The following is a 288,358-nucleotide window of genomic DNA, read 5'->3' as shown; positions in this document are numbered from 1 at the left end:
TTCGGATTGCAGAATGGAAAGTCGATCTCGATCGTATTAGAATTTCCAAACTCGTTCGAATTCCGGGATAGAGGTGATCGACTTGCACGTATTCCACCAGCTCAGTGAAAAACATTCGATTGCTTGTCATATGCTGCGACGCACCACTATCCATGAACTAAAGGCTGATTTAGACGATGCCAGTCAGCGCTCTAGTTGAGGTATCCAGTGAACAGAGAACAGACACTCTGTCCAAGTTACTTGTACCAGTATCGAACAAGTAATTGGCCTCTAACTTGAACAGAGTGTCTGTTCTCTATTCACTGGATACTTCAACTGGAGCGCTGACTGGCATCGTCTAAATCAGCCTTAACACCGCTTGAATTCGCTCGTCGAAAAACACTTCGTTTCATCGTCGGTTGCACCTACGTCTGCGATTGCTCTAAACAACATGGATGCACCGGCGCCTGATCTGCTTTTGGTACTCTAGAACTCGTCTGTGGCGCTTGTTGCTTCGACTTACTCTCCTCTTCCTTCTGAGAAGCAAGATATTTCCGGCAATTCTTACGAAAATGGCCCGGCTTTCCACAAAAAAGCAGCCGCAGCCTTCGATTCGATTGTTGTTTTCAGCCCTTTACTTTCATCGGAACAACTTCCTCGATCGATTCTTTTCTGGTATTCATCACGATGTTTTGATTTCACCAATTCCATCGTAATATCCTCTTCGGGACGGCTCTTGAGCGCAGTCACTGTATGTATGTATGTATGTTTCTGGTAAAGTTCGCAAAACCATTGCGCCTTTCATTTCCTGCTCGAGATCCAAATTAGCAGCTTGCAGTCGATCGAACAATTATTCGATTACATTAAGGGAGGCCCCGGTCTGGAAAATCGAAAAAAATCGAAAAATATTTTTTGCATTTTTGGGAAGCTTATGTCCTCAGAAATGTTGTCCCGAAAGGATTTCGACATTTGATTTCGTTGAAAAGTTACAGCCAAAAGTATGAAGTCACCTCAAGGGACATAGTATTGCTGTACGAATTTTTAAACGTGTTTTTCTCGGAACCATGTTTTTTCAACTGGTAGTATCGATACCTCAGGGTCTACTCGACCGATTTGGCTGAAATTTTTTATCAACTTGTAAAAATGTATTATCTAAAGCGTTACATAGCCGTTTTTTGATATCTCAAGTTCCCAGTTTTTATGAACTTCTAAACAGCGATTTTTTATGAAAAATAAATCATTTTTAACGCCATTTTGGCAATTTTCCGAATTTGCAAAAAACTCCTATGTAACGCTTTAGGTATTGTCCTAAGGTTTCAAAATATTCATTGGAATTTGTTCTACGACACCCCGTTGCTTCAAAATCGATACCACCAGCATGCCCCCGATTTTCAGACAGCATCTACGCATCCAGCTGTCTACAGCGTAATGTTTATGAATGTGAATTCCAATTGAAAGGTAAATAATGATATTTATATAATCTTGCTCCGAAACATCCTCATAAAATGAAGATAGCTTTCGAACAAATTGATCCAGTCGTTCTTTAATCGTCAGAATAAGATTTTCCATTTGAATAGTCGCAAAAATCCTTATGGTCTCAATTATGCCTTTTTGTTCGAACGATGAGATCTGCACCCCTCAAGTCATGCCCTGGATGCGGTTCGCACCTCCTGCACCCCTCCCAGACGACACCAGTTCTTCGCGTACAGCAATTTCACCTGATCTTCCAACAGGCGGATTTTAGAAGAGAGAGCACACGTACAAATAGGCCACCTGTGTTTGTTCTACTTTTTCATCTATTCTAGTTCGATGCGCGGGAATGATGCTTGAATTTAGGGGTTGTGAATGAATCGAGCGATGCAGTTGTTTAGTCAAAATGCAAACCGACTCTACTCTCAGCAGCTTCACTTCGATTAGAAGTGCTTCGGTAGTCGCTGGCAACAAAATGTGATTTGACTAGAAAATGGATTGACTAGTGTTGAGTAGCGAGGATGACTGGTGAACTAGTTCAGTCAGTGGTTATTTTAACTTTTAACTAATGAATGCAAATCTGCCTCTTCATTTAACTGACTTCAATCCACACTTCCCCTGACACTAATTTTATACACGCGTACGCAGTCTTATTTCACGTCCATATAAAGAGGAACGAAAACTTGATTTCTGATGCAACAAAGTAGTTACCCCATCAGTGGACGGTTTATTGTCTATCCATCGTGTAAGAAATCGAAAGAATTTGTTATTCCAACAGGAATGGTAGGCAAACGAAGGTCAAGATCAGAATCACGTGTTTTCCCTATTTCATTCATAGCTTCTAGATCAGCTGGTGCGTAGATTTTTATCGCTTGAAACGAGCATATGTTTGACTAAGCTGGGAATATAGTTTAGAATTTAGTACACACATAGAACCAAAACAAACCATAAAATAGGCGAGCGCGCGAGCAATCGTAAAACCAAAGGCCGGTTGTGGCTGGAACAGAAACAAAAGGATCATTCATATCGATATTCGCTCTGATTCTTGACCGAGTGACACATAGAATTTTTGACTATATGAAGAAGCATTACTCACTTTCTCCTTCACTCCCAGTGTTTGACTTAGGATTAGGATATATCATATAAGCAAAAATTCTGTATAAAAACCCGACCAAAATTGAACAAAGTAAGTAAGCAAACTTCAAATGATACCATAAAGGTGGTGCGCACATGCCAAATTAGAAATTAGGAACATTGAGCTTGAGCTTGAGCTTGGGTAGACTGTACAATTCGTAGTTGCTCTTCGTGATTGACTTGAACCAACCAAATTGCACAAAGAACACACAGAATGACGCTTGGGACTAGCAAATCATTCTCGTTGTGCAATTTTCGGTGATTCGAGCTTTAAATTGTCAATAACGACGCCGTCCTTACAGTCACCAGGGGAAGGGAAGGAATGTTAGTATGATAACCGCCGCCCAAAGGCCAGAAGGGTCGCCTCTATAGCGTGGTTCCCTAGCGATTATCATGGAAGGGATAGTTGTTAGTGGGAGGAGGTAAGAATCAGGATTCACTGTGGTAAGTGATGTGATTATGTAAACGCGAATTATCAGCCACTCGACGAAATGAAATTCTGAAAATTCTACTTGTCACAACACGCGGTAAAGATTATCTTTAGGTATCCTGATAAGGAAAGCCTGTGTTGTTAATATTTATAGCACGTACTTTGAGAATTTTAGACAATTTGAAAAAATTCTATGATCATTCTATGAGTTTCTACGAGTTTCATCATCCTTCGAACGAAGTGTATGAATATCGCACAATTATATCCACATATACCATAAATAACTACAGGTAAACACACAAATCGATGACCGTCAGAAAGGAAATATGAGATCTGGGAACACAATATAAAAAACTGAATTAGGAAACTGAAGTCTGAATAAGGATCAAGAATCATTGACAGATAATAACAGGGGCTTCTAAAACCTCTATATACACAAACACACGAAAGGAAACGAACGATCTGTCTTTACAGTAAGTTCCCAGAATGAAGCACGTCACGACACATCGCCTCCCTCCATTCGGCGGTGGACGCCCGGCAATGTAACACAATGCAGAACATTTTCGAAGTTTCCTCATAAACCACAAAAATGCTCCATACTGCATCACACCATCAAGCAACCACCGAAATACAAGAAATGGTACATCGTGACGCATCTCACTTCGAAAACTTACTGTTAATACATTACAAAATAAGTGAAGAACTTTACAGATTTCCTGTTTGCAAAACGATTAATATTTAAAAAAAAAATCATCTGGCATCTCTGAACATCAAACGCACGAACACATAAACACCTATGGAGGAGAAACCAAATCTTCCGACCTGAACCAAACACAGGGCGCAGGGAAACACTGATTTTCACAATTTCAAATCGTTTTTTACACATGAAAATTAACACTTGGTAATGAAAAATTGAAGGGTAGAAAATAACGAAAGTGAACACGGAGCAACGAAAAACACAACCACACTCGACGCCTGCTCAATCAGATCTCAGGACTACCACCCGTCAGCACGGAGGACATTAAAACGGAGCTTTCCAACCTTGGTTATAAGCCGGTGAATGTGTTTATGATGTCTCGTCGACCAAATGACAACAGGTCATTTAGAGATCAGCTATTTGGTGCACTTCGCCAAGGGCTCCACTAGTATCAGTGCACTGAAGAAAAATTCCAGAAAATTCAGGGTTACTCCCCCGCCCCTGGTTTGTCGTACGCCAATGTTGCATTCGGCATAACCTCCGACAGTTCTGCGTTCACTACACAAGAGTTCCTCATTTTAGTGTCAGAAGTTATTACCATTATGCGCACTTGGAAAACAAAAGAAGAACAGCTACAAGCTGCACTGTCACTGATCAATAAATATGTCCCGTGAAGCAGTCAGCATTGCAAACTGGAATGCTTGCTCACTAAGAAGTAAGCACATTGAGTTACTCGATTTCCTCAACATCCCAAATTAGAAATTAGGAACATTAGCACAATAGTATGATTTGAATTAAAAAAAAAAATACAGTATCAAAGATGAAAAGCTCGGACTGTATCACTTGCACTGTAAAAATATGTATTACCAAAAACAAACAACTGAATAAAAATGCATTTAAGCTGTAAAAAAAAAAAAAAAGAACAAAGTAAGTAGTATTAGGCGGCCTTCTGCAGCCAGAAGTTCTCTTAAGTAGAATTGAGACCCGTGTTGTTCCTTGAATATATCACAGTCTTGAGTCCGCTAACGAGAGATCAGCAGCATCCAGACTTCCAACGTTCGAAGCAATAATTGTATAATTTGCGCTCGGAGTGCGTGAAGATCTTGTTCTCGTTGATCCTCCCGCTTAGTAGATTTCGACAAATTGTTCAAACTCCCGTTCGTCACGCGTTCCGTAAGGAATTAGTGTGAAGGCAGTTGAATCAACTTGTTGAAGGAATAATTTCGATTGATCGACCTCCGTTCGTTACGCGTTCCGTAAGGAATCAGTGCGAAGGCGGTTAGCTCAATTTATTGATAAAGAATACTTCTGATACACTTCCGTTCGTTACGCGTTCCGTAGGGAATTAGTGCGAAGGCGGTCTATGCAGTTTATTCTTGATAAATTCATACAACACTCTATTTCGAAATCTGTAACGTGCAAGCCAAACTCATTACGGTTGATTCCTTCGCGTAACCGAGTTTGCTGCTTCGTTCGCACGCCTACATATCGTGAACTCAAACCAAAGAACTTAGAAATTTATCAAGTATACTATAAAGATCCTCGCGTTAGTATTAGTAAATAGCGAGCGAAATAGCGCACACACATTGCACGCTATTTTATACGTGTGAGTAATTTTCGTGTATGATACAAAAAAATCTAGCTCACCTGCAGCGTATGTCAAACCACGCTGAACTCAAACATTGATGCATGCATAAATACACATGGGAAAGAGAGAAAGGAACGAATTCGTTTTGGGGGAAGTCACTTCAAAATGCGATGAAGACAATTTGACTAAAAAGAATGAAATGATATAGTCGAGTCGGTAGGGGGAGATAGCGACTAAACGCCCGATTGAGTGTTTAGTCGTTTTGGCGCATAAACTGCGTGAAGAAGCCAAGTCATTTCCGACTGAATACGGATAAAGTCAGTTAGATAGTCTGCTGACTATCCTCAGTTGATTATGACTATGCCGAGCCCTGCTCGTAACGACTGTAAAATGTTTTCTTTATTCATTCTTAGGAAGAATAAACTCTGTCGAACTTCTTCTATAAGACCAGGTGATGACCTCGCTGCTTTGTTCCATTGTAAACAAACAATGCTTTAATTTATATTCCAGTGTAATGGTATTGGTAAATACAATACATGTAGCATCAGGTTTTTAAGCCTGGAAAACAATTCAAAATTGATCTGGGCAAAACATACGTCGCACCGTCTGACACGAATCCTTTCAGACGATCCTTGTAAGAAATTCCATCCTTATGAAACTGATCAATCATTGCATTGTAAATGCTTTTATGATCAGCAGCACCAAGCGATACTGCGGCGTAAAAGTCGTCATGTACCTTAAGGTTCAAATGTAAAAAAATTCACCCGTGGAAAAAATCTGTACCAATCTGTACTTTTTGACGGAAATCTTTAACCTGTACCGTACCGTACCGTACCGTATCTTCAGTGCCGAAAAAAAAGTTCGATTTGGATGGTCCTCATGGTTTCTACGAGTACTGGCGTAATTCACGGAAGAAGGAATAGTATTTTCCAACCAGGAATTTTCGTGGAGGCTCGTGCATGGTTTGGTCGGGATTCTGTGCAACCGGAAAACTTCAGATATTGAAGGATATTGAATGAATAGCAAGGATTACATACATGTTCTGGAATCCTCTCTCCTACAGTTTTTGCATAGATATCGTCGTAGATTTTAGCAAGACAATGCCGTTATTCATACCAGCAAGGAATTTAAGCAATGAATCAAGGACCAAGAACTTGACTTATTGGACTGGCCAGCACTTGAATCCTGTTGAAAATCTTTGTGGTATCCTAGAACGCAGAATCTACGCTGAGGGGAAGCAGTACACCATAATCAAGGCCGCAATTTCGGAAACATGGGAAAATATCGAGAAATCCGTAAATAATATACCAACATGAATTTCCAGCTTATTTACCGAAATGGCGGGGTTACCAATTATTGACATGTAAATCTGCCGATTGTTTTCAATTTTTCATTGATAATACTTATGAATTTCGAAATCGTCTTATAGAAAGTGGACAGCTGAAATTATCATATTTAAGCCCAATAAACAAATAAACAAAATTGACTTTATATATACTTTATTCTAAGCATTCTACAATGTATGAATGTATCTTGTTGAAATTCTAATTGACTGTGTTACAACGAAATATATCCAAGGTCGTCTTATAGAAGTTGGACAGAGCGTATATACGCTAGTTATACGATTTAATGTTTGTTGGCGCTATACGTCAGTGGTGGCCAGCCTGCGGCCCGCGGGCGTTGTGAGTCACTCGGTTGCGAGTAAACGTCAATCGATCCGAAGAATTACGAACGCTCCCATAACACGAAATTTGACATTTGATTTGTATGTACAGAGCGACTCGCTCGTTTAAAAACAAAATAAAACTTTGAAGAAGTTAGGTTGCGAGTAGCCATGCGAATCAAATGTCAAATTTCGTGGTAAGGGTACGTTCATAATTCTTCGGAACGTTTGGCGTTTGCTCGCAACTGAGTAACTGACAACGTATAAACCAGGCTTAACCGCTGGAAACTTTTTCAGGAGTCTTATGAGAGAGAACAGGATGTATGTATGCGTGAGTTCATAAGAGAGAGAAAGTTTGGGAGGAGCCGATCTGGCGTGGAGGTAACATCCATACTTCTCACGCTCAAGATCACGAGTTCAATTCTCACTCCCGACATTCTTCCAAAATGGAAGGTAAAAGTGACGAACCAGCCAGAAGCGTTGAAAGTCACTATAATACAGAAAAAAAAAAAAAAAAAAAAGAAAGTTTGGGAGAAAATTCATTCGATTTTGCTGTGCTCTCGCCATTAGAAGGCAGTCGAGTTCATTCGCCATTTCAGTGTCTATTGGCAATCGCTTTATTATCGCAGTGTGTGTTGTGTAAATTGAAGAAAAATGGAAGCCTGCACTAGTAAACAGGGCCCGAAATCTTCGAAGGTGAAAAATGAAGACCGATTCTACTCTCAGTTGCTTCGCTTCGATTAGAATTACCTCGGCGGTCGACCACAACAAAAAGTGACTTGACTAGAAAATGAATTGACTAGTGTTGACTAGCGAGGATGACTGGTGAACTAGTCCAGTCAGTGGCTATTTTAACTGACTCGACTAATGAATACAAATCTGCCTCTTCATTCAACTGACTTCAACCCACATTTCTACTGCCCTAGGAACGAAATGTATACCCGCGTACGCAATCTTATTTCTACGTCCATATAAAGAGGAACGAAAACATGATTTCTGATGCAAAAAAATGAGTGGGTTATATCTATGATTTAACCGCAAGGTTCACGTGGAACTACCTTAGCTTAGCAATCATTCGTTTGTATTGATTAAATTCTTGATTGAAACAGTTTCCAAATTCAATTGAGTTCAATATATTTGCTCTGTGAGTGAAAAAATGAACAAATGCCGTGTAAAGTCAATTCATTTATTGTGATTGATTGTTCTTCGTTACAAGTAAATTTAATGACGGACCTTTTACGTTTGGTATGATGACTAGAACAAAATATATGTACGGAAGAATTATAATAATAATAAATAGAATTATAATAATAATAAATAAAGACAAAAAAAAATTATCAAACGATTATTTTATTTTACATTTCCCTCTGAAGTTTACATCCCAAAAGTGTACATACTTCTCGAATCTCGAATTTGCTTGAAACTGGGAAGTTCATTCGCTTCTAGTGGCTGCACGATTTTCTCAGGTTCCTAAGTTTAGAAGATCATGTTAGGACAGACATATTCCACTCTGCACAAAGGCAAGCGAGGACAAAAGTATTCGCAGTTTGCATTTATTTGCAGAGCCGATTCCCCCAGAAACCTCGGTTTTGAAGTCTGTGTTAGGGAAACACATTTCAATCGGAACAAAAATACCCCCGACTTGCATGAATTTGAAATACCGATTTCTCCAGGCACCTTGGTTTAGAAATTTCTATTAGGGAACAAATTTCGGTGGGAACAAAAGCTCCCCCTACTTTCGTGTGTTCTTTTTCTTCTTTTTGGCTTTAAGAGGGTTTAAACTTTTCAGTTCACTCGCCTCTAGGCTCTTTCGTGTGTTTGCAATGCCGATTTCGCTGCTTGGCTTTAAAGTCTGTGTTAGGGAACATTTTTCGATGAGAACAAAAGTCCCCCTACTTTCATGTATTTGCAATGCCGATTTCCCCAAGGCTGCTTGGTTTTGATGGCTGTGTTAGGGAAACCGTAAATCGGGCCAATCAAAACGATGCAGTTAGGGCGTTTAGATAACGCCTAATATTTTACAGTTATTCAATTGTTTATCTAATGAACAAACTAGTGAAATCTAGTGAAAAAACAACATTTTGTTAGTTGCGATAGATGCGTAGAAATATTCCCTATCAAGTGATGCAAACATCTCTCCTGTCCAGTACGAAATGTTCGAGCTATAAGCATTCGAAATCTTTCATTTTTTCCTGCATGTTCTGTGTTTAGGTTTTCATTTTACCCTCCATATATTCCGGTTAGACGTAGTCCCACGTCAAAAGAAGTTACCCCATCAATGGACGGTTTATTGTTTACCCATCGTGAACTCAAACCAACGAACTTAGACATTTATCAAGTATGCTATAAAGGTCCTCGCGTTAGTATCAGTAAATAGCGCGCACACACACTGCACGCTTTTGACGTAGGACTACGTCTTTCATTTCTATACCGGGGTGTAAAACCAAAGTTTCGAGAACGAAAGCGTTACGCTGGAGACCGAGATTTTGAGCGTTAATAGCTCTTAAACAACTGAACGAAATGGTATGATAAACACTTCATTTGAAAGATAAAATGTCTACGCGTCATATACTTGTTACTTTTTCATCCAAAAACTTGTTTCAATAGTCTTAAAATTGCTTTCAAAACAGGCTATTGAAATCACCAATCGGTATATAAGCGAGCGCCGCTCGTAAACCCACTCTGTTACGATTGAACAGCGATTGGAGCATGTTGTCGCTGTTGTTGTGGAGCTAATTTCGTTTATCATGAAAACGCTGATGAACGGTGTCACCAAGAGCCTGTTTGTGCACCTAAGGCCAAAAGGGAATCCATCAGGAGGAGAGTGATGCCACGGTTCCGCTTGAAACATCGGAGCAGCCGCCACACACACACACACACACACACATACACGCGCGGAATTCTCGTTGCTATCATCGTTGCTGAAAAATAATCTGCCAGTTCCCCTGGGAATTGAAAAATACATTCATGCGAAAGAGTTTATTTTAATGTTTTATATCCATATAACACTGCAACCAAATACATTTGGTTTTGTTATTTTTCAATCAATCGCAATTAACAGGAAAGCTTCTGAATATTTTTTTTCCCCATCAGTGGAAATTTTCGTATCCTATATTGGATGCATAACATGAAAAACGGAAAATGTTTCACATCGCGAAAATCAAGTCATTTTCGAGCGATTATTTGCTTTCTACTCATATAATGCTGCGACCAAATACATTTCGTTTTGGATTTTTTCAATCAAGTGCGATCAACGTAAGACCACGTCTTTCGGCAATTTATTAGAGGTGCAATGAATCTTTAGGAATTCCCGCTCTACGCGCACTGGCAAACAATGATTACTCAACAATTTCTCAAACGAGAAATGGGTGTTGTGAGAAAGGATTAGCGAACGCGAAAACGACAAACGGGAGAAAGATACGTTTGGAGGTTGAAGGAAATTGGCAGAAAACTTCTTCATTCTATCATTCAAATAATGTGATTCATACCACATCGTTTTGCCAGAAAGAAATTATTAATGTTCAAAGGAGGAATCGAGTCCTCCGAGGAAATTACGCAGCGCAAATTAGAGTCGACTATCGATTGCGGCATTCGTACACAAATAATTTTATATATTTCTTCGGATATATTCACTACATCATGTCATGTATTTCATATTCTTCATTAAGAAATCCATATCCATGGCACCTATCGGTAACGAATTATTATCGAAACCACGATTTTCGCTAAATGCTCCTTTCAGTTCGGCCTGTAAAAAACTTTTCTGTACTCTAATCCATCAAATTTGGAGCCCTGAAAAGGGCCGTTGATTATATGCTAAGCTAATATAGCACGCTCTCCTCGGATACGATGGGCCAGCTGGATGTCCTTGGGCATGATGTGACGCGTTTTGCATGGATAGCACACAAATTGGTATCTTCGAATAAGCCTCCTGCAGCGTCATAACCGCGGAACTTTGGAAGCGCAAGTCGGTTTTGAAGTCCTGAGCAATTCCACGATCCAAATGCTGCAAAGGTAGCTTGCGGATCAGCAATTCGGTCGACTTCTGATAGCGATGAATTTCACGCAAAGTTCCCGGTCGATAGCGATGTGGCTTCTCCACCTATCCTGCTACTGGTGCGCTAATCCGAGCTGACTTCGTGTGCCTTACCACCGAATGACTAACGAGCTGTCTGCGAAAGACTAACGAGCTCGAGTCCTCACGGTGCGAGAGTAGAGTAAGAAATGAACGAAAGGAAGGAAGGAAGGTATTGAATTAGAGAGACTTTAAACTCTGAGAGTTCATTCGTCTCTAAAAAGAACGAAAGCAAAGGAAGCGTCATTTTATAAACCATAAAAGTATAGAATCTAAATCCCACCCTTATTATATTCGTGAGTATACAGTAAGCTTATATAATAAAGAGGGTGGGGTTTACATTCGTCATTCTTTGTGTGGACACCGACTGGACAACATCGTTGCTGGATGGGCTGGACGGCGAGGGATCGAGTGCCTTTCTCAAGGCAAGAGGGCGGAGGTGGTAGCGCTGGAGTAAAATAGAGTAGTGTTTTCAAAGGGCCTTTCTCAAGGCTAGAGACGAATGAACTGAAAAAGTTTAAAGTCTCTATAATACAATACCATTACCATTACATTCGATTCTTTTATGTTTTATAAAATGACACTTCCCTTGCTTTCGTTCATTTCTTACTCTACTCTCGCACCGTGAGGACTTGTTTCATCGGGACTAAGCAGACAGCTCGTTAGTCCTTCGGCGGTAAGCAGAAAGCAGCTCGGAGCAGCTCGACGAAAGCAGCTCGGATAAGCGCACCAGCCGCAGGAAGCGTGAAGAAGCCACATCGCTATCGACCGGGAACTTCGCATGAAATTCGTCGCTATCAGAAGTCGACCGAATTGCTGATCCGCAAGCTACCTTTGCAGCATTTGGTTCGTGGAATTGCTCAGGACTTCAAAACCGACTTGCGCTTCCAAAGTTCCGCGGTTATGACGCTGCAGGAGGCTTATTCGAAGATACCAATTTGTGTGCTATCCATGCAAAACGCGTCACATCATGCCCAAGGACATCCAGCTGGCCCATCGTATCCGAGGAGAGCGTGCTATATTAGCTTAGCATATAATCAACAGCCCTTTTCAGGGCTCCAAATTTGATGGATTAGAGTTCAGAAAAGTTTTTTACAGGCCGAACTGAAAGGAGCATTTAGCGAAAATCGTGGTGTCGATGATAATTCGATACCGATAGGTGCCATGGATATGGATTTCATAATGAAGAATATGAAATACATAACATGATGTAGTGAATATATCCCCATATCGAAGAAATCACTTTGATGAAACTGTTTACCGTTTGTCGTTTTTAAGTGTTGGGAAAGGGCATTATTTTTGCTGAGTAAATTCCAAGAAAAAATCCATTCCTTCTTTAAGCGTGATTCATTCTGCTTCGGATCAACGGAACAGTGATAATCATTTCATACAAAAGATAAAATGTCCAAGAGTTATATGATTGCTATTTATTGAGTCGGAAAATTGTTTCAATAGCTTAATGATAGCTTCGAAAACAGGTTATAAAATGACGCTTCCTTTGCTTTCGTTCATTTCTTACTCTACTCTCGCACCGTGACGACTCGTTTGTTTGGGACCAAGCAGATAGCAGTTTAGTCTTTCAGTGGTAAGGCACACGAAAGCAGCTCGGATAAGCGCACCAGCCGCAGGATAGGTGAAGAAGCCACATCGCTATCGACCGGGAACTTTGCGTGAAATTCATCGCTATCGGAAGTCGACCGAATTGCTGTTCCGCAAGCTACCTTTGCAGCTTTTGGATCGTGTAATTGCTCAGGACTTCAAAACCGACTTGCGCTTCCAAAGTTCCGCGGTTATGACGCTGCAGGAGGCTTATTCGAAGATACAAATTTGTGTGCTATCCACGTAAAACGCGTCACATCATGCCCAAGGACATTCAGCTGGCCCGTCGAATCCAAGGAGAGGGTGCTATATTAGCTTAACATATAATCAACGGCCCTTTTCAGGGCTCCAAATTTGATGGATTAGAGTTCTGAAAAGTTTTTTGCAGGCCAAACTGAAACGAGAATTTTCGTTTGGATGCCATACAGCATCGAGAAAATTCCGGAAAGATCTAATCGTTGCTGAAAAATAATCTGCCAGTTCCCTGGGAATTGAAGAATACATCCATGCGAAAGAGTTTATTTTAATGTTTTCTAATTATATGGCGAACACAGCGACCAAATACATTTGATTTCGTAATTTTTCAATCAAGTGTAATTAGCTGGAAAGCTTCTGAAGATTATTCTTTCCCATCAGTAGGATATTTTCGTATCCAATAATGGATGCATAACATGAAAAACGGAAAATGTTTCGTATCGCCAAAATTATATAATTTTCAATCGATTATTGCTCAGTCGCCGAAATTTTCATACTCAGAGAGTTCATTCTCCTCTAGTTTGCCTTCCAAATTGCCATCGTAAACCACACCTTCTCTCGATTCAATCACGCACGAAAAGCATACTGAAATGATATTCTGGTGGTGAAACCCATTCATTTTTCGTGAGGCGTCGTGCACAAATTACGTAACGCGATAAGGGGGGAGGGGTTAGATGTTGCGTTACTTTCTGTTTATTAGAGATAGGAAATTGCGTTACGAAAGGGGGGGGAGGTTCAAAATCCGGATTTTTGCGTTACGTAATTTGTGCACGACGCCTGAGGACATCGACAAGACAACATCGTTACTGAACGAGCTGAACGGCGAGGAATCGAGGTATTCATTACCTGGCTTGACCTGACCTGAAATGCAATCAGTTTGTTTTAACTGTGAGGGAGCGCAGAAAATCCGATCGATCAGAAGGAGAAGAGAAGGTGACCAAGAGAGTATCAGCATCGAAATACGGTTCCTCGGGAAGACATAGAAGCAGCCGCCACACACACACACACACATACACGCGCGCAACTCTTTTCGTTTGCTGGTTATCGAGAGGAAACCTGGAAAGAAATGATCGTTGCTGAAAAATAATCTGCCAGTTCCCCTTGGAATTGAAAATTACATTCAAGCGAGTTTATTTTAATGTTTTCTATCCATATAATACTGCGACCACATACATTTGGTTTTGTGATTTGTCAATCAAGTGCAGTTAACAGGAAAGCTTCTGAAGATTATTCTTCAGAACAAGGTTTTTTGTATCCAATATTGGATGCATAAAACCTTGAGTCTTCAAAGTAACACTCTCGTTTTTGAAGTCACCCAAATATTTATTTATTCATTCATTCAGGATGGATTTAGATTCAACTTCAAACAAATGATCTCTAAATCAACGATAGTCCTACGTCACCCTTGCGGTTATACCATAGATATAACCCACTTCCTGTTTTTTATACGTGTGAGTAATTTTCGTGTATGATACCAAAGAATCTAGCTCACCTGTAGCGTGTGTCAAACCATGTTGAACTCAAACATCGATGCATGCAAACGTACATAGGAGAGGCAAAGAGAGGAACGAATTAGTTTTGGGGGAAGTCACTTCATAATGCAATGAGAACAATTTAATTGGGAAGAATGAAATGATATAGTCGAGTCGGTAGAGGGAGATAGCGACTAAACGCTCGACTGAGTCGTTTTGGCGGAGAAACTGCGTGAAGAATCCAAAAGTCACTACTAAATGACTACGGATATAGTCAGTCAGATAGTCAGCTGACTATCCTCAGTTGACTTTGACTATGCAGAGCCCTGCTAGTAAAAAAATAAAAGAAGAGAGGCTGACGAAGGATGTGTATTCCAAGGAAAATTATCTGAAATATATACTTTCACGTGCACAAATCATATTTTATTTGATTTGTAATGAAGCTGCTGCTGTTTTGAAGTTTCAATCTTAAACGAAAATATGAGTCGAAACATTCGTCAAAAATAGATAACTTTGTTACCATATCCTGTGCTGGAAAATTGGCTGAAATAGGAGCGAAAAATGTTTGTTTAAAAGTTTGAAAGAACAAGCTGCCTACTATGTATTCAATTCGAAGTTAATTCGAAGTTAGCGAGGAATTGGCTTGCCTTATCTTATGGATGTAGAATTCGACGATGTCTTGAAGGATATCATCCAAATCATCAATCAACTCGCACGCATTGGATCGTCGTGAGATCCAAGCTTCTTTTCTTCTTTTATTTATTCTTTTTTTTCACTCGACTACAAACTCAAGTTCAAACAACAAATGGGAAATTTCAATTTTACCCATTTTCTGGCATTGAGAATTTCTCAAGTGTCGACAACTAGGAAAAATGTTGATGCACTCCAGTCGATTAATGCTGATTTTTCTGGGAGATTTTGGTACTTCAAAGTACATAAAATAATTCTTCAATTTTCTCTACCCTATTCAGTTTCGATGATGTACATGTCGTTGAAAGAATGCAGATCAAACTCATTGAAACACAGTGTGATTTGGAGCTGCGTGACAAATTTGAAAACAATGATGTCTTGGATTTCTACTTCAGATTTGTTCCAGAAGCGCGATTTCCAGAACCAATAAAACATGCTCATTTCATTACTTCTTTGTTTGAATCCACAAATTCATGTTAGCAATTGTTTCAGTTATGCAAGAAGTGAAATCAGTCATTTGAAAAACACGCTTTGCATGGCTATCTCTCACATCCAAGCTGATTTTTTACGTCTACCTATCATATTGCGATGATAGCTAGACGCACCTATCATCGCAATAGTACCTATTATGGTAATACGAGTGAGTTTTTTATTAGTATAGAAAACATATCTTATTTTTAAAGGCTCTAATATGGTATTTAAACATCAGAAATATCTTCTTTATCGATTTTGGTACTTGATTCCATGCGAAACATTGTTCTTTTGTTGAAAAATTAAGTTTGGAAATAGTGTGTCCCATTGATGCTTGCTTCTTAGCATTTTGCTGAGGAATATGCGATCAAAATAATGAGATTCTTAAGCTGTGATATTTTGATGCAAACACAGTGTAGGCGCCAGCTTGATGTTGTGATTCGGCCAATATTACGATTTTATCATAATAAACATGTATTTTTGTATTACCATGATTAGTAGAATTTTACATCTACGTGCCAATTATCGCAACATCGAAAACTGTCCTGTTTCTATTATGGTTGTACGAAATCGCTGCAAAGCTGAAAAGCAGAACTGATATGTTCCTATTATGGTTATAGGGGAGGACGGGGAAAGACGGCCACCCGGGGTAAGATGGCCACAACAAAAATAAACTTTTCAGATGGCGACGAGTACCGATTTGTTATTTTTATTTTTTTTTTTATCCAAAATATATATTTTTATTAAGGCTCATATGGCGTCAACCTGACGGGGCCGGGAGTTCAATATTTCGACAATGTTTGTCTTATAACTATGTTAGTAATATGTAACCGATTACTCGCTCGAGGTTAGTATTACAAGTGTTTTCGTAATTGTGATGTTGCTGTCTTCAATGATCTGTACCTGTGCCCGACACGGGAGACTTCCTATTGGGATGCAGCTGACCATTAATCAGCAACGCCCCCCTAGTCTGTACCCCATATCTAGCGTGGTGCGTCTTCTCGAGGAATCCAGGATAGAATGGTCACTAGCCGGCGCAATCATCAGCTCGTGTAGAGTTGTCATGAGCGGTACAACCTTTGGCTTTTGTTGAATCATCAGTGGACTGCACAACCTTTGGCCCGTGTATCTGTAAAGAGTGTGTTTATGTATTGCCGCGACTAAGTAAAAGTTTATAGATCGGACAGGAGGGATACGAAACAGGGACACAACGAAGGAAACATCATTAAACGTTGACATCGGCGTTTCTGAGGAACAGGTATAGATGAAGCAGAAGATCAGGATCACGGCTACCTAAGATATCCCGGACGGGGATATCCGATTGTCTGCCTTTTGCTCTCAGTGCTCTAGAGAGCTGAGAGCGAGCAGCATGGAACCGGATACACGACCAGACAACATGCTCGATGTCGTGGTAGCCATCGCCACAATCACAAAGATTGTTTGCTGCGAGCCCAATGCGATAGAGATGCGCGTTTAGGTTGTAGTGATTGGACATAAGCCGAGATATCACGCGAATGAAATCACGACCTACATTCAATCCCTTAAACCAAGCTTTCGTCGAAACCTTAGGGATAATCGTGTGTAACCAACGACCGAACTCATCTTCACTCCACATGTGCTGCCAACTAACGTGTGTGTCCTGACGAGGAATGTGAAAAAATTCGTTATAAGCAATTTGCCTTTCAAAAAGTGTGCTTTCTGAAGCGCCCACCTTAGCTAGCGAGTCCGCTTTCTCATTCCCCGGAATCGAACAATGAGAGGGAACCCATGCTAAGGTAATCTTGAATAATTTTTCGACCAAAACACTCAATAGTTGTCTTATTCTTGTTAGGAAATAAGATGAGCATTTATCAACTTTCATTGAGCGGATTGCCTCTATTGAGCTGAGACTGTCTGAAAAAATAAAATAGTGGTCGATGGGCAATGTTTCAATGATCCCTAAAGCGTAGTATATCGCATCCAGTTCAGCGACATACACGGAGCAAGGATCTTTGAGTTTGAAAGAGGCACTGGAATTTTCATTGAAGATGCCGAAGCCAGTGGACCCGTTTATGCATGAACCGTCAGTAAAGAACATTTTATCAGATCTAACTTTCCCATATTCTGCCGAAAATATCTCCGGAATATAATCGGAGCGTAGATGATCTGGGATTCCATGGATCTTTTGTCGCATGGACAGATCAAAATTGACAGAGGAATTGCAAAAGTATGGGAAGCAAACTTGGTTGGAGATGCCTGGTGAAGGGTGCACGTCGTGGGTAAGGTACTCATGGTATAAAGACATAAAACTTGACTGAGGAGTCAGTTGTAGTATATTTTCGAAGTTATCAATCACCAATGGATTCATGATCTTGCAACGGATGAGAAATCTGTAGGATAATTCTGTGAACCGAAGAGTAAGCGGGGGTACTCCTGCCAAAACTTCGAGACTCATCGTATTACCGTAATTACCGCCAAAGTTTCTGCTCACTGCGAACAGCATCACATCATCGCAGAAGAGCAGAAAGGATGCAGGAAAAATACGCATGGCTGCAAAGACCAGGCCATCATCGACGCAGCCATAGTCGGCCAGGCGGTTTATAACCAGCGGAACCTAAGCATGGCCTATATCGATTACAGGAAGGCTTATGACTCCATACCTCACTCGTTTCTCGTCCGGGTATTGGAGCTCTACAAAATTGATCCCTTCGTCGTTAGGTTCCTGCAGCATGCGATGAGGCAGTGGAGTACGTCTCTGCACCTCAGTGATGGGGAAAATGTGTTGCAGTCTAGAACGCTGCAGATAAAGAGGGGGATATTCCAAGGCGACTCTTTCAGCCCGCTTTGGTTTTGTCTGGCATTGAACCCCCTCAGTAGGACGCTCAATAGAAACGGTCATGGCTATAAAATAAGGTATGGCGACGGCGCCCACGAAGAAGTGACCCATACCTTCTACATGGATGATCTCAAGGTCTACGCTGATTCACGTCAGCGTCTAGGTGTAGCTATCCGGGTTGTCGAAGACATAAGCAGGGACATTTGCATGGAGTTCGGCCTCGACAAGTGCCGCTGTGTCCATCTGCTGAAAGGGCAGCTTACCGAATCCGGAGGTTACGAGGTCTATGACGGCGAGTTCATAAGAGACATGGTTCGTGGCGAATCCTATAAATATCTTGGATTCCGACAGCTCACCGGGATTCGCCACTCCGACATCAAGACGGAGCTGCGAGACAAGTTTTTGAGTCGAGTGAACTGTGTCCTGAGGACTTTCCTCAACGCGGGGAACAAGGTACGCGCGATCAACACATTCGCGGTTCCCCTGCTGACCTTCAGTTTTGGTGTAGTCAAATGGAGCAAAACTGACCTAGAGGACCTTGAGAGGAGGATGAGGAAAGCATTCAAAGAGGCCGGAATGCACCATCCTCAATCGGCACTGGAGAGAGTTTCACTGCCACGCAAAGAAGGGGGACTTGGAATAGTCGACATATCTGCACTGTGTGTTGCCCAGGTACGACAACTGCGCGAGTACTTCGCAGAACGCGCCAACCAAAACGCGCTATACCGGGCTGTCTGCGCCGCCGACAGAGGATACAGCGCTCTGCACTTGACGCAAGCGGAGTACCAACTCAACTGCAATCTGCAGACAGTGGAGGAGAAGATTGCAGCTTGGAAGCAGAAGGCAGTGCATGGTGCCCACCCCCATCAACTGGACCGGCCACACGTCGACAAGGCCGCATCTAATCTGTGGCTAACGCGTGGTGAACTCTCTTCAGTAGTAGAAGCCGACATGATAGCCATCCAGGACAGGATAATGCCGACGAGAAACTGCAGGCGGTACGTCTGGCATCAAGACGTTGATGACATTTGCCGGATGTGCCATCAACCAGGTGAAAACATAGAACACATTATGGGAGGCTGTCCCGTTTTGGCCAACGCAGCCTACACCGAGCGCCACAACAACGTGGCCCGTATTGTTCATCGACAACTGGCGCTCCAATGTGCTCTACTGGAAGACAACGTACCAAACTACCGGTACCTGCCTGCACCTGTCCTGGAAAATGACCGTTTCAAGCTGTACTGGGATCGCACTGTTCTGACCGACCTCTCGATCCACCACAACCGCCCAGATATAATGGTTTACGACAAGAGCGACCGCAAAGTCACCATCATCGATGTCGCTATTCCACTGAACCAGAATCTGGAGGAGACCCACGGTCGCAAAATCTGCAAGTACCGACCATTGGCCGTGGAGCTCAAGGAACTGTGGGGGCTAAGGGAGGTCCCAAGAATTGTTCCAGTCGTTCTCTCTGGAACTGGAATTATCCCGAAGACACTTCTGGAAGCGCTAAAGGTGTTGAACATGGAGAAGGAATTGGCCGGCATCCAAAAGTCGGTCATCCTTAGCACCTGCGCGATTGTCCGACAATTTCTCGGTCAGGACTGAAACAGCACGAGCATGCAGATACGTGCATTCCGCAGAGCCTAGTCCCCCTTTGGCATTCAGAAGCCCGGGGGCAGGTGAAAATTCTGGCTAGGCGAACTAGGCGAAGAAGTGAGACGAGTTTTTTTTTTTGGCAGACTTATCTCACTTCTTAACTAGGCGAACCTAGCCAGAATTTTCACCTGCCCCCGGGCTGTTCGCAGCTGTTCGGCTGTTCGCAGTGAGCAGAAACTTTGGCGGTAATTACGGTAATACGATGAGTCTCGAAGTTTTGGCAGGAGTACCCTGGTTGATGGCACATCCGGCAAATGTCATCAACGTCTTGATGCCAGACGTACCGCCTGCAGTTTCTCGTCGGCATTATCCTGTCCTGGATGGCTATCATGTCGGCTTCTACTACTGAAGAGAGTTCACCACGCGTTAGCCACAGATTAGATGCGGCCTTGTCGACGTGTGGCCGGTCCAGTTGATGGGGGTGGGCACCATGCACTGCCTTCTGCTTCCAAGCTGCAATCTTCTCCTCCACTGTCTGCAGATTGCAGTTGAGTTGGTACTCCGCTTGCGCCAAGTGCAGAGCGCTGTATCCTCTGTCGGCGGCGCAGACAGCCCGGTATAGCGCGTTTTGGTTGGCGCGTTCTGCGAAGTACTCGCGCAGTTGTCGTACCTGGGCAACACACAGTGCAGATATGTCGACTATTCCAAGTCCCCCTTCTTTGCGTGGCAGTGAAACTCTCTCCAGTGCCGATTGAGGATGGTGCATTCCGGCCTCTTTAAATGCTTTCCTCATCCTCCTCTCAAGGTCCTCTAGGTCAGTTTTGCTCCATTTGACTACACCAAAACTGAAGGTCAGCAGGGGAACCGCGAATGTGTTGATCGCGCGTACCTTGTTCCCCGCGTTGAGGAAAGTCCTCAGGACACAGTTCACTCGACTCAAGAACTTGTCTCGCAGCTCCGTCTTGATGTCGGAGTGGCGAATCCCGGTGAGCTGTCGGAATCCAAGATATTTATAGGATTCGCCACGAACCATGTCTCTTATAAACTCGCCGTCATAGACCTCGTAGCCTCCGGATTCGGTAAGTTGTCCTTTCAGCAGGTGGACACAGCGACACTTGTCGAGGCCGAACTCCATACAGATATCCCTGCTTATGTCTTCGACAACCCGGATAGCTACACCTAGACGCTGACGTGAATCAGCGTAGACCTTGAGATCGTCCATGTAAAAGGTATGGGTCACTTCTTCGTGGGCGCCGTCGCCATACCTTATTTTATAGCCATGACCGTTTCTATTGAGCGTCCTACTGAGGGGGTTCAGTGCCAGACAAAACCAAAGCGGGCTGAAAGAGTCGCCTTGGAATATCCCCCTCTTTATCTGCAGCGTTCTAGACTGCAACACATTTTCCCCATCACTAAGGTGCAGAGACGTGCTCCACTGCCTCATCGCATGCTGCAGGAACCTAACGACGACGGGATCAATTTTGTAGAGCTCCAATACCCGGACGAGAAACGAGTGAGGTATGGAGTCATAAGCCTTCCTGTAATCGATATAGGCCATGCTTAGGTTCCGCTGATTATAAACCGCCTGGCCGACTATGGTTGCGTCGATGATGGCCTGGTCTTTGCAGCCATGCGTATTTTTTCTGCATCCTTTCTGCTCTTCTGCGATGATATGGTGTTGTTCGCAGTGGGCAGAAACTTTGGCGGTTATGATGCTGCTTAATATCTTGTACAGACTCGATAGGCACGTTATCGGCCTGTACTTTGATGGGTTCAATGTGTTGCTGTCTTTCGGGAGGAGGAATGTGACGCCACGGGTGGCGAATTCAGGGAGGTTGTGTGGGTCACGTAGCACCTTGTTGAAGCACTCAGCTATCTTTTGATGTGCGACGGTCAGCTTCTTGTGCCAGAAGTTCTGAACACCATCGGGGCCCGGTGCTGCCCAGTTCCTCAGGTACCGCGAGGCTTCGCGGACATCGTTCTCTTCGACGATGATAGCTGGCATCTCTCCAATTTCACCACAACTCTCCTCCTCCCGTCTTAACCACATTTACCCGTCGCGATGTTGTACTGGGGTCTCCCAAATACCAGCCCAGAAGTTCGTCACATCGCTAATTTCTGGCAAACCTTCGCGGTAGTCGGGCTTCTCGTCGCTAATGTGGTCGTAGAACGCTTTTTCGTTATCTCTGAACATCCGATTTTGTTCCTGGCGCTTTGCAGAGTCAGAGTAACGTTTCAGCCGTTTAGTTAGGACGCTCAATTGCTGTACCAGTGTGTCGAGTTTTTCCGTCAGCTGGTGAGCTCCCAGCTGGCGAAGTTCAGTAGGCCGCACGATCACAGCAACTTGGCGACATAATTTCGCCGATCTGCTGCCTCTTTTGTACGCCATCAGTCTTCCAATTGCGGCGCGCTTGTTTAGGATCCGTTGCTCCAATCTCCTTCGCCATGGAGGCTCACGCCTTTCACGGAGATGTTGGAGCAGTCCGCCTCTTGGCCTAATACGGTATCCTAAACTTTTGGCGGTCGCCACAGCAGCACAGTAAACTTTCAGTTGCAGCTCCTCCATGTTCTCAGCATCAACCAAGTGCAGCGGAAGAACGTGCTCGTTCATGAGCTTTACTGCACTTGTCAGCCTGCGGGAATGCTGCAACTTCGGGATCCTGGGGCGCGACAATGGGTCTGTGTCGCGGAACTGTGAGATCGCCTCGTCGTAGTGGAAGACCAGATCGCGTAGTAGTTGTTGATCTGGCTGTGGGTCTTCCGGCTCAGGGGGTTGTAGTACTGTGGCCTCCACTGGTGCTGATTCGCGTGCCCCACTCGCGAATGAATTGCTCAGCCGTACTGAACTTCGTCTCGACACATCGCTTGCTCTGCTTGTTCTGGAGCTTAGTTCTCTCTGCACCTGCTGCTTGATCTCGTCGACTTGCGTTTGGGAGAGCATATTGTTGCGTACAATCGCTCTACGCCTCGCGTTCATCGCGTTTTGGTCAAGCCTCCCGACGAACTCTGGATACGCTTCCTCGAACATTGCGAGTATTCGAGGGCGACCGCTCATGTCCGTCTCCAAAGCAGTGCAGATGTAATAGGCGCGGATCACGAATTCATTCATTTCGTGTGTCCACATGATCCGTCGCCTAGTAGTACCCACAAGTGTGGACGACTGTCGTCTGACAGTCGCAACACGCCTCGTAGGCGCAGCGTTTCGTTGGTGATGTCGATGGCTGCTGTTTCCGTGTGGCGGTAGCTCTTCGGGTTGAACCCGGCTGGTGGCCCGCTCTTGCACATCGCCCTCCAGCCGCTGGCCGCTCGCTCTTACGCCCGTTCCAGGACCAGCTCCAGTTCGGGGACCCTCCTCGGGCGATCGCATTCTGAGTATTCTTCGTGAACGTAGCTCCATTTTCTGGGTGTATCTCCTTTGCCCGGGAGACAGCGGGTTGGCAAGGCCTCCATGACCCGGGAGGCCTTCCCCGGGAGAGATATAGCGCTCTGACTCGCTCGCACCCCCTCACTTAGCCACTTTCGACACCCGTTCTCGGAGCCAAGACCAGGTGTGTGTTTCCAGTTCACGCCCGATCTAAAAATGTCGTCATATGATCTTCGTGGAGGCGTGAGATAGGAACATTTGAGACCAACAGGTAGGCTCCTACCCTAGTGTTGATCCCCATTTGAGATTTTTTTGGCAGACTTATCTCACTTCTTAACTAGGCGAACCTAGCCAGAATTTTCACCTGCCCCCGGGCTTCTGAATGCCAAAGGGGGACTAGGCTCTGCGGAATGCACGTATCTGCATGCTCGTGCTGTTTTAGTCCTGACCGAGGAATTGTCGGACAATCGCGCAGGTGCTAAGGATGACCGACTTTTGGATGCCGGCCAATTCCTTCTCGATGTTCAACACCTTTAGCGCTTCCAGAAGTGTCTTCGGGATAATTCCAGTTCCAGAGAGAACGACTGGAACAATTCTTGGGACCTCCCTTAGCCCCCACAGTTCCTTGAGCTCCACGGCCAATGGTCGGTACTTGCAGATTTTGCGACCATGGGTCTCCTCCAGATTCTGGTTCAGTGGAATAGCGACATCGATGATGGTGACTTTGCGGTCGCTCTTGTCGTAAACCATTATATCTGGGCGGTTGTGGTGGATCGAGAGGTCGGTCAGAACAGTGCGATCCCAGTACAGCTTGAAACGGTCATTTTCCAGGACAGGTGCAGGCAGGTACCGGTAGTTTGGTACGTTGTCTTCCAGTAGAGCACATTGGAGCGCCAGTTGTCGATGAACAATACGGGCCACGTTGTTGTGGCGCTCGGTGTAGGCTGCGTTGGCCAAAACGGGACAGCCTCCCATAATGTGCTCTATGTTTTCACCTGGTTGATGGCACATCCGGCAAATGTCATCAACGTCTTGATGCCAGACGTACCGCCTGCAGTTTCTCGTCGGCATTATCCTGTCCTGGATGGCTATCATGTCGGCTTCTACTACTGAAGAGAGTTCACCACGCGTTAGCCACAGATTAGATGCGGCCTTGTCGACGTGTGGCCGGTCCAGTTGATGGGGGTGGGCACCATGCACTGCCTTCTGCTTCCAAGCTACAATCTTCTCCTCCACTGTCTGCAGATTGCAGTTGAGTTGGTACTCCGCTTGCGCCAAGTGCAGAGCGCTGTATCCTCTGTCGGCGGCGCAGACAGCCCGGTATAGCGCGTTTTGGTTGGCGCGTTCTGCGAAGTACTCGCGCAGTTGTCGTACCTGGGCAACACACAGTGCAGATATGTCGACTATTCCAAGTCCCCCTTCTTTGCGTGGCAGTGAAACTCTCTCCAGTGCCGATTGAGGATGATGCATTCCGGCCTCTTTGAATGCTTTCCTCATCCTCCTCTCAAGGTCCTCTAGGTCAGTTTTGCTCCATTTGACTACACCAAAACTGAAGGTCAGCAGGGGAACCGCGAATGTGTTGATCGCGCGTACCTTGTTCCCCGCGTTGAGGAAAGTCCTCAGGACACAGTTCACTCGACTCAAGAACTTGTCTCGCAGCTCCGTCTTGATGTCGGAGTGGCGAATCCCGGTGAGCTGTCGGAATCCAAGATATTTATAGGATTCGCCACGAACCATGTCTCTTATGAACTCGCCGTCATAGACCTCGTAACCTCCGGATTCGGTAAGCTGCCCTTTCAGCAGATGGACACAGCGGCACTTGTCGAGGCCGAACTCCATGCAGATGTCCCTGCTTATGTCTTCGACAACCCGGATAGCTACACCTAGACGCTGACGTGAATCAGCGTAGACCTTGAGATCATCCATGTAGAAGGTATGGGTCACTTCTTCGTGGGCGCCGTCGCCATACCTTATTTTATAGCCATGACCGTTTCTATTGAGCGTCCTACTGAGGGGGTTCAGTGCCAGACAAAACCAAAGCGGGCTGAAAGAGTCGCCTTGGAATATCCCCCTCTTTATCTGCAGCGTTCTAGACTGCAACACATTTTCCCCATCACTAAGGTGCAGAGACGTGCTCCACTGCCTCATCGCATGCTGCAGGAACCTAACGACGACGGGATCAATCTTGTATAGCTCCAATACCCGGACGAGAAACGAGTGAGGTATGGAGTCATAAGCCTTCCTGTAATCGATGTAGGCCATACTTAGGTTCCGCTGGTTATATACCGCCTGGCCGACTATGGCTGCGTCGATGATGGCCTGGTCTTTGCAGCCATGCGTATTTTTCCTGCATCCTTTCTGCTCTTCTGCGATGATGTGATGCTGTTCGCAGTGAGCAGAAACTTTGGCGGTAATTATGCTGCTCAGTATTTTGTACAGACTCGATAGGCACGTTATCGGTCTGTACTTTGATGGGTTCAATGTGTTGCTGTCTTTCGGGAGGAGGAAGGTGACGCCACGGGTGGCGAATTCAGGAAGGTTGTGTGGGTCACGTAGCACCTTGTTGAAGCACTCAGCTATCTTTGGATGTGCGACGGTCAGCCTCTTGTGCCAAAAGTTCTGGACACCATCGGGGCCCGGTGCTGCCCAGTTCCTCAGGTACCGCGAGGCCTCGCGGACATCGTTCTCTCCGACGATGATAGCTGGCATCTCTCCAATTTCACCACAACTCTCCTCCTCCCGTCTTAACCACATTTGCCCGTCGCGATGTTCTACTGGGGTCTCCCAAATACCAGCCCAGAAGTTCGTCACATCGCTAATATCTGGCAAACCTTCGCGGTAGTCGGGCTTCTCGTCGCTAATGTGGTCGTAGAACGCTTTCTCGTTATCTCTGAACATCCGATTTTGTTCCTGGCGCTTTGCAGAGTCAGAGTAACGTTTCAGCCGTTTTGTAAGGACGCTCAATTGCTGTACCAGTGTGTCGAGTTTTTCCGTCAGCTGGTGAGCTCCCAGCTGGCGAAGTTCAGTAGGTCGCACGATCACAGCAACTTGACGACATAATTTCGCCGATCTGCTGCCTCTTTTGTACGCCATCAGTCTTCCAATTGCGGCGCGCTTGTTTAGGATCCGTTGCTCCAATCTCCTTCGCCATGGAGGCTCACGCCTTTCACGGAGATGTTGGAGCAGTCCGCCTCTTGGCCTAATACGGTATCCTAAACTTTTGGCGGTCGCCACAGCAGCACAGTAAACTTTTAGTTGCAGCTCCTCCATGTTCTCAGCATCAACCAAGTGCAGCGGAAGAACGTGCTCGTTCATGAGCTTTACTGCACTTGTCAGCCTGCGGGAATGCTGCAACTTCGGGATCCTGGGGCGCGACAAAGGGTCCGTGTCGCGGAACTGTGAGATCGCCTCGTCGTAATGGAAGACCAGATCGCGTAGTAGTTGTTGATCTGGCTGTGGATCTTCCGGCTCAGGGGGTTGTTGTACTGTGGCCTCCACTGGTGCTGATTCGCGTGCCCCACTCGCGAATGAATTGCTCAGCCGTACTGAACTTCGTCTCGACACATCGCTTGCTCTGCTTGTTCTGGAGCTTAGTTCTCTCTGCACCTGCTGCTTGATCTCGTCGACTTGCGTTTGGGAGAGCATATTGTTGCGTACAATCGCTCTACGCCTCGCGTTCATCGCGTTTTGGTCAAGCCTCCCGACGAACTCTGGATACGCTTCCTCGAACATTGCGAGTATTCGAGGGCGACCGCTCATGTCCGTCTCCAAAGCAGTGCAGATGTAATAGGCGCGGATCACGAATTCGTTCATTTCGTGTGTCCACATGATCCGTCGCCTAGTAGTACCCACAAGTGTGGACGACTGTCGTCTGACAGTCGCAACACGCCTCGTAGGCGCAGCGTTTCGTTGGTGATGTCGATGGCTGCTGTTTCCGTGTGGCGGTAGCTCTTCGGGTTGAACCCGGCTGGTGGCCCGCTCTTGCACATCGCCCTCCAGCCGCTGGCCGCTCGCTCTTACGCCCGTTCCAGGACCAGCTCCAGTTCGGGGACCCTCCTCGGGCGATCGCATTCTGAGTATTCTTCGTGAACGTAGCTCCATTTTCTGGGTGTATCTCCTTTGCCCGGGAGACAGCGGGTTGGCAAGGCCTCCATGACCCGGGAGGCCTTCCCCGGGAGAGATATAGCGCTCTGACTCGCTCGCACCCCCTCACTTAGCCACTTTCGACACCCGTTCTCGGAGCCAAGACCAGGTGTGTGTTTCCAGTTCACGCCCGATCTAAAAATGTCGTCATATGATCTTCGTGGAGGCGTGAGATAGGAACATTTGAGACCAACAGGTAGGCTCCTACCCTAGTGTTGATCCCCATTTGAGAACCAGTAAAGGTAAAAGGTTTTTTTTTCTTATAGGCAGACTTATCTCACTTCTTAACTAGGCGAACCTAGCCAGAATTTTCACCTGCCCCCGGGCTTCTGAATGCCAAAGGGGGACTAGGCTCTGCGGAATGCACGTATCTGCATGCTCGTGCTGTTTCAGTCCTGACCGAGAAAATGTCGGACAATCGCGCAGGTGCTAAGGATGACCGACTTTTGGATGCCGGCCAATTCCTTCTCCATATTCAACACCTTTAGCGCTTCCAGAAGTGTCTTCGGGACAATTCCAGTTCCAGAGAGAACGACTGGAACAATTCTTGGGACCTCCCTTAGCCCCCACAGTTCCTTGAGCTCCACGGCCAATGGTCGGTACTTGCAGATTTTGCGACCATGGGTCTCCTCCAGATTCTGGTTCAGTGGAATAGCGACATCGATGATGGTGACTTTGCGGTCGCTCTTGTCGTAAACCATTATATCTGGCCGGTTGTGGTGGATCGAGAGGTCGGTCAGAACAGTGCGATCCCAGTACAGCTTGAAACGGTCATTTTCCAGGACAGGTGCAGGCAGGTACCGGTAGTTTGGTACGTTGTCTTCCAGTAGAGCACATTGGAGCGCCAGTTGTCGATGAACAATACGGGCCACGTTGTTGTGGCGCTCGGTGTAGGCTGCGTTGGCCAAAACGGGACAGCCTCCCATAATGTGCTCTATGTTTTCACCTGGTTGATGGCACATCCGGCAAATGTCATCAACGTCTTGATGCCAGACGTACCGCCTGCAGTTTCTCGTCGGCATTATCCTGTCCTGGATGGCTATCATGTCGGCTTCTACTACTGAAGAGAGTTCACCACGCGTGAACCACAGATTAGATGCGGCCTTGTCGACGTGTGGCCGGTCCAGTTGATGGGGGTGGGCACCATGCACTGCCTTCTGCTTCCAAGCTGCAATCTTCTCCTCCACTGTCTGCAGATTGCAGTTGAGTTGGTACTCCGCTTGCGCCAAGTGCAGAGCGCTGTATCCTCTGTCGGCGGCGCAGACAGCCCGGTATAGCGCGTTTTGGTTGGCGCGTTCTGCGAAGTACTCGCGCAGTTGTCGTACCTGGGCAACACACAGTGCAGATATGTCGACTATTCCAAGTCCCCCTTCTTTGCGTGGCAGTGAAACTCTCTCCAGTGCCGATTGAGGATGGTGCATTCCGGCCTCTTTAAATGCTTTCCTCATCCTCCTCTCAAGGTCCTCTAGGTCAGTTTTGCTCCATTTGACTACACCAAAACTGAAGGTCAGCAGGGGAACCGCGAATGTGTTGATCGCGCGTACCTTGTTCCCCGCGTTGAGGAAAGTCCTCAGGACACAGTTCACTCGACTCAAGAACTTGTCTCGCAGCTCCGTCTTGATGTCGGAGTGGCGAATCCCGGTGAGCTGTCGGAATCCAAGATATTTATAGGATTCGCCACGAACCATGTCTCTTATGAACTCGCCGTCATAGACCTCGTAACCTCCGGATTCGGTAAGCTGCCCTTTCAGCATATGGACACAGCGGCACTTGTCAAGGCCGAACTCCATGCAGATGTCCCTGCTTATGTCTTCGACAACCCGGATAGCTACACCTAGACGCTGACGTGAATCAGCGTAGACCTTGAGATCATCCATGTAGAAGGTATGGGTCACTTCTTCGTGGGCGCCGTCGCCATACCTTATTTTATAGCCATGACCGTTTCTATTGAGCGTCCTACTGAGGGGGTTCAGTGCCAGACAAAACCAAAGCGGGCTGAAAGAGTCGCCTTGGAATATCCCCCTCTTTATCTGCAGCGTTCTAGACTGCAACACATTTTCCCCATCACTGAGGTGCAGAGACGTACTCCACTGCCTCATCGCATGCTGCAGGAACCTAACGACGACGGGATCAATTTTGTAGAGCTCCAATACCCGGACGAGAAACGAGTGAGGTATGGAGTCATAAGCCTTCCTGTAATCGATGTAGGCCATACTTAGGTTCCGCTGGTTATATACCGCCTGGCCGACTATGGCTGCGTCGATGATGGCCTGGTCTTTGCAGCCATGCGTATTTTTCCTGCATCCTTTCTGCTCTTCTGCGATGATGTGATGCTGTTCGCAGTGAGCAGAAACTTTGGCGGTAATTATGCTGCTCAGTATTTTGTACAGACTCGATAGGCACGTTATCGGTCTGTACTTTGATGGGTTCAATGTGTTGCTGTCTTTCGGGAGGAGGTAGGTGACGCCACGGGTGGCGAATTCAGGAAGGTTGTGTGGGTCACGTAGCACCTTGTTGAAGCACTCAGCTATCTTTGGATGTGCGACGGTCAGCTTCTTGTGCCAAAAGTTCTGGACACCATCGGGGCCCGGTGCTGCCCAGTTCCTCAGGTACCGCGAGGCTTCGCGGACATCGTTCTCTCCGACGATGATAGCTGGCATCTCTCCAATTTCACCACAACTCTCCTCCTCCCGTCTTAACCACATTTGCCCGTCGCGATGTTCTACTGGGGTCTCCCAAATACCAGCCCAGAAGTTCGTCACATCGCTAATATCTGGCAAACCTTCGCGGTAGTCGGGCTTCTCGTCGCTAATGTGGTCGTAGAACGCTTTCTCGTTATCTCTGAACATCCGATTTTGTTCCTGGCGCTTTGCAGAGTCAGAGTAACGTTTCAGCCGTTTAGTTAGGACGCTCAATTGCTGTACCAGTGTGTCGAGTTTTTCCGTCAGCTGGTGAGCTCCCAGCTGGCGAAGTTCAGTAGGCCGCACGATCACAGCAACTTGGCGACATAATTTCACCGATCTGCTGCCTCTTTTGTACGCCATCAGTCTTCCAATTGCGGCGCGCTTGTTTAGGATCCGTTGCTCCAATCTCCTTCGCCATGGAGGCTCACGCCTTTCACGGAGATGTTGGAGCAGTCCGCCTCTTGGCCTAATACGGTATCCTAAACTTTTGGCGGTCGCCACAGCAGCACAGTAAACTTTCAGTTGCAGCTCCTCCATGTTCTCAGCATCAACCAAGTGCAGCGGAAGAACGTGCTCGTTCATGAGCTTTACTGCACTTGTCAGCCTGCGGGAATGCTGCAACTTCGGGATCCTGGAGCGCGACAAAGGGTCCGTGTCGCGGAACTGTGAGATCGCCTCGTCGTAATGGAAGACCAGATCGCGTAGTAGTTGTTGATCTGGCTGTGGATCTTCCGGCTCAGAGGGTTGTTGTACTGTGGCCTCCACTGGTGCTGATTCGCGTGCCCCACTCGCGAATGAATTGCTCAGCCGTACTGAACTTCGTCTCGACACATCGCTTGCTCTGCTTGTTCTGGAGCTTAGTTCTCTCTGCACCTGCTGCTTGATCTCGTCGACTTGCGTTTGGGAGAGCATATTGTTGCGTACAATCGCTCTACGCCTCGCGTTCATCGCGTTTTGGTCAAGCCTCCCGACGAACTCTGGATACACTTCCTCGAACATTGCGAGTATTCGAGGGCGACCGCTCATGTCCGTCTCCAAAGCAGTGCAGATGTAATAGGCGCGGATCACGAATTCATTCATTTCGTGTGTCCACATGATCCGTCGCCTAGTAGTACCCACAAGTGTGGACGACTGTCGTCTGACAGTCGCAACACGCCTCGTAGGCGCAGCGTTTCGTTGGTGATGTCGATGGCTGCTGTTTCCGTGTGGCGGTAGCTCTTCGGGTTGAACCCGGCTGGTGGCCCGCTCTTGCACATCGCCCTCCAGCCGCTGGCCGCTCGCTCTTACGCCCGTTCCAGGACCAGCTCCAGTTCGGGGACCCTCCTCGGGTGATCGCATTCGTAGTATTCGTCTTGACCTTAGCTCCATTGTCTGGGTGTATCTCCTTTGCCCGGGAGACAGCGGGTTGGCAAGGCCTCCATGACCCGGGAGGCCTTCCCCGGGAGAGATATAGCGCTCTGACTCGCTCGCACCCCCTCACTTAGCCACTTTCGACACCCGTTCTCGGAGCCAAGACCAGGTGTGTGTTTCCAGTTCACGCCCGATCTAAAAATGTCGTCATATGATCTTCGTGGAGGCGTGAGATAGGAACATTTGAGACCAACAGGTAGGCTCCTACCCTAGTGTTGATCCCCATTTGAGAACATTTTTTTGGCAGACTTATCTCACTTCTTAACTAGGCGAACCTAGCCAGAATTTTCACCTGCCCCCGGGCTTCTGAATGCCAAAGGGGGACTAGGCTCTGCGGAATGCACGTATCTGCATGCTCGTGCTGTTTTAGTCCTGACCGAGGAATTGTCGGACAATCGCGCAGGTGCTAAGGATGACCGACTTTTGGATGCCGGCCAATTCCTTCTCGATGTTCAACACCTTTAGCGCTTCCAGAAGTGTCTTCGGGATAATTCCAGTGCCAGAGAGAACGACTGGAACAATTCTTGGGACCTCCCTTAGCCCCCACAGTTCCTTGAGCTCCACGGCCAATGGTCGGTACTTGCAGATTTTGCGACCGTGGGTCTCCTCCAGATTCTGGTTCAGTGGAATAGCGACATCGATGATGGTGACTTTGCGGTCGCTCTTGTCGTAAACCATTATATCTGGGCGGTTGTGGTGGATCGAGAGGTCGGTCAGAACAGTGCGATCCCAGTACAGCTTGAAACGGTCATTTTCCAGGACAGGTGCAGGCAGGTACCGGTAGTTTGGTACGTTGTCTTCCAGTAGAGCACATTGGAGCGCCAGTTGTCGATGAACAATACGGGCCACGTTGTTGTGGCGCTCGGTGTAGGCTGCGTTGGCCAAAACGGGACAGCCTCCCATAATGTGCTCTATGTTTTCACCTGGTTGATGGCACATCCGGCAAATGTCATCAACGTCTTGATGCCAGACGTACCGCCTGCAGTTTCTCGTCGGCATTATCCTGTCCTGGATGGCTATCATGTCGGCTTCTACTACTGAAGAGAGTTCACCACGCGTTAGCCACAGATTAGACGCGGCCTTGTCGACGTGTGGCCGGTCCAGTTGATGGGGGTGGGCACCATGCACTGCCTTCTGCTTCCAAGCTGCAATCTTCTCCTCCACTGTCTGCAGATTGCAGTTGAGTTGGTACTCCGCTTGCGCCAAGTGCAGAGCGCTGTATCCTCTGTCGGCGGCGCAGACAGCCCGGTATAGCGCGTTTTGGTTGGCGCGTTCTGCGAAGTACTCGCGCAGTTGTCGTACCTGGGCAACACACAGTGCAGAAATGTCGACGATTCCAAGTCCCCCTTCTTTGCGTGGTAGTGAAACTCTCTCCAGTGCCGATTGAGGATGGTGCATTCCGGCCTCTTTGAATGCTTTCCTCATCCTCCTCTCAAGGTCCTCTAGGTTAGTTTTGCTCCATTTGACTACACCAAAACTGAAGGTCAGCAGGGGAACCGCGAATGTGTTGATCGCGCGTACCTTGTTCCCCGCGTTGAGGAAAGTCCTCAGGACACAGTTCACTCGACTCAAGAACTTGTCTCGCAGCTCCGTCTTGATGTCGGAGTGGCGAATCCCGGTGAGCTGTCGGAATCCAAAATATTTATAGGATTCGCCACGAACCATGTCTCTTATAAACTCGCCGTCATAGACCTCGTAGCCTCCGGATTCGGTAAGTTGTCCTTTCAGCAGGTGGACACAGCGACACTTGTCGAGGCCGAACTCCATACAGATGTCCCTGCTTATGTCTTCGACAACCCGGATAGCTACACCTAGACGCTGACGTGAATCAGCGTAGACCTTGAGATCGTCCATGTAAAAGGTATGGGTCACTTCTTCGTGGGCGCCGTCGCCATACCTTATTTTATAGCCATGACCGTTTCTATTGAGCGTCCTACTGAGGGGGTTCAGTGCCAGACAAAACCAAAGCGGGCTGAAAGAGTCGCCTTGGAATATCCCCCTCTTTATCTGCAGCGTTCTAGACTGCAACACATTTTCCCCATCACTGAGGTGCAGAGACGTACTCCACTGCCTCATCGCATGCTGCAGGAACCTAACGACGACGGGATCAATTTTGTAGAGCTCCAATACCCGGACGAGAAACGAGTGAGGTATGGAGTCATAAGCCTTCCTGTAATCGATGTAGGCCATACTTAGGTTCCGCTGGTTATATACCGCCTGGCCGACTATGGCTGCGTCGATGATGGCCTGGTCTTTGCAGCCATGCGTATTTTTCCTGCATCCTTTCTGCTCTTCTGCGATGATGTGATGCTGTTCGCAGTGAGCAGAAACTTTGGCGGTAATTATGCTGCTCAGTATTTTGTACAGACTCGATAGGCACGTTATCGGTCTGTACTTTGATGGGTTCAATGTGTTGCTGTCTTTCGGGAGGAGGAAGGTGACGCCACGGGTGGCGAATTCAGGAAGGTTGTGTGGGTCACGTAGCACCTTGTTGATGCACTCAGCTATCTTTGGATGTGCGACGGTCAGCTTCTTGTGCCAAAAGTTCTGGACACCATCGGGGCCCGGTGCTGCCCAGTTCCTCAGGTACCGCGAGGCTTCGCGGACATCGTTCTCTCCGACGATGATAGCTGGCATCTCTTCAATTTCACCACAACTCTCCTCCTCCCGTCTTAACCACATTTGCCCGTCGCGATGTTCTACTGGGGTCTCCCAAATACCAGCCCAGAAGTTCGTCACATCGCTAATATCTGGCAAACCTTCGCGGTAGTCGGGCTTCTCGTCGCTAATGTGGTCGTAGAACGCTTTCTCGTTATCTCTGAACATCCGATTTTGTTCCTGGCGCTTTGCAGAGTCAGAGTAACGTTTCAGCCGTTTTGTAAGGACGCTCAATTGCTGTACCAGTGTGTCGAGTTTTTCCGTCAGCTGGTGAGCTCCCAGCTGGCGAAGTTCAGTAGGCCGCACGATCACAGCAACTTGGCGACATAATTTCGCCGATCTGCTGCCTCTTTTGTACGCCATCAGTCTTCCAATTGCGGCGCGCTTGTTTAGGATCCGTTGCTCCAATCTCCTTCGCCATGGAGGCTCACGCCTTTCACGGAGATGTTGGAGCAGTCCGCCTCTTGGCCTAATACGGTATCCTAAACTTTTGGCGGTCGCCACAGCAGCACAGTAAACTTTCAGTTGCAGCTCCTCCATGTTCTCAGCATCAACCAAGTGCAGCGGAAGAACGTGCTCGTTCATGAGCTTTACTGCACTTGTCAGCCTGCGGGAATGCTGCAACTTCGGGATCCTGGGGCGCGACAAAGGGTCCGTGTCGCGGAACTGTGAGATCGCCTCGTCGTAATGGAAGACCAGATCGCGTAGTAGTTGTTGATCTGGCTGTGGATCTTCCGGCTCAGGGGGTTGTTGTACTGTGGCCTCCACTGGTGCTGATTCGCGTGCCCCACTCGCGAATGAATTGCTCAGCCGTACTGAACTTCGTCTCGACACATCGCTTGCTCTGCTTGTTCTGGAGCTTAGTTCTCTCTGCACCTGCTGCTTGATCTCGTCGACTTGCGTTTGGGAGAGCATATTGTTGCGTACAATCGCTCTACGCCTCGCGTTCATCGCGTTTTGGTCAAGCCTCCCGACGAACTCTGGATACGCTTCCTCGAACATTGCGAGTATTCGAGGGCGACCGCTCATGTCCGTCTCCAAAGCAGTGCAGATGTAATAGGCGCGGATCACGAATTCATTCATTTCATGTGTCCACATGATCCGTCGCCTAGTAGTACCCACAAGTGTGGACGACTGTCGTCTGACAGTCGCAACACGCCTCGTAGGCGCAGCGTTTCGTTGGTGATGTCGATGGCTGCTGTTTCCGTGTGGCGGTAGCTCTTCGGGTTGAACCCGGCTGGTGGCCCGCTCTTGCACATCGCCCTCCAGCCGCTGGCCGCTCGCTCTTACGCCCGTTCCAGGACCAGCTCCAGTTCGGGGACCCTCCTCGGGCGATCGCATTCTGAGTATTCTTCGTGAACGTAGCTCCATTTTCTGGGTGTATCTCCTTTGCCCGGGAGACAGCGGGTTGGCAAGGCCTCCATGACCCGGGAGGCCTTCCCCGGGAGAGATATAGCGCTCTGACTCGCTCGCACCCCCTCACTTAGCCACTTTCGACACCCGTTCTCGGAGCCAAGACCAGGTGTGTGTTTCCAGTTCACGCCCGATCTAAAAATGTCGTCATATGATCTTCGTGGAGGCGTGAGATAGGAACATTTGAGACCAACAGGTAGGCTCCTACCCTAGTGTTGATCCCCATTTGAGAACCAGAACCAGAACTGAGCCAGAACCAGAAATGAGATAGGAACATTTGAGACCAACGGGCAGGCTCCTACCCTAGTGTTGATCCCCATTTGAGAACCCATTTTTTTTTTTTTTTTTTTTTTTTTTTATAGAGGTGAGGAACGCTCTTCCAGCCTTATCTGGGAAGGGATAACCCAGACGTCGAGTGGGGATCGCACCCACAAAAACCAAGCCCTCTACTCGTAGCCTCATTCCCCCCGGGACCACATCTAGGCGACTACTTCAGGGGGCGGCTGTGCTCATGCACTTCACGAGTTTTCAACGCTAACTAGCGTTGATCCTTCCCTTTTTCTCTATACATCTCATTTACGTTTCCGTTGTACTCCGCCACGCACATCTGCTGCACAGGCTTCCTTTTACCCGTCGAGACGTGTACCGATTAGGAATTGCCCTCCAACTTGACGCGCAACCCGTCACAGTCACCCTCGCGGGGTTTCTCACCTGTCGAGACGTGAACCGATTAGGAAGCGCCCTCCATCTTGACGCGCGCCCCGTCACAGCCACCCTCGCAGGATTTCTCTTCCCAACGGAGCGCCGATTAGGCAGTGCCCTCCAAGCGCCGATTAGGCAGTGCCCTCCAACATAACGCGCACTCCGTCACAGCAACTCTCGTGGGGTACCCGCCGATTTGATGATGCTCTCCTAGGCTCTCGCTCCGCCGAAACGATCCTCGCAATGTTCCTCTCCCCATCCACCAACAGGCATTGCCATTTTCTTGACCCTGCTCTCCAGATTCCGCTTACCCGTCGAGACGTGTACCGATTAGGAATTGCCCTCCAGCTTGACGCGCAATCCGTCACAGTCACCCTCGCGGGGTTTCTCACCTGTCGAGACGTGAACCGATTAGGAAGCGCCCTCCAACTTGACGCGCGCCCCGTCACAGCCACCCTCGCAGGATTTCTCTTCCCAACGGAGCGCCGATTAGGCAGTGCCCTCCAACATAACGCGCACTCCGTCACAACGACTCTCGTGGGGTACTACACTTTGCAACAGCCCTCGCATTTGTTCCTCTTCTATGGTCAGGGGTTATTACTACGCTGGTCGGCCCTCCACTTCCGCTGTAGCTCGGACATGATGTGTATGATTACACTGTTCACAGCGTTCCAGGTGCCCTCATCGCGACACATTTTCTCTACTATGTTCCCGGCATGAAGGGCAGGCAGCCCCTCGCGTCTTGCGGTGAACCTGGGACACACAAATACCACGTGTTCTGGTGTTTCCTCCACATCTTCACACTCCGGACAGAGTGGCGACGTTGCGTGCCCGAACCGGTGCAAATATTGCCTGAAGCAGCCATGTCCAGACAGGAACTGTGTCAGATGAAAATTCACCTCCCCGTGCTTCCTGTTCAGCCAGGTCGATAGTACCGGTATGAGCCCATACGTCCACCTGCCTTTCTCCGCCGTGTCCCATTCCTGCTGCCACTTCAAGAGTGATTCTACTCTCGCTGTTTTTCGGATACCCCTGATTTCCTTTCGTCTGTAGCACTCTCTGTCTTCCGCCAGAGTGATGCCAATAGGGATCATGCCGGCGATAACGCAGACTGCCTCCAACGAGATCGTCCTATACGCGCTCGCAACTCGCATCGCCATGAGCCGAAACGTACGGTCCAGTTTTCTACGATTCCGGTGGGTTTCGAGAGCCGCAGACCAGGCTGGTGCTCCGTACCGCAGTATGGACGAGGATACAGCAGCCAGGAGACGCCTTTTGCTACTGCAAGGTCCTGCGTTATTCGGCATTATTCTCGCTATCGCGCTAATGGACTTCTCTGCTTTCTCGCAGACGTAGTCGACGTGGTTGTTGAAATTCAGCCGGTCGTCGATCATAACTCCCAAATATTTCAACCTACGCTTAGAAGGTATCACGTGTTCCCCGACTGTAATTTCCGCTCGCTGCACGGCTTTGCAGTTACTCACCAACAATACTTCCGTTTTATTATGAGCAATCTGCAGTTTCGCTGCTTGCATCCAGTTCTCTACTGAGACGATGGACTCGATTGCAAGCATCTTCACCTCTTCGAGTGTCTCGCCTGCCACTGTGAGAGCGATATCATCCGCGAAGCCCACGATCTCCACGCCTTTGGGAAGCTTCAGATTCAGTACACCGTTATACATTACGTTCCAGAGCGTTGGGCCCAGGATAGAGCCTTGTGGTACGCCGGTCGTTATATTCAACGTTGTCCGCCCCATGCTCGTCTCGTAGACTAGAACGCGGTTCTGAAAGTAGCTTCCTAGAATTCTGCACAGGTACCCAGGAACCTTCATACGGTGTAGGGACTCGGCAATGGCTTCCCAGCTAGCGCTGTTGAAAGCATTCCTCACGTCGATCGTTACTATAGCACAATGTCGGTCGCCCCTCCGCTTTTGCTGTGATGCCTTCTCTGCTTTTTCAACCACTGTCCGGATAGCATCAACGGTGGACCTGCCTTTCCGGAATCCAAACTGCATCTTTGACAGACCATGGTCACTCTCCGTACATTTCGTCAGTCTGTTGAGGATAATCCTTTCCAAGAGTTTCCCGAGCGTATCCAGCAGGCATATAGGCCTATAGGATGTTGGTACCCCCGGGGGCTTTCCTGGTTTTGGCAGCAACACTAACTTTTGGATCTTCCATTTCTTAGGAAAGTGACCATCATCCAGGCATTTCTGTAGCACTATCCTGAAGATGTCCGGGAACGCCTGAATCGCCGTTTTCAAGGCCGCGTTGGGGATTCCGTCGGGGCCGGGCGCTTTCTTTACCTGCAGTCTCTTCGCCACTGCTACCAGTTCTTCATTGGAAACTTGAGAACGTTCGGTAGCTATTTCGGCGTACGGTGTCGGTGGCCATATCGTAGGATCATGCATCGGAAATAAACCCTCCACAATGACCTTCAGCTTCTCGGGACACGATTCGACGGGCGTCACAGGTCCTCTGATCTTCGCCATCACGACTCGATACGCGTTGCCCCATGGGTTGGCATCTGCCTCTCGGCACAGCTCCTTAAAACAGTTCGCTTTGCTCATTGTAATTTCCCGTTTCAAGGCGGCTCTAGCTGCTCGGTACACCGTATTACGTTCCTCTCTATCAGCACTGTTTCGTGCTCTCTGAGCGCGTCTTCTGGCTCGAAGACAGCTAGCGCGAAGGTTGCGGAGAGAGTCGTTCCACCAGTAAGCTGGGCGTCTTCCATTTTTTGGTGCAACTTTCCTCGGCATGGTAGTGTCGCATGCTCTCACCAGTAGATCTGTCAACTTTTCTGCGTTCCAATCTGAAACTCCGCTATCTATACGAAGTGCTTCGACGAAAAGGTCCTTGTCGAAAGCATTCGTCTTCCACTTCCGCTCACAGCTTGTTGTCCTCCGAACTCGCACGTGGTTTCGTTGACCGATTCTGTACCGGATCGCCTGGTGATCACTGTGCGTATACGACTCGCACACTTTCCACTCCGTACTCGCCAACAGCGACGGACTGCAAAAAGTAACGTCGATGATGGATTCGCGCCCATCTTTCCGGAAAGTGCTGGTGGTACCTTCGTTCAGTAACGTTACTTCCAGCTTTGCTAGAGCTTCCAGTAGACTGTACCCTCTGATGTTGGTGCATCTACTTCCCCACTCCACCGCCCAGGCGTTGAAGTCGCCTCCAATGACGATCTGTGTTCTACCAATTAGTTCCTCGGTCATTGCGTCTAGCATCTGGTGGAATTGATCAGTTGTCCATCTCGGGGGTGCGTAGCAACTACACATGAAGATTCCATTAATTTTGGCGATTACGAAACCTTCATGTGAACCTCCAACCACTTCCTGGATAGGATATCTGCCCATCACCTGTATTGCAGCAATCCCTAAACTATCCGTCGCCCAGCTGCCGTTATCACGGGGTACTCGGTACGGCTCCGCTATGATTGCAACGTCGCATTTTGTCTCTGTTGTCGACTGCCACAACAGTTGCTGAGCTGTGTTGCAATGGTTCAGATTGATCTGAATTATCTCCGTTACTGCGATTCTGCTAACGCCTTCTTATACGAGGGACACTTGAAGCTTCCTGTCGCATGGTCGCTGCCGTTCTCTGGTTTGCAGAGCAGGCATTTCGGTTGCTTCGTGCAGTCTCTCGCAACGTGCCCTTTCTCACCGCATCTCCTGCACAGTTCAGACCTGTCGGGGCCTGTGCAGCTTCTTGCCTGATGTCCAAAGCCCATGCACTGGAAGCATCGCTCCATCCGCTTGGTCACCCGGGGCACCATCTTCAGCGAGCAAACCGACCAGCCAACTTTTATTTTGGTCGTTTCTACCATCTTATTGGCTGCGACTGTTGAGAGCCGTATCGACGCCGTCTGCGTACCACCATACGCCTTCCTCATACTCATCGTATGTGTCGAATGCAAACACCCCATGGCTATACGCAAGCAACGATATTGTATTCTCTCCAGCTTGAGAATATGAATCCTGGCAGCTGATCGGAAGCAAAAACTGCCATATTCTAACACTGATAATATCGTTGTTTTGTACAACTGAATAAGGTCTCCTGGATGGGCGCCCCACCATTTTGTTATTTGATTTGTTATTTTGGATTTTTTGGATTTGTTATTTTGTTTGCAAGAAATTTAGCGTTTTAGTGGTGAATATGGACATGTCCTGTGAAACCAATGTTACAATAGTAAACACACAGGCCTGTTAAGTGTGTTTGTATAGAAAAGGGTATGTTTTTAAAGCATTTCATAAAATTATAGAGACACTTTTGCTTGACTCATAGCGGGAGGAAAGGTGGCCAAAAATGGTGGTCATGGTCATGATTTTAGTAGCACCTTTTTCATACCTTTTTTAGTGTATCATATACATTATGAAATAAGAAGAAAAACTTTCAGAAGTCAACGTAATTGCGGAAAACATCCTGAAGATCGATGCTGACATAATGAAATGCCTAATTTTGTATGCGTTGTGTTTAATTGGACTCTATGCTTTGGGTGGCCGTCTTACCCCATTCTCCCCTATACGTCAATCGACAACAACGTCAGTTATTTATCATACATCCCTTAAAACTAAGCAGGAAACTGTATTGATTTTCTGTTCTTATATAACAATGCCGGTGAACATCCCTTCTAAACAGAACCAGATTTCTCAGGAAAGAAAGAAGGTGTGAAAGAGGTATCATACTACCGGTTGGCTGTAAATTATCTACACACAACGCTGTTTGGTTCCACATTATCCTTTGTCGATCATCTTTAGGTTACGCCAGAGGCGCATATTAAATTACAATGATTTCAATCAAATTATCTTGTCATATTAATCGTCATACGGTTGTCCACGAGTATTATTTACATTTCCCATCGGAGAAGTGTAACTTCTTGTGCCGATCACTTCCTCTCCTCTGCCTGTGATTATGCTGTCGAAGATAAGCATTATAATTTTCTCCATGCGAAAACACGTGCTTAACTTTTATAAAGCTATTAGAAAAGGCGATATGATGGCCGATTGTCTATCCCGCCTACTCTGCTAATAACAACAGTAAACACCAGTCTGGTAACCAGTGCTTTCGGATTGTGATGTATGATTGATTAGATTGCAGCGCGATCCCTTTTCATCTCTGTTCTGTTCTGTTGTATTCTTCCTACGACTGATGTGATACAAGTTGCATAGCAGCAGGAAAAAATAATAAACCGCATAGAAAGGGATGATTAAAATCAGCGTCTGTGCGTAGCGGAAGGGAGTTGATGAAAAGAGATTAGCTACCGCAATGATGCGTTTCGTGCGATGGGAGAGTTTGAAGTGCTTGAAAGACGAGAAAAATATGCTTGCATTTAATTGTGTGTAAATTAATACCTTCCCTAGATGTAGCAGAACGACTGTGTAAACAAAAGATGGTAAAGATAACAATTTGCTGGATGGTTTATTATGGGGTGAGATTTGCAGCTGATTAATTTACTCTCGTGTAATGAGTGTGTCAATGAAGTTGATTTATGTTGTTTTGAAAATTGGCAGGATATTTCGTTTATATTGATAAATAATTAAAAGGTATGGATGGTATGATGAGTAGATATGCTAAGTCAGTTTGTATTACTGCTCACTGTTTACTGTATTGTATTGTTTCGTGTCCATAATGCCATACTAAACTATATAAAATTCAGACTGCTGCTGGACTTTTTTTTTCTTGTATTACAGTGACTTTCAACACTTTTGGCTGATTCGTCACTTTATTTCCATTTTGGAAGGATGTCTGAACATGCCAACTAAGATTTCTGAATTGTACAAACATTCAAAAATATGATCTATGATATGAAATTAGTAGGGAATTTTGTCTATTTAAATCTCTCATCCACATTTTCGTGAGTCCGACAAGGCACGAATACAAACTTTGGTAAATTAAATCAATATTCTAATGAAAATATACCGATGGATGTGTTTTGAGTTACGTTTTCGATATTAAATTCAATTTGAACAGATTTTTGATCTGGAATATTATTATAGTATTAAAAAGATTAATTTTAGCGAGATAAAGATTCGACTTGATGTTCTGTTAATTTGCCTTTTGCTGAGAATTTCTATCCATTATGCTAGGGATTTCAAATGTTAATTTAATATTTACAACAGTTTGTAAACTAACAGTTTGAAATTCACAAGAGGCAACGATTCCTAGTAATCTGACAGTTGGAATAACACCGAAAGGAAATAAAGGGAAAAAAGTATCGATAACGCACGCCAGTTGGGTTTCAACTTAGAGAATATTATCGAAACCAATCGAAACAGGCGGATTGTGGATGATATCGGATTACCACGGTCAGGGTCAGTTGGCTGTGAACTGCTGGAAGGATGGGCTGTTAAGGATACGCGCCGTGTTTCTTTCTTTACTCGACATCAACGACGGAAAGTCAGCGAATCGAAGCGATACCTTTTCTTTTTCGACCTTTAGGCGTGGTGTCACTATCAAACAGATTTTTGATTGAGCTCAAAAACATTTGTTGAGAAATATGTTTTGGTTCTTGTTATAGAAACTCTATCTGTTACAAGCGCTAATCGTAGAAACTGGAGCTTGAGCTATTATATGGTCTTCAACTTGTTAGCATAGGCTCCACTCTTAAAAAATTCTCACGTTAGTTGGGAAGCCGCTTACTTTTTGCAGCAATGCAGCAATGCAGCAATGCAGTTCGTATACCAATGATAACGTGACGAATGTTATCCTCCAAGGCATCAGTCGTCCGGGGCTTATCGGCGTAGACTAAAGACTACGCATAGCCACACAAAAACAGTCCAACGTTGTTGAATCGCATGATCTTGAACCAATTCGCGAACCCATTTCACAAAATTGTTTGATTGCCGAACGTTTGGTTCATTGAATCAATTGTGGCACGTATGGTGTGACGTATTGGTTATTTTTGTTGAAACAACAGCTCCTTCACATTAAAGAAACTCCATTGTAGTACAAAAACATCGGCGATATTGGCCATGATATCCACTTGTTTACCACTTCGAATATTATTTCAGAATGCATCGAAATGTTTGTAATAGATTATTAGTTCTTCGTTACAAATAAATTTGACGAACGTCCTTTTACGTTTGATATGATGTCTAGGACTACCAAAATAGGTGAACGGAAGAATTGTCAAACGGTCATTGTTTTTTACATTTCCCTCTGAAATTATTGCACATCTCATGTTTAGGTAGTTCTCGAACTGCGAAAGTTCATTCAGCTCTAGTATCTGAAATGACGATTTTCCCAGGCTTCTCAGTTTTAAAGTACGTTTCAGGGGAACATATTCCGTTCTGCACAACGACAAGCAAGTACAAAAGTACTGAATACTAAAAAATACCCCCGACTTGCATGTATTTTAGAGATGTGTCATCCGCTCATGAGCTGTTCATTCGAATCGCTTCATCATAGTGAGCGGATTCGGATCGGCTCACAATCAAAACAACGTAGCTCATCAGCTCATTACTGATCAGCTGGAAAGCTGATGCTGTTGAGCTGTTGAGCTGATGAGCTGCTGAGCTGTTGAACTGATGAGCTGTTGAGCTGATGAGCAGCTGAGCTGCATAACTGTGGAGCGCAAAAGCAAGGTTTGTCTTGAGTAGCTTGAATTCGTCGATGAGTGCGCCCATGGCCGAGTGGGTAGTGTCGCACACATCATCATGCCGGGGGTTCGGGTGGGATTCCCGTTCTGGCCGGGAAATTTTTCGTCAAGGAAATTTCTTCCGACTTGCACTGTGGTCACGCGTATTCTGAAGCTTGCCACTCCAGAATGCATTCAAGGCGTATTTTTCGGTATAGAAATCTCAACTAGGTACTAATAAAAATGACACAAGTAATACCTACGTTGAGAAGGCAAAAGTTCCACTGGGAATGTTAGTGCCATCCAAGAAGAAACTTGAATTCGTTATTCAAGTCTTGTCTATTACCTGCTTCAACGTAACTTCAACGTAGAAAATTGGCGCATCAAATCATTAAGGTCTGGTAGTTTGACGATAGTTTGAGGGTTTATCAAGGCCGAAGTTTTGATAACCAGATCGCTGAAAACAAATCGCTTGGACATATATTTCACGAGTCCAATATAGAAGTCCCGACAAGTCGATTTGAAGATCAACTTCCTAGCTGCATCCAATCCTTTTTCAGCTTCTTGTACATCGATATCAACGTGACCATCCTCAGGTCTCTTCAGAAAGTCTTCAAAATCTTTCACATCAAGGTCAGCATCAGCGGAACGTAGCTCTACAAACATTAGTTACCCAACATGATCAACAATAACGTTCTTGTGTCACTGTAAAGTTGAGTCGGTTTAGTCTTAGGATCGTTTAAATGAGTCAGTATACGATCGTCGGACTGATTATGGTTATACCTAATTTGAAACGAAAAGAATAGATTAAGCTCTTCAAATCGCTCAATATTTCGCTTAACAACTATCTCCTACAAAAGCCATCTAGTTGCTGATGGACAATATTCAACGCAGCCATCCCAACGTAGATTTTGTCCTTGCGCAGGATATGGTCCTCAAAATCTGATGCGTTAATATCATTTAAAGTTTTCAAGTATTTGCTAGTATACTCTGGAGAATGGGACTGGAACTTTCTCTTCAACGAATAGGCAAAACATAATTCAAAAACTCCACAATAGGTTTCGTCATTTGATCGTTCAGATGTGACAAGATTCTGTGAGCAGTTTGATTCTTGTCATAATTTTATTGAAAGGAAAACAATATTTTCCATTTCGTTAAACGCTCCAAGTTCCGTTCCGTGTTTCTAGAGAGAGCCAGCGGGTCTTATAGGGGTGAAGCATACGTAATGACTTCAATTCAGCAACTTCTTGACTAGCTATGAACCCAGAAGAGCGCTTAGAACTATGAGATAAATAGCTGTAGATGTCTCGAAGCATGTACATTCAACCACTATTAAACCTGGGCAATCTTTCTTCTAAAGTCTCATCACGGAATTATTGTTGCCCATCATGACAGATGAACCGTCTGATGCAAACCCTTCCCCAATCTTTTATTGTAATCCATATCAACCTTTAGAAATTCCTCGATAATAGCCTTATAAATCGATTTATGGCCACATGCCTTCAGCTCCACAATTCTATATATGTTATCACTAACCTCAAACTTGTTCTTTCCGTCGTCATACAACAGCCTAACAACCATGGCCAGGGTCTTTGAACTACTACGGTCTGTCAATTCATCAATCATTAATGAAAAAAATTGCTGCTGCATCTTCTTCACCAGTTCATCGTGCTGAACTTTCGCCAATACGCCAATCATCAAAACTGCAGTCTTGGTCCTTCCTAGCTTGAGTTTGGAAAACACTGTCGACTCAGGATTAATACTTCTGAGAACTTCAAGGAGATTACCCACAGCCGAGATATTATTTTCCACTGACCACGAACAGAGTTTCAGCTCCGCATCCATGACCTTTTCGGGGATGGCATATTTATCCATGCTTTCTATCGACTCATTCAAAATCCTGATGCTTTTTTGTTTGCAGGTGTCAGGTTTGGTTTTCCATCGTATGAGACATTCAATTTATCCGAGCACACTTTACACTTTATTCCGAGTGCGGATTATTCTCATATTTCGTGAAGCAAGAAAATTCACTGGAACTCGTCCTGTCATCCTTGAATTTCTGCAGTATTGGCTTTTTCGTTTCTTTGACGCCTTTCTTCATTTCAGCCACTGGAGAAGAACTCTGTCAAGAGGCTGAGTTTAATTCGTTGTTTGGAGTGATTGCTAACGTTTCCGTCGTAGGGGGGCTTGATATGTTGAACACAACAGAGTCTGAGTCTGAATTCATGAAAAATTCCGTTGAGTCATGGATTGGCAACGGGTTTGGTTTCAAGAAATACGCGTCTGAAAATTCCAAGAAATACGCGTATTCGTTTTGTTTAGTCTTCAAAATAACTTCACAAGTCACAACAGCGTTCGATGAGTAAATTCTCGCGGGAAACTATTCTCAATCATTCGATATGTCGTTTATTTTAATCGTTATTTTTTTATTGATTTTGATTGATTTTTTTCAAAAAATTCTTTTTTGGAAAAATGGAGGAAAATTTGATCGGTTAACTTTGAAAATACATAACTTAAAAACAAAAAAATCACAAATCTGATTTTTGGATATGTTATGTAAAAAATCCTCAGCTTTCAAGAAAAAATATAAAAAAATATAGCGCTCTCTTGTTCAAAGCCATGAAAACAACAACAAAAAAACCAATAGATCAACTATTCCGAAATCGAAATCCAAATTTTTGGCAAGCGTAATATTTTTTTTTTCCAAAAGAGACTAAGTAATTGGCTTTAATTTTATACACCCATACCTCGCTTTACGGCCTAGATACGTTCCACGAAATTCGACCGCAAAGCGAAAAGCCGCATAAAGAATTTATTACAGTGGAACCTCGATTATCCAAGAGCGGATGATCCGCGATGCGGTTTATCCGCGAAAGAGAGTTTCATAGTAATGCTATGGACTTTCCCGGAAATTATCAGTGAGGTGTAGGATTTTGCATTTTTGTTTTGGTCATGACTTTCACATTATTTGACTTCTGGTGTACACAATCTTATAGATGGATAGTGGATAGTATTCCTTTATTGATAAAACATAGTTATCATGCTGAATATTTGTGTTTGCATCTCTTTTTTAGTCATTTATTGCATTATCCGCGATTTTCATGATCCGCGGTAACCTAGCCAGACTATTCCGCGGATAATCGGGGTTTTACTGTATTATAATACGAATTCATACAAATTCAATCAGATCGGTTCCAAATTTGTTTAATATGTAACATGGTTTATCATTCAAAATGCATTTTATCTTTTTATTTTTATTTCATTTTAATCAAAAGTTAAATTAATTAAAATCAAAAATACATACATAACATAAACAAAAAATATACAATACATACAACATACATACATAAAAACCAGCGATAATCTTCAAACAATGTATTATGTTACAATACCTAATTTGTATGTTGCTTAAGTTATTGTCTCGCAAATATTTTTTCACTTCTGTACGAAAGTGATGTTTGAACCAATTCTCGAATTTTTGATTTGCCGTTATAACGAAACATTTTAGGCCGTAAATCGAAAATGTGCCTGGATTAAAGAGGGCCGTTATAGCGAAATGCCGTATAAGGAGCGGCCGTATAGCGAGGTATGGGTGTAATATCGATTATCTGAATCGGTTCCATTCTAGCGTGACGTGACAACGTTTTGACTCACAAAAAACAGTTTTTTCTAGTTTTCATGTATAAATCACACGATTTCCAAATATTAAACGATGTCAAAGTTTTTACTTTCTTCCTACAAGAATCTTTGGTTGAAGAATATTTTACAGTTAATTTCGCTTGTTGTCAGCTCAATACTTTTGTGACGTGACAACACTTGTCTTTTTGCGGTTTCCGACTTTTGAGCATTAATGTTGAACTTTCTTCTATGTTTTGTCAACAATAGATGAACGTGGATTCCTGTATATTCAGTTTTTCAGAAAACTGAACTTTGCAAAAATCGGCATGCATTTTGTGACGTGACAACGCGCTCTGTGCGAAAAAACGTTGTAACGCCACACAATCAATTAGCTTCATTAAATAAGAATTTCACCGTATTGTAGCAAGCTATATACTATTTTTTATGTTTTTTATTACTCTGAATACTTCTTACTTTCCTCTGAGATCTCCCCTTCCCCTATCCTATAGGGGAAGGTGGCCCTAACGCAACCGTTGGTGCTGAACCTACCACTTTTTGTATCTCAGGAACGGTGCTTCCTACCGAATTTTCATTTCTCATAAATTACAAAATGAAATCTACGTCTACCTACGGCTCTTGAAACACGTATTTAATTATTTATTCAAAGGTATATAGATATTGAAGTTAGGGAAGTTAGTCTGGAAGGACGAAAAACAATGAATTTTCGTGATTTTTTTTTTTTTGAATGATAGGAATAAAGTGAAGTGTTCGGGTATTTTAATTATTGTTTAATGTATATTTAAAGATTAATTTTCCATTTTATGAGTGTACGAATAATGATTATGAGGCTGTAGACAGATGGATGCGTAGATGCTGTCTGAAAATCGGTAAGTAAGGGGTGGTATCGGTTCTGAAGCAACGGGGTGTCGCAGAATGATTTCCAAGTAATATTTTGAATCTTTAGGACAATACCTGAAGCGTTACATAGGGGATTTTTAAAATTCAAAAAATCGCCAAAATGGCGGCCTTTTTTGTTAAAAATGATTTATTTTTCATGAAAAATCGCTGTTTAGAAGCTCATAAAAAATCGAAAAAATGAGATATCAAAAAACGGCTATGTAACGCTTTAGATAATTCATTTTTACATGCTGATAAAAAATTTCAGCCAAATCGGTCGAGTAAGATATCGATACCACCAGTTCAAAAAACATGGTTTCGAGAAAAACGCGTTTGAAAATTCGTACAGAAACACTATATTCTTTGAGGTGATGTGACTGCAGGGTATCGTGCTGATTACGCAAGTTTGTCTTTAGAAGAAACCACCAAATGTGGCTGCAACTCAGGGGATTGAAGACAGCCGTCCGAATTAGCTGAGCTGCAGCCACACTGGGTGGCTCCAGAGAGGAGCTATTCTTCACGCTAATTCTCAATCCCCTATGATCACCTGTGCAGCCACAGGTGACCTCATACTATTGGCTGTAACTTTGCAACGAAATCAAATATCGAAAAATCGTTTTAGGACAACATTTCTAAGGGCATAAGCTTACCAAAAATGCATAAAAAACCCCAAAAAATATTTTTGCGACTTTCCAGACCGAGGTTTGGTGCATAAAAATCAAATCCGTTTCAAAGAATATATGATAACTAGTGCTTATTCGAATAACGTTTTCGACTTTCTCCTAAAACTAGATTTAAAATTTGGTTCTTTGGTGCATAACCTCATGGAAAGGGCCAATACTGAAAAAGAACCGGATGAGAATAACGAATCCGCTAACATTAACGTGCGCCTTATTGTGATCGGTAATTGGAAATGAAGCAATTAGCCGGTCCAGATTGAACAGAAATTTAGTTAGGGATCGATTCCTCTATTGACAAAACAAGATGTAACTTTTAAAATTTGTAAATCTCAAAGTATGATGCAGAAATTTGGCGACAACGCCAATAACGTGTGACCCAGAGTGCTCAACTATGGTGGTTAGAGTTATTTTCCTAACGAGTAAGGTACATCGGGCAAGTTGAAATTCGTGGTAAGTTAAAACGGAAGCCATAACTTCTACAAGGAATGATGGACTGATGTGGTAAAAATATATCATTCAACCTACCTTATGACTACAATTACCAGAATATTGGAATGCCTTAACGCAATTCGCGCCTTCGTTTACTTTTCCTTGTTCCGTGAAATAAAAACTAATATTTTTGTGCGCTGACTCAATCGTTCCGAGAACACTGATTTTTCAAAAATATCGCCAGAATTGCACGTCAGGTAATCAAATAGGGATAATCAAGTGTAGTGGCTTTGAAAACTAACGTTAAAAATCTTTTTCCGTATAGCTCTAAACAGCTGTATAGCTATAGTTGTTTTTCAACCCTGGGGTAAGTTGAAACCAGTGAAATTCGACAATTTTTTCAGCATTGATGGAGATTCCGGGCGTTATTTATCGGTGATTGCGGTATGAATGAATGATGCTAAGTTTAAAAAATAAGAATCATCCATATTTCGTTCTTCAGTATGTTTTACATTATTTATGAATACACAGACATGATACAAGTCAAATTTCTAAATGTTGCAGCTAGGGGTCGTTCAAATATTACGCAACGCAATTTGTTTGCTTTTTTGGACTCTCTCTTCCCTACATAACATGAAACAAATGGTCATTTACATAAAAATGTTTAGACTTATTCGGGTTTATTTCTAAACGAGTTTCTACAAGGCATCCCCTCCTCCCTTCGTGACTGTGTTACGTAATATATGAATATTTGAATGATCCCGTAAACCTCATTAGTGGCCTTTTTGACTAACTCTACTCTGACGCGAGAGCGTCTAAAATAGTATCCTTGATGTTATTGTTTCGTATATTAATTCCTAGTATGTAGTGTCCGTTTTGTGTGTATTAGACTACTCCCCCAAATCTCTCGTGTACCAAAACCCTTTTTTCCAAATGTTTATATGTAATTTCTTCAATTTTTTGCTTCATAAATCAGTTGTAGATAGTTCGAGAAGCAAAACCGCATGCTAAACTCATGATAGTTCCGCGTTTCAACTTACCACGCTCTACGGGATAATGGAAAACGATGCATATGAAAACTAAATATTTTAAAAATGTCATCTGTCATACCTTGTAGATGCTGCAAACAGATTTTCATTTAGTGATTTGGTGATTTTTTAAGATAACTTTCAAGTTGAACTACGAAAAAATAGTTTCCCCGGTGTATATATATTTTTTCACAATTATACTCCACTTGTTTCATTTAGCAGTAAACAATTCACTCTGTCGCCATTCCAATAGGGAAACAATTCCAAAAATATTGCATTTTCCCCATTCTAAATTATTCGTTGCCTCGCATTCGTTGTCTTCGCGATTTTCCACAATATGTTTTGAGCTCAAACATTTCAATAGCATCGAATGGGAAAATCTTCACTCGTAGGGTTTCATAAATCGATAGACGGCATGTTTACATTTCTTTTCATTCTGCATTTTCGTAGTACTTATGGAAAAGGAAAAACCCAAGCAAGGAGAAAAAATGTAAACCTGGCAACAGAATGACAATGTGGCTCCGGTGTCCGTCTGTAGGTAAAAGTTCGATGTGAATGAGCGCAGAGTTCGTGATGACGAAGACAGAGAAACACAAAAAGGGAAACATAAATATAGTCGGGAAGTGAAAAGGAAGGCCGGAAGCAAGAGCGTTGTTAGTGGCTTTCAAGAGGGGGGGTGGGTGGAAGACGAACCAAAGAGTGGGCGTCACGAGTGCGCGCAACTATGGCTTCCTCCATTTTCATTTCATTTCGGAATACAACGTTTCCATGCCGGCGAAAACAGCACCAAACATTCGGGACGAGAGTTGAGCGTGAACAATACAATGGATTCTGTCGTATAGTCACGCAGCAGAACATCGTGTGTCATTTAAATACGAACATCCGCAATATTGTTAAAATGTTAGTAGCTATATTCGAGCACAGATTGATGATGATGTATTTTCATTGTTACTAAATATTGGTAAAAACCTTATTCATCGGTAGCCCACATAGACTATACGCGCCTATGAGTAAACATAGGAATTCCGCTATTGGGTTCAGAATGGAAAAAATACATTTGGTGTATGTTAGATCATCTAATATATTGAAGATGACGCGAGTTCACTATAATTTTTTTCTTTCTGTAATTTAACAAATAATAAAAGCTCATTTCATTAATATATCATTTCGGATAATAATTTACCTTTCTGGTTTTCTCATTCCATACAATAGATGAGTTGGATGAGTTGATTTTCTTGTCCTAGAATGGATTAAATTCGACATTTGTTTGAACAATGTTTTATGAAATTAATTGCCCTTGGTTCGATTGCATAAGGGATATAATTAATTTATTTATTAATATTGGTTGCATTTTTACCTTTATGATGTTATTGGTAATTCCAAATCAGTATGATACAATTTCGGTGTTCCCGTGGCCGAGTGGTTAGCGTCAAACCTAACATGTCGATATGTTAGGATTTCCTCCGTCTTGCACTATAGTCACGCGTATTCTAGAGCTTGCCACTCAGAATGCATTCAAGGCGTGCTATTTGGCATAGAAATCTCAACTACTAATAAAGTACTAATAAAAATGACGCAAGTAATTCTACTACATGGGTTGAAAAATCCCGAGATTTTTAATGAAAACAATCGTTTTTTGGGCAATTGACACGAATTTCTTAACCAGCGCACACAATCTCATTTTTACGTCAATATAAAATGAAACGAAAACTTGAATTCTGATGGAGGAAAGTAGATACACCATCAATGGACGGTTTATGGTCTACCCACCGTGACTTCAAACCAAAGAACTCAGACAGTTATTAGATATGCTATAAAGGTCCTCGCATTAGCATCAGTAAAATGCGTGCAGTTTTGGAGGAATTTTAAACCAAATTTTAGTTCACTCTGTCTCCGAGTTCAATTTCGTGAAAAAAAACATACAGAAAAAAGTGGATTATGAGATAGTCGAGTCGTAGAGAGTGATAGTGACTAAATGTTCGACTGAGTCATGTTGGTGGAGAAACTGCCGGAAGAAGCCAAAAGTCATTTCCGATTGAATACGAATTACAGTTCCCCGACTATCCTCAGTTGAATATGACTATGGCGAGCCCTGCTGCAGACTGCCTATTGGACTCAGGAGTGTGGTCATGGGTCCACGTTTCCTCCATTGTCACAAAAAGTCGAAAGAAGTTCACTAGATTACGCTTCAACAACGCCAAATCGGTTTTTGAATCATCAACGCGCCGATGTTTTTGGTCGACGGTCGATAAACTGGAGATTGTTCAGGAGCTTTTCCCAACAAAAATAATGTTTGATCAAAATACGATATTCCTCTTTTCCCATTTTCTATACGAATGTTCTGGAACAACTGTATTTCGTGAACAAATACGCGAAATGTCATGAAACTTCACACATAAGCTAGTGACAGATAAATCTCTCGAAATGAATCTTGTTCGTTTTATAGTGGCACCATCTGTTGAAAAATCCCGGGTCTCTTCAGCCCATGTAGTAATACCAGCGATTTAAATGTATACAATTCAACTTCAGTGCTTTTCATAATGATACGACCAGCCTCGATTATTCGTTTTCACACGTTTCGAGTGGAGCCACCCTAAACGAATGATGAAGATCCATGAATTGTGGTACAAATACTAACAAACGATCCCAATAGAATGTTTCTGTTGACCCACGCGGTGGTGCATTCGAGATAAAGTGAGTAAATATTTCATTTCAAAAAGTTACGAGCACTTGGTTCGCTTATTTCCTTATTGAGAGATTCATTAATAATATCGCTATTATCATCCAGTTCACAGTATTTTGGTAATATAGGTAGGCAGAAGAAGCCAAGTGAGCAAGAACAAGGACAAATTTTGACATTCCGGACAAGGATGGAGGGATCAGGAAAATACAAGAGAAACAGCGTAGTCACTATGTTGTCTGGAATTTTCTTAAAACCCCCACAAAACATGGTTAAAAAAGAGTCCAGGATGGAAAAAAGGAACTGTCAGAGAGAGATGAGTCATATTGTCAAAAACATCAAATATAACGATGAGTTGCTCGAAAATTCGAGCATGAAAAGTTCCCAAAACATTGTGATCCAAAATGGTTAATGCACCACGTTTACTACCTCGGTACAAATAAGCATGGCTAGAATTCGCACGCAGGAACATGTCACGAAATTGAAAAAGGTTATGTCAAAGTTTTTGAACATAGTGCTTTAATGCGTTCAAACCACTTAACATCAATTCTACTGGAATTCTGCATGTATTGGCAAGAAACCACGATTTTTGTCTATTCGGAAATTTGGGGGAGTATCTGTCCTGGTCTGGGGAGCATTTTGTGACTCCGGAAAACTAGATCTTCAAATTGTTTCACAAAAATGAATAGTTCTGACTACATTAAAGCTCTTGAATCCGGTTTGCTGCCAATGATTTACAGAAGACGAAGAGCAGAGTTTATTTTCCAGCAAGACAATGCCAGAATTCATACCAGTACCAGTAAACAAAGGTGTAGGATATAAAATTGAATTCATACTGTGAAATGTTTCCGCAATATTTCAATAGCGTGTAAAAATCGCTCTATGCTGGCACCCGCGTAAGCGTAAGAACACACTGGACGGCTTCCCCGCGCGGATTTTGCAATGACAGACCGCCGCGGGGCCTCGATAATGGAATGTGAATGAGATAAAACACACAAGGCGGAGCGGGTACGGCCGGTTCTAAAGTCACTGTTGTAAGGTTCCTCATTCTCTGCGGTGGCTCGATGGAGATGATGCGCCGCAACGGTTTTGTGATAGTATTAGTGTTTATGCGGTGCACATGAAGCAAGGTAATAGTTAATGTACTATCGGTGAGCCAATACGTGAAAATCACTCTGCGGTCATGTAGCTGCGGATTCTCGAATACTACCCAAATTATCGAGAAATGCAATATTTCAGACGTGTGCGATCAACTTCTTTCTCCCTCTCGCTCAGGTAAACATCCCTCTTCCGTTTTCCACCATTCTGTCTTTATATACCTCCCCTCTAATCCGCTTACTGTCCAAACAGTTGTACCTTGTACCATAGACTCGTCTTGCATCCGTCTATAAAAATATGATAATGGCCGCTAGTGAAGCCGTCGAAAGCCGCTGAATGTGTTTTTCATCGAGCTCCTGCTGCGACTTGTCATTGCGAGAATCGCGCGGGAGAGCCGTCTAATGTGTTTCCACGCTAACTCTGACAGTTGTCGAAAACAGTTTCGCCCTCGTGCGTTTGCACTAATTTTATCGACATTCGTTTGCTAGTTTTTTAACCGCGCGGAGGAGTAAAAACTCGTGTGTGTGAGCAAATACTGTACCCGAAGTGCTGCAAAAGTCGGTGAAAATATAAGAAAAACCTATCGGAGACCTCACGTGCGGACACCGCTAGTGCTTTTCTTATGTATCGCGTGTAAAAACAAACCATCGTCGTACCGTGTATAAATACGTTTCATCCGTGTATCCATTGCGTGATAAGCGATAAAGAAAATTTGCTGACGGCAGACATAATCCCATGGAATCTTATCTGGAAACCAACCAGCGCGAGCGGACTAGACGAAGGAAACGGAAAACTTTCCGAGGCAGGCACCCCTATTCTGCATTTCGATCGAGTCGAAATATTTCGAACGACTTGATAAAATTCCATTCTGTATTTCGTTCGAGTTGTTTTTGCATTTCGTTCGATCTGTTTCTCTTCAAACATTGAATGGGCCAAAACGTTCGAAATAGGGAATGCGAAATTAAAACTCGAACGAAATAACGGTTTCGAACGAAATGTAAATCCGTCGGAATACAGAATAGGGCTGAGGATCTTCCGGAGAGAAAAGAAGACCCGTCGATGTGAGATTCTGATGGCAGCAGTTGGTCATCCGATGACAACAGCAAGGATCGTTCCCAGGTCAGGAGAGGCCACACGCTGCGAAATTAGTCGCTTGCGCTAGACCACGGTTCCCCATCCATTCGGTAAGTCATTTTGTTACCCATCAAAAGGCGTGGTTTAGGTCTGAAGAGAATGATGTTCTCCGGCCCTAAACCCTATTGAAAACCTCTGAGGAACTGTGGTTCGACGGATCTATGCTGATAATCGTCAATTTTCAATCGTTACATGTTACATGTATGATAAATGTTGTGTTATTAATAGCACAACAGCCCGATGTTTCTTTCTTACTGCAAGCAGAGCTTGCATGATAATTGTTGCTTGAACATAGTTATTCTTTAACAACACGAAGATGGTCAATTGAGGGCCCTGAGTTTTGAATTCACGATCGATCGCACGCGCATCGAATGTGGCTACGAAGACCACCTAGATGGTCTTATCATTATAGAAAGTACTGTAATTTTCATAACAAAGAATATTAGAAAAATATAATTTGTTGCAAATTTTGTAACAATTGTGTACTACATTAACTAAATGTAACTGTTCATAGAACATATGATGCAAAAAAAACATATTCATTAGAAACCTTATACCATCGTTAAGTTCTACAGTAAAACTTTTACTAGCTCCTGGAAAATATTTTTTTCAGTGTTATTACTACCAATTAACTTTGAATGTTGCTGGAATTCATCAGTCTTCATCTACGAGAGTAAAAGCAGTGCCATTGTACCGATTTTACGCCTCGAAAACCATCATTTGTTTTTATCCCGCGGGCGGCCCATTGTTTACCAACAAACAGCCCCGAGTTATTTGTAGGTGCAAATGCAAATCGACTTTTCTTCATTCAAATCACATGTAATGGGTTTGTTGAAAAGCCCCAAATCTCTAGCTATTACTGTAAATATAATTTACAGTAGTTTAATTTTACTTTATAAACCTTTAAAAATGTGAATGTATATCCTATAAAACCACTGTAAATCATGAAAAAGACTATTTTATTTATATGTTTGGAAACATTTGAATACCTGATTTGACACGGTTGCGCTGAACTAGGACATTCGAAAAAGTAGACAAACTAAGATCAGATTTTCGACAAACCAATATCAACTATCCTATTACATTGTTTTGTGCGGTCTGAAGTCTTGAGACGATTTGGAGAACGTCTGACCATCGGCAGGAAACTCTAAAGTGACAGAAAAGCAAAGGCAGCTCAAACGGAGCTCAGAGTTGTTATCGTGGGCTCCGTAAAAATAGGAGGGAGTGGTGGACATCTATCCGCGACAACTTGAACTACAAGCGATCAGGAGCTCAAGCGAAAATAGAATCTGGCTGAATTTGGCTTTGAGTGGGAAAACAGTAAATTTTGAACCTAGAAATATATACCCGACACATTCAAAATTAAAAAAATAACGTATAATTTTACTAATGTTTCAAAATTCACATGATCTAATATCAATTGAATCTACCTGTGCTTTTAAAATAATAATAAAAAATGTAACAGTCCTCAGATGAATAATAGTACGTCTTTTACTAATAGTTTCAGTTCACCATTTCCCATGTCATAATTAAAAAGCACCTTCGGGCGTTAGCAACAGTCAGTAATAAACCCCACGGACCACTTTTTCATGAAACGCATTCTTCGCTTTATATTTCCTTCGCAAAGCCCTTGGAGACTCTGCGGACCCACGCAGATCGAGAAGACTTAGCCAAAGAGCAGAAGAACGGAAAAGGCAACGTATTTAGGGTCCGTATGCCTTGATGTATGTCATCTGCTGGGTGGTCTCTCCCATCAAATGACGCGCTACAGTTTCAAACCGGACGGAGATGGCTGGGAATATGGATTGATGCACGAGATGTATGGGATGCATGGGTGAATGCGGATTCAGAAACATGCCAAGATGACCAACAGGATCCACTCACCCGGGACGAATGTGTCAAACGTTGTGCATACTGTGCATACGTCCTGAAAAACATTGCGAGGGAAAGATGATTCGGGGGCAATTTGTTGCATTAGTTGACAAGGATGGTTCAGGTGAGTAACACTATGACATATATCGTGCCTTTGACTGGAATTGTTTGATATATAGTGACAAAATGCATGTGTAAGAAAAAAATTTCATTCATAGAAAGCGAGAGGGAGCCTGTCAATGACCGCCGTCGTTTAACCCATCTTGAAGTACGTTCTTGAAACTTGAAAGATGATCCGGGCATATGCAATATCTTTGTTAATCGGTAACGGGCGGGAGTTAATTTCGATGAGAGAGTCATTGATGTGTGATAATTTATATTACCGGTCTGGTACATGGAAGGACGAATTGTGTACAAAACGAAGGGGAACAACGTGAACATGTAGATTGTTATGAAAGCGAGATTATAAATACGAATTTTTCCATCGAAGAGAATCAGATGAATTTCTAAAATAAAAACAATGCAATGTCGTGTATTTTTTAGTTGGCACCAATAGTAAACTAATTGCTATCAACGTTCACTGCAACTAAATAGTCTACGATTGATCAATCGTAACTGTCGTATTATTCTGCTCTCACCCATTCGTAGTGGTTAAACGGGGAGGGAGGGAAATGAAGCGCTACCCTCCCTCCCCGTTTAACCACTACGAATGGGTGAGAGCAGAATTACCATCAATAAGTCAGTTTCCATCCGGCTTTATTGTGCATACACATGCATCGAGAAGTAGCAAACGTAAAGATGATATGGGAACATCATGTCATCAGGTCAGGATTAAATTCAACAACAAAAAATAACATTCAGACTACATAGCAGAGAGCATAATATAATGAAAGGAAAAAAGTATCGAATGTGGCTTTCGTTGTCATCACGAGTGTCAAAGGAGCAGAAAGGAACAAGCCATGAGTAGGGAATCCGACGGAGATGGCGAGACCGGGGGGGTGAAAAAAGGCAACCCGGCCCGGCTGCGGTGTTTCATGTATATATACACTAACTTCGATGGTTGATGGATATATTGACGATACCATTTGCGGGTGCCTGGTCCAAGTAGGCAAATACGTGCTACACTTATTGGGAGAGGGATGCTCAACAGCCAACATAACTTACTATCAGTCGGAATCGGTGCTATTGGCAGAAAAAATATGGTCGGTACTGAACTTTCTTTGAAAATCTAAATTTATTGAAATCTGATTTTGGGTGTTTTTTCAATAAATGAATATATTAATATATTGAACATCATAACAATCGAGCATATTCCGAAATAAAATAATGAAGTGAAATAAGTTGATGGCATTTGTTATCGCTTATTTACAGTGTTGGAAAAAAAACATTAAGACCACTGCTCAAGCGAAAAAAGATAGTGACAGAACTTTGAGAAAAAAATAATCCAATCCAGTGCTTCAATCCATTTATAACAATTTATTTGCATTGTTCGAAGAAATTTATAACATCTGTAGTTAAAACAATAGTATTTCATTGAAAAATACGTTTTAAGCATACTTAACAACTAAAATGACGCAACAAAAATAAAGACCGGTTTTAAAATGCTTAATAAAACAATAAAAACGAGAAAATGTATACCGTGAAAAGCTTCTAGGCAGTCTTCCGTGTTTCACATTAAACATTTGGTACGAGACGAACAATGTTCTCCCTACTCTCGCAGTTTTATGTTTGCAGACAAACATTATTTTTTTGTACCCGTTGTTTTAAAATGGGACATGTTTGTTTCACATTATGTTCAAACATGATGTTCAGTTTCTCTCGCATTTTCATCCCAAGCAACAGCAGTGTGCGGAGTAAAAGAAGCAAATAGAACACCACGCCACCGCCAATCAACACTCGGTGTGTTGGTGTGTTGGTATGAAAGGGAAGCATTTATCATGGCAATGGGTGCTTCATCTAAAATTTTGGGCAAATAAAATACACTTCTTTATCTGTTCTGAACAAAATAAGTGTCAATTGATATCATAGTTCTTCACAATTAATATCATTGTTTAGTCCACGCATCAATTTATGAATTAAATTTATGTAACATCGGCTATTATCAGTTTTTTGAACAAGTACTAATATTGAATAGAGCGTGGGCGGAGATGTTGAGTTACCCACATAAAAATACCAAGAATAGGTATGAACTTTCCTGAAACTGCATCTAAAACTTATTTTTGGGAATTTATTTATTTGGCCAGTATTTATATGTCGTCGCCCCGCTGTGCACTCGGTTCCCCATACTTTATTTGGAAGTATGCACGTAGAAAAAAAAATTTCATAGAAAGCTTCTTTTTGTTCAAAGAATGTTTTTTTTTCACGGGAAATAGCTATGGATTATTTAATCAGACTTGCAAAATGTGCATGAATTCATAGCCTCTGAGTTCATATAATTTTTACAATACGAACTAAATTTCTAGTTAGTTTCTGTGATAAAATATTCTACAAAGAAATGCTTTAGGAGTCATTATTTTTCCCATGCATGAAAAGAAACGAAACGAAAGCATTGAATACCGTGACAACATCGTGTTTGTTTACACATGTTTGTGTTTACACATGTTTGTGTATCATTGTTCGTGTTTGGGACAGACATTCAACACTAGCGAAAATCATGTTCGTGTTCAAACAAAAACATGGAATTTTCATCGCGTGGACATGTGTATGTGTTTTTTGGAAGACTGCTTCTAGGGTTAGTACTTAGTCGAGTAAGCTTTGTTACGCATCACTTCACACACCCGGTTCGGTATGGATTCCATCAGCTTCTCGAACGTGGTGACCGGAATGACGTACCAACAAGCATGGATCCTATCCCACAGTTGCTGTTTATTCTTCGACTTCTCCGTGTACACCGACCTTTTCACGATTTCTCATAGGTTCTCTATAGGCTTCAGATCCGGTGACTGCGCTCGTCACTCCATTGTAATATCCTTCGCTCTCAAATAAAACCGTTTTTATCGTCAAAACGCTCTTACTTTTATTTCACACCACTGTCTTTAAATTCAAATCCTATCTCAATTCCATTCAGTTTTATCCAATCTCCAAGATCCTTCATTCAGGTATGTCTAACTGTCATCTCTTTCTGTATTGGTTCAACGTATCTCAGGTGTAGACATCCATGACGTCGACCTTGTTATCATGGAACCACTTTTTGACGGTTTTGTCGGTGTGCTTCGGATCGTTATCTTGCATGAACTGCCATTTCAGGGGCATCTTCCAGTCGGTGTGTAGCAGCATAACATCCCTTAGGGTTTGGGCGTAGAGGTACTGATCCATGATCTTCTCCACCCAGTACAGGAGGCCAACCCCGTACCAAGAAAAGCACCCCCACACTGTAATGTTCCTCCATACCGGAATGTCTTCGTCATCCTTCGCGGTCGTTTTCTTTGGGCGGATTTTTTGCGGTCGTGAAGGGCATTAAACACGAAGGTTTTGGATCGTTTCAATTACTCTGCGATTTCGCGGTGGCTGCTGCCTGCCTTGGATACTTTTTCGGATGACCACCCCCTGTGTTTCCGTGCAATTATGCGCGCGATCCATTTTTTATTGACAGCAACTAGAATTTGAGAATTAAAACCTTACATACTTCTTGTTTACATGATAAATACTTACCAGGATCCGAAAAACATAAAATACCACCGAGAAACAATCAATTTTCTGCAACACTCGAAACAACCGAAACGAAGAACTTGTCCTAAATTTTGTCGCGTCACGCATTTGACTATGGTTTTAACTAAAGATGTTATATTTTCTTCGAATAATGCAATTAATTATTATAGATGGATTGAAGCACTGGATTGGATTTTGACGTAGGATTACGTCTTTCGGGAACATTTTGGGGTACAAATTTAAAATAGAAAATCTAGCACATCGTGAAAATTGTCCAATTTCAAACGCTTATTGCTCAGTCATTTCATGATGGATTGATGAAATTTTTGCGTCAATCGATTTCGGAACTACATAACAATTTTTTATATTGAATAAAATTATATATGTCATAAAACTAACCATCGAACAATTAAAAAATCTTAACCCCTATCCTAACGGAAATACCAACTTCTGAGTGGCCAAAATTGACGACACATGCGGCGGTTCCCTAACAAAGACATCAAAACCAAGCTGCCTGGGGGAAATCGACATTGCAAATACATTAAAGTAGGGGGAGCTTTTGTTCCCACCGAAGTGTGTTCCCTAACAAAGACAAGGTGCTCGGGGGAAATCGGCATTACAAATATATGCTAGTCAGGGGCATTTTTATATTGCAAGTAAGGTGAGTGATACGATTAATTCTAGCAAATTAAATTTAAATTTGGAACTTTAATGTTGGTTGCTTCGTGAAATTTCATATCAATGACTGATCGTGTATTGTGAAAAATTTAGCACAAGTGTAAGTGTAAAATTGTATATGGTAGCAGTTGTGTTTATTTATTTATTTATTTATTTATTTATTTATTTATTATTGCTATATTCATCTAACTGGATTGTCTTAATGAATAATATCACAGTACGTCATGGAAGTATTCAGATCTAGCCACACTTCTCGAAAAACAGTTGGAACGCTCGCCAAATTCGAATAAATCCTCAACATGAGAAGAGCGAATCATCGATGATATGGGCTCATTATATCCAAAAGCTGTGCGATGAAATCTAGGTTGGAGCAGAGCGGAGTTTCGTAGAGCTCGAGAAGGAACTCGCAAATCGAGTAGCGACAGCAGTCGGGGGCAGTCGACTTCATTGTTAAGCAGCTTCGCCATGAATGTTACCTGCTGAATCTTCCTACGTCTGGCCAAGGTGTCAAGACTTATTAATTTGCAGCGATCACGATATGGTGGTAAGTTTACAGGGTCTTGCCACGGCAAATCTCTTAGGGCGATACGAATAAAGCGTTTTTGAACCCTCTCGATTCTCAAGCTCCAGTTCAGTTGGTGCGGCATCCAAATTAGAGATGCATTCTCCAGGATAGGACGGATCAATGAACAGTACAGCGATTTTAGGCAATAAGGGTCTTTCAAATCTTTGGCTATTTTGGTTATAAAACCTAATTGTCGGTTGGCTTTAGCAATAATGGCATTTCGATGACTAGCGAATGAAAGCTTTTTATCTAATAAGACGCCTAAATCACTTATTTGTTCAACTCTATTGAGCACAATATCTCCAATGCGGTAGTCGAAAATTACGGGCTGTGAAATTCGATGAAACGTTATGATGGAACACTTCGGAATACTGACAATCAACTTGTTCCTTCGGCTCCAGTCGACGAACACATTCAGCAAATGTTGTAGGCGATGACAGTCTTCGATGCTCTTCACCGCACAGTACAATTTTAGATCATCAGCGTAGATTAGTTTACAGCCATCGCCAAGTAAAAGCGCCACATCATTGAAGAAGATCGTGAAAAGCAGAGGTCCCAAGTTGCTACCTTGAGGTACTCCACTCAAGTTTTCAAACGGATCTGAAGTACATGTCCCAAATTTGACACGGAGAACTCTACCGCGCAGGTACGAGCTGAGCCATTCAACTAGTCTATTGGAGACACCAAGCTGGCTTAGTTTACGCAATAATATTCGGTGGTCAATTTTATCGAACGCAGCTTTCAGATCGGTATACACTACGTCTACTTGAGCTCTAGCTTCCAGTTGTACAAAGCAATTAAACGAGAAATTCAGCAAATTAGTTGTAACCGAACGACCTGGCATGAACCCATGCTGGTCAGGAGAAATATAGCATTTCGCTCCAGTGAGTATGCTTTGGCTAACTATTATTTCGAACAATTTCGATGCAGCTGACAGACTCGTGATTCCACGGTAATTCCGAACATTTCGTCTATCTCCACTTTTGAACACGGGAAACAGGAGTGAATGTTTCCAAATTTCAGGAAATTTACGCTGTTCAAATGAGCGATTGAATATCGTGCTTAATGGATATGCTAGAGAGGCAGCACACCGGCGAAACACAACGGCGGGAATACCATCGGGTCCAGGCGAGAAGGTGTTCTTCAGTTTGTTAGTAGCAGCAAGAACCATAGACTGAGTGATTTCGAACATGTCTAAATCCACTATATCAGTAGGCACATCTCCGATTGCTCGTTCTACTTCTTCATCGGAAGCAGCTGATTCTGCAAAGACGGATACAAACAATTCAGCGAATTGCTTGCAGCTTTCAGATACAGAGGCAGATTGTTCGTTGTCAAGAAATGTATGCGCCGGAATGACTGATTTTTTCCTTTTCGAATTGACAAATTCCAAAACGCATTAGGGTTGCGTCTTAGGTTGGATTGAACTCTCAACACATATGCTTTGTACAATCTCGCATTCAACTTACGATAAGCATTACTGGAAGATCGAAACGCACTCACTGATTCCATTGTGCGATGATGCCGAAGTCGGCGCTGACAGGCATTACGCGTTCGTTTTAGTCTTCGCAAATCAGCACTGCTCCAAGCGGGTGAGACGGGACGCTGACTAATGGGTACATTCAATGTTAGCCACTGACAAATGTATGAGCAAAACTTCTCGGCTATATTATCTACGCGATCAGAATTCAGGACTAGATTCCAGTCTGTGTTTGAGAGATAATCGGATAGTTCATCGAAATCTAGTTTCTTGTAGTTGAGAGGCCGTGGTACATTTCTGTCGATGTTCGTAGGAGCGTTGTCGGACGGGAAAGGGAGTGAAACCGATATCACTAACGGGGGGTGATGAGAATCAACGCGAAGCAACGGGGCAGAAGATTCGTTAATCATAATAGAATCATATGCTGTATTGGTGAACACCAAGTCGAGTATTCTACCGAGATGGTTTTGTATGAGGTTTTGCTGGCGTAGATTCAAAAAATCCATACCATCAATAAGCGATAAGCTAGCAGGAGTATATACGCTGGTGCTACAGCAAGCGACCTCATTGTCATTTCTCACCCAGGATAAACGTGGTTGATTGTAATCACCACAAACTAATACAACTTCGTTAGGTGATACCTTGTCGCAAATTTCGCGAACTGAAGCAACATGTTGATCAAAGGCTGCAACATCACGGCTACGGTCCGGCGGGATATAAACGGCACACATCGAAATTTTCGTTCCCCGGATTGATGCCGCAACACACACCTGTTCAATTGCTGAGCCACTAAGCGTCACTATGAAATAGCTGACATGTTTTGCTGCGATTGCGATAAGCACTCCACCGAAGCTAGATTTGGAACTGTTGCAAAGATTACGATCGCACCGGTAAACATTGAATTCAGGCCCAGACAGTTGCTCGGAATTGATGCTGTCATTCAAGCCGGTTTCCGTTAAAACGATGATATCAAAGCCGCAGTCGCATGATGCCAAAAACAGATCGTCAATTTTAGTCCTCAAACCACGAGCATTCTGGTAATATATCCAGACATCCATTGAGTGAGAGACGTTTTGCTGTAACACAGAACATTTCAGTGCCGTGCTGTTTACCATAAAGGAAGAATACTCCCCTTTGGCAGAGACCCTAGGGTTTCTGCCATCCAAATCCAATCGCGTTGAAGAAACATTACTAAAGGTAGTAACCCAAGGGTTTCCGCCGTCCTCAATTAAAAGCGTTGTAGTTTCATTGGGTCAGGCCAGGAAGCCAGGAAGGGCCAGGAAGATGCTAATAGTGCAGTTTGTTTGAAGCACGGATCCAGACCGATTTTGAAGGAAACAAAAGTAAGTTTCGATATTTCTGCTCCTCTCGGTACCAAACGGATAACGTCGATTGTGTTATTCACGTCAACAGCAAGGCAACGAGTAACAACTTTTCTCACATCAGTATCGGATATTGTTGGCTGAAAGCCAGACAAATAGAGCCACAATCTATCCGGGGGAGGAGCTGGAGTAATTGTTGCTACAGAGAGATCACTAAAATCAATCGACTTAGTGCCCCAATTGGCAGACTCGCGCACAGTTTGACCGTTGTGTTGTGTTAAGTTTGACCGTTGTGTTGTGTTAAAAATGACTTAATATATGAAACGGTTTATTTCAATTTTCATAAATAAAAACCAAGGTGTGTTTCCGCTTGAGAACTGGTCGTTCGGTTCAAGCTGTCTGTTTTGGTTTGTTCATTTTCACCCAAGGAAAGTTCATACGACGAGAAAAGTTGAAAAAATTAAGAAATATTCGAAAAAGTGATTTCCCATATGCTCTATATATAGTATTAGGTGTAGTTAATCCAATTAAAATTCGCATTGGGTTGAATAAACACTCAGTAACTAAAAGTTATAAAATAAAATTACCTCTCCCATTTCAAATATGTTTTCTCTGTGTTAAAGTAACATGTTTTTACTGATGATAAAAATTGATAATTTTATTCGGTATTCATAATTATCTTATATAACATTTATGAGTTTTTTTTCTATTTTCATCCATACATAACACTGGAGGCATCTCGTCTAGGGTCACAGAGGGCGGTTTTCATCATATCTCATTCCATTCCATTCCGGCCTCTGCTGTCTGATACGCACTGTCATAACCCCTCGGTGTTGTGTCTGTTGTGTCGCTTCTCAGATATCAGAGCCCCCAATCAAAGCCGCACGCCCATGCCGTAGAATGACGGATGGATGGGCGAACAAAGGTCTATTTGTTTTATCAATGAATAGAGGTGAATTCCATGCGTAGAACGTACAGTGCAGTGAAACTAAATTGATTATCCTAAAATTTGTTGCTAAAGTTAAAATAATTTCTTAAATTTATTGAGCTTATCACAGTAAGGAAAACAAATTAAAATCTTACGCCTATTGTAATGAAAATTTAAAATTCTATTATAGATTATATATTAACTAAGACTATTATTTGAGCTTAACCTAAAATTCTTATATCCTACGAACCGAACAAAAGGTAAAAAGAATTAAAATTTTGCTAATTAAAATCTATAACTACGGAATATTAATTTCATACATAGAACTAGCAATAATTGAATATAGGAGTCAAGGAAGGAAATAAACCGGAGAAGAAAAAAACTAAACGTAAGTCACACAACATTTAAATTGTGAACGAAACTTATATATATTGTATGTCACAGGTTATTAAAATATACATCATTTGAAATCTCGGAACATCTTTATTCATCTCCATTGGCGAAAAGTAACACGCACTATCTAACGACTAATTACCATCCTTCTGTCATCATCACTCGGTTGTAAACACTGGTGGAGTGAACAAACAATACCCAACAACCAAACAAAATGGCCCTTTTCGGGGCCACCAAATCATTATCAAAGAGTTAAATTCTTAAAACATATCCAAAATCAACAGATAGCCAAACGGAATCCTACGTCAACTATGCGGTCGTGTCTCAGACACAACCCTCCTGTGACTTTTTTAAGTTTCGTCACATTCTTTTTTGCTTGAGCAATGGTCTTAATGTTTTGTCCAACACTGTATGGAAGAATGAATTTAAAGGCAGCATGTCAACGCTTCAAAATGGAAAATTAAGTTACTATGTAGCTGATGCTTGGGATATCGATAGGACAGGAATTCATCATTGTAAATAAATTACACTGGAGTCGTCCGCGAGGATACGTGCCGCATAAACAAAAACCACATAAAAGAAAACCGCGTAAATTCCAAAATCCGCTTAAGAATAAATTTAAATTTCGTGTAAAAACCTAACACACAGTGAATTATTAGCAACCCACATTAAATTTGTGTACACTGAAGTCACTTTTTCACGGTTGAGGCGTGCCGCGTAAAAAACCCGCATAAATTCCTGAATCCTCGTAATAAACCGCTAAATTCCGAAATTCGTGTAAAAATGAACCACGTTAGAAAGGACCGCAGTGTAATTGGAAATGTTTTTATTCAAATTTTTATTTTTAATCAAACTTTTGTTTAATGATTCAGCAGATGGTCTTAAAAGTTATTGTTTTGTTCAGTGACTGCTGTTTCTACAGCTTCAACACAGACGTTGATATCTTCATATACTATTAAAAATCTTCAAAGTCTGGTGATGTTACATCAGATTTGGCATGGCATATATTGCTCAAGAGAGTAAGATAGAGTGTTCTGCATTCCGAATTAACCTGAGTGAATTCGGGTGTTTCAGTTTTGGTTTGTTCAATTCAACCATCAATAACAAAACTTAGCTCGAAAAACAGTAAAAAAGGTTTGGTCATCAAGTCGTTCAAATGATTTGAACTTCATTTCATTTTGACGTAGGACTACGTCTTACATTAGGGGGCCGAATCAGAAAACAGGTCTCGTTTTTATGAAGTAAAGTTTACGTTAATAACTATTTTTGTCGAGAACGGATTTTCACGATTTGCGTACCAATCGAATCGGAAACTTTCTAAGATTTGTTTGATATGCTATACATTACAATTCCATAGTCTGTATATGGTTTAAATTGATGAAAATTGGAAGCATTCCCATTTCCCCATACATTTGTTCAGACCATTTGTGTGCTTTCCCGAACAGAGCTGTCAATAACGAGCAACTTATGCAGCCGCTGGAAGAGAAACAGTCGGAGACAAATGAATCGTTGGATTTAAAATTTCCGTAAATAAAGGAAAAGAAGAAGAAGAAGAAGAACAGAGACAACGAAGGGGGATAGCGAAAGAGAATATTTGCGAAGTAAGTAAGCTGCCGCTAGCGTATAAGTATTGCATCTCCTCTGAGGGAAATTCTTAGAATCTTTCTGTGCTCCACACATCGAAGGTCGCTTATTCTGCTCGTTTTGTGTTTTACGTTTCCTCTCGAGCGGTGAACGCTAGCTGTACATGTGAATAGCACACCTTCGATACTTTTAGTTGCCATTCGTATTTGCTCTCGTGGTCATCGAACAGAAGATGCATCTCGTTAAATACTCAGTGCAATGTGCAATGCGATATGATATAAAGAAACAAATTGCGGCGTATGACCAATTAGTGTAATGTTCTCGCAAAGGCGTGAAAGAATCGTTGCTTCTCGAAATGCAAAACCACGCAAGCCATTAAACCTTTTCAGGGTCCCCGGAATTTTTTACTAAAGAGTTATTTATGAACTTTCGACATATTCGAAATAATATCCGAAATGCTAAACCAACAAATTTCAAAAAAAGATTGCGTAGTCCTACGTCCTAAGCGGTCGTGTCTCGGATACAACCCCTCCAATTTTTTTGTTTCGATCGCAGTTGAATCTATTTAGATTATGTTTAACGACGGATTCCAGTGAGAGCCATTTTGTTGCGGGCGAATTCAGTTTTAGTTATCCCTTCTTTTCGCTTGGAGCTGTGCTAAAGAGAACTACAAATGTCTAGCTGCAATGAGTTTTTCTAATACGGACTAGACCGGTTTCCAGGTTCGCGTAGGGGAAACGCTTTGCGATCTGCACAAATATGTGGGAAATCGGAAGCTCTATTTTCAACGCAATTCCAACATATTAACTATAGTAAATGTTATAATTGCAATAGATTGTTATGAAGTGTCCAAATCAATTGGTACAAAAACAACATGAATCTAGAATTTGAGCACACGAAATTGGACAATTTTCGTAATGCGAACGATCTATTGTTTTTTCTTTTTATTTGTACTCCTCATTAGACACAGGATTTCGTCTTCGGAAACATGAACTCGTAATCCTGTGTCTAATCGTCTCGATGGTTCTTTTAGATGTTTTCAATCCTTAAAAAAGCAAATAAATTTTCACAATTTACATTATCGATGCTTTTGTAACCGACTAACCGATAACGAATACGTTTGCATCAGTTTGCATCACGCTACATACGAATGTCGAAAAAATGTGATTCTCATTTAAATAGATTCAAATGTTATATGAATAAAATAGGTTAGATGGGAAAAGATTATTTTTATCATCAAGCCTATTGGTTGAATTATTATTGGAACGTTATTTTAAAAAATCTGTGAATTCTGTGGTTACAAAAAGACAAAAAAGATCGGTGAGAATTCAGATTATTCTATAGATATGATAACCCTACCCAGGAGGTAAAAATGAACATTTTCGACACCAGATCTTCTTTGCTTTTCGTCGAGATCAAAAAGCTACCGAAGCAGCCCGGGACATTTGCGACGTGTATGGAAAAAGTCTACAGAACGGAAATGGTTTGCAAAGCTCAAAAACGGCGACTTTGATATGTGTGAAACGCCCCTTCCGAATTCCATGAAGAACGTCTCAAATCACTTTTGAAGAGAACCCAAACCCCAAACCAGTCGTCAATTGGCGAAAACAATTAACTGCGGTGAATATATAATTGATTAATTTATTGATACAATTTTTGTTTTTTGTTTTCATACTAGGTACGCTACGTACTTATTCTCCAACACAATGCAGGGGAACTTCGATATAACGTACACACTTTCAATGTTTAAAAAATATTTTCGGAATAGATACTGAGAGTTCCATGTCATTCTCATAGGTTCAACAAAGGTCACTTGGTGGTCTGGGTATAGGTTCCCGATTTTCAATTAGAGCATTGGTAACCTCATAAAAACAATCTATCTGTGTATTGTGCATTGTGAATAAGCTGATTACATTCTCATGTCTGAAACCATAGCTCATATTCAGAATTTCCATATAAAAATTTTCATTTTTGCATTACATGCTCTGCGATATGGCTTGAACACTTCTGCTGAAGAATAAAGGTGCATTTTTTCTATCCACCCTTAAGGTATAATTCAATTCGAATCCGGGATTCTAGTTCATTTTATACCAGCGGTCGTAGTAGGCGTATCTCGAATCTTTTGACAGCAAATTGTATCTTTCGACGGTGAAAATTTTGCGTTGATCCGTTTTGTCAGGTACTCAAATCACGCTTCGATTGCTTCGATATAACGTAAATTCGATACAACGTACAATTTTGTAAATAAAGAGTACGTTGCATCGAAGTTTCTCTGTATTACGATACAAAACTACTAGGTAATTTGACATCAAATTTTCGGCACAACTTTGCAGGCGGCAGTTTGATGGTTTGAGGAATATATTTTCAAAAAGGCTTGTTTCGGATAGCTTTTCATCAACACTAATGCACAATCAGAAGTCAATGAAGCACTTCAGAATCCTTTACTGCTGTTTTTGCATCAAAAACACCATGATGATTGGGTAATTTGGCAAAAATCCGGAAAATCCGGAAAGTCATGGCATGGTTTAATAAATAGGGGCATCAGATTCTGGACTGGTCAGCTTGTTTGCCCCTATCAAACCCCTATCAAGAACTTATGAGGAGTGATTGTACGAATAATAGAGGCAACTCACAAGCAGTATGAGTGATTTGAAGAGCAGTGGGGACCCCTGTCTGGAAGGTCGGAAAATAATGACTTTTCGTGGATTCTTTCTCGGATGTTACGAATAAAGTGAAGTATTCGTGTATTATGGTTATTGTTTAAGGTATATTTGAAGATGTATTTTCCATTTATTGAGTGCATGAATAATGATTATGACGCTGTTGACAGCTGGATGCGTAGATGCTGTCTGAAAATTGGTACCTTGCTGGTGGTATCGGTTCTGAAGCAACGGGGTGTCGTAGAACAAATTCCAATGAATATTTTGAAACATTAGGACAATACCATACCAATACATAGGGGTTTTTGAAAATTCGGAAAATTACCAAAACGGCGGCCATTTTTGTTAAATTTTTGTTTGGTTTCATGAAAAATCTTTGATTTAAAAAAAATCGAGAAAAACGCGTTAAAATTCGTATAGCAATACTAATCCCTTGAGGTGACTTCATATTTTTGGCTGTGACAAAATATCGAAGAATCCTTCTAGGACAACATTTCTTAGGACATAAGCTTCCCAAAAATGCAAAAAACAAAAATTTATTTTTTTCGATTTTCCAGATCGGAGTCCCCCTGCAGTATCCTCTGCGTAAAACGAGATACACACTACAACATGGCGCAGCTTGGTCGAAACCATTGATTGAATTGATTGAGAACTAAAGATGACCTACGAATTGGAAATTTATTGTGATTCATATGAAATTGACGTTCAATTTGTAAAGGAGTGAGAGTTTTTCCATCTAGCTCTATAGTATACAGAACACTGGAATTTTAGCTTTTTGAATATTTCGCGCCTGAACACAACAATAAAGTTCAAATGGTTAGTCTCATGAATGAAGATAGTTATTTTCAGAGATGCCAACTTTCCTGATTTTCAGGATTTCCCAGAATTTTTGTCACGTTTCCTGTTATCCTGACAAACACTCAATTTTCCCTGATTTTCATAAAACGATCCTGATTTTTCCTGATTTTTGTACGATTTTGTAGATAAAAATATCCATAATAAACACACTAGAATCCTTACCAATTACCAATTTTTTTATCATTATTCCGAATTTATCGTGTCTTTTGTTAGGAAAACTACGCAATACATATCCGAACATCTCGAAGATATCATAAAAAAAAGAAAAAACGTGCACGTGTAAATTGGAACTAATTAAAGCAATGTCAGAACGAAATTTTCAACAGAGTCGCTGTTGAATCCATATTTTCAAATTCCTACAAATATTCTTCAATCACATACTTCTCGTTTTCATTCACAAGATAATCCACATTCTAAATGTGCGAAATGCATCGGTTTTAAGCACCCCTAGCATTTATTGATGCACCGAGGCCTATCTGTGCCCTTTTTTTCCTTATGTTTTGGCTGGTTCGATGGGATTGAGGTTGAGCCAAAAGAGGGTGTCTGCCGCTGCTATCCTTGTCTGTTCCACCCTCTCGCTATGGCAGTGAGTGATGTTGGTAGGCGCGTATTCTTGTGTATGCTTTTATGTAAAACGAGGAGTCCAAGCAAGGTTCCTGGTGTTGACGGTGCTGCGGTCGTTGGTTGGACGGTCCGTCGTCGTCGCATAATGTCGCTGATAGTTTGTAAGTTTTATAGTTTCGATCAGTCCACGAAGTACCCTCAGCCTATCAATATCGTTTCCTTCCTTCGCCGGGCTATCGAAGTGTCTTTTCCGCCTTCCTAGAACTCACCTTACGCATAAGCATCGAGTTCCGTTGAATGCCTTCTTACTTATACGCGATGGTTCCGTTCTGAGAATCCGATCGGTGATCGCCAGCACCGAATAGATATGCTGTTGGATGGTGATAATAGCAAGCTGACACATTGGATGCTGTGGATCTCAGTGAGGATGAGGCTATTCTTCCCCAAAAAGTTTAAGAATAAAGTGCAACAGTGATGTCAGGCAAAATTAAAAAGATACCCAAGTGCAACAACAACAACAGTATGACTAAAGTCATGGGAAACAAGTGCTACTTATTATGATATAAGTGTGTGAATGGAAACATATTTTAGTGTTTTTAAAATATGATCAGAGGCTCTATCTAGTTAAGAATTTGTTCATGATATTGAAATTCAACAATACATCGTAGTCTGCTTCACACCGTTGAGTTTGTTTTGTTTTTCATTATTAATTTTTCATTGTCTACAATTACATACTGGGTAAGTGTAACTTGGATTGAGTTTATCTAACGTTTAATTTCTGATTTTTTGTCTCGAAATAGACAAATCAAAGTTTAAAAAATTCAAACTATGAAGCACCAAAAAAGGAATGCACAAAACTATATAGTCATATACAGATGCGAATTTACATTCGTCTTGATTTGAGTTGATTTTTTAATTATATCGTAACACTAACTGAGAAGTTACAATGTCATCGAAAATATCCTCTCAATTCGCTTATAGTTTTTTGGCAAAAGATAAACGTCGCAAATTACCAAATTAGGTGAATACGGCAGAGTATTTCAGACATAGACGTGATTTCGAGCTAAAAATTGATGCACAATCAGTGAATTTGTACTCGGCGCATTATTTTAACATCAAACAAAAGCGTTTTTCCGGAATTTGTATGTTTGTTATCTGGCAATCAAAATGAGATAAATTTTGACAAATGGTAAACCTGATTCAATTCTCAATATTTAACGTATGGTTTGTTTGTTTGTTTCCTCAGTAACGTATCGTAAGTAACGTAAATAACGTAAGATATGAACCTTATAAGAAATTTGCTACCTTCGGTTGCATTGCATAGTTGGCACCACTGATAATGAGAATGATCTACAACGGAGGGCAACTACAAAGTGTACAGTCTACTCATACTCAATACTTAATTGGCACCTATGATTGCTAAGGTGCAAGCCCTTACTCGGCAAGTCCGATCAGAAATCAAACGGTATCCGCAATTCGCGTTGACGGAATTGAGCTTCATGTTCGATTTTTCTGAAGCGAATGGATCATAAAGGTTTTTAGGCGGATAGGCACATTTTTAAATGAAAATTATTAATGTATCAAATATAAAGTAACCAAATGGTCAGAGATCTAACGCGGGACACAAAAAAACTTTATATATATACGCTATGTGAACCTAAGCCATAGTTTAACGAACTTTATTTATTCGTGAAATTCTTAACATCTTCTTCTTCTTGAATGGCTTTAACATTCCCAGTGGAACATTTGCCGTCTCAACGTAGTATTATTACTTGCGTAATTTTTTTACAAGTACTTAGTTGAGATTTCTATGCCAAGTAACACGCCTTGAATGTATTCTGAGTGGTAAACTCTACAATAGGCGTGACCACAGTGAAAGTCGGAAGAAATATTTTTGATGAAAAAATCTCCCGGCCAGAATGCGGGACGTTTCGAAGGACGTAACCTAAAGACGCGTCCACATTATGCCAATCGGCCTTGGCCGCCCGGCAAAGCCGAATAAGTGTGGACGTGCCGCCCGGGTTTGCCGACGTGCCGAAAACCGATTCGAATCATGCCGAATCCAACCCGATACAAGTCGGTCAGGATCAAAGAAAGTCGAACCAAAAAAACGAAGTAAATTCGCATTGACGGCATTGTACTTCACGTGTTAGTGACGGAATCGTGCACCCGATGGGGCGTCCACATTACATAACAAACCAAATATGCGGCCTGGTACAGGCCGATCGGCATCATTCGGCATAATGTGGACGCGCCTTAACGAGAGACACTCTGTTGAAATGCGGGACGTCTGTTCAGTTTAATCAAATATGTATATTCCGGGATTCAAACGATTCATGATCCGATCGAACTCGAATTTTGCATTCTGCTATCCGTATGACTCGAATTGTGGCACCCTTGTCTTAATACAAAACAAACGTTAAACGAACGAAATATGTTTAATTTCCGATTGAATCGGATTGCAGAATGCAAAATTGCGTTCCGGTCGGATACACCTGATTCGATCAGATTTCGGACCAAGGGTGAAAAATTTTATATTATCATGAGGAAGTTTCAACGGAAATATTATGAAATTTGTAGAAAAATGGTTGAGTAGGGATCAGGAAGTTCTGCATGATCAAAAAATTCGAATAACATCAAGTAGGGTAAAACCGACACTCTAAGGATTTCCACCTATTTGCAAGACCTTCCATGTTTCTTCGACCATTCATGAACCATTCTTCAATGTCTATTGACCGTTTTTTTAGTAGAACTCGAATTTTTGATAGAATACAAAAATTAATGTTTTTAGAAGAAATAAATGAGGTGGGTGTGTGAAACCGATAACTTAGGAGAAACGAATGAAAATGTTACAATGTTACAAGAAATTTTAAAGTATAAAATGACTATTTATATTAGGGTGGCCGCGAAAATGGCCATGGTTCAGAAACTTCCCGAAATTTCAGAAACCGACCATGTACATTTTATTTATTGGCCAACAAAAATGACCTGAGCAAAATATCAGCTCAATCGGACATGATTTAGAGGTGCCTCAAAGCGCTTAAAGTTTGATTTTTTTTACCCTCGGGGCATCGGGGTTTAAAGAATTTTTTTTTTGTGCCAATTGACTTCAAATTGCATGAAACGTTGAGATCTACTGTCATCTCGAATAAATTTTTTTGACAAAAGTCGACTCTGGAAAAAAATCTTTTTTCGGAATACAAGGTAGGACGGATGGTTTATGATGCCAATGAAAATGGTCATCTCGATTTTTCATAGGGAGCCTTCTGCGAAATGTTGATTTGTCCGATAAAATACCCTATGCAAAATATTGTCTCAAACTGTGAGATTTTTGAAACCTGAAAAATCTCAAGAGGGGATAATGTACTCCATCGGGATTTTCAAAAAAAAAATGATGCTAAATGTCTCAAAATGTTGAGGTTCATTTTTATCTCGAAAAAAATGTTTTGTCTAACCCTACCTAAGTATAACTATAGGATATGAAGAAAAAATATAAAATTGTAACCATATTAGTATTATGTTTATACTATACTTTTTATTAATTTATAAAGGGTATTTTAATAGGGACGCTACAAAAGTAGACCGATAGGGACAGCAAACGACGACATATTTTTTCCCGCCCTCTTGACATTTTCCTTCAGTAAGGTTTGCCATTTCACAATAGAAAGATATACGATCCAACAACGAGTCGAGATTATTATTTACTACCGAAATTCGGAGTCAATGGCCTCAACTTTAAGAGCGCTACGTTCAATTTATGGTCGGCATAATTGTCCTGCCAGATCAACAATTGAGCGTCTAGTGGATAAATTTGAATTCATAGGCACAGTACAACATGTTCCCGTGTCAGTTAGACGAAGAAGTGCCTGAGTATCGAGAATTTTGCTGCCATTAGCGCATCAATTGAGGAAGACCCAAAGTCTGTCTGTCACACGTCGTTCTCAAGCGTTAGGCATCTCTGTGAGGTCGTAGTGGCGAATTTTGCGAAAATATCTTGGCCTACATCCTTACAAGATCAAATTGACGCAGGAACTGAAGCCGCTTGACCACCAGAAGCGTCGTATGTTTGTTAATTGGGCTGAGCAACAAGTTGAAAATGATCCGGATTTTCATCGAAAAATCATCTTTAGCGATGAGGCTCATTTTTGGCTGAATGGCTTCGTCAATAAGCAAAATATGCGGCAGCAATCCACCCCCACTCGAGGAGTCGCCATTGCATCCCGAAAAAAATACAGTTTGGTGCGGTTTAGGCGGCGTTATTGGGCCGTACCGTCGAAAATTACGTTCAGCGTCTGGACTTCTGCAAACGTGCCCGTGGTGGCCATGCATAAAAAAACGAGTTTCATTCATAATGGCAAAGTTTTGAACGTTGGTAGATGTGTCGGAAGACGCGTTTAAACTGCTCAGCCGGTATGGAGTTCATAATACGCGTCACACTTTGTTGAAAGTCTGGAACATCGTCAAAACGGTCCCCTTTCATAGCCGTCTTTAGCTTGGGACACAAGAAAAAGGCTGCCGGGCGAAGCTCGGAGAATAGGGGGGATGGGTGATGACAGTCACCTTTCGATTGACTAGAATCTGGGCTACCAAAATCGAGGTGTGCGCGAGCGTATTGTCATGAAGCGCAACCATTCTCCAGATCGGTACTGGTCGGGCCGCACGCGCCGTTTCCGTGCCAATAATCGGCACAAAATTTGATGGCGGCTCTCTGCTCCATAATTAAAATTGTAACGCGACAAAAAGTCACTGCGTTACTCTTATCGGCTAGAACTAGCTACTTAATCGCTAGAACTAGCTACTTCACGGTAGAAACGGTAGCTGGCCAGAATTTAACGGAAAGTAGTTCGCGCGTTGGAGCAGAGATAGCGTCACTTCCCGATTTTAGCGCGCGGTACACCGAAACTAGCGTTGGCAGAAAACATGTCATCTTTGGCAGAAAAGATGCCATTTCCTGTGCATGAGAGTCAAATGCGCAAATAATGAGCTATTTTGAAAGCTCAAAAATGGTTTGTATGTATGCGTGCAGACATCTCTTTCTGTTTTCTTTTCTCTTTTCATTTGGGATTGTGCAAAAAAAAAGTTCATACGACGTCAATGGGGATCGAACCAAGGCTGGCTAGAATGTAAAGTTACTTTACACGACCACGCTATCCATATGCCAGCCAGCGCTATTATAAATGAGCGTGATAGTATTACACCTCATCGTAAAATGAAGTTAGAAGGTGTTTTCTAAGACGATAAAGAAGAACATGAACGAGAATATATCTTTCTCTGTCTAGGCCGTGTATTTGGCAAACTATACGAAAAGCTTTCATATGCTTTCATTTAAATGTGTCTCCTGTTTCGCTCCCTCATATTGACTCTAGCATATATATTATACAAATGATATACATGTATTGGGGAGTAGAAAATTTTATGTTATCTTTCAGCTCATTTAATGTAATAAATCGGGATGCCAGAACATGTGCTAAAAATTAACTTTGGGTATAGTCCCGGAACTTTTTGAATGCACTGTGTAATATGACTTTGGCATGTGTTTTTGTTGTTAATTCATCTTCAAATTAAAGAAAATGTTGCTAGAGCATGAAAAAGTTGTCTACAAACTAGATTTGATCTTCATTTTATAATTTATTCGCAAGTTGGGTCCCACAAGGAACTTAGAAACGTCACGTTGGACGACGAACGTGTTCAACCATACAAGACATAACGTGTACATTGTTAGACGGTGCGTCAAAATCAACCAAGAGTCAAAAGAAGTTAATATCTTTTGCTTCGACAGGGGAAATGTGACATTTTATTTCCAGGCCAAAAGCTCTTTCTCATTCAAGACAGAATCACTAATTTATACAGCAAAATAAACGTGTTTATGCTGATAATCTTGCTGATAGTACGAGAAATAAACTGCCTGTAGAATGCTTTCGAGGCTGTGTCGACGCTCATTGTTTGGGGTTTGGGAGGTATAGCAAGCAAAGGAAAAGTAAATTCCTTTTCATAGAGCCTTCCGTGTAAATCAACACATGATATTACATTAAACTGACTAAAGGGTGTGTCACATCAAATTGCATCACGGGAAAAACGCTGTAGAAATTTAATTTTTAGGAATTATATCTTCAGCTTTCGCTTATAATCAGATAAGAGTGTATAGATCACGTTGGCCATGCTTCACTGTCAATTTTTCATAAATTTGGAAAAATGTCGTCGAACGAAAAAGAGCGTCGTGAATTAATCCTGTGCACTCATTTCGAGAATCCGGAGTTGTCACATCGGTACATCGGTAAGATGCTGAGAATCGTCCAATCCACGGTCAGCAGAGTACTAAAACGATACTTCGAGAACCTAACCATCGACCGGAAGGTGAAGAACGGCAAAAATGGATGCTCCGTCAGTGAAAAGGAACACAAGCGCGTAATTAAGCAGTTTAGACGTGATCCGAGAAGTTCGGTCCGGGATGTCGCCAATAAGCTGAATTTGTCAAGTTCATTCGTCCAGCGGACCAAGCAGCGGGAGGGCCTGCGTACATACAAGGTTCAGAAGGCTCCTAACCGCGACGAAAGGCAAAACATGGTGGGGAAGACGCGAGCCCGGAAGCTGTACACCGAAATGCTGACGAAGCCGCATTGCCTGGTAATGGATGACGAAACCTACGTCAAAGCGGACTTTCGTCAGCTGCCGGGCCTGTTGTTCTTCTCCGCAGAGGACAAATTCAGCGTTCCGGAGGAGATTCGCAAGCAGAAACTATCCAAGTTTGCCAAAAAGTACATGGTGTGGCAAGCGATCTACTCTTGCGGAAAGCGGAGCGCCCCCTTCGTGATGACCGGCACGGTAAACGGGCAGGTTTACCTTAAGGAGTGCCTACAGAAGCGCTTACTACCACTATTGAAGCAGCACGAGGGCCCGATCATCTTCTGGCCGGATCTCGCTTCGTGCCACTATTCAAAGGACGTGTTGTAGTGGTACGAAGCCAACGGGGTCACCTTCGTGCCAAAGGAAATGAACCCGCCCAACGCGCCGGAGCTTCGCCCAATAGAGAAATATTGGGCGATTATGAAGCAGGCCCTCCGGAAGAACCCAAAAGTTGTCAAATCTGAGGCGGACTTCAAGAGAAAATGGATTTCTGTTTAAAAAAACTACAACCTGACGTTGTACAGAACCTCATGGACGGGGTAAAGAGGAAGGTGCGAGCATACGGGCTTGGGCTCGAAGTATGAATAAAAAGAAAATGCCAAAAGTTGTTTAATAGTTTTTATTTTACTGTCTAAAATTTTCAAAAGGATCGGTCTACTGGGCGTATTTCTACAGCGTTTTTTCCGTGATGCAATTTGATGTGACACACCCTTTAGACGTCCCGCGTTACGCTGGACAGTCCCGCATTTCAACAGAATGTCCCGCGTAAGATGACGTCCCGCGAAACGTCCCGCATTTGGAAAAAGAAACGAAAATGTCCCGCGATATTAATATATTTCAATATCACAATTTGATCATGTTGATTTTCTTAAATGGATGAATCTCAAAAAAACTTTTATTTGGCAGACTGTTCAAGAGCGCTTCTAATGCATCTAAAGGTTAATACGTTGAGCTGGTTTCATCGCACCGACATTGGTCTTTTTGTTTAGAGAGTGTCAACTGGAAGCGACAGCAACAAAATTGGAAAATGATTTTTATAAAAGTCTCCTATTGATCCGCAGGGACCAACGTGAGTCAGTTCAAGTTCATCTTTGGTCCCCTAGCTCGGTCAGGGCTTAACGTTTTAAATAAGCCGGAAGAACTAGTGTATACTCGACAGGAAGAGGCAGAGTTGTTTGATGAAGTATCGTAAATGAAGCGCTAGGCGGACTTACGGAAGTTGGCCGGAACCTGAACCAATGCCAATGAAAAGATGTATATCGGCGTACCTTTTCGTGGCTTTGGTGGTCTTCTGTCTCTCTATTTTGGCCATTCGCCCAAAAGTTTTCTATCGGGCGCAGCTGAGGAATGTTGGGAAGGTTGGTGGTCTTCGCGACAATGTTTATCTTCAGCCGATCCATCCTCCAGTGATCTTTTGGTATAATGGGCTGATCCCAGGTTCGGCATAAAGACCACATCACCTCCCCAAATCCGGCAAGCACTTCGTACTATATATCTCCCCGTTCACCATATGACTCGAAGAGCGGCTTGGACATTCCCTTCACGTCTGTCAGAGAAGGACCTTATTCGAGAACTTGATGTGAATGATATATTCGACGTCATCGCTTACCTGGGGAACGTAAAGTTTTTCACCAACACCTCAAGCTACACCTTCTGGGTGACTGCCTGCTGCTCAGATACGGCCGGTCTCGTCTGACGCTTCCGCTTAAAAATGTCTATGGTGTCTATTCTGTATTTCAATCGATTCGAAATATTTCGAACGACTTGGTAAATTCCATTCCCTGTTTCGTTCGAGGTGTTTTCAAATTCGAATACCTTTCGTTCGGTCTGTTTTGTTTTCGAACATCTTTCATTCGAATCAAACCAAACGTCAAACCCACTTTGTTTATGAAGGAGTGAATAATTTCCGCAGCGGATGAGCGGTGAACTGCAAAAATGTAAGCTAATTTTTAATCATTTTTTTCTTTAAATTAATTTTAACGTTCAACAGGGAAAAAAACAAAAACAAAACAACCACTAAAAATCAGTTCGAGCGGATTGTGCTGCTTCTGGAGCAAGAGCCGGACATAGCAAAGGGTTTCTCCCGAGGAAATTCCGGACCCTACTGGGATGATCTGGCGGCAGAAGTCAATAGTTTGGGACCGCCTATTCGCGATGGAAGTGGATGGAAAAAGGTATATACTAAAACGAATCCGAAACATATGTTTATAGTCTTATTTTTGCCCTGGTTTTCTGTGTAGGTTTGGGCGGACTATAAGTCCGGATTAAAGCGAAAACTCGCTCACAACAAACGGGAGCAGAGGGCGACAGGTGGAGGACCCAATAAAATTATCAATTTGTCCGAGCTGGAGGAGCAGGCAGTTCTACTAACTGGGTTACTTGCGACCGTGGAAGGAATCCCGGGTACCTCATCTCATGGAACACAGTTGGGTTCGCCTTCGGGTGAACCTCAAGCTGCAGACCAGGAAAATTTTATATATTATGGTACTTCCGACGAGTGTGACGGTATCAATAATACCATTCACTTCCAGCCCTCTCAGCCGAAAAAATCCAGACCTTCTACCACGAGGCTATTAGAGCTGCAAGTCGAGCAACAAAACAAATTTCACACCAATGTGAAATCCCTGTTAAAAAACACAAACAAGAATTTGAGTGATCTGGTTCATTATCAGCGCCAATCAGCTCGAGCGATTCTTTCCGTGGATGCCACACTCAAAGAACATCTGAGTGAACAAAAACGACATAACCACGAGATGGAGAAGATCGCGCTGGAGAAATCAATAGCGACAAATCCTTGAAACGCAGATTGCGTATATTTCAGAACATTAGAATAATGTTTCAAAATATCAGTGATCTGATTTTTTATCTTTATATTGTAACTCAAGTATAAAAAAATGAAAAAAAGTTCTAATCGTATTTTTATATCTTTCCATGGAAGAAAAATCTTACTTAATTTTTTCTTTGAAGTTTGTTTGGAATAGCATCAAAATTATATAAACTTTTTTAAAATTCACGAATTTCGCCTATAGTTTATGGAACTTCCTTAACCCCTTCACGTACAACATTGAACTTCACTCGTTGTTTCTCGATGTGAAATAATTACATAGCTTCAGGCATATGATGAGGATACCGACAACTGAAGATTATAAAATTTCCGTTATTTAAAAAAAAATTGAATGAGCTAAAAATATAAAATATAATTTGAATATTATAATTAAAATAAAAACGAACGAGTTAGTACGTAGTAATAACTCCTTCGTTTTTATTTTAAACACAACATGTATTTGCTCATCATAGGGCACCCATGTTAGATACCCACACTCAGCAGAGTAGCGGAACGACTCGAAGTGCTCGTTTTGGGCCGTGCTGTTGGAAATTAAATCGTACAGCAAGGGGTTAAAACAACGCAAAAAGTATTAATAATGGTTATTTGAATACTTGGCCTGCTTACGAGAAATCGATAATGACATGTTCTCAAAGTGTTGGCAGGAATAAGAGTAAATAATTCTGCCGAAACCATAGTTAAGTAAGGAAGACACTTCCTTTTCCGGTGGTTGTTATTTATTTGAGCATTTGCAAACAAGTTAGATGAAATTTAACAGTCATAAATATTAATTTAAACAAAAGTTTATTATGTAAACAGCTGCATAACATATTATAACTACTGAGAACGACCAAATTCTAAGCATATATTGTGAAGTGCACAGCATACATTTATAATTTGAGCGCATTTAGTAGGATTGTAGTGAAGTTGTCTCGCGCCAAGGATGCATCTAAACCGATTTTTTAGTAAACCGATTGTCCGCTCGACGATAGCACGACCCAAGGCATGCCTGCGATTAAAATCGCTCTCCAAACTCCCTTCCTCCGCTGCTCTGAATGGCGTTACTAACCAAGGTTCCGATGGATAACCAGCATCACCTGAAAATATTTTATCACACAGTACATACAAGTATACTAAAATATTGTAGTTGAACATTACCTAGAATCTTAGTATTAACTTCACCATTTTGGTGAAGCTGCTCAAAGTGAGTTCTTGCAGGGCTTACACGCCATATATGAGAGTCATGATTAGATCCCTGGAAGGTAGGATCAACGAAACGAATCCTTTGCTGATCGTCACAAACCTATGTTGATAAAAAAGAGTATTTGTTCATTGATTTGTTAATTCAAATACTAATAATACTTACAATCAGAACGTTGAGACTATAAAATCCCTTCCGATTAAAAAACAAATTTCGATTCAGCTTAGGTGGAATAATTTTTACGTGGGTTCCATCCAAACACATAATAACACCCGGAATTGATGTTTTCTGATAGAAGTGTAGTTTAGCACGCCGCTGTTCGTCTTCCGTCATATTTAGGGAAATCCATTTCTTACACAGTGTCCGCTCCAGAATGTTAAGCATTTCAGTCAGCACCTTGGAAAATGTGGGCTGTGCTATGGCAATGTGATAATCTTGCCCTGCTCCATGTTGATAATTTCCTTCAGCAAAGAATCGCAAACATGCTGCGAGTTTCACCTCCGTGGATAGACCACCTTTCCTTGTGGTAAGGCAGTTCTCAATTTCCTCTAAAACGTACCGAAAAGCTTCCTTACTTAGACGAAAACTTTTGATGAATCTGAATAAGGGCAAAATTAATCAATAAGAGAAACAAACATGGGATTTTTGAGACGGATACTTACGCTTCATCAGAAAGTTTCATGAAGTCGGTTGATTTTCGGTGGTTTCGCCGATGGTAGCAAGGCATTCCAATTTCTTCTTGCTCCGCCAAAATCGGTAACAAAACGGAATCCATTGAACGAGAAAATTTTCTCACAAATTTCTCTTAGGATCAAAAATTAACTGAAATTTAACTCGCACTCGCCGCTATTTAATACGGTGTTTCTTTTTGTTTATCGGTTTTTGACAGATCGATGCATATTCGAAATTTTCTAACACTTTCGTTCGAAACGAGCAAAACGATTGGAATAGGGAATGGTAAATTCGAAAACGATCGAAATATCACTTTCGAACGAAATAGAAATCCGTCGGAATACAGAATAGGCACCTATTTTGGCCAGATTCTTCTCCACCGTTTGGCCGGTTGCTTGGATCTCCCGGCTTAAGGAGCGGAAAAGAGATGATAGTGTAAATACCAGATCGGCTATATCTGGCGGACACTAAGTGCCTCAGGATGTCCAACTCCTTCGCTGTGGGGTGGAGCTTGCAGTATGGAAAAATCATCAAGTTGCTTGACAGTGCTGCTGCTGCGAATCAACAGCCTTGAATCATTTTTATTGTAGACTTAATAAACGTAAGATTTAAAGAAAAAATTTTCCTATGAATTATCTTTCATCGCCATCCGAAATTAGTCCATTTTTTTAATGCCTACGTTAACTTTAAAATCGATGAAAAATAAATTGGAATTTTCGAGCATTCCATTCGGTAATTTGAAGAAAATTGTAGAATTTTAATCGTGTTTGCCAGGCGTAAATGCTCTGATTGAGCGAGTGATTTTCGGGCGTAAACAAAATCTAAACCACCGAAAAATCACAACTGAGTGCCGATACTCAGAAGAAAATAATACACTCGCTAAGCTATGATTTATGTTCACATAACGTATATACATAACGTTTTGTTTTTTGTGACCTCTGACCATCTGGTTACTTTATATTACATCGAGGTGGTTTTGAAGAATCATTTGCCTCGTCACGCTTCCAACATGTACGGAAGTACTAATGGAAATAGCTCGATCGCTCACAGTTGATGTTGTTGGGGGTTGGGGGCCACAGTTGAAAAAATGGGAGTGCTCGAACGGCCAGCACTCTCAGGCGGTTCAACCATTTTATGAATAAACAAGGTATACTTGGGGTAGCAAACATATTAAAATTCATGAAAATGCAGTACAAATTACATTTGTTGGGAATACTGCAGATCTAGTGCCGCACGATATATGAAGTGCCACAAGGGTGGATGTTTTTGTAAACAAACCTAAGACAAGATATGACAACTGGACTCTTAAGGACTCTGACTTAACAGTAAGCATCTACTGAGTAGGTGAACTCGCTTGACAATTAGTTGACTCGCCTTGTCCGTTCGAACAGTATGAGCTGCTGGTGAGAAACTAGATATTACAATATGGGTTTACCAGGGATGCCAAGATATTTTTCAGATGTGCATCAAATAATCAGAAACAGCAATCAGGTCCGAATTTGACAGATGATTCATCCGAAATCGACTTCTCTATTGGCAGTTTTCGTCTCAGGTTTTCAGTTGCATTCATCATTACACAATTTTATCGCGATATACACGCTGGGCGTGTATAAAAATACTTTGTGCTGAATTTCTTCGAACTGAAGGTACTATCTGAAAAAAGCAGAGTGGCAAAAGGATTTGGGCCAGGAGTTGGATGCAAATAAAAGGAGCAACAAATACAATGTTGAAGGAACTTTGCGACGATGATCCTCGATAATACATAGCAGTGTTGAGAATAACACCTGAACAAGTGGAAACACTGCTGGATATAATTACTCCAAAAATACTGGTTTTAGTCATACCCCTGGTAAGGGGGCGCTCCGCTTTCCGCAAGAGCAGATCGCTTGCCAAGTACATGTACTTTTTGGCAAACTTGGATAGTTTCTGCTTGCGAATCTCCTCCGGAACGCTGAATTTGTCTTCTGCGGAGAAGAACAACAGGCCCGGCAGCTGACGAAAGACCGCTTTGACGTAGGATTCGTTGTCCATTACCAGGCAATGCGGCTTCGTCAGCATTTCGGTGTACAGCTTCCGGGCTCGCGTCTTCCCCACCATGTTTTGCCTTTCGTCGCGGTTAGGAGCCTTCTGAACCTTGTATGTACGCAGGCCCTCCCGCTGCTTGGTCCGCTGGACGAATGAACTTGACAAATTCAACTTATTGGCGACATCCCGGACCGAACTTCTCGGATCACGTCTAAACTGCTTAACTACGCGCTTGTGATCTTTTTCACTGACGGAGCATCCATTTTTGCCGTTCTTCACCTTCCGGTCGATGGTTAGGTTCTCGAAGTATCGTTTTAGTACTCTGCTGACCGTGGATTGGACGATTCCCAGCATCTTACCGATGTCCCGATGTGACAACTCCGGATTCTCGAAATGAGTGCACAGGATTAATTCACGACGCTCTTTTTCGTTCGACGACATTTTTCCAAATTTACGAAAAATTGACAGTGAAGCATGGCCAACGTGATCTATACACTCTTATCTGATTATAAGCGAAAGCTGAAGATATAATTCCTAAAAATTAAATTTCTACAGCGTTTTTTCCGTGATGAAATTTGATGTGACACACCCTTTAGTAGGAAATCTATGGAAAGAAAGAGTTTTTATAGAGCTGAACTAGATGCGAAAATAATAGAATTCAGGACATTACACATAAAAATAAGTAAGCATAAATTTAAATTAAATTTACATGCTTTGAAACCATATTTGTGACACAGGTACAACAAACAGAAATTTCACATTCACACGGAGAATTATTTGGAGCAAACGTATAACACAAATTGTCGGTCCGCACTTACAAAGTATATAGGAAAAGGAAGAAGAATTAAGAATTAAAAGGACTAATTGTAAGGAAAAAAATAATATTGAAATGTAAATTTTTATAAACCTTCAAATAAATTACAGCTTTGATCGACTAAAAGTTAAAGGTCTATTAACAAAGAAGTTTCTTTGTTCGATCCCAACGACATTTATTTTGAAAATATTTGATTGTATCAAAAACGAACTTGGCTTAATGTTGCACACAAAAGTACGCATTTTTTTCAAACAATTTCAAATTATCGGGTTTTTCAATGCACCGAAGATCAAACATATTTCTGTTTATAACCTGAAATTTGCTTTTTTATCGTATCAACGAAACATATTGTTTTCCAGTCCAATCTCCAGGCTACCAGTCTACTGAATTGAATTGTGGATTGATGAACGAAGGATAATAAACAATTATCGTTATTTATGATAAATTAGTTCTTTTCCCTCTCTGTTGAATTTTCTGAATGCGTTCACAACACAACGAGAACCACAGATAGTTAAGTTCTACACACGCTGGGAAAAAAAATCGGGAGAGCCAGGACGCCACACGCGATTTCTCACTGATGCAAACGCATCCTATTCATCGAAATTCCTGATTCAGTCGATATCGCCCATAAATCAGAATGGGGCGTTGCCATGTCGCCCAAATCGCCTGCTGCATTTTGGTCTTCTCTTTTCCGTGCCATTTCTTATGACGATTCCCAACGCTGACACGCGATTGGTCGTGTACCATAGCGGCGAAGTTGGCCTCGCTATTTTCCCATGCCACGGCGTTGGAGGGAAAAGGAAGAACTCAATCCGTACCGTGCGAAGAGGGATGAATGAATGGGAATACGATTTCAACGCACAGAGCATTGGCAGTTGCTATGGTGAGCATTCGAATGATGAGCATAAATGTGTGAGAGCATTACAGCGATCAGCGGAAGGAAATGGCGTCCTGGAGGGTGAATGATGTAATGATATTGGCGAAGAGAGTTCTCGGGGTTTTCGACGAAGGTTGAAAATTATTAAAAAAAAAGTTGAGTTTTTAATGAAAACTTAAATAGAGGACCTGCATCATTTTAAAATTTTTCACATGTTGTGAATATTTTAATTATTCCAATGGGTGTGATAAAATGTCTCAAAAACACACTAATTGTTTTTGAACATTTTTCATGTATCCTTCAAATTGCTGGGTACTTCTAATGACTAATGAATATACACACTCCAAGAACTTGTTTTTACAAAACGCAATGATTGATTTAATGATGATAAGGTTAACAAGTGTTGTTCTAACCAAATTTTTTTTTTGTGATTTTTCCATAAGACATGATTTCCAACCCAACGAAAAATGATAACCACATCTCTTCGCGTTTTCAGATCACTCTCGAGTTTACCCCTGCAGCCATAACAACGGTAGCGAGTCCGAGGAAGGTGGAGCTATGTATATATCATGTGGGAGTGCCGATAGTACAACTACCATGGAGCCAGAGACGGGATATGTTCCAAATAATCCCCTGTTCGGTGTGCCCCTGGACAGCCCCCAGGTAAGTGGTGTGGGGAAAGGGGAGGAATTTCACTAAAAGGTGAAAATTATGCATCCCTCGTAGCTTACATCATTCGGGACAATTTAGTCTTCATTTTTATCTCGAGCAATTTGGTTTACCAGTTCCTAAGTGGATATCTTCCGCAATCGGGTGCTTGCTACTTTGTGACTGAGAGTGAAAGTGTTTATAAATTGGTGGCTGGATATCTTTCGTGAAGAAACTTCATATGAGGATAAAACAAGTGTGTTCAATTGATATTATGGAATAAGTTAATAACCAATAAAATAATAGAGTTCAACAAAGTGATAGCCTCACTCGAAACTTAGCCTACCGAAGGATTATATTTCAGAGGTGAACATTGTGGAGAATGAGCTGTCAGTTGTATTTTAAAATTGCTGCTATTGAAACAAATATAGAAATATACATGCAAATTGTGAAATTCACAATATTGCATATTAGTGATTATAAAATTCGATTGAGATAGGTTTTGCGTTAGAAAAAAAAACACAACAGAAAATATTATAGTTGTTCGTGGATGTTCTATGATCTGTTCTATGAAATTGACGAAAATAAAAGAAAACGGTTAAATACCAGCCTCACATCTACAAATGCTACAAAATACTGAATCTAGTATTAACAGAATTCAAGTAAAGAAATTCAAAAGAGCATACTTGCAAAGAATACTAAACAACACCAACAATCCTAAAAATCAGGGGGTCTCCGTAGCCACATTGGTTGCGCGTTCGCTTAGTAAGCGATCGATCGTGAGTTCAAAACTCAGGACCCTCATTGACCATCTTTGTGTTGTTACAGAATAGCTACGTCCACGCAACAATCATCAGCGATGGAGAATCGATCCACGGTCGAAATAAGATCGATTCATCCATACAACTGCTCTGCTCTGCAAGACACATCGGGCTGCTGTTCTATAAATAACTCAACAATGATCAATCAACTGTCTCCGCTGTCCGGTGGTCCAACTGGATAATGGAAGAACAGAAAGAATACTCTTACGCCTAAATGGCTACTGTGTGAATGTACCATATGTAATGGTATAGAAGGAATACTGGCGAACGGCAACTGTGTAATGTGCTAATTATAGATATGATAACCATGTGACATGTACACGATTAAAATTCGGCTCTGTTACAGCTAAAATGCTAATGAGCCTTAAATAAATAAATGGGATAAAAAAAAAAAACAATCCTAAAATGTAGAGATCAATATATTCCTTTTGAGAACAACCCCAGGGAGGGTCTCAGATTTGGCTGATTGATAATGGTATTGAATCCATAAATAATGGAGTAGTGTATGAAGTTTTTTATGAATATTTTTCAAGCATCGAAACGAAAAATTCTATGTCTTGTCATGGAAAACAGTTTGCCGGTCCAAAAATATTCCAGTAAATGCCATTCAATTGTATTTTTCAGAGTTTTTTTTCGGAAATGTTCAAATTGTTGTTGTCTACGGGTGGATATCCAAAATGTCTACAGATTGCTTGTGCTTGTGCCATGTTTTTAATCCGATCATTGCACTGATTATTGAGCAACTATCGACCTATTTGAGTTCATGCCTTTCGGCATAGATTTAGCCGCATACCACTTCTGCATGAATGGTTCACTCCGTTTGCCACAAGCCTTCTTCTTCGTTTTTAAGAGGCTTCAAACTTTGCAGTTCATCCGTCTCTATTGGCACAAATGCATATGAGCAAATTTTCCCGGGTTGCCAACTATAATTCTCATAAATTTGGAAGAATGAAAATAAAAATCAGGAAGACATCAGGATAGCACATATTGGGTTGTCCGGAAAATTCGCGACGATTTATGAGAATAAGCACATTTTTTATAGACAGATAAATGCATAATCATTTGCCATCTTTCATGTAACATAAAAACTCTATCCTCCCAGAGTGTGTATGCTTTTACATCGAAAGCTGTCCACAGAGTCGAAGTTTTTGCTCTTGAGATAATTTTCCAAGGACATGAACCTGATTCAAAAATAGTCTGAAAGTGCAACAGTCGGTTAGTTCAGCTGGTGGAATAGTCTTCCTAGTCAGACTCCAAAATAATTTGTAGTGGGGTCAAGAAGACAAGGTAAGGTAAGGCATTGTATTATAGAGACTTTTCGTCTCAGTTCATTCATTCTTTGTGTGGACACCGACTGGACAACATCGTTGCTGGACGAGCTGGACGGCGAGGGATCGAGTGCCTTTCTCAAGGCAAGAGGGCAGAGGTGGTAGCGCTGGAGTAGAGTAATAGAGTAGAGTAGAGTTTTCAAAGGGCCTTTCTCAAGGCTAGAGACGAATGAACTGCAAAAGTTTAAAGTCTCTATAATTCAAGACCTTCCTTCCTTCAGTTCATTCGTCTCTAGCCTTGAGAAAGGCCCTTTGAAAACTCTACTCTACTCCAGCGCTACCACCTCAACCCTCTTGCCTTGAGAAACGCACTCGATCCCTCGCCGTCCAGCTCGTCCAGCAACGATGTTGTCCAGTCGGTGTCCACACAAAGAATGAAGAAGACAAATAGACGCATTGATTAATTATGGACTTTGGTTCTGGATCGGTTCAAGTTGTCAACTTGTGAGCAGTACTTGTGGGAATGTATCGACTGGTTGCTTAGTAGATGCCCATAATCTGTGGAACCCACGCACGATTTACATAACCAAGTTTTACCAGATTCACATGAACGGTTGTTTTAATAGGAGTACCGGTAAGTTTCTTCTTTTATGCTTTATTCTGCAAAAATGGTTACAAAATTAATATTCAAAGTATTGCCCATCGCTAGTCACAACTTTTTCCCATCTTTCTGGCAATTCACGGATCCCTGGATCCCTTTGTGGAAATAATCGGCCGATTTGTCGGCTAACCACGAATCGATCCAATTTTTAACGTCATCAAAATTGGAGAAGTGCTGGTCAACCAGGCCATGTTGCATCGATCGAAAAATGTAGTAATCGGACGGAGCAATGTCGGTCAATTTAGCGTTTCCAAGTATGTTTTAACCGGTTTCGCGACACGCGACCGAGCGTTGTCGTGCTGCAAAATAACTTTATCGTGTCTTTGCTCGTATTATGGCCGTTTTTCCTTCAGTGCAAAGCTCAAACGCATCAATTGTCGACGGTAGAGGTCCCCCGTAATGGTTGCATTCGGTTTTAGGTAACTCATAGTACACCACACCCAGCTTGTCCCATCAAATAGACAGGCCAACCTTCTGGCCGTGAATATTCCGCGCGGCCGTCGATGTCGATGCATGGCCGGGGTATCCATACGTTGCCCGACGTTTAGGATTGTCGTAATGGATCCACTTTTCATCGCCAGTAACGATTCGATGCAAAAAAAAAACCATCTTTTATTCCGTTGGAACAGTTGTTCGCACGTGACAAAACGGCGTTCGACGTCTCGTGACTTCAATTCATACGGCACCCAATGTCCTATCTTTCGGATCATTCCCATTGCTTTGAACGATCGGATATGGTTGGCTGAGCTACTCCAAGTGTATCTGCAAGTTCTTGTTGCGTTTGTGACGGATCTTGATCGAGTAAAGCCTCCATTTCTTCATCTTCAAATTGTTTTGGCGGTCCGGAACGTTCTTCGTCTTCCAAGTCAAAATTACCACTTTTGAACCGTGCAAACCACGTCTGACACGTTCGCTCAGTTGGAGCATGGTCACCATAAACTTCCACCAAAATGTGATGACTTTCCGCAGCTTTTTTCTTCATGTTGAAGTAATGAAGCTTTTTTTCTTCATGTTGAAGTAATCAAGTAACAATCCCCGCAAAAACACTCTCGTTGGTACGAAATTCGACATACTCGCGGCAAGAAACTATGTTGTTTACGCTTCAACTTTTCGATATATCCTGAAAAAGACGCGCAATGACAGTAGTTTTTCGACGAATGTCTGGAAATTTGATTCACTGGAATAATAATCAAGTTACACCATCTGTTGTAAAACCGAAGAAACTTACCGGTACACCTAATAGGTATCTGTACCAGCGTGTCCGCGGATCTTTTGATCGTTAATATTTTTTCCAGAAACCTGCAGCACTACAGCCAATTACAGAAAAATCTGTATCTTAAAGTATCTATCTTCATAGTCCATGAATATTTACTCACCAAGAAAGAAGCTGATATGCTTTTCTTTTTTGGAAGAATTGAAGACTGTTTTCCAATTTTTATGTTATTTGGTTCGATTATATAAATCTTTTGACTTAGGATTACGTCTTTCGGGAACATATTGGGGTACAAACTGAAAATCGAAAATCGAGCACATCGTGAAAATGTCCAATTTCAAATGCTTATTGCTCAGTCATTTCATGATGGATTGATGAAATTTATGCGTCAATCGATTTTGGTACTTCATAACTTATCCGAACGGAAATACCCACTTCTGATTGGTCGAATTGACGAGACATGCAGCGGGTCCCTGCCTGGGGGAAATCGGCATTTCAAATATATGCAAGTCGGGGGCATTTTTATATTGTATGTAAAGTGAGTGATACGATTAATTCTAGGAAATAAAATTTAAATTTGGAACCTTAATGTTTGGTTGCTTCGTGATATTCCATATACATGACCGATCGTGTATGTGAAAAATTTAGCACAACTGTAATTGTAAAATTGTATATGTTAGCACTTGTGTTAAAAATGACTTGAAATATGAAATGATTTATTTCAATTTTCATAAATAAAAACCATGGTGTGTTCCCGCTCGAGAACGGGTCGTTTGGTTTAAGCTGTCTGTTTTGTTGTGCTCATTTTCACCCAAGAAAAGTTTATACGGCGAGAAAAATCGGAAAAGCGAAGAAATATTAGAAAAGGTGATTTCCCATATGCTCTACATTTAGTATTAGTTGTTGTTAGTCCAATTAAAATCCGCATAGGGTTGAATAAACACACAGAATATAAAAAAAATTAGAATAGAAATTTACCTTTTCCATTTCAAATATGTTTTCTATATAATACGTTTTCTATATAATTACTGATGAGAAAAATTGATAATTGTGTTCGGTATCGGTAATTATCTCATTGGTGAGTTTTTTGTTTTCTTTATTCCATCCATACATAACCCAGGAGGCATCTCGTCTAGGATCACAGAGGACGGTTTTCATCATTTCTCCTTCCACTTCGGTATCTTTTATCTGGTACGCGCCATCCAACGACTGTTTACCATCCTTCTGTCATCATGACTCGGTAAACACTGGTGGAGTGAACAAACAATTCCTAACAACCAAACAAAACGGCCCTTTTCAGGACCATCAAATCATTATCAAAGAGTTTAACGATGTAATTCTTCAAACATATCCAAAATCAACAGATAGCCTAACGGAATCCTACGTAAACTTTGCGGTCGTGTCTCGGACCCAACCCTCCTGTTACTTTTTTTTCCTGATTTTCATTTTCATTCTTCCTGGTTTTAAAAAATTATAGTTGGCAACCTTGATTTTAAATGCAAGGGAAATATTAATTACGACCTGTACGACACTCATATCAAAATTTAACACGACCGCAAAGGGTTAATAGAGAAAATTCTTGGCTCATGAATGATATTCACCGAACGAACAGATCGTTATAAGAAGATTCGCGAACTCATGTAATACTTATCTAGAACCAATGCCAATGGAGAAAAAAACCGAATAGTCTCATTGCATTAACACATGCAATTTAGTTTATAGCTCAAATTAATCCAAAACGACAACAATGTTATATTTTAGAATACGTGCATTTTCAAAAAGTCTTTTTTTGCTATATTGCCACAGGAATGTCCATCTTCTTGCGGTGGGAGTGGTTGTTCTAGCTGCCAGGAGAGTACATCTCTGCCTTTGCCGGGACTGCACGGATCGGATTTCGTCGACTGCGGAAACTGTCTCGACCACAACGGTGCGCTCAGGTACATATGGCAATAACAAGTATTTAAATATAATGCGAAAATGTTAGCTCCCGCCGGCAAACCACTGTGACAATAAAAAGCTCAAATACTGGACGCTCGAAATGCTAACTCAATGTCGTCATGCAACTTCGATCACACGGTTTTCATAAGAGAAAAATAATTTTTCAAATATGAAAACCGCATGCCTTCAGTGTCTATCGGCTATAATTTGTTCAGTTGAGGCATTATGCATTCATGTATGGTGTGAACTATCTTCGTCCCATAAAATATGCTAGGAAAAAGTATTCACAACTATAACATGAATGCATTTGCTAAATCAAACATATCGAACATATTCGCACTGTTCGCCGTTATATCTTTGCTCCTACGGACTGATATCGATTACATCGTGTATTGTCGGTTGCCGGTTGGTGGGAACGGTTATGAAGTTTATTTTTTCTAATGTTATTCAATCTATTGCAACCACACAGTTCCCAAACGAACCTAGGAAACTACTGGAACGAAGATATGAGCACATTCCCAGGATTGCCGCCCCTGGATATCGACCCACTGCCCAGTCTATTTCCATTTTCACCTTGCGGTGCTGCGTACAAGTAAGTGTTATATCAGTGAAATTATAGGGTAATTGATTTGCGTTATTAGCCTAGATAGAGGCCCGTGAGAAACTTTATTCAAAAATTAAGTATTTTACAATATGGATATTTAAAACCCGATTTTATGTTATTGCGATAGTGACAATTTTGACGACACGAGAGGAGTGTTCGATTCGATCCCTACCACTATCACACCGACCAAAATGCCGTATTACGTAAATCGATAAAATCTTAAATCGATCAAATGTTATTAAATCGATGCTTTTGCTCGAACGGCATGTATTACAAATTAAGAAAATTGTGGATGCAAACTAAGCCAAACTGGAAAATGCACACCAAACAGTTCGATTTTTTTAAATTGCACCTACAGTTTCCACTCGGTCAATGCGATCGATACGCTAGATATCTATAATAGTAAAATAGAAAAAATAAACAAAATCCTTTTTGACTAAAATTACATAATAAGGCCAGAAATCACTTCCGCACGTCTTTTGGAGCTGTTTATTGTTTTGATAAACAGTGCAGAATTTTCAAAAGCTTTTCTAAATGATACTAAGAGTATTACTTTACAGGGATGGGACCAAAAAAAACCACCCCATTTGAAATCAAAGTGTGTCTATATTAAAAGTTTTTTCAAACTTTTCGGAATTCCAGTCGATACCACGTGAATATTGGTAATTAGAAGACCATTTTGTCATTTCAGTATCGTTGATTATATTTTTAGAAAAACAAAAAATTATTTTGTTCCTAAATGAGCACTTTCAGGGTTTTAGGGTAAATCCACTTTATGGTTTATTTAAAAAATAATAAAATTATAAATTATAAAATAATAATATAAAATAATTAATAGTCAATACAATACCCTTTAGTCTCGACAATCTACTGCCAACGCTTTGGCATGCTCTCCACGAGTTTTCGGAGGCGTTTGGGGTCCAGCTCTTCCCAAGCCTTCTTCAACGCAACAAAAAAGTTTTGCTTACCACCAAGGCGTCATCGAATGGTACGATTGGAAAGGTCCAGATCCAACTTTACTTCCCGGATGATTAGTGTGTCCGTTCATGCATCAGTCTCGCGTTTCGGTCCTCTTCTCGATCGATCGGTCACGCTGCCGAACATCTGATGCTTCCGAATGACCAGCTGGAGTGCACCACGGTTCACCCCATACTTCTCAGTAATGTTTCGTTAGAGCCCCCGCAGACTACAGACTTTAGTCGGACGATAGATTGGTCGTATGGAGCGATATGCATATGCGCACACTACACCGATTCAGTACCGGCCGATAAAAAGTTTGATAGCCTTCCTGATTGCATTCAAACTATTCTGTCGGTCAATCATCGGTCGTCCGATTAATCAGTACTGGCTAGTATCGATCTACGCACACACGACGATTATTGATCGGCCGATAGTTCGATTCGCTCTCAATTTTAGCATTCGACATGCGTGCCGTGCGATTCACTGGGAATGGGATGCACCCAATAGTCTCTGAATCCCTTTTCAATTTTCCTTCACCGTTCTCTTCTCCGTTGTCAAACAAAATTAAATACATTTTTTCAATAATGTTCAGCCGAAAGTTGGCTAGTGTGCGCACTCTTGACCATCCTGACTGTTTGGTTGGCTCGGTGTACGCACTAGCAACCCAACCCGACCAAACTATCGGCTGAAAAAGGGCTGCAGTGTGCGGGGGCTCTTAACGGAGAAATAAATCATTATTCATTTTTTAAGTGGAAATGTGTTTATTTCTTCCTAAAGTGTAATCTTTTATTTGTTTCATTCATACATACACTTTTCCTCAGTTTCGTATTCGCAAATGACGAGTCAAATATCCGATGGCTTCGAAGCTCGCCGGATATCCGGTATCGGGCCAAACTACTATCCGTTTCATCACTATTTTGTATAGCTCAAGCATGGCAGTTGCATTAATGAAATACATTGAGTCAGGAAAATGAACGGTTTATGTATGTTTTTCTATTTTTGTTGTCACTTTCGATTTATACCTACGTTCGATTGTTTTTAGACCTAAGTCTGGGTGTTCAAACGACCAGTCTAGCTATGCCATGAAATGCTTGAGCTTGGGTAGACTGTAAATTTCGTAGTTGCTCTCCGTGATTGACCTGAACCAATGAAATTACACAAAGAACACACCAAACGGTGTTTGGGAGTAGCAACCCGTTCTCATTGTGCAAGTTTCGATGGTTCGAGCTTTAAATAGTCAATAACGACGCTAACCACGTCCTCACAGTAACCAGGGGAAAGGAAGGAATGTTCGCGAACCCGAGTTCGATAAATTTTACTTTCGCCCCATTTTGATTTTGTTGAAAACTTTTTGGTAGACAACAACAATCTACTTTTATATTCCAACGTAAACAACACTTCATATCGCGTCAACTGAATCACTGAAAGCTTGTAAATAATATCGCACAGCCCTAGTTGTCATGTGGAAACGAGGGGTTACTCTAAGGTATCAAATGAATAGAATTTTTGACGTAGGACTACATCTTTCATTTCTATGCCGGGGTGTAAAATCAAAGTTTCGAAAACGAAAGCGTTACGCCGGAGACCGAGATTTTGAGTGTTAATAGCTCTTAAACAACTGAACGAAATGGTATGATAAACACTTCATTCGAAAGATAAAATGTCTACGCGTTCTATACTTGTTACTTTCTGATCCAAAAACTTGTTTCAAAAGTCTTAAATTTGCTTTCAAAACAGGCTATTGAAATCACCAATCGGTATATAAGCGAGCGCCGCTCGGAAATCCACTCAGTTCTAATTGAACAGCGATTGGAGCATGTTGTCGCTGTTGTGGTGAAGCTCTTCATTTATCATAAGCGCGGATGAACGGTGTCACCAAGAGCCTGTTTGTGCACCTTAGGCCAGAAGAGAATCCATCAGGAGGAGAGTGATGCCACAAACGGTTCCCCGGGAAGGTCTCGAAGCAGCCGCTACACACACACACACACACACACATACACGCGCGGAATTCTTTCCGTTTGGATGCCATTCAGCATCGAGAAAGATCCGGGAAATATTCTGCCAGTTCCTCTAGGAATTTAAAAATACATTCATGTGAAAGAGTTTATTTTAATGTTTTCTATCCATGTAACAATGTGACCAAATATGTTTCAATCAAGTGCTATTAACAGGTGGTTATCGAGTTAGCATAAACCACTGGTGGCTTCCAGTATCGAGGAAAATGTGGAAATATCTAATCGTTACTGAATATAATCTGTCAGTTCCTCTGGGAATTTAAAAATACATTCATGTGAAAGAGTTTATTTTAATGTTTTCTATCCATGTAACACTGTGACCAAATACATTTGGTTTTGTGATTTTTCAATCAATCGCAATTAACAGGATAGCTTCTGAAGATTATTCTTCCCCATCAGTATGATATTTCCGTATCCAATATTGTATGCGCCCGCAATCGATTATTGCTCAGTCGCCGAAAGTTCCGAGCTCAGAGAGTTAATTCCCCTCTAGTTTGCCTTCCAAATTGCCATCGTAAACCACGCCTACTCTCGATTCAATCGCGCACAAAAAGCATACTTAAGCGATATTCTGGTGGTGAGACGCATTCATTTTTCGTGAGGACATCGACAAGACAACATCGTTGCTGAGGGTGCTGGACGGCGAAGGATCGAGATCTGCCCTGAAACGCAAGCAGTTTGTTTGAAACTGTGAGGAGCACAGAGAAGCCGATCCTTCAGGAGAAGAGAAGGTGACCATCGAAGCAGCCGCTGCACACATACATACACGCACGGAATTCTTTCCGTTTGGATGCCGTTCAGCATCGAAAAAGATCCGGAAAATAATCTGCCAGTTCCTCTGGGAATTTAAAAATACATTCATGTGAAAGAGTTTATTTGAATGTTTTCTATCCATGTAACACTGTGACCAAATATTTTGCAATCAAGTGCTATTAACAGATGGTTATCGAGTTAGCATAAACCACTGGTGGGCTTCCAGTATCGAGGAAAATGTGGAAATATCCTATCGTTACTGAAAATAATCTGTCAGTTCCTCTGGAAATTTAAAATTACATTCATGCGAAAGAGTTTATTTTAATGTTTTCTATCCATGTAACACTGTGACCAAATACATTTGGTTTTGTGATTTTTCAATCAATCGCAATTAACAGGATAGCTTCTGAAGATTATTCTTCCCCATCAGTAGGATATTTCCGTATCCAATATTGGATGCATAAAACCTTGTGCCTCCAACGTAACGCTCTCGTTTTCGAAGTTCTCCAAATAGACAAATGATCTCTAAATCAACGATAGTCCTACGTCACCCTTAAGTCACCCATAGATATAACCCACTTCCTGTTTTTAATGGGGGTTGGCTTTTATTTTTGTCGCATATTTGCACACTTCAAAGAAATCATGTGCTCCCGTGGGTGAGTGATTAGTGTCACACCTAACATGCCGGGGGTTCGGGTTCGATTCCCGTTCTGATCGGGGGAATTTTTCGTCAAAGAAATTTTCTCCGACTTGCACTGTGGTCACGCGTATTCTAGAGCTTGTCAGCCAGAATGCATTCAAGGCGAGTTATTTGGCATAGAAATTTCAAGTAAGGACGCAAATAATACTACATTGAGACAGCGGCGTTCCTATAGGAACGTTAGTCCGAAGAGAAGACAGAAGTTACGTAAGGAAATGAACAAAAATGGCAAAACTTGTTAATTAAAGGGTGTGTCACATCAAATTGCATCACGGAAAAAACGCTGTAGAAATTTAATTTTTAGGAATTATATCTTCAGCTTTGGTTTTATAATCAGATAAGAGTGTATAGATCACGTTGGCCATGCTTCACTGTCAATTTTTCGTAAATTTGGAAAAATGTCGTCGAACGAAAAAGAGCGTCGTGAATTAATCCTGCGCACTCATTTCGAGAATCCGAAGTTGTCACATCGGGACATCGGTAAGATGCTGGGAATCGTCCAATCCACGGTCAGCAGAGTACTAAAACGATACTTCGAGAACCTTACCATCGACCGGAAGGTGAAGAACGCCAAAAATGGATGCTCCGTCAGTGAAAAAGATCTCAAGCGCGTAGTTAAGCAGTTTAGACGTGATCCGAGAAGTTCGGTCCGGGATGTCGCCAATAAGCTGAATTTGTCAAGTTCATTCGTCCAGCGGACCAAGCAGCGGGAGGTCCTGCGTACATACAAGGTTCAGAAGGCTCCTAACCGCGACGAAAGGCAAAACATGGTGGGGAAGACGCGAGCCCGGAAGCTGTACACCGAAATGCTGACGAAGCCGCATTGCCTGGTAATGGACGACGAAACCTACGTCAAAGCGGACTTTCGTCAGCTGCCGGGCCTGTTGTTCTTCTCCGCAGAGGACAAATTCAGCGTTCCGGAGGAGATTCGCAAGCAGAAACTATCCAAGTTTGCCAAAAAGTACATGGTGTGGCAAGCGATCTGCTCTTGCGGAAAGCGGAGCGCCCCCTTCGTGATGACCGACACGGTAAACGGGCAGGTTTACCTTAAGTAGTGCCTACAGAAGCGCTTACTACCACTATTGAAGCAGCACAAGGGCCCGACCATCTTCTGGCCGGATCTCGCTTCGTGCCACTATTCAAACGACGTGTTGGAGTGGTACGAAGCCAACGGGGTCACCTTCGTGCCAAAGGAAATGAACCCGCCCAACGCGCCGGAGCTTCGCCCAATAGAGAAATATTGGGCGATTATGAAGCAGGTCCTCCGGATAAACCCAAAAGTTGTCAAATCGAAACGGACTTCAAGAGAAAATGGATTTCTGTTCAAAAAAAAAAATACAACCTGACGTTGTACAGAACCTTATGGACGGGGTAAAGAGGAAGGTGCAAGCATACGGGCTTGGGCTCGAAGTATGAATAAAAAGAAAATGCCAAAATTTGTTTAATAGTTTTTATTTTACTGTCTAAAATTTTCAAAAGGAACGGTCTACTGGGCGAATTTCTACAGCGTTTTTTCTGTGATGCAATTTGATGTGACACACCCTTTACATGAAAGGGTACAGGTAAACTTCGATATAACGTACATTTCACTTTCAAAATTGTACGTTGTATCGAATTGTACGTTATATCGAAGCATAATAAAGTACTCACAAACGTAGTCTATAAGACATTATTGTGTTGCTGTTTTAGTAAAAGTTAATGAATAACTTCAATCAGAAGACGAAGCCAACCTTTCTCATGATGTTTCCCTTCGTACTGTTGATTAAAGCTTGATTCATTTAGAATCCAGAATCAAAAAACCAGCTGTATTTCGGGATAGATTGAAAGTACAAAACTTGTTTTAGCATCACTATACAGATAATTTATTGTTCTATCAGAAAAAAAATATTGAAAAAAATTTTCCTTTACACTTTGGAAATATGTACGTTATATCGAGTGACGTTATATCGAGGGTACGTTATAACGAGGGTACGTTATATCGAAGTTTCCCTGTATTAGTAAATATGCATTTCTATGGAATTACGATAGTAGTATTTGATGGAACAGTTCAGAAATTGTGAAAAGGTTTCAGATATGCAAGAGTTTTTTATGCTTATTTATAGAGATCAACAGTGCTCATAATTTGTGGTGATCATTCAATATAAATAATCGAAACATCAACGTTCTGTACATTTCTATTGATTTATATTTTATGCAGGATTGAATTGAATTGTATTGAATTGAATTAATTGAAATATAATATGAAATACTAATTTTCTGTATTATTTTCTTACTACTGTTACATCTTTCTCCACCCAAAAGGACAGAACGCCCTTCACACGACGTAGCGGATGTGCTCTTGTCGCTGAAGCACGCAGTTCTCAAGCAAAGTCCGGACCCGCCGCAGGTTCAAGCGCCATCGCCCAGTTTCGCTCCACCGCAAGCATCCCTCTCGTACACCGTACACCCCCACCAGATGCTCCTTTCGCCGGTAAGCCATCACAGTCACAACTCGCACTACAGCCAAGCTCAATCTCAGAGTGGATCGTATCCCTCGAACTATTACGAAACGTCTTGTGCACAACATTCAACGCCAATCTATCCGAGCATGAGTGTGAACGTTAGTATGAACATGACAATGCATGGTTACGGAGCGGAAGGAACGATGCCAATGCAGTGCTCACAGATGCAATGGGGACCGCAGGCTCCATCGTCCTCGGTCAACGTGTTGTATCCTCCATTGCTGAGCCCGGTTCCATACCCAACAGGTGCTACATACTCGTTCACGGCAGATTTTAGGCCACAAAATCAAGCGCAGAACATATCGCCAATACTGGAATCATCAAAGAGTTCCAGTCTGCAGTCACACCATCAAAAATCGTGCTATCAACCCAATGTCGATTATTCGCCACCAAAGAGCCCACAGGAATTCGAACAAACCGATTTCCAACTAAAAATGAAAGCGAAGAAAACTCTGGGAATAAACTTTGAAGAGGAAGACGGAAGTGGCAGCGATGGCCAAAACGGTGACAACAAACCAAACCTTTGTCGTCTATGTGGCAAAACGTACGCCAGACCGAGCACGCTAAAAACACATTTGCGAACACATTCCGGGGAACGGCCATACCGCTGTTCAGACTGTAGCAAAAGTTTTAGTCAGGCTGCAAATCTAGCCGCACACATTCGAACCCACACGGGACAGAAGCCTTTCCGATGTCCCATATGCGATAGGCGTTTTTCACAGAGTTCTAGCGTCACAACCCACATGCGCACTCATTCCGGGGAACGTCCATACCGTTGTAGAGCTTGCAAAAAGGCATTCAGTGATAGTTCAACGCTTACCAAACATCTGCGAATTCATAGCGGCGAAAAGCCGTACCAGTGTAAACTGTGCTTGCTAAGGTGAGGAATTACAACTATCATAGCTTATCATTATCTATATACATAAAAATCCAAAACGGCTCGGCCGATTTTGATGTAATTATGCACAAAAAACTTGGTAGGCATGAAAATAGGTTGTAAACTATAGGGGAAAGTAGGTAAAGACGGACACTGCGGGTAAGATGGACACTTTTAATATTTCATTAACTAAATTTTTTTGAAATATTTTAGTTATGCAAATACTTTCAATAAAGTGTATCAATACTTTCGAGACACACTGTTGATTTCCAGCGAGCGAACTGTCAAGCTTGTAAACAAAACAAAAATTATCTTCGCGGGTGCACCATTCGATGTAATTTTTACTCCGTAGAAAATAGCGGAAAGTTCGTGATTTTTTGTTTGTTACGTGTTCCTCCAACGGGTAAGTGTTTATTTAGTCCATCATTAACTATCCTGTGATAAATCAGAGGTTTTTCAACGCTTATAGGAAAAGCTACGGTCATTCGAAAAAAAGCTGCCAGTTCGGGCAAGACGGACACATTAAGGTAAGGGACGGACACAAGCGCAAGAGTAACCGGCAGTCATGGACCGCTCAGCAGTTGAAACAAGCCATTAAGGCTGTAAAAAGTGGATCGCCGGTGAAGACAGCAGCTAGAAGCTACGCCACCTCACAAGTCCAACTGTATCAACTCGGCTAGGACCTCTTGATTCCGTATTCAATTCTCAACAAGAAGAGGAGCTGGTACAACATCTGTTGGATTTGGAAAAGAGGTTCTATGGAATAACGATGACTAATGTTCGAAAGCTTGCTTTTGAGCTGGCCGAAAAAAATGGATTGCCACACCCGTTCAACAAGTCTACCAAGATGGCTGGAAAAGCTTGGCTAAGCAATTTTCTGAAACGAAATCCCAAATTGTCGTTCCGTAAACCTGAAGCTACCTCTGCCGCCCGAGCCAGAGGCTTCAATTAGCCAGCAGTATCTGCGTTTTACGATTTGCTGGAAGAAGCGCTGAAAGATCCCAAATTGACGCCAGATCGCCGATGAGACTAGTGTTTGTACCGTTAGTATTTGTTTTGGCAATGTAGTTAGTTTAAAAATCAGTTTAATTTTTTATTCATACTTTCTTACAGGTTCCTCCGAAGAAGTCTAAGGTAGCGGCATTGAAAGGCAAAAAACAGGTTGGTGGTATTACATCTGCGGAACGCGGAGAAACAGCTACGGCAGTAATGTGCATGTCCGCAACCGGACAGCACCTTCCGCCGTTCTTCATTTTTCTTCGCATGCGGATGCACGAAGCTTTGAAAAAAAGGGGCATCACGTGGAAGCAAATTTGCCTGTAATGCATCGGGTTACATGACGGTCGAAATATTCAATGAGTGGTTCGATCACTTTTTGGAGCATGTAAAACCTTCTGAGGACAGTCCTGCCTTGCTCATAATTGATGGCCACTCGTCGCACACGAAGAACCTAGCTTTTACCAAGAAAGCTAGAGCTAACTTTGTTGAGGTTCTAGTTTTACCACCTCACACTAGCAACAAACTTCAACCGCTTGATGTATCCTTTATGGCACCTTTCAAGACGTACTACGCACAGGAAGTAGAGCGTTTCCTACAGCAGAATCCAGGTAAAGTCGTCAGCCAATATGACGTTGCCGAGCTCATGAAACCTGCATTCATCAAGGCGGCTACTACGGAAATTGCTGAGAATGGGTTCGAAAAAACCGGAATTTGGCCATTTGATCGCAATATTTTTTCCGATGATGACTTTGCCCCGGCCACGGTGACTGATCAACCCGATCCTGAGATTCTTCGTGAAGAAGAGACGTTTCGATTGCATCTTGAAGGTGCGCCTAGTCAATCGACCGTAAATCGCATTTCCTGTGAGGATAAAGAAGCTCAAGTGCTTCCCGAAGACATAAAGGACATCATGGCTGATTTCGCTGAACCGGACAGCATCTCAACGGCCAATAACCCGGTGTTTGAAATATCTCCGTCGATCATACTTCCGTTGCTGAAAATGGTCACCCCGAGAGTCACGAAGAGAAAACGCCAAGCAGAAAAGGCAGCTGACATAACGTCTGCTCAATACGCTGACACTTTGAAGAAGGCGAAAGCATCGAAAGACATTAAATCCATAAAAAAAAGAACAAAAACAACGCTCTTCGAAGAAGCCAAAGCAAAACAAGGGCAAAGGGGACACCTCATCTGATAATCTATGCTAGAAATGCGAAAGCCAGTTTTCTGATTCAAATTTCGGGACAAGTTGGACAATATGTATACAATGCCTTTCATGGTTCCACGCTGAATGCTTTACTTCTGCTGCAACTATTTGTCAGAACTGCTCTTGATTCTTCTTTTCTTCTTGTTTTTTTATCCCCACTGAAAATTGAATTAATTTAAATACTGAAATGAACTTAAACCATCGATGAATTGTTTTTAATGCTTTATAAATAAACTTTCGTTTTGAAATATTTTTAAGTGTATCATTAAACTTTACAAATGAATTATCGTCTTCCTAGGAGGTCATTTAAAATATGCGTGGACAGGTTGTTGGCTATTTCAGATCCTTTTCCTTCCTTTGCGAGGACAATGGCCCGCCAAAATCCAGAAATTTTTGCATGGAGTGTATGTATTTGACCTCTTCTGTCGTTCCCTTCCAAGGATGAAACTGTCCACGAACAACATGAGTAGCCTTTCGAATCGTAGCGTAATTCAAGAACACTCCCCAATGCTAAAAACACTAAAATATGTACAAAAACTACAACTTTTCCGTAAGTGTCCATCTTTCCCACCTTAGTGTCCGTCTTACCCATTCCAGATGTCCGTCTTCCCGACCATGTGAAGAAATAGTATTTCGATGCATTTTTTTCAATGACCCAGAATACATCAATGTTGGAATAGATTTACTAGTATCAACGGTAATTATGATAGAAAAGGACCTGAAGTTTCAATTTGTACAACTGCGATCATGAAAGCTATATATGTGTAAAAATTGAGATTACACCTTAGGGTGTACGTCTTTACGGATTATTTCACCCTTTTACCACCCAAATTTTCACCCTTTTGCCACCATCTACAATCGTGATTTTAGTATTTTTGTATAAACAATATCCAAATTATTTTGTTCATTTTTCAAACTGTTCGTATTCATTCACGTTGTTCAATGACAAATAGCGCTTCGTTCGCTATATCAAACTTCCTTCCGAACATGCGTAAACAACATCAATTCGCCTAAAGTCGAGCGCATTGTCGACGAGCTGGGAATGTTACTGAATGAGCACGATGCATAATTGAATTCTTTAAATTACATATGCTCGGATTGCAAAATGACAATCACGTTATTATCCTCAATCCTGATAAAACATTAACTGGAGAGCATGTGTGCAGATCCAATGCGCATGTTGTTGAAGACGTTGCTGGAATCATAGTAGGCGCCTGAACAGCGACGCGAGAAATTGTGATTCGAAGATAAAACAATAATATGGAGTTTATCGGCGACAAACCCTGTTCATACGAAGCTCTTCACCATCTTCTTCAAAGGCTCTAACGTTCATCTTATCAACGTAGTATTACTCGCGTCATTTTTAACGCTCCTATACTCGCGCGAATAGAATAGTTTTATTCACCCACCTCATTGATGCTCGGTCTGTCAGACCTATAGGCGAGTATAGGAAGGTTAATAATACTTAGTTGAGATTTTTATGCTCAGCAACATGTCTAGAATATATTCTGAGCTTCAGAATATATGTGACCACAGTGCAAGTCAGAAGAAAATTCCTTGGCGAAAAACCCCCCAGCCGTTCTGCCTCCATTCATTATGAACATTATTTCTTATTTTGAATTAATATGTATGAACATGCAGTTAGAGGAGACGAAACAAACAAGAGAGTTGATAGAGTTTGATGATTTTTTATGTGTATCGCATGATGATTCGACGCACCAGGACACTGTCACCCCTATTCTGTATTTCGATCGATTCTAAATAGTTCGAACGACTTGCTTAAATTCCATTCTGTATTCCGTTCGAGTTGTTTTTGCATTTCGTTCGTTCGTGCTTCTCTTCCAACATTAAATGGGCAAAACGTTCGAAATAGGGAGTGCAAAATTATGACTCGAGCGAATTATCACTTTCGAACGAAATGGAAATCCGTCGGAATACAGAATAGGGCTGTGTAATTCTACGATGTCGTGAGCAGTGCCAACAATTCATGGTCGTCATGCATGTAAAGTTAAAGAGTGAACGGCTGCGATTCCTACAACACAATAAGCAGGAGCAGCGTGATGGGGAATATATTCACTATTATTTACGCTATCATGAGCAATGCCGACACAGTCTGTGCTGATGCCAGAACAAAACGCAATACACATGACGATACAGCACGGTGTTCTAAGGTGTTCAATGTGCTTTATTACAACATCACACGTATTCGGTCTTACACGTTGCTGAATGTATTCGGTTGGATGGTAAACGTACGGATTATCTCCTACGCACATTTTTAGTTTGGTTAGTGGAAAAAATACGCTCGAGGAAATCGATAATGTAATTTTTACGACTCCTGATTCGTATTCTGACCCGTATACTAACCCATATTCTGAAATCCGATCGAGTCAAAATTACCCGTGCGGATCGCAATTTTGCATTCTAATCAAGTTCAATAGAGTTGTGCAAATGTGGCAACCTTGCCACGCTTTTATGACAAAAATCAAAAATGAAAATAAGCACTCCCGTATGTGTCCTATGTTATAGAGTAACACATTCACTGCAAGTGGGGGATGGTTTGGAACGAAAATTGTGTATGATAATTATATTGCATTATGGATAATGGATAATAAATTTTTCGTTAAAGAAATTCCCTCCGACTTGCACTGTACACGGGTATTCTAGAGTAAATTAGAGCACTCCATTCTTTTGTATGGCACAGATACCATCCCCAAATATTCGTTTGATCTCCATTAAGTGCGATTTACATACAACATCCACGTCACGTTCCTTTACGTCAGTTATTCTACCATGCAATTCATATGAAAACATTCACATACACCGGCAACGTAACGACCCGTCAGCATACGTTCAACGAAAACGACCGGCAGGATTTGTAGAAAAGAATAATTGACGGAGACGGACGGCTCGTTGGGTTTTTGTCTGGGCTTTGTGTCTCGGCCTTTGTTTTGTTTTTGGCTGCATTTTCTATGCCAACATATTTCCCAGTTTCAAATTTCTCAGTCAAAATCAATTCACGACTAGCTGAGAAAAACAGTCTATATATTATTATTGTTAAAAAAAGGGTCGGGACTACAGGTTTTAAGCATTTAAATAATATAGTTCAATGATTTTCACTGAATTTTTCTAAATTTAGGACTGATTCTAGGCATGCTGATTTGACAGAGGGCATTGTAATTCAAAATTGTTGTAGATGGCGACACCATGAATAAAATTAAATAAATCATTCGTTTGACATTTGACGTGACGGTGCTGGCGCAAGCATTGACTGCATGTGTGAATTGATGGAGACGATGACGGAACGTAGACGTTCTTTTCCGTAACATTCTATGTAAATCGCACATTAAAGAATGAACCGTCATTATACTCGAGTTCGGAAATTGACATGAAATGCTTTTTTTTTTCCCAAAATATATTTTTTATTAAGGCACATGTGGCGTTAGCCTGACGGGGCCGGGAGTCCAATATTTTGACAATTTTTGTCTTACAACTATGTTAGTAATATGTAACCGATTACTCGTGGTTGGCTCGAGGTTAGTATTACAAGTGTTCTCATAATTGGTATGTTGCAGTCTTCGATGCTCTGTAAGTGTGCCCGACACGGGCTAGTTCCTATTGGGATGCAGCTGACCATTAATCAGCAACGCTCCCTAGTCTGTACCCCATATCTAGCGTGGTGTGTCTTTCTCGACTCGAGGAATCCAGGATAGAATGGTCACTAGCCGGCGCAATCATCAGCTCGTGTAGAGTTGTCATGAGCGGTACAACCTTTGGCTCTTGTTGAATGATCAGTGGACTGCACAACCTTCGGCCCGTGCATCTGTAAAGAGTGTGTGTATGTATTGCCGCGACTAAGTAAAAGTTTATCGATCGGATAGGAGGGATATGAAACGAGGACACAACGAAGGAAACATCATTAAACGTTGACATCGGCGTTTCTGAGGAACAGGTACAGATGAAGCAGAAGATCAGGATCCCGGCTACCTAAGATATCCCGGACGGGGATATCCGATTGTCTGCCTTTTGCTCTCAGTGCTCTAGAGAGCTGAGAGCGAGCAGCATGGAACCGGATACACGACCAGACAACATGCTCGATGTCGTGGTAGCCATCGCCACAATCACAAAGATTGTTTGCTGCGAGCCCAATGCGATAGAGATGCGCGTTTATTCATTATAGGCAATTTGCCTTTCAAAAAGTGTGCCTTCTGAAGCGCCCACCTTAGCTAGCGAGTCCGCTTTCTCATTCCCCGGAATCGAGCAATGAGAGGGAACCCATGCTAAGGTAATCTTGAATAATTTTTCGACCAAAACACTCAATAGATGTCTTATTCTTGTTAGGAAATAAGATGAGCGTTTATCAACTTTCATTGAGCGGATTGCCTCTATTGAGCTGAGACTGTCTGAAAAAATAAAATAATGGTCGATGGGCAGTGTTTCAATGATCCCTAGAGCATAGTATATCGCACCCATTTCTGCGACATACACGGAACAAGGATCTTTGAGTTTGAAAGAGGCACTGGAATTTTCATTGAAGATGCCGAAGCCAGTGGACCCGTTTATGTATGAACCGTCAGTAAAGAACATTTTATCAGATCCAACTTTCCCATATTTTTCCGAAAATATCGACGGAATAACATTGGAGCGTAGGTGATCTGGTATTCCATGGATTTTTTGTCGCATGGACAGATCAAAAATGACAGAGGAATTGCAAAAGTATGGGAAGCAAACTTGGTTGGAGATGCCTGGTGAAGGGTGCACGTCGTGGGTAAGGTACTCATGGTATAAAGACATAAAACTTGACTGAGGAGTCAGTTGGAGTAGATTTTCGAAGTTATCAATCACCAATGGATTCATGATCTTACAACGGATGAGAAATCTGTAGGATAATTCTGTGAACCGAAGAGTAAGCGGGGGTACTCCTGCCAAAACTTCGAGACTCATCGTATGTGTCGAATGCAAACACCCCATGGCTATACGCAAGCAACGATATTGTATCCTCTCCAGCTTGAGAATATGAATCCTGGCAGCTGATCGGAAGAAAAAACTGCCATATTCTAACACTGACAATATCGTTGTTTTGTACAACTGAATGAGGTCTCCTGGATGAAATGCTTGATTGCACTGATAATTCGCAACGATATAGCGGTGCAACGTTTTTCATCTTAATCAAACACAAAAGTCATGAGCGTTTCGCGTTTGTTTATCGAATAACAAAAAAATGACACTGCGCATTTCCGGCAGTATAAACATCAAACATTCATACATTACATTCATTCAATTTTATCGATCAAATTCGATTAATTTTATGAATCGTTAGAACATTCAAACACACCTTCGATATATTAGTTATTTTTTATTTAAGAACCAAAATATTCTCTAGAAAAAAATAATATGGCAGAAAATCGCCAGTCAGCCAGTTTCTTTATAAAATTCTATAATTACAGATTTTCTCAGTCCGGCAATCTGAATCGTCACATGCGCGTACATGGAACGAATGGACAAGCTCTCATTGCATGACAGCAAAAACAAACGCAGCAATCGCCTCCTCATCCTCCTGGAGTGTTCGCTCATCCCCACGGCCAGTCTCAGAATACTCTTCAACATTATAGTCGCACATCGTCAACGTTGATGGCTGCATCTGCGCCTTCTTCTGTGGCAGCCGCACCTGGTGGAACTTTATCTAACGCAGTGAATGCTTCACACTATGCGAATGGCATACCGTTTTCTAGCGGACCAAACAGTGTCAACAATTCGTACAACGGCTTCAACTTCAAACCATTCCCACCGACGCCGCATCATCATCAGCTTTCGTACTTCGAAGAATATCATCACTATCAACAACAGCGCAACAAATACGATGATATTAGTTTGTTTAGAAACAACTTTGTAAATATATTTTAAGCAGATCTTTCGCGTATCAATCATCACATCATAGTCTCAGCAATTTCTGTATTCCAACTGATTGTTATGTGTCAGGCAGAACTACCCGTTAACTCTAGTCAACTTACAACCTAAGAAGGCAAAGGAGGCCTCGTGTATAAGACAATGAAGCAGACGATGACTGGCAGAAATTGGTTTATCAAGGTGAAAAAAGAATTCTGCAGACGGTAGTTATTGTCGGTATGTTAAAATAAAGGTGTATGAGGTATGAAACAATTTGTGTGTGAATCTGACCAACTTTACTGAAATAAAAATACAATTATAATAATTGATGTTTTTATGTTTTGGCAAAAGAATCTATAACTATTACATAACTCAAATATGCAGTGGTTTAGCGAAATAAATTGATTACCTGCATGAGATAAAAAAAGAAAAAGAAATTCATTGAAATTATCCATATTGTCATATTGTTCTCAAATTTCAACATGTCCGAAACAGCATCCAGAGTGCTCGTTCTCCACTTTAAAAAAAACCTTACGATTGGAACTATGGTGAAAAATCCGGGGCTTGTTCTTGTGGAATTTGTTGTGTACTCTGAATACAATTGCTTTGAGCTTGCCACATCATCTGGGGCAATTGGGGCGCGGCATCTGTGGATTAAAAAAGGGTTAAATAATTAAGGTTAAATAGTAAATTGTATTTCGAGCAATAAAAAGTAACTATCTACTTCTACATCACAAAACAATATACACTACTGGTGGAAATATCTATAACGCCACTACTGTAGTTGTGATTCTGACGTAGGACTACGTCTAACCGGAAGATATTGGTAAGGTAAAATGGAAATCTAGGCACTGAACATGTAGGAAAAATAAAAGGTTTCGCACGCTTTTAAGTCGAGCATTTCTTAATAGATCGCAAGGATGTTCACATCAATTGATGGGAAATATTTCTACGCATCTATCACAACGAATAACGTTTTATTTTTATCGAAATAGAAAAAATGAATATTTGTGAAATGTCAGGCATTGTCCAAACACGCTATGTGCCTCGGTTTTTGGTCCTCGGTGATTGGTCCAATTTGTGCTATACAAGTTGCTCCAACCGAAAGGAGTAACTAAAGTAACAGCGGAATATAATTTAGATACAAAGATTGTAAGCCCCTCCACTTGTGATTCCACCGCCAGTAGAATAAAATAAATTTGGTTGTTGCTTTCCGAAAACATCATTAATTCTCTAACCGCGAAACAGAGCTGATGTGCTAAGACCATCATTCTAGCACAGCCATACTCAATATGGAGCCCGCATGCCGCTTGCGGCCCACCGGGCTCTTCTTGTTGGATCACCTGGCCTGTTATCATTTTGTATGTGTAACAATCTCGAAAACTTAAGAAATCATTTAGGAAACATCATATGAGAATAATGGAGTTTGACATATTACACATTTACACATTAGTTAGTTGTCTAATTAAAAGGTATTAATAGATTCAATGTCTATTAAATATACTTGATCCGATCATTAGAGCCAATCCTGTCAATAATGATAAATAAATAAAAATGAAAATATCGATATGAAAATATGAATATGAAATCATTACTTACTTCTTGACATAAGACTACGTCTATCAAGTATGATACCAAATCAGAATACTTGTTTTCTATGGAATAGTTTTACCGTTGAAAGTTATTTTAGCTATGAATGAATTTTGATGGTTTGCATTTCAATGGAATCGGAATTTTTTTATTTTTTTCCAGTAATTGATACATTACGGTTCCCTAACCAATAAATGATTCAAATTAAGGAAAATTTTAAGAAAAATCACAACAATCTATAAATATGAGTACATGTTTGATTTGTCGATGCATTTCGTTGGCTGTCAGTGAATGTTCTCTAAATATTGTGCTTGTCCTGCCCAACCTCAGTTTTTACTTTGCTACTGTGTTGAACTTTTTATTTTCGCCACAGAATACATCTTCAAAATATGCAAGAAGCAAGCATAGTGTAGAGCGGAATCAAAGTGGAAGAGAAATATTAAATAGGACGTACGTCGTCGGTTTTCATACCGTGGAGATTGTACGAATTGTTGATTTTATGCGTTATGCGTTATCAAATTATTAATTTTTAATTTAATTTATTAATTTTTGGCTGAAGAGAGCTTGTGTGAATTTAGGAATGTGTTTGGATTTATTGGTGTAATGATGTTGTTTTGAATTATAGAGGCTTTAAGCTTTCTTAGTTCATTCGCTTCTAACCTTGAAAAATACCAATTTCAAAAACCCAAATTTACAACCCGGTCCTGAGAAATAATATTAAGAAAGCATTGCTGCCGTCTGGTCGCTAACTGGATGACTGATAAATCGTGAAGGACTGATTCGTGATTTTTTCAATCGATTATTCAATTTTTGCGATTTCAATTATTGTTTCCAAGTTAAAGGGTGTGTCACATCAAATTGCATCACGGAAAAAACGCTGTAGAAATTTAATTTTTAGGAATTATATCTTCAGCTTTCGCTTATAATCAGATAAGAGTGTATAGATCACGTTGGCCATGCTTCACTGTCAATTTTTCGTAAATTTGGAAAAATGTCGTCGAACGAAAAAGAGCGTCATGAATTAATCCTGCGCACTCATTTCGAGAATCCGGAGTTGTCACATCGGGACATCGGTAAGATGCTGGGAATCGTCCAATCCACGGTCAGCAGAGTACTAAAACGATACTTCGAGAACCTAACCATCGACCGGAAGGTGAAGAACGGCAAAAATGGATGCTCCGTCAGTGAAAAAGATCACAAGCGCGTAGTTAAGCAGTTTAGACGTGATCCGAGAAATTCGGTCCGGGATGTCGCCAATAAGCTGAATTTGTCAAGTTCATTCGTCCAGCGGACCAAGCAGCGGGAGGGCCTGCGTACATACAAGGTTCAGAAGGCTCCTAACCGCGACGAAAGGCAAAACATGGTGGGGAAGACGCGAGCCCGGAAGCTGTACACCGAAATGCTGACGAAGCCGCATTGCCTGGTAATGGACAACGAAACCTACGTCAAAGCGGTCTTTCGTCAGCTGCCGGGCCTGTTGTTCTTCTCCGCAGAGGACAAATTCAGCGTTCCGGAGGAGATTCGCAAGCAGAAACTATCCAAGTTTGCCAAAAATTACATATACTTGGCAAGCGATCTGCTCTTGCGGAAAGCGGAGCGCCCCCTTCGTGATGACCGGCACGGTAAACGGGCAGGTTTACCTTAAGGAGTGCCTACAGAAGCGCTTACTACCACTATTGAAGCAGCACGAGGGCCCGACCATCTTCTGGCCGGATCTCGCTTCGTGCCACTATTCAAAGGACGTGTTGGAATGGTACGAAGCCAACGGGGTCACCTTCGTGCCAAAGGAAATGAACCCACCCAACGCGCCGGAGCTTCGCCCAATAGAGAAATATTGGGCGATTATGAAGTAGGCCCTCCGGAAGAACCCAAAAGTTGTCAAATCGGAGGCGGACTTCAAGAGAAAATGGATTTCTGTTCAAAAAAAACTACAACCTGACGTTGTACAGAACCTTATGGACGGGGTAAAGAGGAAGGTGCGAGCATACGGGCCTGGGCTCGAAGTATGAATAAAAAGGAAATGCCAAAAGTTGTTTAATAGTTTTTATTTTACTGTCTAAAATTTTCAAAGGATCGGTCTACTGGGCGAATTTCTACAGCGTTTTTTCCGTGATGCAATTTGATGTGACACACCCTTCAAAAGTGACGTAATGTATTATTCAACGTTGAGTGTTCTTCAGTGAAAAACTGAAGATGAAAATCAGTTTCGATGTTATTACCTTCGCCTCCGCCGCCATCACATAATAGATTCGATTCGGATTCTCTGTTACCGTTCTGCGCCTGCTGAAATGATTCGTTCTGCGTTGGAGATGTAATTTTGCTAGGAGATACTGAAAAAATACTTTGATATTCAAGAAGTTCAGTGTTTCAGTTTCAGTGCTCTAGACAGCGAGCAATCAACAGTACATGTTGATGCTTAGAATTAATTTGACAATCTACTCAAATTGCTTTGTGAAGCGTTCGCGCTCCTCACTCAATGAAAGCATTAATTTATCAGTCCTTGTCATTGCTATCAAATATTTTTATCCAAGAGTTTCAATATTAAATTTCTTTAACTACGAAATTATTACCGGCGAGCACAAAAGTAATAATTTCGTAGTTCTCTGTTAACAGTGTGGTCGTGTCTTGAACATCGCCCGCGACACCATTACTAACACATTTTTGTAACTCCTATGAAAAAAGGTGAGTACCGCTGTTCTAGCATGTAGCGGCAGCTCTATAGAAATGGTAGAAATGACAGGAGTGGCGACAGAAGTGGCAGCGGTGGCAACGGCGGGGACAGCGGGCAAAGAGTTTGAATGTTGCTGCCGCCATACACTGAGAGCCTCCGCAAACTGCAGACTTTCCCTCGGGCGATAATTTTGGACAGTTTGGGTTAGTGCAAACACCGACCCAACTCAATCGATGAATTGTGCGCAAGCTGATTAATCTATTGGACGATGAAAAGTCTGCAGTCTGCGGGAGATTTCGAGGCCACTGCTCCACAAAATTGGACAAAATTGGTGCCTTTCAGGGCCACAAAACCGGAATGGTAACCCTGCTCGCAGTTTGCATGTATTTTAGAGATGGGCGAGCGCTCAAGAGTCGCTTATTTGAGCAGGTTCTTCAGAAAGAGCGTACGATCTGCGGTTCTTTAAAAATGATCCGTGGTTTATTTAAGACCACGGTTCATAAAAGAACCTCGTTTAAAATTCCCATCGCAATATTTATTTCTATGTTTGAGACATGCTGCGTTTTAAACGGATTTATTTAGTTTGTTTTTTTTTTGGAAATTTTGAGGGGCTACATACTTTCTCGAAACCCCATCAATATGGGTATCTGATGGAAGGACTGGACTAGTAGTAACTGTAACTGTGTTCATGAAAAATTAAAATCCAAGAGGGCGGCAATTTGGCAGACTAAATATTTTCTCAAAACTCCATTAACACGTTCGTGGTCCCTTCACCTAGATATGGGTGACACTTTCCTCGTACAAATTGAATAGGATTTTTAGAAGGAATTTGAAGGACTAGGCACCTAAATGTAACTATAGGATATGGAGAAAAATCATGCAATCATAACCATATTTATATCATGTTTATACTATACTTTTAATTAATTTACAGTACGGATGGTTTGTACTATGGTTTTTTTGCGTAACTCTTTTAATATGACTTTGGTATGTGTTATTGTTGTCAATTCGTCTTCCAGTCCCAAAAAGTCGATTTTCGGCCTAACTTTTTTTTTTGTGATAACACCAGACATTTTTGCATTTTTAAGTTATTTGGCATCGAAAAAAAATTTCGATTTTCTAAATTTCCTTTACTCCCCCCTTGGAAGATTTTCGAGGATAAAAAAATCAAAACTATGAGTGCTTTGAGGCAACCCTAAATCATGTGCGATAGAGCTGAAACTTTGCACAGATCATTTTTTTGGACCAATAAACGAAATGTACATGGTCGGTTCTTCAAATTCGATATTTTTTTTCCATACCTGCTACAATTTGAGCCAATCAAAACGTAGAATTTAGTGCGTTCAGAAAATGCTTGACATTTCATTATTATTAAATTGTTTATTTCAAGAAAAATCACATTTTATTGATTGTGATAGATGCATATAAATATACAATTGATACAAACGTCTTTGCGATCTATTAGGAAGTGCTCGAGTTATTCGAAATCATTATTTTTTTTCCTACATACTCAGTGTTTAAATTTCGTAGTCCTACGTCAAAAAAAAACAAAGTTTACTGTAATCGGGACGGTAGGACCGACGCAAAATGGGATACTGGTGGATGAACAATCTAAGCTCAGGAAACAGCATTCATGGGAAATTGGTCTCAATTGACCACTGTTTCCGAGTTTTTTTTTCGGATATACAGTACTGGCTAGAATTATAGGCAGTCGTTGCCACACTTACATTAAACGATTATTTCTGCAAGAAAGTTAATACAATTTTGAACTCTGCTACTTTTTCAACTAAAGCAATAGTCCACGTGACTATTCACTGAGCATTTCATTGAAATGCATAGATGGGTTTTAATCTATACTTTTTAAGTTTACAGAGGTCTGTTGGAGCTTGGACAAAATTATAGGCAGTAACCGTCAATTTGAATTGAACAAAGGGTGGAGGCGATCTGGCGTAGCGGTAACATCCATACCTCTCACGCTAAAGGTCACGAGTTCAATTCTCACTCCCGACATTCTTCCGAAATGGAAGGTAAAAGTGACGAACCAGCCAAATGTGTTGAAAGTCACTATAATACAGAAATAAAAAAAAAAAAAATTGAACAAAGGAAAGCTGACGTTGAAGTCTGTCAAATCCCTTATTTGTGTATTAGTGCTGACATTAGTTTTGTGTTTGGTGTGTGTTGTTGTTGGATCCATCGATCATTCAGTGTAAAGTTCGTCTTCAAAGATTCGAGATGGGTCGCAAGTTTGTTGATCCAGAAACGCGCGCGTTAGTCGCCCATCTGCTCAAAAGTGGAACCAGACCATCGGAAATTGTCAAGACGGTTCATGTATCGTATCATTTCATCAGAAATGTAAACCTCAAATTGAAAGCCGGCAAGCCTCTCAAGAATGAACCCGGTCAAGGACGCAAAAGGATGACCACCCCGGCTGATGACCGTCATTTGAAAAGACTGAGCAAGCAGAACCGAACACCATCCGGCCGTGCTTTGACCGGTGAATGGAGTCATGCAGTTGGGAAGCAAGTAAGTGCCCGAACAGTTCGACGACGGCTTAATGACAGCGGACTACATAGCTACACACAAAAACGGTGCCCTTTCCGGAATAAAAAGCAAATCAAAACACGTCTGGAATGGTGTCGCAAACATATTTGTATTTGTGAGACGCACAGCTGAAGAATGTGACAAACCATTCAGCTTTCAAACGCGACAACAAGGTGGAGGAGGTTCTGTCAGTGTGTGGGGGCTGCTTTTCCTCAAAAGGAATTGGTCCATTGATTTCTTATGAAGGAAGATTGAATGCCACTCGATATATTGAAACCATCTCCAGTGTCCTTGAACAGTATCTCGAAGAGACTTTCGGTCGTGTTGATGACCAATGGTACTCCCAACAAGACAACGCTCCCTGTCATAAGGCCAAGAAATCAATGCAATGGTTTCAAAACCATCAAATTCCTGTTCTGGATTGGCCTCCAACTAGCCCAGATCTCAATCCAATTGAGAACATTTGGAAGGATATGGATAATCAGCTGCAGAATTATCAACTACGAAACCGGATTGAACTCAAAGAAGCCATCATGAATATTTGGTCAAATTACACACAAAACCATTGCCAAAAACTGGTCAATTCCATTCCAAGCCGCATCAACAGAGTTATAAAGGCTCGTGGAGGCAATATCGCCAAATATTGAAACTTAAAGTCTTCAATTCTCATGAAGTTCATTGAACTGCCTATAATTATGACCAGGTTTTTCCTACATTTATAACCACACCTAGTTCTAACTCCTTTTGTTAACTTTTAATAGAGCAAGAACTACTGCGTTTTATTTCTGTTATCAATAAACTCTTTAAAAAATATCACTGTACTTCATTCACCTGATACTGAAGAAAGATATTCCTAGCTCATCATAATACCAACCTTACTGCCTATAATTCTGACCAGTACTGTATTCGGGTGCCAAGATGAAGAGCAGATTAGAGAGCCTATCGCATTGCTCATGTCTCATGTGAATCTCAAACCGCTAATCGTAGCCTGTATATGTCTCGTCAGCTCCTGGGGAAAACCGTGTTCGTCCATGATTCTTCATAATTTTCGTGTACTATTGTATGCGGCTTTGAAGTCGACGACGATAGTTATCACAACCCAGTTTGTCACGTTTTTGTAGATGAATCAAATAACCCCTTTTTTCTTTCCTTAGGTAGCTATTCTATGTCCCAGATCCTGACTGTCAATCGGTGCCGTTCATTCCGTTAACTTTCTTGATACTCGATTAAGGCCTGGCAACACACCCCGACCGATGTCGTATGTTATCGAGGACAGGCAATTCAGTACGAATGTAGGCAGTGAATTCATTTTCCAATCGATCATCATTTTTCCACGTGTTGTATTTTTTTTCTTGAGATCCCGTGGAATAAATGAGATCACCTAATACACTAATAAATTAATTAGTAATAGATTCCATGTCCGTGGCAAAGTGATGCTGTTTGTGACTTAGTCCATTTGATGTACCAAACAAAATATAATGCTTAACACATTGCGGACCGCTCACGAGATTTCTCGTGTTTTGCGTTCCGTCTGTTACGGTTGGATTACGAAATAACCCGTGTTTTCTACACTTGAAGGTTAAATCCTTGGTTTGCCAAGAATCTAACAAGGCCTACCGATGGCTCGCCTTCGTCTCATCCACATTGAAGGAAACGATCTCATTCGTGGAATCCGAACAAATGAAGCGTTCAAATTTGCCCCAAAACGTGCGGTCCTTAATATGTTAAGTAGAAAAAAATCGACGCAGAGTGGGGCAAGATAGGAGTCTTTCTAGCTGATCAAATTATAACATTAGAGAAAGATGCTACTTCAACACAATTTGAATCGAGAATCATGCTGGAAGCGTAGAATGGATGTGATATTCATCAACGGGCATATCGATGACACAATTTCGTATCATTTTTAACCCATTTTCATCTTTATTTATATCTTGCATTTCTTCCTTCATCTCTTGTCGCGGTTCCATATACAGAGCGTTTGTTTGTTTTCTATTTTTGTGTTGGCTGCTGAATAATGTTGATTCGCAAAAAAGATGTTTTAACTTTTTTTTCTCTTTTCTTTATTTACTTCTTTAGTTTGCATGTATTCATCAACGAATGCCCAGCACTACATGTGTTAATCAATATAATTATTTCTGCTGATTTGTTGTTTTTTAGGGGTTGGTGGTATTTCTGCCATTTCGTGAGCTATCATTTTCTATCAGTTTTTACATGCGCACACAAATCCAACAAGATGTGTATAGGAAATATTCAATTTTGTTCTGAGGGAAACTGCGCATTGTGTGGCTGAACGTTCATACAAAGGAAATTTTATTATTGGTGACGGGTGTGGCTCGATAAACGCATCTGTTGAGCACTTGGACAGCAGTTGGTTTGATTTTTTGAAGGAATTTTGTTCGGTAGCTTGGCTTCAAGTGGTCACATGTGCCTACCATAATGTTTCTGTGTTGATACTTTTACAGATCTAATAGTTTTCACTTACGTTCTTGGAGTACACCGTTAGGGAGTTCCTGTTCGTAATGTTTAGATAAAAACTTGTTTCTCTGATCGCTTTATCTTTTTTTCCAGTTCATACTCAGATTGGTACGCTCCACAGGAATAAACTCTAAAAATCCGAAAAGCCACACTATAAGATCACAGACTTAGAGAACAAAGGTTAGAAATCGGGCCAGGAGAAACTGTTTACGGCATTTCCAAGTCAATTTGGTAAGGCATGTGACAGCCTACTTTCAGAAGGTGAAGCTCTATCTTGGTCATATTGCAAATGGTTCAAAAAGCTTTCCGGAGACCGTATTCAACGTGGAACAAGTTGATGGCAAGTTTAAGTGTTTCAATGTCGGCGTTTTCTTGATCGTTTTTTTGTGCCAAACTCAATTTCAGGGCGCTAAGAGGGAGAGATCAGATGCTTAGTTCATTTGCTCGGAAATGCACTCGACATATGGCACCTTCAGAAAAGATGGTAATTATAACCCGGTTCCGTCCAAGATTCATGGAAAGGGGGAACCACTTAAACTTTTGTAAATCTGTTCCACACGAATTATCAACCTCACGCTTTTCCCTTTTTTACTGCGATTGTCTTTCCAGGGTGAAATAGTATGCGCAAATATGGACTTAATAGGACAATCACTTTTGTCTGTCCCGGTGCAGTTTAAACTATTCAATTACTTCGAAAACTCTCTCTCCGACTACCGAAATTCATTTGACTTACTCGCACACATACTCATGTATTACGCTTTTTCTCCATGTTTCTTTATTTATCCCTACATACACTAAAAATAAAAGGAATTTCTGTTCTTCTACTTACAGAGAAAAATAAAATATAATCCAATTCATTATCATTAAAAGTTATAAAACAAAAAAGGAAGCAATTCTCATTTTAAACGTACCACTACAACATATAAGTGTTTCGTTTCTGCCGTCGTATTGGTTGGTATAACCCAGTTTGCCTTAGTTTTCGTCCATACATTTTCTCTCTAGAGGACGTAAGTATACGTGTCTGTTTGAATTTTTGGAAGTTGTTTTGGGGTTCTGTTCTTCTGTTCACATTTGTGTGCATATGTCAGTCGAGTTGTAGTCTGTTATTCATATTTTTTTTGTTTTGTTGGTTTGTTTGCCGGTCATCTTTGCCAAACATAGTTGCTGTGTATTATTATTTCTATTGTGTGTACACCTGTATTTATACATAGTATCCTCTTACACAAAACTATTTCTATTATTAATTCTTTTTTTTTGTTTGTTCTCTTTCACTTTTGCTTATACTTTGTTGCAGTAACTTTTTTCACATCTTACTAACGTAATCATTTCTCACATTTTTTCTTGTTTAATTTTAATCATAATAATTATTATCGATCCTCATCCTCGTCCGCAATATATAATTCTTCATTTTTTTTTAATCCCTCACTTGTGTTTGTGTGTCTGTGTGTGTGTATTTTTCTTATTTGCCTACATTAAAAAATTTGAAAAAAATGTTTATTTCTCTCCTTTTTCTTTTGTTTCCTTTCTGTATTATCGACTTTTAATCGTAATTAATAATAAGTGATTCATAATAATAATAATAATGAAACTAATGTACTTCCGATGGTTCCGGCTTAACCGAATGATGATTACTTGGATCGGGGGCACTAAGAGGCTGTTTGATTTGATTGCGATTTCACGCGTGGCCAAAGGGTGGTAGAAGAAATCAGGATAAAATAAGCAATACATCAGTAGGTTGAATAATTTTGCCATTAAAATTGTGCCGAGTTGGGCACCTTTCTCGCCAACCAGGCGGAAAACTGCCCAAATCGGGGACACTACTAGTGAGGGGGTTTGAAAATGATTAAATGATAAGATAAATGGTATATACATCGGTATTGCTGCTACACTCCCCCAACAAGATACGCTACATTGTTTAATCAAAAATTCTAACCAGTTGAAGAAAAATGAACTAGATGAACATTCGTTGTGAAACGGTAAAAGATTGATATTTGAAACGGAACAAAAAAAAACAAATGAAATGAGTGTTGATGACTGCGTTTTTGGCTCGCATTTGCTTTCTACAGGATGGTTGTGTACTCGGAACAAGTCGATTTGTTTCAATTACGTACAGCGTTCAAGTATGGTACGCATATCTGATTCGTATCCTGCAAAGAGTTTTGTTTGGCTATATAATAGATCCGTTGTAGGTATACACAAGAGGAAGGAGTGAAAATCATAATTAATGAAATATTGTAGTTTTTATCCAAACACCTCATCTGATGCTGGGCTAATATTCTATCGAGGGATTCCTTTTCAGGAACGCAAGAATGATATGTAGAATACAAATTTGTCAATTAAATGTGCAACTTGTATTGGGGAGATTCGTATTCGCATGAAACAATTTTTAAATAAAAAAGATGTACACCATCTTCAGGGAAGCATTCACACTGTAATGAGCAGGTTTGACGTGGGATAACGACTTTCGGGAACATATTATGGGCACAAATACAAAAAAAAACTAAAAATCGTCACGAAAATTGTCCAATTTGGAGTGCTGATTGCTCAGTAATTTCTTGACGTAGTCACGAGAAATTCACGTAGTCACGCTAATTCATTTAGACACTGCATTATAGCATTATAGAAAATAATGTTACATACATTTGTTCAGACCGCAATGTATTTCCCTAACACAGACTACTAATTCACGCAGCGTGACGGAATTTTGACCGACGATGGAGGTCTTCGTAGCCTAAATAGCTGTGCGTCCGCTTTGGTCGTTTTTTTCAAGGCTAAAGGTAGATTAGCTTTGTACTTTAAAGCCTTGGTAATAGACAAAAAAAAGAACAATCAAATCAATCAATCAACTGACGATCATCACGATTTTGACAGACATCCAGCTAAGGACGCCCAAAACGGGGCTTACAAAGCTGCAAGTTTAGAATTAATTTTCTAAATTAATCTTTTTTAAAACTAGAGACGAATGAACTGCAAAAGCATATTGTCTCTATAATCAAATACTCACTGACGAATTCCAAAAGTTTTCAACTCTTTTGACGTAGGACAACGTCTTTCATTTCTATACTAGGTTCAAAATTTCGAAAACGAGAGCGTTACGCCGCAGCAACAAGATTTTGAGCGTTAACCTCCTGTTTGTGCAAACAAACGGCATTGGTGTGTCGGGTTCGTTAAAGTTTCCCCCTAAGACCAAAAGGGAATCAACCACAGAGAAGAATTGTACCGCTAACGACCAAGAAAGCACCAGCATCGGAAAAGGTTTCCGCTTGAGGAATTGAAGACAGCCGCCGAACACATACACGCAACTCTTTACGTTTGGTGGTTATCGAGTCAGCATTGATTGCCGGCGGGCGTCGAGCGTCAAGAAGAAGAGATGTGTCACGATAAGATGTCATCGCTGCTGACAAATTATCCGGGGAGAAGAAAACAGCTACCGCTGCCGAAAAACACAAAGTGCCTACTGTGAAGAAGATGAGTAACAAGCAGAAAGCACCTGCTACTGCTACGGCTGTAGTAGAGAAAAAACCATTAAAATTATTGAAAACCGCCGAACGCAAGCCAACTTCTTCAGTTCATTCGACTCTATGAATAGTTTGCCTTCAAGGCATTTAACTCGTAGACATTTTATTATTCGAATGAAGTGATAATCATATCACTTCGTTCAGTCGACAAAGAGGTATTGAAGCTCAAAACCTTGTGCCTCCAATGTAGCGCTCTCGTTTCCAAATTCCCCCAAATATTCATTCATTCATTCATTGAGAATTGATTCAGATGCAACTTCAAACAAATGGTCATTAAAAACAACTCAAAATTTCGACCGTATGCGCGAGTATAGAAGAGTTCATTATCGGGGGCATGACCGGATGACGTAGGTCTACATCAATGGTTGTTCATTCAAATAACGTATAGAATATACAAGTAGTTTTTCAGTTCTGTTCTGTTCTGAATGACAATTTTGGACGCCCTCGAGGCCGCCGTCGACTGATTGCTAGACTGGATGACTCGCTCGATACAACGTGACATGCGCGGAGTCGACTCTCAAATCAGTCAGAAGAAACAGCAAACATATTCCATGGCTCCGTCTCTTATTCTATTCAACAAACGCATGCGCACAGAATGCTTCCACTGAGCGCGGCACAAGCAATCGGCACAGCAACAATATTTCTAAATTAGTACTCAACTTGAACACATTGTGTTGGTTGATCGCTGTCTAGAGTGAAACTCAAAATGCAATCACAATGCACGTTCTACGGACACTAAAGAGAGATGAAATACAGTAGAACCACGATTATCCGCGGAGCAGTCTGAGAAGGTCACCACAAATAACGAAAATCGCGGATAACGCAAAAAAGAACTTGAAATGAGGTCCAAACACGAAAAAAGGATATGGATATGATTTTATCTTTCGAATAAAGTGACTATCATACCATTTCGTTCAGCCGGAAAAAAATTATTAACGCTCAAAGGAGGGATCGATTCCTCCTTGAAAACACCCAGCGCAAATACCCCCTCTCCAACCCCGATAATTGGAATCGTTGGTCGATAGCAGCATTCGTGACCATTCGATAAAAGAATTACTGCTTTTGCCAAAAAGCAGCTCCTTTTAGTTCGGTGGCAGGAAAAAAATGTATCGAATTGTCATTCACACTTCGTTTTTTGCTAAAAGGTCCGGTCGGTCCGGCTGCGTAAAAAATGGAATTAGGAGAGAAAAACATAGTGTTTAAGCGAGCTAACGAGACCATCTTCCCGTCACTTTCTAATCACAACTAAATGGATTTCCGAGCGGGCGCCAACTTATACGCAGATTTGTGTGATTTGAATAGCCTGTTTTCTTCTTGGATGGCTCTAACGTTCCAGTGGAACTTTTGCCATTTCAACGTAGCATTACTTGCATCATTTTTATTAGTAATACTTGGTTGAAATTTCTATGCCGAATAACACGCCTTAAATGTACTCTGGAGTGGCAAGCTCTAGAACACGCGTGACCACAGTGCAAGCCGGAAGAATTTTCTTTGCCGAAAAATCCCCCGGCCAGAACGGGAATCGAACCCGTGTGGGACGCTAACCACTCGGCCACGGGAGCACGCTGTTTTAGGAGCAATTATTAAGCTATTGAAAGAAGGTTTCGGGTCAATAGGTAACAATCTTTTAAATCTCAGACGTTTTATCTTTCGAATGAAAGGATTTTCATACTACTTGATTCGACCGCCAAAGAGTTATTAACGTTCAACGTTTTCGAAACTTTGAACTTACACCCCGGTACAGCCACGTACGCCACGTTACGCATTGAAGAATACAGTTTTACGTTTTCTAGCCGAATTTATTCAAATCGGTCGTATAGTTCGTATAGTTTTTGAGCGCACAACTACTAGCACCTTAATTAACGATATTTTTAGTCCCGATTTTTCAACGATTTTTCCTTGTGCCGATGTCACACACAGCGATCTTGCTGGATACAAAGTGCGAGAGCGAAATCGCTTCGGAGCGTGTCAATGGCGTGTTGTGAATGAAAGATGGTCGCGGTGCGATTTTGTTTGCAATTTCAAGGATAGAGGCTTGATAAAATGATACACTACGCTGTTCTTTATACCGTATGACAGAGAGTGTGCACACGTTTTTTTTTGTTTTTATGCGTTACCGAAGGTGTATAGTTCAATTCAACAGATCCCGGAGTCAGGTTCGTGCTTCAGGTGCATTCGTGGACTCGCGATATGCAGTCGGCTAATATTCATCCGAGAGTAATTCACTGCGTAGAACAACTGAAGAGTTTATTTCTAATCGTTCTAAAATAATATCCGAAATCATGAGCAACCGAGAAAACTCTTTCATTATAAACCGAACCTGTTCGTCAGTATAAACCGTACAGATCAACTATACTCAACCTGGGGCCCGCGAGCCGCTTGTGACCCGGGAGGCTCTTATGGTTGACCCATCTGGTGTTACTTTATTTGAAAATATTTTTCATTTGTAACAAAAACGAAAACCTAAGAAAACATTTCCTGTTTTTTGACGTGAGACTACGTCTTTCAGTAATGGTGCCAAATCATAACACAGGAAAGGGTTCTATGAAAAGGAAATAGCAATAGCAATAGCTCCGACCGTTTTCAATTTATTGTATTTCTATTCGCGATTCACGATTCATCAGTCATCCAGCTAACGATCAGACGGCAGTGAAATTTTTCAAATGGTCTTTCTCAAGGCCGAGAGTTTAGTTTAGTTTTCCAAATTTCAAAACATACATCGTGTAACGTCAAAGTGCAGCACAATTCAAGCCGGATGCGGAGAAGATATGAGAGTTGCGTTCTTCGGAGCAAAAATTGAAGGTGAAATTTTTTTCGCTATAAACAGCGAATAATGGACATGTTAATTCTAAGAGTTAGTTTAAGAATCTACTCAAATTGTCTTTTTAAAGCATTCATTTATCGGTCCTAATCAGTGCTACCAGATGTCTGTATTAAAGAGTTTCATTCTTGAATCTCTATAATCGTTGTTTCTCGCCGGTTATATTTTCGTAGCCCTACGTGCATTAGCCATCACCCTTCTTTGAAGTTTTTTTCAAAAATTTTTTTGCGGCCCGCGACACCATGAATAACGCGTATTTTTGGCCCCTCTAAAAAAGGATTGAGTACTCTGACAGACTTATAGAGACGATCGAAATAACACCTTTATAAAACAATTTATAAAATGTATGTATGCAGAAATAATGTGTGTAGCAATGGCTTAGTGATTCGTCGTGCATTGATTTTCTCGTATATAGGTATACGCGAGGGCGGAAATGTGCCTAATAGGAACCAAGAGAAGCAAACTGATCTTGAAACCCGACGTAGAAATTCTGATCGTCTTGAGAATAACCAAGGCTAACTCGGGGCTCTCGGAAGCTGTTATCGCCATAAAAATATAGGAGAGTTATATATATGATATAACTGCAAGGTTGACGTAGGACTACCATTAGCATGACAATCATGTTTGTGTATTGATTGAATTCCGATTTGCACAAATGTAAGCAAGTACAAAAGTACTCGCAGTTTGCATGTATTTGCAATGCCGATTTCCTCAGGCTCTTTGGTTTTGAAGTCTGTGTTGGGGCAACAGATTCCAGTCTGCATATATGCATCCGAACGGTATTTAGCACCAACTGTAAGCCTTGAGAAAGGCCCACTAACAGCATTCACCCGGTTGTGAGGGAAAAAGCAGAAAAATCAACAATCCAATTTTATTTTTTTATTTTTTTGTTAGGGTGACCATTTCCGAAAAATATTTGTTTTTCCATTTCCGATTTTTTTTCAAAAATTCATAACTATTTAACTACGGAACCGATTCAGACGATCGACAGATCAAATTAAAGCCAATTAGGTATTCTTATTACGAGCAGTAATTTCGAGAAAACCGCGTAAAAAATCGCGTAAAATAAAATTACGAAAAATCGCGTAAAAAAGAATCCCGTATATCCTGAAACCCGATGCTCCCCAGATAAACAACCAATGCGAAGTTATCGTTGTACCGCGCTGCATATGTACACTGAATTCTTTTTTTTACGCGAATGATGCGTGTACGCATAAAAACGCGTATTTTCGAGCAAATCGCGTAAAAAGAGATTGCCCCGCTCGCTCGCGCTTGTCACAACCACACTCGCACGCGCACTCGCAGAATTTCTCTTCCCAACGAAGCGACGACAGGCAGACCGCGTATTTCAAGAAAATCGCGCAATTTCGAGAAAACCGGTAAAAAAATCCAGTGTATACAGACTGGCATCAGAATCACAAAGAGGTGGGACTTACGACGCAATGTTTTGCTTGACATTTCACAATTATTCAATTGTTTATCTCAAGAAAAATTAAAATTTCATTGTGATAGATGCGTAGATAGATGCTAGTTAGAGGCGAATGAACTGCAAAGTTTAAAGCCTCTTAAAAACAAAGAAATAAAGAAAGAAAGATGCTAATATTTTCTAGCAATTGATGCAAACATCATTGCGATCTATTAGGATATGCTCGGGTTATAAGTATTCGAAAGTATTACTTTTTCCAACATGTTCAATGTTTAAATTTTCATTTTACCTCCCATATATTCCTGTTAGACTGTTAGACTTCTACTCATTTTTCAAACAAATAAATCGGGAGCAAGATCTACTGGCTAAACACGCGCTATGAAAATACACAGCAACCTTTAAGCGAAGAACGGAGGATGTGAAAATGGATTTTGGGTAGTTTCCAGGCCAAAAGTTCTATGAAGCAACAAGGAATTATCCCAAAGCAATCTGAAAAAAATTTATTGGATGTTGAGAAACAGAGATTTTCGTTATAAACGGAATTCTTACCTCGCTCGGATTGGACTACAGAGTATCCAAAATATGATGCGGGGTATTCGAAGAAAAGTTCGCAATTTCGTAAAAACCTTACCAGAATTCTTTTTTAATATTTTTTTATAGTGCAACAGCCGTCATTCGGGGGTCTCCGTAGCCACATTGGTTGCGCGTTCGCTTAGTAAGCGATCGATCGTGAGTTCAAAACTCGGGGCCCTCATTGACCATCTTTGTGTTGTTACAGAATAACTACGTCCACGCAACAATCATCAGCGATGGAGATCGATCCACGGTCGAAATAAGATCGATTCATCCATGCAACTGCTCTGCTCTGCAAGACACATCGGGCTGCTGTTCTATAAATAACTCAACAATGATCAATCAACTGTCTCCGCTGTCCGGACTAACTGGATAATGGAAGAACAGAACGAAAACTCTTACGCCTATATGGCAACTGTGTAAATGTGTACCATATGCAATGGTATAGAAGGGAATACTCTAACGCCGAAAACATGACAACTGTGTAATGTGCTAATTATAGATATTATAAACATGTGACATGTACACGATTGAAATTCGGCTCTGTTACAGCTAAACTGCTAATGACCCTAAAACAAACAAAAAGGATAAAAAAAACAGCCGTCATTTTCACTATCCTACCGAAGCAGAGCTGATTTTACGCTGACTAGAGTTTCACAAGGAATAAGATACCATCCAATTCGAAAAATGCCTTAGATGTTTGACCATACACGGTGGATCAGTTTATTCCCAAATATCAACACTGCAACAGTTGAGTGATGAACAATTTATTCGTTTGATGCGATTGTTCTTATATCTGTAGACTTCATTCATTTCGTCCCTCACATCAGCGTTTGTTTGCACGTGCGAATCATCTCTCATTATTCCAAATACACAAAACATCGAGATTGCCATCATGAATAGCAACAACCTTCGACACAACTGTGCGTGTTTGATAAAAAAAAATCTGCCATCGGTAAATAAATTTACAATGCCAATTTCACTTTTTCATGATTTACACATTTCAGTGGTGAATTTGGATGATTCCGATTGCAAATTTTAGATGTGTGTTTTGTAGTGGTTGGTGGTAGAACAAAAACAAAAACGTAAAAAAGATAACAAAATTTTTGGCTAGAAGTTCTGTGAGTAGTGTTTACCGAACAGAAAAAAAGTGCGAACCAAAACAAAATTTCTGTGCTATATAGGAAAAAGAGTCAAAACAAAACACATGCAAAATACACATTGTTAATATGTACATGTAAATTGATTATTTTAATAACCAGAAAGCTAAACATGCGATAAGTCTGTAAATTAATAGTAACGAATTTCGAAAAAAAAAATCATAATAATAACTAATAAATGGGGTTAGTTGGAGCAAAACAATCAATAGGAAAAACACACGTTTACAACCACACAGTTTGTTTCAAGTTTCGTGTTGCTTCACTCGTTTTCTGTTAACATACCGATTTGCTGACCATAGAATGTTGTATACCTTGTGGTGGTGGCGCTGTGACAGCGGAGACAGGTGGTACGGCGACTGACGGTGGCGGAGGACCACTGGGCGGTCCGTGGGATCCAGCACTGTGCGGTGCCTCAAGCGGTGTTGTACTATGTGCTTGTTGTAATCCACCTGAATAATAGCCGCCATTTATACCAGCTATAAGTTTTTTATCTTCGTTTTAATGTTATTGGTAGCTGAATTCATCCATCAAATTTGGACTTGTTTTTCGATAGGGACATATGGAAAGGGCCGCTACCGGCGGCCATACTAACCTTCTGAATATCCTCCGGCACCACCGCCCGTTGACGATCGCAGGAAGTATTCCTTATTTACGCAGTTCCGAAGACAGTCCGGGATGTTACCAATGATTGCCCGCCGGATTTCGCTGGCCGCCATCTCGCGCAACTCTGTTGTAGCTGCCTCGCTGTAGAATGCGGCATGGGGAGTACACAGCAGGTTAGGGGCGTCTTTCAGGGCACCCTTTGTTATGAAAATACATAAAATAATGAACAAGTTAGCGTTTTTTATTTCTCCAACTGATAATATAGTGATTATTTTGTGTTATCAGCGCATTTGCTATCTACTTCGAAATGTCCGGAAATGAAAGCGGTAAGTCAATAATGAAGTAGGGGAAAACAGGGTAAAACCAACACCGCCGGATTTTTTCATTCAGAAGCAATTTTTTGCAAATTTTCCAATGTCTCCTGTACACACTTGTCATTTCTTATGTTTCGAGTCACCCTGCAGCTGCCGAAGTCGCTTGGCTGTTAAATTAAAAAACAAAACAGAACCGGTCAGCAAACAGGAGTTGAAATTATTGTAACAATTATTCATTCGTTACTCTAAAGTTGTCGGTTTTACCCCGACAGGGTGTCGACCCGCACTCCCATTTATTTCACCTAAACATCAGTTTTTTTTTTTTAACAAGTTCTTCTCAAAAAAATTTTCAACAGACACTGTAGAATGGTTCATGAATAGTTGAAGAGAGGTTCTGTAACGGTTTCAAGTTGAAGAAACATGGGAGGTCTTAGAAATCCCTGGGGTGCCGGTGTTACCCTGATTTCCCCTAATGTCGAATCTTTGTCAAACGGTTCAGGTTTATAATCATTAAGATTAGGAACTTCTGATGCCTCTATGTGTCAATGAGAAATGAAGATGCACAAATGAGAGTTGATAATAAGTATGGTGTGACGAAAATGTTGTCGCTTTATATTGATATCAGAGATGTTTTGCTTAGCGACTGTTTTGTTATGGTTTTTTTTCTTTGTATTTTCGCTAAACACTTGTTCAGCATCCCTTTCTCTCTTCCGAGCTCTCTCTTCCTCTCACTGTGTCTCTTTATCTATCATGTGCTCTTTCAGCCCGCGCAAGTCGATTGTGTTATCTTTTGGCAGTAGAGTAGAGGGGACGAGGGGAAAAAGAGAACGGAAACCACAAACATAAACCACACAGACATAGAAGAAATTTTAGAATCTAGTAGTAAATAAACCTGAAATACATTGTATGGCTCATTCTCATGAACATCTAACGCTGCCGCTCGGATTCTGCCCTGTTTCAGCGCATGGGCTAGCGCTTCGTCGTCGACTAAGCCTCCGCGGGCTGTGTTCACTAAAAATGCACCGGGTCTCATCTGGAAAAGAACAAAAAATAAAAAAAGTTGTTAACATTCGAAAACTGTATTTGGAAAGTAGTTGGTCATCAAGAGAGATTGAAACACATTATTTACTTTAAAAAATCAGTATACCAGCCATTCCGTGTCAAATAAAAATAGTGGTTCTCAGATTTTTGTGAAAATTGATAGTTTTGTTTCGTATCATAAAGTATTAGACCCTATTCTTTATTTTTTCATTAGGGTGCCCATTTCCATTTTAGGGTGGTCCGAAAAATTATTTTTCCCCTTTTCATCAAAAATGACTTTTTTAACAATTCATAACTTTTGAACCACTGGACCGATTCAGATGATCGATATACCAAATTGGAATCAATGAGCTAATCTTTTTACACTTGTGAAAAAAAGAGTTTTGGGTTTGTAATAATTGATTGTATTTGTTTTTTTTTATAATTTTCACGGTTAAAGATAGAGGGCGCTATATACTTTTTTATTGCGCAGGTAACTTAATAAAAAATATAACAGATGAACTCATTTTATTCCGAAACTGCCATTTGCCTAACTAGACACCTTTAGATTATCTTATCAAAATATTGAATCTAATCAAAATGGATATCAAAACGGAGTTCCTTATAGTTCTGGAAGGATGAATAACCTCAATTCAATATAACTATTTTATAAGAAACAGAAACAATCATCGAAATTAATTTAATATTGAACGATAGCTGAAAACATGTTAACTTTGAAAAATCATAACTCAAAAATGAAAAAAAACCTCTTTGATTTTGGATACTACAGTGGTGGAAAAAATAATAGACGTAAGAATTCCTTATAAAGTTGTCTGAATTATAACCTACACAGTGCATTCAAATAGTTCCGGGACTACCGTGCTTTTGCTGCCAGAAAAACTGCTTTCACATCGGAAAGGAATCGTAAAAACAGACTGGTATTCGCTGAACATCATCTGGAGAATTTTTCAAGCTATTTCAGAAATGTGCAATGGAGCGACGAAACAAAAGTAAATTTGTTCGGTGCCATTATATTAGACGTCCCAGAAATAACGAGTTCAAGGATGGGACGTCTAAGTCGAGTTCAACGATTACAAGGATGGTTCCAATCGTATCAACGAGCGCTCGTTCAATTCTCTTATTTGATTCATTCAACGCACACAATAATATGTTTTAAATCACTCATGAAACAGAAAACTGACGTGTCAACGAAAACACTGAATGAAGACAGCGTGAGAGTCATCGTTTGGTATTTGTGCGCGTGTTCATCGATGCTTGCTTGTATCATTTTATGATTCGTTCGTTAGTTTCTGCCGCCGCTTTACTTTCGTTTCCTGATCCGATTGGGTCCTTAGCCTCGGAGCTTTGGATCGAATCGCTTTGTGATAGAGTGGAGTCGCTCTCAGAAAAGAATTGAATCGCAAGGCAAAAATGCGATGCGATGAAAATATAACTTTTCGATGTGCTAATGCTCGCAGGTGCGCACCTAACAGTTGTGGTCTAATAACTTTTAAAAGGAAAGCCAATAGGGTTCAGTTTGCTTACTAAATAGTAACTATATATAACCTTCGAAACGCAATCTATAAATGCTTCGAGTTTTACTTGTCCAATATTTATTATAATACAAATTGTCAAAAGCGGATTTTTGTCCAATAGTGGAGGCACAAGTTCGCAGCCTATGGGGCAAACGATCGCACTTATTGAAACAAGCTTTTGAGATAACTTGTATCAAAAATCAATGATTTATCATTGGTAACGTGTGAAAAAATCATTAATAGCATGTGTAGGCATCATCCAAGAGGGGATGGGTAGTTGATTACTTGCTGGCTAGACTGATTTGTTGTAAATTTCGAAAAGGCATACGATGCATCCTCATGAAGCTAGATCTCGTCCCTCTAGTTTTGTAACCTGGTTGTATCCGCGCTGGACTTTGATGGCTTTCGCAAAAACACCAAATCTTTGAAGAAATCGTTTTGTCCAATGGTCTGCAATGGATGATCAGTTTCTCAGACTGCTCACTCTCGACTAGAGATGAAACGGAATGTTGATTTTATTTTCACTCCGGATGATAAAATTTTCCGGATAATCGAATCATAAGAAAATTAAAAGGAAATCTCTCGGTAAACGTAAAATGACTATGATTTGCACTGACTTATTTGTACAATGCAGTAGCTTGGCCACAAATTGACTAGCGCCCCATGGGGAAGGAATAATGTTTTGAAATTCGAAAAAAAAACATTGCCTTGTTACAGCTCATGAACCAAAACATTATTCAAATGATCAAGTCCAAATACAAGCAAAAGCTTGACATCCAGGAGCCAAGGAGAGTTCGATGAAATGGTTAAGCGAATCAACATTAGGGATGCTATGTTTTGGGTGGCCGAGGCTTCGGACGAGGTACCGAATGATTCCATTGATCCCGTTGTCGGCTGTAAAAGAACGCATGAACGCATCAACGGTGATTCTATGGGTTTCGGAAGACTCAAACTTTGGCGTCTTTACGACAACAGTAAGTAAAGTCTGAATGAGCTAAAGTGTTGTATAGTGTATTTTTTCGAGGTAATCATTTTTTTTAGGAAGTCCCATTCGTAAATTTGAGATGACCATTCTCATTGGCACTCTAATGCACATCGTTACTCATGAATTTATTTTTAAACCAAAATAAATAATAATTTGCAAGAAAAAAATTAAATTAAATTAAATCTATTCTGCGATAATATCGTAACATATGAAGATGCGAAATAGACATCTTTTGAGAATCCAATAAATCAAAGGACTATCCAAGCGGATTCAAAGATTAATCACTTATTTTGTATTCTTTGCAACAATCTCAACACTCCTACCCCAACTTTTCCTTTTCCTTACTACATCCATGATTATTCGAAAGATCATATGATGCACTGTTGATAACCGAATTAAAACATACTAAACAGACACTGCTCATCCTAACTACATCCATGTTTCATTAAATTATCATATTAGGTATGTTTAAATATTAAATCGATGTATTCATTTAAATTTGGAATTGTCAACGTATATAAATTTACTGCAGATAATCAAAACTAGTTGTATAGACCAACCCCTTTTCCAGCTCTCTCCTCTATCTAGCTTCGTACAAATTTGTTCAAATAACCATATTTATAGAGTATATTAACAAATTGTTCAAAACTTTCGATCAAAAAGAATCAAAACCAAAATACTCCGGATGATCGAGCCTCCGGATAATCGAGTCCGACCTGTACTTACTCTTTCTTAACTTATATTAAAATTATTTCAATATAACCCCAAAAAATCATAATTGTAACCTTTTCTGTTATTAAGTTCTTAACAGAAGAAAAGCTGTTCAATATTCCTTGCAGCATACGTGACAATCTATTAATATGTGTTCTTCGCCTTAACTCAGTTTTTAAAGTGATTTAATTCATCCTCTTTAAAACAAAATTATTGATTGTCGGTCTGGGAGACCATTTGCGCAAGTATATTAGGGTTAAAAACAGGTTAAAAACGTTTTGTTGGGAGAAGTAATGGATACAATCTGGAACGTAACGTTATTTGATGGTGTGAAAAGTTCTTTCGGATTTACATTAGAACTTCATTTCTTTCCTGAAGAAACATTCCGCAAAAACTGAAATATGTATATTCGGAAGATTACTGTATCGTATTTATTTTCCATCGATTGGTGAAACGCTATACTCCATGTGAAAACTGGTAAATATTGACCATCCGGATAACATAAAAATTCTTGCTATCAATTTCATATCATATCTGTGTGTATATTCTCATGAACCAGACTTTTTTATTCGATGTTTTCTTCTTTACGTTACCGGTGGTCCTGTTTTTTTGGTCGTTAAAAGTTACTTGCTGGCGGTTTCCCAATGTCCTTTATGCTGCTATTCTTCGGAAGCAAACTACTGCACCACAAGCATTAACAAATCATAACATCTTTTATCGCATATACAATTAACCCACATTAATCTAAAATATGAATTACACCTGATAAATTTAAAGAATAAGTAGGGGAAAAACAACTGATCGAATAAAAATCGCCGCTTTGTTCCCTGCTTATAAATATTTGTACGGGTGTGCCAGCGAGCACCTAGGGCGGTTCAGACAAGTATTTACGAGTGAGCAGTCTAAGGATCTGACGGACCACTGCACTGCCGTAATTTCCATTTTACTTTTTATGTTATAGATCGATGAAGAACACCAAATCCTTTCAAACGACTGCGAAGTTTTACAGAAATAGTGAAAAAATTACCCCGGAGTGGCGTAAACGCCATTTATGTGTAATGATGTTTCTACCGCAGGTAATGAAAAAGCATTTATTTTTGTTACAAGTTACCTCAGAAGTACACTTCAATAAGTACTTTTACCGCTTTTATCCCGTTGCCCCCACTATGGGGCAAAAGTACGCATTTGTCTTAAAAAATAGGGTTTTGTCCAACTACAAGTAAAACGCGAGAAAATCTTTTTTTTTTTAATAAACTGAATTTTATTTGGTTTTATTTCAAGAGTTATTAGACGACAACAGTTAGGTGCGCACCCTTGCCCCGCACTACTCTATGGGGATGCTTTTCATGGCATGGCGTTGAACCTCTTTTTTGGATAAAGTCTATTATGACACAGAATGAATACCTTAGCATCTTGAATGAAGTAATGTTACCTTATGCAGTGGAAGAATTGGTTAACAAAAACATAATGCCTGTTTTTTATGAAGCATAAAAAGATGATATAAAAGGATTTATATGAACTTCCTGCGACTTGTTTTATCGTCGATATTGTTCAGCCCATATATTATATGAAAATATCTCCGAAATTGTAACTGTGAAAAATAACCATAAGCCACCGATTAGTTTATAGTTTACGGTTATAGTTTACAATTCTTCCGCAAGTGCAATTCTTTCACAAGTGTGTATATGTGTGACCATTGCATTTAGTGGACAACTATACGAAAGTCAAACATTTGTATTTTACTTTTGCACGTATGATTCTAACAACGAATATATCGACGAATAGTATATGAACCCTTTCAATCCGGTGACTAAAAGGACTAAAATCAAATAAGAATAGTCCGGTTAATATCATTAGCATTATATTTAATAAATATTCCACGCCACTGACATCAATTTATACATTTCATTTAACAATATTCTAAAATAGGAAAAAAGTCTCTTGTCCAAAAAAGTTGCTCCTATACTCGCGTCGGTGTCTCAGACTGAAAGTGGTAAAAAAGTGATACACGACCCCTTCGTACCAACTCATACGATAAGCTAAAGCCAGCGCTACACGATGCTACGAACACCCTTGAATGCTGGACGCTCGATGATTCGACGCATCGTGTAGTCGACTGACGAGCTACGAACCTCCAATGTCGAGTGTCGAATATTCGCGTTGGAAGGTAATCCGTGCGTTGTGGATTACCTTCCAACGCGAGTGGCACGAGTCAAAGGATTTTTGTCATTCGTTGATTCGACACTCGATGATATTCGATACACCGCAACACGATTCGTCCGAATCTATCTGACAGATTGGTTTGTTTACAAGTTTTAGATGAAGGAACTATGAAATTGATTCATAAAATTCAAAATATTCGGCAAAATATTGCAGTTTAATAATGTTGATTTCAAGCATTTGCCCGATTTTGCAATTTACAGCCCGATATCAGTACAATTGCTACGACAGCAATTTCAATACTCGCATCGTCATCCAGTTTCCTAACGTTTTTGATGGTAAATAAAAACAATAAACATTCGATCCAAATACTCGCCGATTGTTTGGACCGATTGCATTGAATCGAACATTCACTTCACCGTGTAGCAGCACATTCGTCACAACATTTGTCGATTCATCGAGTCAAATGTTTGAGTCCAACATTGACGAAGATAGAGGGAATCGCAAAGTCGTAGTGTTGATGTTTTCTGAGAAATTAAAGAGTTATTGATTTCTCGGTCTCACATACCTATGCGCGAGTATAGGAGTTTTAAAGAAAAGACGACACTCGTAGAGAAACATCGCTTAGGACCACCATCTTTTCATCGGAGAAATCCTCCTAGGCGTAGCGCGGACTCAACACATGCCGACTGGAAGACCCTAACGTAAAAAGGACTTTTGTGGGTGAACTTTGGACCCGAACCGAGGATATACCTGCTGGTAGCAACGTCGAGAACCAGTGCACCGCCGTCAAGAACGCCTTCATCGTTACCAGCGGTGAACTGCGCGCGCGTAGGAAAGAATAGCCCTTCTGGTTAACGAAGGGGAAAGCGCCGCTGCCACCGGTAACCTTTTATCGAAACCTAATCGTGCAGGCAGGAAATTAACTGAGGGAACCCTGAGAAGGTAAGCTACAAAGCTTCTCTATAACCAATCTCGGACCGGCGATATGCTCCGTAAATCATCGAATGTTCTCTTTATGGAACTCTTATCGCGACGATAGAAAGATAACTTTGAGAAACCTGGGAAGGTATCCTAGAGAACTCCTGTAGAACCAATAAGACCACCGACATATTCGGTTATTTATCGCATATATTCTTCATCGTACCCACATTGCGGCGGTGGAGAGTTATCCTTGAGTGACCTGAGAAGGTAACCAAGAAATCTCCTTTAAAATGAATAAAAATGATAATATGGATATGAAATTACGAAAATATATATATTTTGACATAAGACTACGTTTTTCAGTAATGATACCAAATCAGAAAACAGATTAAGCTTTTAATGAAATAGTTTTATCGTTAATAATTATTTTAGCTCTGATCGGATTTTGATGGTTTGCATTCCAATCGAATCGGAAATTCTCTAAAACTTTTCGGTACGTGATACATTCCGGATTCATAACCCATAAATGGTTTAAATTAAGGAACATCGGAAGAATAGACATTTCCGTATCGTGTTCCCGTGACTGAATTTGTATCAGCGAGGTACCGTTCTGAATCATATTTCGGACAACATCATATTTCGGACACTTTCTTCTAATATCTTGAAATGCCTAATGTACTGATGATATAACTATAAAATTAATATCACAATTGCTTCTTTAGAGTAATTCCTTGGTTTCACTATCACTTCGTTTGAGAATTACATGTAGGAAATTACATTAGAATTACATAGTAGGAGAAAATCCAACTGAATTACTCATTATCGTTTGTGTTTGGTGTTTGATTAGCGTGAGCACGTATAATTTACCCCTTCATCTATATTTAAATTTCTCTCGTGTTACATCAGTTCTCATCATCGTTATCAGGTTACTGTGATTGCTTGGTAAGTGTTTCGCAGTTGACTATACAATATAATCAAGTGTAATGTAATTTTCGTTAAAAAAATTACAAAATAAAGTGTCCGAAATTTGATTTTTTTATAAATAGTGTCCGAAGTTTGATTCTTATTCGTTCGATTTGAAAAGCATTTTATTCGATGATTTTTTTTTATGTTTTCAATCAAATAGGTACCAAAGTAGAAAGCTTAAAAGCATAATTAACTAATTTATTAAAAATATCATCCAAATAATACCTGTGCATAAAGTTGAGATCTGTTTTCTGTATCATATACCTTAAGCGTCCGAAATATGATTCAGAACGGTACAATATTTAAATATCACTGCTTATCGAACAAGCGTAAATCGGTCGCTCGAAATACAAATGCAGCATTCATTCTTCGGACAATGTGGATAGAGAAAATATTGCAATCTTAGCCTCGCCGTATCCTAATCATTGAGTATAAACAAGCCATGCACGATTTCAAATTACAGTGTTTACCATTCGTCGGTCGTCTAACTAGCGACCGGACGAAAGCAAGGCTTTCGAAATCCTCAAAGTCGATTGTTTAGTTTTGCAAATTGTTTTTTTTAAGACTAGAGGCGAATAAACTGATGAGTTTTAAAGCCTCTATAATTCAAAACATCATTATCATCATTCAAGTCGTCTCGCGCTAGCTATCAGACAGCAGTGTTTTTCAATGCTGATGTCACAAACACAGTGGTTTCGCTCGATTCTAAGGAAGAATGAACGATAGATATCGCACAGTATTGTGCAATATTGTTCGGTGGGGTAAAACGTCGATTTGCATGCCATCTAGTGAATAGTGCCTCTGTATTTTTGCATCACATCATATTTGAATCTGTACTGGGGGGTAAGTTTAAAATTTCTGAAGCGAGAGCGTCAACATCTTTTTGTCAGTTGAACAAAGTGGTATGTCAATCACTTCATTCGAAACGCAAACCCATCGGTCCTTTTCAGGGCCACTAAAACTTTCGACTTTAGAGTTGTTTTAGAAATTTACATAGAATGCATCTGAATTTCTAAAATAACTCTAAAGTCGGAAGTTTTAGTAGCCCTGAAAAAGACCGATGGGCTTGCGTTTCGAATGAAGTGATTGACCATTTTGTTCAACTGACAAAAAGATGTTAACGCTCTCTATTACTCTAATCTATTTTATATTTATTTTTGGCTGAAGGGAGATTCTGTGAATTCAGGAGTGTGTTTGGATTTATTGGTGTAATGATGTTGCTTTGAATCATAGAGGCTTCCTCAGTTCATTCGTTTCTAGCCCTGAAGAAGATCAATTTGAACAATCAAGCAAAACATACCATTTGGGATGCAAAAAAAATAACATCATAAAAAATTCTGCTAGAGCGTGTGCGAGTGTGATTGTGACGAGCGCGCGCCGGTAATGGGGCAATCTATGTTTACGCGATTCTCTCGAAATTACGCGACTTGCTCGAAATTACACGATGACATGAAAAACTTCGTCATCATTCGGTCACCATTTGCAGATAGTGACGAATGGGAGAACTAAAACGAGAGAATTTTTGTTCCTCACTGTTGCAGTAATTGAATATGAATCATTCGCTTTGCGTAGTCCGTATGATCCTGCTGTTTCATGATGCATGGAGAGATCCGACATGTAATGAGTTAGATCCATAGAAGAATAGAAACGTTCTGCACCGAAACCGATCATGACGGTTTTGGTTTGCTTGCTCGTGTATCATGAAGTGTAAACCGAAGCAGAATTTTCTCGTTCTCCTTTGTGTCATGAATTGTAGCATGTAACCACTGGGGGAAATGATTTCTGTAAGATTATATTTGAATAAACGAAAACGAATTATTCAGTGAAACGGTAAATATTGGAACTAAGCCATACTCGAGCGGAATGTGTAACGAGTTGTTAGTTTTTATTTATTTATTTGCCAACAGGATAGAAGTCCCAGTGGTAGTCTTAGTATCTAAATTAGCTTTACATAAATATTGCTTTAAATTACAAAATTACATTAAAAATTTGCATTGCCTGGTAAGTTGTCTAAAGTCAAGGTCTAAAACACAATAAAAATTTACGCTTAATACAAACACGAGACGGATTTCGCCACGGTAGTAGTTACTAGAAAATTTCCGATGACATCAAGTGACAATACATTTGAAAACAAATTATCTACAAAATGATCAGTTTCCTCCACCCCAAAAGGAGTGTATGCGATGGAAATAGATCCAAAAAATTAAAAATACCTCAAATTTTTTAAAAAAAGCTCTCAAGACATGATCAAAATTGTGCACATTCCTCATAATTCCGAAAAACATTGAAGCTGATGACTCCTTCGGACGACACCAATGATGGATACTGATAGGAATAATTCCATTTGGACAACCCCAGGGACGATAAAAAGTTTTTTGGAACATCTTTTCAAAAAATATATTGTATTATAAATTGTATCCTAATTATTTCCCGTGAGGATATGTACTCATCAATTGACCAATACCAACACCATTACATTGATTAACAATGATGAGTAAATTATAGTTTAAACCGTATTGGATAGCTGATCGAGGTTGGATGAGAATTGTTAATATTGAGAACTTGTTTGCGTATATTATTAGTGTAACGTAAACGGTGCGAAGTTGAAAAAAAAATCATTCAATTAAAAGTAGAATAGGTACTGGCGAAACACTTATCCAATTAATGATCTAGTTCATAAAATCATCGAAAGGCACGAGTGTGTGAATGATCAACGCACTCTCGAATCAATTGTATGTAATGAGCACGTGTTGTTCGGCCTCTTCCATTGAATAATTGCTTAATTAATGACTCTCTCAATGCGCCGATTCCAACATACCTGCTTAATCGTGAACTCGTTAATAAGGTGATGATTATGTTCATTTAATGTACAGTGAAGCGACACGCAGTCTGAGTGGAATAGCAGTTCCTGAAGGGTGTAGACACGGTTCAAGCCGAGTGATTTTTCTATACCATCCGGTAGGTATGGGTCGTAGAAGCTCACGTTGAAACCGAATACCTTCGCTCTCAGGGCAACGGCACTGCCTATTCTACCAAGTCCAACCAGCCCCAATGTGTCTCCCCGTATTCTGGCGCAGCCCTAAAAATAATAACGCGCTTTAGTAACATAGCCATACACTGCGTGAGAATACAGCATAATCAGTACCTGTGCCGCATCCCGCACTTGCTCTGGACCTGTAAACTTCTTGCCCTCCCGGACCATGTTCGCGAGCCAGTACGTTCGCCGGTAAAGATTCAGAATCAGACACATCGTGGTATCGGCCACCTCTTCCACCCCGTAGCCGGGCACATTGCACACGGCGATTCCCAGTTCGCCAGCTGCTTTCACGTCAATGTTGTCAACGCCACTGCCGATGCGGACGATTATCCGCAACGCTTTGAACTTTTCCAGATCTTCTTTCGTGAGGATGATTGTGTGCCACATCAGCGCTCCCACTGCTTCGTTTAATACCTGTTAGGAAAAGATGATAGGTGTATATATGTAATAGGTGTGATAGCAAAAAGATCGCAGAAAAATTGAAACAAATGGTTCAATTTAAAATTTGATAATTTAATAATCTACGAAAGCCTAACGAGAAGTAATGAACTAAACTGGTTTTGATCAACATTCCGACAGCCACAGGGGAACTTACTTTTTCATGAATCTCTGATGTGCTCTGTGCATCGCAGAACGCGACTGTGGCTACATCCTTCAGGATTGGCATCTCGATTGAGCAATCCCGGCCGTCCAACAGGGCGACCAGAGGCCGCGATTGCATTGGCCCGTTCGAAATTGGGCCCCGCACATCGCCCAAACGGGAACGCTTCGGCAACATGGTTGTAGTATTTTGGCGGGAGTTGGTTACACTTCAGTTGGCTGAGAGCGCGGTATCCTTTATGCTTTCTGATTCCTCAGCAATAATTGTTCACTTTCACCACACTATACTCTGCTTTCTACTAGATCCACACTGTATTAACACTGGTGTTTTTCGTCACCACATACATCCATATATATGTTCTGCACTTCTTTTCTTCCGCTGTTGGATTAAAGACAAAATTATATCACATGAATTTCTTCCCGTGCCGAGCACTTTTCGAAACTGTAACCTTCTCACAATCTTTAACTTATTCTATGTAGATAATCGTATAATTGTAACTGAATTGTTGTTATTTGGCAAAGCAAATAATTATCTCTGTTTGGATGTTTTACTATTGTTAGCACTACAACAGAACTGTTGCTTTGTAGGGGTCGTTGGTTGCCCTTTCTACGAGATAATGTGCTTTCTGTAGCAGGTTTAAAGTGTGTATTTGTGTTTGTGTTTGTGAGCGTTGAATTCGGATAATGTGCACGATTTTGAGTTGCTGTTGTTGTCTACCGTTACTCGGGTGTGTCCTGTCATATCATTTACGCCGAACCGTAGACCTCATCGTGATGTCTTCTGCAAAAAAAAATTAAAGAAATTGTTTTTAGAATGATTTGCACAGTTTGATTATAGGTATCTAAAATTTCAAGGGTAACAAGTAATGAATTATTTCACTCGAATGACAGGGGTAAAATTATATAACTGTGCATTAATTTTATTTGCAAAATTGTTTCGATGCTCATGAAATCTACAAAATCCACTCAGATTACATCATCAGAATTGTGGGGAAGTTTACAATATGAGAAGTTAGTGATATATTTATCGATTCAATCAGCAATCATTATCTTCTCAGCATGGACAGCGGTATTTATAACTAACGAATTGCGCCCATGCCACCTGAATCCGATATTTTGTTATAATCGCATGAAACATACATCATTTGTAGCGCATTCATTCGTTGTGCAGAGGCTCAGAAATTATTAGGTACCAATATCATCGGGCAGAGAAATAGGATAGAGACGAACGAACTGAAAAGTATAAAGCCTCTTTAAAACAAAGAAGATCAAGGTTGAAGGTCAAGGAGAAGGAGGGAAGAACGTTGTTTCATATACAAAGCTCTTCTCAGCTGCATCAGATTATCGAGCGTGAAGGTGTTTAAATTTGTATTACATGCAAACGGAACAAAAATCTATCCTGATGGTTGATGTGTCAAGACATAAAATATTAGGATAAACACTTTTCATTCACGTCTGGTCTGGTTTTAATAGATTACTAGCAAACCCGGGGAAGTTCATCCCGTATAAAATCGATTTTTTTGATATGAACAATTTCGGTCAGTGACGTTTCCTAATATGTGCGATAAGAAAAAGATAATTTCATTTTTTAACGAAGGACTCATCTAACCTTTCAATATAGGGGCCTATTTCAAAGTTTCGGGTGGAAAAGTGAAAGATTTTGAACGTTAATATCTCTTCGATTAATGGATGTATTTTGATTCCGAATACACAAATTAAGAGAAAAGATCTTCACGTATGTCTTTGTCCGCAACATATGGATGCTTCACTTGCCAAATCGATTAACTTATTTTTTTGAATATTATTAAATTTTAGTATCAAAGCACCTGATTAGCCCCTAACTGTAGATATTCAAAACAAATTTCTTGAATAATAAGTATTAACAACAATGAATAACAAAATATTTTAGCCATTGTATAATAAATAATAATAAAACATATAATATTTTATCATTTTTCTCAATATCTAGTTTTATGGAGTTAATCGATTTGGCAATTGAAGCATCCATATATAGTGGGAATAGTAAAACAAGTGAACAATGTGACGATGAAAGAGGTCGAAAGAGGTTGTTGCTATACCGCTTTCACGTTTGCATCGAAGTGCGATTCATATATAAGACAAGAGCGGAAGATACAACATTCAGTCAAACCCCGAGCAGCATGATGAGTGTTGAGAGCTTGAGCGGCGCGAAAATGGACATAGCAACAACATTCCCAAATAAACTATCAACGTCAACACATCAAGTACATAGCAACAATATTCCCGTATAGAGAATCGCGTTGCTTCGATGCTCGATGCGTATATAAGAGAAAGATGGAAGATACAACATTAACTTAAAGATGTAGAACCCCAGGTTGATCACTTGAAATGTAGTACAGCGCGGACTCGATTATATACTGTTTTTGATTTCTTTTCACTGTATATAATCGAATCCTGTATATAATCGACACAAAATTTTTTTTTTCCTTATTTTCTTTTGTATGTATTTTTCGTTTTTTGATAATAAAAGAGGAATTTGATTTTTGATTCATCCCCTTAATGTCAGAAAACAACTTTCTCACATGAGAAAAATTAATTTATCCAGATTCTCTCAGGAGGTGATAGACGATCATATTTGATGAAAAAAAATCCTCCTACGCATATGTTCGAATTCCAACAATGACAGAGTTATAGAACTTTTTTTTTGCTTCGGATTCTGTTGCCTCAAACTGGCTCTACAGTAAAAAGTACGATACGGAAGAAGATTATGTCGCTTTCATTTGAAAGATGAGAAAATTTAGTACATGATATAGTAGTGGAACAACTAAATTAGTGGATTTTAATAACATTTTGGAAGTGAAACACTTAAAAGTTAATAGTTTGTAATGTGTTATTATTAATTTTATCCTAAAAATTTATATTAAACTTGATTGTTTCTATCAATTAAATTGATGTTCTTTAACCATTCTACAATTTGTTCATTGACGCACAACTTCTATCTTTGCTAATTCGGCTGCAATATCGATATAAACAATTCCTGGTAAAAATTCAAGCAACATCTTCAAAAATCACGTTTTTCACCCCACTGTACATGTAATAGACACTTGAACTTCACCTTATGGTTGAAAAGTTACATTTCTTCATGAAATAAGCCATATTTGAAATATAAAAAAAAATCTTTTTCCAAACTGTATATAATCGAGTCTGTATATAATCGAGTCCGACCTGTATTATATTGTAATGTTAATAAAATAAAAAATAGAATTTAAGTAAAAAAAAAGAACAGAGATTCATTCACGCTCCGACTAGTTCGATAATAGTAATAGTGGGATGACTGTTTTCATGACAACATTTCTGAGAAAAAAATCTAGAGAACTATGGGAACTATTATTTTATTCAATTCGCTAGTTTATTACTTGGAGTGCTTCAGTGGCAGAGTGGTCAGCGTCCCGCATTATCATGCCGGGGGTCCAGATTCGATACGTGGTCACGCGTATTTTAGAGCTTGCCATTCAGAATACAATTTAAACTTTCCGAGATCTCGCACAGCACTCAAAAGAGACAGTGTGCTTTGCGTCCCATCAAGCCCAGGTGTTTTGCAAAACTCCCGATCGCCCACATATGATCAGCACAAAGTAACTATCCACTTTGTGTGTTCCACCCTCTGATGTCAGGCATGATAGAATCGATCATTTTCCAGATAATCCGGAAAGAGGATTTGCCAAAACCCGAGATGCACATCGGAAACGCAATCATCAATTTACATCTGCAGCCAAATCAGAATTGTTTTTATGCTCTCGATCATAAGAAATAACTACTACGAGCAGATAAAAAAAATGATTTTTTTCGACTAGATACCCAACCCCGCCTTAAGGAGGATTACTGGTTTTGTGGTATAAATAAAAAAATCTGTCACTTTAAAAAATTGCCGTTATATTTCTCATCAAAAATACGATCTACTATAGTTTTTTCCACGCAAATAAAATGTTTGGATGTTAGAGGGTTAAACCATATCAAATAAAGAGAAAAAAGTCCCAATGATTTCCACCGTCTCTTCATTCTCTGTCTCTATAAACTAAAACCATGACATAAACGATTCGGGCTCCAGACAGTGAAAATTGTTGCTGTATTAGCACGACGATTCGATAATAAAGAATTATCGCATTAATTTAAATATGATCAACATTCTTGAATACACAGTGAGATGATCATCCACCTCAACCATACAGAAAAAAAATCAGTACATTCTACGCAACACATAGAACAGCTTCCACCCCCTTAAAACAGCAGCAGAAGGAAAGCTGCTTGCAAATAAGAAAGTTTCCAAGCGTCAAAAAAGTTATTTCATCGCCAGAGTAAAAGTTAGCGCAAAAAAGTTTGTTCCAAAGTATAAAAGTTTCAAGCAACAGAAAGAGAGAGAAAAAAACTTGAAAATAAGTTGAATTCGTTCAGGGTGAGGGAAAAAGATGAGAAATCTTTCGATAGCGGGGGAGAAGATTGCACGCGTTCCTCAGTTCGCAATCGGAGTCAATTTTTTGCTTCTCGCTCCTCGGTGTATTAAAGTTGGCGCGAAAGGAATAACTTTTTCGGTGACGGACGCGAGGAGATGGAGGGCAATACGGTATAAAAAGGAGCAAAAGTTGTCTGAAAACATCAGTGAAATAAAAAGGATAAACTTTTTTTTCTCTCTCTGCTGGACGGAATTTTCGATGCTTCCTCTTATATGACTTTATTTTAAGGGTACTGTGCGTTTGTTGTTGTCTCCAGTTTGCGTAGGAGAAAGTCTGCAGTCAGCTGGTTGGTTGGTTACGTTTAGGAACGGGCGACGGCGGCACTTGGTTCGAGTGTTGCTGCACACGATGTACAACTCTTTACAACTAGCGGAGGAAGAACGAAATCAGTTCAAACGAGGAAAAAGGGAAGCCGAAGAGTTTTTCGTACAATGTTGAAGTTCAGAGTTTCCCACCGTCGTTCGTCCCTGTACTGACGCAACAAAAATGTAACGAACTAGAGGGGAAAGTTGAAGTTACACCGTCGCCAGATAATATGGTCACATGACAATGAGGCGAACTTTGTCTTTCGAAGCGAAGGCGTGTAGTTTACTATCAAGATTATTGTTGAGTTGGAATTTAAGTTTACATCATTCGTTTACGACAGATCCCGCGTATTCTATAGCGTTATTCTATCGCAAAACTGGATTAAATTATGTCACACTCGTTTCAATTATTCGCCGAAATTCAGTTTAAAGCAGCGGTCAACCTATTTTCAGTGGGGCTACAAACACGTGCCAGTGATGGTGTCGTGGGCCGCGAAAAAAAATAAGGCTGGTATCCAACACGACCGCGTTGTTTAACATAGGAATTATAAATGGCGAAAAACAAACATTATAGTAATTCGAGGATGAACCTCTTAAGTACAAACATTTTGTAGCACTGACAAGGGACGATAAAAAAAATTGTTCGAAAGCAACCGCTGCGGAACAAATTTTCACCCTCAGTTTTCCACAGAAGAAGGCAGCTCTCCTACCACTGAAAAATGGCTTCTTCGTATCCGGCTTCAAACACGATGCGCCACTTTTAATCCGGAATCAATGCTCGAATTCACGAAAATTAATTGATCGATTAGGAAGCCACCGAGACTAGAAGGTAGCGGTAGGGAGGCATTCCAAATGGCCTTTGTCAAGGCCGATTGTTTCGTTTAGTTTTCCAAATTGGCTTTTTTAAAGGCTAGAGGCGAAATAACAGAGTAAGTCTGAGAGTTTGAGAAACCCTCTATAATTCAAAACACCATCATCATTACATCAATAAATCAAACACGCTCCTAAATTTACAAAAGCTCTCTTCCAGCAAAAAATTAAGAATTCGTACGTGTGAATCAATCATACACAACGCGGTACGGGTTTCCATACCGTTATGAAGAGATTGGTTATGTTTTTAATATTTCTATTCCGCTTCGCTTGTGCAAGCTCTGCACTAGGCTTACTTCACGCATATTCTGAGAATGCATTCTGAGGCAAAAAATTTTGCACTTTCGTTCAATACGGTATCAAAATATAAACTGAGGTCGGCCAGGCTGAACCGATATTTATACTGTTTTAACAGCCATCCGAAGACATGCATCAACCGCTGATCGATTTCACCAATATGAATAGATTTTTGAGATTTCATTAGGGGTGCAAAGATTTGAGCGATCATAAATCTTTGCCGGTTGAGAAAAGTGGAATGATAATCACTTTCGAAAGATACAAGGTGTGGAAGTTATGTTTGTTATTTATTGCCCCATAACTCAAAAAATGGACAGAAAGAAGATGTCCGCACGAAGACACGTCACGTAATCCTCAAAACCACCAAAAACCTGAGAATATAACCCTCGGTTCTCTCATCAGAGTTAATATTCAACGAACGAACCGAAGACTGTCACGATAATATGGGATAAAAAGCTCAAATCCTTGTATCCTGAATGTTACCCTCTTGTTTTCGATATTTAGAACTTGCACTCCAACAAAGATGCATAAGTGGTGTGTTGAAAAGATACAGAAGCATTCTCTACCAGACGGCAGGAAAATCGACGCGGTGCAGGCACCGAACATGCATCACAATGTGCGATATCTATCTTCTATTATACCTTTCTATCGAGCGAAACATTTGTGTCTGAAATTAGCATTGAGAAGACCCCTGTTTGCAAGCTAGAGCGAGACTATGACTTAAATGATGATGATCATGGTTTGAATTATCTATAATCCATGAAAAAAAATCAAACATCTTTGAAATTTATCAGTTCAATCATCCCTAGCCTTGCAGAACACCAATTTGAAAAACTCAACTAAACTCCTCACCTGACAAACTGCCGTCTGATTGCTAGCTGGATGACTGATGAATCGTGAATGTTATGACACCGCAAATAGCTTGTTATACTCGATAAATTTAAAATGCTGCATTTACTATTTCTATTTCAAAAAACGTGTTCTATTTTCTGATTTAGCACCATTACTGAAAAAAGGTAGCACTTCGTTAAAAAAGTTAGGTGATCATTTCATAGGTTTTTGTTATGGTTACACATACAAAATAGCTCAAAATAAAGTAACACCAGATTGTTTTTCCCTGTTGGATGTGACGCAGTGGTTCACATCCAACAGGGAAAAAAACACCAGATAGGCCAACCGGAGCAGATCAGGCCGGACGCGGCCCGCGGGCCGCTAGTTGAGTATAGCTGGATTAAAGCATATACTCTATGATCAGAAAATACCGGAAAATTTTAAATAAACAAAATAAAGCAGCACACCCAACCCTCCATGCATCCCTGGTAGGCCGACGAAGAGATGGCCTTTAGTTCCCTCGTCGCATTCTCGTTGACCTCATCGATCGACTGAAATCTCTTTCCACGAAGTGGCAACTTCAACCTGGGGAAACAAAAAAGTCGCACGGGGCCATATCATGTGAATACGGCGCCTGCTCGATGGTATATACTTGATGTTCGGTCAAATAATTCAGTACAATTCGGGCTCGGTGCGATGGCGCGTTTTAATCATCTAAGAATTGTCGGCCCACATTTCCGGCCGTTTGCGACGAACAGGCAAACACTAACGATCGGATGGCACTAAAACCTGACTGATGTGCGTCTTAAGGTCGTACCAACATAAGAAAAAAAAATCGGTTCCCGCATGCACGTTACGTTTAAATAAAAAAAATGCCGGTACCTTCTAAGTACAAAATTTATATCTATTCTTGAGAACCGAAGAAAAGTGCAGGGTAAAGTGGGGTTGTGGGGTTTCGATAGTACAGCTTCTGTATAGAGATAAAACGACGAAAACTAGATACTTCCTCGAGATCATATTAGTATTATTGAATGAACCATACCTTTATCTTCAAAACTGTTAGATTGTGGTACATAAATACAGTAATATTCTAGATAAGACACGATTTCCTAAACGGCCATTCCATGCCAAACCGATATGGGGATTTTCAGATTTTCGTGGAATCTGGTAGTTTTGTTCCTTGTCGCAAAATATCAGATCCGTGTTTTTTAATCTTTTTATTAGTGTGCCCATTTCATTTATTTTATTGTAAAAACTGCATGATCCCACACAGTAGATCCTGAATAAAACGTTTCCAGTGAAAAATTGCATTTTGTTGCATTTTCAACGAATTTTAACAGAATTCTCTGCCGGCGCTCCAAAATCGTGGTTTTATTACATAAAAATGACTCCCAAATTATTATCGTACATTTTAGTAGCCCAAAAAAAAAATGAGTATTGCCAAATACCTTTAGAAGTTTTTGGTTAAGATAATTATGGAAATAATATTTCAAGTACAGCGAAAAATATATTTTTCGTGGGTGGCAATATAGTTGCCACGACCTTATAAATGGTTAAAACAACGCCATTAAAACCACTAACTTTCAAGTTTTCCACTTCCAAAAGATTATTCACCTTTCAAATCTTTCAAATGGAAGCAATGGAGCGTAGTGTAATAGAATTCAATAACTCTATCTTTTTGTTGACATTTGTTGACAGTAGAGATATGAATTTAGTGTATTGCGCTAAAAAAATAAAAAAAATGAAAGAAATTAGAAATAGAAAAAATAAATAAAAAAATTGCACCTATTTTACTGTTACAGTAACCGCATCATAAACACTGTTCACAATTTCAGCTTGCATTTTCGCCTTTATAAAAGAAAACGTGTAAAATGTAGCGAATTTTCTCTTCGTTGATTTCTATTGTTAACACCCTGTTTTGTACGATCGATATTACGCGAGATAACGATCACTAAAGCCAGCTACCGAGAAAATAATGGATTACTTTGTCCCCAACCTTATATGTAATTTTTATATAAGAAAGGTATCTTATATAAGAAAGATATCTTCTGACTTCCGATTATATGCAGTAAAAGATACTGGAGATTGTATACAATCGAGTCCCCTGTAATATGAATAGTTTGTTCATTTTTGTTATTTTCCTTGCAAATACATGTTATCATTAATCAATGAAAGTACCCTCATTTGTTGGATCAAGAATAAAAGACCCTTTTAACATGGATATTGGTGACGAATTTAGAATAACAACAGTTGACTTGAGCCAGTTGAGCCAATTTATTGCGATGAAGTTTTTGAAGAAAATGAGCTCTTTAGGCACTAGTAGTGCTGCGACTTTTTTCACGCCCAAAACATCAACCGAAATAAAAAAAAGCATTTTCTACCGAAGATGATATGTTTTCTGCCAACGCTAGTTCGGGTGTAGAGGCAACCGAGGCAACCGAGACAACTTCACTATTTCATGTTTTGAAAACGGACTCGGAGTGTTCCTCTACAATCAACTGGGTACTCTATATATTGATTTAGTGTGCATTCAAACTACCATATAGCATCAAAATATCAATATAGCTGGATAGCCTCTTGAACATTTAACACCCTTGATGACGACATTGACCCAGCTTGACATTTCACACGATCGAAAGCGTTTAATATGCAAAGTCAAGCTTTGTAGCCGATAAATGCTACATTTAGGAAGAAATACACTGCTGAAATATGATTTTAATTGACACAATAGAAAACATTTTCCATCCCAAGAATGAAGCAAAAAAGGCAATTATTTTCCTCCCCAACCATATTATCGGCAAGAGGAAGTGAGCTTCCCTAGAGCAAAAACGGAGGTACAATAACGTACAATGTAATAGGAACGCTTGATGGAAAACTTTTCTTCGTTGTATTATTCGCAAATTTCCGCCGTTATCATAACAGCGAAAATAGCAAGCATCGTTATTTCTATTGTGGCTCCATAGTTGTCCAAGTTGAAACTTTTCCTATACCTGCTTCAGAATAAATGTGACATACACAAATTCCGGGAAAAAACAAAATCTATAACGGAATGCCAGAATATCAACAATCATTCATCTATTAAAAAACACATCCTTCCTCCACCTGGCGCGCAACGGGGGACCGGGAGACATCTTTGTGCAAGTGTATTTGTGCAGCACGCGCGGGAATGGGGTCGTATATCCCTAATATCAAAAGTCGGGTAGTGGGGGATTAGCGCTGTATAAAATATTCAAAAGCAACCAAAGTGGTGGGAGCAGCAAAACGCTGAACTCAATGACATTTTTGGTATTACTGGAGGAAGCTCAGCAGCGGAAACTCAAGCTGGATCGATGGACACACTTGGTAGACAGACAAGGATGAGAGGTAAGGCCGATCGGTCGGTATTGCTTGGGGCATCACTTACCTACGTACAATCCCTGAGAATAAAACAGGGACACACACACATAAGCGGAACAGGACAAGAGTAGGTGGCGCTGCAGGAGTATTGAATTCAAAGTAGAAGATGAAAGGTATGAACTCAACATGAAATTTATGAACGTTTCGTTTTATCTCCGACATTCCAGTACGTGTTTTGCAAGGGGCTCTCGTTCAGTGTGGAGTGCCGCTGTTGTGTATGACAACAGCATGAAGAATGAATGGCTTTAAATGTTTTTCCGATATTTTGTCAGCTACTAGAATGTGATTAAAGTGATGTTACTGTGGGCATAATACATGAAAATAATTCAATTTCGTAGAAAACAAGACTGAGAATGAAAGCAATTATACAATTATTGTGAAGCTGCCATGATGAAATATAAAAATATCTTTAACAATTTCAGTGTCTCAAGTTTAATGTAGATAAAAATAACATTTTTGCGAATGGACAGATGGTTTACAAAACAATGATCTCGTATCGCTGTGATGACACCATAAAATTTAAATGAACAAAGCAAAGAAAAAAAGATCCGGTTTGGTTTTTATGTTTTCAATGCTGTTAGTTTCGAAAATAGGGAAACATCTCATCCATGTCTCGTCGCTAGTGATTATGCGTCCGATGAAACTTTTAAAGAAAATTGAGCACTTTTGGCACTAGTCGTGTTGCGACTTTTTGCATGCTCGAAACATCAACCAAAATATAATAAATGACGGTTTTCGATGTTAATTGGTTCTTAACACCTTGAACCCCATGTCGGTTCCTAGGGACTAATATTGAGTTTTTCGTTAGAAAAACATTGATCACTGAGACTAACAGTTACAAAATAAGGAAATAAAAAAAAATGTTTGTTTTCGGATGTTCCATGATATGTGACTACAGTTACTATTACAAGTATCCACAATCTCTCAGAAGGGATCTCATAGAGGATCATATTTGTTGAAAAAAATCCTTCTACGCATACAGTGAGGAAAATTCTTTTAAACGCAAGCTAATTTTCATTGAAATCCTCGAAGTGATCATAAATCTAACTTCGCAACTATATTCGATTGGTCGTCGGGTGTATTGCTTAGACCTACAATCATTTAATTTGAAAACTGCTTTAGTAGGAAGCAAAATTTCATTTTGAGGAGTTAAATTCGTTTAAACGCACACAATTGAATAAAAGTGACTGGCGCACCAGGGCTTGGCAAAGTCATATTCAACTAAGGAATGTCAGCGGACTATGAAGAAATTCGCCTTTGTATTCGATTGGAAATGATTTTGGCTTCTTCCAGCAGTTTCTCCGTCAACATGACTCAACAGTCATTCGGCGTTTAGTTGCTATCTCCCTTTATGACTCGACTATTTCATTTCATTCTTCCCCGCCAAATGAACTTCAATGCATATTGAAGTGACTCCCCCCAAAGTGAATTCGTTTCTCTCTCTCATGTATTACATACACATGTCGATGTTCGAGTTCAACGTGGTTTGACATATACTACAGGTGAGCTAGATTTTTTTGTATCGTACACGAAAATTACTCACCCATATAAAATAGAGTGCTGTGTTGGGATCAGAAACACTAACAAATCGTGATATTTGTTGATATAAACCCGTTTTTCTGTATTTTTTTTTCACAAAATGGATCCAGGAGACAAAGTTACTAATACTAATACTAACGCGAGGACCATTATAGCAATGGTAATTATCTAAGTTCGTTGGTTTGAGTTCACGGTGGATAAACAATGAATGTCCATTAATCATGTAACTACTTTTTGGCATCAAGTTTTCGTTTCACTTTATATGGACGTTAAAATAAGATTGTGTACGCGGATAACGATATTCGTGTCAGGGGGAGTAGACGTGTGGATTGAAGTCAGGTTGAATGAAGAGGCAGATTTGTATTCAGTAGTCACGTCAATTAGAATAACTGTAGCGTCTTAAATGCAGTGGACTGTAAACTGCTGACTTAATCCCGCTGCGCGATTCCAAAGCTGCCTCAACGCAGCTTGCCCAGCGAGAGAAACCAAATTCCCCCCGTGGGCGCGATGCAGACTACCTTCATTGCAGTGATGCAGCGGGGATTTTCCATTCGCATGGAAACTTTAGTTCACTTCACTATGACGGATTGAGGGACTCATTTCTCCGGGAACAAAACACAACACACGTTTAAACTTAAACTATGTACATTGTAATTGGCTTAACTTTATAATACAAAATATATATGAAACAATACAACTGAAATTGTCTTCTGCCGTTTTCCTTCACTTTCTACTTCAATTTATTGCTGCTTGCTAACGCTTCGCTGTCTTGAATCGAACTGTTTGTGCTGTCTTGTACAACAAACTATCCTCATATTCGTTGCTGGAGCATGTTCGATCCTGTTTGCATGAGAGCGATGAATTACACTTTAGGGTGAGGCGTCGGGGGATCGCATCTCATGCATTGGTTCTCTCTTCAGTGCGCTTACGACTGAACAATAACCATTTGCTATAATAGTTCATCAATCATTCTCGCTTTCAACACTTGTCAACTCATTTTCTAGTCAATTCAAGTCATGTTGACGGCGAATGCCGAAGTAGTCCTATTCGAAGCGAAGCTACTGAGACGAGAGTCGATTTTCTTTTTTCATCTTCGTAGATTTCGGCCCCGCCTACGATACCATAAAACTTGGCAATCTGTCATTTCAGTTTTGTTGTTGTGTTAGTACGTAAAACATACACAATCTCACTCCAGCGAGCGAACAGTTCACATCAATTCTTAATGGGATTTCTTCCTTATGGATACGGACCCTCGAAACTAAAAGAAAGAGCCTTCGTATCCAAATGGTTGCAGGTCTGCTTCCTAAGCGAGTGATCGCGGGTTCAATCTTCTAAACAGTTTTTTTTAAACCTACGAAGTTAGAGAGAAAAATCAATCCATAGGATCTCTATAGTGTATAATATAGTGTAGAGAATGGAAGATGTCGCACAACGCGGTACGAATTCATTAGCTACTTCAAATCCAACGCGAAGACACGATTGAATGATATACCGCATCGGTTTTCATACCGTCTGGTGGAAAGTGCTTGTGTATTTTTGCATCACACTCACATAGGGATATCCCTCTAATCTAATGTTTTGAAATCTCCATCAGTAGGTGATGCTCTTTTATTCTTCATATGTACACAGAGAGTTATCTATGAAAAAGAAATTCCTGCTGCCTGCCGATTTGTATAAGTCCAATATCACTTATAGTTTTGAAGGTTCTAAAACCATACTGAATAAAATGAGAGTGGTATTCCAGTGTAGAGACACGAATTTCTAACGTTTTTTCGAGCTCCGTAAAAATAAAATAAGGAATATTTTTGCTATCCATTATATCATTATTTGTTCAACTATCTTTTAACAATGAAACAAAATAGAAAAAATATTCATAACTAGAATAGTTACAAGCTGATGAAGTGACGGGGCTCAAAAAAAAAGTTGGGCCATGGCGTACACGATTCCAGCCCTTCTGGTTATCTGATACACAAAAATCGAACAGATTCTGAATCAGTAAAGATGAACATTTTTAGATTTTTTAAAGATGAACATTAGATGAACACTTTTTAGTAATTCATGCGATAGGAAGATGTATGCAGATTGTATTCATATAAATCCGACATTAATCGATCCAGTAGAACTTGAGATATCGTGTACGCCGGTTTGAAAAAAAAACTAGTTTGGAGAAAAACGCGTTTGAAGTTCCTTGTTATGGCCGTACCAGGTTAGATACTGCATCAATAAGATGGCTCTAACTCGGTAAATAATATACCCTAGTCCTTTCTAGGGTATATTCTTGAATGCCTAAGCTACAGAAATATGAAGAAAAAAATTTGATTTTTTTCAAATTTTTAGACTAGAATACTGCCTTAAATGCACGTTTCCGCCACAAAGTAGTGTTGAGTAACTGGTAGTCAACGTCCAGAAGGGTTCAAAGTTCAAATGGGTCATACTAAAATTATGATGCATTCGAAAATAATATCAGAAATGACAAACAATTTTTTCGACAAAACACACTTCAGCTTGAATAGGAATCGATCGGAACCGAAGAAGTGAATCCCACATCTTCTCTAAGGGAGGTTGACATACAAATGAAACACAAATAACTTGAGAACTAATCAAGCAAACGGAACAAAATTTGACATGTGGAGGTTTCAGAGGGCAAGAAATGTTTTTATGGTGGTTCAACACTTCTCTCCTCTCTATGGAAACTCTTCTCTCCTCTCTCTAAGAAAACTCTGAAAGAAAATGAGAAATTTCGGAAAATTTAATTCTCAAATGTTCTACAATTATATCGTGGTAAGCGTTGTTAGTTCATTTGATGTTTACGCTAACGAAATTGATCTTTGTTCGAAAGTGGAAATGGATTTCAGGCGAAAAAACGCACTCCTATATCTTATCTATATATATAAAAATGGAGTGATGTTTGTCTGTCTGTCTGATTCTTATAGACTCGGAAACTACTGAACCGATCGACATGAAAATTGGTATGTAGGGGTTTTTGGGGCCGGGGAAGGTTTTCGTGATATTTTGAGACCCCTCCCCCCTCTCTAAGGGGGGGCTGCCATACAAATGAAACACAAATTTCTGCATTACTCGGAAATTAACCAAGCAAACGAAACCAAAGTTGGCATGTGAAAGTTTTAGGGTGCAATAAATGTTTCTATGATGGTTAGACAGTCCTTCCCCCACTCAAAGGGGGGGCTGCCATACAAATGAAACACAAATTTCTGCATTACTCGAGAATTAATCAAGCAAATGAAACCAATTTTGGCATGTAAAGGTTTTAGGGTGCAATAAATGTTTTTACGGTGGTTAGATACTCCTCCCCCCTCTCTAAGGGGGGCTATCATACTAATGAAACACAATTTTTTGCATTACTCGGAAATTAATCAATCAAACGAAACCAAAGTTGGCATGTGAAAGTTTTAGGGTGCAATAAATGTTTCTATGATGGTTAGACAGTCCTTCCCCCACTCAAAGGGGGGGGGGGGGGCTGCCATACAAATGAAACACAAATTTCTGCATTACTCGAGAATTAATCAAGCAAATGAAACCAAATTTGGCATGTGGAGGTTTTAGGATGCAATAAATGTTTCTATGGTGTTAAGATACTCCTTCCCCCTCTCTTAGAGGGGGCTGCCGTACAAATGAAACACAAATTTTTGCATTACCCGAGAATTAATCAAGCAAATTAAACCAAATTAGGCATATGGAAACTTTAGGGTGCAATGAATGTTTCTATGGTGGTTAGATACCCCCCCCCCCCCTCTCTTAGGGGTGGCTGCCATACAAATAAAACACAAATTTCTGCATTACTCGAGAATTAATCAAGTAAATGGGCGGGACGAAGTTTGCCGGGTTAGCTAGTAACTATATACATAAAAACGGATGTTGGTAAGCGCAAAACTCGAGGAAGGAATCTTTCGATTTGAGGTGTCTCCATTTTATTATCTGATAACAAAAAAAAAATCCATTTGGGTGGGACGAATTTGCCGGGTCAGCTAGTCTAGAAACGTGATCAAAAATATAAACAAAAAATACAATTATTGTCAAACGACCTCTAACGTGAATATTCACTCACACAACAAAATCGAAACAAAATCCAAACCCTCTGCTCAGAAACACTAACATTCGATCAGTTAGAGAACAAGTGAAAGGAAGTACTACAAGCACGCCCACCCAAACCAGTTGTGCAATAATTTCCAACCAAACTATTTAACTTTAAGAAAACTTTTCCCAAAACAATTACAACTTCTGCAGAGCCATTTGTACGTCCGGAGGATGAGAGCAAGAAGACGGAGAAAGATGCTCCATTGAGTTAAAACTTTTGCCCCTCTCGTATCCAATAGCCCCTCCCACCCCCTCCCTTCCGATATTCGAATATAACCAAACGGCAAAGTTATCTACGATCCCGGGTCAAAGTTTCGTACGCCAGCCTGAGAAACCGGTCGGTCGGATGTCGCTCATCCCGATGGTTGGTTACAGCAATACTTTAATATGAAAACTTTTTCCCAGCGTGATTCATGGCTTCTGTGCTTCAACATTGTGTGGGGTAAGCAAGTAGGTAAGCGCACATACCATGCAGCAAGAATCGATTTATTTCGGGAGGCAAATTGGCACCACGGCAACCCAAACTCTCCGGGCGCTCAGCAGCCTTCTCATTGTCCTAGACAAAAGCTCTTCTGATTTACTTTGATATTTTGCCGGTGGTAACGTCGTCATCGCCAAAACTTTCAAAATATGATGAACTCGTCGTAGGCGTTGAAGTTGGGAGAATGGACAAAAATTTTGTGGAAAACAAAACAAACTTTTCCCGGGAAAAATCGAAGGATGGTTACTTTTGCGAGGAAGTTGTCAGATGTGTTCGAGGGGAGGGTTGGAAGGAAACACAATTGTGCAACTTTTTGCGCTCGTTTTCCAAGTTTTGTTGGCATAAAATATATATTCGTTCTGATAACTTCGTGAGAAACGAGAGTACAAACTTTTTTTTAGCATCGAATTGGGCGGCCCCCTCGCTCTCTCCTACTTGCCGATGGGTTTGAGTGTAGAAGTGAGTTCAAAACTAAACTGAAAACTCATTACAAATTTTCTCTCGCTGGCACAAAGTTCGGTGCGGCGGCGACGAGGCTAAACAAATGGAGGGCGGACAGACGGACGGAATGTCAAATAGAGAAGAGGGAAAAGTCAATGGGATATGATGAGGCACGTCACGAGCTAGCGTATTCTCCAGTCCAAAGGCAATAAAACAACGACAAGGAAGGTTGCTGCGCTCATGGGGGTACCACCACTCGAGAATGCGTTGGGTCTTTTGCCATGCGTTCGTTGGCAGAACTGAACCGGCAGACGAAAGTTGGATCGGAAGGAATAGTTTGTGAGTGGAAAGTTTTATCATTATCTTCAACGGGAAGATGCTTTCATTCAATTTCATTCATTTCCATTTTTTGTCTTACATTCAGATGGAGTTTGTTGTGAACCGTTTGTTAATTAGTTAATGTGGTTCGTTGTGAGAGGCCAATGATGAAACACATCAGTAGTATACGAGGGCAGTCCAAAAAGTACTTAGCCTACAAAAAAATACAAAATTTTTCGAAAAGTGGCGATTTAATTCTCAACATAGTCTCCTTTTAGCTCGATACACTCGACCCAGCGATGCTCCAATTTCATTAATCCTTTTGAAAAATACGTTTTCTCGAGGTCTGCAAAGTAAGCCTCCGTGGCGGCGATGACCTTCTCATTCGACTCAAATTTCTGCCCGGCGAGTAACTTTTTCAAGTTTGGAAACAAAAAAAGTCGCACGGGGCCAAATCTGGAGAATACGGTGAATGAGGCAGCAGTTCGTAGTGCAATTTGACCAATTTGACGACAGCGGAATTTCCATTTTTTCCATTTTTCTAAAATCCGCGTACACGCCCGCTTCCACACACGGTCAAAACAAAGCTACGAGTCGATTCGGCTGAAATTATGACAGTAGCCGTTTACGAGAATGTACTACACGATAAGTAATCTCTCTTGCGATACTGACACCATCGGGCGATGAGCCTAAGTACTTATCGGACCGCCCTCGTATAACATAAATTGTAATCCAAGCGGGAAATTACAACTGATCAAATATGATTGCGTAATTTACCAATCGGTACAAACGCTTTTTGATGAAACCACAAATAGCAATTGTTTGCCAAATCGGTCATGGCCCAAAAAATGACCTATGCAAAATTTCAGTTCATCGGACATGATTTAGAGGTGCCTCAAAGCGCTGGAATTTTTAATTTTTTAATCCTCGAAAATCTTCCAAGGGGGAAGTCTCGAAATTTTGTTTCGATGCCAAATGACTTAAAAATGCATAAAACGTCGAATCTGGTGTCATTTCGAAAAAAAATGGCCGAAAATCGACCTTCCAGGACTGAAGCAATGAGCAATGAGTTGCAATGTAGGTATGGGAAAAAATCATCGAATTTAAAGAACCGTCCATGTACATTTTATTTATTGGCCGAAAAAAAATTACCTGTGCAAAATTTCAGCTCAATCGGACATGATTTAGGGGGTGCTTCAAAACGCTTTAAATTTTGATTTTTTGACCCTCGAAAATCTCTCAAGAGTGGAGGTACATGGAATTAGGAAAATCGAAAAATGTTTTCGATCCCAAATGACTTCAAAATGCGTAAACGTCGAGATCTGGTGATATATCGGAAAGATGTTTTTAGCCGAAAATCGAATTTTTGCGACTTAGCCGTGGCCAAAAAATAAAAAAATTTGAGCGTTTTGAGGGATCTCTGAATCACGTCCGATTGAGCTGAATTTTTGCATAGGTCATATTTTTGGCCAATAAACAAAATTTACATGGTCGGTTCTTTAAATTCGATGATGAATTTCTTTCCATACATCCATTGCCACCCTAAGCTATACATTTCTTCCATCACTGCTTGAGGATCTCACCAAACACAGAGCATTGTCTTCCGTCCATAGCCATTGGATCGTGCACCCGGTGTTGATGGCTCCTGGACCTACCCAAGATATCTGACGTATAGGACTCTTGAAATAAATTCTCTTTCCATCGCCAATCCCAATCCAATGGAGGAATGACTTCCTTTTTTACCTGGCGAGCAGCATTCCACATTTTATTGTTCAGATTTCCTGTTACCTTTTGTTCAGCTCATGTTGATGCGTTCGAATGTTATCTTCGTCTATAGATGTTTGCTGTCCTCGAACTTTTTCCGAAAGTTTTCCACGCTCTTCGTTTCTCACGTCAAAATTACCATTTTGACGTAGGACGTCTTACCGGAAGATTTAGAGGGTAAAATGAAAATCTGACACTGTACATGTAGGAAAAAATGGAGGATCTCGAATGCTTATATCTCGAGCATTTCTTTATAGATCGCCAAGATGTTTACACCAAATGATAGGAATAACATTTCATTCTTCTTGAGTTAAACAATTGTATAATTGTGAAATATCTAGCATTGTCCAAACGCGCTATGTGCTTCGTGTGAAAATCAACTTCCGCTCGGAAAGAAGGTCACGCTCACTCACCTATGCATTATGCTCCTCTTTCTGAATTCCAAATTCCATATCTAATTCCAAATGTCCCGGACTGAACGGAACATTTAGCGAAAATCGAAATACAAATGATAGTTCGAAACAGATGGGTACCATGAATACGGATTTCATAGTGAAGAATACGAAATGTTTGATATGGTGTAGTTGACATTCCACCATATCAATGGCGCAATCGATTCCAATTGTTGGGGAGCGCGTTCTTATTTGTGCTCAGTAATTCCGAGGAGGAATCCATTCCTTCTTTAAGCGTTTATAATACTGCTCCGGACCAATATGAGAACCATTTTAAAAAAAAGATAATATGTCCAAGAGTTATATGCTTACTGCTTAATGTCTCGAAAAATTGTTTCAATAGTTAAAAAATTGCTCTGAAAACAGGCTATTGAAATCATACAAATCCAGATATAAACTGGTGTTGCTCGGAAATCAACAGATCTTCGTTAGATGTTGGTGGAAACGAACACGGCTTACTGACGCGCGTCGAACGGCAATGGAGTGTCTTTTTCAAGGCAGACGGAGAAGGAGTTTGGAGTAGAGTTTTCTTCTACAATGGCCCTTCTCAAGGCTAGAGAAGAATCGTAGAACTTGAAAATCTCTATAATCAAACGCGAAGAAGAAGAATAAGTAGAAGAAATCCATTTAGTTGTTATTGCGATGTGAGATAAGGAAGATCACGCTCACATGCCTATGTATTATGATTTTCTCTCCCAATTCCATATATTTTCTGCAGAAGGATAGAACGGAGCGTTTAGCGAAAAACGAAGTGTGGATAACAATTCGATAGTTTAGAAATGGTGACATTGGCTGTGGAATTGATAGCGGAGAAAATGAAATGTATGATATGGTGTAGAGAATACTCCACCATACCAAAGAAACCATGAAGTTTGATGAAAGTAAGAGTTTTAATATCATTTGTTGACACAATCGATCGATGATTCTAATTGATGGGGAGGGAGGTTTTGTTTTTGCAAATCGATTGTAATCATTTTATTCAAAAGATAGAATGTATAAGTAGAGATGCCAACCTTCCTGATTTTTCAGTATTTTCCAGACTTTTTGGCACGTTCTCTGATATCTTGATTAACTCAAATTTTTGCCTTATTTTTTAGAAATGATCCTGTTTTTTCTGATTTTGTATTTTGTTTTTTTGATGTAATAAATATACTGAGACCTCTGCCAATGTTTTCCTGGTTGGAAATGTTTCCTGTCATAATAGACTATATAAAACTATATAGAAGATACTCTATCAGATGAGTATCGTAATGCATCGAAATTCAGACATTTAAGCGGCTAAAATCAGCTACTGAAAGTATTGCTGTAGCATAGCATGAAACAGTACAATTCCAATATATTGGGTTGGGGAAAAAGAAATGTCGTATATTGTCAATATATGGCAACACTTGAACATATCTTGTGTTGTACTTATCGCATTGGGTCATACTATACGGCTATTTAAAGACGACAAGCTGTGCTACAAGTGTCATTTTGACAGTATTGTGATTTCCCTTTCCAGTATCAAGTTATAGCGCGCCAAAGATGGAGTCCACCAAGCAAAAAATTCGCCATATTTTACGCTTTTACTACCTGCGAGATGAAACTGCAACGTAGGCGGCCGAAAAAAATCGTGTAGTTTATGCACCCGATACTGTAGCGATTCGCACAGCACAGCGTTGATTTGATCGAATTCGTTCTGGTGTAGTGGCTGTCGAAGATACACCCCGTACTGGTAGGCCAATCGTCGTGGAAACCGATGAAACCGTTGCAATCATGAAATCATGAAGTTGCCTCCTAAATGGCAACAAGTTTGCGAACAAAACGGCGCATATTTGACTTAAATTGAACAATTTCAAGTATGTTAAATAAAGCGTCAAATTTCGATCAGAAACACGACATTTCATTTTCCCCAACCTAATAATTCAAAGGCATTCATGTATGTTATGAATCACAGAAATCCACAAAAGCATGTTATATTTGCTCAAAATTTGTAAATTTATTCAGTGTGCCGTGATTTGAAATCCGGACACTTTTCAATTCATGATTTGAATTCCGGTCTCTTTTGCTTCAAATTTCGGACATATTTTGTCAGCAGCATTTCTTTGAGAGAAATTGTTTATTAATTTTTGTAAAGCTTATTATTTCATTGTTATTCTTTTATAACCCTAAACCAAACATCAAACCATTATTCGATTGTGGTTTCATTGGGGTAAGAATCAGAACATACCATAACTGCATGCTCGAGACAAACATATAATAGGGTAATTTGGCATCAATTCATGAAATCCGGAAGGTTATGGTATGGTTTAATGAATTCATGATTCAGATTCTGGACTGATCAGCTTGTTTACCAAATCAAAATCCTGTCAAGAACTTATGAGGAGTGATCGGACAAATAGTAAATACAGCTTACAAGCAGTATGAGTGGTTTGAAGAGCTGAAACGAGCAGTATCCTCTGCGTAGAACGAGATACATACTACAACATGGTGCAGCTTGATCAAAACCAACCCGAATGGGTTATTTGAACTGATTGAGTACTAAGGATAACCTACGAATTAGAAACTTATCGTAATTCATGTTAAATTGGCGTTAATTTTGTAAAGGAGTGAGAAATGCAAAAAAAAATGTAATTCAATAACATTCAGCAGAAAACAACAAACACCAAATATTGTAATATCCCTAGGAAACGAAACTGTAGAAAAATGCAGAATAGTCAGAGATCTAAGCGCCATTCTTGACTCTAGACTCACATTTATTGAACACTACAACAGTGATAAACAAAGCAAATAGAGTGTTAAGCTTCATAAAAAGCTTAACACATAACATCCAGGACCCATATACAATAAAAACATTATGAACCACATATGAAAGACCTTTTTTGGAATACTGCAGCATTGTATGGAATCCTTATATTGTCGCACACGAAGAACGCATAGTCTGTCCAAAAACAATTTCTTTTGTATGCACTTCGTAAATTGAACTGGACCTCATTCCCTCTTCCCTCATACGAAGCACGCTGCATGCTCATCAACATACAAACACTTAAAGAACGTAGAAAACATACAATACTTTTCTTTGGAAACGATCTTATTTCACAATGCGTACAGTCAGCGGAATTGTTATCTGGCTTAAACTTTCATGTACCAGGACGACAATTAAGGATAAGCAGCTTGTTCCAAATGAATGCATCTAGAACAAATTATGCAAGCAACGCTCCTGTAAATCGCATGATGCTTATGTACAATCGTCATTGCGACAAAGTTAACATCACAACGAATAAAGAACAAATTAAAAGCATGTGCCGTGGAAATAACAATTAGCATTGTAATAACATATGTATGTAGTCTACATTTGATTGACAAAATGAATAAATTTAATTTATTTAATTAAAATTAAATTTACTTCATTTCAACCGATTTCTTACATATCCCTGGAAACTCAGAAAAAAATAGAGGCTCTATTAGTTGTGAAACGCAGTGTCAATATGTAATTGTAGAACATATACGACAATGCCAAACTCCATGTCTCTTTGCAGCCATTCCATACCAAACCGATATACTGGTTCTCAGATTTTCGTGAAAAGTCGAAATTTTGTTCTTTACCGCAAAACATTAGACCCGTTTTTTTCTATTTTTACATTAGGGTCACCATTCCAAAAATGACTTTTTTCCAAAACTCATAACTTGTGCACTACTAAACCGATTTAGATGGTCGACATATCAAATTAGTTAGCTAGTCTTTCTTGGAAAAATTTTACACTTGCAATAATTTTAGGTTTTTATTTTGTCATTATTGATTGTATTTGTTTTTTTATACAGATTTATCTGGAAAGGTACAATCCAGATAAATCTGTACGTATCGCAACACTGCTGAGAGGTGCACATATAAAAATGAATAAATGTTTGTCTTGATAAAAAATGAAGCTTTTGTATTCCCAAAAATCAGCACGAATACTCTGGACAACCCAATATGGACTATCATGATTTCTTCCTGATTTTTATTTTAATTCTTCTCTGTGTATAAGAGTTATATGCTTATTAATTATTGACCCGAAAACTTGTTTCAATATATAAACTATATATAAACTAGTGCCCGCTTGGAAATCCATATTTGCCTAAACGGACACGGTTTGCTGAGGAGCATCGAACGACAATTAAGTGTCTTTGGCAGGAGGAGAAAATGTTTGGATTGGGTTGTCTCCAAGGGCCCTTCTCAGGGCTAGAAACGAATGAACTGCAAACGTCTAAGGTCTCTACAATTCAAAAGAAGAAGAAGAAGAAGAAGAGGAAGGAATCCATTTAGTTGTGATTGCAAAGTTACATGAGAATGGTCCCACTAGCTCGCCAAGCACTATGCTCTTCTCTCCTAATCCCATTTCTATTCTGTCGCCGGACCAAACAGAACTGGATTTTTGGTAAAAGCAGCAGTTCGATTTTCGAATGCTCACGAATGCCGCTATCTACCGATGATTCCAATTGTCGGGGGTTGGAGAAGGAGTATTACTTAAGCGATTTCCGAGGAGAAATCGACTCCTCCTTTGATGGTTCGAAAAATCATTTTTTGACCTTCTTTCCAAAAATGACATTTTGAAAAATTCATAACTTATGAACTACTGAACCGATTTAGATAATCGACATATCAAATCGAAGCCAATGTGCTGGTCTACACAATATTACACTCAGCAATTACAAATTCGATAACAGTACTAATTCACATTGACATAGCTCCAGAAAACGACGCCATACTTCCACTACGTAGAACAAACTGAATGGAAGCAACGCCTTCGAACTGTGCCGGCGTGCAGTGGAGCAATAGTCCACTTTGTTTCACGCGACAAATAACATGAGATAGCGAAGTTTCTCGCTTTATTGTGGAAGCCACCTTACTTTCTCAGCTCTTATTTAATACCTGTGTCGATAACCTACGAGGACACGACTCCAAATCTCACCTAAGTAACAAGCTATAGTCACGCCATTGGCCTGCAGGAACACCGTGACATGGGCTATCTCACGTCATTCGCCGCGCGGAATAAAGGAGAGTACTTCCACATGCTACCAAGCGCGTTCCTGAAGATTTTTTAGTTCGTCTTCTACAATCATGTGTACATTACTTATCAGCCTACACCCAAATTAATTTTTAGCACATGTTTTGGCATTTATTACATTAAAGAGCTTAAAAATTACAGAAAATTTGCTACTCTCCCATACCGGTATAGAATTTGTATAATATATATGCTATAGCACTAAAAGAGCAATATGAGCGAGCGAAACAGCACCAGTGGCTATGTGGATAGCATGGTCGTGTAATACAGCCTTGCATTCCTGCCTGCCTTGGTTCGATCCCCGTTGACAAAGTTTGGACTTTTTTGGGTATGTTTGTATGTTTGTATGTCTGCTCCCATACATACAAACATTTTGAAGCTTTTGAAGAGGTGCCTTCATTTGTTCATGTCACCCTTCAGCACACGAAAAAACATCTTTTTCTGCCGGAGATGATATGTTCTCTGCCAACACTGGTTTCGTAGATGTTCATTTCTCACAATTGCGTACGATTCGTGCGGCCACATTTTCGCACTAAATTGCATTCAATGTAACCTAACAGCCTAACGCCAAGCGTGATATAGATCACTATGGCCAATTCTAAAAATAAAGATTTCGATGATTGAGATTGAAGGATGATTTATGTCTATCACCAGACATAAATAGGTGCTCCTATCTGTTATACTCTCGGATTAATTTCAAGCCTGCTTCTGTATTCTATTAAATACAAGCTAGCAGACGCAAAATTTGTCAATTGTCTGGGCAATTGTAATTGCAATCGTAAGTGCAATCCACCAAGCCAACAAATTACAACTTTGGGCGTGAAATCAATCAACCTTCCGTTGGCTAAAGCGAAAATCAATTTCGATATGGCCTACAACATACTCTCACATACATGCAGATATCTTGACGGTAGCAGTTTGGAGTCGTTTCCATTGGATAAATTTAGGGGCCATTAAAAATTGCCTCCATTATTCCTGTGACGGTAGGCCGAGGCTGATTGCTCGCAGCTCTGTCTGCTGCTGTTGCTGTTGTTCGTCAACCTTCAACGCAACGCGACGCGCCGGCGATACCCCGGAGTGCTATGCCGAATCTGTTGTTCGTGAGCACGTCGAAACCGTGTCACTTGAATATCAATTTTGCGGTCCACTGGCCAGAATCAGTCGATAGTACACGCGAAAACCGGTTTCAATTGTCGCTGGAAAAGGAAGGCGAAGAAGAGGGAGGGCGGTTGAGGAACCGAAGCACCGCGACTCGACGCCGACACGGTTAGAGAAATATATACTTATGAATCGCAAACCGGTGTTGTGGCTGGCAAACTGGTTGCTGTTGTATGCCGGAATATGAATCACTTATTTTCGCTTCATTTTACATGCCTCCAGAGAGTCACGGCTGTCTTCCCTTGCGGTGTATTTATATCGCACCTTTCAGGCGTCATGGTGCTTCTGGTGCCTTGCGTATCCCTCGTCTCCACAACGTGTGACCACGTTACCGGTCGATTCAAGCAGGGTGAATTTTTCAACGCGTCACCAACATTGGTGCAAAAGTTGCCTTCGTGCCGCTCTTCTTTCGTTATAACTTTCAGTCGAATAGTTGTTGAGAAAGGCACACATGTTGGTTGAAGAAATGAATTTCATTTCCTGTTCGGAAAAGGCGAACTCTCCGTCCCTCACAGACAAATAATGAGCTTTGATGGGAAGGATGGACAAATAAAAAGTAATATACATAGTATAGTAAAAAATATACACTATCCATAAATCAAATGAGTATGAACAAAGTCACAAATGTCCGGATGAAAACCATTAGATCCTTTTTATGCATGATTGTTGTCGGTTGATGATTGTTGAAGATAAAATTCCTAACGTTCCTATAGAGGACCTTCTCGTCGCGATATGACTTGCGTCAATTAATTTAAGTAGTTGAGATTTCGAAATACATTCTGTTTGTACTTCTGAGTGGCAAGTTAAAACAAACGCGTGTATCAGTGCAGATCAGATAAACTTTCTTCTACAAAAAAAAAAGAAAAGAAGTTCAGAACGGAACCCGACCTATTCAGATATTTGAATTTATCTTCAAACTATTCCATTCCATGGATGGTACCTTGAATAAAATCTCTTCAGCAAGAGATATTAATGAAAAACAAACCTTTCTCGAGTCAGCTTAGAAATAATCCGTCACACCGCAGGGTCACCATGTACATTGTCACAGCTTAAATAAGCCTACCTGAAACGAAGAGACAAAAAATATACAATTAATATTGCGTACCCACGATAACATTTTTCTGTACAGATGATGATTGATTGTTGATGAAATGATTGGCAGTTGGGGTGTTTAGATATCACTTGACATTTCACAATTATTCTATTGTTTATCTCACGGAAAAAACATTTTATTTATTTCGATAGATGAGTAGAAATGTCTCCAATCAATCGATGCAAACATCTTTCTGATGTATTTAGAAATGTTCGAGTTATAAGCATTAGAAATCTTTAATTTTTTCTGCATGCTCTGTGTATGTATTATTCCTCGCACCGCTTCTGTTGATTGTGTAGTAAGAATTGCAGTCGTTCAATCTCTACCTTCGCGTATATGTCGACCATAAATTGTTGACACAGCTTACGATATCTTGAATTGGCGTTTCTTGACCATGTCAAATCACCATATGAAAAACATAAAAATCCTTCGAGCGCGCCCTCTGTTTGTTTCGTCGCATGTTCATAAATATTAAATCAAAATGAGAAATGATGTTCATAATGAATTAAGTATCTGTGACGGGGTCTCGTTGGTGGCAATAGCGTGATTGTCATTTTGTAATCCGAGCAAATGTGATTTGAAGAATTTCGATAACTCATTGTACTCATTCAAAAAGGCTTCCAGCTCGTCGGAGATGCTCCCTGCTTTAGATGAATTAATGTTACTTGTATATTTGTAGATGGATGTTCAATGAAGCGGGCGTTACGCCATCAGTCATTGAACAACTTAAATGAATTCGTTCTGTTGAAAAAACGAACAAAGGTTAAATTATTAGAATATTTTTACACAAAAATAATAAAATCGCAATTAAAAATAGGGAATTGGGGTCAAAATTTAAGGTTATATGTATGGTATGAAGTCAAATTTTTGAAAAAAAATATCCAGATCTTTTTTTCTGCATAAAGCCACCCTATTCGGTATTAAATGTATGGTTATCGGTATCCTACCGGTATCATATATAGTTTACAACCTATTCTCATACCTACCAAGTATTTTGAGTATAATTTCATCAAAATCGGTCGAGCCGTTTCGGAGGAGTTCTTTAACAAACACCGTGACACGAGATTTTTATATATATATATATATATAGATATGTATATAAAGGGTGTGTCACATCAAATTGCATCACGGAAAAAACGCTGTAGAAATTTAATTTTTAGGAATTATATCTTCAGCTTTCGCTTATAATCAGATAAGAGTGTATAGATCACGTTGGCCATGCTTCACTGTCAATTTTTCGTAAATTTGGAAAAATGTCGTCGAACGAAAAAGAGCGTCGTGAATTAATCCTGTGCACTCATTTCGAGAATCCGGAGTTGTCACATCGGGACATCGGTAAGATGCTGGGAATCGTCCAATCCACGGTCAGCAGAGTAATAAAACGATACTTCGAGAACCTAACCATCGACCGGAAGGTGAAGAACGGCAAAAATGGATGCTCCGTCAGTGAAAAAGATCACAAGCGCGTAGTTAAGCAGTTTAGACGTGATCCGAGAAGTTCGGTCCGGGATGTCGCCAATAAGCTGAATTTATTAAGTTCATTCGTCCAGCGGACCAAGCAGCGGGAGGGCCTGCGTACATACAAGGTTCAGAAGGCTCTTCTGGCCGGATCTCGCTTCGTGCCACTATTCAAAGGACGTGTTGGAGTGGTACGAAGCCAACGGGGTCACCTTCGTGCCAAAGGAAATGAACCCGCCCAACGCGCCGGAGCTTCGCCCAATAGAGAAATATTGGGCGATTATGAAGCAGGTCCTCCGGAAGAACCCAAAAGTTGTCAAATCGGAGGCGGACTTCAAGAGAAAATGGATTTCTGTTCAAAAAAAACTACAACCTGACGTTGTACAGCACCTTATGGACGGGGTAAAGAGGAAGGTGCGAGCATACGGGTTTGGGCTCGAAGTATGAATAAAAAAAAATGCCAAAAATTGTTTAATAGTTTTTATTTTACTGTCTAAAATTTTCAAAAGGATCGGTCTACTGGGCGAATTTCTACAGCGTTTTTTCCGTGATGCAATTTGATGTGACACATCCTTTATATATATGCGCTCATAATTTGCGTGTTGTTCTCTCTGGAACACACATTGTTTTATTGGCGGCATTCGAGAGAGCATATTTGACTCAACATAATGTGAGATTTTCAAAACATCCTCCCGAAAGATCCCCCTTCAAATTTTGTCGTCTGTGACACTGCGGATAATGAAAATCCAACGTGATCCACGATTTTATTTTAGTCTCATCTATGTCCTTGATTAATGAAGGAAGGGATATGATAACTGCTAACTGCAACTTGCCTAATTATTTTCTAGCTTTTAGTACATTATCTGTATTATTATTATGTTTAATCACAAAGAAACCGTTTAATTTAAAAAGTTTTTTTTACATATTTTCTAGTTTTTAGTACATTATTTGTATCATTAGCATATTTCTCTATAATAAACCATTCACCTTTTTTTTATTTTTTTTGTTTCTTGTTTCTTACCAAATTTCAATCAATTTCGAAGATCAATTTCGTTACCGCAAACATCAAATGGACTAACAACGCTTGTCAATATGTAATTGTAAAACATATGCGAATTTAATTTTTCGAATTTTCCCATTTTCCTTCGGAGTTTTCCGAAATTTTTCAATTGTCATATTTGGTTGGAATATGTTTCGCTGAAATATGTGTATTATTTTATGGGACCCCCTCTCCTTTCTAGAGGAGGGAGGGGTTTCATATCATCATAGGAACATTTCTTGTACCCAAAAACTCTCACATCCCAAATTCGGCTCCATTTGCTTGACTAGTTCTCGAGTTATGCAGAAGTTTGTGTTTCTTTTGTATGGCAGCCCTCATGCCTTTAGAGAGGGGGTAGGTGTGTCAAACCATCATAGAAACATTTCGTGCCCTTTAAAACATCCACATGCCAAATATGTCTCAATTTGCTTGATTAGTTCTCGAGTTATGCAGAAATTTGTGTTCCATTTGTATGGGAGCCTACCTTTAGAGAGGGGGGAGGAGGGTCGAACTACCATAGAGACGTTTATCGATCCCTAAAATCTCTATATGCTAAGCTTGATTCCATTTGTTTCATTAGTTCTCGAGTGATTATCATACCACTCCGGACTTGTTCACCGGTACAGAAATGAAAGACGTAATCCTACGTCAAAAAAAAACCGGTCAATGGTCATCTGTATACACTAGGGTGGCAATGGATGTATGGAAAAAAAATCATCATTGAATTTCAAAAACCGACCTCGCACAATTTGTTTATTGGCCCAAAAAAATGACCTGTGAAAAGTTTCAGCTCAATCGGACATGATTGAGATGATTGAAAGGTGCCTCAAAGCGCTCAAAGTTTTGATTTTTTGATCCTCGAAAATCTTCCAAGGGAGGAATAAACGAAATTTGAAGAATCGAAATTTTTTTTCGATGCCAAATTACTTGGAAATGCATAAAACGTCGAGATCTGCTGTCATTTCGAAATAAAATTTTGGCCGAAAATCGACCTTTTGGGATATAGCCTGAGAGGCAATGAAGGTATGGAAAAAAAATTATTGTCGAATTTAAAGAACCGGCCATGCACATTTTGTTTGCTGGCCCAAAAAAATTACCTGTGCAAAATTTCAGCTCAATCGGACATGATTTAGAACATGAAAGCACTCAAAGTTTTGATGTTTTTCGGGCAGATTTTTTTTCGATTTTTTTCGATAACACCAGATCTCGACGTTTTATGCATTTTCAAGTCATTTGACATCGAAATTTTTTTTCGATATTCCAGATTTCCTTTACTCCCCCCTTGGAAGATTTTCGAGGATCAAAAAATCAAAACTCTGAGCATTTTAAGGCTCCCCTAAATCATGTCCGATTGCGCTGAAATTTTGCAAAGATCATTTTTTGGGCTAATAAACAAAATGTACATGGTCGGTTATTGAAATTTGACACGACCATTTTCGCTGCCACCCTAGTCTACACCAAGGCACCTCTATATATACCAGGTGAAACAATCATATGAAATACGTGAAATACAATACATTTATGCGAAAATTAAGAGATGATTTTATAGAATTTAATTCTCATCCAGTTCATCCACTACTCTCGCATGTAAAAATGCAAAAATGGCGTATCCTAGCAATAACGAAACAAACAACCCCCGCTCCACAAACCGTAATCCCCTTCTTATTGAAGTGATGATGTTGCTTCACCTGTTATACATTTATACAAGCGCCTTGGTATACACCTAGTAAATCAAATATTTTTCTTTTCTAATTAGATGCATTTAGACTCAAAGTGTTATACATCGCCAAATGATGCCCAAATTCCGAATAATGAATTACCTGTACCTTGCCAGAAAACGTGATTCCCTATGATACAACGACCGGCTTGTCGACATTGCAAATGGTAATAGTAGCCAGGTTTCGAGGCGGTATTTTTCGCATATCATCGCATGTCACCCCAACCGAACCGCACATTAAGCCGCCAAATGAGGAGACACAAGAGGAAGAAGAAGCAGTATGTACATCTCGAAATAGACAATAACAAAGCAGCAATATGTAAATATCAAATCTTTAATAGCCGGCGACGAAACGCGATGGCAAGAAAAAGAGCGCAAGTAGGGAAACGCGGGAACGACCCACAAAACAACAACAAAATGAAACGCGAAAATGTTTGCCGTGACTTTTGAACACGCGAGCACGCCTTGCCGGGATGGGCAATGACGACGCATAGCACATAGAGAGTATAGAGTTGAGGGATCGCTTTCAGCGCAGAAAGTTCGTGTTTAATACAGTGAGATATATGTAACCAAGGGTTCGGTCTGTGTGTGTGTGTGTGATCTAGAAATGTCCTCACATGGGAATCCCACCATGGAGAAGCTCGGTTTGTTTCTCCCATACGTGTGAGATAATTGCAAATGCTTCGGAAATTACAAGCTGTTGAGACGAATTCAAACCTAACACCTATGTTTTGATATTATGTTTCACTATACTAATTCGTATCAACATTCTGCATTGATTGACATTATAATTTGCTTTCGTCATAAACTGGAACGCAACTTGCAACGATTACGCTGCATTTGTTTATTCTTCTTACTTTAAATTCTGAGCGAAACGGCATTGGATTTCACCTGTTCGCAGGCTTATCGCATACAGATAAACAAATGAAGTGCACAGTCATAACATTTTTATGGCGATATGATTGCAATCATATGAACGAAATGAGAATCGGATTGCTGGCCAGAGATGTCAGATGTAAAGAAATATCTTCATTTTACGATTTTTCTCGAAATTTTTTTTTTGTCGAAAATCGACACTCTTGGGCATAGTATTTTTTCCGGAATACGAGGCAAAACGTATGATTTAGGGTGCCAATGAAAATGGTCATCTTGATTTTCATATGGAGTTTCGTGTGAAATGTTGATAATGGCCAATCAGCGGATTTACACGATAAAATACCCAATGCAAAATATCAGCTCAATCAGACTTCATTTACTAGGGTCGCAGATGTTAGAATTTTAGTTTTTTAAAAAACCAAAAAATCACCCAGGGGAAAGGTAAAGGAAATCGGGGTTTTCGAGAAAATGTCAAATGGCTTATAACTGCACGAAACGCTGAGAATTACTGTTATATCGAAGAAAAATTCGTCAAAAATTGACTTTTTAGCACTCCGTGGTTTTCGTCTGAAACCCCTATTTATATCCCTTTCATTTCATTTCATTTCATATCAGCATTGAGAATATTGAAATTGAGAATAAACTCACGTACTCAAGCACATGAAGCTTAAACCAGCCACTTGGCCTGGAAGCACACATACAATCAAATAGAAGCAGGGCTTTGGAGTCGGAGGAAAATTTCCCGAGTTTGACTCCGATTCCCCACAATTATTAGTACCGACTCCGACTCCTGCTGAAAAAAAACGAAATAATTCGAAACCAGGTTTTTCATCATTAAGGTGAAGACGATTTTCACGATTCACTTCAGTTGTGCTCCTACACCTTTATAGGTTTAATAATCTCTGGTTCGAAATTCGGTCTTGCTTTTTATTTTTTTACTTCCGACTGGGTGCGTGTTGGAAAATGGAAAAATGTCTCCAAATTGATTGGTCTTGTTTTACAGACGTTCATACTTTGGAATAAATTTTTACTCGCCATTACAGTTGATTCTACTTTGGATCTGGATTCATATAAGCATCATACCATGTGCGGAGAGCTTTTATCGCCGTTCTCATTTTCAACTAAGAAAACATTGACAGGGATGTATATTTTTCACGGATAGTTTTCATTGTGATAAAGTAAAAAAAATACAAGAATCATTTCTCATAATTTCAGAAAAAACAGGTAAAATTGAGTGTTTTTCAAGATATCAGACAGCTCTGAACATGATGATAATACACAAAACTACCATCAATATTTTTTTATCATGGAATGAAATTTTGTTTATTGAGGTAAATATTTTGATTTTATTGGCTCCTTTAACTAGGAGTCGGTAAATTTTTTCCGACTCCGACTCCTAACACAATGAAATTCCTTCCGACTCCGACTCCTAACACAATGAAATTCCTTCCGACTTCGACTCCGACTCCATAGCCCTGAATAGAAGGTCAAAACCACCTCCACCTCCACCACCAAAATAAATATGATTCTGCTTCATGTATATCAAGGAGAACCACCTACATGTCGTTCCACCAATTATCGTAAACATTTTCATATCCCTCCCATATTCATATTGTAATTTATAATACAATTTGATTTTCTAACGTAGATGGTACCATTTTTTACTATAGCTGTTGTGTCCGATGTATCATAGCTATGCTCAATATTAATTGGTGAACAGGTTCACTAGACATTAAATTTTTAAAGGAAAAGTTTATACTGATTTCCAAGTGTAGTGAATCCAATCTGTAAATCTGAGCTATCAACATCGAGGCCTCCTTCAGCCGAAGGATCCGTCATTTCCTCAATGGTCAGAACCACCAGTAGTCCTACGTCAAAAAACTGTTAGCTACTTGCTGTAATAGAAAGCGAAAGATGATATCTTTCATACTTTCAATCGATGCAATAAGCTGCGCGAACGGGCGGAGTTTAGGTTGCCATAATTGGCTTCTCGTCTTAGCTTCGCACAATGTTAGTGGTTTATAAATATTGTACCTCACCACCAGTTGTTCGTTAATCACTGCGTGGGTAGGAAAACACAAAAATGCACAGAAAATTTTGTTTTTGGAAAAACAGGAGTGATTCCAATTTTTGTCAAATTTAGTCAGTTACGGATCAGAATTAACTGGAAAAATCTCCTGGCTCCCCGAGTACCGGCAAATGCTTTCGCATAACGGCATTCGTGCGTCGCCGATCATGAATACCATACTCCAAATCAGACCAGAAATTTCACCTTCATTTCAATCGAATTGAACCAAATTATGTTTTCAACATAGTTAACGTCACGATCATTGGAAAAATAAGGAAAATACAATAATGTAGAGCTCATTACTTGTTGGAAGATCGCAGCCAATGCAGCAAAATTTATTACCGGATGCTTGTTTCGCGTTTATTACGACACGAATACTTTGCCTGGCAATCAAGCGACCAATATATGGAACAGAGCCTATATCTTGTGCGCGCGTGTAAGCTTCTGCTGGGGTAATAAAGGTGAGAATAGCTGCGAAAACCGCAGCAACCGAAGTGAAGGGCATGGGCACGACATTTTTTTCGCTCGCAGCTTGAATCGTCGAATTCTGTCGACGTTTCTCAGCCATGCACGCTGATTCTTGAACATGTGTGGATGTGTGTGCTAGTATGCGAGCGGTATGAATATGTATTGATGGCGTGAACAAACAAAAAAAAAAGCGCGCGCGATGCGCTGTTGGTCTCAGAATAGTTATTTTTAGAACACCCCTTTCAAAGCACCCATCATCCCGCGTGCACTGGCAGTTCTATTAACATTGACGGCGGTGGCGGTATCCCTCGACGTAATTAATTTCATATTTTCAACAGAAATTCAAAGAATTTTTAGATCTCTGTGTTATGGATTTGTTTTTACGATGGGATTATTTTTATTTTACCAATATACGGGTTCTTCTTATAGTTGGTTTTTTTTTTGGTTCAATTGATTTGAAAATAACAGCTTCTCTGGAACGGCTGTTTCAAATCTTGGTTTTAAAAAGACGATCGGACTAAACCGTTCGATATAATTAGTATGACGATACATTTGAAAACCAGGTGTGCGAGTTGAAGTTGTCCGGCTTGACCTTCAGCTTGGGTAGACTGTACACTTCGTGGTTGGTCTCCGTGATTGATCTGAATCGGCAAAATTACACAAAGAACACACACTTGAGAGTAGCAAATCATTCTCATTGTGAAAGTTTCGGTGATTCGAACTTTAAATAGTTAACGATGCCGACCACGTGCTTACAGTCACCAGAGGAAGGGTAGGAATGTTAGTATGATAATCGCCGTCCGAAGGCCAGAAAGGTCTACTATATAGCATGGTTCCCTAGCGAATATCATGGAAGGGATAATTGTTGGTGGGAAGAGATAAGAATCAGGATTCGCTGAAGCAAATGATGTGACGCAAACTATCGACCATTCAACAAAACGAAATTCTGCAAATCTCTTATCTCAGCAGAGATCTTTAGGCATCCTGAGAAGGAGAATCTATAACATTTATTAAATTTTTCATTTCTCGCACGCATTTGCTGTCAAAATCCGATCGCAACTGCGAAGTTTCAACTGTGCGAACCATGAGAAGGTAACCGAGAGAACTCCTCTCAAACCAATCGGACCAGGGATAAATTTCATTATTCAATGTGGTAGTCTTTTTTTTAATCCCAATCGCGACGGCGGATGGTTATCTTTGGGAAACCTGAGTTGGTGACCGAGAGAATTCCTCTACAATCAATCGACCCGACGATGTGCAATATATTACGTTATTCGTCGTAATCGTCGACAGAGAATTCTCCTTAGGAAACCAGACACGGTAACTGGGAGAATTCATCTTGAAACATATAATATAAATTAACACACTAAAGCTACTAGAGCTACTATGTTCATACTAGTTCCACATTGATTCCATTTCGGTTAGATTTGATGAACCTCTGTGCGAAAATGCGGCCACAAGAATCGTATGCAATCGCGAGAAGTAAACAGCTACACAGAAATCTTGAAGTTGTCCGGTCTTTTGATGAGGAAAACACAACATTTTCAGGAGAACATTAAAATCTTGCTTCTCCGTTTGATTCTTCACAGATTTTGTCGATTTCTATGGCAAATTGGGATTCGTTTCCAATAAAACAATTTTTTTTGTTTCGACATACACCATTCGCCGACCCATTTTTCGACATCTCTATCTTCGGCGAAGTGCAAGTGAATGTCTCGTTGAAGCAAAAAGGTGAAAATCTGGAGGGGCCAGGTCTGGAAAGTACAGCGGGTGCGAAAACGTTACCCAATTAAGAGTTTTTCTTTGCATCCTTCACGGCTTTAACGGTGTGTGTCGGTGCGTTGTCATGCTGTAATATCACTTTGAAGTGTTATCGAGTCCATTTCGGTTTTTTTTTATCAATGCAAAGTTTAAATGTATCTTGTTTAACCCTGTTTTAGCAGCTCATGGTACACCATACCGTCCTGGCCCCACCACACACAGAGCACAGGATTAACATAAAAAATCTGTGAAATCTTTTTATCTTAAATTTTTATTTGAAAATTTGTATTCAAATCTCGGTTCAATTTAAAAGTTCAATGGTATTCAAGCAAATCTTAGCTACGAAACTTAAAGTTTCGTAGTTTTGGTAGAAGAACTACGAAACTTAAAGTAAAAGGAAACTTTAAACGGTCTATTTGAAAATTAATCAATGAACAGTTCTGCGATTGAACCCATGAAAGTTCGCTTAGTAAGAAAACGTGAATGTTTGAAGGTATAGATAACAAAAAAACCATTTTGGGAGGGACCAAGTTTGTCTTCGTACGACTTTTAGAGCTTATCAATTCCAACATTTTGCGATGCAGAACTTGTCAATATCTTAATCCTTCTTAATGTTATTGATGTTTTTTTACCCAAAAACTCATTATTTCAATTTTAATTTACTCAAACACAAAAATTAACATAGTGTTGAAAATCACACATCATGTAGAGTGAAATATGCTCTTTCAAATGCCGTCAATAAACTTTGTTTATGTTCGCCCTAGAAAGAATGACAAACAATTAAAGAGAGCGTATTTTTTGATAAAAAATATCAATAACTTTGAGTAAAGTTGAGATATTGACAAGTTCTGCATCGCAAAATATTTGTATTAGTAAACTCTAAAAGTCTTCCGAAGACGGTTTGTATGTAGAATTTCAAATATAAAAGTTAGAGCAAAAAAACAGTTTTTTCATGATGACCCTAACGTAATTTGGAAAAAAAACGCTATATCGGTTATTTCAAGAGATAGAAAAAACATTGTTCTACAAAGATGTCTCAAATAACTAGGACTATAACATTGTCGAACTGTGTTTACCTCTATCTATAAAATTAAGAAAGTTAGATTTTTATTTCATCGACAATTTTGGTCACCCTATTTTTGATAACATAAAAATGAGCGCTCTATTGTATGTAACAACTTTGTCGAAGACAGGTTTTGTCTAGAGAATAACTGTCGAGCTCTAAATGCTAATTTCTACTTAATTACATCTCCTGGACCATTGTGCATTGTTAGTTGTATTTTTTATGCTCGTTTGATAACCCGATAATTCGATTCTGGATATTCTTGTCATAATAAAGATCTCTTTGAGAAAATTCTTCCCAAACCATCAAAATTCTATTCTCCCATCGGGTCCACTATTTCTGGCGATCTCCTATGATGAAAATAAATTCAAAGAAATTCATACTGAAAGGACATACGGAACGAGTAACGTAGTTCTTCAACTCGTGATTTTGGAGGCGGAATTTGAGGGAAATTTTCCTAGAGAGACCTGATTCAAATGGTCGGTGTTAAGTCAGAGGGGACCAAGTTACAAAATTAAAATTTTCTAGTTATTGATTGTATTAGGTTAAGAATTTCGTAAACTACATACCACATTTATCACATTTGGAAAATTAAACATGCAGCATGAATAGCGTATCGAAATTGTTTTGAATGCTCAATAAAAACCCCTCATAGCACCAAACTTCAAGCTCGTTTTTCTCGAAATTATAAAAATGTCACATGGTCCGGTCTGACTTAATACCGACCAAATAGTCCTCTAACAGTCCGTAAACAGTCAGGAGTACAGCGAAGTACTTCATGGGTGATACGATAAGGTAACGCATCACACATCAGTTCATAAAGGCCGGACGGCCATGGCATGAACTAATGAATGAGGGCTTTAGAATCTGGACTGGCCAGCTTGTTTACCAGGTCAAAGCCCAATATGTGGTTGACTAGCAGTATAAATGCTTTGGAGAGCTTGATCGAGCATTATCCTACGCGTGCAACGAGTTACAAACTAAAACATGCCGCAGCATGGACGAAATCACGCCAAATAGTTATTCAAACTGATTGATCTCCAACTGGTCCATAAAGTAACAATAATCTCATTCCACATTCCATTCATCAGAACAGCTGCTAAACAATGGGATGGGCCTGACCACGAACGTCACTTCACGGTGAAAACGAAGCGAATTGTATACAACCATATTACGGCTGTCACCGTGTGTGTAGAATCCAGAAAAGTTCATCCGTCGTGACAACTTTGATGAACTCAATTCCTCAAGAAATGAGAAATATTGGGCAATTGTTAATAAACATGTCACGGAGAAAAACTGGTATATTTGTCACTTGTGTTTTAGATGGTGAAAGCTAGTCACGCGGAATTGAGTATGTTTAATTTCGTATTTATTTAGCTTTTTTGCTAACATTTTGAATCTTGTCTTCTTGTTTAAGAAACAAAAGATAAACAAACAGCAGTTTACCCGCCTGGTGGCATTTTTAGAACGAAATTCTGACGTATCCAGAGGACGAAAATTTGTTTATTTGGATTCGGTAAATGCGTTATTTTTAGGATTAAACTAAGAGAGAGTTGCAACACCATAAAATGGCAATGGAGGTCACTGGCCCAAATACGATCATTATGATTGATTATGTCTAATATTGATTCGTTCAAACGTTCAAACGTCCGAAATTATGCAACCGACACAAGGTTCAAACACCCGACATTATGCAACCAACATGTCTCTTATAAACGGGAATGAACACTTTCACTTCACGGAGTTCATTTTTACACGGAACTATCCGTGACAATGATGATAGTCACAAAAAGATTAAGTAAAGTTAATTAAGAATATCCTTTACAATATTTGCTATACAGCTAGTGATTTGGTTTGGGGGCACTTTTTACTCCCTTACCTAACCACTCTTTGGAAATATAAAAAAAATATTTTTTGATACCGCGCAACACTGAAAAAAATCTCAAGAAAATCACACATATCTAGAAAAGCCGTAGAAACACATTTAAATACGAGTAGTACTGAATCTCTAAATCTCAAAAAAAAAAAATTTCAAGATTTCAATTTTTTTTGTACTAAAATTTTTGATGAAATTTTTTTAAATAATTTTTCTTGATACATCGTAGTAAGATGCACATTCAGTATTTTTTCAAATTTTTATCTCGGATCTATTGAGGATGACGTGAAATAAACGAAAAAGTACGTTTATCACTATAGATCCTACGTCAAACCACATAGGGGTTCAAATAAACCGCCAAAATTTCTTATTTAATATCCTTTACAATATTTGCCATACAGCTAGTGATTTGGTTTGGGGGCACTTTTACTCCCTTACCTAACCACTCTTTGGAAATATAAAAAAAAAATTGTTTGATACCGCGCAACACTGAAAAAAAATCTGAAAAAAATCACACATATCTAGAAAAGCCGTAGAAACACATGAAAATATGAATTAGAGTAGTACTGAATCTCTAAATCCCAAAAAAAAATTTTTGAAGTTTGCAATATTTTTTTTTAGTACTACAATTTTTTATGGAATTTTTTTTTGATAATTTTTTTTGATACACCGTAGTAAGATGCACATTCAGTATTTTTTTCAAATTTTTATCTCGGATCTTTTGAGAATGGCGTGAAATAATCGGAAAAGTACGTTTTTCACTATAGATCCTACGTCAAACCACATAGGGGTTCAAATAAACCACCAAAATTTCTTATTTAATATCCTTTACAGTATTTGCCATACAGCTAGTGATTTGGTTTGGGGGCACTTTTTACTCCCTTACCCGGCCAGGCCCTTTGCACTATATGCCCAGTGAACTTAAATGGACTCGAGAATGGACTTGGTTCGCACGATTTCCGCTCAACATCTCCCATCCTCACTGCTTATATTTTTCCCCTAGGTTTGGTTATTAGAACATGAGTCAAAAGATAAACAAGCAATGCACCACCGCACCGCCAGCATATTTAACCTCCTGCGAGCATTTTCCCAGATGTTTCGTTTATCCGTGCCGCCGCAAAAGCAAATGAATAGGAGCAGCGTCAGCGAAATGGGGCCGAAAGTACACCGCCACTGCTTTTCGTGGTGGCGAAGGAAGGGCAGCTGTGTAGTAACATAAAAAAACTGCATGAATCTGCAGCATTTTTCTCGTGTCAGCACACTGAGAATCGCGCACACGTCAGCATTCTTCTTGCGCTATCCGGAGTGCGGCGGCAGCGTATATTGAAAATGTTGTAATTCAGTGCCACCATCGTGGTCGGTTGTAGCCCCGCCGTACAACAGCAGGCCACGATTGGTAGAATGGGGGTCCTTCCTTTAAATGGAATATACGTTCGAATCAGCAATAATCCTCTCCTCTGAACCGCTATTACTTCCAATGCAGCCACTCTCTGCCGGACAGGTTACAGCTACTAGACAGTTTCGAATTGCGTCCAACGGTGAAAATCCCGAGAGAACTAAATATGTTTCAAATTACGGCTCGCGTTTTTTTTTGTGTGCGTGTGTCGTGGATATAGCGTATGCTATATTATGCATAATAAATGCATAATGCCTAACCATTTTGCAGTTTTCCACCCGTTACTATTTCACTTTTTACTCGTTATTGTAATTTAAAGTTACAATACACAGAACAAATACTTGATTATTAGAAAAAAAGATCATTTCAACGAAAGACATTTTCCTAAATTTTTGATAAGTTTTGTAATTATGCCTAAAAATGAACATTCGATATACAGTTCAATTGTTTTTTGACGTAGGTCTACGTCTTTCATTTCTGTACCGGGGTGTATGTTCAAAGTTTCGAAAACGAGAGCGTGACGCTTGGAGTGCAAGGTTTTGAACTTTAGACAAAGTGGTCGAAAGACAAACATCCAAGAGTTGTATGATTGTTAATTATTGACCTGAAAACTTGTTTCAATAGTTCGAAAATAGCTTTGAAAACAGGTTTTTTATCTGTATTATAGTGACTTTCAACTCATTTGGCTGGTTCGTCACTTCTACTTCCATTTTTGGAAGAATGTCGGGAGTGAGAATTGAACTCGTGACCTTTAGCGTGAGAGGCATGGATGTTACCACTACGCCAGATCGCCTCCACTTGAAAACAGGTTATTGAAATCACCCGAATTCGTATATAAGCTGACAACCCATCTGAAATCCATTCAATCTTTGTTGCGATGTTGCATTATGTTGTTCTCTCCCAATTCCAATTCGTTTCTGCAGCCGAACTGGAAGTAGCATTTAGCGAATATCAAGCTGTCGATGTTTCGAATGTTTTCAAAGAGTAATTCCGATGAGGAATCCTTTTTAAGCGTTGATAATTCTGCTTCGGATCAACGAAATCGTATGATAATCATTTTATAGAAAAGATAAAATGTCCGAGAGATACATGATTGCTACCTTTGAAGTGGGACTACATATGAACTTTCAATATAGAGGCCTATTTCAAGTTTTGGGGTGGAAAAAAATTGCAACGGGTTGTATCTATGACACGACCGCAGTTTTCGATGAAGAACTACGGAATTATATTATTCAATCCACTTGTTTATTACTTCGGATATTATTTTTGAATGCATCGAAAGTTTTGTAATATCTTTTTTGCTCTTTAATTTTTTTACTTCAGTAGACTGGAAAGAGTCGAAAGCTATCAACACTTCTCGTTTATTTGGTTCAATTCGCATCAGACTTTCTCCTTCCCACTCAGATATCGACCACAAACTATGAACCCTATTGCACCTATATTCCGCTTGAGATGTGATCGAACCCCACAACATGCAACAGTAAGGTTACCCTGCTGGAATTTGAAAGCATACTTTCATGAAATATACGTTTATCTAAATAAATGCAGTGTATATCTTTATTCCAAAATTCTGGATACTCTTCCATATCCGCACTAGAACAAAAAATTCTCGTCTGCTGCTCGTCTTTGTCGTAGCACACCTCGATACAGAGGGCTTCCCCTCCTTGTATCGAGCTGTGTGTATTTGTGTGTGAAATCAGCATTAGGCATGAATGATATCCGCTCGTTGTGTTATGCTAGTTCACTCGCATTTGTGTTTTCATTCTATTCTATTTTCGGTTTCCGCCTCTAGCCTCTAGAAGGGCCCTTGTGGAAAGAAACTCTATTCCATACTCCTCCTTCACCCGACAAGAAAACCTCCTCTCCCGCTCGATGCTCTGCAACCATGTTACTTCGATGACCACCAAACGAGAAGTGATGTGGCTTCAAATAGCGGATGGCTTATTCAAACCAAATATGTTGAAAAAGAGGAGGAACGAATGTATCAGTTGCTCGTTATTGACAGCTCTGTTCGGGAATGCACACAAATCGGCAGAACAAATGTATGGGAAAATGAGAATGCTTCCAGTTTTCATTAATCTAAACTGTTTAGGCCTTAGTGGATTGTACTGTATAGTATATCAAACGAATCTTAGAGAATTTCCGATTCCATTGGTGTGCAAAGTATCAGAATTTGTTCGCTGTGAAAATAGTTATTAACATTAACTTTATTGACGTGGGACTACGTCTAACCGGAATATATGGAGGGTAAAATGAAAACCTAAACACAGAACATGCAGGAAAAAATGAAAGATTTCGAATGCTTATAGCTCGAACATTTCGTACTGGATAGGAGAGATGTTTGCATCACTTGATAGGGAATATTTCTACGCATCTATCGCAACTAACAAAATGTTGTTTTTCATTAGATAAACAATTGAATAACTGTAAAATATTAGGCGTTATCTAAACGCCCTAACTGCATCGTTTTGATTGGCTCGATTTACGGTTTCCCTAACACAGCCATCAAAACCAAGCAGCCTTGAAGATTTTCAGCCTTAGGCTGGTTCATCAAACGTTTGATAATTCTTCCGTACATATATTTTGTTCTAGTCATCATACCAAACGTAAAAGGTCCGTCATTAAATTTACTTGTAACGAAGAACAATCAATCACAATAAATGAATTGACTTTACACGGCATTTGTTCATTTTTTTCACTCACAGAGCAAATATATTGAACTCAATTGAATTTGGAAACTGTTTCATTCAATCAAGAATTTAATCAATACAAACGAATGATTGCTAAGCTAAGGTAGTTCCACGTGAACCTTGCGGTTATATAATAGATATAACCCACTAATTTTTTCACAAAAACGTGACCTGTATTCTGATTTGGCACCCTTCCTGAAAGACGTAGTTCTACGTCAAAAATGAAATATTTTGAACGTCAATATCTCTTCAATTAATGTATGGATTTTGATTCCGAATACACAAATTAAGAGAAAAGATCCTCACGTATGTTTGTGTCCGCGACATATATAGTGGCAATAATAAAACAAGTGAAAAATGGAACGATGAAAGAGGTCGATTTTACTTGTATATGCTTTCTAATGCAACAAGTAGCATTCCTCCATTCCATTCAATTCGAGAGTAAGCTGGCATGGTATGACATCTGGGAATTTTGTTTCTATGCTCAATCACGCGCCGCTCGGAGAATCACGTTGCATCGAAGCGCGATTCATATATAAGAGAAAGGCGGAAGATACAACATTCAGTCAAACCTCGACCAGCATGGCGAGTAAAGAGAGTTTGAGCGGCGCGAAAATGGATATAACAACACTCCAAACATATTCTTATATTCTACTTCTCTTATATTCCAACTTTAAATTCCGAAAGTAAATTGAAATAAAACACACTTAGAATTCGAATTTCGGTGAAACTTTTATTTCAAATTAAAGTTTGGTTTATGCCATTATGTGTGAAATACAACATCATTCAAATGTCCACCTAGGGCTTCCTCGCACACCTTGATCCGGAACAGGTAATTTTCGATGACTTTTCGGCACATATGGGCGGTATCTCGGTTATAACTTCACGAATGTTGTCTTTCAAATGTTCAAGAGTTTGCGGAGAGTTGGCATAGACACGGTCTTTCGCATAACCCCACAAAAAAAAGTCTAGCGGGTTCAAATCGCATAATCTGGACGGCCAATTGGCATAACCAAAACGAGGAAATTATGCGTCCCTCAAATTTCGTTCGCAATATGGCCATGTTCGGTCGTGTTGTGTGGCACGTGGCGCCGTCCTGCTGAAACCACATGTCATCCGTATCCATATCTTCAATTTGTGGCAAAAAAAATCGGTTAACATGCGGCCATAGCGCTCACCATTCACAGTTACCGTCTCCCCGTCCTCATTTTCAAAGAAATACGGCCCGATGACTCCACCAGACCATAATGCGCACCAAACAGTGACTTTTGGCGGATGCAATGGCCTCTCAACAATCACGTGTGGATTTTCTGAGAACCATATACGGAAATTCTGGGTGTTCACATAGTCACCGAGCTCGAAATGTGCCTCATCGCTGAAGAAAATTTGATGCGAATATTCAGCATTTTGCTGCTGTTGTTCGTTCACCCAATCGACGTATGCCCGACGCATTCCATGGTCACCACGTTCTAATATTTGTACCAGTTGGATTTTATATGGATGTAGGTGCAAGTCCAAATGCAAAATTCGCCACAATGATGTGTTTGACAAGCCCAATTGCTGAGCACGCCGTGGAATCGAAACATTCGGGTCATCCTCCACACTGGCAGCAACAGCAGCAATATTTTCGGCCGAACGCACATTACGATGATGCACAGGTCTCACAATATCCGCTACGGATCCAGTTTGTTCGAATTTACGCACTACATTAGCGATTGTGTGCTCTGTAGGCCATCCATGACGACCAAAATCCGTCCGTAATGCTCGAAAAACATTTGCCGGTTTTTCATCATTTTTATAGTATAATTTAACAAAATTAACACGTTGTGCGATGGTAAAACGAACCATATTGTAAAATAGCAGACATTCAACTAACGATATGTCGCTTTGGTTGACAGCTATGTCAAACGGTTGTCAGCGCAGGGCTGTATACTTTCGGAAGCCCGAAATGGAAAGCAACAATATTTCCATATAGAGAATCACGTTGCTTCGAAGCGCGATGCATATATAAGAGAAGATGAAAATACAATATTCAGCTTGATGTGTTAACGTTGAGAGTTTATTTGGTAATGTTGTTGCTGTGTCCATTGCTCGCCCCGCTCAGTAAAAGAGTTCTGTACAATGAAGGATGCATTGATTAAACAGAGTAAGTTGCATCGAGAGTAATAGATGTATACATTGTCCGTTCTGTAGTTCAAATTTTTAGTATCATTTACAATTCGACAGCCAGGCAGCTATTAACCAGTTTCCGGCGGGGGCTATGATGTCCATCATCATCAGCATCGAGATATTTCCGCCGAATGAAATGTGGAGGAAGTGAGAAGGTCCCACGTCTCTTCGGCTATGTCCACGACGTTACCAACCGTCTTTTTGACTCTAAAAATTGTTTAAAAAGCTTAAAAATAGCTTTCAAAACAGTTATTTAAATCACACAAATCCGTATACAAGTTGGCGCCCGCTCGGAAATCCATTTAGTTGTGATTGGAAAGTGACGAGAATATGGTCTCGCTCGCTCGCTTAAACACTAGGCTCTTCTCTCCTAATTTCTTCGTCAATCATCCCGGGACATTCGACTTGTGGATATAGTTCGCTGAACGGGTCTCGACGAGGGATCAAGTGCCTTTCTCAAGGCGCGAATGTGGAGGAGTAACGGAAATGTAGTGTTTTCGCCAAGGGCCCTTCTCAAGACTAGTGACGAATGAACTGAAAAAGTTCAAAGTCCCTTTAACTGAAAATCATTCCTTCCTCCCAATTCCATTTCGTTTCTGCAGCCGAAAATATAGAAAATAGAGAAATCGATGATAATTCGATACCGATTGGGGGCCATTGACTATGGATTTGCTAGTGCATAGTACGAAATGTTTAAGATGGTGTAGTGGATATTATTTCACCATATCGAAGAAATAACATTTATGATAGCAGAGTTATAAAACTATTTGTATACGAATGCCACAATCGATCGTCGTTTCCAATTGTTGGGAAGGGGGTATTGTTTTTGCTGTGTAATTCCGAGGAGGAATCCATTCCTTCTCAAGCGTTAGTAATTCTGCTCCGGGTCAACGCAATGGTATGATAATCATTTCATACAGAAGATAAAATGTCCAAGAAGTATAGGGCTACTTATTGATTCGAAAAATTGTTTCAATAACTAAAAATAGGTTCGAAAGCAGGTTATTGAAATCACACAAATTCGTATATAAGCTGACGCCCGCTCAGAAATCCTTTTAATTGTTATTGAGATAAGAGAATGGCTCACACGCCTAGGCATTATGCTCTTCCCTCTCAATTTAATTTCTTTCTGTAGCCGGACTGAACGGAGCCGCATTGTTTGGTGGAAACAGAAGTTCTATTGACGAATTTCATGCCAATTCGTCTTAGGAGTCGGTAGCACCATCTCAGATAGCAGTGAAAGGTTGTGGATGTAAACACATGCATCTTTTAAATAACTTTGCATATTTGAAATATTCAAAAATTAGACTACTTTTTGAAAAGGTCAAAAAAAAATAATAAATAAAAATATAACTCAAAAACTATAAATACCTTCAAAAAATTCTGGTCAAATTATGAAATGTAGAGAACTAAATAAATTTTCATTAAAAAAAATCCAAAATTTTTTGAAAGAAAATTTCGCTGATTTTTTTTTATTTTTCCCAACGATTTTTTCTAATATTATATGAATAGCTCTTACAATTTCCAACAAATCGTCCATACATCGGAAAATGGACACTTTTACAGAGAAAAAGTTTTACTAACAATAAGTTTTTCATGTTTTCTTTGAAAAAATTACAACTAATCCTAATTTTGTTTAAAGTCAAGATAGCAATATAGTAAATTCGACTAAGTTATAGATCTTTTAAATATATGAACTTTCGTCAAAGACGTCAACTTTCTATCTTTAATACACTCAAACTAGCGTTGTCAGAAAGAAAACATGTCATTTCGTGCCTTGAAGCGTCAAATAGGCAAATAATGTCATCTGTCCCCCAATGATTTAAAATGTTTGTATGCATGGAAGCAGACATCTCTTTCTTTTTTCTTTTTTCATCTTTATTGGGGTTGCACCCAAAAAAAAAAGTCCAAACGACGTCAACGGGAATCGAAACATAGCCGGCTGGAATGCAAAACTGTTCTACACGGCCGCGCTATCCACAAAGCTAATGAAAAACATGTCAAACACGAGAATTTACACACAAAAATGTTATTTTTTTAACACGTTAAGCCCCACGTCAGTCTCCGGGGACTGACACTGAAAGGTTCGCCTTTTTTGCGCCGATCTCACCAGACTGACAGCAGACCTCTCGTTCGGATAGTGTCGACATTGGGAACGGCAACAACAAAGTTACAAAATGATATTTAGGAAAGCCCACTATCGTTTCACTGGGACCGACACGGGCCAGACGAAAAGTTCATTGTCGGTCCCCTATTTCGGTAGAGGCTCAACGTGTTAAGGATTTTAGAAAAATACGTTTTTGAAAAAAAAAATTAATTATTAAAATATTTTTTCCCAGCGAAATTAAAAAAAAGGATTGACATGTTTTAATGAGAATTTGAACAATTTCCTACATTTCATTCTTTGATCAGAATTTTTTAGGTATTATAGTTTTTGAGTTATAATTTTTTGGAAAAAAATAAGAACAAAATTTCGGCCCTTTTGAAAAAAAAAAAATCTTTTTTGAATATTTCAAGTATACAAAGTTGCTTAGAAGATCTATGTTTTTACACCTATAACGTTTCACTGCCATCTGAGATGGTGCTGCCAACGGCCAGTCGAGTTGGCATGAAATTCGTCTATTATCGAATACTCACGAATGCCGCTATCGACCCATGATTTTCAGAAACTTTTTTTTTCAATGGCAAATGCATTCACTAGTGTTGTTTGTCGAAACTATTGCTGAAAATACTATAACTTAGCGTATATTCTTGAGCATTTGTATTCGCCAGACTTGATTTTTTCCACTATAATTTTCCGAGGGCCACGGGACACTCACCAAGAAGGTCGCCAAGGTGAAATGTTTGGAAATCACTGATATAATGGGTGTTTGTCATGCAGATGTAGAACTTCAGGTTGGCAAATTTTTTTATATTTGCACATTTTGTTTTGTGTTTAATTTGATTTACCATTCCATCATGAATATACTGACACTTGTGCAACGCCTACAATTTTACAAGTTGGAAATTACCATGTTATTTTCATTAAATATCACCGCAAGGAATCGCATTCTCGATTTCCAAGCAACGCAAACATCGCCTTCCTCACAATTAACCACTAATTGCTCAATCAAGGCTGAAGAGTTCGAGTGGCCCTGTCCTTTGCCACGGTTCCGTATGTATACATGACTGTTGTTGCCGTTCAATGCACACACCAAGGTTGAAAGAGTGTCACATAGAAGAAGTGTGTTTGTGTGTCGGAAGAGAGAATGCACAACTCCCGTCGATCGTTTCGGCCGATTTTTTTCCCGATTTATACTTTTCAATGTTATTTTCATAACAGGTCGGTCTTTGTGCAAAAATGTTGTGTCCATTTTGCAACCAGTTTGTGGCAGATATTTCGGCTCATTCGCGCGCATCCCCGCCGCATCGTAATGGTTTTACGGTTTCATTTTCCGCGCTTTTGCTTTATATTCACGATCCAAAGCGCAGCGCACCCGCCGCGCATTTGGTAATCTTAATAAGCTAATTTATTTATGGCTTAATGAAAAAAGGTTAATACGGCGAATACGAATATTCCGGTTTGAAAGCCAAAATAATAGCAACATGGTGACGTTGTTAGGGACCAACGCGTACTGCAGTTGCAGTCATCTATTTATCTGAGATTTCGCCCTGAAAGAGTACTCGACTATCTAGTCGAGGGAAAAGTAAAACTGCCGTACTGTTGAGTTTGCTCAACGACAGCAACATCGTAGAGAAATTGTGAAATGTAACGCATGTGCACCTTATAAAGTTGGTGGTACTTCAGCGCGATTTTTATGAGTCAATGCTTAGTGACTGGAAATAAAGGTGGATGATGAAATTTATGGCCGCTTTTTATGTTATTTTAACGGACATCAGCAGTTTCCTGTTATTAAACGTTGTGTTTGGGGGGAATCGAACATTTCTTAATATATCGGAAAGATGTTTGCATCAATTGATAGGAAACATTTCTACGCATCTATCACAATTAATACAATGTTATTTTTCCTGATATAAGCAATTCAATAACTGTAAAATGTGAAGAGCTATCTTAACGCCCTAACTACCACGTTTTGATTGGCCCGATTTACGGTTTCCCTAATACAGCCATCAAAACCAAGGTGCTTTACATTACATGGCGTTTGTTCAAATTGTTTACTTATACAGCAAATATGTTGAATTCAATTAAATTCGAAAATCGTTCCATTCAATCAATAATATAATAAGTACAACAAAAAAATGATTACTAAGCCAACGGTTGTCATACGTCAACCTTGCGATTATATCATATATAACCCACCCATCCACCCATTATTGCGGGCGCTTTGTTCTGTTAACTCTTCTACAAACCGTGTGTAAGAAAAGGTATCTAGTGATCGAGTTTTATGCAGAAGTCCTCAACCTGAATTCGTTACGTTTAAAATGGATTTATAACCATGCAGGTTGATCATTCTTCGCACCAAAGGGACAAATGTGTAATCAGAATCCACACAATAATAGTTGAATAGTTCAAAGTCATGCTGATCGTCGTTTTGTTTTTGACATCTATACACAATTTCTAATTTAAAACAGAAGTTTCATGCCACCACAACATTTGCTTGGTGTTAAATGCGGTGGATTTTGGCGAGTATACTCGCGGCAAATCGCAATATTTTGAGTGTATCAAAAAGATTGAAACTTGTAATTTTGATGTGAGGATCGAGGAACACAGAAAACCATCGGAAGAGTTTGTAGACACCAAATCGCCACTTTATTGGACGAGGATCATGACCAAAAAAATGTTACTCAATTGGGATTAATATTCGTCAGACTTGGCTCCTTCCGTTTGTTTGCATGAATGGAACACACACGCGCTAAGCAGCACTTTGATTCCTACGAAAATTGGCTCGAAGAACAAAGATTTATTGGCGAGAATTCATGAATCGCCTGAAAGTTGGTAAAAATCAATGAGTGAGTTATACCTAATATATAACCGCAAGGTTGACATAGGACCACCGTTGGCTTATTAATCATTTGAGTGTATTTAATAAACCAGTGATTGATGAAACACTATCCAAATTCAATTGCGGACGAATTCCAATTTAGTTAAATTCATGCATTGTAATAGATTACGTTCTTCGTTGCAAGTCTGATGTATGACATGATGCCTTGTTAATTTCATTCATTTATCGTATTCTTCCAAAATATGTGAACGGAATTTCCAGGGCTCATTAGTTTGAAATCTATGTTAGGGAAACACATTCCGGTCCAAAAGTGCAATTCCAAATAAAATCGACAAATGACAAAACATGAGTGTTTTTTTTTTCATCCCATTTATTTATTTTAGGATCATTAGCTTATTAGCTGTAACAGAGCTGAATTTAAATCGTGTACATGTCACATGGTTATCATATCTATAATTAGCACATTGCACAGTTGCCATTTGCCAGTATTCCTTCTATACCATTGCATATTGTACACATTTACACAGTAGCCATTTAGGCGTAAGAGTTTTCCTTCTGTTCTTCCATTATCCGGTTAGACCGGACAGCGGAGACAGTTGATTGATCATTGTTGAGTTATTTATAGAACAGCAGCCCGATGTGTCTTGCATAGCAGGGCAGTTGTATGGATTAATCGATCTTATTTCGACCGTGGATCGATCTCCATCGCTGATGATTGTTGCGTGGACGTATTTATTCTGTAACAACACAAAGATGGTCAATGAAGGCCCTGAGTACTGAACTCACGATCGATCGCTTACTAAGCGAACGCGCAACCAATGTGGCTACGGAGACCCCCATGAGTATTTTTGATACGAATGAAACTTTGTATTCCGTTTGGGTTGGAGGAAATATGAGTTTCCAATTGGGAATTTTTTGACTCAAGCATAACTTTTCAAAAGAGCGTATCGATTTTGGTAAGAAAAATCTTTGATAATTTATATCTCAAAAACATAGACTCGTACCGAAAGAGTGTCTTAGTAAGATTTATAGAGTACTAGCTGTACCCTGCCACGCTTTGCTGTGGCACATTGTAATTGCATGGTTGAGTTGATTTTTTCAATTTTTCATAATGTAACACCATTCCAAGATGTTTTTGGTTTTTTTTGTATATTGTATCATAGTTTGAGCTCAATCGATTCCAAACTTTGAGTTTTTGACGCGTACACAAACGAACACAATCTTTTTTATATATAGTAAGATGAGGGAAATCGATAAAATTTAAATTATGTCGAAACACAATTTCAGTTCACAATTTTGACAAACACTTGAAAAAAGATGTTTTCATCACATAGAACTCATATTTAATACGGAATAGTTGATTTTCATTTGAAGCTTAATTTCAGAAACGCACTATGGCCATATGAAAATGTGTTTTTTTCATTTTATTCAATTTTTTATGCCGTAATAACACTTCCAGCTTTGAACTCAATCGGCTCCGTAGTTTTTGAGTTTCTGACGCGTACACAAACGAAAAGAACATTTATATATATATATATATATATATATATATATATATATATATATATATATATATATATATATATATATATAAAGATTGATGTTTAAACTTGAAAAAATAATAAAAACGTTATTCTGGCCTAAAATGTTCTAAAAATGTCTACTTATCCGATGCTCCGTTCCTGAGTTACAAGCCAATTAGTGGACCTATGTCTTTGCGTAAGAAGCGCGGATCAAAAATTTAAAACGCGTAAGTTTTGCAAACTGGTGGGTGTTCTACCTCCGGAACGGTCCATCCGATTTTGATCAAACAGGTGCTCCACTAATTTTTTTTAATTATCTCGAAAATGGCTGCACTTAGAAGGAGCTTGAAAATGAGCATTTTTGTTTTAAATCACATCAGGATTCATATTTTGTGGCTAAAATTAATTGTTAACATACAAAAATTCGAAGTTACGAAAATTCATAAAAATTCGATGTTCCACAATGTTTGTCAAAAATAGTTTTACTATTTTGGACTCATTTTTGAAATTTTCTACATGAATTCTATTTTATATGAAACAAAATTAAAAAATATACTTTTTAGATATCGCAAATTAAAGGGTTTTTCCGTAAATAAAAGAAAAGAGTAGCTTTTTTCTCAGGGTATATTTTTTCACGTTTAAACATCAATACTATATAACTCTTTCTGAGACACTATTTCGGTACGAGTAATAGTTTTTGAGATATAGATTATCAAAGATTTCTCTTACTAAAAACGATACGCCCTTTTGAAAAGTTACACTTGTTGAGTCAAAAAAATTCCCAATTGTTGTGGAAAAATATTTCCTCCAATCCAAACGGAATACAAACTTTCATTCGAATCAAAAGTACATGTTTTCAAAATCTGCATTTTTAGAACGGTTTCATTTAAAATTGCTCAAAAGTACCACCGGCTTGCATCTATTTTGCAATGCCGATTTCCCTAGGCTCATTGTTTTGGAAGCCTGTGTTAGAGAAACACACATATTCCAGCGATCGTACATCAACCGCTGTGATCATAACTAAGTGGATTTCCGAGCGAGTGCCAGCTTTTATACAGATTTACTGGAATCTGTCTGTTTTCAAAGTTTTCGGGTCAAAAATTAACAATCATAACTCTTTGACATTTTGTCCTCCGAATGAAGTATCATATCACTCCGTTCAGCCGGCAAAGAGGTATTAACGTTAAAAACCTTGCACTCCAAGCGCCACGCTCTGGTTTCCGAAACTTTAAACTTACAGAAACAGGTACAGAAATGAAAGATGTAGCCCAACGTCCAAAATCATTTGCATTACACGCAAAAATCAAAGTTGTTTGAAGCATACTATATGGGCTGAAAAGTTCCGGGATTCTTAATGAAAACAATGCTTTTTTGAGCAAAGCTGTGTAGTTTCCTTCGAGGGCAACACACTTGGAACTGAGGGTAAGATCGGCACCCCTTGAGTTTTACTAGAAAACTCTTATTAACTATGTTTTATAACACTGTACATTAGAGTGTCAATGGAAATGGTCATCTCGAAATTCAGAAAGTTATCGCATAAAAATGTTAACCACCTCGAAAAAACACCCTATGCCGAATTTCAGCGCCACTCAGCGAAATTCAGGGAGAGTAGCGCAAAGCGATCAAAGTTTGAGTTTTTTTAAAATCGAAAAATCACCCAATGGGGGAGTAAAGGAAATCGGGGATGTCGAAAAAAAAAATTGTATGCCAAATGTCTTAAAATTGCATGAAACGAGTTGAGATCTAGTGTCATCTCCAAATTTTTTTGTCAAAAATCGGCATCGAGTCGATGCATTTGTTTTACGATTTATGGGTTCGTAACCTCTTTTGGCCTTCCAGAGCGAGGTGCATCTGCGTTGCCTGTATGGCCCATTTTATATTCACTAAACCACCGATAAACTGTTATACTCGAAAGAGCAGAAGTGGACATTAAGTCAACCACTGCATTGATTGTTCAGGAGATTTTCCCATTAAAAAAAAATGTTTGAACAAAATACGATGTTCCTTCTTTTCCATTTCCTATACGAATGCTCAGGTAGTGACACTTAAACAACTGTAGTTTGTGAACAAATAAACGAAATGTCATGAAACTTCACACATAAGCTAGTGACAGATGAACCTCTCGAAATGAATCATGTTAATTTTTTGTGGCACCATCTTTTGACCTTCAGAACCTCAGGGACTTTTTAGCCTAAGTAGTACTTAGCGATAAAATAACTAAAGTCAAAATTGTACAAAAATTTGCGTTAATTTCCTTGGAACTTTATAAATCCAGAGGTGTCGGCCTTGTTCGCGCTATGATAGGTAACACGTATGCCATGGTATCCTTTTCTTTTTATAGAATTCCAGTAGGGAAGCAAATGAGCCGAGTTAACAAACCACCATGTATTCGTGATACCTTCCTCTATGCAGATTTGGTTATCCAAAGCTACTCTGATATTGTTCCGCGTTAGTCGGTATGTGGATACCTCACATTTTCGGTTGTTTCACTTTCTGGTGTTTCTCAACAATTCTTCCAGTGAACATCATGTGAAATCAAATCGCCAATGCCGACTGCTTGTTCCAAACTTGATAATCACAACACACGGAACAAATTAAAGTCAACATGCAACGTTTCCATCACAAAATATCACGCTTACGATGACATTGGTCGAAGAACAACAGAAAAAAAACATGTCGCGTATTACATCGTCGTCGTGTTCCTCATTGCCATTCTTTGTACACTCTCCAGCAGTGTCGATCTCGGAAAACATCACGGATGCAGTGCTACAAACAAACCACGTTTTACCGCATCAGAAGACTCATAATAATCTTCTATAGCTATACACCGCTGATGCCCACGCTTCCTCCAAACCAACGCCGTTCGCCCATTTTAATTCAGACGAGATAACAAACACTATGTGCCATCGTCCAAATGACAACAAGGGCAGCGGCAACAGTCGTCCTCGTCGTCGTCGCAAACAGGCGAAGCGAGGGATTGATTCTCCCGTGTTAAGATGAGGCTACGGAAGCGGAAGGAGGCAGAGCGGACACGGAGATGGACAACACACCGATAATCGAATGTTGTTTTCGCACATACATCACAAGTAGTTTAAAGTAATAACACAACACATACTCTTTTCCACATTCTCCTATGATGGCCACTAGAGGGCGCTGTTTTCGCTTTATATGTTATAATTACACTCTTCTCTCTTGTTGCTGTTGTTATTCGACCTTTTATTTGCCTGTAATTCCTGCACTTCTCGCCTCTTGGCGAATACACTCACTCACATTGCTAACACAATCCGCTTCTTCATCGCTGATGCTCTCCTATTCTACGGCTTCCTCTTCTTCTTGGTATCTCCTCTGTCGCGTGGATTTATTCCATTTGGTGCGCGCGTTTTCCAGAACCCCTATTCATGGCCCTCTCTCGTTCACACTCGTGTAACTGATGCTCTGGGAGAGGGCGACACACAGAACCTGTAAAACTAGAATCCGCGAAACATGGAAAAACGTACACACACACACAGCACTGTACGGTTCTCGCGGCGCGGTTTTGAACTTCACTTGGCTGACGAACTCGAAGACAGTGTAGCAGGGTGGTGGCGAAGATGAGACGATTAGGCGCAAACCGGATCGCACACGCACACATAAACACGCCCGTCGTCAAACTCACAGTTTCGTTTCGTTCATGAGTTTCCGCGCACCACACAACGTGATGACGTATCCCAACGACGTGTGTCTCACCCGGTCGGAAAACAAAAGCTAACTGAAATCAATCCGTACCGACCGACCGTGCTCTGTGTTACAACCTTAACTCTCGATTTATGTGTTTGACGTTTTTGGGTGGCTCACTTGAAACAAGATACTATTATAATTTGCTCGCCGAGAGTAAAGGGAAGAGCACACAGACACGGTAATTGAGAGAACTTGTCTGACTTGTCACGGGAAAAAAGAACACATTGGAATGAGAGAGAGAGAGAGAGAGAGAGAGAGAGAGCGCGCGTCAGTCAGCGCGTTGAAAGCCGGGTCAGAAGTTGACGACGGTATGATTAAAGGCTTCCTTGGTCTACGTTAGAGGTGTGCAAATCAGCTCATCATGATGAACAGCTCTGATCATATCAGCTCATCTAAATGAGCTGTTCTTTATGAACAGCTCTTCAGCTCAGTTGTCAGTGCCGACTTTCAATTTGGGTCCCAAACTCGATAGCCACGAAGCCAGTTTGAAAATGTTAAAATTCAAATGAAATTTTTCACACCATATTATTAATTACTTGAAACACGTATTCCAGACTATTATTTACAACAGACTCGGCGAGTACAACATTTCCGACATTTTTACTGAGGCTTTACATTACAATAGAAAGTTTTCTTCAAAAAAAAAAATCTTATGAGATTTTTGCACCGCCTGCAAACAAAGTGTTTTTCATTGAAATAAAATACTCATTTGATACACAGAAGTTAATTAATAATTAATAATTAATTAATAATTTGAATTTTAAAAACGAGTTCATTCTGCCTGAGAGCCAATTATTATTTTTGGCGCCCCCTAAACTGGTAAACAAAGCTCAATGCCGTCAACGCGAATATAACAGTTGAAAAGACGAGGGACAAATGAAACTAAACTGATGTCTTAACACGAAGAGCGAGAGACGGTCAGTTCATTTGAATCTTACAGCTCACACACTCTCTTCAATTCTACAGCTCTTTTCTCTCCTTCATCATCATCAATGTGAGCTGAAGAGCTGTTTGATTTTTTTTGCGAGCCGTTCCGCGTCAACTCACTTCAAAGAGTCGATTCTTCGGAACAGCTCATGAGCGGATGGCACATCTCTAGTCTGCGTTTTAGTAACAGATTGTATGATACAGATATGGCGCGATGCACAGTAGAAAACAATGGGAACGGCGGTTGAGAGGATGAGTAATTTTTAGGTGAAACGAATTGATTTCTTATAAGACCTTATTTCCCAAAAATGGAGTCAAAACGCTTAAAACGCCGAGCTCCAGAATGGATTCCATTCTCTAATGAATCTGATGCGTATCACGTTCTTTCGTTATACATTCATTTTCCGGGGGTGAACCTTGATCGACCCTAGAAGGCCTTTTTGTGGAAGGTTTTCACACGGACGGCAGCCAACATCGTCTTTGAAGCGACGGAGCTAATCGCGACATGTTGTTTTACTCAATGAAGCTTCTCTGTAAACTTTTCGGTGCTCTCGATGCGCTTCAACTGTCATTTTCTACGAATGAAAGGAGAAAATCAATACTTCTCAACATTAACATTTGTTTGACACAAAAACAAACCTCTTTTTTGCATTTTGAAATTTAGAGAAAAAAAATTTCTAATTTTGTAGACCCAGTATTGTTCTAATATTTAGATGTGTCCGTGGTTGTTTTTCAGAATTTTTGGAATATAGATACAAAAATATACAGGGTTTCAAAGGGCTTTTCTCAAGCATTTGATTTTAATTTTTTAATTTCATCGGATTTTTATAGTGCTTTACAAAAACCACTGTAATTCCGCCAATATCGCAGTAAGTTCTAATGTTTGCAGGTAAATTTTTAACCTGGTATATTCCCTAAACATCTGTGAACGTTTCATATTGTTACGTTCAGCCGTTTCTTCTAGCCGATTTTTCAAAATTTGGAGTAAATCAAAGAAGCATTTAATCGTATCAGAAGTACAAAATCCTAAGCGATTCTCAGAATGAACGATTAGTAACTTTCGTCTTTATGAATTTGTGTGTGAAGAGTGCGTGTATGTGTGGAAATGAGTATGTATATGTGTTAGTATCAGAGGTGCCAACCTTCCTGATTTTTCAGGATTTCCCAGACTTTTTAGAACGCTCCCTGATATCCTGACGAACACTCAATTTATCCTGATTTTTCTGAAATGATCCTGATTTTTGTACTCTTTAAATTATTCGTAATAAATATACTGGTTTTCATGCCAAAGTTATCTGTCATGATAGTTCTCCGGTTCGCTCTTGTATATATCATACATTAATTTAAATTCTCTAGACGCTAATCTTTAATTAACTTTTTTTTATCTCAATCCTCAATTGTTTCGTGGTTTTCCAAAATGACTCAAGAGAAAAATTTCGAATCCACTATCAATATAAAAAGATTTTATATATAATTTATTTGTCTGATTCAAAGTAGAATCAGCTTCAATTATGGGACTATGGTAAATATATATATAACAGTAGTAGATATCATAAAAATTAGGAAAAATTCAACAAGTCTTCCACTGCTGATATGCTTTCCTCATTTGTCGAGTAAAGATTCATTCCAAAGCATGGATGATGAATTCAGTGAAAATTTGAATATTGATTTCTCTGCAATTGACTGTAGTGATGCTGTGGGATTTTCGGAAAAAATATAAACGATCGAAAAGTCAGATGCAACACTAGCATTTCCGCTTATGCGAGGATTCATACTATACTTATTAATTCTTTTACACATCCGGTCTTCGCCCGAAGGAAGATATATTCTGTTTCTGGTGAGATTTGGAATGGATTCTGTCTCATGAGCTACTACCAAGCAACCTGTTTCTCATATGTATGACTCGCAGCAGTCTTCGACGAGGAAGCAAACATGTTCTGAGAAGGTAGAATATTTAAGCTGTGTGAAAGATGGCGAAAGATTGTGGAACAGAACTATGAATATAAAATTAAATTACAATGCTTTGATGATAATGATGTTTTTGTTTTCCCAAAAACCGACATTAACTTTTCGGACAACCCAATATGAGCTATCCTGATTTTTATTTTCATTCTCCTTGATTTTTCAAAATTATAGTTGGCAATGAAACACAAATTTCTGAATAACTCGAGAACTAACCAAGCAAATGGAATCAAACTTGGCATAAAAAGTTTTAGGGATCGATAAATGTTTCTATGGTGGTTCGACACTCTTCCCCCCTCCCTTGGGGGGGGGGATGCTGGAGAACCCGAGAATCAATCAATAATAGTAATATGAGGGGCAATAAAGGTTTCTATAGTGGTTTGACACTCACATAACTCGAGAATCAATCAAGCAAACGGAACCAAATTTGGCATGTGGAGGTTTTAGAGGGTACGAAATGTGGTGGTTCAACACTCCTCTGAAAATGAAACACAAACTTCTGCATAATTCGAGAACTAATCAAGCAAATGGAGCCAAATTTGGGATGAGAGGGTTTTTGGATACGAGAAATGTTTCTATGATGGTATGACGCACAACCCTCCTCTGGAGAGGGGGTCCCATAAAAATATTGCACATATTTCAACCAAACATGACGATTGAAAATACTCGGAAAACTCTGAAGGGAAACGGGAAAATACAATTCCCAAATGTTCTATGATTACATAGTGACAAGCGTTGTTAGTCCATTTGATGTTTGCGCCAACGAAATTGATGTTTGTTCGAAAGTGGAAATGGATTTTAATGTGATAAAACGCACTCCTATATCTTCTTCTATCTATTAAAATTAAAATGGATCGCCCAATGTGTTAATAGGAGTAAAACTCGTAGAAGGAATTATCCGATTTAGGGCTATCTTCATTCTATCATATTTTCGGTATCAAACATTTATTCGATGTAACGGAGATTCATGTTATTTGCAAGTGATTGAAAAACCTTGAACGAGAATTGTGTCTGAAAATAATCTGATATTATAATGACGAGTTTTGACACAAGTGCTAGGAAATTTATATTAAAAGTAAATTGTAAAGGGTCAATTAGAATATGAATCAATGAACAGTTCTACGATTGGACCCATGATCGTAAGTAAGAAAACGTGAAAGTTTGGAGGTATTGATAACACAAAATAATTTTTTGCCGGGTCAGCTAGGTCCTATAAGAAATCACAATACCTTTGTTACCACCGCCGTTTGGCTCTTTTGACCAGTACCACGATATGCAGCTACACGATGCAGTGACGTACCTGTGGAACAGAGAGAAACGAAACAAAAGTAGTTAATATTTTTATCGTCAAAGTGGCAAAAAAGTTTGCCGAAGCCAACAACGCTGAAAGTGAGCTTCGCAAAGTTACGAAACAAGTATCAGGCGCCAATGCAAGATTGTGGAGTAAGCTCAAAAGCGCTACCTCAAAGATACGGCACTCGTCTTCTCTCCGGTAACTTGTTCTCCTTCCTCGTGCATTAAGCCACGCGTTCCTCCGCCAAGCCGTGCAATTTTATCGAGAGAAACGTACACTTTTGCGCGGAAAATAGAGACTTTAATTTTGGAGAAAAGCCACCTTCAATTCAGACATCGGTTAATTCGCCTACAAGTGTCTGAGTATACGAGAATACCGTGGGCTCAACCATGCCATCCAGACTTACCACCAAAATGCAAAAAGGTTTTTTTAATTTTTTTTTTTCTTTGTACGTGCGTTTGGGAGGTTGCAAATACGTCATGATCTCCGAGAAATCGTGCAATAGAAAAAAACAGATCCATCCTAAGAACGAACATTTGGAGAATTGAACATTCTCACAGAAGTCGGATCCATGTTTTGAAAGAACCCTGCTTTTAGGTGAATGATTTACAAGACGCGAGACATGACAACCGACGAGGTGAATCGCCATGGAGGCCCGCTCGAAGGGAGACACAGCCGACGTTTAGGAGAGAGGTAGCTCATTCCGCAATGGATTTAACTGACCACATGTTCACCACCCGTCTTGCGTCTTCAAGAACCCGGACCAAGAAACACGGGAAATAATGAAGAGAGAAAAAGCTTTATAAAATGAATAAATTATCGTTTCACATTATTAACCTTGTAGCGCATTCAGACGTGGGTACGTGTCATGAGAAAGCAAAAAAAACAGATGGTACAATGAAAACAGCATTCAGGGGGAGACGCAGACTAATATCTCAGAGTTGGAAAAAGCTCATTCAGCGTAGCATCGCTGATGAATGGATTGAACATGATGAGAAGACATGTTTAGCAAGAATGATATCATATCCGCGCATGGATTCCGACAGTGTACTACGGTGGCGATGTAAATTCACGGGAATTTGAAAGGAAATGAAATCATAATTTATGGGGAGTGTATCGATATTGAGTGTTCACCTGATTCGAGAGTCTTGTTACTCATTTATCACATTTATACAAATTTTATTACTATGCGAGAACTGTTGAAAGGTTATGGATCTACCTTTTCCTCAATCTTATATTATGAGAATGCGAAGCGCGAATAAACTTGATCAAAGTAGAATATTTATCTCCACATTTTATGGAATCGGGAATAGGGCCCTAAGAAATGACTCTTGTTTATGAATCGCCACAAAACAATTATATTACAGTCTTTCATGTTGCACCTCACTTAATATATTGCAACTACCTTTTACGTAAAGTATTCAATCGTAAAATTTTTCAAATTTTCAAAAATTTCAAATTCAAAATTTCAAAATTTGATTTTTTTGAGTTCACAGTTTATATTCGAATTAAAGTTCCGTTGTTGTATTCGGAACGTACTCAGGCAGAAGAGTAATCATTTGCCGGCGCCGGTGGTGTAGTGATGAGCGTGACTGTTATTTTCCTGTTGTAATTCTGGACAGTCCATTTTGTGAAATGAAACGGATTGAACTTTCAATTGAATAGCAACGAGTGTCAAAGAATTAATTTCTCAAGCCGGAAACGCATACTGCAAATAACGTTTAAACATATTTAAAATGGACAGGAGTGAGAAGTGCTACATCATTAGCCATACTCCCCAGATTTTCGAAAACTCAATTTATTTCGCATGGGATGCCTGGTGACGTCTTTTAGTAAGTTACCATTAAACGGTTTGAATGTTTTTTTTAAAATTATAGATTCCACATTCCAAATGATGATGGAACAAATGTATAATCGTCTCTGTTCGCGTATATGTTAACTGGAGAAAGACCGTCGCGATAACTACTGTATCTGTACCAAGAGAAAACTAGAAGTGGGTTATTTCTGTGACATAAAAGCAAGGTGAGCGTAGGACTACCATTGGCTCAGCAATCAATAAGTAACAAGCACACAGCTCTTAGACTTTTCATCTTTCGAATAAAGTGATTATCATATCACTTCGTTTATTCTGAAAAAAACTTCTTCTCCAACTGCCTTGACAAAAACACTTCATTGTCGTTCCTCCTTCGCTCCTCAGTGTCCTCTTCAGCATATATCAAACGACGTTCTTGAAATGAATTTCCGAGCAGACACCAGCTTATATATCGATTTTTATGATTCTAATAGCCTATTTTTAAAGCAATGTTCAAGCTATTGAAACAAGTTTTCGGGTCAATAATTAATAAGCATTTCATTCTTAGGCATTTTATCTTCTGAATAAAGTGATTACAATCCACTTCGATTAGCTGGAAAAGAATTATTAACGCTCAAAGGAGGAATCGCTTTCTTCTCGATAACCCCGCACAAATAGTATCCCCCTCTTCGCCAATATCATAATGTATCATCGATCGATTGAGGCATTCGCCAACAAATTATATTATAACTCCTGCTTTCATCAAACAATATGGTATAACATTAATATGGTGGAATATTCTCTACGCCATATCAAACATTTCATTTTTTCCGCCATCAAGCCCATAGCCAATGTCACCATTTTTAAACAATCTGTATCGAATCGTTATTCACACTTCGTTTTTCGCTAGAAGTTCTGTTCGGTCCGGTTGCAGAAAAAATGGAGAGAGTAGCATAGTGTATAGGCGAACAAGCGAAATTATCTTTCCGTCGCTTTCCAATCAAAACTAAATGGATTTCCGTGCAGGTGCCAGCTTTTATACAAATTTGTGTGATTTCAACAGCCTGTTTAAAAGCAATTTTGCCAAAGCGATATGGTGGCTCTCAGAATTCCGCGAAAAATGGTAGTACCTTACCTTAACGCAAAATATTAGACCCGTATTCTTATATATTTTTTTATTAGGGTGCCCATTTCCGTTTTAGGGTGGTTTGGTAAACCAGTTTTTGACGTGTTTCATGCCAACTCGCCAACAACTCAGATTGCAGTGAAACGTTGTGGATGTAAGGACATTGGTCATTTAAGCAACTTTGCATACTTGAAACCTTGGAACTACTAGACTACTTTTTGAAAAAAGCTATTTTTTTCTTTATTTTTTACAAAAAATTATAACTCAAAAAACTATAATATCCACAAAATTCTGGTCAAAAGATGAAACGTAGGAAATCAAATTTTAAAAAAATTGTTCAAATTTTCATAAATTAAATACCAAAAAAAATTTAAAGAAAACTTACAAAAAAAAATATTTAAAAAAATCGAAATTCATTTTTCCCTAAAACGTATATTTTTTAAAATCCCAAATAAAATATGCGAACAGCTCTTCCAACAAGTCGTCCATACATCTGAAAATGAGCACTTTTATAGGGAAAATGTTTTTCTAACAACAACTTTTTCATGTTTTTTTTGAAAAAATTACAACTAATTTTCCTAATTTTGTTTACAGTCAAGATAACGATATAGTGTATTTGATAAAGTTTTAGATCTAATTAGAATATGTACTTTTGTCCAAGAGTCAATTTTCTATCAAGTTTCTGGAACATAAGCCATTTTTGTGTGAAAACTCCAAAAACATAATGTAAATTTTCGCGTTTGACATGTTCTTGACATGTTTCTAAGTAGAAAAAAGTTTGTAAATCTAAGTAGAAAAGAACATGTAAATCGTGATAATTTATACATAAAAATGTAACGAGCTAAACATTAACAGTAATTGTTCAAAGAAAACATGAAAAAGTCAGCAGTCAACAGTCAGAGAAACTTTTCCCTTGTGAAGGTGCCCATCTTCCGATGTATGGGTGACTTGTAGGAAATTGTAAGGGTTATTTATATCTATTTTTTCAGATGTTTAAAAATACATGTTTTAAAGAAAGAAAAATGATTTTTTTTTCATTGAAATTTATTTTCAAAAATTTGAAAGTTCTTCTTAATTCAAAAACCATGAGACCTACAAAATGTTGGTTCAAGAATGAAATGTAGAAAGTTATTTAGGTTTTCATCGAAAACAAATTTTTGAAAAAAAATTCATTGAAAAAAATATTTTGAAATCTAAAATCAATTTTTATCGAGAACATGTTTTTTTTCAAAGTTCTGAAAAAAAAGATATGAATATCCCATGCAATTTCAAACATGTTACCTATACATCTGAAGATGAACCCTTTTACAGATAAAATGTTGTTCGAACAACTTTTTCATGTTTTTCTTTGAAAATTGGTATTAATATTCAACTCATAACATTTTATAAATTATCACGATTTACATGCTCTGCTAACTTTTTCTATTTGGTTCAAAACTCAGGGCCCTCATTGACTATCTTGGTGTTGTTGCAGAATAACTACCCCACACGCCACAATCATCAGCGATGGAGATCGATCCACGATCGAAAAAAAAAATCGATTCATCCATACAACTGCTCTGCTCTTCAAGACACATCGGGCTGCTGTTCTATAAATAACTCAACAATGATCAATCAACTGTCTCTGCTGTCTGGTGATCTAACTAGATAATAGAAGATCAGAAGGAATACTCTTACGCCTAAATGGCTACTGTGTAAATGTACCATATGCAATGGTATAGAAAGAAATACTCTCACGCCGAAAAATGTGTAATGTGCTAATTATAGACTTGATAAACATGTGAGATGTACACGATTCAAATTCGGCTCTGTTACAACTACAATGGTAATGAGCCTAAAATAAATAAATGAGACAAAAAAAACTTTTAGTATTCCAGAAACTATAAAAGATAGACAATTAAATCGACAAAAGTTCATATTTCAAAGATCTAAAACTTTGTCGAATACGCTATATCGCTATCGTGACTTTGTACAAAATTTGGATTAGAAGTAATGGCCGTTTTCCAATGTATGGCTTGCCAACTCCTAAGATTTGAGTTTTTGGAAAACAAAAGATCACCGAAAATGGGGGTTTTCAAGCAATATTTTTCGATTTTGCATCAAAAAAAATTCTTAAATTTGCATTACTCGTCGAGATTCTCTGTTATCTCGAAAAAATAATTTTGTCAAAATTTTTTTTGGCACTTGGTAGTTTTTCCTGCAAAACTGCAATACAGGTCGGACTCGATTATCCGGAGTATTGATTCTTTTTTCACTCCGGATAATCGAATCCTCCGGATAATCGAGTCAAAACATTTTTTTTCTTCATTTGTTTTTTTTGCATGTATTTTTCGTTTTTTGAAAATAAGAGGAATTTGATTTTTGATTCTTCCCCTAAAGTCAGAAAACACCTTTCTCACATGAAAAAAAATATTTATCCAGATTCTCTCAGGAGGTGAAAAAAAATCCTCCTACGCATATGTTCGAATTTCAACAATGACACAGTTACAGAACTTTTTTTTTGTTTCGGACTCTGTTGCCTGTACGCCACGGAAGACGATTCTGATGCTTTCATTTGAAAGATGAGAAAATTTAGTACAGGATATAGGAGTGGAACAAATAAATTAATGAATTTGAATAACATTTTGGAAGTGAAACACTTAAAAGTTAATAATTTTTAATGTGTTATTATTAATTTTATTCTAAAAAATTGTATTAAACTAGATTGTTTCTATCAATTAAAATGAAGTTCTTTAACCACTCCACAATTTAATCTTTGACGCACAACTTCTATCTTTCTTAATTTGGCTGCAATATCGATATAAACAATTCCTGGTGAAAATTCAAGCAAAATCTTTAAAAATCACGAAATTTACCCCACTGTACATGTAATAGCCACTTAAACTTCACCTTAACGTTAAAAGGTTACATTTCTTCATGGAATAATTTGATACATTTTTGAGCATTATTCATAAATAACTGTATTCTACTAGTCAAGCCTTTTCATTTGATACTCATATTGATGGAGTTCTGAGCAAATAGGTAATCCGCCATTTTGTAGTGGTCGCCATCTTAGATTTGCATTTTTCATAAATAACTGTATTCTACTAGTCAAGCCCTTTCATTTGATACCCATACTGATGGGGTTGTGAAAAAATATATATGGTGCAATTTTGTGGTTGTGGCCATTTTGGATTTGAATTTTTCATAAATAACTGTATACTACTAGTCAAGCCCTTTCATTAGATGCCCATATTGATGGGTTTCTGAGAAAATATGTAATCCGCCATTTTGTAGTGGCCGCCATTTTAGATTGGCATTTTCCATGAATAACTGTATTCTACTAGTGAAGCCCTTTCATTTGATATCCATATTGATGGGGTTGTGAGAAAAATATATATGACGCCATCTTGCGGTGGCGACCATTCTGGATTTGCTTTTTTCATAGATAACTGTGTTCTACTAGTCAAGCCCTTTCATTTGATACCCATATTGATGGGGTTGTGAGAAAAATATATATGACGCCATCGTGCGGTGGCGACCATTCTGGATTTGCATTTTTCATGAATAACTGTGTTCTACTAGTCAAGCCCTTTCATTTGATACCCATATTGATGGGGTTCTGAGAAAATATGAAATCCGCCATTTGGTAGTGGCCGCCATATTGGATTTTCATTTTTTATGGATAACTAAGTTCTACTAGTCAAGCCCTTTCATTTGATACCCGTATTGATGGAGTTCTGAGAAAATATGCAATCCGCCATTTTGTAGTGGCCGCCATCTTGGATTTGCATTTTTCATAAATAACTGTGTGCTACTAGTCAAGCATTTTCGTTTGATACCCATATTTATGGGGTTCTGAGAAAATATGTAACCCGCCATTTTGTAGTGGCCGCCATCTTGGATTTGAAAAATTTTTTAAGCAAACTTACAGTTTTTTGATAAATATTGCCATGTTTTCGGTCTGAAAAAATCTTTTCATTTTAGTTTTTCCTCAAAAATCGCTATTGAAATCTGTATTAAGTTTATGAATTGAATTTTGTAGCATAATTTTAGCTTTAGTATCGTTGATTGGCATAGTAATTGGTGATTAGACGATGTGGATGGTATACACGTAAAGCCAGCGAAAATATACACTGTAGTAAAAATACAATGTATCATTAAGGTGTAATTGAAGTTTATTCCTAGGGCACATTACGCATCGTAAATATCTTCATTATGACACATTTCAGGTACACACAAAAATATAATGGTTGCTTTGAATTAAGAGATAACATAATAAGACAACTATTCGGAAATTCGAGAACGCTTGAAAAGGGGATATAAAATTACTATGGAGCTAATGCTTTCGTCGTTCAACCATTTGATGATTCTGCAGATGGTCCTAAAAGTTCGTAAGTCCTAGGTTCGCCCAGTTCGGTAGCTTCTGTTTATACAACTTCAACACCGACGTGAATATCTTTAGATGATTTCCTAAATCTCCGAAGTCTAGTCTTGCTACATCAGATTTGATGTATCATTCTTGGCATTCGTTCGCGTTTTGTGAATTCGGGTGTTTCAGTTTGTTTTGCTCAATTCATCTGAGAACCCCTATATTGGTTTAGCACGGAATGGCTGTATAACGGTTTTTTTTCATATGTACGAACAAACGCAGGAAGACCCACATTCCAATAACTTACAAAAACCCAGAACCTTGCAGTCATTGGCCTTGTGCTCACATTGGATGACCCAAACGACCTGCTTTCAACTTTCAACTTGAAACAGGAAAAACACACAACAACGAAACAAAAAAAGAGAACGGCAACTCATGCAACCCACGCGCGCCATTCTTCATGTTTCGTTGTTGCGTTTTCCGTTTATGGCATTACAACTGGCGATTGTCCGAGCGCCAGAGAGAGAGAGAGAGATAGAAGAATGGATTGAGCTATTTATAATTAAAAAGTATCCACGATCTCCACCCACGATCTACTCTCTCCAGAGTCGCGACACACAGTCGATCCGTATGCATGTTCCTGCACGTATTGAGATCATTAGTCAAGTCATAACAGAACCGTCCGCGTACCCATATATCGGAGTAGTACGCGGTTTAGGTGGCTTACTTTTTAAAACAACTTTTTATATGAACCGCAAACGTTGCACACGAAGGCCACATTGTTTGCAAGGAGGTCTGATGGGCAAGGAGTTGAATGCAACAAACCGGCTCGCACTGGTTACCCGATCGGGAAAAAGAAACTGCAAACAGAAACCAACGCGTCAAAATTTTGTGATTCTACACCATTGTATAATGTAGCATTTTTGATGACTTTCATGCGTGTGTGGTGATTTTGTCGGAAGGAGCTCCAAAAATATATATTTGCAGGTAGCCGTCCAACATTGAGAATTTCGGCAATTTCCAGCAATTTCCAGTGTGATACCGAGCAAAAAAGCAAAATAAGCGTACCATGCCGAGGAGGTACAAAATCTCCTCTAAAACCATTTTTAGCACACCAGCAAATGATGTGCCGTGCCTGAAAAATGCAGATAGAACAAGAGATTCACGGAAAAAGATAGAGAGTGATAAAAAAAACTCCTGTCAGGATATAAATGTTTCATTCGGTGTTACATCGATTGTCTGAAGCATTTTCTTTTCCCTGTTTCAATATACAGATATAGTACATTTCCATACCCTGCGCAATCCCCATTTCTACTCCCCATCATCAACATCATCATGTAGCATTGACCCGCTCGGATCGTTGTTGATGTCTCGCTATCTTATATACTCTCGTCTCTCGAAACAACATTTTTGGCACATGATTCCAGTTAGTTACACCAATTGGTTCTATCTATACGAATGGGATGTTCTTACGTCAATGCCCCCAAGTCCATTCTCTAAAATTTGTAACTTTTGTAACGCTTGACCGATTGACACCAATTCATAAATACAAATAGGAGTTATTTTAGTAACTTTAGAATGTTTGCTTTTTAGTTGTTTTCGAGGTGTCGAGCTAGAAGAACTAGCTTTCGATGTTTTTTTTCGGCATGTTCAGATTTATTTTAAAAAAATTGTAACTGTTATATTTTTCTCCGGTTTAGAATATTTTTTCCTAGAAAGTTTGTTCAAATATTCTATCTCTGTTGAAGAAAGATCAAAAATGGATCGAGCGATTGAACCCAATTTTTTGATTTTTTTAACGTAGGACTACATCTAAATGACGAATGCTTATAACTCGAAATTTCTGGACCAGAGTAACAGAGGGATACGGTTTGCCCAACACAGGCTTCAAATCCAAAAAGCCTGAGGAAATCGGTATTGCAAATAAATGCAAACCGGGAGCACTTCTGTTCCCTTAAGCGGCCCATAGACGTTTAATATTATTGCTCAATATTTTGGTTTGTGCAAAATAATTCTTCGTCTATGGGCAATATTGGAAGGTTGTGAAATATATTGTGTTATTTTCAAAATTTTGATAATATATTGGGCAAACGGGATAATATTGTGCCGTATGTTGGCAATATTATTTAATATCCTGTCAGTTGGTTACTAGCGGTCTTCTGAACTAAACATCTCATGCGCGCGTTATTATCATGAGCACGATAAGGGCATTTATATACTGACACACAGTAAGTAAAAGCGTCACACATATCCGGGTCGCAAATGCAACGTCAATCGCAATAATGCAAACTTTCAAACTGGTGTAAATCAAGGCGCTTCGTATACTACCAGATACCACAATAGTTCAAAATAATGGACGCAATGGTTAACACCCAACAGGGAAAAAAATACTACCAGATGAGTCAAAATTGCCAAACCAGTCCGCAACCATCTTAAAATTACACAAAAGTAAATCAATACGACTGTGCACAGTTTGTGAACTAAACAGGGTAACTTCGATACCGTTCTTAATCATATTTCGAACACTTTGTTCTAATATCTTGAAATGCTTAATGCACTGATTTTTTTTTCCTTTATTGATTTAATTAGGCTCAAGTGGATAAAGAGCCACCATCAAGCAATACATTTTAAAACTATTTGAATATATTATAACTACATAATTATTAACTTAAGTCTAATTAGCTAAAACTACAGTGCAATATAAAAAAAAATATTATTTATTCCTTCGTTGCCTCGTCGGTATTATCCTTGTCTGGAACAGTGCCTGTGGTGGGTCGTAACAACTACATCGCCAGTTGATGTAGCAACGGTATCCTTTGGTAGTGAGTGCCTCCTTGTTATGTTAATAGCTCCTGTAATGATCTTATCTCAACGGGTACTAAGTTCTGCTTGTGTAATAGGAAAGGAAGGGAGAATGGACAGTGGGAGTAGGAGATGCGACCTAAATAATAACATTAGCGCTTCTTAGGAAGACATATATGGGGGACATAAAATTAGGGTCACGAGTAGCTAGGATATCGCGAACTGGCATGCGTGAGTGTATTCCTTGAGCTTCTAAATCGACAACCAGTTTAATTCTTTCATTGCAAAATTCATTACATGATTAATGCACTGATGATATAACTATAAAATTAATATCACAATTGCTTCTTTAGAGTAATCCCTTGGTTTCACTATCATTTCATATGAGAACTACATTTGAATTATAACATAATCGACAAAAATCTATCAACACTACTCACTATCCTTTGTGTTTGACGTTTGCCTAACGTGAGCACGTAGAATTTACCCGTTCATCAATATTTAAATTTCTCCTGTGTTTCATCAGTTCTCATCATCAGTTTACTGTGATTGCTTGGTAAGTGTTTCGCAATTGAATATAAAAAAAAATTAAGTGTAATGTAACTTTCGTCTAAAAAATTACAAAATAAAGTGTCCGAAATTTGATTAAGCGTTCGAAGTTTGATTTTTATTCGATTCATTTGAAAAGCATTCTGTTCGATGATTTTTTCATGTTTTCAATCAAATAGGTACCAGAGTAGTAGAAAGCTTCAAAGCATATTGAACTAATTTATTATAATTATCAACCAAATAATACCTGTGCATAAAGTTTAGACCTGTTTTCTGCATCATATGCCTTAAGCGTCCGAAATATGATTCAGAACGGTATAACGTACATTTTACTTTCTTAACGGAGTTCGGCTCCTTTAAACCTATGTAACTGAGCCTGTAAAAATAAACGATTTAAATAAAAAAAAAACTGTACGTTGTATCGAATTGTACGTTATATCAAAGCATAATAAAGTACTCGTTATATTACTTTATTGTGTTGCTGTTTGAGTAAGGATAATTAATAAATTTAACTAGAAGACGAAGCTAACCTCTCTCATGATGTTTCCCTTCGTACTGTTGATTAAAATTAGATTCATTCAGAATCTGGAATCATAAAACAGTTGTACCTCGGAATTGGTTAAAGGTACAAAACAAGCTTTAGTATCAAAATACAGATAATTTATTGTTCTTTTAGAAAAAAAATTATTCCTTTGGACTTTGAAAATGTGTACGTTATATCGAGGGTATGTTATATCGAAGTTCCCATGTAATGAATTTTCAGGTGGAAAAACACTCCTATATCGTCTATATAAATAAAAATGGAAGGCCAAATGTGTTGGTAAGCGCAAAACTCGAGAAGGGAATGGTCCGATTTGAGCTGTCTTTATTTGATAATATTCTCCGTATCGAACATGTATTGTATGCAATGGAGAAACATGTTATTGGCAAGTGATTGAAGAATCTTGAACGAGAATTGTGTCTAAAAATAATTTTATATTATAATGATGAATTTTGGTAGAAGTACAGGGTTTTTCAGATTAAACAACGCTCACGCAAAAAATCGAATAACTTCTCATAATTTTTTTTGCTCCGTCGATGGTAACACTGAATTCTCCACTTCGGGACGTTAATATTCGGCTACTCGTTCACTGACTTAGTGTAAAAAACGTGAATGTTCAAAAGTTATCATATCAAAAAATTAATTTTGGGCGGGACAAAGTTCGCCGGGTCAGCTAGTCATTTATAAATGTGCATGTCTGTGCATCAATACTAAACGTCATTTGTTTCATCTGGAATTGGAGTATAGGCAAACTACGCTTCGAGCTCGGGAACTTCCGGGAACATCACTTTTTATGCCAACGCTATTTTACTCAACATTTCAACCTTTTTACTTCATATTTCATGTACCGTTGATGTTTATCTACAATATATTAATTTACAATACGATTTCTGTTTTTAATTCGCTATCAGAGCTCAAATTTGAAATTCGATTTTCTTCGATCTTTGCTTTCCCGAGCTGCTAATCGGTTGTGATAAGCTATTTTACGAATAAAAAAATCTGATTGTTAACCTCTCATCGATCATTATAAATAATTAAATAAGTGTAAATAAAAATCCAGTAACAGGCGTTTCTGTCTAGCATTGTAATGGGTTGAACTAGAGCCGCCATCTTGATGTCAAAAGATTCGTACGTGCACTACGCATCACGCTCTGGGAGCGGAAATTCATATCTCTGTCACTTTTCTTATTGTGGCTAGTTAAAAGTGTGCGCTACAATAGAAAATGGTGCCATTTGTGAAGTGCACTCAGTGATAAGGTTTTTGTGAGCAAAGACCCCTTTTCCAAAATTACCCCAGACCCCTATAGACAAATTTATTTCAAAATTCTATCTCTAGTTTTTTCTTATTCATACAAAATAGTTGTCAATTTAAAAACTTAGCGATTGGTGCGTAAATTTGACATCATTATCTCATTAAAATTCAACAAAATAAGCACACGTTCAGTAAATATTTTGAGGAAAAAAATTAAAAATTAAGAAAACAGTGATGTTACTGGTTACTTTCCCCCAATCTATCTAAATCCGGATTAATATTTGTGGGTTGAAGCCTCAAATTTCCGCGTTCGTTAATTTTCAAACCGTTTATTTTGTTTTGTCAGAACTTTTTTCGCGATTTTCACGCTTTTTCGCGATTTGATGAGTTTTCGAAAAGTACAACAACAATACATTCTACTAAAGTATTAGTCATTCTTATAACAAGTTGGTTAACGCAACACAACTAATACAGTATCTTGAATGTTTCAAATAAGAATTCAAATAATTAGGACAATTGGGGTCGATTTTTAGACCTCGTCGATCCCCAAAATCAGTTTTCGTTTATGTTGGCCTCTGAGAAACCAATATCAACCCCAAGGAGTCGATACCGACCAATTTGAGAATCTCTGAATTCCAATACATCGAGCATCCTTATTGAAATGTTAACGAATGGGAGCAGGAACAAGCCACGCAAAAACGATTTCTTTTATTCTACATTCTTAGTGAATGCGAAAAAGATGGCAACGAAGATGGTCAAAAAAAAACAGTTCAATGTAGTGATCTATAAGAATAATCCGTGTCCCTATGCACCTCAATTGATCATATTGTCTAGCAGCTTTGCGACGACGTGGTTTTATGGACATGAAGCAATATGTTTTTTTTTAACAATAAACCCGTATTTTCGAGAGTTTTAGAGAAGATCCTCAAATATTGTTTTACAGTAATCTTCGAGTGGCGCGAAACGTCATTTTGATCTGCTCGAGTGATATGATTAATTTCACCTTTTTATATTTATATGTAGAAAAAAGGTGAAATAAACCATTAATTAATCATACTTCGGCACTTCGAAGAAAATTATATTTCCAAGCAATTTTATTAAACGTAATTAAACGAATAAACGAATTTGTCATTTTAGACAAATGGAGCCTATCTTCTTAAAATAAAACGGTTTTACAGGATCCAGTTTTTAGGAGCAATCTTCCAATTTTTTAAAAATATTTTTGGCACTGGTTTGCTCTATTCAATGAAGCGACAAGCGTTTGAAAATACTAAGCAGTGTTTTCTATCGTTTTTAAACAGCGAAAGTATACCCAATGTTCTGGCAACACTCTCTATGAAAAAATCGTTGTTCAATCATAAATAGTTTAAGTTTCAAGCATAAAAGAACTTCTGGAGATTTTCTTAGCGCTTTTCGGCGTCAAATTACATATGATTCAAGACGAGACCAGCAGAGGGTCCGCCCTATAATTCTCTAGAAAAAATATTATTGAAAAAAAGAATAAAATATTATTTCGAGGAATTGGACCTTTATTTCGCATTCATTATCATTAGTCTCGGTTTGGGGTGGTCGCCGATATGTTTCATAATTTTATTCAGTTCAGTTTCGATTAGGATCGTAGGTCACGATTTTTTTTTGCAAATTTACATGCCAAAAGGTAAAAGGTTTTTGAAACTCAGTCTGATATTTATTTGTTAAATTAAGTACAGACAAACCTGTTTTTGAGCTAGGGTTAAAGATCGCACAAAAAACCGCATAAAAAAATCGTACAAAACCTAACCAGTAGCTTTAAAACATCGTGTTCGGTAAACAACTTGAAAAAAGCTTTTTTTGTGCGGTGGATAGGGAACACATAAAAAAATCCCCAATTTTTGGTTGCACGTGACTGTGTTGTACTTTTAGATGCATGTCGAAACTTGTTGCTATTAGAAATCATGGCGTGCGCAACATAGTACATTTGATGGAAGGGTGGGAACAATTTTAGAAGTGGACAATTTAGACACAAATATGCTCATTTCGCACTAAAATACGTATAGAACATAAAAAAAAACTAAATGGACGATAACTTCGTCAAATATGCTTCGTTTCATATACCGCACAAGAATAAAAAATCGCACAAAAAAGGATCGCACGAAAAAAGAGTTTGCCTATATACAGAAGTCCAGCCCTACTAAACATGAACTTCATCTAGACAGATTTTACGTTCTCTTCCATTTTCGTATTTCGTTTCAGTTTACCATAAAACTTTATTGAATGACGCTTTTCGATGGGGTTTACTGATGTGCACTTACGCAATTGGCGATCTTCTCACTTCAGTATACATTCTTGTAGAATTCCTGGCTTCTCCTTGAATGACACTCTCGAAGTGTTACTTGTGTCGTGTTTTCTTGTACTGGGATGAGGTTATTATGCAAAATTACACGCATTAACTGTAAATGTAAGTGTAAAATGGAAAGTTCAAAAACCACGCGTGAATCAGTACAAGTTCGAAAAATTCAAATTAAAGCAAAATTCTCCCAACCTGATCGGGATTCGAGTTTGATGCCCCCGCCGTAGTATGTGTGACAATCAAACCAACGAACGAAGACAATTACCAGGTATGCTATAAAGTCCTCGGGTTTGTATTAGTAAATAGTGTGCAAAATAGCGTGCAGTTTGGAGGGAATTATAAACAAAATTTTAGTTCACTTTGTCTTCGAATTAAATTTTGTGAAAAAAAATACAGAAAAACGGGTTTATATAAACAAAATTCACAAATTTGTCAGTGTTTCTGAACACCACACTGCACGCTGTTTTATATGTGTGAGTAATTTTCGTGTACAATATAAACAAACCTAGCTCACCTGTAGTATATGTCAAACCAAGTTGAACTCAACCATCGATACATGAATACGTGATACATGAGAGAAAACGAATTCATTTTAGGGGGAGTCACTTCAATATGCAATGAAGTCCATTTGACGGGAAAAAATGGAGTGAGATAGTCGAGTCGTAAAGTGAGATAGCAACTAAACGCCCAAATGACTGTTGAGTCATGTTGACGGAGAAACTGCCGGAAGAAGTCAAAACTAATTTCCAATTTCTCCATAGTCCCCTGACTATCCTCTGTTGAATATGACTTTGCCGAGCCCTGGTGACAATAATTAGTCAACGACTGGACTCACTTCTGTAGAACTCATACTATGCAAAATTAAAACTATTCAAGTAAGAAGGTATACTATTTTCCATAAAGTTAGTTCCATGTCCAATCGAAAAATGAAATATCCAAAACATGAGCCATCCATTCGCCGTCCATTATGTTGCTTTTTCGCTGTCTATTACTACCGCATTCAATATGAAACTCATGGCTGTTTTTTTTCGTTGTCTTTTGCACAGCAAATCAACCTGTATCCGCCCGCCCGTTCTGTGATTTTTTTTCTTCGTCGTCTTGCCCTCTATCGAGAGTTTGTAGTTTGTCCTCCCAACTCCACGGCCTTCCAATCCTCCACCCCCTCCTACGCCAAAGTAGGCCATAGGTCGGTTGGACTCTCGTTTTCGCTTTTTATGGAAAGCAGAAAGCAGACAGCAGACAGTACCGGCGTGATTACAGCTCTGTGCGGCTTTGGCTTATTCAGTCCCTCACCACTTCTGTACTTTTTGTGCGCCTCGGATCAGTGCGACCACACGAGGTTTTGATATACACTTTAAACCACGCGAAACACATTTCTCTTTTTCTCGACTTTAAGGGAGAGTAGGGAGTAGGTGTGTGTGGAAGGATGTAAGGAGCGAGGAAGAAACGCATTACTTTTTTATAAAAATCGAAGCCCGAAGTCGCGCGAACATTCGTTCAGGCATTTCCAGTCCTATGCCCAACAAAAGACGATGCTGTATATTGTGGATGGATATTATTATTTGGTTCGTTCGCTGCCTGGCTTTGTATTAAAGAAAGAAGAAAAAGATTGCCGCTATGATGATGATGACGGCGGATGGCGGATGGCTTCCAGGACACACAAAAGAAGGTATCTTTTTGTGTACGAAACCATTTAGACGGAGATTTGTGAGCATTTGGACTGCTGAGTGTTTGCGACTTGTGCAGAGATATAAGCAGTATAAATATGTTTTCCTTTTACTCTAGCCCAAGCACTCGTTGTCGTCACATTACCCCCCCCCCCAACACACACGTGCAGGGAACCGGAAAAGAAAATCAACCATCAAAATCGCTTCTTCGCACGCACAAGCCATGCTCCAAGCAGTAGTGTGAGGGAAATAAAATTGCTGCTCATCGGCGATTTTTGCTTATGTTGGCTGATTCTCCCGACGGTACCCATTCCCCACATTCTTCCTCTGCTATTGCTGTTCGTTTGGACATAGTTACAATAGTGTGGAAAACACCAAAAATATGACGAAAGCGGAGCGGGAAAAGCACTGAAAAAAAGAATGCTACGTGGACGATATTTGTACCATTCCATCGACGGTAAAACGACAGAAGCTTGCCTCTCCTCTTCTGGAAGAGATACTTGCGTCAGCAGCAATGTTTATTTTCTGTCATATATAGATTGTACGGATAGCAAATCCATCGCTTTTTCCATCGTTGCGAAATAAGGAGCAAGGAGCTCCGATGCCAGAGCACGTCTAGATTAAGCATTCAGCCGCCTACGGATTGTCAATTATTTAATTCCAACAACCGAACATAAATTGTTGTGAATACAGGGGATTGAAAAGCCGTAGACATCATTCATTGCGTTAATCTTAGAAATGTTCTGCTTCAATTGAGCTTGAAAGCTTCTTTGGTAGTTTCGGTCTGTTGAGACTTTTTGTGAAACTGCAGAATCGTGTCCGTCCCTCCAATTTCCGATGTGTCCTAGAAAAAATCGTTCTTGAGAACCATCTCTCTTTTGGCCGTCGGTTGGTAAACTTTGCAACACTTTTGCTTCGATGACTTTAATGTTGCAGAGAGGCTTCGCCTTTTCAATTAATATTTCTGTATTATTTTTACTCATACTTGGTCCAGACAAAAAAAGCGTTGTGAAACGTTGTGGGTGTAAAGACATTGATCATTTAAGCAACTTTACATACTTGAAATTTTCAAAAAGAACTACTTTTTGAAAAGGGCCAAAAGTTTTTCCTGAAGAACTATAATATCTTCAAAATTCTGGTCAAAGGATGAAATGTAGGGATTTTTTTAAAATTAAAAAAAAAAATAACAAATTAAAAAAAAACTTAAACTGAAATTCACTTTTCTCAAAAACGTATTTTTTTTAATTCTCAAAAAATATATATGAATAAATTACAATTTCCAACAATTCACCCATACATCGGAAGATGAGCTATTTTACAGGGAAAAAGTTTTTCTAACAACAACTTTTTCATGATGTTTCATGGCATTTTTGTATGGAGACCCCTGAAAAAATAATGTTTCACTCGTAACATTTTTGTTTGTAAATTCTCGCGTTTGACATTCTCTTGACATGTATAGAAAAAGTTTGCAGAACATGTAAATCGCTATGATTTATGAAAATGTTACGAGTTGAACATTGTTAGCATTTTTTCAAAGAAAACATGAAAAAGTTTTTTGTTAGACAAACTGACTTGTTGGAAATTGTAAGGGCTATTGACAATTCTTTTTAGAATTTTTGAAGAATACGTTTTTGTGAAAAATGAATTTCAATTTATAAAAGATTTTTTTTTCAGAGCATTTTCTTTAAATTTTTGGCATTTTTTGGAGATTTCAAGTATGCAAATTTGTTTTTAGAGTAAGTTGGGAATAACTTTTGATGCTAAAAAATTTGTGTCTACGAACTATGATTTGCGAACCTAGATTCTGTAGAGGCGACGCGTTACCAAGTGAGTTAACTGTTCAATCCACAATGGTGTGTGTTTTATATCATTTCCATCGACTTCGTTCAACAGAAAACTTTGAGCCGTAAATATCATTTTTAAGCAAAGCAGCATTAGTAGTAGTGACCGCTTCATATATAGCTGGCTGAGTTTGCCTATAGTACTTGAAGATGCAGAAAAGTGCTTGAATGACGGTGGGTTCAGATGAAATGTTTGAACACGGTAGTCATTACTGCTTGTTTCGTAGTGTAGTGTTACGTACGAGTTGTGTGGTGTAATCAAGTTCAACTACCAGATTACATTCTTAACGGTGGAGAAGTTTCATCAAAACATAAAAGCACATAAAGATATTCGGGATGATATAGATAGAAATTACAAATAAACTATCTTCGATAGTTCTTCATCCTCATCTACAAATGTGGAATAATCATAAAAAAAAGTTGATGAGTCTGGGCTAGGGTGCCAATGAATGTATGGAATGTATGTTTCTACGCATCTATAGCAATTAATAAAACGTTATTTTTTTATTAGATAAACAATTGAATGACTGTAAAATGTTAAGCGTTATCCAAACGCCCTAGCTGCCTCGTTTTGATTGGCTCGATTTACGGTTTCCCCAACACAGCCATCAAAACCAATCAGCCTTGGGGAAATCGGCATTGTAAACACATGAAAGTAAGGGGACTTTTGTTCTCATCGAAATGTGTTCCCTGACACAGACTTCAAACTCAAGCAGCGTTGGAGAAATCAGCATTGCAAATACAATGACGTCTTCACATCAAACCCATGGAGCGTGGGGAAATTGGCATTAAAAATTAATGCAAGTCGGGGCTATTTTTTGTTCCGACTGAAATGTGTTTCCCCAACACAGATTTTAAATTCAAGGAGCGGGGAGAAATCGGGGGTACTTCTGCACCCGCATGTTTTTCTTGCACTCCGAATTTTTTTTTACGAAAGCGGGTACGAACTCAACGCTTTGGTTCGGTCATCCAAGATTGCATTGAAGGCTATGCCTTCATATCTTCTGCTCAATGAATGTCTACGCATACTATTTGATGATTAGGCAAAATGTTGATAGCCATTTGCTGCGACAACGCCTAGTGATTAAATAATATGCGTTCGACGTACATGGCAAAATCGAAACTGAGTGCCTGAAGTTCATCAAATCAAGCAAATTCGCGGTTCGAGAAATACGTACACTCGAGAGATGCAAACTTCAGGGGGAAATGTAAAATAAAATAACTGTTTGATAATTCTTCCGTTCACATATTTTATCTTAGGCATCATACCAAACATATAAGGACTGTCATTAAATTTACTTGTTAGGAAGAAAATAATCTATCACAATGCATGAATTTACCTTACATGACATTTGTGCAATCTTTTTACTCACAAAGCAAATATATTTAATTCAATTGAATTCGGGAACTGTTTCATTCAATCAAAAATTTAATCAATACGACCAAATGATTGCTAAGCTAAGGTAGTCCCACGTCAACTCTGCGGTTATATCATAGATATAACCCACCCATTTTGTTGTTGCCAAATGTCTTAAAATTGCATGAAACTTCGAGATCTAGTGTCATCTCGAAATTTTTTTGTCAAATCGACACTCTGGAACTCCGATTTTCGGTGATCTTTGGTTTCTCAAAAAAACTCAAATTTTTACGCCTGTGACACTAATAAATGAAGTTCTAGTGAGCTAATATTTTGCATAGGGTATATTATCGTGAAAATCAACATTTCGTAACAAGTTACGAATGAAAAATCGAGATAATCATTTTTATGGGCACCTAAAACCATATGTTTCGTCTCGTCCCAGAGTGTCGATTTTTGACAAAAAAAATATTATGACATCCTAGACCACAATTACATAAATTGTTAGTAGCAAGACCTACACGATAAAGACGTGAATTGAGCCCGAATTGATTGAACTTTGGGGATAATAGAGTAAAACCATTCAAGATCATCCCTCCATTGATTCTGTCAACTTTTAAAACTTATAAATGCCTATTTGTGCGAAAAATGGAGAATAACTCGTGATACGCATCAACTCACATTGTGAACTAACGGCGAATTGCAGGCAAAAAGATTGCACGTTGCGTCGGGGAGGAAAGCGAGTGGTTTGTGCAATCGAATAAAATATATCAAATTCTTTAACTTTTTTACTGTTCGTGTTTCAAGCAAAAATTGCTGGATAAATTTCCTGTCAAATGGTATGTAACACAACCTATGTCGTGTTGGCGGAAATCATGTTTCGGGTCGTTAAAAACACCTCCTTGATAGCAGTAGAAACAGCTTCAAAGCGGAAATTTTATTTTTAAGTTGTAACATATTCTTTCAATTATTCATATTTCAACTTACTTTTTGGTGTTTTCTTCATAAAGACAATTGTTTACAAAATTCACTTTTAACCTTTTAACTTGCTCAACTGAACTTTTCTTTTGACTTTACTATTTCTATGGCAGCCTGTATTTCACAGTGGGTCTGCTAACATCCACCGACCCATGTAGTTCCGGTACGTCTAAGACCTCATCTTCCAGAGTATCTTGAACGACCAGCAATGCTAAATTGGTTGCTGGTCGACTTATCGTTCCTCTCGTGGTATACACCATCGCTCTTCTAACTTGCTCGTCCTTCGATTTTACGACGTCCATGATGCGACCCCGAATCCAACCATTTTTTGGTCTTTCCTTCGTCGACCACAATCATTAAATCTTCGGGTTTCAGTGGTTTCATCGAATGGAGCCATTTGGTGCGCCTTGTCAGTGTTGGCAGATATTCGCGGACCCAGCGACTCCAGAATGTGTCCACTAGATGCTGCGACAACTTCCAGCTATTCTGCAATATTCCGTAAGTTGATGTACGCCTTTCGTTCCGTAGAAAAGGAAGTGGTTCGGCACCAGTGTCTCTTGTTCTGCGTACTCTATTGGAATGTATGTGAGGGGCCTCGAGTATACCACCGATTCAGTCTCAAGCACTACCATTTCTAGGAACTCATCCCACGATCCTCCCTTATGAGGCGCTAGCAATGGATTGAAGAGCCACTTGGTGTCAGAATTTGTCAATGTTACGGCACAGTCTTCGTAGATTGTTTTTAGTTGCCTTTGTAAAAAATGGTTTGCTCTATCGAACCTGATTCCGTAATTCAAGCTAAATAGACGAATTTCATGCCAATTTGTCTTAATTTTTTACAAAAAAAATATAATTTAAAAACTATGATACCTATAAAATTCTTGTCAAAGGATGAAATGTAGGAAATTGTTAAAATTTTCACACAAAAAAATACCAAACATTTTTTGTAGAAAAATTCGCTTACAGAAAAGTTATTTAAAAAAATAAAAATTCATCTTTCTCAAAAACGTATTTTTTAAAAATTCCCAAAAATATATATATGAATAGCCCTTACAATTTCCAACATCGGAAGATGGGCACTTTTACAGGAAAAAAGTTTTTCGAACAACAACTTTTTCATGTTTTCTTTGAAAAAAATACAACAAACCCTAATTTTGTTAAAAGCCAGGGTAGCGATATAGTGTATACCCAGGTTTTTTTTACGCGGGGGATACGTACTTCGTAAAAAAACCGCGTTAATTGGAAAATCCGCGTTAATTCCAAAAACCGCGTTAATTGGAAAATCCGCGTAAAAAAAACCACGTCACCTAATGATAGATATCAAATGGGACTATCCTTACGTAGAACGGAAGTAAAAAGTTAATGTTGCTCGCTTACGAAAACCCGTAGTTTTTTCCTGCAATTTCGTTGGTTAATGGTTCGGTTTTCCTCACGAATGAGGTCATCTGCTGTTGCTAGAAGATTCCCTTGTGATTTGTACACTCTGTTGCCGATGCACGTGCAGTTCCACTGTTGGACCGTTCAGAGCTAAGTAGACAGGGAAATCCATTCACGAATCGCTGCTCGTAAAAATCCCGTCCCGTTGTACAGCCCGGTGAGATACCCGTTACCCAACACCTGAAATCCACGTAAGAATCGTGATAAGGTGCGGCACTGATTTCCTTCATAAGCGCTAAACTCCGTTACAAGCACTAATTACCGTAATATACTCTGAGGAAACATAAGAGAAAAATGTGAGCTGAGGGGGAGATGTGATATTGCACTGGTCTTTTTTACGCGGGTATCGCGTAAAAAAACCGCGTTAATTGGAAAATCCGTGTAAAAAAACCGCGTTAATTGGAAAATCCGCGCAAATAGAAACCGCGTAAAAAAACCTGGGTGTATTCGACAAAGTTTTAGATCTTTTGTGGAAGACAACAACTTTCTATCTTTCATAGTTTTTGGAATATAAGTTATTCTTGTATGAAGACTCCTGAAAAAAAATAATGTTTTGCTCGTAACATTTTTGTATGTAAATTCTCACGTTTGACATGTTCTTGACATGTTTTTAAATAGAGAAAACCTAGCAGAGCACGTAAATTGCGATAATTTATACATAAAAATGTTACGAATTAAACATTAATAGTATTTTTTTAAAGAAAAAAATTAAAAAGTTGTTCGAAAAACGTTTTCCATGTAAATGTGCCCATCATCCGATGTATAGAAAACTTGTTGGAAATTTTACGGGCTATTTATATCAATTTTTTCAGAATTTTAAAAGCATATGTTTTCGAGAACAATGAATTTTATTTTCTGAAATATTTTTTAATGATTTTTCTTTTCCAAAAAATTATTTGACAATTTTTAATGAAAACCTAAAAAAGTAATTTCCTACATTTTCAGTTTCTGACCAACTTTTTGTAGATCTTATAGTTTTTAAGTGAAGATTTTCCGAAAAAAAAAGTTGGAAAAAACTCAAAATTAAAAAAAAAACCTAAAAAAAAATAACAGACCTACAAAATTTTAGTCAAAGAATGGAATGTTAGAAATTATCTCTGCTAACTTTTCTCTATTTAGAAACATGTCAAACATGAGAATTTACACACAGAAATGTTACGAGCAAAACATAATTTTTTTTTCAGAAGTTGTCATAAAAAAATGACTTATATTCCAAAAACTATAAAAGATAGAAAGTTGATGTCTTCGACAAAAGTTTATGTTTTAACAAGATCTAAAACTTTGTCGAATGCAGTATATCGCTTTCTTGACTTTAAACAAAATTAGGATAAGTTGTATTTTTTTCAAAGAAAACATGAAAAAGTTGTTGTTCGAAAAACTTTTTCACTTTAAAAGTACCCATCTTCCGATGTGTGGACGACTTGTTGGAAATTGTAAGGGCTATTCATATATATACATATTTGGGAATTTTAAAAAATATACGTTCTTGAGAAAAATCAATTTTAATTTTTAAAATATCTTTTTCGTCAGCGAAATTTTTTTCCAAAAACATTTTGGTATTTTTATGTGAAAAATTAAATAATTTCTTACATTTCATCCTTTGACAAAAATTTTGTTGGTATCATAGTTTTTAAATTATATTTTTTTGTAAAAAATAAAAAAAAATTGTCTTTTTCCAAAAAGTAGTCTAATTATTTTTCGAATATTTCAAGTATGCGAAGTTGCTTAAATGACCCATGTTTTAACGCCCAAAATGTTTCACTGCTATCTGAGATGGTGCCGCCAACGGTCAGTCGAGTTGTTTTTGCTTTTATTTCTATCTTATATTTAACACTTTATTTGCACCATGTCACAAGCCGTTTCTCTCAAATTTATATTTGCTAATAAAGAACTAATAATATCCGGCCAAACCACTATCCATTTCATCACTATTTTATACCATTCGGGAACAACAGAACGTGTATTTTTAATGAAAAAAAACGGTTCCATATTTATACCTCTGGTATTTCCAACGTATTGAATAAATATATCTGAGTTTACCACGTGTCCTGAAGATTAAGTTCAACGTGTACCACCATTGATAAACATTGCACGGAACGAGATAACTATAAAACAATAAGCCACCGGAATCTTGTGTATCGCGACGACCCGATGAAATGCCGGCCTGGCGAAAATTGAAAAATACAATCATCAATACTGACTAATTGATGAGCAAAGATTAGAATTTGTTACATATTCACGTAGTCTATACAATGGCTTCTGCCGTAGTTTGTACAGCCCCCGCCAAAACTACTTTCTTGCAGCGCGCGGTTATCAATATGTTCGATTGATTATAATTGCACCGAGTTTCGCTATAATCGGATGGTGGGTGAGAGACCACCTATTGTCGCATAGAGTCACGGATGAATGACATTTCGCGTCCTTTTCCTCCTCCATCCCCCCACCAACCATCCGGGTATCACACTGAAGCTAGTAACACATTGCAGTCTCCAATTTTCTGAAATTCGTAGTCCCGACCGGTAGGGTTATGTACTGGCGACGTTCGGCGGAGCAAAAAAAAACAAGGACACAGGATGCTACACAAGGTGAGGTGACGAAGAGTAAGGAATGCAAATAAACATATACAAGAGCAAATGAAATATGACACAAGTGTATTGGATGGACGACAAAACGAACGGACGTGTTTCTGTGAATATGCTCTGTGTGCAGTTTGCACTGCGGCATCTCCCCGCCGCGCTGTGCAGAATCCAGCAGCAGCAGCAGCAGCAGTAAAATCGAGATGTTATGTGATTTTGACGAACGAGTGCGCGCGGATGAGTGTATCAACTCGTGGAGCGCTGGACAAGTGGAAGGAGGGGAGCGGATTTGATTGGGGTAAGCAGGGCGCCATCGTCGACGAGTGAGTGCACAAGTGAAGTGCGGGGGCTTTGGAGGACACATAGCGTACAAAATTCACGTGGTGCAAGGCTGCGCAGTTAAATGGTGCCAGAGCCAGTGTACAGTTGTGTGTTTCCTTGTTATTGATATTATATTAAACATTTGATATCTGCAAATAGTGTGTTTCAATTCGTCCATGCGCTGCACATCGCTGGATGCTCGAGTATTGATTGCTGGTAATAATCGATATTGTGCGGACGTAAAGTGGAATCGGAAAGCGCAGATATTTTTTGCAATATGGCGCAAACAGGGGATTCGGAATGGAATTCGAATTGAAATACTGATGGTTGAATTTATAAGTCAAAAAGCTGACTTCGTCCAGCCCAAAATGGATTTTTTCCTTTTACTATAAATATTCCGTACTTCTACCAAAACTCGTAATTATAATATAAAATGGCACAATTCTTGTTCCAGGTTTTTCAATCGCGTGCAAATAACATGTTTCTCCGTTACATGGAATACATGTTTGATACAAAAAATATAATAAAATGAAAAAATGCTCAAAACGGACTATTCCTATCTCGATTTTTGCGCTTATCAACACATGTGTCGATTCATTTTTATTTATATAGGGGAACCGCGGGTAATACGGACAGTGGGGGTAACATGGACAGGTGTTTGATTTGTATAGTTACACTTTGAATTCCAGATTTCTGTTAATGAGAACAGCTTCTACATGTTATTCTGTAATATTTAAGGCACCCTATGACAATAAATACTGATCAAAAGTGGAAAAGGGAAACAAAAACCGAAAATCATACATGATGTCGCGTGTGGATGTAATTTTAAGTGGTTTAATATAGAAATTCAATTCGCTAATGATTATATTTCGGTTTGTGAGTTAACAGAGAAACGATATTAGGTATGTACGGAAAAGTAAATTCATTTTTGAGTGGAAATTTTAAATTATTGAAATAAATGTACTGGTGGGGTAAAACGGACAGTTGCCAGTGGGAGTGAGATGGACTGTGAAAAGTCTGTTTGATCTATTCCTAAGGAATGCCATGCGTCTATAAATGGAAATTAATTCGCCAAATGAGGACTGTTTAGAAGCTGACTGGAACCAAAAGCAAAATAGTTGAGGGCCTGTCCGTTTATACTGCTGAAAAGCACGATATCACTTCTAGGTGGATTGATTCGATTTTTTCATCATTTAACGAACATTCGTGGTGAGTTCAGACCTTGATTGAATGAAATTATTTCTCTCGCGATCGATAAACCACTACGCTTCATGTATTACAAACCTGTCCATATTACCCCCACTATATGTCCATATTACCCGCATCGAAAAAAACTTTTTTTGTACTTTTCGGTCTGTTTTAATTTCAGTAAAAAACATTAAAATATTTGGGCAATTAGGTTGAAAAACAGTATATTGAATATCAAGAAACTGCATCAAATATTTGAGAAGTTTCCAAAGATATTATTGAAGTTCTTCTTAACATGTCCGGTTTACCCCCGCCGGAGTAACCAAATTTTGAGCGTTAAGGGAGTATTCTAGTCTAGAAATTTTAGAAAAATCCTTTTTTCCTTCATATTTCTGTAGTTTAGGCCTTCAAGAATATATTCTAGAAAGAACTTATCGAAAATCGTATTATTTACCGAGTTCGAGCCATTTTAGTGATGCGAGTTCCATAACAATGCACTTCAAACGCGTTTTTCTCGAAACCAATTTTTTCGAACTGGCGTACACGATATCTCAAGTTCTACTGAACCGATTCGTATCGAATTTATATGGATACAATCTGCAGAAATCTCTCTACCGCATGTACCTCTAAAATTTTTTTTTTTAAATTTCACTATTTTGAAAAATTGGGAAATGTCTGAAAAAACGTTTTAACCCCCATTTTGTTTTTCAAACAGCCACCATTTTGTCAAAAACGATGTTTTTGACTTGTCCGAGATTCATGCGATGGTCACATCTTTACTGATTCAGATTCTGTTCGATTTTTTTGTTTCTTATAACCAGAAGGGCTGGAATCGTGTACGCCATGGCACAACTTTTTTTTGAACCATCTCTCTTCATCAGCTCTTAATTATTCTAGTTATGAATATTTTTCTCCGTTCAAGTTTTATATTATTGTTAAAAGATAGATGAACAAATAATGATATAATGGATAGTAAAAATATTCTTTGTTTTATTTTACAGACCTCTAAAAACGTTAGAAATTCGTGTCTCTGCACTAGAATACTATCTTAATACCTCCTAAAAAAAATCAACGAAATGGTATGATAAACACTTCATTCAAAAGATAAAATGTCTGCACGTTATACGTTATAGGCTTTTCCTTATCGTTTATTTTTACAGGCTCAGTTACATAAGTTAAAAGGAGCCAAACTCCTAACTGTATTGTTACTAGTATATATTAACAATTTTCCTTAACTCTAGTGTTAATAATGTGAAAAACCGATTACTCGCGGTCCACTCGAGTTTAGAAGGGTGACATATTTTTTTCAGGAAAAGGAGGGGATATAAGGATATTGTAACAATGTTCACACTCACACCCATCGCGGTCAATTCTTATGTTTATTATGTATTTACATTTCAGCTTCAATAGCCTTTAAATTGCCTTAAAACAGACTATTGAAATCACACCAATCGCTATATAAGCGAGTGCCACTCGGAAATCCACTAAGTTATGATTGCGTACCAACCATGGAGCCTGGGAAAATCTGCAATGCAAAATAAATGCAAGCTGAGGCCCTTTGGTACTCGCTTGCATTTTGGTAAACCAGAATGTGTTTTCCCAACAAATTCCGAAAATCAATAATTCAATCAATACTCACAAACAGATAGCTCTACGCAGCGACAATATCGTACCCAATGAGGAACATCCGAGGTGCGATTATTGCTAATTGAAAAAACACAAATGATTACTAGGCCAACGGCAGTCCTACGTCAACCTCGCGGTTGTATCATTGGTATAACCCATTCATAGTTTTTTTTATCATGCTTTATAGTCAATAGTGGAATTAGATTGCAAATTTGAATGAATAATAAAGAATGACTAAGGTTTAAGAATTAAAAGATTTTGCAAATATTTTTGGCTTTGAGAACTAAAAGTTTCATTAACTTAAACTCTTTATAGAATTAAATAAAACCAAAAAAAAATATATTATCAATCCTATAATGGAGATAAGGTTTATAAATAATATTGTTATTAATTGTTTTTTTTAGAATTCATGATTTTCATGAATTTTAGTATGTAAATTTTATACGATATTCGTAAATAATAAAATAAGCTAATTGAAGTTATCCAAACTACTAGTAATATTAAAAAGTAATGATTTATTTTGATTAAATTTTCAATGATTTTAATTTAGGGAAGAATCCTAAAAATGGAGAAAATCATCCTAAGGATAATAAAACAATGAAAATTATAAATTTAATAACTGGATTTATTAATGAAAAATTGTAAATGTGTTTGAAATAATATAATTAAAATTTATAAAAAATTAGAGTAATAGCGGATGAAAGAAAAGAATGTAAAAAAAATATATTCTTCTTGGATGGCACTAACGTTCCCAGTGGAATTTTGGCCTTCTCAACGTAGGTATTACTTGCGTCATTTTTATTAATAGTACTTAGTAAAGATTTCTATGCCGGATAAACCGTCTTGAATGTATTCTGGAATGGCAAGTTCTAGAATACGCGTGACCACAGTGCAAGCCGGAAAAATTTTTTTTGACGAAAAATCCGCCGGCCAGAACGGGAATCGAACCAGAACCCCCGGCACGATAATGTGGGACGCTAACCACTCGACCACGGGAGCACGACATAAAAAAAAACAATAATCATAAATATTCGTTATATACTATTGTTTTTAATATTCGTAAAGAAGTTTGATTGAATCCTCCTAATGCTCTAATAATTGAAAAAAAAATGAAAATGAATAACAATAAATTATAATTTAGATTGTAAAAAATAATTATTGTCATGTATGCCATATTATTAAAACTAAATTATTAATTCAGTTTAATCCTTCTATAACTTCAGGAAATCCAAATTGGAAGGGGGCAATTCCTATTTTGAATGATAAAGTTGAGTTAATTGTTGAATGAATAATGTTATATAATGATAAAATTAAAATAAATTATTTGAATCTTTTCAATGAAACATTTCATGATATGATCAAAATTGTTTTTGCGTTATAGATCGTAAAAAATTGAGGAAAAAAAATATGCCATTTTGAAATAGTCGTTTAGACTTTTTTTTTAGATTTGAAATATGCAGAGTTGATTAAATGGTCAATGTTTTTACACGAGTTGACATTAAGTATGTCATAATTGAAGTATAAATCACGCGTTTGAAATAGATCTTTCACCTGTGTGTAAATATCCAGAAGCATACCTGAAATGGGAGAAAAAATGGTTATCAGTGAATGTGTTTTATATAGATACTAGCTAACCCGGCAAACTTCGTCCCGCCCATTTACTTGATTAATTCTCGAGTAATGCAGAAATTTGTGTTTTATTTGTATGGCAGCCACCCCTAAGAGAGGGGGGAGGGGTATCTAACCACCATAGAAACATTCATTGCACCCTAGAGTTTCCATATGCCTAATTTGGTTTAATTTGCTTGATTAATTCTCGGGTAATGCAAAAATTTGTGTTTCAATTGTACGGCAGCCCCCTCTAAGAGAGGGGGAAGGAGTATCTTAACACCATAGAAACATTTATTGCATCCTAAAACCTCCACATGCCAAATTTGGTTTCATTTGCTTGATTAATTCTCGAGTAATGCAGAAATTTGTGTTTCATTTGTATGGCAGCCCCCCCTTTGAGTGGGGGAAGGACTGTCTAACCATCATAGAAACATTTATTGCACCCTAAAACTTTCACATGCCAACTTTGCCAACGGGTCCCACGAAGCGGTAATTTGAGTTTCGGAAATAGTAAAAAGCCACCCGGGGCCATATCTGGAGTGTACGGTGCTTGTTCAATCACATTCATGCCATTTTTGCCCAAAAATTCGTGTTCACAATGGTGCAAAATTCAATCTTGTCGTTTGCGACGAATTTTCTCTCTCACAAGCTTCAAAAGCCTTGGCGTTACCCAAACAAAAAAGAAAATAGAGATATTCGTAATAATATGAATATTACAATTTTACAATATTGACTAGGTTTGGAATCCAAGACCCAGCAATAAAGGGTCTTCCGAAAAAAAAATAGCTCTAGTGTTGCTCAAACTTCGTATTTTTGCTCTTTTTCGAAAAATTTTAGACGCGTTTCATTTTGATTTCTCTTCTAGAGTGCATAATTCAGAGTTGGGGTGATATGTAAAGTATCGAGTCATACTATAGCTTGTTGGAAAGGTATTTTTGCGCGCTATAATATAGTCCTTGACAGTGTTTTGTTTGGTTAAGTCGTTCGTGAGTTATAGTGTCGCAAATATGGAGCAAAATAAAGAGAAAATCCGACATATTTTACAGTACTACTATGACAAAGGCAAAAATGCATCTCAAGCTGCCAATAAAATTTGTGCAGTTTATGGACCCGATACAGTTTCCATTTCCACCGCACAACGATGGTTTCAACGTTTTCGTTCTGGTGTAGAGGTCGTCGAACATGCGCCACGCTCCGGAAGGCCTGTCGTCGAAAATTGCGACAAAATCGCTGAATTAGCCGAGAAAGACCGGCATAGTAGCAGCCGTAGCATCGACCAAGAGCTGGGGATAAGTCATCAAACCGTTATTAACCATTTGAAGAAGCTTGGATTCACAAAGAAGCTCGATGTATGCCACACACGTTGACGCAAAAAAACATCCATATCGACGCATGTGAATCGCTGCTGAATCGCAACAAAATCGACCCGTTTCTGAAGCGGATGGTGACTGGCGATGGAAAGTGGGTCATTTACGACAACGTGAAGCGCAAACGGTCGTGGTCGAAGCCCGCTGAAGCGGCTCAGACGGTGGCCAAGCCCTCATTAACGGCCAGGAAGGTTCTGCTATGTGTTTGGTGGGATTGTCAAGGAATAATCTATTATGACCTGCTTCCCTCTGGCCAAACGCTCAATTCGGACCTGTACTGCCAACAACTGGACCGCTTGAAGGTAGCACTCATGAAGAAGAGGCCATCTTTGATAAACAGAGGCCGCATTGTCTTCCATCAGGACAACGCCAGGTCACACACTTCTTTGGTGACGCGCCAGAAGCTCCGGGAGCTCGGATGGGAGGTTCTTTTGCATCCGCCGTATAGTCCGGACCTTGCACCAAGTGACTACCACCTGTTTTTGTCCATGGCGAATGAGCTAGGTAGTCAGAAGTTAGCCACAAAAGAGGCCTGTGAAAATTGGCTATCCGAGTTTTTTGCCAATAAGGAAGCGAGCTTCTATAACAGGGGTATTATGAAGTTGGCACCTCGTTGGGAACAAGTCATCGAACAAAACGGCGCATATTTGACTTAAAACAGATGATTGTAACTAATCTTATGAACAAATGAAAATTCAAAAAAAATACCGCAGGACTTTTTTGACAGCCTAATATATTGGGAGAAAATGGGGAAAAAGAAATCCATCATTCTCTCAGTAGCTGGAGCTGGCTGTAGTGATCGATATCTCGCGTAATATGGATAATAAAATTTTAAGTTTGAACTCGTTATAAAGGTGACATTTCACACTAAAACTTTTTGTTTGTTCCATTGAGTTATGAGTTGCAGGGTGTTAACATTGGAAGTCAACAAAGAAAAAAATCGGTACATTTTACACTTCTTCGCCATTTACACCATTTACAATTTCAGCGGTTTGCGGTCGTGGAAAACAGTCTTGCATTCCAGCCGGTCTTGGTTCGATCCCCGCTTGACATCGTTTGGACTTTTTTGTTGGGTACAATCCCAAGCTGACGTTCAGTATGAGAGAAATAGATGTCTGCTTCCATACAACACAAACATTTTAAAGCTTTAGAAAAAGGTGCTTTTATTTGTGCATTTCATCCTTCAGCACACGAAAAAGCAGGGTGTGCCTTCAATGTCGGATTAAATCCACTTTGGTTCAAAACATTGTAACAATTTTGTGAATTTTGTTAATTCAAACTGATTTGTCCGCCTGTGTTTACTTGCAAAATTGAACTAAAGAAAATTATACAAATGATACAGAAAATCTAGCACACCTTTAGTAAATATCTAGCCACTATGGATATTTTTTTTCGAATTTTCCCATTTTTCTTCGATATTCTCTAATTTTCCTATTATTATAATTTGGATGAAGACACAATATAACGAAATGAAAGAAGGTAAAATCTGACCATCCAAAACAAAAATAGACGAACAAAACAATCTTGAAACTTGAAAGTATTTTACTGTTACAGTATCGGCACCATAAACACCATTTACAATTGCAGCGGTTTGGCTTGCATTTTCGCCTTTATAGATTTTTCATTTGCATCTTCATTTTCGTTATGGTATTCGCAACGTAGAAATTGAAGATAATTGCGTGTTAGTGAAAATCAAAGCATAACATTCAATGTCAACCAATTGAGAGTGAAATCGATTAAAGGTAAAGCATGGTAAGTCATCACTCAAAATTCTTGTTTTTGACGACTTCGGCAATATAATGTATAGATAACTGTTGCTATGTTTTATGAATTTACTCCCGATTGGCCGGAAATGGCATACACCCCCTATTATATAGGCAATGAGTGACAATAACAATGGGCAATGGGTGAGCCGAAACCGAGAATAATCTTGTTTTGATTCCCGATTTAATGATACGCTCAACACCGAACAACAGTCAACGCTCAACGAAAACTAATGTTGCCTTTTCCGGATTCCTGGTCCTCTCTTTTGTTCTAAATATGGACATCAAACACGTTTTCAATAAAAACTCACTGCAAGCGATGAAGATCAACTTAACTTTCGTGATAATCACATTAAATTATTGACAGTAATGAAAGTGTCTGAATGCAGGCTTTCCGAAATTCGTTCATGCTGTTTTCGTTCAATATACCAGACAAAGTTCACGCGTCTCGACTCATGTGTTATACTCATTATGACAGATATGGTGTTGAGTTTAAACAGAAGAGAATTCATGCGACACTGGGAAAATACTAATTCCTTCATTCGTGAATAAATTTTGATAATTTGTGGCACTGATCCACATAGTCACAGGTGCTATTGCATAAATGCGTGATAATATTGCACTTCGTTATAAAATGAAGTTGGAAAGTGATTTCTTAGAGTAAAACAGAAGTGCATAATTTGTGCAATGTGTCTCTTGTTTTGCTCGTTCATATTGATCTTATGTTTCTATAGCATATATATTATACAAATGCTATACCAGTATGAGAGAGTAGCACGTTTTCTGTTATTTTTAAGCTCATTTAAAGTAATAAATCGGGATGCCAAAACATTTGCTAATTTTTATTTTGGGTGTAGTTTCTTCCGAAATAAGACTATACTTGGACTTACTCACTAATTTTGAGATTATAAATAAATCTACAAAATCATAATCAAAACGGATCGTTATTGCCACCAGCCTTTGTAGAGCGCCAATTTCTTCAATTTTTTTTCATTGTCAAGTTAGAAACAGAAATAGATATGCATTATGCAATTGACCTATGCTATGAATAAAAAATATTGAATTCAACCGATTTAGAGAAGAAATTCATTCATTCATTGATTGGAATTCGAGATTTTGAGCGAATATGTAACAGAAAAAAAAATTCGTGAGAAAAAAAAAATTGGACGGAAAGTAATTTGACTGTACTTTCTACGGAAGATTATAAATTAAGCTTTCTAGGAAATATGATTTTTGAGGTGTCGTTAAAAGAGAGATCCTTGCTTTTTATATGAGTTTCAGAAAGATAGCGAACATTAAATCGAATAACTAGCGAATATACCGTATCATATATCCCATGTTTTGGGTGATATATGATGCGCCTAACTGCCATATACATGCAAAAGTGGAGATGATATACATTCATGACAATTGCTTGCGAATTAGTTTGGATGAATATACGACTTGCACATGCATGTACAGGGTTTTTGAGATTGAACGCTCCCGCAACAAATGTTAATAACTCCTACAAAAGTGAACCGACTTTTATAAGTTTATTTTAGGACATTTTCGATGTGACCACCCCTTTTTTCGATAACATGTTTTTAACGGTGAACAGAATTTCTTCATGCACAACTCTAACATTACGACTTTGATGCTGTTGAGAATTCGAGTTTTTCCTTCTTTAAGTTCCTCCAAATTTTGTGGCTTATTAACATAGCAACGGTCCTTCGCGTACCCCCAGAGAAAGTAATCGACAACGAGAAATGTCGAAATTCTTACCATAAGAGGACAAAGTTTCATTAAGGCTTCGGTTGCTCGAGTAATACGATTTCACTAAAAATACACGTTCTTGTAAATTGTACATCGTGACACTAAAAACCATCCGATCAGACTGAACGAGTAGCCGAATATTATCGTCCCGAAGGGGAAAATGCAGTGTTACCATCGACAGAGCGAAAAAATTTTTTATAAGGAGCTATTCGATTTTTTGCGTGAGCGTTCAATCTGAAAGACCCTGTCGTAAGACAAGTATCATATGTATATGCGATTTACTACAGGCAAACAAAAAAAACGAATGGCGAAAAATGTTCGTGAGGTTATAATTTTTTTGATAACCTCATGAACCGCCATTTGTATACATGACAACATTGATTTTTTTTTTTTTGAAATAGGAATTATACAATTTACTTTTAGTGAGAGGGAGGATAAATATTTAAAATGAGTGGTGGTGATGATGAAGAAAATTGGTTCCGATGGAATTCGAACTCCGGTTGTTTGGATGATAAGCCACAGCTATCCCGCACGGCTATTTGGAATATAATTCTAGAACAGATAAAACTCGTATATATAATACGAAAAAGATTTCCTTCGAATACGTCATTACTGGTCGTCTATTGTATTTTAGTGGAAATGTCTTGAAAATTACACAGAAATGGTCAAGTAAGGTTCACTGTTTCGTGTTTTAACTAATGTTATTTGCATGAAGTAGTGATTTTCATTCAAATTTTACCAGTTTAAAGCTACTTTCAGGCCTGATGATCTGGTAGAGACTAATTTGTCTTCCTAAAACACCATATCACCACCAGACGTGGACATTATACATAAGACATCGCGGATCTTGATATGTCAAATTCCTAATATGGTGTAATATGGCCTCAATTACGATCTAATATGATTTACTGTTGAACGATTTTCCCCAGCATGTAATACAGTTTTTCGCAGTACTACATTGATTCAATTTTATTATTTTTTTATTTTTTGATATGTCAAATTCCTAATATGGTGTAATATGGCCTCAATTACGATCTAATATGATTTACTGTTGAACGATTTTCCCCAGCATGTAATACAGTTTTTCGCAGTACTACATTGATTCAATTTTATTATTTTTTTATTTTTTATATTTTCGACCGAAGATCGACCTTTTGGGACTTAGCCTGAGAGGCAATGAAGGTATGAGAAAGAAAATAATTATCGAATTTCAAAAACCGACCATGTACAATTTGTCTATTGGTCCCAACAAAATTATCTGTGCAAAGTTTCAACTCAATCGGACGTGATTAGGGGTGCCTCAAAGCGCTCAAAGTTTTGATTTTTTTATCCTCGAAAATCTTCCAAGGGGGAGTGAAGGAAATTTGGAAAATCGAAATTTTGCTTTCGATGCCAAATGTCTTAAAAAAGCATAAAACGTCGAGATGTGGTGTTATCACGAAAAAACAATTTTGGCCGAGAACCGAATTTTTGGGACTTAGACTTTGAGTGCTTTGATCATGTCCGATTTAGCTGAAACTTTGTACATGATTTTTTTTTTGGACCAATAAACAAAATGTACATGGTCGGTTCTTTAAATTCGATAATTTTTTTTCCATACCTTCATTGCCTCTCAGGCTAAGTCCCAAAAGGTCGATTTTCGGCCAAAAATTTTTTTTGCGTTTTAAAATTATTTGGCATCGAAAAACAAATTCGATTTTCAAATTTTCCTTTACTCCCTCTTGGAACATTTTCGAGGATCAAAAAATCAAAACTTTGAGCGCTTTGAGGCATCCCTAATCATGTCCGATTGAGTTGAAACTTTGCACATATAATTTTTTTGGGACCAATAAACAAATTGTACATGGTCGGTTTTTGAAATTCAATGATGAATTTTTTTCTATACATCCATTGTCTCCCTAGTGTATAGTGATACTGTATATTATGAAACCGATGTCGAATTGGGACGATTTATACGATTTTAGATGTACACAATGTATTTGCATTTTCGTATGTCGTAATGTTAATATCAACATTGGTTAATGAGAATAATGAACAAGGAGACCTCCATATGATCTCCTCGGACGCGGACAGAGGGCATTCTTAAGGATTTATTCTTCTCATCTTCATCCCTTTAGAAACTTTATCGCGTACAAATAAACACCACGAGTTATGACTGACTCAACCTCAATCATAACCTAGCGATTAAAGGATTAACTAACAAGTCCGAAACTGTTCGATATTCATTTGTGTCTATGTTCGACAGGATATGAGATACCTGCGCTGCGAAGTGCGTTCCAGGGTGCAGACTTCAACACACACCCCATATCTCGGCCATAGGAGTAATCGATAATTTCCAACAGTTGCGAATTTCATTATATTGCGGTCCACCTATATGCAGCCAGCCAACCCGCCAAATGTGCATAATGCCCAGATGTACCGTATACATATACGCATAAACACACACACACATACACAAACACACGGGTCAGGGGACATGGATGCTGAAATTAATATCATATTGGAAACGATTCAACATTCCTACGAACTCATTCCACACCGCAGCCGATTATATCATGCCCCGTTTTGCAGCACAATTGCTGGTTATGGCAGAAGCACCGAAGTTCTGTCCTCGCAGTGTATTTGCGCAAATAGCAGTAAATTCATTTTGTATTTCAATTTCGCTGCGCTCCACTCTCCAGTTCTACACCTGCCTTCTCTTCCCGTGTGGACATCGCGAAATATAATCTGTACACCGCGGCAACACTTCGACTGTTACTGTCATTGCAGATAAAGTAGATCCAAGGAGAGAAAAAAAAAATGGGCGCAACGTCACATGGCTTTCAATCAATACTAATTCAATTCAAATTGCGCAGCTTCCAGTGTTGTCATAAGATGCTCATTGTACGGGTCCCTCAAAGTTTATTCAACTTTCACGTTGAAATTGCCGCTCCATTCCTTATTGAGGCGCGAATTCCTTGATTATCGAGATGTCCTGCCACATAGGCTCTCAAAAAAAAAACACTACTCGATGCTTTCTGCTATCCAAAATATATATTTTTATAAAGGCTCATATGGCGTTAGCCTCACGGGGCCGGGAGTTCAATACAATTTTTCTTATTATCTATGTTAGTAATATGTAACCGATTACTCGCGGTTGGCTCGAGGTTAGTATTACAAGTGTTTTCGTAATTGGGATGTTGCTGTCTCCAATGCTCTGTACGTGTGCCCGACACGGGATACTTCCTATTGGGATGCAGCTGACCATTAATCAGCAACGCCCCCCTAGTCTGTACCTCATATCTAGCGTGGTGCGTCTTTCTCGACTCGAGGAATCCAGGATAGAATGGTCACTAGCCGGCGCAATCATCAGTTCGTGTAGAGTTGTCATGATCGGTACAACCTTTGGCTCTTGTTGAATGATCAGTGGACTGCACAACCTTTGGCCCGTGTGTCTGTAAAGAGTGTGTGTATGTATTGCCGCGACTAAGCAAAAGTTTATCGATCGGATAGGAGGGATATGAAACGGGGACACAATGAAGGAAACATCATTAAACGTTGACATCGGCGTTTCTGAGGAACAGGTATAGATGAAGCAGAAGATCAGGATCACGGCTACCTAAGATATCCCGGACGGGGATATCCGATTGTCTGCCTTGTGCTCTTAGTGCTCTAGAGAGCTGAGAGCGAGCAGCATGGAACCGGATACACGACCAGACAACATGCTCGATGTCGTGGTAGCCATCGCCACAATCACAAAGATTGTTTGCTGCGAGCCCAATGCGATAGAGATGCGCGTTTAGGTTGTAGTGATTGGACATAAGCCGAGATATCACGCGAATGAAATCACGACCTATATTCAATCCCTTGAACCATGCCCTCGTCGAGACCTTAGGGATAATCGTGTGTAACCAACGACCGAACTCATCTCCACTCCACATGCGCTGCCAACTTACGAGCATATACTGACGAGGAATGTGGAAAAATTCATTATAAGCAATTTGCCTTTCAAAAAGAGTGCCTTCTAAAGCGCCCACCTTAGCTAGCGAGTCCGCTTTCTCATTCCCCGGAATCGAGCAATGAGAGGGAACCCATGCTAAGGTAATCTTGAATAATTTTTCGACCAAAACACTCAATAGTTGTCTTATTCTTGTTAGGAAATAAGATGAGCGTTTATCAACCTTCATTGAGCGGATTGCCTCTAATGAGCTGAGACTGTCTGAAAAAATAAAATAGTGGTCGATGGGCAATGTTTCAATGATCCCCAGTGCGTAGTATATCGCACCCAGTTCAGCAACATATACGGAACAAGGATCTTTGAGTTTGAAAGAGGCACTGGAATTTTCATTGAAGATGCCAAAGCCAGTGGACCCGTTTATGAATGAACCGTCAGTAAAGAACATTTTATCAGATCTAACTATGCCCCCATATTCTGCCGAAAATATCGGCGGAATAGAATCTGAGCGTAGATGATCTGGGATTCCATGGATTTTTTGTCGCATGGACAGATCAAAAATGACAGAGGAATTGCAAAAGTATGGGAAGCAAACTTGGTTGGAGATGCCTGGTGAAGGGTGCACGTCGTGGGTAAGGTACTCATGGTATAAAGACATAAAACTTGACTGAGGAGTCAGTTGGAGTAGATTTTCGAAGTTATCAATCACCAATGGATTCATGATCTTGCAACGGATGAGAAATCTGTAGGATAATTCTGTGAACCGAAGAGTAAGCGGGGGTACTCCTGCCAAAACTTCGAGACTCATCGTATGTGTCGAATGCAAACACCCCATGGCTATACGCAAGCAACGATATTGTATTCTCTCCAGCTTGAGAATATGAATCCTGGCAGCTGATCGGAAGCAAAAACTGCCATATTCTAACACTGATAATATCGTTGTTTTGTATAACTGAATGAGGTCTCCTGGATGGGCACCCCACCATGTTCCGGTGATTGTTTGGAGAAAATTGATTCTTTGCTGGCATTTCTGTTTCAAATACGCAATGTGTATTCCCCAGGTACATTTAGAGTCAAAATATACTCCAAGGTATTTGAAAAACATCGAGTGCTTGATCGTTTTGCCGGATAGGTGAAGCTGGAATTGGGCGGGTTCGTGCTTCCTAGAAAAAACGACCATTTCGGTTTTCTCCGTAGAGAATTCGATACCCAGCTTGAGAGCCCACGTGAACAGATTGTTCAGGGTATCTTGCAAGGATTTTTGCAGAACGGCGGGATTAGTACCCGTGATGGAAATAACTCCATCGTCTGCAAGTTGTCTCAGCGTGCAGTCTCTAGTTAGACAATCATCTATATCATTGACGTAAAAACTGTACAAGAGGGGGCTTAGGCAGGAGCCCTGTGGTAGGCCCATAAAACTATATCGAGAAGATTTCAAGCTACCATGATTGAAAAACATGTGCTTTTCTGACAGTAAATTGTACAGGAAATTATTCAGAATTGGTGAAAGTCCACGATTATGAAGTTTATCTGAGAGAATTTCCATGGAAACTGAATCAAATGCCCCTTTGATATCGAGAAAAACGGAAGCCATTTGTTCTTTGCGAGCAAATGCGATTTGGATTTCAGAAGATAGCAGCGCGAGACAATCATTTGTCCCTCTACCTCGGCGGAAGCCAAACTGCGTATTTGACAGCAAATTGTTCGTTTCGACCCACTTGTCCAAACGAAGTAGAATCATTTTCTCTAACAATTTACGAATACAGGATAACATTGCAATCGGCCTATACGAGTTGTGATCGCAAGCCGGCTTGTTGGGTTTCCGTATGGCTATCACTCTCACTTGTCTCCAGTCATGCGGGACAATATTCAGCTCCAGAAACTTGTTGAACAAGTTCAGCAAACGCTGTTTTGCCAAGTCGGGAAGATTATTCAACAAGTTGAATTTAATCTTGTCCGACCCCGGAGCTGAATTGTTACATGAGAGGAGGGCAATTGAGAATTCCACCATCGAAAAATTCTCATAGTCGCATTGGAGCGGAATGTCGCGTACGACGTTTTGTGCAGGAACGGAATCGGGACAAACAGACTTTCTGCTATGTTGTGGGATAATCTGAATGACAGTGATTTGGTGGTGTAAATAAAATAAATGAAACAGAATGCGAATGGTAAAACTTGTCGGTCCTGCGTTCAATTATACCACACTTCAATACGGGAAACAGCCTCGCGAAAATGTGGCCGCGCATCAACTGTCATTCTTGGAAATCATCGATAGGCGGCGAAGCGCAAAATAAAACCGTAGCCGTAATCGTTATTTGTTTTTACTTGATTGTGGCGGCGCAACTCTCAAGATCAGTCCTCTATCTGCGCCGACATTCAACAAGTCGGCGCAGACAGACTCTGATACTACGATTCCAACTCAGTCGTATTACATTTCATCTGCAAAGTTACGAGTCTAACATAAAAACTTTTTTTTCTGATCAAATTAATACAGTGATCGACGAAATGTTATTCCGCTTCTGCTCCTCCGAGAACAACAGTTTATCGGTGATTTAGTGAATTTAAAATTGACTGTACAAGCACCGCAGATGCACCACGCTCTGGAAGGCCAAGAGAGGCTACGAATCCAGAAATTATTAAACAAGTGCATCGACTCATTTTGAACGATCGTAAAGTGAAATTACGCGAGTTAGCTGAGGCCGTAGGCATTTCAAAAGAACGTGTGGGATACATTTTGCATGACATTTTGGACATGAAAAAGCTATCCGCACGATGGGTGCCGCGTTTGCTGACCGTCGACCATCAATGCTATACCAAGTGTTTTGACTCGAAGGAAACTATGTTGAAAAATAAATACAGCTTTGCTCAAAAAACGATTGTTTTCATTGAAAATCCCGGGGCTTTTCAGCCCATGTAGTGTGGTACTGTTTTCCAACACAGTCTACTTCAGTATTGATACATGTTTCCCAGCGACCTTTTTAACCGTTTCGAGAAGTAGTCTCATCCTAAGGGACATTCCAGGGGATTTTTTTTTAGAAAATGTGCGTGCCGTGGAAAAAGACGTTTCTATAAGCTTTTATCAGCCTATGATGTAAAGTGTATTGCTGGTATTGCTTCATTCCTTTTGAAGGAAACCGACGAACCCAATTTTGACGTAGGACTGCCGTTGGCGTTGACATAGGACTGCCGTTGGCTCAGTAATCATTTGTGTTTATTCTACGGTATGTTTAGAAGTACAGTGAGCTGGCGTCATGAAGAGATATCCTCCAATGCAGTTTCGAATAACCGAGCCAAAGCATTGCATTTATACCCGCTTTTGTAGACCGTGTTAGCAAAACGAAGTCCGTGGTGTAAAAATGCATGGGGGTATAAAAGTACTGCCGACTTGCATGTATCTGCAATACTGATTCTCCCAACATCTTGGTTTCGGAATCTGTAATCGGAAAACACATTCCGGTTTGCAAAAATGCAAGCGAATACAAAAGTACCCGCTGCTTGCATCTAATTTGCAATGCCAATTTCCCCAGGCTTCATGGTTTTCAAGTCTGTTAGGGAAACATTCCGATTTGCAGAAACGCAAGCGAGTACAAAAGTAGAAGCAACCTGCATCTATTTTGCAATACCTATTTCCCCAGGCTCCATTGTTTTGAAGTCTGTGTTAGGGAAACATTCCGATTTGCAGAAACACGAGCGAGTACAAAAGTAGAAGCAGCTTGCATCTATTTTCTCATACCGATTCCCCCAGGCTCCAGGTTTTGAAGTCTGTGTTGGGGACACATTCCGACTTGCAGAAACGCAAGCGAGTACAAAAGTACAAGCAGCTTGCATCTATACAGTTTTTGATTTCTTTTCACTGTATATAATCGAATCCTGTATATAATCGAGTCAAAAAAAAATTTTTTTTATTCGTTTTTTTTCGCATGTATTTTTCGTTTTTTGAATATTTTTATTGAATTTGGTTTTTGATTCATCTCCTTATAGTCAGAAAACACATTTCTCACATGAAAAAAATAAATTTATCAAAATTGTTCGAATTTCAACAATGACAGAATTATTGAACTTTTTTTTGTTTCGGACTTTGTTGCCTCAAACTGGCTCTACATTTCAAAGTACGCCACGGAATACAATTCTGTTGCTTACATTTGAGAGACGGGAAAATTTAGTACAGGATATAGTAGTGGAACATCTAAGTTAGTTCATTTTAATAACATTTTGGAAGTAAAAACTTAAAAGTTAATAATATCTAATATTTTATTATTAATTTCATCGTAAAAAATTATATTGAACTAGATTGTTTTTATCAATTAAATTGAAGCTCTCTAACCACCCTACAATTTTTTCTTTGACATCCAACTTCTATCTTTCTTAATTTGACTGCAATATCGATATAAACAATTCTTGGTGAAAATTCAAGCAAAATCTTCAAAAATCACGATTTTTACCCCACTGTACATGTAATAGCCACTTAAATTGCATTTTAACGTTGAAAGTTTACATTTCTTCTTGAAATAAGTCATATTTGAAATATAAAAAAAAAATTGCATCTTTTTTGCAATGCCGATTTCTCCAAGCTCCATGGTTTAGAAGTCTGGGCTAGGGGAATATCTATTCATTCCAGCGATGGTACTTCAATCGTTGCGCAATCATAACTGAGTGAATTTCCGAGCGGCACTCACTCATATACCGATTGGTGTGATTTCAATAGCCTATTTTAACCCTCCTGTACTCGCGTGCAAAATCATAACACGTATACTCGCGCACGGTGTCACAGACCGAAAATTGAACTTCTCTGTAGTGTTGCCATTGTGAATTTTTCAGGCTTTATTGGCATTTATTTCAAGAAGAGGGTATGATTGAATCTTTGTTATGTTTTTTTTTAATTCGTTTATTTTTACAGGCTCAGTTACTTAAGTTTAAAGGAGCCGAATTCTTATATATATATATATATATATATATATATATATATATATATATATATATAGAAACAATTTTCTTACATCTATGGTTAGTAAGGTGGAAAACCGATTACTCGCGGTGTACTCGAGTTTAGAAGGGTGACATATTTTTAGGAGAAGGATGGGATATAAGGAAATTGTAACAATGTTGATGAGCACTCAATTCTTAAATCTATTCGTATATCTATAGTTTATTTACATTTCAACTTATTCTACTATTTATAGCAAGGGGACGAATTACCCGCAAAGGAAGGAAAGGAGGGTATAAGGATGTAGGGACAATCACACACGAAGATCTATAGCTTTAAGGAAAACATATATATGGGACATGTAATCAAGGTCTAACCGAGCCAACACATCTCTCACCGGCAAATTGGGCTGTCTTCCTCGGGCCCGAAGGGAGTTTTCTAAATTCGATCTGGCGACCAGATACACCTCGCACGACCAAACAATGTGCTCGATGTCGTGATAACCTTGGCCACAAACGCAGAGATTGCTGCTGGCAAGATTGAAACGAAAGAGTAGTGCATCTAACGAACAGTGATTGGACATGAGTCGGGAGAAGGTGCGGATAAAGTCCCGACTCAAGTCTAGACTTTTGAACCACGGTTTGAGGCTAACCTTAGGGATAATCGAGTGAAACCACCGGCCCAATTCATCTTCATTCCACTTGCGTTGCCAGTTAGCGATGGTATTTTTGCGAACTAAAGAATAAAATTCATTGAAGGCGATTTGTCGCTGATAAATATCGCCTTCAATTGCACCTACCTTTGCCAATGAGTCAGCCCTCTCATTACCCGGAATTGAGCAATGTGAAGGGACCCAGACAAAGGTAATGACATAACAGCGTCTGGATAAAGCACTCAAAATTTCTCGTATTCTCTCAAGGAAGTACGGCGAGTGCTTTTCCGGCCTCACTGAACGGATAGCTTCGACAGAGCTAAGACTATCCGTTACAATGTAATAGTGTTCAACAGGTCGTGAGGCGACGCTGTCCAGCGCCCAGTATATCGCTGCCAATTCAGCAATATATACCGAGCAAGGATTCTGAAGACTGTGTGAGGTGCTAAAAAATACGTTGAACACTCCAAATCCTGTGGACTCATTCATAGAGGACCCATCAGTAAAGTATATATTATCACAATTGATACGCCCATACTTTGCATTGAAGATTGTAGGAACGAACCCCGATCGATGATAATCTGGATTTTCATGGATTTTCTCCTTCATGAACAGATCGAAATGTACAGAGGAATTGATGTAGTCAGGAACAACAAGCACGGTTGGGAATATACGAAGAAGGAACAACCTGCATAGAGGTGAATTCATGATATGAATTCATGAATCCAGAATGAAAATTTAGCTCGATCAATTGCTCAAAATTTCCGATCACCAATGGATTCATAACCTTACACCGGATGAGGAACCGAAGAGATAATAAATTGAAGCGATCTTTTAGTGGGAGTACGCCTGCCAAAACCTCGAGACTCATGGTATGCGTTGAGGGCATACATCCCAACGCAATACGGAGACAAAGATACTGAATTCGATCGAAATTAATGAGGTGTGTTTTGGCAGCTGATTGAAAACAGAAACTGCCATACTCCATCACTGAGAGAATAGTTGTTCGATACAACATAATAAGATCTTCGGGATGGGCTCCCCACCAGGTGCCGGTAATTGTACGGAGAAAGTTTATTCTTTGTTGACATTTTTTACTCAGATACCTAATATGGGCCCCCCAAGTACATTTGGAGTCGAACCAGACCCCAAGATACTTGAATGACATAGCATGAGTGATCGGTTTACCCAAAAGTTGAAGCTTTGGTTTTGCTGGTCTATGCTTCCTAGAAAAAACCACCATCTCTGTTTTCTCCGTGGAGAATTCGATCCCTAGCCCAATGGCCCAGGTTGAAAAATTGTTCAAAGTATCTTGTAAGGGTCCTTGCAGGTCGGATTCGTTTGATCCTACGACAGACACCACTCCATCATCTGCAAGTTGTCTTAGGCTGCAATTTTGTGTAAGGCAATTGTCGATGTCGCTTACATAGAAGTTGTACAAAAGGGGGCTTAAACATGAGCCCTGGGGGAGGCCCATGTAAGAGACCCGACTTACTGCCGAATCTCCGTGAGAAAAGTTCAAATGTTTCTCACAAAGCAAGTTATATAACATATTATTCAATAGAGGCGGCAGACCCCGAGAGTGTAATTTGTCTGACAAAACCTCTATTGAAACAGAATCAAAGGCCCCCTTTATGTCCAAGAATACTGAAGCCATTTGTTTTTTTTCGGCGTAAGCCATTTGAATTTCTGAAGAAAGCAACGCAAGACAATCATTCATCCCCTTGCCCCTGCGGAACCCATATTGTGTATCTGAGAGTAGGCCATTCGTTTCAACCCATCGATCAAGGCGAAACGAGATCATTTTCTCCAACAATTTCCGTATACAAGACAGCATTGCTATTGGGCGGTACGAATTGAAGTCGGACGCGGGTTTTCCGGGTTTTTGAATAGCTATAACTCGTACTTGTCTCCAATCATCTGGAACAATATTATGCTCCAGAAACCGATTGAATAAGTTCAACAAGCGATGTTTCGCCACATCAGGGAGATTTTTCAGCAAGTTGAACTTAATTCTATCCGATCCCGGAGCAGAATTGTTACATGAAAGGAGAGCAAGAGAGAATTCTACCATCGAAAACTCGGAATCAAGATCGCACCTATCTTGTGGTATATCTCGAAAAATTTTTTGCACAGGAGCGGAATCAGGACAAACCTTCCGTGCAAAATTAAAAATCCATCGATGTGAATATTCTTCGCTTTCATTTGTTGTTGAAGAGCGATTTCTCATGTTTCGAGCCACTTTCCATAATTTTTTCATTGACGTTTCTCGTGACAAACCTCCCACGAAATTTCGCCAATAAGCACGTTTTTTTCCTTTGATCAAGTTTTTAAATTGATTTTCAAGGTCCAAATACGTCTGAAAATTTTCAGGGGTTCCACGTTTCCGAAAAGCTTTAAATGCATTCGATTTTTCTACATAAAGCTTGGAACATATGCTATCCCACCATAGATTGGGAGGCCTTCGACGAATAGTGGAACCTGGGATGGGTTTCGTTTGAGCGCGAACCGCGCTGTCATAGATCAAACGAGAAAGGAAGTTATACTCCTCCAATGGAGGTAAACCATCTCTGGAATTGATGGCTAGAGCAATCGCGTCCGTATATTTTTTCCAGTCAATGTGTCTTGTGAGGTCATATGCCATGTTTATAGATTCAGAAGAATTCGACCCAATAGTGATGGAAATTTTGATTGGCAAGTAATCACTACCGTTGGGGTCCTGGATTACATTCCACTTGCAATCTAACGATAGTGAATTAGAGCAAAGCGAGAGGTCAAGAGCACTTGGTTTAGCAGGAGGTTTAGGAACACGTGTTGTTTCCCCAGTATTCAAAACGGTCATATTGAAGCTGTTACAAAGGTCATATATCAACGATGAACGATTGTCGTCGTACTGTTCCCCCCAGGCAGTTCCGTGAGAGTTGAAGTCTCCCAAGATCAATCGTGGCTCAGGAAGGAGTGAGCACATGTCATCAAGTTGTTTGCGGCTAACCGCAGCTCTCGGAGGCCAATACAAGCTGACAATACAGAGGTCTTTGCCTCTGATGTTTGCATGACAAGCAACAGCTTCGATCCCTCCAATAGGTGGAAGGTCAATTCGAAAAAATGAGTGGCACTTATTGATCCCCAATAGTACCCCTCCGTATCTGTCATCACGGTCCAAGCGTATAATATTGAAATCATGGAAAGAGAGATCATCTCGCGAAGAAAGCCAAGTTTCGGACAGAGCAAAAACATCACAATTGAACTTATGAATTAAAAATTTGAATGTATCCAATTTAGGGATAAGACTACGACAATTCCACTGTAAAACAGTGATATCTCCGACCTCTCTATTTGAATTAGACATCAAGAGAGATAATCATTGCAAGGAGGGGCCATGTTTGCATCAATTGTTGCAAAATTGTCTTTAATACTGGAAGCATTGAGATGACAATGGTTCTGATGGAGTCGGAAACATTAAAACACTTGAAGATTTGATCCAAAAGGTCAGACAACTTTATAAATCCCGATTGGGAAGTTGAGCTGGACGGAAAAACAGGGACAGTTGGGGTTTTTGATGTCCCCTCGAGTGCTGGGTCGTTCGAAGGTGAACTATTCCCACGGAAGCCAGGAGGAACCTGATTTTGCTTGTCCGCTGCACTCGATTTTTTAGGCAAGCTAACTGGGGGTATCACCGGGGGGACTTGTTCTTGAACTTTGGGAGTGGTCACATTTTTGCGCCGGGGATTCCCTTTGAAAATAAACGGTGTGCCCCCGCTAGCTGTGTCCGCTTCCATTTCATCAACTGGCAACGTGGAAAAGATATTGTGTGTTGAGATTGGTTGTTGTTGTTGTTGGGCCAGTGGAGAAGCGCCCTTTAAAATTTCCGCAAAAGTGCGCTTCGAGCGTTCCTTTAAAGAGCGCTTCTGTTTCTCCCAGCGACTCTTGTAAGTTTCACAAGCTGAGAGCGCGTGTGGGGATCCTCCGCAATATGGACACTTATGCTCAGTCGCACTGCAGGATTTCCCCTCATGTTGCTCTCCGCAAGTGGCACAGCGCTCCTTGTTGGCACAATAATCTGAAGTGTGACCAACTGACTTGCATTTGTTGCAAGTCATGGGCTTTGGCACGAAGAGTCGCACAGGTAGTCTCAATTTGTCCACCATAACGTAGTCAGGGAGGGCGGCACCAGCAAAGGTGACTCGAAACGAGTCTGACGGCGTAAATTTAGTTTGGTCCCCATCATGGGAGAGTTTCCCGAGTTGGCGACAGTCCAAGATCTTTACTTCCATTGAGGGAAGCTTCTTGAACTTGCCTTTTCCTTCTTTTTTTATTTGTTCGCTCGTCAGACCCGTTTCAGTTATCACCCCCTCAATTTCTACGTTATGGGAGGGTATAAATGTTCTATATTCGAGAGTGAAGTGTTGGTCAGCAACAATCTCGTTTGCGTGTTTCCGTTCATTCACGACAACCCGCAATTTGTTCGGTCTAACCCTGCGAATTTCAGATACAGAAGTGTATCTGGCCAGATCTTTCATGATCTGAATCACGTTAAGGCTTTTTCCTTTTGGTTTTGGCCGGAGGAAAACAACCCACGGGCCAGTTCCAGGTGCATCTTCTGGATAAACTCTGACACGTGGAGCGGAGACAACAGAGGGAGAAGACGAGGACGAGGACGAGGATTGGGTTGGATCGGAAACATCAGAAGGGGGAAGCGAAATCGATGATGGGAGAGGGGGAGTGGAAGTAACAGTGGGTTCAGAAGGGAGGCTTGCTATTTTCTTAGAGGGGGGCTTGGAAGGATGAGCAGATTCGTCCCCAGAAGAATTATCTTCTTTTTGAGGGACTCGTTTATGTTTTTTCCCAGATCTTGAATGGGATTCATTATCGGAGATCTCCATCTCTGGAGATCCTCCACTATTCTCCATTTTACAAAAAAAATTGTCTTATTTCTAATCTATTATTGATTTTAACAATAATCTCAAAAAAAAATAATAACAAAACAAACAAACAAAAAATTATGATGATAATATTAAGCAATGAACATATGAGTTGAACAATAATATTAATATTAAATATGTGTACCTTAATATAAAAGTTGTTCCGATACTGCGCTCTACTGCCCTAACCAGGGAGAGACAGAGGCTACGCGCTATGGATCAACACAATAGCGCAAGAATAGCTCACACGGTCACGTGATGATAATTCCCGTTAACGACAGCCACACGATGGCGATCCCGTTATGCCAATGTTCAACAGCCGCCAGGGGCTGCAAGCAGCAAGAGCGCTGCTTCCTTTGTTCCACTTCACAAAAGGTCAATTCGAAAGCGGACAGCAATGACCTTCACTCGTACACTATACCAATCGCACAATAGTAAAAGTGGCAACGCACAATAACGACACTGAACTTTACTCGTCAAGAGTTGGATAGCGAATGAGAGGGACCAACTTTATTATGTTTTAATAGTCATCTAATTCAGCCTCCTCAAAATAGAGTAATTTTTGACACTCCAACACAAATAACGAATTTCGAATTTTTCACTGTTATTAATTAAAAGTAAGCAACTGAATATAATTCATGGAAGTATAAAGAGCTATAAAATAACATAAAAACGTATCAATCGATTGTGGTTTCATTGGAGTAAGAATCAGAACATAGCATAACTGAATGCTCTAAACAAACATATTTTTTCACACTTTATGCAGTTGTTGTGTGTTTTCCGGGTCTTTTATCGAAGAGAAGGGTGTATAACAACCTTCTAGATAATTACTAGATGATAAAGGTTCTGAAATATAAAGTTTGCATATTTCTAATATTCTTTGTCTTTGTTTTCTCGGTAAACTAAGAATAAATGCCTTTTTTAGATGAGTTATGCCTCAAGATGATATAAAAGGATTTCTAGGAACTTGCCTTCCTTTTACTTGTTTTCTTGTCGATATTGTCCATTATTCTTATATCTCATGGAAAATAATCTAGACAATGATTCTGTGAGGGAAACATAACAATCAATATGTGCCATCAGGTCTCACAAAACAATACTTTCCTTTATGGGGCCGGACTCCCAGTCCCCTTATATCCAAATTTTCACATCGATCGATTCAGTAATTTTCGAGTCAATAAGAATCAGAGACAGGCCAAAGCGTTGTCAGTTGGTTAGCGAGACCAAAAGGGGTCATGTTGACTATTAATGACTTGTTAATGAATATATTTTAAAATAAACCATGAAGTGTTTTTTTTTGTGCCATACCCCAAAATTGTTTTGACTGGAATACCGAAAAGTTTGAAAAACTTTTAATGTTGGAACACTTTGATTTCAAATAGGGGCGGATTTTTTGCGTCCATCACTGTATTATTTTTTTGAAGCAGCTCTCGCATAAGAATATCAAATGAGAGTTTTATGAAAGAAGAGGTGTGACAACTACTAGCTGCTACTTGTCTAATTTTTAGTTTTTAGTACATTATCTTATTATTACTATGTCTAATCACAATGAATCCGTTTAATTTAGAATTTTTTATTTCATTTATTTTATTTCTGGTCAAATCTTTTTTTGACAATTCTCGTAACTTTTGAAAAGATCCTAAGTAGTAAATGTGAAAAAATCTAGTTTTACTATGCAAATGATTGCTTGTATACCCATTAACATCATGCAAAAACACGAAACACGAAACAAATTGAAGCCAATGAGCTAGTCTTTTATTAAAAACTCGCAAATAATTGATTTTATTCTCGTAATTAGCAGAGGATATTTTACATAACATATCTCGATATCAAAGAGACTTTTTTCGTTTTTGAGATATGATTTTTTCAAAATTAACCGATGATTCGAAGAAACCATTTTTCTCCCATTTTTCCACTACAAAAATTCATAACTTTCGAACAACCGGACCGATTCAGATGATCGACATATCAAATTGAAGGTTATGAGTTAGTTTTCTTTCAAAATATATTACTTTTGCGACAAATTTCAATTTTCGTGTACGTAATTATTGATTGAGTTTGTTTTACATAGTTTTCTCGGTTAAAGATAACCCTGTATTTTTTTATTTTTTGAAAGCTGAGGTTTTTTTTACATAATATGTCCGAAAATCAGAGAGGTGTTATTTTTCGCTTGTGAGTTATAATTTTGCATTTTTAACATGTTTTATGTCTTCGTTTAATATTCCTATGTGACTAGACTAGACCTATGCGACTAGAATCCAATCTTCCCGCAAGTGTTACGCAAGTGTGATTTTTTCCAATGAAGCTTAATGGCTTCAATTTAATAAGAAAAAAATATAAAAAATATAGCACCCTCTAGTCCAAAGCCATGAAAACAATAAAAATGACTATAATCTATAATAAAATTCACTTTTCTTACATGTTCAATATTTTTCAAAAAAGGCTAGTAAATTTGGCTTCAATGTGATATGTTGGTCATCTAAATCGGTTCGGTGGTTCAAAAAAATAATTTTTCGGACCACCAAAATTACCACTTCTCACAAAAATCTGAGAACCACTATATTGGTTTGGCATGGAATGGCTGTATTATTCTATCCACAGCCGAATCACTGAGCCAACAAGGAAGCAGCTTCCTTAGTTTCCCCTATTGTTCCTCATAGTTTTGTTCCGGGACGTTTTGAGGGAGTTTTCGTTAACCCTTTCATTACGGCAGTGTGCTCCACCGAGGTGCTACCCCTGTACGGAGCACTGCGCCGAAAAGTATACACATCGCGCTGGTGTGATCGAAGAGCAGTATGAATTTTATTTCGTCTAAAGACGTCGCTCGTACACACACACGCCGTGCGGATGTCGTCTATAGACGACGCTCGTAACGAAAGGGTTAATGGCAGTTTGAGACACAGCACCACCACAGATGACTTCTATGATGCAAACATTATGGATCCTCATGCAGAAAGGCAGTTCAACCACAGTAAATGAGATAAATCAGAGGTGTATAATAATATTGTCAGTTTGTAGAAATAATTTGTGACTCTTTAGCACTCTTTAATTAGGTACCAACCGTCTTTCAACGATGATGGTGATGTCAACCAAACCTGGATAACTGATGGCGATGCAACACAATTAAATAATTTAACAATATATGAATATCTTGAAGAATTTAAGAATAATGAATCTGATGCTGACACGGATACAGAAAAGGCAGAAACAGAGCAAGGTTTCGAAGACGATGGCGAAGAATCTGAGCATGGCAACGAAGAATATTGGGTAATAGAGCCAGAAGCAGATGGAGAACCTCAACCGAAAACAATGAAATCACAGCAGGAATGCAAAGATGTATACGACGAACTTGAGCATGATAATGAGGACGAAGATAAAGAAACAGAGTTAGAAGAAGAAGATGGAGAACCCCAATCGAAAAAATATAGCAAAATATAGCAAAGTGAGAGTACGTCAACACAGGACAAGAAAAGGAATTATTGTCCCAGCAAGACGTGTGAAAAGACTTTGTCATTGCAAAATGCGAGACTACGAAAAGTTTCCCGAACCTGTCCGAAAGCAGTTACTTGGTAACTTTCGTAAACTGACTTTGTCTGGTCGGCTCCAATTTATATCAAGTCACACTATAGACTATTATCAGGACAGTACGACCAAGGGTAAGTAAACATTTCTGTTTTATGCTCTTGGCGACATTCTAAAACTAAACGCAATTTTTAAGTTATTTCAGATTATTATGATATCAATCAATGGTGATATGGTGAAAATGTTATGAAGAAATCTGATGTATGACGTTATGTTTGGTAAGATTACTTCTAAATGTAAACGGAATCATGCTGAAATGCAACGTTCCAATCGTGTAATAATAAAAAAGTAAAATTACCAATGTACAGCTTGGTTAATCAAATTGTCCAATGTGATATTTTACACGTATTAATCTTTGTTTTCAATATATTCTCAAACAAATAAAAAAAAGTTTAACAGAATACGTGAACACCTTGTTAGCGAATGCCTAATAACAATGAGATTTAAATGTGTTGCAGATCACTTCCTTCTTCATAAAACGATGTTTTTATGCATAACCTTTCGGAAAAACCCCAAAAAACTTATTGTTTTTCCCAGTATTTCAAAAACCAATATCAAGTTCAATTGTCCCATGTTGATATTCTAGGCATAACTGTCCCACCATGTGGGAATTTTGAAACTTATAATCAAGCTTGATTGATTCAAGTGAGGGGAACTTTTCACATTTCATCAGGCAATAGTTTACTGCTCATAAAAAACCCGGAGTATTGCTAAACTAAAATGCTTCAAGCTTCTGGTAGACAAATATGCTAGAAAACTTTGAGTTGCTGATTTTGGAACATGGGACAACTATGCGTAGAACGGCAGTACAGACCACAGAACGTAAAAAAATTGTGTTTGGAACAAATTTAAAAAATATTTTGAAAACTTTGTCCTCTTTTTTCTCGAGTTTGTTACTTAGGACCTTTTCAAAAGTTACGCGAGAATTTACGCCGAAACAGAACTGATGATCACTTAAAAATATCTTCAACTGGAACAAGGGAACACATTGTCTGCATTGCCTTTCTCCTTCCTTCTGGCCCATAAATACAAAATCAGGATCCTCGATGCAGGTAATTGACCCCATATTCATCTCATCAACGACAAGTTATTCAACAATTCTGTTGTAGGAACCTAGGATCCGATCCGTCGAAAATATATATAAACAGCTTCCTACAAATCAAATCAAAACCAAATGTCAAGTGAATATATAATCCGATAGAAGCATTTCCATTACACAAATGACTGTTCCAATTAATCATCTTAAAAATGATTAAATTCAACAAAAAGCACTCTCCATAAATGAATGGAAACGTTTCTTTTATTTTTTTTTTGCATCAGCCATGATCTTCTATCTCTCACAAGCAGAGGGGGGGAAGGGAAATGAGACACGCATCAGCATTTCAAGCTTCCTCCAGCAGTAGCAGCAGCAGCCAGAGGAACAACGCAGACAACAACGAAAGGAGGAAAGCTGCTGTGAGTCCCGGGGAAAAAAGCGCGCACTGGAACAGGTCACCAGATATAGCGAGGAGGTGAAACGCTACGGCGATGGCATGCAAACCTACTCCTCCTCTCCTCCGTATTCTTCTGCCTATTTGTGTTGTGTTCGTCGATGTACCCAAATATTAAACTGTGTTGCGAACGTGGGGAATGGTTGAAATGCTACTTTAAAGTCACGAAATACGTACGAAAAAAAGAAACAAAAACCAAAAAAGGCACAACCGAGAAGACCGAGTAAATAATACCAGGGCGAGATGACAAGACGGAAACACATTCGGGCTCGAAGCAAAAGTTAAAGTCTGAAAATCTCGATTATCGATGAGCGTCTTCTGCTGCTTTCCAGTAGTTTGGTTACAAACGACGTCGCGCGCCGGAATGGATATTTAAGAATGAGAAGGAACAAAAAATAAGAAACGATACGGACGATTCTGTTTGCCTGTATTGAAGGATAGAGTGCTGAACGCGAACTGAATTGCGCCACCACGGAAGACTGCCAGCCTCGTGGAAAAGGGTGATCCAATGAAACGGTAATGGTGCAGGGGTGCCAGAAGTTGGGATTACGTGAACGTAAAACAATAACTTTTTTACACTTTTTTATCATTGTGAAAACAATCAAAAATTGTGTTCATTAACTCAATAAAGACCAAAAAAATTTTCATGAGAAAACATTGATGTAATTTTGTTCAAGAATTATTTTTTTCCAATTTTCGATTTCCCGGGAAATAACTGTTCAAAAATTGACATTTCACAAATTGACAAGGTTAAATTGCATGGTTTCTGTCCTACAATGTGTGTTTTTTATCAAAGTAATACTGTTCAATGGTTCACATGTTTTTGTATTTTATTTGGTTTTAACCGGAAGATATGGGGGGATAAAATGAAAATCTAGGCACTGAACAAGTAGGAAAAAATGAAAGATTCTGAACGATAATAACTCGAGCATTTCTTAACAGATCGCAAAGGTGTTTTCAACAATTGATAGGAAATATTTCTACACGTCTAACACAATGAATAACATTTTATTTTTCTTGAGGTAAACAATTGAATAATTGTGAAATATCAAGCATTGTCCAAATGCACTATGCGCCCATTTTTGATTGGTCCATAGGTGTGCTTCTCAAATGATACCGACTAAAAGAAGCACCCAGAGTAACAGCGGGATATAATTTGGATACAAGTAAAGAATCATATTGTAAACCACTCCCAATTGTGATTCTACCGCCAGTGAAATGGAATAAATTTGGTTGTTGCTTTCCGAACCATCATTCATTTTCTAACCACGGAGCAGAACGGATGTTCTGAGGTCATCGTTTTATCATGGAGCGGCAGCAACGACAGGAGAGGCTGGAGCAGCAGTGTCATGAGCGGCAGGAGCGTAGCGATGGCATCGACTGATCAATAAGCCGATCAAGTCTGCAGTTTGTGGGGACTTGTTAAACTGATTTCAATGTTGAGAAAAATAAATAAATTATCTTTTAGATAACTCGTCTTGCTCAAACCTCTGTAGGGGAAGGAGGCGGGATCATCATCATCATCATCATTTCTTTTCATCATCTGCAAAATGAGGACAAAACCTTCGGCATCGTGAGAACGATACAAAATATATTGGCGTTTTTCAGGGCCACCATATTTACAAAATACGATGGCATTTTTTTTTGTGTCGCTTCCTTTTGTTTTTCGATCTTTCGTCTCGTTGGATCCGCACCAGTTGCAAATCGTTGTGCGCAAATATTTTCAGAAATGGAACACAAATTCCTAGTATAGTATTCCTAGTCGCCACACACATCGTAATTATTTAGTCAGCATTGATTGCCGGCGGGCGTCGAGGAGAAGAAATCGGAAAGGTTTAATTACCTGCTAACAAAACAAATAATCTTCCAATTTATCTTAGAACTTTGAATTACGTTGAAACGAAAGATTTTCTTGGTTTCTATTTGTAATACATTTCAATCAAGCGCAATTAATAAGAAAACTTCTAAAGATTATTCTTCCCCGCCAATAAAATATATTCGTATTCTATATTCTCTGAATACAGGTCGGCCTCGATTATATACAGACTCGATTAAATAGTTTGGAAAAAACTTTTTTTTATATTTCAAATACGACTTATTTCAAGAAGAAATGTAACCTTTTAACGTGAAGGTGAAGTTTAAGTGACTATTACGTGTACAGTAGTGTAAAAATCGTGATTATTAAGATTTTTCTTGAATTTGCACCAGGAATTGTTTATATCGATATTGCAGCCAAACTAAGAAAGATAGAAGTTGGGTGTCAAAGAAAAAATTGTAGAGCGGTTAAAGAGATTCAATTCAATTGATAGAAACAATCTAGTTTAATATAAATTTTTAGGAAAAAATCAATAATAACATATGAAAAAATATTAGTTTTAAGTTTTTCACTTCCAAAATTGAAATCCACTAATTTAAATGATCCACTACTATAATCAGTTCTAAATTTTCACATCTTTCAAATGAAAGCAACAGAATAGTCTTCCGTTCTATAACTCTGTCATTGTTGAAATTCGAACATATGCGTAGGATTCACCTCCTGAGAGAATTATTATTTTTCATGTGAGGAAGGTGTTTTCTGACTTTAAGGGGATGAATCAAAAATCGAATTCCTCTTTTATTTTCAAAAAACCAAAAATACATGCAAAAAAAAACAAATAAAAAAATTTTTTTTGACTCGATTGTATACAGGATTCGGTTATATACAGTGGAAAGAAATCAAAAACTGTATATAATCGAGTCCGCGCTGTAGTAGTAAAATTTTGGTGTGTGTGTGACACAAGGGTGTAACTATTTTTCAAACGTGATATTACGTACTTATTGGATGCATTTAATTCACCGGTGATTATTGCTCAGTCGCTGGATGCTTCAAACTCAGAGAGTTCATTCGCCTCTAGTTTGTCTTCCAAGTATCCATAGTCAACCACACCTCCTCTCGATCCGTTAACCTGTTGGTTAAGCGATGGTCTAGTGGCGAAAACCATTCAGTATGTTTCGAACTGTGTGGGAGCTCAGAAGGATCGAAGAAAACGTTTCAGTTCATTAAAGATTCCCCATAAGGCCAAATGAGAATACATCGGAAGAAGGCGACCGTGGAAGCACCAGCATCGAAAAGGTTTGAGGCATTGAAGACAGCCGCCTCACTCACACCCACAGACGCACATAACTTTTTTCGTTTGGTGGCCATCGACCAATGATTGCCGCGAGCGTCGAGAAGAAACCGAAAAGATGGCATCGTTGCTGGCAAATAATCTGCCAATTTGACTCAGAACTTAGAATTGTGTTGCAGCAAAAGCGTTTATTTTGTTTTCTATTTAAAATATAATACTGCGAGCAAATAAATTTTGTTTGGTATTTTTTGTTTGAGAAAATTCACAAATTCACTAATTTTGCACCAATTTTCCCACTTCCTATTTTTTTATAGTTTACAAGGCTAAAGATATAGGGCGCTATATTTTTTTCTTGAAAGCTGAGGGTTTTTATCTAACATATAATCAGGGAAGAGCTTTTTTGACGTAGGACTACGTCTTTCATTTCTATACCGGGGTGTAAAATCAAAGTTTCGAAAACGAAAGCGTTACGCCGGAGACCGAGATTTTGAGCGTTAATAGCTCCTAAACAACTGAACGAAATGGTATGATAAACACTTCATTCGATAGATAAAATGTCTACGCGTTCTATACTTGTTACTTTCTGATCCAAAAACTTGTTTCAATAGTCTTAAAATTGCTTTCAAAACAGGCTATTGAAATCACCAATCGGTATATAAGCGAGCGCCGCTCGGAAATCCACTCAGTTCTAATTGAACAGCGATTGGAGCATGTTGTCGCTGTTGTGGTGAAGCTCTTCGTTTATCATGAAAGCGTGAATGAACGGTGTCACCAAGAGCCTGTTTGTGCACCTTAGGCCAGAAGGGAATCCATCAGGAGGAGAGTGATGCCACAAACTCTTCCCCGGGAAGATCTCGAAGCAGCCGCTACACACACACACACACACACACACATACACGCGCGGAATTCTTTCCGTTTGGATGCCATTCAGCATCGAGAAAGATCCGGAAAATAATTTGCCAGTTCCTCTGGGAATTTTCAAAATATAATCATGTGAAAGAGTTTAATTGAATGTTTTCTATCCATGTTACACTGTGACCAAATATGTTTCAATCAAGTGCTATTAACAGGTGGTTATCGAGTTGGCATTAACCACTGGTGGGCTTCCAGTATCGAGGAAAATGTGGAAATATCTAATAGTTACTGAAAATAATCTGCCAGTTCCTTTGGGAATTTTCAAAATATATTCATGTGAAAGAGTTTAATTGAATGTTTTCTATCCATGTTACACTGTGACCAAATATGTTTCAATCAAGTGCTATTAACAGGTGGTTATCGAGTTGGCATTAACCACTGGTGGGCTTCCAGTATCGAGGAAAATGTGGAAATATCTAATTGTTGCTGAAAATAATCTGCCAGTTCCTCTGGGAATTTTCAAAATATATTCATGTTAAAGAGTTTATTTGAATGTTTTCTTTCCATGTAACACTGTGATCAAATACATTTGGTTTTGTGGTTTTTCAATCAATCGCATTAATTAGCTTCAGAAGATTATTCTTCCCCATCAGTAGGATATTTCCGTATCCAATATTGTATGCGCCCGCAATCGATTATTGCTCAGTCGCCGAAAGTTCCGAGCTCAGAGAGTTCATTCCCCTCTAGTTTGCCTTCCAAATTGCCATCGTAAACCACACCTTCTCTCGATTCAATCACACACAAAAAGCATACTTAAGCGATATTCTGGTGGTGAGACACATTCATTTTTCGTGAGGACATCGACAAGACAACATCGTTGCCTAACGTGCTGGAGGAGGTGGACGACGAAGGATCGACACATAAACGCGCAGAACTCTTTCCGTTAGGATGCCATTCAGCATCGAGAAAGTTCCGGAAAGATCTAATCATTGCTGGAAAATAATCTGCCAGTTCCTTTGGGAATTTTCAAAATATATTCATGTGAAAGAGTTTAATTGAATGTTCTCTATCCATGTAACACTGTGACCAAATATGTTTCAATCAAGTGCTATTAACAGGTGGTTATCGAGTTGGCATTAACCACTGGTGGGCTTCCAGTATCGAGGAAAATGTGGAAATATCTAATCGTTACTGAAAATAATCTGCCAGTTCCTTTGGGAATTTTCAAAATATATTCATGTGAAAGAGTTTAATTGAATGTTTTCTATCCATGTTACACTGTGACCAAATATGTTTCAATCAAGTGCTATTAACAGGTGGTTATCGAGTTGGCATTAACCACTGGTGGGCTTCCAATATCGAGGAAAATGTGGAAATATCTAATCGTTACTGAAAATAATCTGCCAGTTCCTTTGGGAATTTTCAAAATATATTCATGTGAAAGAGTTTAATTGAATGTTTTCTATCCATGTAACACTGTGACCAAATACATTTGGTTTTGTGGTTTTTCAATCAATCGCAATTAACAGGATAGCTTCAGAAGATTATTATTCCCCATCAGTAGGATATTTCCGTATCCAATATTGTATGCGTCCGCAATCGATTATTGCTCAGTCGCCGAAAGTTCCGAGCTCAGAGAGTTCATTCCCCTCTAGTTTGCCTTCCAAATTGCCATCGTAAACCACACCTTCTCTCGATTCAATCACACACAAAAAGCATACTTAAGCGATATTCTGGTGGTGAGACACATTCATTTTTCGTGAGGACATCGACAAGACAACATCGTTGCCTAACGTGCTGGAGGAGGTGGACGGCGAAGGATCGACACATACACGCGCAGAACTCTTTCCGTTAGGATGCCATTCAGCATCGAGAAAGTTCCGGAAAGATCTAATCATTGCTGGAAAATAATCTGCCAGTTCCTTTGGGAATTTTCAAAATATATTCATGTGAAAGAGTTTAATTAAATGTTTTCTATCCATGTAACACTGTGACCAAATATGTTTCAATCAAGTGCTATTAACAGGTGGTTATCGAGTTGGTATTAACCACTGGTGGGCTTCCAGTATCGAGGAAAAGGTGGAAATAACTAATCGTTACTGAAAATAATCTGCCAGTTCCTCTGGGAATTTTCAAAATATATTCATGTGAAAGAGTTTAATTGAATGTTTTCTATCCATAAAATATCCATATAATACATTTGGGTTTGTGATTTGTCAATCAAGTACAGTTAGCAGGTTAGCTTCTGAAGATTATTCTTCAGAACAAGGTTTTTCATATCCTATATTGGATGCATAAAACCTTGTGCCTCCAACGTAACGCTCTCGTTTTCGAAGTCTCCCAAATATTCATTTATTCATTCATTCAGAATGGATTTAGATTCAACTTCAAACAAATGATCTCTAAATCAACGATAGTGCTACGTCACCCTTGCGGTTATACCATAGATATAACCCACTTCCTGTTTTCGTTTTTAAGTTATGAATTTTGAAAGTTAACCGACGGTTCAAGTCTCTATAACACGATAGTCGAGGATTAGAAATTATAATTAAAGCCCTAAAATAGAAACGGGCATCATAATGAAACAATAAAAAATAAGGGTCTAATATTATGCTATAAGGAACAAATGTATCAATTTTAACGAAAATCTCAGAACCACTATATCGGTTTGGCATGGAATGGCCGAGTAATTTCATAGATAGATTTTAGTACCTAGATATCCGAAACATTATGAAGTTTTACGAAGTTTGTATATAGGCTTTAACCTGTGCAACTGCGATTCCATAAGTAACAGAATACGTTCAGACTACGTACAATCTATTGTTGTGTAAGTTAGATGTTCTAAAATTCGCCAAATCCTTTTGACACTTAAATCAATTATACTTTGATTGAAAACAAAAATCAATAAAAATCAAAAAGCTCCAAATAGTCGGATGAAGCAGAAACAGATATTGCCACAGATCTGGCATCTCTGCTACCGGCTGCTTGTAGGCGGCCAAGGCATAACCGCGTAGAAGAGCAGAGGAGTGACTGTGCGAAAAGTCACGACCTGCACCGCAACCGCCATCCATCGAACACACAGCACACAATCGAGGGGTATTTAGCTATAAAGCAGGGTCGCCTCTCTAAGCAAGCGAAAAGAAATCTATATGACCAAAGAAGATGAATAATGCGCTGGCGATGGGCAGACGACGAGAGCAAACATCATGAAGCGAAGCACAGAGGAGAAAAAAATTAAGTAAAATAAAATGTGAGGAAAAGAAGATGCTGATGAATAAGCGGGAGAGCAATTTATAACACAATAACATAGCATACAAAACAACGCATCGCAAACGGCACGGCTCCGTCCGGCAACCGCGTTCCTCCCTGCGTTTTGGCATCTTGTCTCCGCCGTCGGATGATATAATGAAGCGAGCAGGTCAGAAGCGGAAAGAATATAAAATGTGAAATGGAAGGAAAAAAAGGGCTCCGAACGGTTTGCAGTAATGGGAGAAAATGTGGGCTTTGGCCTCCAGCTTTTGCCAACTGGGCTTCGGATGAAGAAACACGTGAAAGTATCGAGGGTCGCTCTCTCGGTCGACATTTCATGCGAAGCTTGGAACAATCGGAAAGCAATATCTAGAGGGAAACAAGTTTTTATTGCTATATAAACCATTAATTGGAACGGGTAGCGAATTATTGAAAATAAATCAATTCTCGGTTTAGTACTCAGAAACATTGGTCTTCAACTGAAACTAACCTGTCTAATTTTCAAAATTCACTTCGTGTGAATTTATTTATTGTAATAAAATTATCTCGTTCAGATAACATATTTAATCCCTTCGCACTCCTCAACGATTATCTGCGGACCAAAGGTTCACCAATGACTATCCCTAGTCATAATTAGGCGGAGACACATGTACTATATGCAATTGGTGTTCCGAGTAACAACCTTTTTTTGTCAGAATATCCAAAGGCTTCCCAACTTGATGATGATGATTAATATGACTTTAATGCAACGCACATTCTCTGCATTGTTTCGTATGGAAGATATTCCGTGTTCGTCAGAATGAAGTGTGACCCTGGTTGTAAGTTAAGACAAGATCTGACTACAGAAGCATAAATTCCAGACCACTTTTACCACTTTTTCTTATTCCTGTTGATTTATTAACGTAGGACTATGTCTAACTGGAATATATGGGGGGTAAAACGAGAATCTAAACGCTAAAAATATAACAAATAATGCAAGCATGTTGTCTGGTCGTGTATCCGGTTCCATGCTGCCCGCTCTCAGCTCTTCAGAGCATTGAGGGCACAAGGCAGACAATCGGATATCCCCGTCCGGGATATCTTAGGTAGCCGGGATCCTGATCTTCTGCACCATCTATACCTGTTCCTCAGAAACGCCGATGTCAACGTTTAATGATGTTTTCTTCGTTGTGTCCCTGTTTCATATCCCCCCTATCTGATCTATAAACTTTTACTTAGTCGCGGCAATACATACACACACAGAGCCAAAGGTTGTACCGCTCATGACAACTCTACACGAGCTGATGATTGCGCCGGCTAGTGATCATTCTATTCTGGATTTCTCGAGTCGAGAAAGACGCACCACGCTAGATATGGGGTACAGACTAGGGGGGCGTTGCTGATTAATGGTCAGCTGCATCCCAATAGGAAGTATCCCGTGTCGGGCACACGTACAGAGCATTGAAGACTGCAACATCCCAATTATGAGAACACTTGTAATACTAACCTCGAGCCAACCGCGAGTAATCGGTTACATATTACTAACATAGTTGTAAGCAAACATTGTCAAAATATTGAACTCCCGGCTCCGTTGAGCCTTAATAAAAATATATATTTTGGATAAAAAAAATAATGCAAGACTTCGAATGCGTATAACTCGAGCATTTCTCAATAGATCGCAAAAATGTTTGCATCAATTGATTGAAAATATTGCTATGTAATTCAATAAACAATTGTGTAATTGTAAAATATCAAGCGTTATCTAATCGCGCTAAATCCCACGTTTCGACTGCCCCAATTTGAGTCCTCAAGTAGTACCGACTAAAAATTCGAGGGGTTGTATCCGAGATACGACCGCTTAGGACGTAGGACTACGCAATCTTATGTTTGTGAAATTTGTTGGTTTATCATTTCGGATACTATTTGTGAATACGTCGAAATTTCATAAATAACTCTTTAGTAAAAAGTTCCAGAGACCCTGAAAAGGTTTAAAATGGCTTGCGTGGTTTTGTAGAATGATTTCGAGAAGCAAAGATTCTTTCTTGCCTTTGCGAGAACAATACACTAATTGGTCATATGTCGCAATTTGTTCCTTTATATCAATGCACACATTGCACTGAGTATTTAACGAGAGGCATCTTTCGTGCATCGCCATTCAACAAGCATCAAACACGCGTCTATCAGATACACACAGTTGCAGCGATTCAAATGAAACATCGCGAGAATGACCGTTTATGAAAAATCGTTTCTCGACTCTCGGTCAAGACCGTCAACAAAGCTAGGAGAGCTTGTTGCATCAGAACAGAGCAGATGCACACGAGAGCAAACACGAATGGCAACTAAAAGTATCGAAGGTGTGCTATTCACGTGTACAGGAAATGAACAAGTTCTAAGTTTTGCCTAACGAAAACAAGCAACACACACAAAGCCAAACATTGATGGATAGAAACGACCTATAATCATTTGCACTCTTCTCTATCCCTCTTCGTTGTTTCTATTCCAGCGGCTGCATAAGTTGCTCGTTATTGACAGCTCTGTTCGGGAGAGCACACAAATGGACAGAACAAATGTATGGGGAAATGGGAATGCTTCCAATTTTCATCAATTTAAACCATATACAGACTATGGGATTGTAATGTATAGCATATCAAACAAATCTTAGAAAATTTCCGATTCGATTGATTTGCAAATTTTTAAAATCCGTTCGCAACAAAAATAGTTATTAACGTTAACTTTATTTCATAAAAACGTGCCATGTTTTCTGATTTGGCACCCTTAATGTAAAACGTAGTCCTACGTCAAAAAGAACAACTAGAGCAACAGCGGAATACAATTTGAATACATCAATACTATCACGAAAACAATCGTAGCTAACCATCGTGCATATATTTCTATCCAAGGAAAATAAGAAAATTAAGAAAACGAAGACACCACATAAATTTTGGCGTCACACTTGTCGATATCAATCTCACACCAGCTAGCGAGCAGACAATGCTAAAATCGGTGTTAACGAAGCAGCAACATCAGTAGAACGAATCGTAGTAGGAGTAGCAGAGGCAAACATGTGTAAATTTTACTGTTGTCCAGAGGAGACCCGTTAGTCTCCGTTATCGATCCAACACACATACGCAGTGGTGCAACATTGTTCGATTGTGAAATCTAGAAGTGAGAGCTTTTTCCTTCGAATGAAAATTGAACGTAAAAATTTGTTCAAAAAATTTCATAAAGGGTGCGTGGTTACGACTAAACTGCGGCATTTTGTACCTCCTTCTCCGCAGATGATACTGCTCGTTTAAGCTCTTCAAAACTCTCATACTGTTTGTTAGCTGCATAATATTTTCGTAATCTTCAATATTTTTTCGACCAAAACACACAATAGTTGTCTTATTCTCGTTGTGGAATGAGTGCTTATCAAGCTACATTGAACGGATAGACTCTATTGAGTTGAGACTATTACACATTTATTTGAATAATAACTTTTCCTATTTTTCTGGCAATTCATGGATTCCGTCGCAATAATATCGTAGTCTTGTACAGCTTGATTAATCACCATCATGTGCAGGTTTTTGTTTGTAGAAAGGTGATTGATTGGCAATTCTGTTTCAGATACGCAGTGTGTCTTTCCATGTAGATTTAGAATCAAAATATACTCCCAAGATTTTTGAAAATCCTAGAGTGATAGAGTGATTCATGATTGTTTTGCCGTGTTGGTGGGGCAGGTCCATGCGTTCGATACCTAGCTTGAACGCCTATGTGACAGGTTGTTGCAACGTTTCAGGATATGTTTAGATATACTATCAACAAATATGTTTCCGACAGCAATGGCGAAAGTTCCGGCCGGTTACTGCCCGACAGCGCGTCGAAATATTTTGTAACGTGGTCAATAAAATCATGTTTTATAGGAAATTTGTTCCATTAAATAACCTTTTGTAGTTTTTTCATCGCCATCCGAAAATTGTCCATAAATGTTAGGGTATCAAATATCTATAGATCAAATGACCGATGTTGTTGCCATGATAAAGTTAGCTCTTTTTTGGCATTTTGTTCCACGTTTGAAATAATTTCGGACGATATCGCTGTAATATCGTGTTTGATATTCTCTTCAAACTCTTCTATGGTATTTGGTTTGTTAGTGCAGTGCACAACACAGGGTGTTGACTAAAAATCTTGAATAAAATTCCCTGATGTTCCCTAATTTTCCAGTAAAAAATAAATGCAAATATGCTTCGAAAATTCAATAACCTTAAAAAATAAAACTTATAGGGGAAGGTGGCCCTGACCCGACTCCTTTTTTTCAACGGCAATTCATTACATAAAATTTTCATTATTTGTCGACTTCGGCATACTATAAATCATAAAATATGTTTCATGCTGGTCGGTATGGGTCATGAGTGATGTAAAGCAGAGGCGTCTCGTCCGCCTGTTCAAACTGTCCATAGGACAGGTAGACAACCTCAGAATAAAATGTACATTATTTCACATTTGAAACATGAATGAGGAATTTTTTTTTATCTCTTTTGTTTATTTTAGGCCCATTAGCATTTTAACTGTAACAGAGCCGAATTTTAATCGTGTACATGTCACATATTTATCATATCTATAATTAGCACATTACATACACACAGTTGCCATTTTCGGCGTTTGAGTATTCCCTTCTATACCATTGCATATGGTACACATTTACACAGTAGCCATATAGGCGTATGAGTTTTTCTTCTGTTCTTCCATTATCCAGTTAGACCGGACAACGGAGACAGTTGATTGATCATTGTTGAGTTATTTATAGAACAGCAGCCCGATGTGTCTTGCAGAGCAGAGCAGTTGTATGGATGAATCGATCTTATTTCGACCGTAGATCGATCTCCATCGCTGATGATTGTTGCGTGGACGTAGTTATTCTGTAACAACACAAAGATGGTCAATGAGGGCCCTGAGTTTTGAACTTCGTTTTTGAGCGAACGCGTAACCAATGCGGCTACGGCTAATGAGGAATTATCGAAGGTAATTTTTTGTGATTTGCATATTATCCCGAATATCCTTATTTTATTTTCTACTTTGGTGGAACTCAAACCCACCTTGAAGAATATTATCTGATAGTTACATTTGACTACACCCCAACCCGTGCGCAACACAGCCTTAACGCTACGAAATAAGTAGTACTGACTACCGGGTTCAAACCATTCATCAGAACCCGCCGTCGTTCGAACACAGGGCAAACACAGTCAACTACTTATGAAACGATCACTACTACTAATGCGCTGCCTTGCGTAAAAATGACGTTTTCGGTTCAATATTTCTGCTGAACAAAATCCCTTTCTGTTTCTCTTTCTATTCCTGACGTCATTAAATTTTGAGAGAGGGCACGAGACCGCGAGAGTACACAGCACCAAACACCCCGAGCGAGCGTGACGCAAATAAATAAACGAACAAATTCATTCATTATTTCTGTGGATGTGGTGGTGTTCTTTCGTTGATGTGCGGATTTAATTCAAGTGTTTTTTTCGATTTTGTTCATTCGACAACTTGAGCCCGGTACATATAGTACACGTATGTCTGCTTACGTTTCAAAACCTCCGCTACATTGGCCGGACATGTGGATGAAATAGCTGCGTACTTTAATCTTAATGCTGACAAAATTGTGGTTCAGAGCTATGATAGCGCTACTGTAATGTCCGGAGATAAATCTGGTGAGCAAACATTGGTGAAACAACGGTTATTCACTGTCGCACACACGTTTTGAACTTGGTTTCGCTTCATTCGTGCACAAACAACGAGAAAACGTCAAGGTTTCTCAATACGATCTCATCTCTTGCGGAATTTTTCTCGCAGTCGTCAAAACTCAGCGAGACATTGAAGCAATTTATGGAGACCAATATACCAAATGCAAAAATAGATTATTTGAATTGTGAACCTATCAATGAATGTTTGAGTGGGATTCACCTTGGCGACAGTGTCTTTGAAACTTCTACTACATCCAGAGGTCCTCACGCATTCATGCTTGAGTTCAATACTATATTCTTGCTAAAACTTTTTGCGAATATTTTTGCACATACGGATGTTCTTTATGAAATTTTGCAAAAAAAAAGGAATTAGACGCAGTAGAATTTGTGCGTATCGTCAAGGCTTGCCTTGCTTCTATAGAGGAGCTCAAAGCAGATCGTCATTTCGATAGTACGCTCAAAGATGCAATTGATGTATCTGGCGAAACTATGAATGACAGTAACGTCATCAATTGTCGTCGTTTATATGAATCGATTATAGACAAAATTATTGACGAAATGACGAAACGGTTTTAGGAACTAGATAAATACAAATTCGTTGCTTTGTTGAATCACGAAAAATTTGCCGACTTCGATGTCGCATTACCTACTGGGAATTTGAAAATGCTTATTTCATACCATTCGAAATTCGATGTAATAAGCTGACGGTTCTTTTTAAATTATAGTCATTATTCCAATTACCGTTGGACAAAACCTGCATCAAACTTTCTACAAAACGGCTGGCCAGAATGATACTGACATCACCTAATTCAACGGCATCCGTTGAAAGATTTTTTTTGTTGTTCGACGGATCACGAATTATTTGCGATCGAGATCTGACCAGAAACGATTATTCGGAATTATGGTGATGACTGTGGAAAAAGATTACCTTTATGACATAAGGTAGATGTCTTTATTTTATGAGGAAATCATTGATAAGTTTGCGCTCATAGTTGTAAGTAGGATTCTTTTGTTATACAGGCTAACCTGTTTTTGTGCGGGTTATAGGGACCGCACAAAAAAATGGTGTTCGCTGAACAATTTGAAACAAAACTTTTTGTTATGTGGTGGATAGGGACCGTATAAAAAAGTTTCCTTAAGAAAATAACCTAAATCCATATAATTCCATTCGTGATCAACATTCGATTTCCTTTTTTCCATTTCATAAGCGGCCTACTTTCATTTTCTGCACTAGGATCATAAAATCAACTCTTTGCTCCTGTCAGTAAGCTCCTACTGACACCCTAAAACAAACAAAACAAAAGATGAGAATGGGAATCAACTGACACAGTCCCTATGTAGAGAGATAAATTACATATCAAGGATAGAAAAAAAATGACCGATGACTTCATTTTTTTTTCAAATACCGCACAAAAAAGTCGCACCAAAAAAATCCCACAAAAAAATCGCATAAAAAACCGCACAAAAACTGGTTTTACTGTATAGATAAATGTAGAGAAATAAAAATGTTAAAATCTGTCATCGCAATACTGTTGCTTTAATGTTGAAAATGAAATTGAACATGTAGCTCAGTTGGTCGCGCGTCGCCTCTGATGTAAAGGGGGAAAACAGAGGCCAAATCGGATGTCCCTTTTTTCGACATCCTCAAAATGGTGTCCTAAGCCGACCCCCCATGGCCCTGAACCGAATTTTTGCAGCGAAACTATTCCAAATTGGCAGGAAATGACATACACCCCCAATTATATAGATAATGAGTGAAAATAACTGACGTGCGGAAAACGAATAAAATTATGTTTTGATTTCCGGTTTGCTGATAATGGGTCTAAATACATCAAACTAATGGTCGCAGTGGTAGAATGCTCCTACAGAAGAAGATTGGCTCTAAATGACCACCAATGATGGATACCCCCTACGATATGGGTATTGGGTAAAATGGCTATAATAGTGGAAGTCGAATATCATATTCCAATATTATATTGGTGGTTCCGGAAAACGGAAACGGAGACGAGAACGGAAACAAATACAAAGCATTTCAACAGTCAACACGTGAACACAAACGTCCACACATAGAACCAAACCAACGGGTCGGATTAGGACCACCCTGACTTTTTTCAATTAAGGGGGTATTCTAGTGTAGAGATACGAAGTTCGGACGTTTTTTCGAGCTTCGTAAAAATATAACAAAAAACATTTTTACTATCTATTATATCATTATTTGTTCATCTATCGTTTAACAATAAAACAAAATTTCAACGGAGAAAAAATATTCATAAAGAGAATAGTTAAGAGCTGAAGTGAGGGGGAGCAACAAAAGATTGTGCCATGGCTTACACGATTCCAGCCCTTCTGGTTGTCTGAAACAAAAAAAATCGAACAGATTCTGAATCAGTAAAGATGCCGCTATCGCATGAACTTCGGACAAGTCAAAAACATCTTTTTTTTGCGAAATGGCGGCCTTTTGAAAAACAAAATGCGGTTTAAAACGATTTTTTACGTTTCCTGATTTTTTAAAAATAGTAAAATTTGAAAAGTAAATTTTTAGAGGTCTGCAGATTATATCCATATAAATTTGATATGAATCGGTTCAGTAGAACTTGAGACATCGTGTACGCCAGTTTGAAAAAAAATAGTTTCAAAAAAAAACGCGTTCGAAGATCATTGTTATGACCGTACCAGGCTAGATTCCGCATCACTAATATGGCTCCAACTCGGTAAATAATAGGATTTTCAATATGTCCTTTCTAGAGTATATTTTTAAATACCTGAACTACAGAAATACGAAATATATCAAATTTTAAACTAGAATACTGCCTTAACGCCATGCCGTGTACTACAGATAACAGGTAAATTCAATTTATATTGCTTGTTTTGATGAACATATTATAAGCAATCTAGATTGCCTAGTATTGTAATTTTTCGACATCTTTAAGAGCATTTAATTCATTTTCCGTGCAGATCAAAAATCTATCTTTTCCTTTTTTTAAGCATCGAAAACACAAAACGGCGCCAAAATGATAGAATGAAGGGAGCAGGAAAACCATACAAACCATACAACCAAATTGCCAGCCTAGTGATATCTTTCATTTGACATTACCAAAAATTTTGAATGCTTGTGAACTGGTTCGTGACATCAACTGTAGAACTGGCGCTAAAACCAAGATTTGTATTTCAATATAAAAAATAAAATATTGGAAAAATGCTTTTGATTTTCCAAAGATCGATTTTGTGGCAGAGATTTAAACAGTATATTAATCACTGCGCTATTTTGATTGCCCAATCCTATTCGTAAATCTAGTAGAAACAGTTTTGTAAGTTCGGTCATTCCAAACAAGTTGTATTTACCTCATCACTTTCGCTGATGATTGCGACGAAATTGGATGATGACATCAGTTCCAACGAAAATATTGTTTTCTAGAACTGGCGCTATAGGCAAGAACCACTTTCGATTAAATCTTAAACGTATGATTTCATGGGATTTTTGCTAGCTGAGTTCTGAGCAAATATCAATCGTGGATTTTCTAATAATAATTTTCAATTAGTTCATATAACTAAATAATTCTCTTACGTTGACAAGGTGAACGCCCTGTAAAATGCATTTTTCTGGCCATCAAGTTTTTTCTTGTGGCCTTCATACTGAGAAACAAAATGAAATGATGTTTGAGTAGAAATATAAAATGTGTATTCTCTATTTAAAGAAAATACGGTTTTTATATAGAATAATCAATAAATAAATTGTAAAAAACAAGCATTTCAAATCAAACATTTGATTTCTTAAAGATCTATTCGGCAAAGATCGATTTTTTGGTACCGATCGATCCCTTCGCCGTTTAGAGAATCGATTTTTCAAGATCGATCTTTTTCTAAAGATCGCCCAGTCCTAGTATTGATGCTCTCGTTCCTTGAGCTTGAGCTTGCTTGAGCTTGGGTAGACTGTACAATTCGTAGTTGCTCTCCGTGATTAACCTGAACCAACCAAATTGCACAAAGAACACACAGAATGACACTTGGGACTAGCAAATCATTCTCGTTGTGCAATTTTCGGTGATTCGAGCTTTAAATGGACAATAACGACGCCGGCCACGTCCTTACAGTCAACAGGGGAAGGGAAGGAATGTTAGTATGATATTCGCCGCCCGAAGGCCAGAAGGGTCGCCTCTATAGCGTGGTTCCCTAGCGTTTAGCGTAGTTGTTAGTGGGAATGGTTAAGCAAAATCAGGATTCGCTGCGGTAAGTGATGTGATTCTAAAAACGTGAACTCTCAACTATTCGGAGAATTGAGATTTGAAAAGAATATACATTCTTATCGGACCGGTCATGCATTTCGTTATTCATCGTGCGTTGCACATAGATATTTTTTCCTGACCTGAGAACGTCTTAAAAACTCCTTTAAAATCTCGCGATCTATATACTTTAATTCAATCGATTAGACCAATGTTATTTTTGGCAACCTGGCAAACTGGAAATCTATATATTCTATTATTTCAGGGCGACAGAGGATTATCTTTGAATGATTTGAGAAGGCAACCGAAAGTTATCCCCTACAAAAAAAAAAACTCAAACAACACGCTCCGTTACTCAGGCCGCGTATTCCCTATTCCAATACAACTCTTAACATTAAAGTTATTAAATTCATATTAGTTACATAAGTACATCTTAACAGTGAAGAATGTATGAAAGCAGTATGGACTAAAAGATTATTCAATTAAACAGTCAGTGATCATCTGGAATCAGTACTGAATTTTAGAAACTATTTCCTTAATAAAAAAATCCCTCAGCATTAAACACTGAATTATTTATATTTATAACCCGGATCGCAGAACACATTACAGCAAGGATTGTTGAATTTATTAGATTATTTATCTTTGTAAATCATGTGCTAATGAAAAAAAAAACATGGATACTTATTATATGTCATCAAGATTTTGTGACATGAAGCACCGCGTTAAATTGTATGTAGCCCGGATTGATAATGATCTCTAAGGCGTCGATGAGATTGAATGCAACTCCATACAAAAATGCGGCTACTCGAACGGTATACAATCGCGAGAAGTGAACAACTACATAGAACTCCACCGGTGTGACTACATTAAAACGAGGCGAGTGGAAGCAATCCAACTACACCAATATTATCCCATGTGTCTGCCCGCTTTCAACGACCGCACACGATCAGCACACTCTCGTACACAACCGCATCCACCATCACCTAAAATTGATTGACAATTTATCTGTCTCTCACACAACACCTAGAGACTTTCTGCAAGCGAAGTGCATTTCGGTCCGGCTATTGAAATTGCGAGTTTATATTATTGAGTAAGTATTAGATTAGGCAGTAAAACGTACTACTCTCTCCAGTGGTTGAAACAGAAGTGAAAAATTTTATTTCCTAATTTATTACATGGTTGCTGTGTTTGAATCTTCGGTCTGAACGCCTACTACTTCTAACACTCCTCCTCGATCAGATCCGGACGAATTCCTACTTCACAGCGTAGTTTTTCCAGTCGAAGTCGTTGAAGTGGCTTCGTGAGAACGTCGGCCAACATGGACTCCGTTGGACAATACTCTATTTTAATGATCTCCTTCTCTTGCAGGTCGCGAACGAAGAAGAACTTGGTGTCGATGTGCTTGCTGCGTCGTTCGATTCGGTCGCCTTCCACCAACTTGATGCAACTTTGGTTGTCCTCAAATACAGTAATGGGACCATCGATGCCTACGCCGATTTCCTCCATCAAACGTTTGGTCCAGACGAGCTCCTGGCAACCTTCAGCAAGCGCCACGAACTCCGCTTCAGTCGAACTTAGTGCAACGCACGTTTGCTTCCGCGAACCCGCCGCAATTGGTCCACCTCCGAACATGATGAGGATACCGGAGTTCGACTTCCTGTCGCGAGAATCTCCGGCCCAGTCCGCATCCACAAACATCTTCAATCCACCGGTCGATGAACCTAGCTGCAGCTTGTGGTCACTGGTGGAATTCAAGTAGCGCAGGATCCTCTTGGCTTCAGTCCAATCCTGGCCGTTAGGGCAGCTGGACTTCTGCGCCAATATCGAGACACTCACCGCAATGTCCGGCCGTGTGTGCACTGCTACGTACAGGAGACCACCGATCAGACTCAAATAATCGTGGTTATTGGGTAACTGATCCATCTCCTCCTTCTGCTGTAGGTAGCTGATGTCGATAGGAATTTTCGATGGTTTCGCCTTGTCCAAGCCAAAACGTTGTGCCAATTTCCGGATGTACGAGGTCTGGTTGATCTTGAATCCGGACGCACTTCGTTCCACCTCCATTCCAAGGAAATGACGAACGTCTCCCAAATTCGTCACGTTGAAATGGGCTTGGAAACTCTGGAAGATACCCTTGAATTCCTTTTCCGTCTGCGTCACGACGATCATATCATCAACGTAGATGAGGATATACGACCACGTACCATTCTTCAGTTGCACGTACAAGCATGGATCCGACTTCGTTGGCTGGAATCCCATGGCCTTGAAAACGGAATCCACTTTCCGGTTCCATACGCGCGCTGATTGCTTCACGGCTTCCCACAGCTCCTCCAGCTCCAGGTACGTCTCCACCGCGAATTTCCACGTTGGCCAATTCTCTCGGCCGCTCAGACGCTCGATCGGCGGAAGACTTGAAAGATTCTGCTGGACTTGCTGCGGGATCGCTTGACCATCACCAGCTCCGGTAGACATCTTGCGAAAAAATCTTGAAGAATAACTGGGCTCACAACCTATTAGATTAGGCAGTAAAACGTACTACTCTCTCCAATGGTTGAAACAGAAGTGAAAAATTTTATTTCCTAATTTATTACATGGTTGCTGTGTTTGAATCTTCGGTCTGAACGCCTACTACTTCTAACAGTAAGAAAGCTAAAAAAAAAAGAAAACCTAAACAGAACTTGGCTAGGATGTTAATGTCTCTCGACATGGTTGACCCGTCGTCCTGTTGGCCGGATTGGTGTGATTTCTTCCTCTATGCGTCACTACTACTACAAAACACATCCGCTAAAATGAAGCCTACCATACACGCACTAACCACAGTATACGAGAGAACAAACAGAATGACGCCAGAATCGAGTAAAATTTGCCACCGAAAATCTCACGAGCAAATTTGTATATAACAAAACCTTAAAGTAGAGATGGGCAAAACAGCTCACTTTGATGAACGGTTCACTCACTAACCGTTCATCTAAGTGAATCAGTTCTTTTGAACCGTTCTTTCGCTCTTTCGTTCAGCGATATTAGGAACAACACAGAATGTTGGCTGGAACCCAACATCAATAGACAGCAGCATCAATATTGATATCGTTGGATTGGATAGTGTACGTATGGGATTTATATTTTGAAATGTAGTGGGGAAAGATAAGCTGCTTCATTAAAAGTCGCAAACTGTATGTGAAAATATATTACATAAACAAAAGTTTATGTAATAATTTGATGCGCACAAAATATGTGCAATTTTTCATATTCTCTTTTTGGAAAACACACAGGTTCACGCAATAGGCCAAACAATGAATTGAAAGCAACGAAAAAACTTTTTTCTCAACATACCCTCACTATAAAATTTTATGTTTACTTAATCCATGAATCACCCGAGCTTCCCCCAGATTTTTTCTGATAATTAGAAAGTATATGATATGTATATGAAGTTTTGCTTTTAAAACTTTTAAAAATCTAATTTAATTTTTCAACCCAAAATTGAGAATACATTAACAAAATAAACCCTGCGTTACACGCATTTTGTTCATAAATGACAAATCGTTTTATTTTCCTTACAAGCATTCTCGTTATATTTATCCATCCCGCCCAGCGCAAATCAGTTCAGCTGCACTCGTTCGTTCGCAAACAATTTGCCCGCAAACACTTCGTTCCCAAACAGTTCACTCTCAATCAGTTCTTTCCCATAGAGTTCACTCGCAAACAGTTCGTTCACAAACAGTTCACTCTCCAACAGTTCACTCGCAAACCGTTCTTACGGAATCAGTTCGTTCACAAACCGTTCGCTCGCATTCAGTTCGGGGGGAGAACTATCGTTCTTTGAAAAAGAACGACCGCTCGTTCACTCTTTTCGGCGAACTAGTTCTTTCGTACCGTTCGTGAACGGTTTGCCCATCTCTACCTTAAAGATTTGAAAATGAAATAGTTCATCGATTTTGGAACAACTTTTTACTATCACACTTGAACCAGTATTATTTTTCACAGAAAACGCCGAATGTATTTTTCACCGAGCCAAAACATGTTAAAACACATTAAACGACGAAATAAAAAAACAAACGCGGAGCAAAGACAAACACATCCGCATCCGACGGCTGTTCAATTGAGACGCCCCTAGTATTGATGCTCTCGTTTCAGCGTAAAACTTGGCATCATAAGCGTTAGCGTTTCCATGCGAGACAACAGATCATTTTCGTAGTGGTAAAAACCTCCGCAAACTTATCACCCGATAGCGATCCCTCTCAAAATGACCCAGGGGTTCATTTTTCTAATCATATTGAGCAAATTTATTATTTTTGTGGCGTTTCCGCGAACGTACAATTGTTGTTCGGATGGATCAGAAGACACGTCATAGTGGAACTTAAGATCGGAAGCTCAGGTTGAAGATGTTGAGAACAATTGAGGGGAAACCCGGGACCCTCGGACTACGACATCACCAACAAACCAGTGGCGTCTCGTGCACCTGTTCAAAATGTTCGTAGGACAGGTAGGTAAAAAAAATCAGATTTAAAAAAAAATATCGAAGGTATTTTATTTGTGGTTTTCAAATTATCACCAATATTCTTATTTTTTCCTCTTTGCGTAAAACTTTTCCACCGTGAAGAATGTAATCTGGTAAGCAGTAATGACTACCGGATTCAACCCTTTCATCTGAACCCGCCGTCATTCTAACACTTTTCTGCATTTTAAGTGCGACTGGGCAAACACAGTCAGCTATGTATGAAGCGATCACAACCTCTAATGCGCTGCCTTGCGTAAAAGTGATTTTTTAGGTTCAAAGTATTCTGCTGAACCATGCCGATGGAAACGATACAAAACACACACCATTGATGATTGAACAGGTAGCTCACTTGGTCACGCGTTGCCTCTGCAAAAACTCTAACTCTAACTAAAGTACCATCCTGATAATCAATATGCGAGGACGCTGTAGCAATATCTGGTGGGCAAGAGACGCACTCGAAAGTTGTACAACAAGGCTTTGACGAAGTACGAAGGATGATGAAACATACGTGAAGCTGGGTTTTAAACAGCTCCCAGGCCTGTAATTCTACAAGACCATTGCCAGAGGGGATGTCTTTAGCAAATTTAAGTTCTTTTTCGCTGATGAATTTGCCATTAGGTAATTGTCAACCGAAAATCGAACATGGGCGCCAAAGTAATTCAGGATACTACAGACATTAAGAGGTGGTAGCATAAAATGGCCACTGAAGTTGACCAACAGATAATCCAAATTTTTATGGAGAGTATCCGAAGAGAAGTACGAAAATTTATCAAAACATTACCGGAATATTTTTTAAAATATTTTTTCTGAAAAGAACATACGGGGTCTTTCAGATTAAACGCCCACGTTTTAAACGTTTTAAACGCGTTTAAAACGGTGAACAAAATTCTTCATGCACAAATCTGGCATTACGACTTCGATGCTGTTGAAAATCCGAGTTATTACTCATTAAGGCTTCGGTTGCTCGAATAATACGATTTCAATAAAAATACACGTTCTTGTAAATTGTACATCTCGACAGCAAAAACCATCCTATCAGATTGAACGAGTAGCAGAATATGATCGTCCCGAAGTGGGGAATACATTGTTACCATCGACGGAGCGAACAAAAAATTTATAAGGAGCTATTCGTTTTTTTTTTGCGTGAGCGTTTAATCCCTGTATTTATACCTTTAACCGATTCCGATATACAACTGGTTTTGTGATTCGAAACTCTAAATGAATCAAGCTTTGTTCCAGAGGTTTCGTTTTCCAACAAATTTTAAGATAACAGTTCAAAAAATAAGAACTCCCAACGCTTGAAAAAAAGTCATAAAGTTGCTTTGAAGTCATACACATAGGATAGGACATGTTCTAATTCTATTTAGATTTATATTTGTTTTGCTTTCGCCCAGTGCAGTAGCTTCCGTTTCTACAGCTTCAACACCAACGCAAGTTTGTGTGACTGCTTCAAATTCTGGTAATAATCTACAAAATCATTCGATCGTAAATGAGCCTCTCTAGATTGTGTTAACCGAAGGATTTCAGTGAAAGCCATCGTGAGTATTATTTTCATGACGCGACAGATATGTTTTGACGTAGGATTACGTCTTTCGGGAACATATTGGGGTACAAATTGAAAATCGAAAATCGAGCACATCGTGGAAACTGTCCAATTTCAAACGCTTATTGCTCAGTCATTTCATGATGGATTGATGAAATTTTTGCGTCAATCGATTTCAGCACTCCATAACAATTTTTTATATTTAAGAAAATAATATATGTCATGAAACTAACTATCGAACAATTGAAAAATATCAACCTCTATCTTAACGGAAGTACCCACTTCTGATTGGTCGAAATCGACGACACATGCGGCGGGTCCCTAACAGAGACATCAAAACCAAGCTGCATGGGGGAAATCGGTGCTGCAAATACACGAAAGCAGAGGGAGCTTTTATTCCTACCGAAATGTATTCCCTAACAGAGACATCAAAACCAAGCTGCCTGGGGGAAATCGGCATTGCAAATACATGAAAGTAGAGAGAGCTTTTTTTTCCTACCGAAATGTGTTCTCTATCAGAGACAATCAAACCAAATCATTATCAAAGAGTTGTAATGTAATTCTTCAAACATCCAAAATCAACAGATAGCCTAACGGAATCCTACGTCAACTATGCGGTCGTGTCTCGGACACAACCCTCCTATGACTTTTTTTTTTAATTTGTGCTTGTTATATGTTCCCGAGAACGTTATCCTACGTCAAACGTATCGATGACTCTTTTAGATATTTTCAATTCTTAAAACAAGAAGTTTCAAAGCAAAATGGATTTTCACGATAGTATGAGCGCACTTTTGAAATTCACATATACTGTGATTTTATAAGAAAAAGATATAAGGTGTTATTTATTCATTATAAAGCTAGCCTTATGAGAAAAACTTTGCTTCTTCTCACCTTAGATCGATCATGAGAAAGCAAGTTTTCACGCTACACATGAATGCCAGAATGATTCACATGCAGACCAGAGACATATTATTATTTGTGGCAACAAGTGAATCTACAATCCATTTGGTTCCTTTTCGATTTAAAGGTAGGACTCGATCATATACAGACTCTATTTTATACTGACTCGATTATATATGATCCGATGATATACAATTCAAGACGCGATTATATACAGTTCAAATTCTTTTTTATATTTCAAATATGACTTATTTCAAGCGAAAATGAAATATTTTAAAGTTAAAGTAAAAACTTATTCGCTATTATAGCTACAGTGGAGTCAAAATTGTGATTTTGTTAGATTCTAGTTAGATTCGTCAGGAATTGTTTGAAATGATATTGGAGCAAAATTAAAAATAGGAGTTGGATGTCAAAGGACGGAATGGAAAGCGGATAGAGAGCTTCAATTTGGTGTATAGAAACATTCAAAAATATTAAGTATTTATCAAATAAAATTAACAATAAAGCTTTAAAAACTACTAATTTCTAAATTTTTCTCTTCTAGAATGTTATCTAAATCCAATAACTTGGAAGTTTCACAACTTAAATTCTCTCATCTTCCAAATGGAAGCAGCAGAATTGTCCTACGTAGCGTAATTTTTAAATTAGGGCCGGTTTAATGCAAACAGAGCCCGTAATAGGGAAAAAGTTCTATAACTGTCATTGTTGAAATTCGAACACTTGCGTAGAAAGAGTTTTTAATCAAATATGATTCTCCATCACCTCCTGATAGAATTCGGATTTTTTTTTTGTGTGAGAAAGACATTTTATGACTTTAGGGGGATGAATCAAAAAAGTTAAGTCTTCTTTTATATTACCCAAAAAAGGAAATCTGTATGAAAACATTTTTTGACTCTATTTTATACAGGATTCGATTATGTACAGTAAAAAATTATTAGAGACTGTATATAATCGAGTCAACCCTGCACTTTATTTTTTTTAAAGTAAGACTATCGTATATCACTTTATCAAAACAAAAATTCTTGCGAATTATTTCATCATCTGCGCACATCCATTTACAGGTAAACTTCGATATAACGTACATTTCACTTTCAAAATTGTACGTTGTATCGAATTGTACGTTATATCGAAGCATAATAAAGTACTCACAAACGTAGTCTGTAATACATTATTGTGTTGCTGTTTTAGTCAAGTTGATGAATAACTTCAATTAGAAGACGAAGCCAGCCTTTCTCATGATGTTTCCCTTCGTACTGTTGATTAAAGCTTGATTCATTTAGAATCCGGAATCACAAAACCAGCTGTATTTCGAGATTGATTGGAGGTACAAAACTTGTTTTAGCATCACAATACAGATAATTCATTGTTCTATCAGAAAAAAAAATATTGAAAAAAAAAATTCCTTTACACTTTGGAAATGTGTACGTTATATCGAGATAAAATGTATGTTATATCGAGGGTACGTTATAACGAGGGTACGTTATATCGAAGTTTCCCTGTATAAACATAAAGACGAGCAAAATAACTAATTGTTTGCAAGGAACTCAAGTAGCATTATTGGACTTATCGAAAAAAATATGAATTGCCAGGCAAGGTTTATGAGCAACGGGCTGGAAAATTAAGTGCTAGCGATGGTAGAGTTTGCGAACGTAATGTGCGAGATAGCTGTTTTGATTCAGTCATATACATTTCATGTTGAGCGCAAATAATTACGACACCATATTTTGTTTACCAATTCTAATATACTTCCCCTACTAATCCAATCCGATATGTACCTTATTTGTTTATAAAAATGCTGCAATCCTCTATGCATTGGCTTAGTATCATTTAGTCCTATTTTTTTCCAGAAGATTGTTCTTCTTCATAGAAGAAAACCGACCAGTGTACCATCGAATACCCCTCATCGTTGACACTGCGACAACACTCGGTAATTTCGATGATAAATCTTTTGGAGAAGTTAATAATTTCACAAAATAACAAGTTTGACAACCAAGGAAACAGTGGATTTCGAAAAGAACATGATACATTACAATAACAATCTTACAAAAAACTTGTCATTATGCTGTGGCAGCGCATAAACATTCGCAAAACCCGCAGACTTTTCCCTGCAAATACTAAATGTGAAAGCGAAACATACGCTGCAGGTGCGCAATTACTGTTACCAACACTTATCCATCTTTTCAGCGTTATATGTCCTGGTGGTGCTCCCCAAACGGCCCATGGAAAACAGATTGTGAACGAGGGTGTTGACAGTAATTAAGTAATGCAAAATTGCCGAGAGGACAATGGGGGAAGCGTGCGCGAGAGATGCTGTGGTGTACACGGCTTGTTTTGCGCGCTGTTGGCAGTAAAATAGCTGGCAGCATCGGGAGGAACCAAAACGACAGTTCCAAATATTCTTATAATAGAAGAGTTTACGCAAAACGCCAACATATGAATTCACGGAATCGTTAAATTTAAACAACAATGTTGCCGACTCTCTGTTATTGTCGAGAATACATGTTATCTAAATTGATTCCTGGCAACCCTTCCGCCCATAACGGAATCGTTAATCTTTCAGTTCTTATCCCACCAAAGAAAAAAAACAATTGAGAAAAATAAATTAAATGACAGTGAATGAACCGATGCCAGATCCAAGCCAACGAATTCAGGAAGTTCCGAAACGAGCTGTTGGTTTTTTTTCTTCTCCTGAGTTTGCATATATTTTACAGCACTCCGCCGCTGTGTAAATTAAGCTTACCTTTGTCTGAATGTGTTCAATCGTGCTCTCGTTCGAGATAATCCAAGAGTGCGCTACTTTTTTTTGCTTTATTTATGTTCGTTCGGTGAACCGTCAATCACTCACTCGCTCACTGTTTTTTCCTCTTCTAGAAAATGCCAAAAGATAACCTTCACTACATTAGCTACCTGTTTTGGTTTATAGCACGAGAATGTAACTTCAAAATTGCACTTTTTCCAGTTGAATCCTAAGGGGGCAAACAGCACAATTTTCACCGTCAAAAATGCAAGTTTATACAAATATCCAAGTACTTTTTCTATTTCTATCTGTTAGAAAAATTACATCTCCAAATGCACTCGAAAACACTATTCCCTAGAAAAATAATCCACAAATGCTATGCAGCACCTTTCGCAAGACGGCAACAGAAAATCGGAAACCGAATTGATTGTGGTGGTAGCGGCGGCGACAGCAATTTTCACCTTCAGATTTCCACCGAAGACCACAACTCTCCCCGCTGGAAAATATCTTTTTCACATCCGGCTTGAAATGCGTTGCACTTTGACGCCACTTTCAACCCGGAAACAACGTTCACAATCACGGAAATTTAAGGATCGATCGGGAAAAGTTACCAATAAGACCGAACACACTCCTAAATTCACACAAGCTCTCTCCCGGCAAAAAAAACGGCGTACGGCGAGAAAAATGGACGCGTCTCTTCCAGCATTTAGCTGCTGTGTTACCAGAGGACAGTCGCAACAGCGGTATCCACCTATCTCGCTCACTCCTGCGTGATGGATACGAAAGCAGAGTCATTTTTTCAATTTCTTTGATGTTGGCATCCATGAGTGAACGGGCTGCGTTTTGTAATTGCAACGCATTCAAGAGATTACACCGAAGGCATAGGTTATTACATGACAGCAACTCAAATATCTCTATATTGAGGTGTATCAAAAAATATGCATTAATCTGAACAATAATAAATTAAGCATATCGATTTTTATATTAATATTCGGTAATTTTTGAAAAAAATTCAGGATCGCAAATCAATATATACATATCTGTGAAATATTCCACAAGTTTTTTTTCTTTTTCTCACATATTATATTGTGCGTTTATTCCCTAACTGGACACAACGGTTCGAAATAAGCGCGCTACACATACAGCGTCACCGTCACCATCCCATCAACTATTCTCTTGGACTTATTTTGCCGACGTCAAAGTTGCCGGTGATTGTGTATGTGAATACTACCCAAGGAGCTGGAATTGACAGGTGGTTCGTTTTCGACAGTATGAGGATAAGGCATGGATGATGCGAGAGGGGATGAAAAATGACAGCGGCTTTTTTTGTTTATAAACAAAGTAGATCAAATCTTTATGCTACATAGCGGTCCCCACCAACATATACCTACGCTGGGCTGGTTTCAATGGAACTAGCTGTTGTGTCTCACAACCCGAACGATCAGGCGAGTCTTCAGCTAAAGCAATACGGCACAAGCCCACCGGTTATTAAGAGCCACCTCTTTTATATACCCACTAGCAAAACTCCCACAATCGCTGAGTTTCCAATCCCAGCAGCAACGGCAACAACCCTCACGTCCCGTAGAACAGCAATGCAGACAATAACTTGCAGCAGTCACCGAAACACTACAATGATGCCAACAGCGTAAACAAAACCAACATTTATGCGCAGCAAACACATAGCGGCATGCACTCCTCATTGCATGCCATTTGTTATCCTCTTTCTCGGAAAACTCTAGCCGTTCGTTTGGCCGCTGTCAATTCGAACTCAAGTAATGACTGAACAGCAGTTCTGACATAACGTTCCACCTTATTATACCGCCTTGATACTACCATACGATTTCCATGGGAAAATATTTGACATTTCATTCCTTTACGTTCACTTCACGGTGACGGGACGTTGTATGTGTAGCGCATTATAGTCGTACTTGAAACGGTCGTAAAAATAGTCGCGTTTGCTGTTGACAGATAAATATGTCAAGAGTGACAAAATTCTTATTATCGTCATTCGTTCGTGTTTTGCGAGTATTTTCGTGAAATTTGAAAGATTAATAGCAGCATGGAAATTGAAATTATTGAAAACATTCGTATCATTGTTGCACGGCTACTATTTCCTGGGATTATCACGACGGTAATTAGGTGCAATCTACAAGAAGTACAAATCAACCATTAGTTCTTGAATCGTGGATTATGGAAAAGAAGGAATAATAACTCTTAGTACACGGTAGATACCTTTCCGGAATTTTGATGTAGATAAACGAGCCTGGTCGATCTACCTGTACCGGAAAATTCTTAGATTGTATCTCGACGAAGTTCGCCCTGCATCTCGATCAACGCATCGTCAATTAGTAAAATAGTACATTCATACATATGGAATGACTTGGAAAACCTTGGAGAGGACAGCTATGCAGAAAGATCGAGTAGACATCGAAAGATATCTTGAGGAAGCTGCCTTTGCAAATGGAGAAATCATGCGTGTCCGTGGATAAGGACAAAAGTTAATGTTTAGAGAAGATTTTTGCTGGAAACCAAGAGTTTCGTGTCTCCGCATTTTAGGACAAGCCGGCATAGTTTAAATAGTGTTTCCAATATACAAAATGTTTTCAAAATGAGCTTATACTGCTGGTGGTAAATTCCGATCCATCAGTTATGTATTAAAAAAATGCAAATTTATTTTTCTTATTTTATTCATCAGTTCAATCCGAACCAGAAAATCAGCACTAAAATTACAATTTCGTAACGAAGAATTCATTCAATGAACGAGAATCTCTCACTTGAGCTTTGAGTTATTGTATCTGTGTATTTGTATTTGTAACACAAATGGTATTGTCGTAGCCGTTATTATTATGTTCTGACTCCACAAAATTAGTATCCTCACCAGGAAACTGGTTTGAAACAAGGCGCCTAGAAGTATTAGGCTGTCAAAAAAGTCCTGCGGTATTTTTTTTGAATTTTCATTTGTTCATAAAATTAGTTACAATCATCTGTTTTAAGTCAAATATGCGCCGTTTTGTTCGATAACTTGTTCCCAACGAGATGCCAACTTCATAATACCCCTGTTATAGAAGCTCGCTTCCTTATTGGCAAAAAACTCGGATAGTCAATTTTCACAGGCCTCTTTTGTGGCTAACTTCTGACTACCTAGCTCGTTCGCCATGGACAACAGGTGGTAGTCACTTGGTGCAAGGTCCGGACTATACGGCGGATGCAAAAGAACCTCCCATCCGAGCTCCCGGAGCTTCTGGCGCGTCACCAAAGAAGTGTGTGGCCTGGCGTTGTCCTGATGGAAGACAATGCGGCCTCTGTTTATCAAAGATGGCCTCTTCTTCATGAGTGCTACCTTCAAGCGGTCCAGTTGTTGGCAGTACAGATCCGAATTGAGCGTTTGGCCAGAGGGAAGCAGCTCAGAATAGATTATTCCTTGACAATCCCACCAAACACACAGCAGAACCTTCCTGGCCGTTAATGAGGGCTTGGACACCGTCTGAGCCGCTTCAGCGGGCTTCGACCACGACCGTTTGCGCTTCACGTTGTCGTAAGTGACCCACTTTTCATCGCCAGTCACCATCCGCTTCAGAAACGGGTCGATTTTGTTGCGATTCAGCAGCGATTCACATGCGTCGATACGGTCAAAGATGTTTTTTTTTGCGTCAACGTGTGTGGCACCCATACATCGAGCTTCTTTGTGATTCCAAGCTTCTTCAAATGGTTAATAACGGTTTGATGACTTATCCCCAGCTCTTGGCCGATGCTACGGCTGCTACTATGCCGGTCTTTCTCGGCTAATTCAGCGATTTTGTTGCAATTTTCGACGACAGGCCTTCCGGAGCGTGGCGCATCTTCGACGACCTCTACATCAGAACGAAAACGTTGAAACCATCGTTGTGCGGTGGAACTGGAAACTGTATCGGGTCAATAAACTGCACAAATTTTATTGGCAGCTTGAGATGCATTTTTGCCTTTGTCATAGTAGTACTGTAAAATATGTCGGATTTTCTCTTTATTTTGCTCCATATTTGCGACACTATAACTCACGAACGACTTAACCAAACAAAACACTGTCAAGGAATATATTATAGTGCGCAAAAATACCTTTCCAACAGGCTATATGACTATACAATGAATACAACTATAACTACGCGCTTACAACGACACCTCGCGGAAATACCGCAGGACTTTTTTGACAGCCTAATATATCCTAAGGTGGGCCAACTTGCTAAAACCACTCTTCACAGTAGACTTCACTCTTGGAACTGTGCCATAACTATTTCTCAAATAGTGATGTCAGTCGTTGTGTTTATCTTTGATTGCCCACCGCATCCATGTGAAAATTCTATTTTCAGGAAGTAATTTATCAATTAAAAACGTATATTTATTTAGAGTTCCCGCTGAAAATGAGGATAATGTGTAAGCGTGCAGTGGATATTTGTGAAATCATGCCGAAAAAGACGGATAAAAGTGATATTTCCATGTGCCATTTTCACTCCCCCACGTTCATAGAAACAAACGAAGTTTCATTATTTTAACGTTATAAAATTGATGTTTCGAAGGCTCTCAGTGTCGGTGTGTATGTTGTGAGAGAATAATTGCCAATTAATCAAAATTCCACAGAAAATGTTACTGCTTTCAAGAACTAAGCATACGACTGCTCTCTGGACTTCTAATCACATAAATAATCGAAATAAGCCACGATGCAATTGTCATCTGTTAAAAACAAACAGTTGAATGATTTCATGAGAATTTTGGCTCAAACTATCATACAACCGTTATTTTGTTTCTTCCATATACATTCCATATTGAATGCAAATAATTAAGACACGATATTTTGCTTCCCAATCAGATATACTTCGCCTACTGCTCCACCTCGATATGTGCCTCATTGATGTACACCACTGTAAAATCGATCTAAATGACACCATATATGCAGGAAAATGTGTCGTTCGTGTGTCGCCAACACGTAAAATTTGAATCAATTTAATACTGTGAAAAATTGTATTACATGCTGTAGAAAATCATTCAACAGTAAATCGTATTAAATCATAATTGAGGACATATTACATTATATTAGGAATTTGACACCCGCAATGACGTATGTACAAAGTATTGACGTCTGTTGGTGACATGGTGATTTAGGGAGGCAAATTAATCTCTATCAGATTAGCAGGAGGCAGCATGAAATTGTTTAAATTTGAATGAAATTTTATTCTTCATGTTATTTGATTATTCAAAAGATGTAGCACAATTTTCTTTCAACATTATTTTTACAATTTGTAAAAAAAAATTTTACTCTAATACATAGCGTTATTGGAAACGATTTTGTACGGAAATGTGATCTTACGATTGTGTGGTGCATTATGGCCAGGATTAGAGTTTGGTGTTAGACTGACTGTCGAAGGTAAGCGATGGTGAGACGAGGGGATGAAACAACACAAAGGGATTTTTGCACTGAACCTATTCAGAAATTCTTAAATTGACTACCTATAGCAGAAATTGGAACTTACAATTTATCCTATTTCCTATATAGAGTGAGGTGGAGTGCGTAGTGATCCCATCGTAGCCGATTCCATGCCTACAGACACTCCTGTCCACGAGGTTCATTCAGTGGAGTGGAGTATCCTCGTGATCAGTGTACTCATTCGTTTCTTCATTTTTTCAGAGAAAACAATATGAGCCCGTACGAAGGCCTCAACCGAACAGAGACTATCATAGAAGTTGAAGTATTGGTCTGCAGTCTTGTTGGAAATCATCCCCAGTTGAACGCTATCAGCAACAAAGAAGGAAAAAGTTCTGGCAGTTTACAGAACGCACAAGAATTTTCATTTAAGACACCAAAACCAGTTGATCAATTGAGGAAATTTTGAGTTCCAATTACAACTGTGAAAATACCCATAATCAACTTTGAAGCTATATTACTCCTGCTAGAACCTCGAAACTCATGTTATGCATTGGGTGCATACAGCGGAGAGGGGAGAGCAGACAAACGACCGCAAAGAGTTAATAGCACAAAAAGGTTCAATACGAGAGTTCTACGAGCTCTACGAAGAGTCGAAGAACATGCTAAGAAGTTATCATCAGAATCAAAATGAGTGAGTGGAACCAACATCAATTATGTAGGATTTTTATTTTGCAGTTCGCGAAAAAATAATAAAAATATAAAAAGCTCTGATTTTGATGTTTTAATTTTCAATTTATTGCAATTGAAATGTCCACTATGTGAACGCTTATACGCTTGCAATCATTTCCAGGTTAATGATGCGAGCCAGTTTCCAAATGCTAAAATTTGTATAAAAATTTCTGATTCGCCTCTAATTGGCACCAGTTAGTGTCGCATAAGAAGCAATTGTGGCCTGTAATTGGATATATCAACAAACATAACATAACATAATATAACATAACATAACATAATGTCACTCCTCCTATAGAGTCACTCTCCCATCGATGACAGGCATTGAAGTTGTCGCTTGCCAGACACAAATCAATGGCAAAGATCTCTGCATTGCCTCGATATATATTCCTCCCAGAACGATGGTAGGCCGCCATCAGTTTTTTGATATCATCGAGACATTGCCGGAGCCGCGGTTAATCTTAGGTGATTTCA

The 288,358-nt window shown here is 39.5% G+C and overlaps 5 protein-coding genes and 1 pseudogene across 34 annotated transcripts; 3 read left to right on the top strand and 3 right to left on the bottom strand.

The window, feature by feature from the left end:
• Positions 1-60,473: 60,473 nt before the first annotated feature.
• Positions 60,474-64,761, bottom strand: LOC129782527 (uncharacterized). The gene is made up of 3 exons (XM_055789660.1): positions 63,693-64,761; positions 63,340-63,486; positions 60,474-60,703 (listed from the first exon to the last, which is right to left on the bottom strand). The coding sequence occupies exons 1-3, from the start codon at positions 64,759-64,761 to the stop codon at positions 60,474-60,476; spliced, it is 1,446 nt and encodes a 481-aa protein (XP_055645635.1).
• Positions 64,762-72,114: 7,353 nt separating this feature from the next.
• On the top strand, positions 72,115-110,419 carry LOC129762563 (protein glass). Its single transcript, XM_055760956.1, has 6 exons — positions 72,115-72,750; positions 87,546-87,712; positions 93,467-93,597; positions 94,068-94,190; positions 100,932-102,011; positions 109,656-110,419. The coding sequence occupies exons 2-6, from the start codon at positions 87,608-87,610 to the stop codon at positions 109,726-109,728; spliced, it is 1,512 nt and encodes a 503-aa protein (XP_055616931.1). The 5' UTR covers positions 72,115-72,750; positions 87,546-87,607; the 3' UTR covers positions 109,729-110,419.
• On the top strand, positions 80,480-82,357 carry LOC129762566 (uncharacterized). Its single transcript, XM_055760991.1, has 3 exons — positions 80,480-80,573; positions 80,627-80,810; positions 80,877-82,357. Coding segments are annotated over exons 1-3 (744 nt in total). The 5' UTR covers positions 80,480-80,571; the 3' UTR covers positions 81,435-82,357.
• On the bottom strand, positions 80,495-83,771 carry LOC129762565 (putative nuclease HARBI1). The gene is made up of 4 exons (XM_055760990.1): positions 83,324-83,771; positions 82,827-83,259; positions 82,619-82,763; positions 80,495-82,557 (listed from the first exon to the last, which is right to left on the bottom strand). The coding sequence occupies exons 1-4, from the start codon at positions 83,434-83,436 to the stop codon at positions 82,298-82,300; spliced, it is 951 nt and encodes a 316-aa protein (XP_055616965.1). The 5' UTR covers positions 83,437-83,771; the 3' UTR covers positions 80,495-82,297.
• On the bottom strand, positions 110,411-282,517 carry LOC129762564 (C-terminal-binding protein). 30 transcript variants are annotated; one of them, XM_055760971.1, is made up of 10 exons: positions 196,596-197,088; positions 195,724-195,892; positions 168,171-168,244; positions 141,720-142,505; positions 141,233-141,538; positions 140,906-141,166; positions 130,679-130,819; positions 129,462-129,669; positions 129,181-129,360; positions 110,411-110,741 (listed from the first exon to the last, which is right to left on the bottom strand). In XM_055760971.1, exons 4-10 carry the CDS (start codon positions 141,900-141,902, stop codon positions 110,638-110,640), a joined length of 1,383 nt encoding a protein of 460 aa, XP_055616946.1. In that variant the 5' UTR covers positions 141,903-142,505; positions 168,171-168,244; positions 195,724-195,892; positions 196,596-197,088; the 3' UTR covers positions 110,411-110,637. The 30 variants fall into 30 exon arrangements, with proteins under 30 accessions (XP_055616946.1, XP_055616945.1, XP_055616933.1 ...); XM_055760970.1 differs by lacking the exon at positions 195,724-195,892 and having other exon boundaries at positions 141,720-142,103; positions 142,443-142,505; positions 168,171-168,248; XM_055760958.1 differs by lacking the exons at positions 168,171-168,244; positions 195,724-195,892; positions 196,596-197,088 and adding exons at positions 281,764-282,114; positions 282,372-282,505.
• Positions 228,980-229,056, top strand: LOC129763767 (U4 spliceosomal RNA; annotated as a pseudogene).
• Positions 282,518-288,358: the final 5,841 nt, after the last annotated feature.

Source organism: Toxorhynchites rutilus, chromosome 1 (assembly GCF_029784135.1).
Source record: "Toxorhynchites rutilus septentrionalis strain SRP chromosome 1, ASM2978413v1, whole genome shotgun sequence".
In the NCBI taxonomy this organism is placed as follows: Eukaryota; Metazoa; Arthropoda; class Insecta; order Diptera; family Culicidae; genus Toxorhynchites; species Toxorhynchites rutilus.
The sequence above is the reverse complement of the archived record's forward strand: the minus strand, read 5'-3'. Positions and strand labels throughout refer to the sequence as shown.

What these genes read in the sequence shown, in the direction of transcription:
- LOC129762564 (XM_055760981.1), bottom strand. Translation starts at nt 141,902, where the DNA reads ATGTTGCCGAAGCGTTCCCGTTTGGGCGATGTGCGGGGCCCAATTTCG. An exon ending in CATCAGAGATTCATGAAAAA is followed by an intron (nt 141,539 to 141,719) that starts GTAAGTTCCCCT and finishes TTTTCCTAACAG; the next exon opens with GTATTAAACGAAGCAGTGGG. An exon ending in ACGAGTTCACGATTAAGCAG is followed by an intron (nt 130,820 to 140,905) that starts GTATGTTGGAAT and finishes GTTCTTTTCCAG; the next exon opens with ATGAGACCCGGTGCATTTTT.
- LOC129762563 (XM_055760956.1), top strand. Translation starts at nt 87,608, where the DNA reads ATGTATATATCATGTGGGAGTGCCGATAGTACAACTACCATGGAGCCA. An exon ending in TGCCCCTGGACAGCCCCCAG is followed by an intron (nt 87,713 to 93,466) that starts GTAAGTGGTGTG and finishes ATATTGCCACAG; the next exon opens with GAATGTCCATCTTCTTGCGG. An exon ending in CCTTGCGGTGCTGCGTACAA is followed by an intron (nt 94,191 to 100,931) that starts GTAAGTGTTATA and finishes TCCACCCAAAAG; the next exon opens with GACAGAACGCCCTTCACACG.
- LOC129762565 (XM_055760990.1), bottom strand. Translation starts at nt 83,436, where the DNA reads ATGGATTCCGTTTTGTTACCGATTTTGGCGGAGCAAGAAGAAATTGGA. An exon ending in ATGAAACTTTCTGATGAAGC is followed by an intron (nt 83,260 to 83,323) that starts GTAAGTATCCGT and finishes GCCCTTATTCAG; the next exon opens with ATTCATCAAAAGTTTTCGTC. An exon ending in AGTTAATACTAAGATTCTAG is followed by an intron (nt 82,558 to 82,618) that starts GTAATGTTCAAC and finishes AAATATTTTCAG; the next exon opens with GTGATGCTGGTTATCCATCG.
- LOC129762566 (XM_055760991.1), top strand. An exon ending in ATGGAAGTGGATGGAAAAAG is followed by an intron (nt 80,811 to 80,876) that starts GTATATACTAAA and finishes TTTTCTGTGTAG; the next exon opens with GTTTGGGCGGACTATAAGTC.
- LOC129782527 (XM_055789660.1), bottom strand. Translation starts at nt 64,761, where the DNA reads ATGGATGTCTGGATATATTACCAGAATGCTCGTGGTTTGAGGACTAAA. An exon ending in ATCTTCCAGTAATGCTTATC is followed by an intron (nt 63,487 to 63,692) that starts GTAAGTTGAATG and finishes CCGTCTTTGCAG; the next exon opens with AATCAGCTGCTTCCGATGAA. An exon ending in CTTCTCGCCTGGACCCGATG is followed by an intron (nt 60,704 to 63,339) that starts GTATTCCCGCCG and finishes GGAACATTACAG; the next exon opens with TGTGGGGGTGCTTTTCTTGG.